Source organism: Oncorhynchus nerka, linkage group LG4, assembly GCF_034236695.1.
Source record: "Oncorhynchus nerka isolate Pitt River linkage group LG4, Oner_Uvic_2.0, whole genome shotgun sequence".
Lineage (NCBI taxonomy): Eukaryota > Metazoa > Chordata > Actinopteri > Salmoniformes > Salmonidae > Oncorhynchus > Oncorhynchus nerka.
This window is the reverse complement of record NC_088399.1, coordinates 29,461,269-29,749,626: the sequence shown is the minus strand read 5'-3', so window position 1 is coordinate 29,749,626 and position 288,358 is coordinate 29,461,269. Positions and strand designations below refer to the sequence as shown.

At 43.3% G+C, this 288,358-nt stretch overlaps 4 protein-coding genes and 1 pseudogene across 5 annotated transcripts; all 5 read right to left on the bottom strand.

Annotated features, from left to right (window-relative positions):
- Positions 1–47,406: 47,406 nt before the first annotated feature.
- LOC115117398 (endoplasmic reticulum mannosyl-oligosaccharide 1,2-alpha-mannosidase-like) lies at positions 47,407–62,205 on the bottom strand (annotated as a pseudogene).
- Positions 62,206–68,340: 6,135 nt separating this feature from the next.
- On the bottom strand, positions 68,341–84,561 carry LOC115117389 (collagen alpha-1(II) chain-like). The gene is made up of 25 exons (XM_065018100.1): positions 84,454–84,561; positions 83,978–84,085; positions 83,761–83,814; positions 80,819–80,872; positions 80,651–80,704; positions 80,502–80,555; positions 80,286–80,393; positions 80,044–80,097; positions 79,788–79,841; positions 79,474–79,527; positions 79,259–79,312; positions 78,939–78,992; positions 78,776–78,829; positions 78,499–78,552; positions 78,353–78,406; positions 77,527–77,580; positions 77,257–77,310; positions 76,478–76,495; positions 76,162–76,215; positions 75,822–75,884; positions 75,503–75,668; positions 71,854–71,963; positions 71,423–71,503; positions 70,977–71,159; positions 68,341–70,701 (listed from the first exon to the last, which is right to left on the bottom strand). Exons 1-25 carry the CDS (start codon positions 84,559–84,561, stop codon positions 70,549–70,551), a joined length of 1,908 nt encoding a protein of 635 aa, XP_064874172.1. The 3' UTR covers positions 68,341–70,548.
- On the bottom strand, positions 84,150–216,959 carry LOC115117378 (collagen alpha-2(I) chain-like). The gene is made up of 44 exons (XM_029645852.2): positions 216,518–216,959; positions 161,968–162,112; positions 156,674–156,832; positions 154,872–155,064; positions 150,213–150,347; positions 149,491–149,577; positions 126,019–126,726; positions 123,327–123,371; positions 122,870–122,989; positions 120,699–120,737; positions 120,401–120,454; positions 120,089–120,142; positions 116,510–116,617; positions 116,249–116,302; positions 108,687–108,740; positions 108,349–108,393; positions 108,049–108,102; positions 107,869–107,913; positions 107,432–107,485; positions 107,269–107,313; positions 107,066–107,119; positions 106,843–106,887; positions 106,679–106,732; positions 101,251–101,295; positions 101,034–101,087; positions 100,804–100,911; positions 100,655–100,708; positions 100,376–100,429; positions 100,130–100,174; positions 99,699–99,752; positions 92,157–92,201; positions 90,065–90,118; positions 89,898–89,951; positions 89,749–89,802; positions 89,538–89,591; positions 89,328–89,381; positions 89,150–89,194; positions 88,995–89,039; positions 88,712–88,819; positions 87,365–87,418; positions 85,520–85,573; positions 85,381–85,434; positions 85,174–85,281; positions 84,150–84,985 (listed from the first exon to the last, which is right to left on the bottom strand). Exons 1-44 carry the CDS (start codon positions 216,636–216,638, stop codon positions 84,917–84,919), a joined length of 3,738 nt encoding a protein of 1,245 aa, XP_029501712.2. The 5' UTR covers positions 216,639–216,959; the 3' UTR covers positions 84,150–84,916.
- Positions 216,960–217,348: 389 nt separating this feature from the next.
- On the bottom strand, positions 217,349–260,573 carry LOC115121708 (voltage-dependent N-type calcium channel subunit alpha-1B-like). 2 transcript variants are annotated; one of them, XM_029650840.2, is made up of 23 exons: positions 260,484–260,573; positions 259,423–259,583; positions 257,252–257,389; positions 255,717–255,918; positions 254,325–254,489; positions 250,603–250,713; positions 249,040–249,123; positions 246,757–246,873; positions 244,840–244,905; positions 239,405–239,496; positions 239,025–239,175; positions 238,781–238,908; positions 235,337–235,433; positions 232,978–233,083; positions 232,401–232,508; positions 231,274–231,434; positions 230,685–230,848; positions 230,361–230,490; positions 230,134–230,244; positions 228,853–228,891; positions 224,573–224,831; positions 220,886–221,109; positions 217,349–220,744 (listed from the first exon to the last, which is right to left on the bottom strand). In XM_029650840.2, the coding sequence occupies exons 2-23, from the start codon at positions 259,521–259,523 to the stop codon at positions 220,217–220,219; spliced, it is 3,282 nt and encodes a 1,093-aa protein (XP_029506700.1). In that variant the 5' UTR covers positions 259,524–259,583; positions 260,484–260,573; the 3' UTR covers positions 217,349–220,216. The 2 variants fall into 2 exon arrangements, with proteins under 2 accessions (XP_029506700.1, XP_029506708.1); XM_029650848.2 differs by lacking the exon at positions 228,853–228,891.
- Positions 260,092–280,126, bottom strand: LOC135571506 (probable voltage-dependent N-type calcium channel subunit alpha-1B). Its single transcript, XM_065018099.1, has 9 exons — positions 280,074–280,126; positions 273,573–274,286; positions 273,240–273,454; positions 271,991–272,117; positions 271,705–271,834; positions 271,288–271,347; positions 270,951–271,057; positions 260,484–260,580; positions 260,092–260,097 (listed from the first exon to the last, which is right to left on the bottom strand). The coding sequence occupies exons 1-9, from the start codon at positions 280,124–280,126 to the stop codon at positions 260,092–260,094; spliced, it is 1,509 nt and encodes a 502-aa protein (XP_064874171.1).
- Between the last annotated feature and the right edge of the window lie 8,232 nt (positions 280,127–288,358).

The window sequence follows — 288,358 nt, the reverse complement described above, 5'->3', positions numbered from 1 at the left end:
AGTTTTTACCAAAAAGTTATATTTTGGTTTCATCTGACCATATGACATTCTCCCAATCTTCTTCTGGATCATCCAAATGCTCTCTAGCAAACTTCAGACGGGCCTGGACATGTACTGGCTTAAGCAGGGGGACATGTCTGGCACTGCAGGATTTGAGTCCCTGGCGGCGTAGTGTGTTACTGATGGTAGGCTTTGTTACTTTGGTCCCAGCTCTCTGCAGGTCATTCATTAGGTCCCCCCGTATGGTTCTGGGATTTTTGCTCACCGTTCTTGTGATCATTTTAACCCCACGGGGTGAGATCGTGCGTGGAGCCCCAGATCGAGGGAGATTATCAGTGGTCTTGTATGTCTTCCATTTCCTAATAATTGCTCCCACAGTTGATTTCTTCAAACCAAGCTGCTTACCTATTGCAGATTCAGTCTTCCCAGCCTGGTGCAGGTCTACAATTTTGTTTCTGGTGTCCTTTGAGAGCTCTTTGGTCTTGGCCATAGTGGAGTTTGGAGTGTGACTGTTTGAGGTTGTGGACAGGTGTCTTTTATACTGATAACAAGTTCAAACAGGTGTCATTAATACAGGTAACGAGTGGAGAACAGAGGAGCCTCTTAACCTCTTCAACCTATGGGGGCGCTATGTCATTATTGGATAAAAAAACGTGCCCGTTTTAAGCGCAATATTTTGTCACGAAAAGATGCTTGACTATGCATATAATTGGCAGCTTTGGAAAGAAAACACTCTGACGTTTCCAAAACTGCAAAGATATTATCTGTGAGTGCCCCAGAACTGATGCAACCGGCGAAACCAAGATGAAACTTCAAACAGGAAATGAGCAGGATTTTTGACGCTCTGTTTTTCATTGTCTCCTTATATGGCTGTGAAAGCGCCACGAATTAGCCTGCCCTTTCTATCGTTTCTCCAAGTTGTCTGCAGCATTGTGACGTATTTGTAGGCATATCATTGGAAGATTGGCCATAAGAGACTACAGTTACCAGGGGTCCGCCAGGTGTCCTTTGTTGATATTGTTGCGTAACCTCCAAGCTGCTCGCATTCATCCATGTGATTGAGACAGAGAGGAGACTTCCAGGAATGATATATCATGAAGAGATATGTGAAAAACACCTTGAGGATTGATTCTAAACAACGTTTACCATGTTTCAGTCGATATTATGGAGTTAATGTGGAAGAAAGTTTGGCGTTTGGATGAATGAATTTTCGTTTTTTTTTGGTAGCCAAACATGACGCAGAAAACGGACCGATTTCTCCTGCACAAATAATCTTTCAGGAAAACTTAACATTTGCTATCTAACTGAGAGTCTCCTCATTGAAAACATCCGAAGTTCTTCAAAGGTAAATGATTTATTGAATGTTTTTGCTGGTTTTTGTGAAAATGTTGCGTGCTAATGCTAACGCTAAATGCTAATGCTAAATGCTAAATGCTAGTTTGCTATGGTTGAGAAGCATATTTTTGAAAATCTGAGATGACAGTGTTGTTAACAAAAGGCTAAGCTTGAGAGCTAGCATATTGATTTCATTTCATTTGCGATTTTCATGAATAGTTAACGTTGCGTTATGGTAATGGGCTTGAGGCTGTAGTCATGATCCCGGATCCGGGTTGGCTCGACGCAAGAAGTTAAAGAAGAAGTTGCCGGTCTGTGAGAGCCAGAAATCTTGCTTGTTTGTAGGTGACCAAATACTTATTTTCCACCATAATTTGCAAATAAATTCAATAAAAATCCTACAATGTTATTTTCTGGATTTTTTTCTCATTTCGTCTGTCATAATTGAAGTGTAAAATTACAGGCCTCTCTCATCTTTTTAAGTGGGAGAACTTGCACAATTGGTGGCTGACTAAATACTTTTTTTGCCCCACTGTAGCTATTACAGCTGAAAAATGCCATGCGATTGCCTGAGGATGGCACCCCACATTAAAATATTTTTCCACCGGCACAGGTTTCATACATTCACATATAATTATAAAATATTCACTTACTTTTTGAAAATCTTCCTCTGATTTGTCATCCAAAGGGTCCCAGCTACAACATGTAGTGTCGTTTTGTTAGATAAAATTATTCTTTATATCCCAAAAAGTCTGTTTAGTTGGCGCCATCGATTTGAGTAATCCACTTGTTCAATTTACAGAGAAAGGAATCCAAAAATCTACCCCTAAACTTTGTTTCAACAAGTCAAAATCCGTTTCTATTTACTCCTCAGATACCCTAAAATGTAATCAAACAATAATATTTATTTCGGAAACTAGTATGTTCAATAGGAAACTGATTTTAGCAGGTGCGTGATGTCTTCATGGCGCGTGCAAACACAAATTTCCAAGACTGTGTCCCTTTACTAAAACTGGTATTTCTTATTCGTTTTTGAAGTTACAAGCCTGAAATCTTGAACATAGACTGCTGACACCCTGTGGAAGCCATATGAATTCCAGGGAGCTAATTTTCAAAATGACCTTTCTCTTGCCTTTCTAAGAGGATGATCTCTCTCTCAAAAACATTCTGGTTGGTTTATCTTTGTATTTTCTCCTACCATATCTAGTGTGTTATATTCTCCTACATTATTTTAACATTTCCACAAACTTCAAAGTGTTATCTTTCCAATGGTACCAATTATATGCATATCCTGGCTTCAGGGCCTGAGCTACAGACGGTTTACTTTGGGCACGTCATTCAGGCAGGAAGTGGAGAAAAAAGAGGCCTAGCACCAAGAAGTTTTAAGCTATGACCACTCAGTATGACCCTATAGTGTAGCCTGAGCTATGAGGAATAGTCAACAGCAGTACTCTAAAAGTCTCATAAGAAATACATAGTCAACATGTTGCTCTTTGAACCTCTGGACACAGAAAGAAGAAGGAAGAGAAATACAGGAGTGCTTCCCCCAGCCATCCACACACAGGCAGCTCAGACAGCAGCACAAGTCCTAGTGGAGTTTGTTTTTCAGCTGCAAGATCCCAATAGCATATCATGCTCAGTGACTGGTATGAACTCAATTTACCGAGTCAGATAGCTAGCTACCTGTTCATTCCTAAACAGCAAAAGAGTGAGCTGCCTTTGGCCATTCCTCTGCCTAGGCCTCTTCCCAATCTCTCTTCTTCTGGCCATTCCTCTGCTAGGCACCACACCACCTCAGCCCAACCCAGAGAGCCTGCACTCAATTCTCTCCATATTGTAATCCTCAAGGAGCTGTCAGCCTTGCAGGGACCAGCTGCCCATCACAAGCTGTGTTGAGAGAGAGAGAGAGAAAAGAGAGAGAGAGAGAGAGAGAGAGAGAGAGAGAGAGAGAGAGAGAGAGAGACTAGCAAAACCAAAGGGAAGGTAATTTAATCTCCTGCCTCTGTTTCAGAGACTCAGATCAATCTGATTAAGCGGTAGGTAGACAGACGTCTCTCTCTGCATCTCTCTGCTGCAACCGATTGGACGTGGCCCCAGGAGGGCAGGATTTATGACCCTGTTCCCGTCACGGTGCTGGTCCTCACCGCCAAGCATGTCATGGAAAAGATTATCCTAAAAAAGCTCTAAGCGCTGACTGTGGGGCACACCCTGGCACAGGATCCAGGAAGAAGAGCCAAGACAGGCTCTTAGGAGACTGGTCAGCTAAAGAGCTTCAGGGGAAGTTTCAAACAAAGTGGAGCATGGTAGAGATAGGATGTGCAGTGGGAGTAAACATATTGTAAACAAGCAATGCTGCTGTAAATCTATGTTCTGCTTGAAAGTATTTCCTCTCTGTCTGTCTGTCTGTCTGTCTGTCTGTCTGTCTGTCTCTCTGTCTGTCAAAGAGAGGAGAGGGAGAGAGAGAGCGAGAGGGAGAAAGAGGCCACCGTAGGCTGGCCTGGCTCTCAAGAGAAGACTGTGCACACTGCCCACAAAATGAGGTGGAAACCGGGTTGCACTTCCTAATCTCCTGCCAAATGTATGACCATATTAGAGACATATATTTGCCTCAGACTACACAGACCCACAAAGAAAATTAAAAACAAATCCAATTTTGTTAAACTCCCATATATTTTGGGTGAAATACCACAGTGTGTATTTAACCATTTGCATATCATTAAAAACCCTGTACATAGCCATAATTTAACATTTGAAATGTCTCTTCCTTTACAACTTTTGTTAGTGTAATGTTTACTGTTTATTTTTGATTGTTTATTTAACTTTTGTTTATTATCTATTTCACCTGCCCTTTGAATTGGAGACCGAGACAGAGAGACCGAGAGAGAGTTACCATAGAGGACTTACGATTCAGCACCATGGACAGCACAACTAGCACCATTAGCCGCGGTAGATGCGATCCTTACTATTCAACACCATGGACAGCGCTCAACACCTCATCAACACGGTACTCTTGTTTTATCAGACCTATCTAATGGATAAATTACTATATAAATATGCTCTTATCTTATCAGTTAATAAGTCTATTATATAGCCGGTTGAGGCAAAGATTCAAAGACATTTGTTTTACCAACAACCTTTTCGATACAATTTCAATTGACACAAAAAAATACTACTGATTATGGGAGACATGAGTCGACCATGGACAGCCTAGTTGACAGTGTTCAATTACAAGGTTCCGGTGCTACACCAGGCGGCACAATAACCGGCCTGTGACTACAAGTCAACCGCTACAGGGCTTACATGAACCAATTCCTAAATCATCGCCTGTTTGCTCCAGGGGTCCATTTCAGCCACCGTGGCCAAATACATGATTAACCACGGATAGGGGGCCGGATTACATCAGGGAGATGGGGATTTGGGGTCAGAGGCGCAGGCCAGTGTAAACGACGCACATCATTCTGCCATTGGCACATTTGAAGCCACTGCCCCCGGATCCATGCGTTGGTTACATGGCCTTGGCTTGCCCATGGGCGCATTATATCTCTCTACGTAGGCTAGTGACCCTGGCGACTGGTGAGGGTAGTTACTTCTTGTAGGCCTGTGTATTAACTCTATACTGTGCTATCTTAAGTGCCATACATTGCTTGGCTGAAACGTGACAGCCAATAAAACACACACACACACACACACACACACACACACACACACTTACCTTCACCGCTTCAGCGTGCGTGACTTTATCGAACACTGTGCTGTTGACTTTCATAATCTGATCTCCAATCCTCAGTCCCTCTTTCTCGGCCAGGGATCCTGGCTCCACCAGAGACACATAGATTCCGACCCCGTGCTCTGAGCCGCCGCGGATACTGAAACCCAAGCCCTCGTTGCTCTTGTGCCGTTTCAGGGTCACCTGTCGGACCTCTCCTGGAGGCTCGTGCAGGAAGCTTCTCCCGAGCAGCGGTACGAGGGGAGCTGTCCCATCACTGCAGGTGCTGAAACTATCCGGGGAGCTGCGCAGCGCAACCTGAGATCCGGGGGGAGTTGGACTCGCACTGGAACCTTCGCCTACCGCTTCGGCGCTCCCATTTCTGGCAAGTAAATCCGATTTCAAGTAAAGGCCCTCCGAGGTGTACTGGTCAAACAAAAGCTGGTCGGAGCGGGGAATGACCAGCCGTAGCATGGGCAGAAGTTGGCGTTTGCTGGGCGCATTGAGAATGACTTTGAGGGTTTGAACCAGGTCGTAGACATTACGCTTGGAGTGGTACACGTTGAGGCAGTGAATGAACTGCTCCCGCTCCAAGTCGTTAAGCAGCAGGTTGAGCGCGTTGTGCAGCTTCTTGACGTTGGCTGACAGCGTGCGGGCACTCGAGGCCACAGAGTTGGCCGAGGAGGAGTTGAGCGACATGTGCTCTAGATCCGTGCTCATCCTAGACGTGTGACTGGGTCACAGAGCCACGCTGGAGCAGGGAGACATTAGTCATTAGGCCGAGAGCGCTGGGCTGTGCTCCTTTAAAACGGAGGCTGGCATAGCGTTTTGTGCAGGACGTCCACTCCACTAATATACATATTGGCTAGGTCTGAGGCTGAGGGCTGTCTAACACAACCGGCTGAATTACAACAGTCTTTGATCGCATCCTCGAGCAATAACTAAAACAACGTTTCAATGTTAGAATTTCAAACACAAATTATATAACATTTTCATACGATTTTCAGTTTAATAATAGCCTATGATATGAACTTCAGTACTCCGTTTGGCTAATCAACCGTCAAAAAGGCACGTGAAATAGACTAAAGCACATAGAAGAAACATTTCATAGCCTTGGTCTTGTTTGCGTGTATTAAGGTCGCGAGCTGCTTCTCAGGTATCCACATATATCACCTCGTCAACAGGCACAAGAAGATCGAGCGCCAAAAGAATACGGCTACTGCAAATTAATATCAAGTGATAAACGTACTACTATATGAACACAAGATTCGGAAAATAATACCCAAGACGTTCTAGATAGAAGTTTTGCTTGGTTCCTTTACCGGAGACCGAAGTTCATATTTTGGAGTTGTTTTATCCCTTGCAAATATATCCAGCCGGAGCTTTAAACGTGTTCCAAATAACGCAAAGATAATTAAGCCATTTTCAAGTAAAGTTAATGTTTCCCCTGGTAGCTTTTGGTTTATATAACTAATTTACTTGATTCCAGCCGTGCGTTGACAGTCGGCAGTTGTCTCCGCAAGATTCCCGACCAGCTGCTAAATGCTGCTGTACTGTCTGGGGTCTCGCTCCCTCCCTCCAATCGCTTGTCAGAAGGAAATGACGCAGCCGATCGTGTGGAACGAATACGTTGCTTGGTAACCAACAACACACCCTCGTGGGAACCACCAAGTGCAGCAATAACTCTAATTTGCAAAAACCTGCGTGGGGTTATTTTTAGTTTGATTGAAAATGTTAACATTCGAAGCTCACTACAGAATCACGCAAACCGTTATGCACGCACACTCAGGTGCATGCATAATAATAAGGACGAAAATATACATGGCATCAATATCCAGTGAGTGAGAAAATTCTGCTTCAATTGGCTTTACCACAGAGATCACATGTAATTATATAGCCTTTAGTACACAGACAATGTATTCCATTCCCCTGTGAATAGACCTATTCTAAAAGTCTAAGAATGACACAGTCTAACACTTGCCAAGGTAAACATTTTAACCAAGAACCCCAAAAAACGGTGATAGTAGAGAGATAACAATATTACTAATTATAGTCAGAGATTGTTATCATTGAGTGGGTAGCATGGCAGGTGGCACACATCTACACGTGACTTATCTCACTGGAAACATGATATCACATCTAGCAGTCTAATTGAAGGCTATCTGTGATACTGGATTATCATTGGTCAGAATTATCCTGCCAGTCCACTGTGTCCACTGACCGATTGATGGATGGGAGTTAAATAGTAAATAAACACAGAAGTGAACCACATGACAGAAGAGCAGGGCAATGTTCAGTAGGCAAGCGTTGCAGATAGAAATATCACAAAGACCCAAGGTTGGGGAGTAACGGATTACAAAACAAAACAGTAAGGATAATCCCTTACTTTACCAGCAAAAATATTGTAATCAAATGACCAATACTTTTGAAAAACTAGATGATTACTTCGAGGATTACTTTTAAATTCAGAAAGTGTGTTTGCGAAAACAAAATCTTTGACACTTCTCAGAAGTTGACATACTCAATTAGTATTTGGTAGCATTGCCTTTCAATTGTTTAACTTGGGTCAAACATTTCATGCAGCCTTCCACAAGCTTCCCACAATAAATTGGTTGAAATTTGGCCCATTCCTCTGGACAGAGCTGGTGTAACTGAGGCAGGTTTGTAGGCCTCCATGCTCGCACACGATTTTTCAGTTTTGCCCACACATTTTCTATAGGATTGAGGTCAGGGCTTTGTGATGGCCACTCCAATACCTTGACTTTGTTGTCCTTAAGCCATTTTGCCACAACTTTGGAAGAATGCTTGGGGTCATTGTCCGTTTGGAAGACCCATTTGCGACCAAGCTTTAACTTCCTGACTGATGTCTTGAGATGTTGCATCAATATATCCACATAATTTTCCTCCCTCATGATGCCATCTATTTTGGGAAGTGCACCAGTCCCTCCTGCAGTAAAGCACCCACACATCATGATGCTGCCACCTCCGTGCTTCACGGTTGGGATGGTGTTCTTCGGCTTGCAAGCCTCCCCTTTTCCCTCCAAACATAAGGATTGTCATTATGGCCAAACAGTTCTATTTTTGTTTCATCAGACCAGAGGACATTTCTCCAAAAAGTACGATCTTTGTCCTCATGTGCAGTTGCAAACCGTAGTCTGGCTTTTTTTTGTCGGTTTTGGAGCAGTGGCTTCTTCCTTGCTGAGTGGCCTTTCAGGTTATGTCGATGTAGGACTCGTTTTACTGTGGATATAGATACTCTTGTACCTGTTTCCTCCAGCATCTTCACAATGTCCTTTGCTGTTATTCTGGGATTGACTTGCACTTTTCTCACCAAAGTACGTTCATTTCTAGGAGGCAGAACACGTCTCCTTCCTGAGCTGTATGAAGGTTGCCAGGTCCCATGGTGTTTATACCTGTGTACTATTGTTTTACAGATGAATGTGGTACCTTCAGGCGTTTGGAAATTGCTCCCAAGGATGAACCAGACTTGTGGAGGTCTACAATTTTCTTTCTGAGGTCTTGGCTGATTTCTTTTGATTTTATAATTATGTCAAGCAAAGAAGCACTGAGTTTGAGGGTAGGTCTTGAAATACATCCACAAGTACACCTCCAATTGACTCAAATTATGTCAATTAGCCTATCAGAAGCTTCTAAAGCCATTATGTAATTTTCTGTAATTTTCCAAGCTGTTTAAAGGCACAGTCAACTTAGTGTATGTAATCTTCTGACCCACTGGAATTGTGATACAGGGAATCATAAGTGAAATAATCTGTCTGTAAACAATTGTTGGAAAAATTACTTGTCATGCTCAAAGTAGATGTCCTAACCGACTTGCCAAAACTATAGTTTGTTAACAAGACATTTGTGGAGTAGTTGAAAAACGAGTTTTAATGACTCCAACCTAAGTGTATGTAAACTTCTGACTTCAACTGTATATATGTAACGAATCCCGCCGAAGATGGTGCCTCTTCCTGTTCGGGCAGCGCTCGGCGGTCGTCGTCGCCGGCCTACTGGCTGCCACCGATCCCCTTTTCTGTTTCATTTAGTTGTGTCTGATTTGTTGCACCTGTTTCGTGTTTAGGTTTTGGTTGTGGGCTATTTAAACCCAGTAGGCCCGCCGGCTTTTGTGCGGGCTTGTTTTTCTGTTTATGGTGTTTCATTATTCTTGTGGTTTCTTTTTTCCGATCAGTTTCGTCCTGTTTGTTTGGACTGGGACTTTATGCGCCCTTGTGTGCGTGGCGTGACCGTCTCTCTGGTTTTGTTGGAATATTAAAGATCCACATCTTTTTGAACTATCCTACTCTCTGCGCCTGACTCCTGCACTCACTACTTATTGAAGCCGAGACAATATATTAGATATATATGCATTGATTCTTGAGGAATATAACTTGTAAATGCCTCATGAGCTTAGTTCAACTGTCACACTCCATGAGAACACAAAATATAAGCTTGTTTTACTCCAATGTTTGTAAACAGTGTAAATGTAAACAAACACTGTATAGCCTCATACCATGGTTAAAACAATACTTTTGATATCATGGATGGTCAATCATAGCATACATAGCTCTGTCTATTAATCTGAGAATGGTTCAATTTCTCTAGGCACATCCCTCAGCTTTTACCAAAACAGAGGCGGGGTGACCATTTTGTTATTGTTTCATCTGTGGATTTTCCCTTTAAACAGCTGCATATTATCAAGATATCAAAGTGTCACCAACAAAAAGGTAAACAATAGGCCTATAGCAAATGCAGCATATGACATTCATTTTTCACATGTACTGTAAATAGAACTTTTCAGTAGTGCTCAAAGCATGCCATTCCATGAGCGCAGCATTCATTTTTCATCTCCAATCAATAAGCCCATTCAGTCCTCCATAAACAAGAGTAGGGCTGGCTAATAAGTCCTTTGTTTTGGGGTCACGCTTACGTAAAACAATTTGGCTAATTTGGCCTTATTTCAATGTCCTCTTCTTGAAGATCGAGGAGTATAACATTTATTGGAATGACTAGAATTCTGATAGACTTTGGTTTGTAATGTAAAGACATAATTGAATCGTATTATTATATGTAGTAGAAAGCGATGGGTTAGAAGAATCCTACATAACCAACCGATAAAGTAAAATTTAACATCCATATATGACCAGCTATGTAAACTTCAACATTGTTTTATCCTGCAATAGCTGTTGTTCAAATGGTTACATACATGTTTGTCTTTTTCTAATGCCTCTTAAGGGGAAAGTCATCTAAAATGAATGGAATGTAATCAGATTCCATTACTGAGTTTGGGTAATCCAAAAGTTATGTTACTGATTACAATTTTGGACAGGTAACTAGTAACTGTAACAGATTACTTTTAGAAAGTAACCTATCCAACCCTGCAAAGAGCTGACGTGATTCTACATGTCAGACTCAGAGGCATGTTTGTTCTAAATCATTATTATTTTTTGAATGTTCCACAATGCTGTACCCTGCTGAACGTGTCCCGGTTTGCCAGTTTCCCAGAGGAATCTTTTTAAAACAATGTCTATTGAACTGTGCTTTACACCATGCACAATGCATCACGCCATTAGTATGTTAAACCAGTCGATGTCTGCGTCACTGTGGAAATCTAATCAGAATAATACAAAAATCCCCATCAAAATATGTCTGTTAAACTAGAGATATCCTAAAATTCTAAATCAAATAGCTAATTGATCCGTGGTATGACCATCTTAAAACAATTCCATATATTAGCTTAGTAGTTCACCCCCCCCTTTCCAAAGGTTCCCTATGATATCTGTTTATGACACAGAAGCACAGGCATGTTCAATTATGCTAATCTGAGAGACATCCAGGGGGCTCTGTGAGATGCGGTCCAATCGTCTCTGTAAAGGATAACCTCTGAAGAATAATGAGGAATGGAGTCCGTGTCTTCAGTGAGCTGAGCTGTGGGTATGGGAGAAAAGTAGAGGGAGAGAGGGAGGGAGGGAGGGAGGGAGAGAGAGATGGGGGAGTGATTTATAGGACTAATTAAAGGAGCTAGGGGGCAATCGCCAAGGGAAAGCAAAAGTAAACACTATTATAAAGCAGAGCATCCTCAATCGGACGGAGATAGAGTGACAAAAAAGCTACATTCCACTACAATATGCACAGTAGAGAGAGAGAGGCAATTAACTGACTCTCTTCCCTCACAGCACAGCTTCGGCTATCAGCTTGATTTTCAATTTCTACTGCAGACTGTTGCAGCTCCTCATTGCGATTGCAGAAACAGACAAATCCTAATCCTTATAGTTCATAGTGGCAGACAATTAAAGTATAATTGAGGCACCGACCACTGTATGCCATCACCAACAGAGCCATCTGAATGATCTTAGGTGTGTGTGTGTGTGTGTGTGTGTGTGTGTGAGAGAGAGAGCTGCAGTAAGGAGAGAACATTCAGCACCTTGAACAGTGTTTGTGTGTGTGTTTCAGGTGTTTTACCTATCAGCGGTTGTGAATGACATAGATAATGAAATATTATATGAATAGTAAACACATCTGAATTATCACTTGAACTGTTCCCGATTATTTTAATCATTTTGTACAGAGAAAGAGACTTAAGCACTTTATATAATAGGCTTAGCTGAATCTGACTCAGTCCTATCCCGTCATCGGTTTTGTGCAAATGGAAACTGTTTATGCCCTCCACACTGCTGGAATGGACTCAATCAAACATCAGAAACTTGAAAAACAAAACAAAATCCATATAAACTGAACAAAAATCAAAACGCAACATAAAACAATTTCAAATATTTTGCTGAGTTACAGCTCATTTAAGGAAATTAGTCAATTGAAATAAATAATTAACTTCTCTAGGGTAGGTAGCAGCATTCTGAATTTTGGATGAAAAGCATGCCCAAATTAAACGGCCTGCTACTCGGGCCCAGAAGATATGATATGCATGTAACTGGTAGATTTGGATAGAAAACACTCTACAGTTTCCAAAACTGTTAAAATAGTGTCTGTGAGTATAACAGAACTGATTTGGCAGGCGAAATCCTGAGAAAAATCCATTCAGGTAGTATTTTTTTTGTTGGCTTTGTAGTTTTCTATTCAATGCCATTACAGTATCCATTGACTTAGGACTCAATTTGCAGTTCCTATGCCTTCCACTAGATGTCAACAGTATTTAAATTGTTTCAGGCTTGTATTCTTATGAATGAGGGAGTCAGACCAGTCTGAATGAGTGGACCCTGACGTGTCACAGAGCTTTTTCATGCGCAATCCCAAGAGAGTGCATTTCTTGTTTACCTTCTATATTGGCAACGTTATTGTCCGGTTGAAATATTATAGTTCATTTAGGCTAAAACAACCTGAGGGTTGAATATAAACATCGTCTGACATGTTTCTATGAACTTTTTGATTTTTTTGTCTGCCTGATTTGACTGTGTTTGAGCCTGTGGATTACTGAAGAAAACGCGCAAACAAAACGGAGGTTTTTGGATATAAAGAGACTTTATTGAACAAAAGGAACATTTATTGAGTAAATTTAAAGAGACTTTATTGAACAAAAGGAACATTTATTGAGTAAATTAATGTCTTCTGAGTGCAACCATATGAAGACCATCAAAGGTAAGGGATTAATCTTATGTCTATTTCTGAGTTGTGTAATGCTTCTGCTTGGCTGGTTACTGTTTGTAATAATTTGTCAACTGGGCTATGTTCTCAAATAATCGTAAGGTATGCTTTCGCCATAAAGCATTTTTTAAATCTGACACCCTGGTTGGATTCACAAGAAGTTCATCTTTAAACCTATGTAAAATATGGTTTGTTTTCAGAATTTTTTAATTAGTATTTCTGTATTTGAATTTGGCGCTCTGCAATCTCACTGGATGTTGGCCAGATGGCCAGCTCTGGTGGAGATTCCTTCAGTCAGCATGCCAATTGCACATTCCCTCAAAACTTGAGACATCTGTGGCATTGTGTTGTGTGACAAAGCTGCACATTTTCGAGTGGCCTTTTATTGTCCCCCGGCACAAGGTGCACCTATGTAATGACCATGCTGTTTAATCAGCTTGTCTACACCTGTCAGGTGGATGGATTATTTTGGCAAAGGAGAAATGCTCACTAACAGGGATGTAAATACATTTGTGGACAAAATTTGAGAGATAAATTATATTTTTTGTTAAATAAAGGTTATATAAATAAAATGGAACATTTCTGGGATCTTTTATTTCAGCTCATGAAACATGGCACCAACACTCCACATGTCATGTTTAGATTTTTGTTCAGTGTATCATTATTACAATGTCCTATTACCACTCCTAGTAGAAAGAGCCATTTTTATAGTTAGCTCATTACAGAAAAATATGCTGTAGTCATAGATGGGTTAATAACAGTTAATAACAAACACTGTAATAACAAACCTTCTGATACAGATAACAGTATCATATTCCTGAACTGGGATAGTGACTTTGGTAAGCAATTTCACTGAGAGCTTAGTGCATTAATTGAGTTTAAATGGAGTAAAAAAGGCTGTTGAACTGGAAGAAAGAGTTCCTTGGGGATTAGCAACAATGCTTACCCTATATTTCATTACATTTACATTTAAGTCATTTAGCAGACGCTCTTATCCAGAGCGACTTACAAATTGGTGCATTCATTTCATGCATGCATTCATTTATTTTGGTCCATTGCACAGCAGCAGGAAGTTAATTTGCATTGCGTGTTATCCAGAATGAGTAAAGATGATCTGTCCCTAGATTCATATACATACTTAGGCAATAATACCCAAGGAGATGTGGTATATGGCCAATATACCACAGGTAAGGGCTGTTCTTAAAGTGGAGTGCCTGCATACAGCCCGTAGCCGTGGTATATTGGCCATATACCACAAACCTCTGAGGTGCCTTATTGCGAATTTAAACCGGTTACCATTGTAATTAGAACATACCCATGGTATACATCTGATATACCATGAGTGTCAGCCAATCAGCATTCAGGGCTTGAACCACCCAGTTTATAAATATAATTATACAGCCAATCAGCATTCAGGGCTCGAACCACCCAGTTTAAAAATATAATTTAAAACTGGGTGGTTTGAGGCCTGAATGCTGATTGATATACCGGTACCACACCTCCTCTGGCCATATTGCTTAAATATACACTGCTCAAAAAAATAAAGGGAACACTTAAAACCTCTTGCGACGAGCAATCCCGGATCCGGGATCGTAATCATAGCCTCAAACGAATTAGCATAACGCAGCGGACATAAATACTCCTAGAAACTTTTCCTATTCATGAAAATCGCAAATGAAATGAAATAAATATATTCAAACACAAGCTTAGCCTTTTGTTAACAACACTGTCATCTCTGATTTTCAAAATATGCGTTACAGCCAACGCTAGACAAGCATGTGTGTAAGTTTATCATGGCATAATGCTATGCTAGGCTCTGCTGGCAGCAGGCAACATTTTCATGAAAATAAGAAAAGCAACTAAATTAAATAATTTACCTTTGAAGAACTTCGGATGCTTTCACTCAGGAGACTCCCAGTTAGATAGCAAATGTTCCTTTTTTCCAAAAATATTAGTTTTGTAGGCGAAATAGCTCCCGTTTGTTCATCATGCTTGGCTGAGAAATCGACCAGAAAAAGCTACCACTACAACGCCAAACTTTAAAAAAAAATTAACTCCATAATATCGACAGAAACACGGCAAATGTTGTTTAGAATCCATCCTCAAGGTGTTTTTAACATATATATTCGATAATATATCCGTCTAGGCAATTGGTTTCTCATAAGAAGCGATTGGAAAAATGGCTACCTCAGTATTTTACGCAAGATTTTCTGTGGGAGACACCATGTGACCACTTGCTATATATGGTCCCTTACGGCTATTCTTCAATGGAAATGCGCAAAAAGACGTCACAATGCTGTAGACACCTTGGGGAATACGTGGAAAATGTAAGCTCATTCGTAGCTCATTCACAGCCATATAAGGAGTCATTGGCATGAGGCGGTTTCAAAAGCTGCGGCACTTCCTGGTTGGATTTTTATCTGGGTTTCGCCTATAACATCAGTTCTGTGGCACTCACAAACAAAATCTTTGCAGTTTTGGCAACGTCAGAGTGTTTTCATTCCAAAGCTGTCCATTATATGCATAGTCGAACATCTTTTCGTGGCAAAATATCTTGCTTAAAACAGGAACGTTTTTCATCCCAAAAGTTTCATAGCGCCCCCTAATGCATAACTTTAAACAACACAATGTAACTCCAAGTCAATCACACTTCTGTGAAATCAAACTGTCCACTTAGGAAGCAACAGTGATTGACAATAAATTTCACATGCTGTTGTTCAAATGGAATAGACAACAGGTGGAAATTCTAGGCAATTAGCAAGACATCCCCAATAAAGGAGTGGTTGCTTCCGGGTTGGAGCGAGCGGTCGCATCTGCACTCGGTCCGCAGGAGACTCTGCTAGCTAGCCAACAGCTAGCCAACGTCTACCGAACAGAACTTCTGCACTCAACAATCCGGTCGCATTTCGCTTCGCTCCACAGGTAGTATCACATTTTTCATTTCATTTCATTACAGTACAACGGCTTGATTTGTTTGATCGTAGCTAGCTACATAGCTAGCTACATAGCCGTCTTTGTATCAAAGATAATTGTGTAGTCTAGAGCGATTTCCTAGGTTAGCTAGCCAGCTATTGTCGTTCTTTTAACGCAACGTAACGTAATCAACACTGCTAGCTAGCCAGCTAGCCCCGAATAGCAGCACAGTAGAAACTATTACACTCAACGGAACGACTTGATTAGTGTAGTGTCAACAACGCAGCCAATGCCAACTAGCCTACTTAGTCAACAACGCAGCCTCTGCCAGCTAGCCTACTTCAGCAGTACTGTATCATTTTAATCATTTTAGTCAATAAGATTCTTGCTACGTAAGCTTAACTCTCTGAACACTCGTGACGTGTAGTCCACTTGTCATTCCAATCTCCTTTGCATTAGCGTAGCCTCTTGTGTAGCCTGTCAACTATGTGTCTGTCTATCCCTATTCTCTCCTCTCTGCACAGACCATACAAACGCTCCCACACCGCGTGGCCGCGGCCACCTAATCTGGTGGTCCCAGCGCGCACGACCCACGTGGAGTTCCAGGTCTCCGGTAGCCTCTGGAACTGCCGATCTGCGGCCAACAAGGCAGAGTTCATCTCAGCCTATGCCTCCCTCCAGTCCCTCGACTTCTTGGCTCTGACGGAAACATGGATCACCACAGACAACACTGCTACTCCTACTGCTCTCTCTTCGTCTGCCCACGTGCTCTCGCACACCCCGAGAGCTTCTGGTCAGCGGGGTGGTGGCACCGGGATCCTCATCTCTCCCAAGTGGTCATTCTCTCTTTCTCCCCTTACCCATCTGTCTATCGCCTCCTTTGAATTCCATGCTGTCACAGTTACCAGCCCTTTCAAGCTTAACATCCTTATCATTTATCGCCCTCCAGGTTCCCTCGGAGAGTTCATCAATGAGCTTGATGCCTTGATAAGCTCCTTTCCTGAGGACGGCTCACCTCTCACAGTTCTGGGTGACTTTAACCTCCCCACGCCTACCTTTGACTCATTCCTCTCTGCCTCCTTCTTTCCACTCCTCTCCTCTTTTGACCTCACCCTCTCACCTTCCCCCTACTCACAAGGCAGGAAATACGCTCGACCTCATCTTTACTAGATGCTGTTCTTCCACTAACCTCGTTGCAACTCCCCTCCAAGTCTCCGACCACTACCTTGTATCCTTTTCCCTCTCGCTCTCATCCAACACTTCCCACACTGCCCCTACTCGGATGGTATCGCGCCGTCCCAACCTTCGCTCTCTCTCCCCCGCTACTCTCTCCTCTTCCATCCTATCATCTCTTCCCTCTGCTCAAACCTTCTCCAACCTATCTCCTGATTCTGCCTCCTCAACCCTCCTCTCCTCCCTTTCTGCATCCTTTGACTCTCTATGTCCCCTATCCTCCAGGCCGGCTCGGTCCTCCCCTCCCGCTCCGTGGCTCGACGACTCATTGCGAGCTCACAGAACAGGGCTCCGGGCAGCCGAGCGGAAATGGAGGAAAACTCGCCTCCCTGCGGACCTGACATCCTTTCACTCCCTCCTCTCTACATTTTCCTCTTCTCTCTCTGCTGCTAAAGCCACTTTCTACCACTCTAAATTCCAAGCATCTGCCTCTAACCCTAGGAAGCTCTTTGCAACCTTCTCCTCCCTCCTGAATCCTCCTCCCCCTCCCCCTCCTCCCTCTCTGCAGATGACTTCGTCAACCATTTTGAAAAGATGGTCGACGACATCCGATCCTCGTTGCTAAGTCAAACGACACCGCTGGTTCTGCTCACACTGCCCTACCCTGTGCTCTGACCTCTTTCTCCCTCTCTCCAGATGAAATCTCGCGTCTTGTGACGGCCGGCCGCCCTACAACCTGCCCGCTTGACCCTATCCCCTCCTCTCTTCTCCAGACCATTTCCGGAGACCTCCTCCCTTACCTCACCTCGCTCATCAACTCATCCCTGACCGCTGGCTACGTCCCTTCCGTCTTCAAGAGAGCGAGAGTTGCACCCCTTCTGAAAAAACCTACACTCGATCCCTCCGATGTCAACAACTACAGACCAGTATCCCTTCTTTCTTTTCTCTCCAAAACTCTTGAACGTGCCGTCCTTGGCCAGCTCTCCCGCTATCTCTCTCAGAATGACCTTCTTGATCCAAATCAGTCAGGTTTCAAGACTAGTCATTCAACTGAGACTGCTCTTCTCTGTATCACGGAGGCGCTCCGCACTGCTAAAGCTAACTCTCTCTCCTCTGCTCTCATCCTTCTAGACCTATCGGCTGCCTTCGATACTGTGAACCATCAGATCCTCCTCTCCACCCTCTCCGAGTTGGGCATCTCCGGCGCGGCCCACGCTTGGATTGCGTCCTACCTGACAGGTCGCTCCTACCAGGTGGCGTGGCGAGAATCCGTCTCCACACCACGTGCTCTCACCACTGGTGTCCCCCAGGGCTCTGTTCTAGGCCCTCTCCTATTCTCGCTATACACCAAGTCACTTGGCTCTGTCATAACCTCACATGGTCTCTCCTATCATTGCTATGCAGACGACACACAATTAATCTTCTCCTTTCCCCCTTCTGATGACCAGGTGGCGAATCGCATCTCTGCATGTCTGGCAGACATATCCGTGTGGATGACGGATCACCACCTCAAGCTGAACCTCGGCAAGACGGAGCTGCTCTTCCTCCCGGGGAAGGACTGCCCGTTCCATGATCTCGCCATCACGGTTGACAACTCCATTGTGTCCTCCTCCCAGAGCGCTAAGAACCTTGGCGTGATCCTGGACAACACCCTGTCGTTCTCAACTAACATCAAGGCGGTGGCCCGTTCCTGTAGGTTCATGCTCTACAACATCCGCAGAGTACGACCCTGCCTCACACAGGAAGCGGCGCAGGTCCTAATCCAGGCACTTGTCATCTCCCGTCTGGATTACTGCAACTCGCTGTTGGCTGGGCTCCCTGCCTGTGCCATTAAACCCCTACAACTCATCCAGAACGCCGCAGCCCGTCTGGTGTTCAACCTTCCCAAGTTCTCTCACGTCACCCCGCTCCTCCGCTCCCTCCACTGGCTTCCAGTTGAAGCTCGCATCCGCTACAAGACCATGGTGCTTGCCTACGGAGCTGTGAGGGGAACGGCACCTCAGTACCTCCAGGCTCTGATCAGGCCCTACACCCAAACAAGGGCACTGCGTTCATCCACCTCTGGCCTGCTCGCCTCCCTACCACTGAGGAAGTACAGTTCCCGCTCAGCCCAGTCAAAACTGTTCGCTGCTCTGGCCCCCCAATGGTGGAACAAACTCCCTCACGACGCCAGGACAGCGGAGTCAATCACCACCTTCCGGAGACACCTGAAACCCCACCTCTTTAAGGAATACCTAGGATAGGATAAAGTAATCCCTCTCACCCCCCCCCCTGAAAAGATTTAGATGCACTACTGTTCCACTGGAGGTCATAAGGTGAATGCACCAATTTGTAAGTCGCTCTGGATAAGAGCGTCTGCTAAATGACTTAAATGTAAATGTAATGTAAATGTTCTGCAGGTGATAACCACAGACCACTTCTCAGTTCCTATGCTTCCTGGCTGATGTTTTGGTCACTTTTGAATGCTGGTGGTGCTTTCACTCTAGTGGTAGCATGAGACGGAGTCTACAACCCACACAAGTAGCTCAGGTAGTGCAGCTCATCCAGGATGGCACATCAATGCCAGCTGTGGCAAGAAGGTTTGCTGTGTCTGTCAGCGTAGTGTCCAGAGCATGGAGGCGCTACCAGGAGACAGGCCAGTACATCAGGAGACGTGGAGGAGGCCGTAGGAGGGCAACAACCCAGCAGCAGGACCGCTACCTCCGCCTTTGTGCAAGGAGGAGCAGGAGGAGCACTGCCAGACCACTTCAAAATGACCTCCAGCAGGCCACAAATGTGCATGTGTCTGCTCAAACGGTCAGAAACAGACTCCATGAGGGTGGTATGAGGGCCCGACGTCCACAGGTGGTGCTTACAGCCCAACACCGTGCAGGACGTTTGGCATTTGCCAGAGAACACCAAGATTGGCAAATTCGCCACTGGCGCCCTGTGCTCTTCACAGATGAAAGCAGGTTCGCACTGAGCACATGTGACAGACGTGACAGTCTGGAGACGCCGTGGAGAACGTTCTGCTGCCTGCAACATCCTCCAGCAAGACCGGTTTGGCGGTGGGTCAGTCATGGTGTGGGGGGGCATTTCTTTGGGGGGCCGCACAGCCCTCCATGTGCTCGCCAGAGGTAGCCTGACTGCCATTAGGTACCGAGATGAGATCCTCAGACCCCTTGTGAGACCATATGCTGGTGCGGTTGGCCCTGGGTTCCTCCTAATGCAAGACAATGCTAGACCTCTTGTGGCTGGAGTGTGTCAGCAGTTCCTGCAAGAGGAAGGCATTGATGCTATGGACTGGCCCGCCCGTTCCCCAGATCTGAATCCAATTGAGCACATCTGGGACATCATGTCTCGCTCCATCCTCCAACGCCACGTTGCACCACAGACTGTCCAGGAGTTGGCAGATGCTTTAGTCCAGGTCTGGGAGGAGATCCCTCAGGAGACCATCTGCCACCTCATCAGGTGCATGCCCAGGCGTTGTAGGGAGATCATACAGGCACGTGGAGGCCACACACACTACTGAGCCTCATTTTGACTTGTTTTAAGGACATTACATCAAAGTTGGATCAGCCTGTAGTGTGGTTTTCCACTTTAATTTTGAGTGTGACTCCAAATTCAGACCTCCATGGGTTGATAAATTTGATTTCCATTGATATTTTTGTGTGATTTTGTTGTCAGCACATTCAACTATGTAAAGAAAAAAGTATTTAATAAGAATATTTCATTCATTCAGATCTAGGATGTGTTATTTTAGTGTTCCCTTTATTTTTTTGAGCAGTGTATATCTCTAGCCCTCCCCATTCCCGAACATTCTCTATTTTGATTTGTATCCCTGTTAAAGCCAAGCACTTGTCAGGTAATGCTCGCTACACCATTGAATTGCAGAAATAATTTACTTCAGCTATCCACTCCCATTCCTCTAAGGCTGTATGAAAATGGAAACCGACCAAGGCTGTCATGGTAGTTTGCTACTATGCTAGTTTTACTATAAATGGTACACTCTCAGCTGTGGGATGTTTAAATAAAGATAGCTCAGTCCCTATGATACAAATATGGGTCCTGATCATGTTGTATCCCATCATTATTTCCCATCATAGGCCTGTGTGAGACCATTTACTTACAAATGACAAAACAACTTGGGACTAAATTTAATTGAGTTTTTAATGGATTGTTTCAGCCTTGGACTACAGGGAGAGACACAACCATCTCAAACAATCAATAGGTGTTTTCGAACAAGCTCTACTATTTACTATGAGAGTTGTTCGATGAGGCAGCAGGAGCAAAAGTTGGGAGACACAGAGACTGTATCCCCACCAAATTGTCAGCATTTTAAGTTGAGATACTTAACCATGTACACTTAACACATAAACAACCCAATGCAAGTACAGTAGCCAGCAAGAAAATGTAACATGAACTGGGTTTGCCCAATGTGCTCGATCATGCTCACAGCATAACGATAACGGATAAATCCAAGGTGAGTATCTATGCAGAAGACTGTGGTGCATATTGCAGGTTTCTACCCTTATCCAGTTGATTTCTCTAAACATATCAGTGTGATGAAAAAGGTAATTCTACAGCGTCCACTACACAAAGTAAGCAATTTTCCAGCTGATTAGCTCACAGTCTATGGTAGCTCCCCTGTTATGTACAGGTAACTATCAAAATAAAGGAAACACTTGAGGGATACCAAGTATATTGAAAGCAGGTGCTTCCACACAGGTGTAGTTCCTGAGTTAATTAAGCAATTAACATCCCATCATGCTTAGGGTCATGTATCTTGGTCTTCAACCAAGATCTCAGCGATCACTGCCTCATTGCCTGCATCCGTAATGGGTCAGCGGTCAAACAACCTCCACTCATCACTGTCAAACGCTCCCTGAAACACTTCAGCGAGCAGGCCTTTCTAATCAACCTGGCCTGGGTATCCTGGAAGGATATTGATCTCATCCCGTCAGTAGAGGATGCCTGGTTATTTAAACAAATGCCTTCCTAACCATCTTAAATAAGCATGCCCCATTCAAGAAATTTAGAACCAGGAACAGATATAGCCCTTAGTTCGCCCCAGACCTGACTACCGTTAACCAACACAAAAACATCCTACGGTGTTCTGCTTTAGCATCGAACAGTCCCCGTGATGTGCAGCTTTTCAGGGAAGCTAGAAACCATTATACACAGGCAGTTAGAAAAGCCAAGGCTAGCTTTTTCAAGCAGAAATTAGCTTCCTGCAACACTAATTCAAAAAAGTTCCGGGACACTGTAAAGTCCATGGAGAATAAGAACACCTCCTCCCAGCTGCCCACTGCACTGAAGATAGGAAACACTGTCACCACTGATAAATCTACTATAATTGAGAATTTCAATAAGCATTTTTCTACGGCTGGCCATGCTTTCCACCTGGCTACCCCTACCCCGGTCAACAGCACTGCACCCCCCAAAGCAACTCGCCCAAGCCTTCCCCATTTCTTGTTCTCCCAAATCCAGTCAGCTGATGTTCTGAAAGAGCTGAAAAATCTGGACCCCTACAAATCAGCCAGGCTAGACAATCTGGACCCTTTCTTTCTAAAATGATCTGCCGAAATTGTTGCCACCCCTATTACTAGCCTGTTCAACCTCTCTTTCGTGTCGTCTGAGATTCCCAAAGATTGGAAAGCAGCTGCGGTCATCCCCCTCTTCAAAGGGGGGGACATTCTTGACCCAAACTGCTACAGACCTATATCTATCCTACCCTGCCTTTCTAAGGTCTTCGAAAGCCAAGTCAACAAACAGATTACCGACCATTTCGAATCTCACCATACCCTCTCTGCTATGCAATCTGGTTTCAGAGCTGGTCATGGGTGCACCTCAGCCACGCTCAAGGTCCTAAACGATATCTTAACCGCCATCGATAAGAGACATTACTGTGCAGCTGTATTCATTGATCTGGCCAAGGCTTTCGACTCTGTCAATCACCACATCCTCATAGGCAGACTCGACAGCCTTGGTTTCTCAAATGATTGCCTCGCCTGGTTCACCAACTACTTCTCTGATAGAGTTCAGTGTGACAAATTGGAGGGTCTGTTGTCCGGACCTCTGGCAGTCTCTATGGGGGTGCCACAGGGTTCAATTCTTGGACCGACTCTCTTCTATGTATACATCAATGATGTCGCTCTTGCTGCTGTTGAGTCTCTACGCAGACGACACCAATCTGTGTACTTCTGGCCCTTCTTTGGACACTGTGTTAACAACCCTCCAGGCAAGCTTCAATGCCATACAACTCTCCTTCCATGGCCTCCAATTGCTCTTAAATACGTAAAACTAAATGCATGCTCTTCAACCGATCGCTGCCTGCACCTGCCCGCCTGTCCAACATCACTACTCTGGACGGCTCTGACTTAGAATACGTGGACAACTACAAATACCTAGGTGTCTGGTTAGACTGTAAACTCTCCTTCCAGACCCACATCAAACATCTCCAATCCAAAGTTAAATCTAGAATTGGCTCCCTATTTCGCAACAAAGCATCCTTCACTCATGCTGCCAAACATACGCTTTTAAAACTGACCATCCTACCAATCCTCAACTTCGGCGATGTCATTTACAAAATAGCCTCCAATACCCTACTCAACCAATTGGATGCAGTCTATCACAGTGCCATCCATTTTGTCACCAAAGCCCCATATACTACCCACCATTGCGACCTGTACGCTCTCGTTGGCTGGCCCTTGCTTCATACTCGTCGCCAAACCCACTGGCTCCATGTCATCTACAAGACCCTGCTAGGTAAAGTCCCCCCTTTTTTTGTAAATTGAAATTTGCTATCGTAAATGTTAGCAACACCTCCGCCTTTGCGGGATGCATGGGGGATATGGTCACTTGTGTAACCAGGAGGTGAGGCCTCCTTTAACACAGTAAATTCATCAGGCTTAAGCCATGTTTCAGTCAGGCCAATCACATCAAGATTATGATCAGCGATTAGTTCATTGACTATAACTGCCTTTGAAGTGAGGGATCTAACATTAAGTAGCCCTATTTTGAGATGTGAGACAACACAATATCTTTCAATAATGTCAGGAATGGAGGTCTTTATTCTAGTGAGATTGCTAAGGCGAACACCGCCATGTTAAGTTCTGCCCAACCTAGGTTGAGGCACAGACACAGTCTCAATGGGGATAGCTGAGCTGACTACACTGACTGTGCTAGTGGCAGACTCCACTAAGCTGGCAGGCTGGCTAACAGCCTTCTACCTGGCCTGCACCCTATTTTATTGTGGAGATAGGGGAGTTAGAGCCCTGTCTATGTTCGTAGATAAGATGAGAGCACCCCTCCAGCTAGGATGAAGTCTGTCACTCCTCAACAGGCCAGGCTTGATCCTGTTTGTGGGTGAGTCCCACCCCAATTTGCATACCGCCCAAACAGATCCACAGATGATGCAATCTCTATTGCATTCCATACTGCCCAATCCCACCTGGACAAAAGGAACACCTATGTGAGAATGGTATTCATTGACTACAGCTCAGCGTTCAACACCATAGTACCCTCAAAGCTCATCACTAAGCTAAGGAACTTGGGACTAAACACCTCCCTCTGCAACTTGATCCTGGACTTCCTGACGGGCCGCCCCCAGGTGGTGAGGGTTGGGTAGCAACACATCTGCCACGCTGATCCTCAACACTGGAGCTCCCCAGGGGTGCGTGCTCAGTCCCCTCCTGTACTCCCTGTTCACCCATGACTGCATGGCTGGGCACGACTCAAACACCATCATTAACCTCTCTTGGATAGGGGGCATTATTTTGATGTCTGGATGAAAAGCGTGCCCAAAGTAAACTGCCTGTTACTCAGGCCCAAAAGCTAGGATATGCATATAATTGGTAGATTTGGACAGAAAACACTAAAGTTTCTAAAACTGTTAAAATGTCTGAGTATAACAAACTGATATGGCAGGCGAAACCCAGAGGACAAACCCCCCAATAAAAATGTCAGGTTACCACTGTCTTCAATGGCTGTCACTTTTATTATCAGGCAAAATCCTCCCAGATTGCAGTTCCTAGGGCTTCCACTAGATTTCAACAGTCTTTAGAAAGAGTAAGTTTTTCTAGGCGTGGAAGAGAGCGTCTTTGGTAATTAACAATACTCCGTCTTTAATTTCATCGTTTATTTACGTATTAGGGTACCTAAAGTTTGATTATAAATGTTGTTGGACTTGTTTGGAAAGTTTATTACTAATGTTTGGGATTCATTTTGTATGCAATTTGGTTGAAGGGAAACTGGGTGGATTATTGACTGAAGGGCGCCAGCTAAACTGAGTTTTTATGGATATAAAGAAGGACATTATCGAACAAAAGGACCATTTGTGATGTATCTGGGACCTTCTGGAGTGCCAAGGAGAATTAGATCATCAAAGGTAAGGCATTTATTATATCGCTCTTTCTGACTTTCGTGTCGCATCTCCCTGGTTGATATATGTTTTTCATGCATTTGTATGCGGGGTGCTTTCCTCAGATAATCGAATGGTGTGCATTCGCCGTAAAGCCTTTTTGAAATCTGATGCAGCGGCTGGATTAACAAGAAGTTAAGCTTTATTTTTGATGTATTACACTTGTGATTTTATGAAAGTTAAATATTTATAATTCTGTAGTTTGAATTTCGAAGCCTATTCCCCCTCAGGAAACTAAAAAGATTTGGCATGGGTCCTGAGATCCTCAAAAGGTTCTACAGCTGCAACATCGAGAGCATCCGGACTGGTTGCATCACTGCCTGGTACGGCAATTGCTCGGCCTCACTCCTGAACAGGTAACCAAATGGTTACCCAAACTATTTGCATTGTGTTCACTCTCTGTTTATCATATATGCATAGTCACTTTAACTATACATTCATGTACATACTACCTCAATTGGCCCGACCAACCAGTGTTCCCGCACATTGGCTAACCGGGCTATCTGTATTGTGTCCCACCACCTGCCAACCCCTCTTTTTACGCTACTGCTACTCTCGGTTAATCATATATGCATAGTCCCTTTAACCTCTTGAAACTTTGGGGGCAGTATTTCATTTTTGGATGAAAAACGTTCCCGTTTTAAACAAGATATTTTGTCCCGAAAAGATGCTCGACTATGCATATAATTGACAGCTTTGGAAAGGAGACACTCTGACGTTTCCAAAACTGCAAATATATCGTCTGTGAGTGCCACAGAACTGATCTTATAGGCGAAACCCAGATAAAAATCCAACCAGGAAGTGCCACATCTTTTGAAACCGCCTCATGCCAATGACTCCTTATATGGCTGTGAATGAGCTATGAATGAGCTTACGTTTTCCACGCATTTCCCAATGTGTCTACAGCATTGTGACATCTTTTTAGGCATTTCCATTGGACAATAGCTGTAAGGGACCATATTTAGCGAGTGGTCACATGGTGTCTCCTGGAGAAAATCTTGCGTAAAATACTGAGGTAGCCATTTTTCCAATCGCTTCTTATGAGAAACCAATTGCCTCGACGGATATATTATCGAATATATATGTTAAAAACACCTTGAGGATGGATCCTAAACAACGTTTGCCGTGTTTCTGTCGATATTATGGAGCAAATTTTGAAAAAAGTTTGGCGTTATAGTTAAAGCATTTTTCGGTCGATTTCTCAGCCAAGCATGATGAAGAAATGGGAGCTTTTTCGCCAACAAAAATATTATTTTGGGAAAAAAGGAACATTTGCTATCTAACTGGGAGTCTCCTGAGTGAAAGCATCTGAAGTTCTTCGAAGGTAAATTATTTAATTTGGTTGCTTTTCTTATTTTTGTGAAAATGTTGCCTGCTGCCAGCAGAGCCTAGCATAGCATTATGCCATGATAAACTTACACAAATGCTTGTCTAGCGTTGGCTGTAACGCATATTTTGAAAATCTGAGATGACAGTGTTGTTAACAAAAGGCTAAGCTTGTGTTTGAATATATTTATTTCATTTCATTTGCGATTTTCATGAATAGGAAAAGTTGCGTTATGCTAATGCATTTGAGGCTATGATTACGCTCCCGGATACGGGTTTGCTCGTCGCAAGAGGTCCATACCTACATGTACATACTACCTCAATAAATCTGACTAACCGGTGTCTGTATATAGCCTTGCTACTGTTATTTTCAAATGTCTTTTAATTCTTTACTTACCCACACACACACCTTTTTTTCGCACTATTGGTTAGAGCCTGTAAGTAAGCATTTCACTGTAAGGTCTACACCTGTTGTATTCGGCGCACATGACAAATAAACTTTGATTTGAGTTGATACGTAAATGCCAACAAAATAACTTTTTGGTCAGTGTAGTGTGGGGTATATCCTGCCTATTTGGCACTGTCCGGGGGGGGTTTCATCGGATGGGGCCACAGTGTCTCCTGACCCCTCCTGTCTCAGCCTCCAGTATTTATGCTGCAGTAGTTTGTGTCGGCGGGCTAGGGTCGGTCTGTTATATCTGGAGTATTTCTCCTGTCTTATCCGGTGTCCTGTGTGAATTTAAGTATGCTGTCTCTAATTCTCTCTTTATTTCTCTCTCTTGGAGGACCTGAGCCCTAGGACCATGCCTCAGGACTACCTGGCATGATGACTCCTTGCTGTCCCCAGTCCACCTGGCCGTGCTGCTACTCCAGTTTCAACTGTTCTGCCTGCGGCTATGGCTGACCTGTTCACCGGACGTGCTACCTGTCAACTCTCTAGAGACAGCAGGTGCGGTAGAGATACTCTCAATGATTGACTATGAAAAGCCAACTGACATTTACTCCTGAGGTGCTGACCTGTTGCACCCCTGACAACCTCAGTGATTATTATTATTTGACCCTGCTGGTCATCTATGAACATTTGAAGATCTTGGCCATGTTCTGTTATAATCTCCACCCGGCACAGCCAGAAGAGGACTGGCCACCCCTCATAGCCTGGTTCCTCTCTAGGTTTCTTCCTAGGTTTTGGCCTTTCTATGGAGTTTTTCCTAGCCACTGTGCTTCTACACCTGCATTGCTTGCTGTTTGGGGTTTTAGGCTGGGTTTCTGTACAGCACTTTGATATATCAGCTGATGTAAGAAGGGCTATTTAAATACATTTGATTTGATTTAGTGTGGTGTGTGTGTGTGTGTGACCTTTTATTTAACTAGGCAAGTCAGTTAAGAACAAATTCTTACTTACAATGACAGCCTACCCCGGCCAAACCTGGACGATGCTGGGCCAATTGTGCGCCGCCCTATGGGACTCCCAATCACGGCCGGATGTGATACAGCCTGGATTCTAACCAGAGACTGTAGTGACGCCTCTTGAACTGTGCCTTAGACCGCTGTGTCCATGTGTGTGTTAACTATATAACTGTACTAGAATGCTTAAAAGGCTGCTAACATTTTAAAAATTGGTTATAGGTATCGTTTTTAATTTGGCAAGGAAAATATTGAGGTATCGGCCAAAAATGTCATATCAGTGCATCACGAGTAATGGTCATGCTGTTTAATCAGGTTCTTGATATTCCACACCTGTTAGGTAGATGGATTATCTTGGCAGGTGAAAAATGCTCACCACCAGGGAAGTAAACACATTTGTGCACCAAATTTCAGAGATATTAACATTTTTGTGCATATGTAATATTTATTTTATTTCAGTTCAACTGTATTTGCACTTTGAAACTCAGAGCACCACTTTTAGCAAGGGGAAGTATTTGACTTTTTCAGTGGGTATGTGGAAAAGGGGCTGGATATTCTTGGAGGGTAACTTATTTCTGTGGGTGTCTTCATAGATCTTTCAGAGCCAAATTTCCTAGCAAGGGGCTTACTGACAGCTTGTGGAAACTCCCAAATTCCCTTCCAGGCAACAATTAGAATCTTCCAGAAGTAAAGTTCCATAGTAAAGTTGTATGTTCTCACATTGCCCCGTGCCGCTGTCCATCCCATCACGAACTGATAAGAGTTCTAATTAGAGATTCGCCCTCCAGGCAGAAGGTTTCTGTTTTGGCAGATGAAGAAATGCTGAGACAGACGAGGGGCTGTGTTGACACCAGATTAAATCCACACCTGGGGTTTAGTGACTCCAGAAATGCTGCAAGGCCTTAATAATGCTTAATGTTACATTCCCTACAAGCTCTCACAGTCTCATGTCGGAATTAGATGTTCGTCCATGTTCCTTAAACCTCAAATTTCAAAGTTGTTACAAATGTCAAGTTTAGAAGTGTTTAAATTTAAGTTCATTTTAAGGGTAAGTTTAGGCATTAACTCAGAATTCTTAAGGGAAGAGTTCATGTTTGGGATAGGCAGAAAAATAATCAAATGTAAATAAATACTGGATTTGTATTGCTGGATTTGAAAATGCAAAATTTGGAACCAGAGGTAGATGCTTACGTCCACACCGGCCGAGCAAAACCGAAGTCTACTTGAAGGTAACAGCCATCACTGTTGCCCCTAGTGGCTGGTTTGCACATCTTCTCCCAACGTCCTCAGACATGGATGAACGTCAAATACTGACTTGTATCATGTGTGATCTGACTGACATTCCTACTCTTCTGTTCTGAAGCAATCCAAATACATACAACATACAGTTGAAGTCTTACACTTAGCTTGGAGTCATTAAAATTCAACCACTCCACACATTTCTTGTTAACAAACTATAGTTTTGGTATGGGGACAAAGATCGTACTTTTTGGAGAAATGTCCTCTGGTCTGATGAAACAAAAATAGAACTGTTTGGCCATAATGACCATCGTTATATTTGGAGGAAAAAGGGGGATGCTTGCAAGCCGAAGAACACCATCCCAACCGTGAAGCACGGAGATGGCAGCATCATGTTGTGGGGGTGCTTTGCTGCAGGAGGGACTGGTGCACTTCACAAAATAGAAGGCACCATGAGGCAGGAAAATTATGTGGATATGTTGAAGCAACATCCCAAGACATCAGTCAGGAAGTTAAAGCTTGGTTGCAAATGGGTCTTACAAGTGGACAATGACCATACTTCCAAAGTTGTGGCAAAATGGCTTAAGGACAACAAAGTCAAGGTATTGGAGTGGCCATCACAACGCCCTGACCTCAACCCTATAGAAAATTTGTGGGCAGAACTGAAAAATCGTGTGCGAGCATGGAGGCCTACCAACCTGATTCAATTACACCAGCTCTGTCAGGAGAAATGGGCCAAAATGTATGGGCCAAATGAGCCAAAACATATTCTGGGAAGCTTGTGGAAGGCTGCCCGAAACGTTTGAACCAAGTTAAACAATTTTAAAGGCAATGCTACCAAATACTAATTGAGTGTATGTAAACTTCTGACCCACTGGGAATGTGATGAAATAAATAAAGGCTGAAATAAATCATTTTCTCTACTATTATTCTGACATTTCACATTCTTCAAATAAAGTGGTGATCCTAACTGACCTAAAACAGGGAATTCTTACTGGGGTTAAATGTCATGAATTTTGAAAAACTGAGTTTAAATGCATTTGGCTAAGGTGTATGTAAACTTCCAACTGCAACTGTATGCTAAACACTTGACATGGAATGTACTGTATCAGTGCTCCAATAAAAATAACAGCACTTTTAAAGGCCAAAGTCATAACATTGAATTGGAAAGGTTTATTGAGGTAAATGAAGAGGTACTCAAAACCACTGTGGCCCCTCATGACGAGTTCCACTTTTTCTAGGGCCCCCACCCCCATCAAAGTTGCCCATTCCTGGTTTAGATGAAGGAGAGGAGACAGGTTAAAGGATTTTTAAGCCTTGAGACAATTGAGACATGGATTGTGTGTGCCATTCAGAGGGTGAATGGGAAAGACAAAAGATTTAAGTGCCTTTGACCGGGGTATGGTAGCATTGACAACTTCATCAGGAAACCAATACTGTAAACACTTACCGGAGACTCTCTGCACAGCCACAGGTTGCAAGCTGACTTATATAGTTAGGCTAATTAACACTGCAAGCTCGCGCTAGCTGTGATGTCAGTCACTCTTAAAGGGACAGGCTTTCTAACAGGTGAATAAAGCAGAAATTAATATAGAACTGTTGTTTTCGATCACTGAAAATGTTGTAAATAATGTTGTTGTATCGTGCTGGAACTAATGACTAACTATTGACCCTATTCCCTCCTCTCTTCTCCAGACCATTTCCGGAGACCTTCTCCCTTACCTCACCTCGCTCATCAACTCATCCCTGACCGCTGGCTACGTCCCTTCTGTCTTCAAGAGAGCGAGAGTTGCACCCCTTCTGAAAAAACCTACACTCGATCCCTCCGATGTCAACAACTACAGACCAGTATCCCTTCTTTCTTTTCTCTCCAAAACTCTTGAACGTGCCGTCCTTGGCCAGCTCTCCCGCTATCTCTCTCAGAATGACCTTCTTGATCCAAATCAGTCAGGTTTCAAGACTAGTCATTCAACTGAGACTGCTCTTCTCTGTATCACGGAGGCCCTCCGCACTGCTAAAGCTAACTCTCTCTCCTCTGCTCTCATCCTTCTAGACCTATCGGCTGCCTTCGATACTGTGAACCATCAGATCCTCCTCTCCACCCTCTCCGAGTTGGGCATCTCCGGCGCGGCCCACGCTTGGATTGCGTCCTACCTGACAGGTCGCTCCTACCAGGTGGCGTGGCGAGAATCTGTCTCCTCACCACGCGCTCTCACCACTGTTGTCCCCCAGGGCTCTGTTCTAGGCCCTCTCCTATTCTCGCTATACACCAAGTCACTTGGCTCTGTCATAACCTCACATGGTCTCTCCTATCATTGCTATGCAGACGACACACAATTAATCTTCTCCTTTCCCCCTTCTGATGACCAGGTGGCGAATCGCATCTCTGCATGTCTGGCAGACATATCAGTGTGGATGACGGATCACCACCTCAAGCTGAACCTCGGCAAGACGGAGCTGCTCTTCCTCCCGGGGAAGGACTGCCCGTTCCATGATCTCGCCATCACGGTTGACAACTCCATTGTGTCCTCCTCCCAGAGCGCTAAGAACCTTGGCGTGATCCTGGACAACACCCTGTCGTTCTCAACTAACATCAAGGCGGTGGCCCGTTCTTGTAGGTTCATGCTCTACAACATCCGCAGAGTACGACCCTGTCTCACACAGGAAGCAGCGCAGGTCCTAATCCAGGCACTTGTCATCTCCCGTCTGGATTACTGCAACTCGCTGTTGACTGGGCTCCCTGCCTGTGCCATTAAACCCCTACAACTCATCCAGAACGCCGCAGCCCGTCTGGTGTTCAACCTTCCCAAGTTCTCTCACGTAACCCCGCTCCTCCGCTCTCTCCACTGGCTTCCAGTTGAAGCTCGCATCCGCTACAAGACCATGGTGCTTGCCTACGGAGCTGTGAGGGGGAACGGCACCTCAGTACCTCCAGGCTCTGATCAGGCCCTACACCCAAACAAGGGCACTGCGTTCATCCACCTCTGGCCTGCTCGCCTCCCTACCACTGAGGAAGTACAGTTCCCGCGCAGCCCAGTCAAAACTGTTCGCTGCTCTGGCCCCCCAATGGTGGAACAAACTCCCTCACGACGCCAGGACAGCGGAGTCAATCACCACCTTCCGGAGACACCTGAAACCCCACCTCTTTCAGGAATACCTAGGATAGGATAAAGTAATCCTTCTCACCCCCCTTAAAAGATTTAGATGCACTATTGTAAAGTGGCTGTTCCACTGGATGTCTTAAGGTGAACGCACCAATTTGTAAGTCGCTCTGGATAAGAGCGTCTGCTAAATGACTTAAATGTAAATGTAAATGTATATAATTTAATGGATTCAATTAAGAAAAAAGTTATAATAGAATTCTGATTGGGTTTACAAAATGCTACAAAATCAAATTACTTTTGATTTACAATAGGAAAACAAGTAGATTCCAATAGGATTACTTTTGATTTACAATAGGAAAAAATATAGGATTCCAATAGCGGAGAAACAAAATCCTATTGGAAAAATCACTAATCCTATAGGAATTGACTAGGGAGTGGGACAGAGAGATGTGCCAAATGGCATCATATCTACAGACAGCCTGCTCACAACATAACATAACTCTGCACTTACAGACAAACAGCTGAGTGCCCAGGAGACACACACCAACCCACCCCCCTATTTATTTAACCCTTATTTTACCAGGTACGTTGACTAAGAACACATTCTCATGTACAGCAACGACCTGGGGAATAGTTATAGGGGATGAATGAGCCAATTGTAAGCTGGGGATGATTGGGTGACCATGATGGTGAGGGCCAGATTGGGAATTTAGCCAGGACATCCGGGTTAACACCCCTACTCTTACAATAAGTGCCATGGGATCTTTAGTGACCACAGAGAGTCAGGACACCTGTTTAACATCCCACCCTACACAGGGCAATGTCCCCAATCACTTCCCTGGGGCATTGGGGTATTTTATTTTAGACCAGAGGAAAGAGTGCCTCCTACTGGACCTCCAACACAACTTCCAGCAGCATCTGGTCTCCCGTCTAGTGACTGACCAGGACCAACCCTGCTTAGCTTCAGAAGCAAGCCAGCAGTGGGATAGAGGGTGGTATGCTGCTGGCCTTGGGCCCTGGTTAAAAGTAGTGCACTATATAGGGAGTAAGATGCCATTTGGGACACAGTAACAGTGAGATCTTTCCATTTGTCCTCAGATCAGATGCAGTCTTACCTTGTCATTGTGAGCAACTGATATAAATAAGCCCCATTCCTATTTGCTGACTGAAAACTTAAAGCAGAAGCACAAATGACAGATGATAGCAGTACCCAAACCCAAATACACAGAATCGTTATCTCACAAACGCCAATTACAGAGTAAAGGGTGACCTAATGAGACCATCTTTCTGATACCATCTAAAAAAGTGTCAATCTAAATTAGAACACACACATGCACAATCAAAAGCTTGATATTGACAAACCTCATGCTTTGGTTATAAAATCTAAAATTCAAGCCTTCAAGCAAAACCTCAAGCTTCAAGGTAACACACAAAGGTACACATTGATCCTGTTTTTGCTGCCCATACAACTATGTACGGTATAAATAAACACGTGGGTGTATGAATTAACCAGTTGGCAACCCATCCCTTATGGGATTGATTGACACATAAACAAACATTATAATAATTCACTGTGATAATTCAGTGATCATTCTTCTTCCGGCGTTCTCTGCAATGCGCATTGCATAAGAGTGAAAAAAAAATCTATACATAACAGTAAAATAAGCTTGTCCAAACAATAATTATATCCCTAGGGCTTTAAAAAATATATACATACATGTACATGTATGGAAAGCCAAACAGCTAAACTGAGCAGATTTGTTGCCACTCAACCGTTTGGCATGACTGATTGGGCTGCACGACAAGTCTATAAGAAGGGATCCAGCTTTTGTCAAATTAACGTCAGATTTGACTTTTATTTAATTATTCCAACCTGCTACGAAAAGTTAACGTAGCAGGTCATGAGAATTAGGTTAAGGTTAGGAAAAGGGATAGGGTTAACTAAAATGCTTTTTTGTTTTTTTTGTTACTTTTGACAAAAGCTGGATCCCTTCTAACCATGACCGTAGACTAGTGGCGGTTGCGTTAGCTAACGTAGGTCAGGCTTGGGTGTTGTATGGCGGTATCTGCCGACCTGAGGTGTTTCCCACTGGGCATCTGTATCACGGTGTCGCCGGTGGTAGCTAACATGGTGACCAGTGCACCGGTGTTGTATTGAGGTGCCTGCCAACCAGAAGTGCCTCCCATTAGGCAGTTGAAGTGCCTCCCATTAAGTGCCTCCCATTATATTATTTAAAGTAGGCTAGCTGCCCATAGCCGCAGGAAGTAGGGATGATGCAGGACCCCCTGATAAATGGACAAATAATTACAAATAAATGTGGGAACTCCTTCAAGACTGTTCGAAAAGCATTCCTCATGAAGCTGGTTGGGAGAACGCCAAGAGTTTGCAAAGCTGTCACCAAGGCAAAGGGTTGCTATTTTGAAGAATCTCAAATGATTTGTTTAACACTTTTTTGGTTACTACATGATTCCATGTGTTATTTCATAGTTTTGATGTCTTCACCATTATTCTACAATGTAGAAAATAGTAAAAATAAAGAATAACATTGGAATGAGTACCGGTAGGTGTGTCCAAACTTTTGACTGGTACTGTATATGTAAATATATGCTGCCAAATTAGTACATTACATTTACATTACATTTAAGTCATTTAGCAGACGCTCTTATCCAGAGCGACTTACAAATTGGTGCGTTCACCTTAAGACATCCAGTGGAACAGCTACTTTACAATAGTGCATCTAAATCTTTTAAGGGGGGTGAGGAGGATTACTTTATCCTATCCTAGGTATTCCTGAAAGAGGTGGGGTTTCAGGTGTCTCCGGAAGGTGGTGATTGACTCCGCTGTCCTGGCGTCGTGAGGGAGTTTGTTCCACCATTGGGGGCCAGAGCAGCGAACAGTTTTGACTGGGCTGCGCGAACTGTACTTCCTCAGTGGTAGGGAGGCGAGCAGGCCAGAGGTGGATGAACGCAGTGCCCTTGTTTGGGTGTAGGGCCTGATCAGAGCCTGGAGGTACTGAGGTGCCGTTCCCCTCACAGCTCCGTAGGCAAGCACCATGGTCTTGTAGCGGATGCGAGCTTCAACTGGAAGCCAGTGGAGAGAGCGGAGGAGCGGGGTGACGTGAGAGAACTTGGGAAGGTTGAACACCAGACGGGCTGCGGCGTTCTGGATGAGTTGTAGGGGTTTAATGGCACAGGCAGGGAGCCCAGCCAACAGCGAGTTGCAGTAATCCAGACGGGAGATGACAAGTGCCTGGATTAGGACCTGCGCTGCTTCCTGTGTGAGGCAGGGTCGTACTCTGCGGATGTTGTAGAGCATGAACTTACAAGAACGGGCCACCGCCTTGATGTTAGTTGAGAACGACAGGGTGTTGTCCAGGATCACGCCAAGGTTCTTAGCGCTCTGGGAGGAGGACACAATGGAGTTGTCAACCGTGATGGCGAGATCATGGAATGGGCAGTCCTTCCCGGGAGGAAGAGCAGCTCCGTCTTGCCGAGGTTCAGCTTGAGGTGGTGATCCGTCATCCACACTGATATGTCTGCCAGACATGCAGAGATGCGATTCGCCACCTGGTCATCAGAAGGGGAAAGGAGAAGATTAATTGTGTGTCGTCTGCATAGCAATGATAGGAGAGACCATGTGAGGTTATGACAGAGCCAAGTGACTTGGTGTATAGCGAGAATAGGAGAGGGCCTAGAACAGAGCCCTGGGGGATGCCAGTGGTGAGAGCGCGTGGTGAGGAGACAGATTCTCGCCACGCCACCTGGTAGGAGCGACCTGTCAGGTAGGACGCAATCCAAGCGTGGGCCGCGAGATGCCCAACTCGGAGAGGGTGGAGAGGAGGATCTGATGGTTCACAGTATCGAAGGCAGCCGATAGGTCTAGAAGGATGAGAGCAGAGGAGAGAGAGTTAGCTTTAGCAGTGCGGGAGGGCCTCCGTGATACAGAGAAGAGCAGTCTCAGTTGAATGACTAGTCTTGAAACCTGACTGATTTGGATCAAGAAGGTCATTCTGAGAGAGATAGCGGGAGAGCTGGCCAAGGACGGCACGTTCGAGAGTTTTGGAGAGAAAAGAAAGAAGGGATACTGGTCTGTAGTTGTTGACATCGGAGGGATCGAGTGTAGGTTTTTTCAGAAGGGGTGCAACTCTCGCTCTCTTGAAGACAGAAGGGACGTAGCCAGCGGTCAGGGATGAGTTGATGAGCGAGGTGAGGTAAGGGAGAAGGTCTCCGGAAATGGTCTGGAGAAGAGAGGGGGGAATAGGGTCAAGCGGGCAGGTTGTTGGGCGGCCGGCCGTCACAAGACGCGAGATTTCATCTGGAGAGAGAGGGGAGAAAGAGGTCAGAGCACAGGGTAGGGCAGTGTGAGCAGAACCAGCGGTGTCGTTTGACTTAGCAAACGAGGATCGGATGTCGTCGACCTTCTTTTCAAAATGGTTGATGAAGTCATCTGCAGAGAGGGAGGAGGGGGGGGAGGGGGAGGAGGATTCAGGAGGGAGGAGAAGGTGGCAAAGAGCTTCCTAGGGTTAGAGGCAGATGCTTGGAATTTAGAGTGGTAGAAATTGGCTTTAGCAGCAGAGACAGAAGAGGAAAATGTAGAGAGGAGGGAGTGAAAGGATGCCAGGTCCGCAGGGAGGCGAGTTTTCCTCCATTTCCGCTCGGCTGCCCGGAGCCCTGTTCTGTGAGCTCGCAATGAGTCATCGAGCCACGGAGCAGGAGGGGAGGACCGAGCCGGCCTGGAGGATAGGGGACATAGAGAATCAAGGGATGCAGAAAGGGAGGAGAGGAGGGTTGAGGAGGCAGAATCAGGAGATAGGTTGGAGAAGGTTTGAGCAGAGGGAAGAGATGATAGGATGGAAGAGGAGAGAGTAGCGGGGGAGAGAGAGCGAAGATTGGGACGGCGCGATACCATCCGAGTAGGGGCAGTGTGGGAAGTGTTGGATGAGAGCAAGAGGGAAAAGGATACAAGGTAGTGGTCGGAGACTTGGAGGGGAGTTGCAGTGAGGTTAGTGGAAGAACAGCATCTAGTAAAGATGAGGTCGAGCGTATTGCCTGCCTTGTGAGTAGAGGGGGAAGGTGAGAGGGTGAGGTCAAAAGAGGAGAGGAGTGGAAAGAAGGAGGCAGAGAGGAATGAGTCAAAGGTAGACGTGGGGAGGTTAAAGTCGCCCAGAACTGTGAGAGGTGAGCCGTCCTCAGGAAAGGAGCTTATCAAGGCATCAAGCTCATTGATGAACTCTCCGAGGGAACCTGGAGGGCGATAAATACACTAGGTAGTACACTAGGCCTTTATTTCTTCTGTATCAGCTGAGAAAAAATACTTGTCAGCAGAGCAGAGAAAAATACTCCTCAGCACTCCCCTGGTCAACAAAAAATCTCCTAAACCTACACAAGTAATAACTAATATTGATAACCATGTAGATCACCTTGATACTGTGTACTCAATGGGGAGGTCATAAACAGCAACAACACCGGGACAGTGTCCTTCGCTGCCGCCTGGCAAGCACTGTTGTCCCGCAACGGCGTGGAAAGTAGTGACAGCCAATATCAGTGACAGTTACAGTAAGCACACACATACAAGCATACAAGCAACAATACACCCATCATCTGTACTTTTAATGGAAAATAAACAATCATCAGTTTTAATAACTAAAAATGAAGAATTATTTGTTACAGGGAAATACAACTCAGACTCATCCTCTGGCTTCAAAACAGAAGTCCAAACTCTCGCAGTACGGTAAATAATAACAGCCTAACTGAGCATAATAAATCATGAAAAACAACACCGCTCAATCCAAACCGTCCAATAATGGAGCGCTGATGTCACACCCTGACACATCGCTGTTGATCCACCCACTTCTTTCACCACGCCCACTTTCAGACACACTTCAAGTATGCAGTTAGCTTTTTTAACAGGAACAATTTCAAAGTAAATGTTTACTTTAAAAGCCAGGACCGAGTCATAATTTGCATACCGAATAGACACTTATGGATATAAACCCCAGATTATAGTTTTAAAACTTCTTCGGGCTAGGGGGCAGTATACTGAATCTCTGCCTGACTGACATGCCCAAAGTAAACTGCCTGTTACTCAGGCCCAGAGGCTAGGATATGCATATAATTGGTAGAATTAGATAGAAAATACCTTGAAATTTCTAAAAATGTTAAAATAATGTATGTGAGTATGACAGAACTGATATGGCAGGTGAAATCCTGAGGAAAATCCATCCATTTTTCTTTGGAGGTCACAGACCATTCCAATGGAAGTCTATGGGTCTATATATCAAAATTCCTCCCAGATTGCAGAAGCTATGGCTTCCACTAGATGTCAACAGTCTTTATACTGGGTTTCAGGCTTGTTTCTTGAAAAACAAACGAGTAGTTGTAGTTTATCCACGGTGTTGTCATCGGGAAAGGTAGGCTTTTGGCGCACATGAATGAGGGTGCACTCTTCGTTATTTTCCTTTCCTATTGGACACCGTTCTTTCCGTCTGAAATATGATCATTTATTTACATATTAGGGTACCTGAGGATTGCATAGAAACATTGTTTCACTTGTTTGGACGAAGTTTACCGGTAGCTTTTTGGATTCCTTTGTATGCATGTTGAAGGAGTGGATTACCGAAATCAATGACACCAACTAAACAGACTTTTTTGGATACAAAGAAGTCTTTATCGAGCAAAGCAAATATTCATTGTGTAGCTGGGACCCTTGAGATTGCAAACAGAGGAAGATCTTCAAAGGTAAGTGATTTATTTTATCGCTATTTGTGATTTTTGTGAAGCCGGTGCTGGTTCAAAATGTATTTTGATGTGGGGCACTGTCCTCAGATAATCTCATGGTATGCTTTCGCCGTAAAGCCTTTTTGAAATCTGACAATGCAGTTGGATTAACAAGAAGTTAAGCTTCTAAATGATGTAAGACACTTGTATGTTCATGAATGTTTAATATTACTATTTTGTCATTTGAATTTGGCGCTCTCCAATTTCACCGGATGTTGCCGGAATTATCCCACTAGCGGGACACCTAGCCCAAAGATTAACCTCTAAAACAATTTTAGGATCCCTTCAGCCTTTACTAAACTGAACAAAAATATAAACGCAACATGTTAAATGTTGGCCCCATGTTTTATGAGCTGAAATAAAAGATCCCAGAAAAGTTCCATATGCACTTAAAGCTTATCTCAAATTTTGTGCACAAATGTGTTTACATCCCTGTTAGTGAGCATTACACACTAGCCAATATAATCCAGCCACTTGACAAGTGTGACATATCAAGAAGCTGATTAAACAGCATGATCATTACACAGGTACACCTTGTGAAAAGAAACCTTTTCCTTTAACAAGTCCGACGAGAAGGATATCCTGTTTTCACTGGAACAGATCCACGCCTTTTGCGTGAAGAAAAGATGCTGGAAAAGGGGACGCAGATCGGGGATCCTTTTGAGAATCCGTAGGCGAGCAAGTAAACTCCCAATGTCTTCCATTCTTCTTGCTAACGTGCAATCATTGAAAAATTGATGAAGTTAAGTTAAGTTATCCTACCAACAGGACATTAAAAACTGCAACATCTTATGTTTCACCTAGCGGGATTTTCCATGCACCGGCAGAACAGAGACGCTACCTCAGGTAAGACGAGGGGTGGGAGTGTGTGTCTTTTTATCAGTAACAACTGGTGCGCAATGTCTAATATTAAAGAAGTATTGAGGTGTTGCTCACCTGAGGTAGAATACCTTTTCTAAAGCTGCAGACCACATTATCTAACAAGAGAGTTCTCATCTGTATTATTCGTAACCATCTATTTACCATCACAAACCAAAGCTGGCACTAAGACCGCTCTCAAACAACTCTATAAGGCCATAAGCGAAGAAGAAAATGCTCACCCAGGAGCGGCGCTCCTAGTGGCCATGGACTTTAATGCAGGCAAACTTAAATCAGTTTTACCAAATTTTTACCAGCATGTCACATGTGCAACCAAGGGGGAAAAAATCCTAGACCACCTTTACTCCACACACAGAGATGCATACAAAACTCTCCCTTCACTCGCCCTTCATTTGGTAAATCTGACCATAATTCTATCCTCCTGATTCCTGCTTACAAGCAAAAACTAAAGCAAGAAGTACCAGTGACCCGCTCAAAATGGAAGTGGTCAGATGTAGCTAAGCTCCAGGACTGTTTTTCTAGCACAGACTGGAATATGTTCCAGGATTCATCCAGTGGCATTGAGGAATACACCACCTCAGTCATCGGCTTCATCAATAAGTGCATCGATGACGTCGTCCCCACAGTGACTGTACGTACATATCCCAACCAGAAGCCATGGATTACAGGCAACATCCGCATCGAGCTAAAGGCTAGAGCTGCCGCTTTCAAGGAGCGGGAGACTAAACCGGACGATTATAAGAAATCCCGCTATGCCCTCAGACAAACCATCAAACAAGCAAAGCGTCAATACAGGATTAAGATTGAATCCTACTACACCGGCTCTGACGCTCGTCGGATGTGGCAGGGCTTGAAAACTATTACGGACTACAAAGGGAAACCCAGACGCGAGCTGCCCAGTGACACGAGCCTACCAGATGAGCCAAGTATCTTTTATGCTCGCTTCGAGGCAAGTAACACTGAAGCATGCATGAGAACACCAGCTGTTCTGGATGACTGTGTGATAACGCTCTCGGTAGCCGATGTGAACAAAACCTTTAAACAGGTCAACATTCACAAAGCCGCTGGGCCAGATGGATTACCAGGATGTGTACTCAAAGCATGCGCGGACCAACTGGCAAGTGTCTTCACTGACATTTTCAACCTCTCCCTGACCAAGTCTGTAATACCTACATGTTTCAAGCAGACCACCATAGTCCCTGTGCCCAAGGAAGCAAAAGTAACCTGCCTAAATGACTACCGCCCCGTGGCACTCACGTTTGTAGACATGAAGCAGGAGAAGGTGACAGATATAGGGGAGACAATCAATGACATGATGGAGTCCAGGTGAGTCCAATAAAGCGCGCGAAACGATGGTGACAGGTGTGCGCAATGATGAGCAGCCTGGCGACCTCGAGCGCTAGAGGGGAAGTGGGAGCAGACGTGACAGTACCCCCTCTAGTGGCGCCACCTGGCGTCCTACCTGGGCGAGCATGATGGGCCGGCCGAGGTGCCGGAGCCCGACGAGCCGGCCGAGGTGCGGGTGCCTGCTTCGGCAGCGGCACCCGGACCCAACATCACCAACAAAAAAACACAAAAAAACTCATTGATGCTTCCAATTGTGGTGTCTGCATTCTGTAACGGTTCCGTAACCAGACGCTGGTGAACGGGAAGCAAGTACAGGGTGAGGAATTAATAATAAATAGACATGAAACTAAACAAGAACAGCGCCTGGACAAGAGAAACAAAACAACATCAATGCAGACACAGGAATGAAACTGAGGAAGTGACAGATATATGGGAGGCAATCAATAATGAGTCCAGGTGAGTCCGATGAAGCGCTGGTGCACGTAACCAGTGGCGGATTTAGGTATAGGCGACATGGGCAGCCACCCAGTGCGGCATCTTGCCGGGGGCGGCACGGGGCACCCGCACAAAATTCTTTGGAATGGTGACATTTGTGCGATCGGTTTTCTATCGCTCATTTGCACGTCACTTCAATGGTATCATGTCACCATGTGGGACTGTGGATCAATTAACCTTGTCGGACAGGGCACCCCGATTCTAGTTTGTGAGCTAGGCAGGCTACTGCTGGGAAGGTCTGTGAATATATAGTATAGTTTCACATACATATTGTTGCATTTCTTCTGGTTTGTGCAAAATCATTGCGAATAATATAAAACCAGTCTGCACACCACCAAGGTGAATTGGTTTAGTCTTGACACTTGGTTGACAGTGTTGGGGGATGGGTAATGTATTGATGCTCGAGTGCCAAATCAACACACATTTGTTTCTGTCTTTGTTACTTCTTTTTGATATTTATGAGTCTTATTTTTGTATATACACTGCTCAAAAAAATAAAGGGAACACTAAAATAACACATCCTAGATCTGAATTAATGAAACATTCTTATTAAATACTTTTTTCTTTACATAGTTGAATGTGCTGACAACAAAATCATACAAAAATTATCAATGGAAATCAAATATCAACCCATGGAGGTCTGTATTTGTGTTAAATATAAAAGGACCTTTCTGAAACTTTCTGAATAGCGTAATGAAGTATTTGTCATGGTGACAAATGACTCTGTTCCTTTTTCCAGCTCTATCGCTTTAATCCCCTCCAATCTTTAAACCTCACACCAACTAAGCACACATGGCGATCATGAATATTTGAGTTTAGAGCCCGGCTGGGGCCAAAGCTGAGAGAAGCAATTATAGGAACAGCACACTGAGTGCTTATCTGAGGAAGCTGCCACTCGCTAGTCACTATGGCTTGGAGGCACAACATTAGAGAGACACTAGAAAAACTCCCAACACACCACAAAGGTGGTAGGGAAGGTAAGCTGTGCAGTGGATGATGGAGGAGGATGCTGCCAAGCACTGGTGCAGGGCCAGGTCTGCCTGTTCAAGTCCTGATGGTTGAGGTCAGGATTGGGGCACAGAAAAGTCTGATCCTAGTGCAGTTTAAAGGGATACTTCAGGACTTTGGCAATGAGGCCCTTTATGTACTTCATCACTCAGATCATATCTCATATCTCGGCGTGCAGTTTGAAGGAAGTTGCTAACTAGCACTAGCATAATTGCTAACTAACGTTAGCGCAGTGAGGTACCATACACCTCCAGTTACTGTGCTAACGCTAGTTAGCTTTGGCTCACGAAACTACCTCAAACTTCCTTCTTACTGGGCACAGAGACATAAAAATGGTATCCACGAGTTCATCTGACTTTGGGAAAGTAGATAAAGGGCCTCCTTTATCAAATCCTTAAAATCCTGAAGTGTCCCTTTAAGGACAATGTCTGCCTGGAGTATGAAACAGAAGCCGATGCAATATAGCCTTTGTAGCTAGTTATCTTAGGTTGTGCTTGGCTAAATTATGTATTTTGAAATATACAGCAGTTGATCAACTAGAATAATTATAGTTAAACACAAACAGAAGCACAATATGAGCCATGTCTTAGGCCAATTAAATTGAGCAATTAATGTCAGACAACTAGTGTGACTTCAGGGCAAACTATGGGTGCATCTGAAATGGAAACCTATTTCCTATATAGTGCACTACTTTTGACCAGGGCTCTGGTAATGTAGTGCACCATATAGGGAATAGGGTGCCATTTGGGACACACACCATCTCTCCACCTCACGGTTTACATATTGCATACTGGGAGAAGCACAAAGAAGCAGAAGTGACACCGTTGTAGGGGAGCACAATCACAACATTCAGTAGACAATTTAAAAACAATGCCCACAAAATATTTACACATAATCCTACTCAATATTTTACTTAAATCCCCAAAATAGGGAGCTATAAGGAGACATCTCCCTGGCCAAAGTGCTCTACATAAATAACTAATGACTTAACATCGCTTCAGCAGGCACAGCATACAATTGGGGGAAACAACCATTTCATGATTGGGCGTATTGTATGCCTAACTAACTATGTTCCCACCCATCCAGGACATCTACATGAAAAGGTGGCTGAGGAAGTCCGGCAGCATCACCAAGGACCCCACACACCCCAGCCACAAACTGTTCATAATTTAAAACACTTTGTAACATCTGTGTCCAACTCACACTCCCAAACACTTAGATCCCCAGAACGCAACCCACTTTCCAGCTCACTCTCCAGAGCCCAATCACCTGAATTCTAATCACCTGTTCACACACCTGCATGTCATAATCCCACACTATTTAGTTCAGATCCTTGCACCCCATCACTGTGAGGTATTGTTTGTTTTTTTTAGACACTTTTACTGAGTTCTGTTTTTTCCCCGTCCTTCCTCTATTATACTTATGCTAAAATATTTATTGGATTCTACTGAGCCATGAACTTTATTTGTGTATTATTTCATTATTATTATCGAGAAGGAACCTGCAAGTAAGTGTTTTGTTGAACGGTGTATATCATGTACAGCGTCTTCAGGAAGTATTCACACCCCTTTACCTTTTACACATTTTGTTGTTACAGCCTGAATTTAAAACTGATTACATTTAGATGTTTTTTGTCACTGGTCTATACACAATAACCTATATTGTCAAAGTGGAATTTTGTTTTTTGACATTTTTACAAATGAATAACAAATGTAAAGCTGAAATGTCTTGAGTCAATAAGTATTCAACCACTTTATTATGGCAAGCCTAAATAAACTCAGGCGTAAAAATGTGCTTAACAAGTCACATAAGTTGCATGGATAATATATAGAAATGAAATGAATGACTACCTCATCTCTATATCCCACACATATAATTATCTGTAAAGTCCTTCAGTCAAGCAGTGCATTTCAAACACAGATTAAACCATAAAGACCAGGGAAGTTGTCCAATGCCTCGCAAAGAAGGGCATCTATTGCTAGATAAAAAAACAACAGACATTGAATATCCCATTGAGCATGGTGAAGTTATTAATTACACTTTAGATGGTGTATCGATATACCCAGTCACTACAAAGATACAGTTCTCCCTAACTCTGGAAGGAAACCGCTCAGGGATTTCACCACGAGGCCAATGGTGACTTTAATTACAGAGTTTAATGGCTGTGGTAGGAAAAAACTGAGGATGGACCAACAACATTGTAGTCACTCCACAATACTAACCTAATTGACAGAGTGAAAAGAAGGAAGCCTGTACACAATTTAAATATTCAAAAACATGCATCTTGTTTACATCAAGGCACTAAAGTAATACTGCAAAATAAAATTTGACCTGAATACAAAGTGCTATGTTTGCAGCAAATCCAATGCAACACATTACTGAGTACCACTCACCATATTTTTATGCATAGTGGTGGCTTCATCATGTTATGTGTATGCTTGTAATTGTTAAGGCCTGGGGAGTGTTGCAGGATAAAAAAAAAGAAAAAGAATGGAGCTAAGCTCAGGCAAAATCCTGGTTCAGTCTGCTTTCCAACAGACACGGGGTGATAAATTCACCTTTCAGTAGGTCAGTAACCTAAAACACAAGGCCAAATCTGCACTGGAGTTGCTTACCAAGAAGACAGTGAATGTTCCTAAGTGGCCGAGTTATAGTATTGACTTAAATCTACTTGAACATCTATGGCAAGAACTGAAAATTGTTGTCTAGCAATGATCACCAACCAATTTGACAGAGCTTAAAGAATTTTCATAATTTAATAATGGGCAAATGTTGCACAATACAGGTGTGGAAAGCTCTTCAAGACTGACCCTAAAAGATATGAAGCTCTAATCGCTGCCAAAGGAGCTTCTAAAAAGTATTGACTCAGGGGTGTGAACTTATGTACATTTGATATTTCTGTATTTCAAACACAATAAATGTGAAGAAAATAAATGTTTTCACTTTGTTATTATGGGGTATTGTGTGTGGATGGGTGAGAATTCAGGCTAAAATGTAGAATAAGTCAAGTGGTATGAATACTTTCTGAAGGCACTAATAAAACCTAAACTTGTAAGGAAAACATGAACCATTATCACCCACACCTCAAGAAAACAAGTACCCTTCTCATAGGGACTGACTAGTCTATATTAATTCTGGTATTTCATTAGCCCAATTCTGATAATACTCCTGACTGATGAGGAGTCTGGGTTTGTAGATTTAATTCAAGCAAACAAGAAAATATTCTACCCAGAAGCGAAACATCTAAAACATGAGAATGCTGTGTGGCAGCACATCACTTTAATTAGGCAGTGGCATGTTGATTCATCTCGGAACCCAAATCTCACAGTTCAGTCATGAGAGACGAGCCTACAGGTCGATTACGTAAACTTGAACTCCCTCATGATGAGACGGATACAGACATATTGGCCCAAATAAAATCTGCATTAAATTCTCATCACATAACAATATTGAGTTATTTAAGCTACACCAATTATGTCTGCATTGGATAAATCACATTATCCAAACTGACCATTACTTCATTGCCTAGAAGACATTACACTCTCAATTACCCTTCATACAATCCCATGATACGGGACAGTTAGACTTCTCATAAGTGCTCACAAAAAACTGTACGGCATTACGGCATCATTGATTTGAATGGAGACCATTCTACTCATTCTATTTCTGTGGTAATTGTAAAGGCATTCAGAGGTGGAAGAAGGATCGGACCAAAGCGCAGCGTCGTAAGTGTTCATGATGTAATATTTAATGAAATGAACACTGAAATATAAAACAATAAAGTGAACGAACGAAAACTGAAACAGTACCGTGTGGACCAAACACTCACACAGAAAACAAACACTCACAAACCAAAAGTGAAACCCAGGCTACCTAAGTATGATTCTCAATCAGGGACAACAATTGACAGCTGCCTCTGATTGAGAACCATATTAGGCCGAACTCAAAAATCAACATAGAAAAACAAACAGACTGCCCACCCCAACTCACACCCTGACCATACTAAAACACAGACAAAAACAAAGGAACTAAGGTCACGTGACAGTAATGCCTATCAAGGAGAGGGACTAGTGAAAGAGCCTTGAGATAGGAGCGTTCCCTCTACCATTATAGGCTCTCAACATGCCATCCGATGTATTCAGTATTCACTTCTTCAAGGTGACTCATGCTTGAACATAAATGTACAGGAACAATCTGTGCAAAACCATGACCAACTTGAGGTATTTCCACCATATTTAATATTCTTTGTCAGCCCGTCAGGGACGGGAAGGGAAAGGATGATATTACTGTCTGTGTTAGAAAATAATCAAACAGGTACCTGGGGAGGCTTAGTCTAATTTCTCTCCTAGTCATCCCACCTCTGCAATAAACATACATGTAGTATATTTTAAGTTAATTTCGTAGAACTGTCGTCTTGTTTCTTTTGAACTGAAAAGCAAGCCACCCATCTTCTCAAATGACAAATCCTTAGTACAACAGAGACCAGCTCTATGGCATCGCCCCGATCCCAGGATAATCCCAGGATAAACCCAAACTTCTCCACTTGAAAGCCTATTGAGTCTTTGACAGTGCACCGGCACACCACAGTGAGTCAAGCCTGATCCCTTGAGAAGAAGGCAGCCGTTTGGCTTCTAAACCCTAGAAAGGAGGTTCAAACCAGGATCTTGGTGGTAAGTTACTCCTCTATGACATCACTTCATTTCTCAGACCGGAGGAGATTGCCAGATGGGTAGTGGGTGGGCCTCGGTGTTGAACACATACTTGTCCAGGCTGAGCAGCTCCAGGTTACTATTTTTTACATTGTAGAATAATAGAGAAGACATCAAAACTATGAAATAACACATATGGAATCATGTAGTAACCAACAAAGTTATTCTTAAAACTAGCCACCCTTTGCCTTGATGACAGCTTTACACACTCTTGGCATTCTCTCAACCAGCTTCACCTGGAATGCTTTTCCAGCTGTCTTGAAGGAGTTCCCACATATACTAAGCACTTGTCGGCTGTTTGTCCTTCACTCTGTGGTCCAACTCATCCCAAACCATCTCAATTCGGTTGAGGTCGGGTGATTGTGGAGGCCAGGTCACCTGATGCAGCACTCCATCACTCTCCTCCTTGGTCAAATAGCCCTTACACAGCCTGGTGGTGTCCTGTTGAAAAACTAATTATAGTCAACTAAGCACAAACCAGATGGGATGGCGTATCACTTCAGAATGCTGTGGTAGCCATGCTGGTTAAGTGTGCCTTGAATTCTAAATAAATCACTGACAGTGTCTGCAGCAAAGCACCCCCACATATCACATCTCCTCCTCCATGGTAGTCATGCTGGTTAAGTGTGCCTTGAATTCTAAATAAATCACTGACAGCGTCAGCAGCAAAGCACCCCCATCACATCTCCTCCTCCATGCTCCTTCATGGTGGGAACCAAACCTGGTCTGCGTCTCACAAAGACACGGCAGTTGGAACTAAAAATCTCAAATTTGGACTCATCAGACCAAAGGACAGATTTTCACTGGTCTAATGTCCATTGCTCGTGTTTCTTGGCCCAAGCAATTCTCTTCTTATTATTGGTTTCCTTTAGTACTAGTTTCTTTGCAGCAATTAGTCCATGAAGGCCTGATTCACACAGTCTCCTCTGAGCAGTTGATGTTGAGATGTGTCTGTTACTTAAACTCTGTGAATCATTTATTTGGGATGCAATCTGAGGTGAAGTTACCTCTAATGAACTTATCCTCTGCAGCAGAGGTAACTCTGGTTCTTCCTTTCCTGTGGCGGTCCTCATGAGAGCCAGTTTCATCATAGCTCTTGATGGTTTTTGCGACTGCACTTGAAGAAAAGCTTTTCTAACAAATGAGTTAGACAGGAGGAAACCAAAGAAATGGTCAAAAGCCACATACGGACCCTCCACACTCCACACCAATCCCACCCCGAAAACTAGTATATAGTATCAGTTCTCTATGTCTGACAAGTATTATGAAGCTGCAGCTTTAAGTATTGTTTCTTCATCCTATGTAATGTATTCCCAGAGGATTTTGGTGATGTTTTTTTACCCTGTTCAGCTAAATTAATTATTAAGTTGTTAATTAATTAAGTTGTTAAGTTTATGTCCCATCCTACCTCCTGATATTACCAGGTTCAGACCACTAGATAATGCTGTTCCAGGTGATTTTTTATTTAAATGGATAGTTCACCCAAATTACAAACATACATATTCGTGGCACAAATCCCATGCAGGTCAATAGTACCTATATAAGCATGTTCACGCTTCATGTCCAAATCATCCTGAAGTTTAAAAAAAATTGATGTATAAACTCAATGAACTTACTTATAGATTATTTGGATATAAAAAGTTAGCATTTGAAACATGGTCCAGATAAACAAAACCAAAGCATGGGTTGCCCTCATACCTTGTCCATAAACTGCTTACAGGGTAAGGAAACCAATCTGTCTTTCTGTAATTTGTGTGAACTATTACCTTTAATATTGAGACGTTCTTAAAAAAATCACCTAAGTAGGAACAGCAGCATTCAGAACTTGGTAATATCAGGATGTAGGATGGGATATAAATCTAACCTTGATGACAAACGGGGAAAAAAACTGAGAATACATTAGATAGGATGAAGAAAAACACTGAGAGCCACAGCTCCATACTAGTCAGACATAGAGAACCCTCCACCACTCTATACAACACAACTTAGTCTCTGTAGTAGGCTGTGTGTACGAGTATTTGTTTTTTCCTTAATGAAAAAGTCCCACTTTGAGACTGTTTTGACTTGACAGTATGAGTTTCTGTCTTCCCAGAGCATTGCCGTAGATGTTCCATACTGGCTGTTACCATGTAATATTGGTGTTAAAGATTTCTAGTTTAAGAGTCAAGTGAGAAAGACAAGCTACTGTAACTAAAAAAATAATACTTCTGTAGACTCGTTTTTAGGGTGGGATAGGAGTGGGGTGGCTTTTTATTTTGGGGGGGAAATTCCTTGTTAGAAAAAGTTTGGTCCAAATCGAATGTTAAGTACCCTATTTATTGAATGTTATAAGAATCCTATAAATTAAAATGGTCAATTTGGGTGCAATCAATTCGCTCAATTTCTCAGAGATCAAATTAGATTTAAAAATAATACAGTTGCAGGAATGCTAATCTTATCTTTTCTTAACTACATAAATTATTTCAGAACAATCTGAAATGGTGGGTGTCATGGCTTGCTGAAATGACATGGAACAACCCCACAGTGAGTCATGCAGGATCCCTTGAGAAGGCGGCATTGGTATCACAGCTCAGATGATTATGTTTATTGAGAATTTCAAGTAGACTCACCCTATTGTCTTCCGACAGATGGCGTCATTCTAACGAGACTACATTGCCATGAGCCATCTATCATGCAAATCGTAGCGCTAATCTTTAACAATAAAGATTCCTCTGCATCCGCATGAAAGTAGGATCTGGGTTTTAGAAATGACTGCATTCTCGCATTGACACGCTATGAACCAGCTGGCAGATTCAATGGCTATCTGAAACCATGCACCAGTCTGTCAGCTGATCAAACTTGTTGTATTTAGCAGAACACAGCTTACTGACATAAATGTGCTAGCTTGTTTAAATGGCCCTTAGGGTAGCTAGTTAGCCAGCATGCTAATAAAGTTGACCTGCACAAAATGATGGGACTGTTCTCATAATTTAGCTCATTTGGCTTCTTAATTCAGCCAGTGAGACTAGCTCAGCTAACAACCAAGCTAGCTATTATTTCATACATAATAAATACTGCTTCCTCAACCACAAAACTCCTTAGCTTGATGTAGAATTTGGTAGTTAAGAAAACGTAAAAATTGCCTACAGGTTTATAGTTTTGTTAAGATTAATTCTGACTGTCAGGGGGTTTGTTAGACGAAGTCACTTTAGTAACATTTTCTAATGTTATGCAGCATATTGTTGCCAAATTACTTTTGATCTATCCAATAAAAGTTTGCAAGTTATCAGACAGATCGGTCCAGAGAGAACTGTTGCGCTATCTGGCGTAAGACACTGGACTCACCCTGGTGTATCTGTTGAAGCTCTCTAGAATGTCCCAGCCCCAGTCTCTGTATTTAGTTTCCTGAGTGAATCTGTCCAGGTAGAATAGACTCCCCACTGTTTCTGGTCTCAGGAAGTTGTGTCTGTCTGCAGGCTGCGTGAGAAAAGACATGCAAACACACATAGGGTCTCTGAAATTGCACCCTATTGTCTATTTAGTGCATTACTTTTAAGCAATAGGGTGCCATTTAAAAATCAACAATACACATTGACAGTCTTGTGAAAAGTGTTATGAAATGTAATGTCATGTAATATTTTAAGTTGCATTGAATTGTCTTAATGTTGCTGGACCCCCAGGAAGAGTAGCTTCTGCCTTGGAAGCAGCTAATGAGGATCCTTAATAAATACAAATGCTTATCAGGAGGACAGACAACCAGAACCAGCAGCATACCACCCTGTATCCCACTGCTGGCTTGCTTCTGAAGCTAAGTAGGGCTGGTCCCTGGATGAGAGACCAGATGCTGCTGGAAGGGGTGTTGGAGGGCCAGTAGGGGCCACCCTTTCCTCTGGTATAAAATAATTATACCCCAGGGCAGTGATTGGGGCATTGGTTTAAGTCACTGCATCTCAGTGCTACAGGTGACTTTCGGGTGGGATGTTAAACGGGTGTCCTGACTCTCTGTGGTCACTAAAGTTCCCATGGCACTTATTGTAAGAGTAGGGGTGTTAACCTCAGTGTCCTGGCTAAATTCCCAATCTGGCCCTCATACCATCATGGTCTCCTAATCATCCCCAGCTTACAATTGGCTCATTCATCCCCTGTAATTATTCCCCGTGTCGTTGCTGTAAATGACCATGTGTTTTCAGTCAACTTACCTGGTAAAATAAAATGGTCCAATTCACATTTATCAAGGGAACATCCCTGGTTATGCCTTTGATCTAGGAGACTCACTAAACACACTTAGTTTGTAAATGGTGTTGAGGTGTGCCCCTGGTTATCGGTACATAAAAAATTTAATGGTGCTGTCTGGTTTGCTTAATATAAGGAATTTTAAATGATTTATACTTTTTAAAATACTTAATGATTTATTAGATTTACTTTTGATACTTAAGTATATATAAAAACAAATACTTTTACTCAAGTAGTATTTTACTGGGAGACTAACTTTTTTAAGGTATCTTTACTTTTACTCAAGTACGACAATTTGGTACTTTTCCCACCACTGTTGAAGAACTCTTTGTTGAAGCGTTTGACACCCCTGATATAGTCTCTCACTCACCATTTTAGTGTTGAAGCGGTTGTGGTTGAGCTCCCCTATGAAGGTCAGCTTGCTGGGGCCCGTGGTTCTCGGGAGGTGCTTCTTTACCCCTCCACTGTCTCTAGGTAGTCCTCCAACAGACTGAGCATAACACACCCATACATCTCTATTAGTTTATCTGTAATGCTGCAAGACAAGTCTCCTCAACTCGAATGTGATCATGTGATCTGATTGAACCAAATATACAGTAGAATGCAACATTTCTTTAACTCCCAGGTTTAAGAAATCAAGGGAATAAGCAAGAAATCTGGAATCCTCCAACCAGGATATCCAGGAATTTGCAAACAGAATAGAAAGGTGCCAACTCTGGTTCAGTCTTCCCTCTCTGTATCCACTGTTTGAGCAGGTACTCGTAGTAGCTGTCTGCCCAGGCCCCCAGGGTGAACTCTGCTTTGTGGCTGAACAAGCCGCTGTTGGTGTTGATGAACATTGTCACCAGGCTGTCATGTTTCCCTGGCAGCTTATGGATCAGCCTCATCACCTCATTCACCACCTCCTAGGGAGGCATAGGCAGGTTGATAAAGACTTTATTATTAGAGCACACAGTAGAAAAACATTTAGCAAAGGAAAACTTCTTCTCAAGTTCAAACCTATGCAAGAATGAGTTAAACTCCTCTAACTTCAATCTATGCGGTCAGACACATATTTTGTGTCCAGAAATTACAGATTGAACCAACGTTGGTTTTTCAATGGGGGTCATCCGTTGACAGATAATGGAGATCATTGTCTGTCAAAAAACACAATATGTCTTCATAGTTGACTTGAATTGTTGACAGACAATGATCTCCATTATCTGTCAACGGATGACCCCCATTGAAAAACCAACGTTGGTTCAATCTGTAATTTCTGGACACAAAATATCTGTCTGACCACATAGATTGAAGTTAGAGGAGTTTAACTCATTATTGCAGAAATTATTATTATCCCAGAAAACACAACATGACCCACAGGAGGCACAGAGCACCTCTCTCTGGCCTCACCTGGTACTGAGGGTCGTCGGTAAGACGCCTGAGCTCTCTGAACTCCAGCTGGACACTGGTGACCTCGGCCAGGGTGCTGTCGGACATCCAGCGAGGTGTGTGGGCCGTGCACTTCCCAATGTTCACATCAGAGAAGGGGATCTTGGAGGGGGTTTTGAAAGCAGGAATCAACCTCAACCCAATATCTTTCTACAGGAGCAGAAGGGAAGAAAGGACGAGAAAATACATATCAATCACCATCAACAGTCATTACTAAATTAGCTAATGGAATTAGGTACTTGTCTGACTTATTCATTCTTAAAGGGAAGAGAAGAGCATTTATCCTGCTTTGATAATAGTGTCAGTCGTGAGAAACAGTGAACAGGGAATTAAAGTGTGAAACAAGAGACGGAGGTATAGTCAGAAGTAAAGACCTTACTCTTGTCTAGTAGCCCTGTGACAATCTGTCCTAGCCTTCCTTCCCATGTCACTCACAGCCTTCTCCAGGACCATCTCATCCCCAGTCAGGTGGTAGGTGCTCAGCATGACTCCCACAATCAGGATGGTGCTCTCAAACAGGTTCACGTCCATATTCTTAGAGATCAACAACTCAGTCTCCACCCACTTTCCTCGCCTCCTCAAACGTTGCATATGAGAGAGAGAAACATACCTTTTCTATCGAATATATAGATATTCCATAGAAAATCAGGTTTTTCCAGCTACAATAGTAATTTACAACATTGACAATGTCTACACTGTATCTCTGATCAATTTGATGTTATTTTAATGGACGAAAAATTCGCTTTTCTTTCAAAAACAAGGACATATTTAAGTGACCCCAAACTTTTGAAAGGTAGTGCATATTTGTGAAGCCAAAAACACAACTGTTCAAGCTGTGGAGTGGGTAAGGATGTACAGTATGGTTGAGGGTATGAGATGGTGCGTGTGGCAGAGACTTACCTCGTGCCAGTGGGGCAGCGTCCTCACGGTTGATTAGTACAGTGGGCACAGCTGCATCCTTCTCATGTGCAGAGGGTGTGCGTTCTGTAGCCTGGTCCGCCTCGGTCATGGCACCTCGCAAACTACCTGCATGAAACAAGCAACACACAAATGATAAAGGATATGAAACTGTAAACTAATAGTAAGAACAGTATTACAGCAGAATGGCCATGATTGGTCAAGAGATTAATTCAATATCAAATGTGGTTAATCATGACAATATGTGAAGTAAACAGAGAGGTCTGCTTTCTTGGGGACCTGAATATTGACTGGTTTTTCATCAAGCTGTCCACTCAAGAGGAAGCTTTTCACTGTAACCAGTTTCTGTAATCTGGTTTAGGTTACTAATCAACCTACCAGGGTGTTCACAAACACTACAGGAACAAGATCATCCACATGTATCAATCACATGTTTACTATTACTGTAGAACTTTGTTCTAAAGCTGTATCTGTACCCATTGGATGCAGTGATCACAATATAGTGGCTAAATCCCGGAAAGCCAAAGTTCCAACAGCTGGACCTAAAATATTATATTAGTGATTATACAAAAGATTTTCCCGTGACTCTTATGTGGGTGATGTTAAAAATATTTGTTGGTCTGATGTCTTTCATAAGGGGCATGCAGACATTGCTTCTTCCAATTATTGATAAACATGCACCTGTTAAGATACTAACTATTAGAACTGTTAAACCTCCATGGATTGATGAGGAAATTAAAAACTGTATGGTTGAAAGAGATGGGGCAAAAGAAGTGGCTTATAAGTCTGGCTGCACATCAGACTGGCTGATTCACTGCAAATTGAGAAATGATGTGACTAACCTCAACAACAACAAGAAGAAACTGTCATATGAAGCCAAGATCAATTATATAAAGAATGATGGAAAAATCACTTTGGAGTACTTTAAATGAAATTATGGGCAGAAAGACAAATTCAACTCCTTTCATCGAATCAAGTGGCTCAATCATCACAAAACCGTTTGATGTTAATGATTACTTAATGGGCCAACAGTGAGCCATCGTACTCTAAATCTAATAATGAGAGAAAAGCATTGCAAGTTTGAATTTTGTAAAGTTAGTGTAGGAGAGGTGGACAAATTATTGTTATCAATCAATAATGACAAACCTCCTGGCATTGACAACTTAAATTGAAAGCTCCTGAGGATGGTAGCTGGCTCTATAGACACTCCTATCTGTCGTATCTTTAATCTGAGCCTTGAGGAAAGTCTTTGTCCTCAAGCCTGGAGAGAAGCAAAAGTCATTCCGCTACCCAAGAGAGTGTTAAAGCAGCCTTTACTGGTTCTAACAGAAAACTGCCAGCTCTTAGCAACCTGTTGGAAACATTGTGTTTGACCAAATACAATGCTATTTCGCTGTCAACAAATTAACAACAGACTGCTTACAGAGAAGGGCACTCAACATGTATTGCACTGAATTCACAGAAATACTCATTATAAATGTTGATGAAAATTCTAGTGTTATGCATGGAACTTTAGATACACTTCTCCTAAATGCAACCGCTGTGTCAGATTTCAAAAAAACTTTACGGAAAAAGCATAATCTGAGAACGGCGCTCAGAGCCCAAACCAGCCAGAGAAATATCCACTATGTTGGGTAGTCAACATTATTCATAAATAACATTATACATATTCACTTACCTTTGATGATCTTCATCAGAATACACTCCCAGGAATCACAGTTCCACAATAAATGCTTGTTTTGTTTGATAATGTCCATCATTTATGTCCATTTATGTCCAATAGGTTCTCTTGTTAGGGCGTTTGGTAAACAAATCCAAAAGAGTGATCTGGTCCAGTCGGACGAAACGTTCAAAAAGTTATATTACAGGTCGAAGAAACTTGTCAAACTAAGTATAGAATCAATCTTTAGGATGTTTTCATCATAAAAGTTTGATAATGTTCCAACCCGGAGAATTTCATTGTCTGTAGAAAAGCCATGGAACGAGAGCTAACTCTCTCGTGACCACGCGTCATGAGGCTGTGACACTCTGCCAGACCACTGACTCAAAGAGCTCTCATCCGGTCCCACTTCACAGTAGAAGCCTCATTCAAATTTCTAAAGATGGTTGACATCTAGTGGAAGCCTTAGGAAGTGCATCTCGACCCATATCCCACGGTGTATTCGATAGGGCCAAGTTCAAAAACTACAAAACCTCAGATTTCCAGATTTTCTCAGGTTTTTGCCTACCATATGAGTTCTGTTATACTCACAGACATCGTTCAAACAGTTTTAGAAACTTCAGAGTGTTTTCTATCCAATACTACTAATAATATGCATATATTAGCATCTGGGACTGAGTAGGAGGCACTCTGGGCACAAAAGTGAAACGTGAAAATGCTGCACCCTATCCCAAAGAAGTTTTAATAAAGCCATGGAGTCACTGAAAGAAGCACATGAGCTTTCTACCAATTCGGCTCGAACGTGTGGAATTAATAGAGATACTTAGCTGCAAAAAGACTGGGTACATGAGCACATTGATAGAATTTGTACTTCGGCTTTGATGGCAGGTTCGAAACCTGTGATCAAAACGACAATTGTAGGGGTTGTGGATGAAATAGAGCAAGATGTTTTGAGAGTGGAATATAAATCCACTCACTTCGCAGACGTGTGAGGGGTTAATAGGACCACAGGGAAGTCACTAACTATAGTTTCAATGGCCAAGGTAAGACAAAGAAATGTAGCGAAAAAACATCAAACGCGTAGGGAGATAGTCCCACATCTAAAACAGGGAGCTATCGGACTTTGGAAGAATGTGTGTAAGTAGGAATGGAACCTTCTGCATTCGGAGGAAATGCCGCTATGCAAGTGGGTGCATTTTTCGGTTTGATCAATAGTGGTTCATAGAGATTACAGTTTCTATGTGAAGGAAGACATATGAGATCACATCTTACCTAACTTTTTAGTGGAGGCCAGGAATCAAATATTGCGGATTCCTTATGATGAGAAATTGGCTAAATTTGCACAGGAAAACATATTTTGGGTTGAAGAATCTAGGCAAAATGCCAGGGGGATGGATTCTAAAGGTAAAATTGTTTAATTATATGGCCAAACACTCCTTGTAAACTCAGAAAGCTTTGTTTTTTTTTTGATCACGAGACATTTTATGTGTTTTTATTCTGAAATATATTTCTAGAATGTACGAAAAGGTGGAGGGGTAACAAGGAATTAGCAAAGGGGTTACTAAATCTAAAATTAACTTAGAATGCTTTTTAGATTTACAATTATCATGTTTGATTTATAATTAATACTTTTGGATTGCTGATTACAATATAGCATATTGAATGCCAACGAAATGTAAACTTTCTTTTCCAGAAGGGGAGGTTTCATTATCTCTCGTTGAAATGTCCCCAGAGACTGTGGTATTGGGGAGAGCAGTAAGTGATATTTGGCAGATTTAAATATAAATGTATCTGGATTAGGCCATATACGGAGTTCCAGATAAGTAAGGCCTGTTCATGTGTGTTTTTGATTTACGGTTCACCAGGACACACGCACAATTTAACAGTTACGAATATGCATTAGTGGTGTTGATACAGTGGGATGTATTTTGGATGGGGTCTTTTCAAATCAGTTTTAAATTGGGTCTGCAGAAAGATGGAAATGTTTGGAAGGTTTTGAAATGGTTTCTGAAGGACAGGGATGCCCTGTATCCTGACTTTCTGGTGAGGCCTGATCAATCTCACTAGAAATGATAGAAACAGATTGGGGTTTAATTGTAAAATGAATGAGAAACACCAGTTTCTGTTCTATTTTTCCATTACTTTGTGAGATATTATTATTTCCTTATGGGGTTATCAATAATTCTAAGTTCATTGGTTATTTGAATTTGTTTATTTTTGATTTGACATGTTGTTTTTGATTCACGATGTGAATCATGTGTTCGAAGGGAAAATGACCAATTCCCTGGGATCTTTGGTCTTTGGTTAAATATACAAATGTACTTTGTTCAGTCTGCATATAGAAGGAAAAATATATATTAAATAGGGATGACAGTTACTCCAAATGGATTGTGATATGTGAATTGTTGATTTTCCATTTGTGTTTTTGTTTTGATACAAATTTCACCGGATTGGGATACTGGAGTGTGGGATTCTGTGAGGGGTTAGGGTGCTAACTTCCTGATCTGGTAACTCTTCCGAGATGTCGACAGTAAAATAAGGGAGTATGAACTAATTTTGAAAATGGTTTTAGCAGTAACAGTATGTTGTTATGCTCTTTGACATGTGTCATAGAGATAATGTTATTAAGAAAAGGTTCATGTAATAATTTGTCAAATAGTCCATGCTTGTCTGGATTTCCTGAAACAGAAATGAATTAAACTGTTGTTCTGATCTGTGCTTTTTTGAGGTTATCATGGAAGGTGACGTCAGATCGTGTCTTAAGAAAGGCATTGATGTTTATGGTTAGGTACATTTGTGAAAAGATTGTGCTTTTTCATAAATGCACTTAAATCATCACCCGTTTGGCGAAGTTGAAGTAGGCTGTGATTCGATGATAAATTAACAGGCACCGGATTGATTATATGCAACGCAGGACAAGCTAGTTAACCTAGTAATATCAACCATGTGTAGTTAACTAGTGATTATGTGAAGATTGTTGTTTTAATTGTTTTTTTAATAAGATACTTTAATGCTAGCAACTTACCTTGGCTCCTTGCAGCCACAAGGTTCTTTTGATGCTGCACTCACGTAACAGCTTGTCAGCCTGCCACGCATTCTCCTCGTGGATTGCAATGTAATCGGCCATAATCGGCATTAAAAAAAAAAAAGATTACAGATTGTTATGAAAACTTGAAATCGTCCCTAATTAATCGGCCATGCCGTTTAATCGGTTGACCTCAAGTGCTGAGTAATCTCAAGAGGATGTAGCATTGATTATGGATACGCACTTGCCAATCAGGTGACATACCTATCAGGTGACAATGGGGGAGATAGGGTACTAAGTGAAAATTACTTGGCTTGGGAACACCTCTTGGAACCTGGGGCAGGAAAGGGGAAGACTGGGCGAAAGCATGAGGAGGCTTTTTAGGGCTTTCATTTTTGGGGAATCCATCAGAAAAGTATCCTGGAGGCAGGTGAAGAGAGATTGGGAATGGTCATGGTCTCAGACTGATTTTCATGCACATATAATTATGCATAGCTTACCACATTGTTAACACTGTTTTGTTTTGTGTGTCTTTTTGTTGCTTTCCAAGTCTTATGCTATCACTCTCTTAGGAACCAGAAGGAGAAAGTGGAGAAACTATAAGCAGTTCCAGCTGGAAGGGAGAAAGCCAACAGATTCAGCTGGAATGGCATTCTGTTGTGTGATGAGAGATGGAAATAAGAGGGTGCATATATATATAGAACAGAGGCCATAAGCCTAACTGTGAATGTTAATCATGTTTTATTTTTTGTTCATGTTTTATTATTATTGTTTGTCCAATTCTAAGTCATTTCCAAGTGAATGTAATGTTGAACAGTGTGGAGTTAAAATGTTCAAAACAGGGGACTTTTAGATTATGGGTTAAACTTGGAACATTGTAATACTCAGAAATATCGTATCTAAGGAGTGATAGAGACTGGTTTCAGAGGTTAATGGTTATCTGTAGGAGCCAGATGGCTTTGGAATGTGTTGGGTGGACGGGAGGAAGTCACAAGATTGCTATAGGGGATCTGTGGATTAGTCAAATGAGTGGTTGAGGTCAGGTCAGATCCCCTTAAGGGAGAAATTACGGTTTTATACCCTATTGCCCTCTTCCTGTCGAACCATAATTGATGGAGAGAAGGAGGAGTGCCTAAATTGGAGTATATATACTTGTGAGTATATATAATTGGAGTATATAGACTCTAATGTGAAACATGTAAAGTGTGGTGTACTGAAGGGCTGCTCTCTAGGTCCTCTACTCTTTTCTTTTTTTTACCAATGACCTGACACTGGCATTAAACAAAGCATGTGTGTCCATGTATGCTGATGATTCAACCATATATACATCAGCAACCACAGCTAAGGAAGTCACTAAAACCCTTAACAAAGAGTTGCAGTCTGTTTTAGAATGGATGGACAGTAATAAACTGGTCCTAAATATCTCTAAAGCTATGAGCATTGTATTTGGTACAAATCATTCCCTAAGTTCGAGACCTCAGCTGAATTTGTTAATGAATGATTTGGCTGGTGAACAAACTGAGGGAGGAGACTAAATTACTTGGTTTTATCTTACATTGTAAACTGTCATGGTCAAAACATATAGGTTAAATGGTTGTAAAGCTGGTGAGAGGTCTGTCCGAAAAAAAAAGAGATGCTCTGCTTTCTTGACACCACACTCCAAAAAGCAAGTCCTGCAGGCTCTTGTTTTGTCTTATCTTGATTATTGTCCAGTCGTGTGGTCGAGCGCTACAAGGAAAGACCTAGTTAAGCTCCCGCTGGCCAAGAACAGAGCAGCACGTCTTGCTCTTCATTGTAATTAGAGGGCTAATACAAATACTATGAATGCCAGTTGCTCTTGGCTAAGAGTTGAGGAGACACTAACTGCTTCACTTATTTTTAAAAGGAACATTAATGTGTTGAAAATACCAAATTGTATGCATGGTCCACTTACAGCTCTGACACACACACTTACCCCACCAGACATGCCACCAGGGGTCTTTTCACAGTCCCCAAATCCAGAAAAAAATTAAGAAAGTGTACAGTATTAAATAGAGACATTATTGCATGGAGCTCGGTTCCATCTCATATTGCTCAAATGAACAGCAAACCTGGTTTAAAAAAACAGATAAACAACACCTCAGGCACAACGCCTCTCCCTTATTTGACCTAGATTGTTTGTTTGTATGTATTGATGGGCTACATGTGCCTTTTTTAAATTGATGTAATTCTGTCCTTGAGCTGTTTTTGTCTATTTATGTTCTGTATTAAGTCATGTTTCATGTTGTGTGTGGACCCCAGGAAAAGTAGCTGCTGCTTTCGCAGCAGCTAATGGGGATCCTAATAAAATACCAAATAGGGTTTTACCTGACAAGCGGATTCTCTCCTTGCTCTTCCTCTTCAGCTTTCTCCACTGGTTCTTTTTCAGCTAGTTTTACCAATGAATCGGATACATTCCCCTCCTTCTGCAGGCTTGGAGGTCCTCTCTTGTTTGGGAATGGTCTCTTCTATGTAGGTAAACACAGTTAATTACAATAGATTACAGTATGTTCTGACAAAGGCGCTGAAGAACAGCCAAAACAGTTGCTTCACTGTCTGTTCTTGGACCCAGAATCACTTGAATGTTTGGTAGGTTTAATTAAACATAATTAAACATAAAACCAATCGAAACTGATCATTTACTACAATGACCTTGGCTACGGATTTGGGTAGAGAAGGGACTTTTGGTGTTTGGGGTTCTGGTATGAGTCCTGGAACCACTGCTGGACCCAGCTCTGGGCCGACAGCTACACCCGCCAGGCCAACAGCTGGACCTCCAGCTGGGCCGACGGTTGACCCCTGGGGGGACGGGTTTCAGGCCTCTTTCCCTGTCTCCATCCCAGTTATCCCTTACAGCCCTGTCCAACATGCATAAGCGCACATAAACACACGACGACACAGAAATCAATACATAGCAATACAAAGCACGTGATCCTGCGCTTTGTACTCTCTGTGGTCACTAAAGATCCCATGGCATTTATCGTAAGAGTAGGGGTGTTAACTCCGGTGTCCTCCCAATCTGGCCCTCATGCCATCATGGCGATCTAATCATCCCTAGCTTCCAAGTGGCTAATTCATCCCCCTTCTCTCCCCTGTAACTATCACCCAGGTCGTTGCTGTAAATTAAAATGTGTTCTCAGTCAACTTACCTGGTAAAATAAGGGTTCAATAAATAGACATCAACAGCAGCATACAAATACAAAATACTCATCAGCTTTCTTTATCTAACAGCCAGTGGAGTGTGGGAAAGGAGAACTACCTCTCCATTGCTCTGAGAACCTGGGGTAGGAAAGCAATCAACATATCAGCAGCAGAGCTAGCAGGAAGAAGATGAGACTGCGCTGCAGCCGAGACAGCTGCTTCCACTTCTATAGAGAAGAGGAAAAGAAGCACTCAAAAGCAATCTCTCAATTCAAATGACAGTAGGACCCCGGATAATTTCCCCATACCAGATCACCATTAAAGAGGGACAAAAGCTTTTGACAGACTCTGTGATAGCTATTGTGTTACTTGCCTGGTACAACTCCAACATCTCTAGATGGTTGTTTTTCCACTAGCTCACAAACTGATCTAACCAGGGTGAGAGTAAGCAGTGAGGATTGAGGGATGCTCTCTCTTGGGAGACAACAAAAATAGCTAGAGGCACAACAAGCTACACTCAGACTGGCCACCTACCATAATTAACATCTGTGCTGAGCCACAAATGCCTATGTGAGCAATTATCAGTGAACCATGATGAAAAACAATGCATCATTGTCTCAAGAGAGGCTTTGTCACTGGAATCTATCCAAATAAAACAATACCCAAGAAGATGTAGCCTAGTCTGTATACAAATGAAAACTTCACCTCACATTCACGACACTATGCTTTTGCATATTGCCTGGGGCCGTATGTCTCAAGCCTCTCTGAGTATAAGTTCTGATTTAGGATCAGTTTAGCCTTTTAGATCACCCTGAATAAGATTCAACAGACAGGGGGTCGCTCTTACTTTGAGTCGCTTGATACATATGGCCCCCATTCACAGTACTGTTGTGAGCGTTTTGACAGGTGTGTGGCTGTGGGACAGTGGTCACCAACCTTTTCTGAGTCAAAATGCAAGCTAAGATATACCGCTCAATTTTTTCTATAATAATGGATGGACTCCCTTTGTGTGCAATAATAGTGTTTAACATTATTTTTGAATGACTACCTCATCTCTGTACCCCACACACATAGCTGTGGAAAGTAGGGGTGCTGCAGCACCCCCTGAAAAAACACATTTTCAGATCAAGCATAAATTGGCTTTTAGCAGACCAATATATCCATCTATAGCATGGGCAATATTTGCATTATTTGTAAATATTTTTAAATTCACAAAAGTAGTGCACTGGGCCTTTACTAGTCCTGTATTAACAGACCGATATAGCCGCCTGTAGCATGGCCATTAAGCAATGGGCCTTTAGTAGTGCTGTATTAGCAGACCGATATAGCCGTGGGCAAAATAAAATTAGTGGCATCCCCACCCCAAAACATTTTCTGGCGGCTATGCCCAAACATACAATTATCTGTAAGGTCCTCACTCGAGCAGTATCTTTCAAACACAGATTCAACCAAAGACTAGAGGTTTTCCAAATGGAAAACTTTGGACGGTGTATCAATAAACCCAGTCAATACAAGGGTACAGGCGTTTCATGGCTGCGATAGGAGAAAACATTGTAATTACTCCACAATACTAACCTAATTGACAGAGTGAAAAGAAGGAAGCTTGTACAGAATAAAAATATTCCAAAACATGCATCCTGTTTGCAACGAGGCACTAAAGTAACATAAACAAAATGTGGCAAAGCAATTAACTTTTTGTCTTGAATACAAAGTGTTTTGTTTGGGGAAAATCCAATACAACACATTACTGAGTACCACTCTCCATATGTTCAAGCATAGTGCTGCTTTGCATCATGTTATGGGTATGCTCGTTACGTAATGGGGAGTCTTTCAGGATAAAAAAAATAGAATGGAGCTAAGCACAGGCAAAATCCTAGAGGAAAATCTGGTAGATGTACTCACTTTAAAGCAGGAAAATAACCTCCAAAATAAACTCCAAATCTACAATGGAGTTGCTTACCATGAAGACAGTGAATGTTCTTGAGTGGCCGAGTTACAGTTTATACCTCAAATTTACTTATCCTGTTGAGTGTAGGGGGCAGTATTTTGATGTTTGGATGAAAAACGTACCCAAATGAAACTGCCTATTTGTCAGGCCCAGAATCTAGAATATGCATATAATTGTCGGATTAGGATAGAAAACACTCTGTTTCCAAAACTGTCAAAATATTGTCTGTGAGTATAACAGAATTGGCGAACACCTGAGGAAAATCCAACCAGGAAGTGCTGTTTTTCCTGAAACCTCTCTGTTCCATTGCATGCCTTCCCTCCATTTGAAGGGATATCAACCAGATTCCTTTTCCTACGGCTTCCACATGGTGTGAACAGTCTTTAGACATAGTTTCAGGCTTTTATTCTTAAAAATTAGCGAGAACGATCACTTCGCGTCAGTGGATGGCTGGGTGCCAGCAGAGTTTTGCATGCGCAACAGCTTGGAGCAGACATTTTCTCTCTATTGAAAAAGCTACAGTCAGGTTGAAATATTATAGATTATTTATTGTAAAAACAACCTGAGGATTGATTATTAAAAAAGTTTGACATGTTTCTACGAACTTTACGGATACTATTTGGAATTTTCGTCTGCCCGTCATGACCTGCACGAGCCTGTGGATTTCTGAACAAAATACGCCAACCAAATGGAGGTTTTTGGATATAAAAATAATTTTATCAAACAAAAGGAAGATTTATTATGTAACTGGGAGTCTTGTGAGTGCAAACATCCAAAGATCATCAAAGGTAAGCGATTCATTTTATTGCTTTTCTGACTTTCGTGACCAATCTACTTTGCTGCTAGCTGTTTGTAATGTTTTGTCTGCTGAGAGAGATCCTAACATAAACGCTTGGATAGCTTTTGCTTTTTAAAAAATCTGACACGCCAGGTGGATTAACAACAAGCTAAGATGTGTTGTGATTTCATGAAAATGTAATATTTTTTGTAATTTAATATGAATTTGTCGCTCTGCAATTCAGCGGATGTTGACGAAAATGATCCCGCTAACGGGATGGGTGCGCCAAGAAGTTAACAATCTATGGCAAGACCTGACAATGGTTGTCTAGCAATGATCAACAACCAATTTGACAAATCTTGAAGAATTTTGAAAATAATAAATGGGCAAATGTTGCACAATACAGGTGTGGAAAGCTCTTAGAGACTTACTGTATAGTACCCAGAAAGACTAACAGCTGTAATCACTGACAAAGGTGCCTCTACAAAGACAAAGTATTGTCTTAGGGGTGTGTATACTTATGTAAATGAGATATTTCTGTATTTAATTTTCAATACATTTGCTAACATTTCTAAAAACATGTTTTCACTTTGTCATTATGGGGTATTGTGTGTAGATGGGTGAGAGACAATCAATTGAATCCCTTTTGAATTCAGTTTGGAACAAAACATTTGGAATTAGTAAAGGGGTATGAATACTTTCTGAAAGCACTGTACAGTACGTCCCTCAAAGTCCCCCAGAAGCTTACCCTTTCCCGTTGTAGCCAGTAGCTAGTCTCCATCCTTGTCACTAATAACTAGCTGGCAATGCTATAACCTACAACTAGGGTTGCCAACTGTCCCTTATTAGCCAGGATGTCCCTTATATTGGGGCGGCAGGGTAGCCTAGTGGTTAGAGCGTTGGACTAGTAACCGAAAGGTTGCAAGTTCGAATCCCCAAGGTACAAATCTGTCGTTCTGCCTCTGAACAGGCAGTTAACCCACTGTTCCTAGGCTGTCATTGAAAATAAGAATGTGTTCTTTAACTGACTCGCCTAGTTAAATAAAAGTAAAATAAAAAAATATTGGGCTAAATTGGTTTGTCCCATACGGGACCTCCCTTGTCCCGTATATTCATCCAAACACAGTATAGTGTAAACACGCCAATTCCTGCAAAGTAATTTCTCTTATTGTTCGGTCAGTTTGGCATATCAAGGAAATATGGGTAAACATGCAAAAAAGACTGTGCAGCTACAACAAACAATGTGAAGCAAAAAAAGATGTGGGTGAAGCCCGTCAGTGGTGACTCACAGAAAGCTTTCTGTACTTTATGCGTCAGGAATTCTCAACTGGCCAAGAAGGGGAGAATGACCTAGCTCAGCATCCATCCAAAGAAATGCACAAGGCCACTCTAGCTAAAGGTGCTAGCAATATCGGTGCATTCTTCGTGACGCTACTGTAACGGTTTTCCTTAGGTGAAGTAGAGGCGGACCAAAACGCAGCGTGGTGGTTATTCATGTTCTTTAATAAAGACACTAGTCATGAATAAACTAACAAAAACAATAAACGTGGAAAACCAAAAACAGCCCTATCTGGTGCAAAACACAGAGACAGGAACAATCACCCACAAACACACAGTGAAACCCAGGCTACCTAAGTATGATTCTCAATCAGAGACAACTAATGACACCTAGGCCGAAACATAGAAATACCCAAAACCTAGAAAAACAAACAGACTGCCCACCCAACTCACGCCCTGACCATACTAAATAAATACAAAACAAAGGAAATAAAGGTCAGAACGTGACAGCTACTGTGGAAACTGACATAATTGGAAGACACCTCTCCGTTTACCAGTTATTGAGCAGTGCCAACAATCGCATTCTGAAAGCTAATTGCCCAGCTCACATAGCTCATATTGCCTGCAAGCACACCTGCGATCAGCTGTCAGTAGATATTGAGACAATTGTTTTACAGATCTGCAGCCACTTCCCGAAGAGAGGACCTGCGTGCATTTTCTTGCCTTTGTTGACATTGAGTGGCGTGACATTCTGTGACATGTTTGCACACGATGGCTCTCTCTTCATCCAGCTGACGATCGTCTCCAGCAAAGCTGGCCAGCTCTTACATCATACTTCAGGTCCCTTAGGTAGACCTGTCCCGTGGCACTGAATAGTATTCTTGAGTTTGAAGAAAAAAACGGAAGCTGCTGAGATTCATCTGTGCCTTTTCCACAAAGTCGGTGTATTTTTGACCAACTCGTAAAAAATCTGGAGGAAACAACGCTCTGCATCACAGATGTTTACGAGGAAGTCCAAAATGTAAGATGCTTCAGCTGAAACAGGACAGTTTTTTCTCATACCAGACCAAGCAGCTGATGGACAAACAATTGTCAGCACAAAGGTCCAAGCAGCAACAGGACTTTGAAGTTCTATGACACTGTCATTACACACATTGACAAGTGGTTTGATTTTTCACCAGAACATGTATTGGTGAAACTGATCGGCCACTAGAAGGATCTCTCCTTCACTGACCTGGAGCAGGTGGTTGCCCTCAAAATGACAGACAGTCAGTATGGACCAACTCTATGAAGAGTGTTGTGCTAGCCAGGAAGAAATACAGAAAGCCAGACAGGATACCACAAAATCCACCCGTGAGAAGTAGGCAGTTTTCCAAAACCTAGGAAAAGCCAACTTGATCAACATGTTCAGGATTGTCTCATTTGTCCTCAGTGTGCCAGGCTCAAATGCCTTTGTAGAGAGGATTTTCTGTCTAATGACCATTAAATGGTCAGACTCAAGAAACTGATGTAGCACAGAGCTGATCAAAAATGAACTTCAAATATCTGGGAACTGTGACTCTGGCTATGCAAGAGGAGAAAGGAAAGGACTGCTTGAATCAGTCAAGAGCATCAAAAAAATATGTAGACTTTGTGAGTGACTCATGCCCCTTTTCCTCTTTTGCATTTGAAAAGTTGTTTGCTGTAAAAGATCCAAATTGTGATTTCTTTGATAATTTATTTTGGAGGTATATTCACATAAGTTTACACAATGATACAGTTTTAGTAAAGCTATAGGCTAAATGGAATATACAAATGTTTTGTCTTTCCAATTGAATAAGAATACACAACACCATACCACGGTGGCACCGTGTTCTGGCACGAGACCTTTTGTCCCTTATTTGGTAGTGAGAAAGTTGGCAACCCTACATACAACCGAATATATTTGCTATCCAATTGTTGACTTGTAACGCTACTTTTGAGAATTTATCCACATTTCTCGCAAGTGAAGAGAGAATACCTTTCATTTCCCCAAGTAACATGGCAAGCTAGCTTGTTAGCTAACGTTCTCTTTTTTACTTTTCGTTTGCTTCCAAACAGTGGACGGTTTTGCAAAGACCAACGTTTAGCTACATTCGGGTGACCAGTGTAGTAGATTTTACAAACCTCAACTGCTGAAAATGATAGTTTAGCAGCAGTTGCATCCTCGTAAACACAACTCACCAGTGACAGTTCAGTGTGGGTCACATGACTCGAGGCCGCGTCATCATTGGTTACGCGTGCGTTAACCCATACTAACATACCGTACTGTCTATGCCCATACTTTCTGAGATTGAACAAAGCACAAGCTAGTCTTGGAAATCCTAGACCTAGAGCAACTGAAACATTGTTTACATTGTGGGAGGCAACCGGTCTACCTATGGAGATTAAGCATCATTAACCTTTTTACATCAAGAAACCGTTTCTTTTAAATAAACCCATGGTCTTTTGGGCTATAGTTGATACAATATGAAAGTACAGAATACAGTTATGTGATTTTTTTTATTTAGCTAATACATTTCTCTGAATGAGATGCTGAATTATACACAGGTATAAACATGTCTAGTATATAATTTCCTGACAATAATAACATAAAATCAAATGATGAGAATTTTTATAAAACTAAAACTAAAAAAGCACCAATGATCAGTCTCAGCCAGCTAAGGCAATCATGTTGAATGTTGATGTTAGGCTACTAATTGCATGTGTTTAGGATACCAAAAAAAATGATACATTAATAATACATTGACTTTCTAATAAACCCTGAACATTGTTCCTGAGAAATCAAATCAAATGTTATCTGTCACATGCACCGAATACAACCTTACCGTGAAATAATTACACCTACCTATCCCCCCTACCTATCAGTGATCCAAGTGTGTTCGGAGACAACATTTAGAGAATAAGCCTTCTACTACAAAGGACACTGTGTCTACCCTTTTACCAAACATTTATATCAGCAATGCTTGGAAAGTTCTTTCTGGAGTTTGTAATGGAAGGTGGCTACTGATTTGGGGTTGAGTTCTTATAAGATGTAACATAATACATATTCCTTTATGCAAGCTACTGCATGCTAAGACTGAACGCTCCCTGAGACCTTCCTGAATTCCCTGTTCGTTGGTTGGCCGTTACGCATAGAGACAGACCACTACAGCACTGAATTGTTCTGTGACTGAAAATATGAAATGCACTGTTCTCAATGGCCCATATTCACAGTCTCAGAGTAGGAGGGCTGATCGAGGATCAGGTCCCCAAGTCCATATATTTATGATCTAATAGGCTAAACTGATCCTTGATCAGCACTCCTACACTAAAATGTTTTGTGAACACAGGCCAATGAAACCACCTCTTCAGCAATCCTAGCTTTGCTGAGCAGCTACAGTGTATGCTGCTTTTCTTTGAGCCTCAGCACTTAATTTGTTGAACAAAGAGAGGACTCGGAAAGCGATTGCTCAGTGCTAAAGCAGGAGAGCCAGCAGCCCAACATAATGCCCCTTTATTAGAACACCTAAAACAGATTTAAAACACATCAAAAGAGTTATGTTTTTAATAATACACATCACGTAGTGTGCACATCAGTGTCTGTGTTGAATATCAAGACTGTACCTGAGACTGTACCATAAGAATGAGCTGAAACAAGCACTGACAGTATGCGGTACATCGTTTTTTACAAATAAGAAATAGGCCAGTAACAGAACATGTCAAGCATGAATGAAATAAGTTTTCTTGCCCCAATCACTGCCAAAAGGGAGGAAATAGGTTCATTACAAGAGATCGGGGTTTAAGAACCTATTGGTTCTTATCTCATCTAAAGAAACAAGATCAACAACTCAACAGCAAGTTTTTTGGCCTCCTCAAGTACAAGCAGTGGTTTCTCAGTAAGCACCTTTTGAAAGGTCAGTGATGACCCATAAGACAACATTAGTCGTGTCCAAATAGAACACATTGTTGACCGCTTGAATCCACTGCATCAGATAAAAAACAGACTATTCTGGCATAGGACTGTTCATACAGATGTAGGATCTCATTTGAGCCAGTTTGCTACAACAGCAGGAAAATAATCCTGCATCAACAGGAAATGTGAATTATTATGTGGATTGTAATTAATGGACATTTTTTTTAGGGGTTGATACATTTGTTTTGTTATGGCAAATAAAGTCTGACATTTTCAAATGGAAATTACAAACTTTAGAAGCCTTTTTTAACATTGAATACACTACACGTTTGCATGTCCTGCTGTGCAGAAAAATTATCAGCAACAAAAGAGTGATTAAATATCTGTATACAAAATAAGTTGTTGGCTGTAATGGAAGGCTTTACAGCATCATAAACTGCTGTTCTAAAATGTTTTTGAAAAAAATTCTAAATAACCATTACATATAGAAATCAAAACAACATTATATAAATTATTCATTACACAACAAATGTCTCTGTAAACAAAAATACAATTGTCCGAAAGAATTTGAGCCTGTGGAAGTTGATGCCCTCTCAAAGAGTAATTTATGTGGAGCCAGTCGACAAGAGAATTGATCGATGTTCTCCAACAAATATATCACATGGAAAGAGGAGTGATGCCCTCACAAAATGGTGGAGTGATTCCCTTTGTCCTCTTGTTCTCTAGATGTATTGGGGTCCTGAACACAGGCTCTTATCCTGGCTCTGTGAGTCCAAGCAAGTGGAAAAGGAGCAATAAGGGCCCCCTCTCTCCCTCTCTAGCTGAAACAGATGGGCCCGATGGTGAAGCCAAATTCATGTGTGAAGTTTCCACCCCCGAAGACAGCCACATCTCTCACAGGAAGCAGGTTGAGGTCCTCAAATTCAAACACAGACTCCCGCGGCTCCAGCGAATCCACCGCTTCTCCAGGCTGTCTCAGCATAAACACAGAAACACAGTGAATCAGAAATAGTTGAATCAGTAACACATTTGAATCAGTAACAAAGTTGAATCAGTAACACAATTGAATCAGTAACACAGTTGAATCAGTAACACAGTTGGCCTGGGATAAGCATCAGAAATCCTGCAAACAGATGTCTTACATGCTTGATATGCAGATATTGTATATCTTTAATGATACAGTTACTTTAACAATGGGTGAAATATTTAAATAAATGTTTGTCTATTGCATCAAAATCAATGTACCATGCAGTCTTTAAGTGCTCCCAAGAAACTCTGCCTCCTTGTGTCTGCCAGGAACTTGACCTCTCTGTCTGTGTGACCCAGCCTGTGTCCCGGGTGGCATGAGTAGATGATCCTTTGCACGGCTTTCCAACTCTGCAACCTCAGGAAACGCATCTGAACCACATTGGCCCCTGGGTAATAGAACTGCCAGTGGCCAGGGGAGACAGAGTGGTTGTTTGTGAACAATTATGCTTTATACCTCTGCTATGACAGTCTGAGAGACACCAGTACAAATTGAAAACAGCCAATTGATGCATTTTTTATTGAATTGAAGTAACTATGAATTGGCATGTCCAGAGAATAGTTGACAGAGGAGAGAGAGTATGACAGGCTCAGGAAGAGTGTGCATCAAAGAGGAGAATGAGAGAGTGATAGAGAATGATATCATGAAAGAGATAACAGTAAACCTGAAATCCTTGTTCCTGCTTGCTGAGCCATTGGAACGAGCTGTTTGTCTCTGAATCCTTTAGCCAGGCCTTCATGGTCATCTACAGGTATAAACAATTCTGATTATGTATGAGTATGGGTATTAAGTATGAATATGATTGTGGACATTAGGTTTCAATTGTCAGACATACAATGCTTGATGTCTGGAGGCAAATCACTTAAAAATGTGTCTGTTCACAGTCCTTGATATTAGCATTTAGCTCAAAGGCAAAAAAATCGATTGGATTCCTGTCATAAATGGATTTGTTCTCCGCTAGTCCAGAGAGTATCTCATTATTCTGTAGCCACCTGCTGTATTTGGTATTGCAGGAGCATCCCCACTGAGGGATAAATAGAGAGGTGTGAGGGTGAGAGGTGAGGTGTGTGGGGTACTGATGATGTTGTTGTCTACCTGGGCGTCTCGGGGGTGAAGGCAGGTCTGTGCGGGTGTGCCAGAGAAGTTGCAGTAGACTAGGAGAGCATCATTGGGGCTGCCCTGGTTGGGGTCAATATAATACATCCCTGTACAGACACACAGCAACCATAACCTCAGAGTTAGTGTACCCTCATCCTGACCTGAAAAGCTCCTGTATATTCACTAGTTTTCATATGAAAATTAGTGAATAGGGACACATTCTCTAGCGTGCACTTCTCTAGGGACATATTCTCTAGGGACACATTCTCTTGCGGGTACTTCTCTAGTGACACATTCTTTAGGGACACATTCTCTAGGAACACATTATCTAGCGGGTACTTCTCTAGGGACACATTCTTTAGGGACACATTCTCTAGTGATTACTTATACGTTGAAAGGCCCAGCGGTTCTAAATCAAATCAAATTGTATTTGTCACATGCACCGAATACAACAGGTATAGATAGACCTTACTGTGAAATGCTTGCTTACTTAAGACATTTTTTATTAAATCAACTAAATTAAAAATTAAAAGTAACACAATAAAATAACAATAAAGAGGCTACTCTGTATATACAGGGGGTACAGGTTAGTCAAGGTAATTTGCACATGTAAGTAGGAGTAAAGTTACTATGCATAGATAATAAACAGTGAGTAGCAAGGCAAGGGCTGATTTCAAGGTTTTACTGCTAACCTACAAAGCATTACATGGGCTTGCTCCTACCTATCTCTCTGATTTGGTCCTGCCGTACATACCTACACGTACGCTACGGTCACAAGACGCAGGCCTCATAATTGTCCTTAGAATTTCTAAGCAAACAGCTGGAGGCAGGGATTTCTCCTATAGAGCTCCATTTTTATGGAATGGTCTGCCTACCCATGTAAGAGATGCAAACTCGGTCTCAACCTTTAAGTCTTTACTGAAGACTCATCTCTTCAGTGGGTCATATGATTGAGTGTAGTCTGGCCCAGGAGTGGGAAGGTGGACGGAAAGGCTCTGGAGCAACGAACTGCCCTTGCTGTCTCTGCCTGGCCGATTCCCCTCTTTCCACTGGGATTCTCTAACCCTAACCCTAACCCTAACCCTAACCCTCTAACCCTATTACAGGGGCTTACTGGGGCTCTTTCATACCATCCCTAGGAGGGGTGCTTCACTTGAGTGGGTTGAGTCACTGATGTGATCTTCCTGTCTGGGTTGACGCCCCCCCTTGGGTTGTGCCGTGGCGGAGATCTTTGTGGGCTATACTCGGCCTTGTCTCAGGATGGTAAGTTGGTGGTTGAAGATATCCCTCTAGTGGTGTAGGGGCTGTGCTTTGGCAAAGTCGGTGGGGTTATATCCTTCCTGTTTGGCCCTATCCGGGGGTGTCCTCAGATGGGGCCACAGTGTCTCCTGACCCCTCCTGTCTCAGCCTCCAGTATTTATGCTGCAGTAGTTTATGTGTCGGGGGGCTAGGGTCAGTTTGTTATATCTGGAGTATATTCCTGTGTGAATTTAAGTGTGCTCTCTCTAATTCTCTCTTTCTCTCTTTCTTTCTCACTCTCTCTCGGAGGACCTGAGCCCTAGGACCGTGCCTCGGGACTACCTGACATGATGACTCCTTGCTCTCCCCAGTCCACCTGGCCGTGCTGCTGCTCCAGTTTCAACTGTCCTGCCTTATTATTATTGGACCATGCTGGTCACTCATGAACATTTGAACATCTTGGCCATGTTCTGTTATAATCTCCACCCGGCACAGCCAGGAGAGGACTGGCCACCCCACATAGCCTGGTTCCTCTCTAGGTTTCTTCCTAGGTTTTGGCCTTTCTAGGGAGTTTTTCCTAGCCACCGTGCTTCTAAACCTGCATTGCTTGCTGTTTGGGGTTTTATGCTGGGTTTTTGTACAGCACTTTGAGATATCAGCTGATGTACGAAGGGCTATATAAATACATTTGATTTGATTTTGATTTGAGTAGCAGCAGTGTAAAAACAAAGGGGGGGGTGGGTCAATGCAAATAGCCCGGGTGGCCATTTAATTAATTGTTCAGCGGTCTTATGCCTTTGGGGTAGACGCTGTTAAGGAGCCTTTTAGACCTACACTTGACACTCCGGTACAGCTTGCTGTGTGGTAGCAGAGAGAACAGTCTATGACCTGGGTGATTGGAGTCTGACACTTTTTTGGCCTTTCTCTGACGCCGCCTATTATATAGGTCCTGGATGGCAGGAAGCTTGGCCCCAGCGATTTACTTGGCCGTACGCACTACCCTCCGTAGTACCTTATGGTCGGATGCAGAGCAGTTGCTATACCAGGTGATGCAACCCGCCAGGATGCTCTCGATGGTGCAGCTGTAGAACTTGGAGGAACTGGGGACCCATGCCAATTTTTTCAGTCTCCTGAGGGGGAAAAGGCGCTGTCGTACCCTTCTCACGTTGAGGGAGAGGTTGTTGTAATGGCACCACACTGCCAGGTCTCTGACCTCCTCCCTGTAGACTATCAGGCCTACCACTGTTGTGTCGCAAACTTAATGATGGTGCTGGAGTCATGCTTGGCAACGCAGTCGTGGGTGAACAGGGAGTACAGGAGGGAACTAAGCATGCAGGATCCAGTTTCAGAGGGAGGTGTTTAGTCCCAGGGTCCTTAGCTTAGTGATGAGCTTTGTGGGCACTATGGTGTTGAATGATGAGCTGTAGTCATTGAACAGCATTCTCACATAGGTGTTCCTTTTGTCCATGTGGGAAAGGGAAGTGTGGAGTGCGATTGAGATTGCGTAATCTGTGGATCTGTTGGGGCGGTAAGCAATTGGAGTGGGTCTAGCGTTTCCGGGATGATTGGTGTTGATGTGAGGCAAGACCAGCCTTTCAAAGCACTTCATGTCTACCGACGTGAGTGCTACGGGGCGGTAGTCATTTAGGCAGGTTAACTTCACTTTCTTGGGCACAGAGACTATGGCGGTCTGCTTGAAACATGTAGGTATTACAGAGGGAGAGGTCAGGGAGAGGTTGAAAATGTCAGTGAAGACACTTGCCAGTTGGTCTGCGCATGCTCTGAGTACACGGCCTCGTAATCTGTCTGGCCGTAATCCGTCTTGTGAATGTTGACCTGTTTAAAGGTCTTGCTCACATCGGCTACGGAAAGCGTGATCACAGTCGTCTGGAACAGCTGGTACTCTCATGCATGCTTCAGTGTTGCTTGCCTCGAAGCAAGCATAAAATTAATTTAGCCTGTCTGGTAGGCTCGCATTATTGGTTAGCTCACGGCTAGGTTTCTCTTTGTAGTCCATAATAGTTTGCAAGCCCTGCCACATCCGCCGAGCATCAGAGCCAGTATAGTATGATTCAATCTTAGTCCTGTATTGATGCTTTGCCTGTTTGATGGTTTGTCTGAGGGTATAGCAGGATTTCTTATTAGCGTCTGGATTAGTGTCGTGCTCCTTGAAAGCGGCAGCTCTAGCCTTTAGCTTGGTGCGAACGTTGCCTGTAATCCATGGCTTCTGGTTGGGATATGTACGTTTGGTCACTGTGGGGACGACGTCTTCGATGCACTTATTGATTCTAATTTGCATTGAAAACGTGAGAGTCCTGAGATTAGGATGCTGTGGACATTCTTATGTGCCTTTAAATTAGCTTTGGTTATAGATATACAGTACAGGTATAGACAGAGGGTTTCTGACCGCTGGCATAGTCGGGGTGGCAGAGCCACAGCTCCATGCAGGTGGTGGAAGGGTGCTCCTTGCTGCCATCAGGGGGGTCTACCAGCAGCCTCAGGTCCTGGTGCAGAGAGTCCAGCAGGGTCTGGATCAGGGGGTAGTTGGGCTTATCTGACAGGTACTGAAGGTCCTAAAATGGTGATGAGAATGATATGATCATTATGGAGTTATTCCTTCCACCAGTTCATCTAATGGCCTATTACATCTGCATCCCAAAAGTAGTGCAATAGGTAGGGAATACAACTTGAGACACAGACCTACTTGCTGATCATAAATGACTTGCCTTGAGTTGAGTAAGGGTCATGTTTACTGAGGGTCCTGGAAGTCCTGGGAGTCCAGGTGCCCCCTGAAACAAACACAACAAAAGAGTGGGACTAGGGTTGGAAATTTCCAGTAACTTTCCCAAAATTCCCAGGTTTTCCAAATATCCTGGTTGGAATAATGCTACAATCAGGTGGTAATACGCAGGAAATCGGGGAATCTTCCAAGCAGGATTTCTGGAAAACCTGGGAATGTTGGGAAAGTAACCAGAATTTTGCAACCTTCAGTGCTGTGTAATGGATGCAATGGTATTGAGTCTCTGTGGTCAATGGACCAATGCGTATGAAATCAGTGTCACTTACCGGCAGGCCCCTTGTCCCAGGTTGCCCAGGAAATCCCTCAAAGCCTTTCAAACCCTATGGAAATACAGCCCATAGTGCGATGAGAGTGGACTTATACCATTCCATACTTGCAATGGCATATTCAAATGTAACTTCCTATTACTTTCCTTTGTATCTTCCAGTGTGATGACATGATGTGGTTGTGAATGTTTTCTTTTAATCTATGAGACAAACTGTGAGACAAAGCTAACACACAACTCTACATGGGGTTTGGTTTTGAAAGAAGATAATGTGTGTATGATTTGAAAAGACGAGAAAATAAGATGTTATATCATACCTTCTCGCCAAACAAACCCTACAGATAAAGAGAGAATAAAAGGAGATGAGTTTGAATATCAGTTCTGAAGCACACTGCTCTGCACTAACAGCTGTTTCAATCTTTCAATGCCCTCTTATTCACTGCATTACGATCACATTAGCCACAGCTTCACTGCTTTTAGAGGCGAGGCAATGGCGTCTTCAATGGCCACAAGTTGAAAAGAGTAATAATCTATAGCTAAACCCGGAGAGAATGGCATAATGGCAGGACAGTCTGGTGATAATAAGGAAATGGACTTGAGTTAACAGAGTCTTGCTTATTAAGACAGTCTGCAATTAAAATGGAATTCGAGACATTATCCTAATCGTCATAATAACGCCTCGATGAAGCATGCATAGTCTTCGTCTTGATGGTTAATAGACAGGGGGGTTGTTAAGCTACGTGGCTGAAAGATGAACTTTGTGGTCTAGTGCTCGTTTGTCCTCGCAAGAACCTTTGATTTCCCGTCGGCTGTGCCCCAAATGGCACCCTATTCTATACTGCAGTACATAAGGAATAGAGGGCCATTTGGGCGGCAGTGAGTGTTGTGCCAGTAATCGAAATGTCACCGGTTCGAATCCCCGAGCCAACTAGGTGAAAAATCTGTTGATGTGCCCTTGAGCAAGGCACTTAACCCTATTTGCTCCTGTAAGTCACTCTGGATAAGTGTGTCTGCTAAATGACTAAAATGTCAAATGCGGGAAGATTTAAAAGGGCTTGTGAAAATATTTCTGAGATTATCCAGAAGGGGGACTTACAGGTAGTCCTGGCATCCCAGGTGTTCCTCTTGGCCCAGACGGTCCAATATTCCCCTGGTGGGAAATAATAGATAATGAAACGTCAATGAAAAGTTATCAATCAATCTTTTCAGAAAGTAAAAGGAATCAAAACTCTGATAGATCAGTTTAGATTGAATGAGCCTCATCATGGCTTTTGGCAATTGTTACTAGTGGATATGGTGTTATCATAGAGAGTTCTTGCTATAGATGTTTTGAGAGGAACAGTGTGTTCAGATAGTGTTGTTTTACCTGATCTCCCTTTGGGCCCACCTGTCCTGGCACCCCAACAGGACCCAGACTACCCTGTAAAACATAAAGTTAGTCAGTCTGTCTGTCCTGGCACCCCAACAGGACCCAGACTACCCTGTAAAACATAAAGTTAGTCAGTCTGTCTGTCCTGGCACCCCAACAGGACCCAGACTACCCTGTAAAACATAAAGTTAGTCAGTCTGTCTGTCCTGGCAGCCCAACAGGACCCAGACTACTCTGTAAAACATAAAGTTAGCCAGTCTGTCTGTCCTGGCAGCCCAACAGGACCCAGACTACCCTGTAAAACATAAAGTTAGTCAATCTGTCTGTCCTGGCACCCCAACAGGACCCAGACTACCCTGTAAAACATAAAGTTAGTCAGTTTGTCTGTCCTGGCACCCCAACAGGACCCAGACTACTCTGTAAAACATCAAGTTAGCCAGTCTGTCTGTCCTGGCACCCCAACAGGACCCAGACTACTCTGTAAAACATCAAGTTAGCCAGTCTGTCTGTCCTGGCACCCCAACAGGACCCAGACTACTCTGTAAAACATCAAGTTAGCCAGTCTGTCTGTCCTGGCACCCCAACAGGACCCTGATTACCTTGTAAAACTTATGTCTGTCACAGCCCATCTACTATTTACAGCAGAGTATTTTAGGAAACGTCATATTTCTAGATTGTTGCCAAACCTGTCAGTATGTCGTTTTTCTATGGTGTTAAACCCGACACCAGGGCTCGTTTGTAGTGTCTCAGATTAAGAGTGCTGATCTGGAGACTTTTTATGAATGCCAGAAGTTTTTCACACAGAAGTCAGAACCAGAAGTACCTTTAGGCCATCACGCCCTGGCAGACCGAGCAGCCCTATGTTCCCCTTTTCTCCCTGTGGGGAGAGGAACACAGAGGGTGAAGTCTTCACAGTGCATTTCTCTCTAAATTCACTAGTATCAATAATTCAGCCTGATCTATTCATACCTCACTCCCTTTTTCACCCTGATCCCCCCTGTCTCCTCCCAAGCCTGGGATTCCCTGAGAGAGAAAAGACATCCATCAGTTGTGTATCAATCATCAGCTGATCTAAAGCATTATCATGTAGCAATGCATTGCTTTCAACATCCTTTTCTCTAATCAAATAATATTTCTGACAAAGGAGAAGTACGTAAGAGACTCTCCTGCCTGGGATTGAATTATGAAATGGTGAAATAGATGACGACAGTCCTAATTGATGAGAGTAGAAATCTGTTGGACTTACTATAGACCCCACCCATCCTGGAACACCAATCAATCCCACATGTCCCCTCTCTCCCTGTAGGAATGACAGGAAATGTTGGTGCACGCCATGAAATATTATAGTATCATGGTTAAGAGATCGTTGTGTATGTGTGTGTGACCCTTCACATCACCCAACATCTGACCTTTGGTCCTCTCTCTCCTCTTGTGCCCCTGATTCCAGCCTTGCCTCTTTTCCCCTGTGGATGTTTACAATGTTGGTGAACGAGGCAATACACACAGGGTAAAACACACTGACACATCTCGGTCGTCTCCTAAATGACACCCTATTCCCTTTATAGTCCACTCATTTGTAATGCACTATAAAGGGAATAGCGTGTCATGTATAATATGGAACAGGGCGCCAGTTGGGATGCATCCCTCATCTTTCATTCAGGAACCTGAATAATATTTGTTATTTTATTTCCACTGTTACATTGAATGGATTGAAGGAAGGGGCTCTTACACTCCTTCCGATGTGACCTGTCTTTCCAGGTGATCCATCTCTGCCGTCATCTCCCTGTAGAGAAAACACAGCATCAACAAACAGGGGGACCTAGTCTAGCCTCTCTGTATGCATGAGTGTCCCCAGAGAGGTGAGGAGAATATGGGACCTGAGACTGGGTTTCACAGCACAAGAAGAGAAGAGAACAATAGAGAAACAGAGAATCCTGATCTCACCTTCTCTCCTTTCAGTCCCTGTTTTCCCTCAGGTCCTGGGTTTCCCCTGACACCCTGAAACATTCAACACAGTAGAATGACTTAAAGAAACTTACCAGGTGTCAGAGAAAGATAATAGGGTAGAAAATATCAGTGACCTTCTGGTAGTGCTGCTAGTTTTTCAATATCACAATATGCCCATTTGACACTGCTTGAGGTCATCAATATCGGCTAAATAATAAACCTAGACGGACACCGGTTGCTATAAGAGCATAATGAACTACTTACATAATCTGTGGCATCCCTTTGCCCCACCCCTGTGTTTGTGAACTCACCAATGCCCCTAGGGGACCTTCTGGCCCCTGGGCTCCCACCTCACCCTGTGGCCCCTGTGGTGGGAGAGGAGACAACAAACAAGGAAGAATGAAGCAGAAGCAAAGAGTAAAATATAATACAGAGTTAATGGTAGATATGTGTATGAGGTGCGGGACATAGCCTGAGTGCGGGACATGTTTGACTTGATAATGAGCAATGGAGTTGGCAAGTATACAAGCAGATCTGGGACCAGGCTAAGATGTTGCTGTTCTTTACCTCCAAACCAAGAAGTGCTGGGGGCCCTCTGATGCCTGGCAGACCGTCAACCCCCTAGAGAGACAATTACAAAATCCAAACATACATTGTAGACTATTTTTGATTTGGTACAGTATATTTTGAAAATGATATTCATAATAAAACCAGACATTAAATTGGGGTTAAATGGGATACTGTCTATTTCCCATGAACATTGGACTTGCTTTAGGGGCCAAACTGACTGCAACACTGAATGGGCTCACCTGTTCTCCTGGCTCGCCTGGTCCCCCTGGCTCCCCTTTCTCTCCATCTAGTCCTGGCTCACCTTTATGGCCCAAGTCTCCCTCAGTCCCAACCTTCCCTACTGGACCCTGCAATAGATACCACACCAGCACATGGACAATGTTATTCGTAGGAGAATCACTGGGAACATGGCTGACTTGACTAGACCATGGTCTAAGAGACAGTGAGACACTGACCTGTGGTCCTGGCTTCCCTGTGTCACCTCTGACTCCTTGAAGTCCAGCCACCCCCTTAGAATACAACAACAAGACAACATGAAATCAGACCAAAAGGACAAATGGATAATGCCATTCACCATGCACTTAGGTTATGAAGCGACCCTTACCGGAGGTCCTGTTTTGCCTTGAGGTCCAATGGCTCTGCTAGGCCCAGACTCCCCCTGGGGAGAAAGGGACAGAGAAAAAAATTGGAATTATAGATGGAAGCGTTTTTAATTTCCCTATCCTGAATTGCTACTCCATTTGGTGTGCAGGCCAGGGAATTAAGATATTACCTTCTCTCCTTGAGGTCCATCAGGCCCTGGAGGCCCCCTAGGGCCCATAATACCCTGGGAAGAAATAGAAGAAACCAACGGATCACTTTACATCCTGACAACACTCATTGCAAACCTGAGTGTTTCCCCGATTCCTTGCATCCTATCTCCTTGCTTCCTTCTCAACCATACTGGAGGAGAAGATTCAAGGTCCCTCACTTCAGGCCTTCTTCTCCAATGGGTTTTGAGAAAGAAGCAAGAAAAGTGGGTGTGAGGAGTCGAGGAAAAATGAATCGAGAAAGGGCCTAACAGAGCAGAGAAGTCTAACCCAAGGACGCCAGAGGACAAAAATCAGTTAACCACCTAACTGGGAACTCAATTTAACCTTGTGCAATACCCTAGATGCAGTTGCACCCCTAAAAACTAAAAACATTTTTCATAAGAAACTAGCTCCCTGGTACACAGAAAATACCCGAGCTCTGAAGCAAGATTCCAGAAAATTGGAACGGAAATGGCGCCACACCAAACTGGAAGTCTTCCGACTAGCTTGGAAAGACAGTACCGTGCAGTACCGAAGAGCCCTTACTGCTGCTCGATCATCCTATTTTTCTAACTTTGAGGAAAATAAGAACAATCCGAAATTACTTTTTGATACTGTCGCAAAGCTAACTAAAAAGCAGCATTCCCCAAGAGAGGATGACTTTCACTTTAGCAGTGATGAATTCATGAACTTCTTTGAGGAAAAGATCATGATTATTAGAAAGCAAATTACGGACTCCTCTTTAAATCTGCGTATACCTTCAAAGCTCAGTTGTCCTGAGTCTGCACAACTCTGCCAGGACCTAGGATCAAGAGAGACGCTCAAGTGTTTTAGTACTATATCTCTTGACACAATGATGAAAATAATCATGGCCTCTAAAACTTCAAGCTGCATACTGGACCCTATTCTAACTAAACTACTGAAAGAGCTGCTTCCTGTTCCTGGGCCCTCCTATGTTGAACATAATAAACGGCTCTCTATCCACCGGATGTGTACCAAACTCACTAAAAGTGGCAGTAATAAAGCCTCTCTTGAAAAAGCCAAACCTTTGATTGGAAACCCAAATTGGTCTACACGGACAGGTTCTGGCCTGGTTTAGATCTTATCAGTCGGAAAGATATCAGTTTGTCTCTGTGAATGGTTGGTCCTCTGACAAATCAACTGTACATTTCGGTGTTCCTCAAGATTCCATTTTAGGACCACTATTGTTTTCACTATGTATTTTATCCGGATGACACACAGCTGTACATTTCAATGAAACATGGTGAAGCCCCAAAATTGCCCTCGCTAGAAGCATGTGTTTCAGACATAAGGAAGTGGATGGCTGCAAACTTTCTACTTTTAAACTCGGACAAAACAGAGATGCTTGTTCTAGGTCCCAAGAAACAAAGAGATCTTCTGTTGAATCTGACAATTAATCTTAATGGTTGTACAGTCGTCTCAAAAAAAACTGTGAAGGACCTCGGCGTTACTCTGGACCCTGATCTCTCTTTTGAAGAACATATCAAGACCATTTCAAGGAAAGCTTTTTTCCATCTACGTAACATTGCAAAAATCAGAAACTTTCTGTCCAAAAATGATGCAGAAAAATTAATCCATGCTTTTGTCACTTCTAGGTTAGACTACTGCAATGCTCTACTTTCCGGTTACCCGGATAAAGCACTAAATAAACTTCAGTTAGTGCTAAATACGGCTGCTAGAATCCTGACTAGAACCAAAAAAAATTATCACATTACTCCAGTGCTAGCCTCCCTACACTGGCTTCCTGTCAAGCCAAGGGCTGATTTCAAGGTTTTACTGCTAACCTACAAAGCATTACATGGGCTTGTTCCTACCTATCTCTCTGATTTGGTCCTGCCCTACATACCTACACGTACGCTACGGTCACAAGACGCAGGCCTCCTAATTGTCCCTAAGCAAACAGCTGGAGGCAGGGCTTTCTCCTATAGATCTCAATTTTTATGGAATGGTCTGCCTACCCATGTAAGAGACGCAAACTCGGTCTCAATCTTTAAGTCTTTACTGAAGACTCATCTTTTCAGTGGGTCATACGATTGAGTGTAGTCTGGCCCAGGAGTGGGAAGGTGAACGGATAGGCTCTGGAGCAACGAACCACCCTTGCTGTCTCTGCCTGGCCGGTTCCCCTCTTTCCACTGGGATTCTCTGCCTCTAACCCTATTACCGGGGCTGAGTCACTGGCTTACTGGGGCTCTTTCATACAGTCCCTGGGGGGGGGCGTCACTTGAGTGGGTTGAGTCACTGATGTGATCTTCCTGTCTGGTTTGGTGCCCCCCAGTACTTCTCCTGTCCTATTCGGTGTCCTGTGAATTTAAGTGTGCTCTCTCTAATTCTCTCTTTCTCTCTTTCTTTCTCTCTCTCGGAGGACCTGAGCCCTAGGACCATGCGTCAGGACTAACTGACATGATGACTCCTTGCTGTCCCCAGTCCACCTGGCCGTGCTGCTGCTCCAATTTCAACTGTCCTGCCTTATTATTATTGGGCCATGCTGGTCATTTATGAACATTTGAACATCTTGGCCATGTTCTGTTATAATCTCTACCCGGCACAGCCAAAAGAGGACTGGCCACCCATCATAGCCTGGTTCCTCTCTAGGTTTCTTCCTAGGTTTTTGGCCTTTCTAGGAAGTTTTTCCTAGCCACCGTGCTTCTACACCTGCATTGCTTGCTGTTTGGGGTTTTAGGCTGGGTTTCTGTACAGCACTTTGAGATATCAGCTGATGTACGAAGGGCTATATAAATACATTTGATTTGATTTGATTTAACCTATTGGGAAAGAAATTGTGTAAAAGTGGACATTGATCAATGCCAGTTAATGTCAACTTTTTAAAATGTATTTTTTACTTTGAGTGACATATATAGTATCTGATGCTTGTAAAAAAAAAACACGTCACTTCCTGACTCACCTGTAGCCCTGACAAGCCTGCAGGTCCTATTTCTCCCATGAATCCTGACTGACTCTGGTGGATACAGAACAGAGGTGATGTACCAGTCATCAAATTGATCACTCAAAGGCAAGTCTCAAAAATCATATTGAAAATCACTTCAGTTGATTCCGTTTCATGGTTTCAAAACATAAACTAGAATGTGCAGCTCATTATGTATTGGCATCTGGGCACTCACCATAAGTCCGATGTGGCCCTTCTCTCCTTTTGGTCCCTTCTCCCCATTTTGCCCCAAGGTCCCCCATGGACCCTCCCGCCCTGTGGGCCCCAGAGGCCCCACATCACCCTACAAATAACAGCCATGTCAGTCAGACATCATCATGATGTAATTTATTTTAATTTTTTTGTGTTTTGAATTCTACCCCATTTTCTCCCCAATTTCGTGGTATCCAATTGTTAGTAGTTACTATCTTGTCTCATCGCTACAACTCCCGTACGGGCTCGGGAGAGACGAAGGTCGAAAGCCATGCGTAACACAACCCAACCAAGCCGCACTGCTTCTTAACACAGCGCGCATCCAACCCGGAAGCCAGCCGCACCAATGTGTCGGAGGAAACACCGTGCACCTGGCGACCTGGTTAGCATGCACTGCGCCCGGCCCGCCACAGGAGTCTCTAGCACGCGATGAGATAAGGATATCCCTACCGGCCAAACCCTCCCTAACCCCGATGACGCTAGGCCAATTGTGCGTCGCCCCACGGACCTCCCGGTCGCGGCCAGCTGCGACAGAGCCTGGGCTCGAACCCAGAGTCTCTGGTCCATGATGTAATTTCAACCAAATTTTAAACTGTTTGTAATGAGGTTATTTCAACCACAATTCAACCCATTTGTAATGATGCTATTTCAACCACATTTCAACCTGTTTGTAATGACTATTTCAACCAGATCTCAACCCATTTGTAATTTCATTATTTCAACAAGATTTTAACCTGTTTGTAATTACTTTATTTCAACCAGATTTCAACTTGTTTGTAACCACAACCAACACTTATATGGCCCTGTCAAAAATTTGTGTCAAACGCACAAATGTTAATCAATGAATAGATATGAAATATACTGTACACACAGCACATTTATATTGATGGCTTAAATATGTAAATCACTGAGTGCCGAAAAGTCAGTGTTTGTTAACCTTCTCCCCTTTGGAACCTGGACCACCAGCAACACCAAGAGGTCCAACATCACCCTGAGAACCAAAGGAGACATCTCTTGAAGTACTGTACACTGCTGAGTATACTGTATGTGTATGGTCTGGTTGTGTGTATGATGCCTGGGCAAATGGATGTGTACTAGGTACACATGTGAGAATCTACAGGTGATGGTTCAGGTATGTACAGTAGATGTCCAATGCCATAGGCAGGTGACGGTGCTCACCTCTATTCCCATTGGTCCAGGAGAGCCTTGTAACCCTTTGAGTCCTTGTAGACCTCGAGCTCCAGGCTGCCCTGGAGGACCAAGTTTCCCACAAGGCCCTAGGTCTCCCTGGAATACACATGAAGTAGAAGAAGTAGTGAGAAGTGAAAGATGGTGAAATATATCTCTAGGTGTTTGTTTAGGCATCATAGTGTCACTATCACCAACCTTTTCCCCATTTGTTCCTGTTTGCCCCTCCAACCCCGATTGGCCAGGAGTGCCCTGGAAAGAGGAAATGGAAGAGAACGGTCAGAAAACTCACCTGGCTGAGACCACAGAGTTCCTGTTCGGAGTGTGTCCTACAAACCTGTTCGCCATCCAGTCCAGGAGGACCTAGATCACCAGAAGGTCCCAGCATACCCTGTGATGTTCCAAAAAAGCGTGGTTTAACACACATCACAAATTGCTAGATTATACATACAGTTGAAGTCAGAAGTTTACATACACTTAGGTTGGAGTCATTAAAACTTGTTTTTCAACCACTCCACAAATTTCTTGTTAACAAACTATCATTTTGGCAAGTCGGTAATTTTTGCAACAATTGTTTACAGACTGATTATTTCACTTATAATTCACTGTATCACAACTCCAGTGGGCCAGAAGTTTACATACACTAAGTTGACTGTGCGTTTAAACAGCTTGGAAAATTCCTGAAAATTATGTCATGGCTTTAGAAGCTTCTGATAGGCTAATTGACATAATTTGAGTCAATTGGAGGTGTACCTGTGGATGTATTTCAAGGCCTACCTTCAAACTCAGTGCCTCTTTGCTTGACATCATGGGAAAATCAAAAGAAATCAGCCAAGAACTCAGACATTTTTTTTTTAGACCTCCACAAGTCTGGTTCATCCTTTGAAGCAATTTTCAAACCCCTGAAGGTACCATGTTCATCTGTACAAACAATAGTACACAAGTACTATACACCAAGGGACCACGCAGCCATCATACCGCTCATGAAGGAGACGCATTCTGTCTCCTAGAGATGAACGTACTTTGGCGCGAAAAGTGCAAATCAATCCCAGAACAACAGCAAAGGACCTTGTGAAGATGCTGGAGGAAACAGGGACAAAAGTACCTATATCCACAGTAAAATGAGTCCTATATCGACATAACCTGAAAGGCCACTCAGGAAGGAAGAAGCCACTGCTCCAAAACCGCCATAAAAAAGCCAGACTACGGTTTGCAACTGCACATGGGGACAAAGATCATACTTTTTGGAGAAATATCCTCTGGTCTGATGAAACAAAAATAGAACTGTTTGGCCATAATGACCATCGTTATGTTTGGAGGAAAATGGGGGCTTGCAAGCCGAAGAACAACATCTCAACCGTGAAGCACGAGGGTGCCAGCATCATGTTGTGGGGGTGCTTTGCTGCAGGATGGACTGGTGCACTTCACTAAATAAATGGCATCACGAGGAAAAATGATGTGGATATATTGAAGCAACATCTCAAGACATCAGTCAGGAAGTTAAAGCTTGTTCGCAAATGGGTCTTCCAAATGAACAATGACCCCAAGCATACTTCCAAAGTTGTGGCAAAATGGTTTAAGGACCACAAAGTCAAGGTACTGGAGTGGCCATCACAAAGCCCTAACCTCGATCCTATAGAACATTTGTGGGCAGAACTGAAAAAGTGTGTGCGAGCAAGGAGGCCTATAAACCAGACTCAGTTACACCAGCTCTGTCAGGAGGAATGGGCCAAAATTCACCCAACTTGTTGTGGGAAGCTTGTGGAAGGCTACCCAAAACTTTTGACCCAAGTTAAATCATTTAAAGGCAATGCTACCAAATACTAATTGAGTGTATGTAAACTTCTGACCCACTGGGAATGTGATGAAATAAATACAAGCTGAAATAAATAATTCTGTCTACTATTATTCTGACATTTCGCATTCTTAAAATAAAGTGGTGATCCTAACTGACCTAAATCAGGGAATTTTTACTCGGATTAAATTTGGCTAATGTGTATGTAAACTTCCGACCTCAACTGTATTTAGGGGTGCAAAATTGTGGTAACATTCCTAAACCAGGGAATAAGCAGGAACCAGGATTAACCAGGATTTCTTGAAAACCTGGAACATTTTGGGAAAGCTACCAGAATTTTGCAACCCTAGACATATCATTATCATCTATTACAATTGCTGTACTTACCATTTCTCCTCTTTCCCCCGCTGGTCCAATTAGTCCACCAGCACCTGTCATTCCCTGAGGATGGACCATACAAGGTTTAAAAAGAAGGACAACAAAGTATCACAATGGAACACAGATTACATTTTTTGATTACATGTTTATTTATCCACATGCACAGGATCGCAGATGTAGTTGCACTCAAATATAAAATATATTATTTGGTTACTACATGATTCCATATTTATTATTTCGTAGTTTTGATGTCTTCACTATTATTCTACAATGTAGAAAATAGTACAATAAATAAAAATTCAGGAATGAGTAGGTGTGTCCAAACTGGTACTGTATACATGTTTACAACTGTGACAATGATGAATATAAATGTCCAAGCTAAAGGGCTGTGCTTGGCATCCCAAAGCCATACCAAATAAGCATCCAATGGGCTTTGAATCGTAAGCCATGTAATACATTACAAATAAATGTATTGAATTCACCCACTGAACCCTGACATAAAATGCATCCAACAGGCATCAGAGACTTAATGTCCCATAGTCTAGGAGTTTAGGAGGTTCTATAGAGGTTCTACACACTTAGAAAAAAACACAATTCTAGGGTTCTTTGGTAAGGGAGATGGTTTTATGTGGAACCATAATGACTCAAAGAATGCTTTGAGCCGTTCAATGGTTATTTGCCATTCAGAAAATGGTTCTTTCATCTTTTAGTGATAATGCAAACGTAGGCGTGGCGGCTCATTAGAATATTTTGGGGCACGATTTGCTCACAGCTCTTTTTGTGCAACTGTGAGTGAGAGTGTCATTCCAGTTGATCTAATCTATTGTGTTATGTCGTTACATGTAAAATATTAGCATGGCCAGCAACAGTGTCTTGTGAAAGAGAAACGTAAGGCCCCGTGTCAACTGAGAACTGTTGACTAAATCAGTGGTTCTCAATTTTCTCCTCATGGACCCCCAGCCATTCCAGACACCTATGGAATTTTAACAATATAATATAATACAAAACTCTGTGTGGATGTTCAAAAAGTTATTTGAGGAACCATTGAGATGGTTACAACCCTTTTTTGGTGCTTTAAATAACCCTTTTTAATGGTTATTTGTAGAACCTTAAAAAATGGTTATTTATAGCACCATAAAGGTTTCCATTCAAAACTTTATGAGCATCTTTTTTCATAGAACATTCAAAAAAAGGGTTCTATATTGCACCAAAAAGGTACCCGCTATGGTGACAAGCCAAAGAACCCTTATTTGGCACGATATAGAACCATTACACACTTTTTAGTGTGTACAGAGGTTACAGTCCTCAGAGGTTGTTTAGAGGAGAAGAGAGCAGTGTCTGCAAAGTAGTACCCACTAGGATTCCTGCTGGTCCGTTAGAGCCTTGTGGCCCCGGAGGCCCCCTGCTTCCCCTTGGTCCCGGTTTCCCCGTGGCTCCATCTGAGCCCTGCAGACCCGAGGGGCCCTGGAACACACAGACAGGTGAGTAGCTTCATCTATTAGTCCTGTTCCCATTGTGTATTGTGTCTACACTATTGGTCTGGCCAAGCAAGACTAACTATATATTGGCAGTGTATAGAGCATGGATCTATAAGAACTGCTGAGGGAGTAGTGAAAAGGCCTGTTCTGCTGTAATTTACCTGTGGGCCCTCTAGCCCTGTGCGTCCCAGATCCCCTAGCCGGCCCTGAGGAGAAAACCCAGAGACACCATTGAAAGGCATGGATTACATTACAGATAGATTTTTCAAGATATTTAGGAAATGTAGTTCTGGTATGTGATTCCTGTTGATCTCACCTGAGGTCCCAGAGGGCCTCTATCCCCATGAGGTCCTGATACACCCTATAAAATACAGCCCAGTCAGAACAGGCTCAATACACACATCATTTAAACTAACACCAGACTCAATGAAGTTGTCTACAAGGACTTGTCACATACTGTATGTGGACTTGTTAACGACAGCACAGTTACTTACTGGAGGTCCAGGCTTCCCAGTAAGACCAGACAGGCCTCTTACACCAGTCTCCCCCTGGGACACCAACACACAGTCCACCACACCAACCATTACACATTTGAAAGGAAATACACAATGTGATGCTGTTGGTATAAATTGAGGCCCACAGGTCTGGGATGGCCATTTGGAATAATGTCCACTGATTACATGACTCAAATACTGTGTCCTTACCCTATGTCCGGTGTGACCATTTGTGCCACGCATTCCCATGCTACCCGGGAAACCCTGGGGGACGAGAAACACAGGACTGGTAACATAAATAAGCTAAGTTGCACACACAGGATGACATGGCAGTGTCATCAGTCCAAAATACCAAACAGAAACATTGTCAGTGTGTCGGTCAAACCCCTTGCCCAGTAGGCCCTACAGAAGCATCACTTACATACATGCCTACTGGCCCCTGGGGTCCCTCCACACCTGCCTTCCCAGTGAAGCCCTGATGCAGAGAGACAGCAACACACACACACACGGTTCAAACCTGTCCTATTTGAGAATCACATCAATCACATCCATCTGAAATGTGTCACTTACCCTCTCTCCCAGTGGCCCAGGGATACCTGTTGGTCCTGTCCGTCCAGGTGGGCCCTGTCGTGGGACAGTAGTCAGTAACACTGCACTCTGTGTGTGATGATGGCCTAAGTCCCCAACACTAAATCAGTATTGGTTGCAATAGTGCTGTCTACTCATGCTAGACTCACCAGAGGGCCTGAACGGCCATCTGGACCTGGCTCTCCAGCAATGCCCTGGAATCCCTGGATGAAGGACAAAGAAGGTGAGAGAGTGATGGAGAGAGTATGAGTAGAGGATGAGAGAATGATAGAGAGAGGAAGAAAGAAGAGATGGGGGCTTATCGCATGGGTCCAGTCAATGAAAACCATTTAAATGCTAATATAAAACAAACCCAATTGATTACTTACAATCAAATTAAGATGTATGCACAACGCTGTGAGTCACATCAGTGTTTAATTTAGTTTATTATTTTTTTGCTTACAGTTGTTTAATCTTCTGATTAATGACTTTGTAATTATGATTATATATGCGGGGCTATTGAGTAATTGTGTCTCTGGTTGTGTACAGAGGTTAACTGCACCCAATTTAATGATGTAAACATCAACAATGGAGTAAAACTGTACCAATGTTCCTGCAAAGGACATTAAATCAATGAAGAACCTTCAGCTATTTACAGGTATTAATGGATATGTAGATGGCACATAACTTTTTCAAATGGATCATTATTGGTCATATTGCCCAGATGCCACAAATATTTCTCTTAGTCATCCCTCTTCCTCTGCTTCCTACTCCTGTCTCCCTGTCCCCCCTCACTATTCTCTCTGCCTGGGTATGAGTCTATATTATATAGCAGAGGTTGTAATGCAATACACTGGCCAGGTGACTAACTGGGGTACAAACCACTTTCACGCCACCTCATATTATATTATCCACATCCCACATAATCATACGTTTATATGAGAGTGTGTGTGTGCGAATGCACAGGTGTGTGTGTGTGTGTGCCTGTGTGTGTAGTGATGATGCAATATCCCTAACCTACCACCTCATACTCCTAAACCTTTTAATGCTCCCGTTTACAAGTATGGAGAGACACCTGATATCGTTAACTAGCTCAGTAGCAGGTACTTTTCTGCCCTATTAAAATGTCTGCCCTAGTCTGCGTTTGTAGTGGTCATGAAATCATATAAAACCCATCATATAATCCAGGGGTGTCCTATAAATGTGATAAGGTGTTTATATTTGCTACCTTGCACTGCCCGGCCAAAAATAGCTGAGCCTGGAGAATGATATAATTCGCCAACCAATGAATTTAAACATAAAGGTCACTATGAGACTGAGTAACTATAAGAAGTTCTTAGAGTTACTTATACTGAACCAAAATATAAACGCAACATATAAAGTGTTGGTCCCATGTTTCATGAGCTGAAATAAAGAAATCAGAGAAATGTTCCATGTGCACAAAAAGCTTAGTTCTCTCAAATTGTGAGCAGAAATGAGTTTACATCCCTGTTAGTGAGCATTTCTCCTTTGCCAAGATAATTCATCCACCTGACAGGTGTGGCATATCAAGAAGCTTATGATCATTACACAGGTGCACCTTGTGCGGGGGACAATAAATGGCCACTCTAAAATGTGCAGTTTTGTCACACAACACAATGTCTCAAGTTTTGAGGGAGCGTGCAATTGGCATGCTGACTGCAGGAATGTCCACCAGAGCTGATGCCAAAATTGAATGTTCATTTGTCTATCATAAGCTGCCTCCAACGTCATTTTAGAGAATTTGTCAGTACATCCAACCTGCCTCACAACCACAGATCACATGTAACCACGCCAGCCCAGGACTTCCACATCCGGCTTCTTCGTCTGCGGGATTGTCTGAGACCAGCCACACGGACATTTGATGAAACTGAGGAGTATTTCTCTGCAATAAAGCCCTTTTGTGGGGAAAAAATATTCTGATTGGCTGGGCCTGGCTCCCCAGGTTGGCCTGGCTCCCAAGTGGATGGGCCTATGCCCTCCAAGGCCCACCCATGGCTACGCCCCTGCCCAGTCAAGTGAAATCCATAAATTTGGGTCTTATTCATTAATTTCATAGAACCTCATTTCATTCAATTTACTTATTTCCTTATATGAACTGTAACTCAGTAAAATCGTTGAAATTGTTGCATGTTGCATTTATATTTTTGTTCAGTAGTTTCATAGTGACCTTTAAGTGAACCACATGTATTGTGTTTCTGTCTCCATGATAAGACTATGCATACTGCTTGTACTGTACTGTACCTTTAGGCCTTTATCGCCAGTTATTCCCACTGAACCAGAGAGACCCTGTAACACATGAGAAACAAGTGTTAACTCAATACACATCAACAGAGGTAATATTGTATACACAAGCACTAATGTGAAGAAGACACACAGGGCTAACCATTAACAACTACAGTAACTACATGACTACACATATTAAACAAGGACACAAATTCATTAATCTTGTCATAATAACTTTAGAATGTAATGATATGAGGTTGAAGTTGATGGGTGATTAATTAAAGTGGAAAATTCCCCACATACAATGACAATCATTTGTGAATCTGTCACATTGAGCAGGGTTGTGAAGATTGCCATCTGCTGTTCAGAACCAGAATGACTACAGTTGTCCAGCTATTGTACTGTATATACAGAAACTCTCAGGAGTATGTTTGCAAAATTTGCACTTCCAGGAATTTTCTGAAATTCTGGAAAACTGGGAAAGTTAACAGAATTAACCATTTTGGAAAAGTTAACAGAATTTCTCAACCCTACTCAGGAGACATTTTACTAGAATCCTTTCTGATTACACTAATACTTTTCTTGAGCAATCTTTCATATATTTTCTCAATTATATGTCAATATACAGATGTAGGATCTTAATTTCAGCATTTTTCTGGTTTTTCCCCCCTGTCTGTACTTCATACTGATGTAGGATCTTAATTGTATCACCCTGTTTCAGCAGAAAAATTATCCCGCAGCAACAGGAAATGTGAATTATATGTGGATTATAATTAATGGAAAAAAATAGTGGGGGGTGCAACATTTTTTGTAAGGGAAAATCAAGTCTGAAATTTCAAACTTCAGATGCCTTTTTAAACCTCAAAATCACTAAACGTTTTAAATGTCCTGCATTGCAGGAAGGTTCTGCTGCAACAGGGTGATACAATTAAGATCCTACATCAGTATGCAGTACAGACAGGGGGGAAAAACCAGACAAAATACATTTGAGATCTATTTTGTGACATTGCTCTATGTATACATAGTGCCTTGCAAAAGTTTGTTTAGGCAAGCCTAAATTACTTCAGGAGTAAAAATGTGGCTTAAGAAATCACATAAGTTATATGGACCTCACTCTGTGTGAAATAATAGTGGTTGATATGATTTTTGAATGACTAACCTTTTCTCTGTCCCCCATACACACAACATCTCCAAGGTCCCTCAGTCAAGTATTGAATTTCAAGCACAGATTCAACTACAAAGACCAGGGAGCTTTTTAGAAAGCCTCATAAAGAAGGGAAGTGGTTGGTAGATGGTTAACAATAACAAATCAGACATTGAATATCTATTTAAACATGGTCAGGTTGATAATTATGTTGTGGGTTATGTATTAAACCACCCAAACACATCAAACATACAGTTGTCCTTCTGAACTGAGCTGCAGGACAGGAATGAATCTCCCTAGGGAGTTTTCATTCCTTCTTGTGGGAAGTTACTACAGACCACCAAGTGCTAACAGTCCATATCTGTGAAATGCTTGATAATGTATGTGATATCAACAGAGAGGTATTTTTTTTTCTGGGTGACCTACATATTGACTGGCTTTCATCAAGCTGTCCATTTAAGAACAATCTTCAAACTGTAATCTGTGCCTGCAACCTGGTTCAGGTTATCAGTCAACCTACCAGGGTATTTATAAACTGCACAGGAATGAAATAATCTACATGTACTGATCACACCTTTACCGAGGCTGCAGAAATCTGTTCTGAAGCAGTATCCACATCCATCGGATATAGTGATCATAATATAGTAGCAATATCGAGAGAAAAAACAAGGTTCCAAAGGCTAGGTCCTAATATAGTGTATAAGATATATATATATATATATATATTATTTTGTTTTACCTTTATTTAACTAGGCAAGTCAATTAAGAACAAATTCTTATTTTCAATGACGGCCTAGGAACAGTGGGTTAACTGCCTGTTCAGGGGCAAAACAACAGATTTGTACCTTGTCAGCTCGGGGATTTGATCTTGCAACCTTCCGGTTACTAGTCCAATGCTCTAACCACTAGGCTACCATGCCACCCCGATATCATACACAAGGTTTTGTAGTGATTCCTATGTTGAAGAATTTCTAATTCCAGCTACTAATAAGCAAGCACCCATTAAGAAAATGACTGTAAAAATGGTGAAGTCCCTGTGGATTGATGAGGAATTGAAATATTTTATAGTTGAGAGGGATGATGCAAAAGGATTGGCAAATACAGTGCATTCGGAAAGTATTCAGACCTCTTGACATTTTCCACATTTTGCAAAAACAGTTTTTTAGACATTTTTGCAAATTTATACAACATAAAAAGTATTCAGACCCTTTGCTATGAGACTCGAAAATGAGTTCAGGTGCATTCTGTTTACATTGATCATCATTGAGATGTTTCTACAACTTGATTGGAGTCCACCAGTGGTAAATTCGATTGATTGGACACGATTTGGAAAGGCATACATCTTTTTATATAAGGTCCCATATAAGGTCCCACAGTTGACCGTCCATGTCAGAGCAAAAACCAAGCCATGACGTTGAAGGAATTGTCCGCAGAGCTCCGAGACAGGATTGTTTCGAGGCACAGATCTGGGGAAGGGTACCAACACATTACTGCAGAATTGAAGGTCCCCAAGAACACAGTGCCTCCATCATTCTTAAATTGAAGAAGTTTGGAACCACCAAGACTTCCTAGAGCTGGCCGCCCGGCCAAGCTGAGCAATTGGAGAAGAAGGACCTTGGTCAGGGAGGTGAGCAATAACCTGATGGTCACTCTGACAGAGCTCCAGAGTTCCTCTGTGGAGATGGGAGAACATTCCAGAAGGACAAGCATCTCTGCAGCATCCCACCAATCAGGTGATACAGCGTCCAGATGAAAGCCACTCCTCAGTAAAAGGCACATGACAGCCCGTTTGCAGTTTGCCAAAAGGCACCTTTGGCCAGAGCCCGGACTTAAACCCGATCGAACATCTCTGAAGAGACTTGAAAATAACTGTGCAGCGACGCTCCCCATCCAAACTGACACACTGTCTGGCTGCACAGCCGTTTGGTAAACATACTGTGAATTGAGAAATCGTGTGACTAAACTAAATAAAACGAAGAAAAAACTTAAGATAACTGATATAAAGGGTAATAGTAAAAAGATTAGATGAATTAGATGAATTAGATGGCTCATTTATCACAAAACCCACTGATATTGGCAGATATTACTTTAATGACATGCCAACAACAACTTATGAACCTACACCTCAATGCGTAACTGACCAAATTATGAAAAACAAGCATTGTAATTTTGAATTCAGTAAAGTGAGTGTGGAAGAGGTGAAAAATGTATTGTTGTCTGCCAACAATGACAAGCCACCTGGGTCTGACAACTTGGAAGGAAAATTAATGAGGATGATAGTGGACTATAATATTATTGCCACTCCTATTTGCCATCTCTTTAATCTAAACCTACAAGTTAGTATGTGCCCTCAGGCCTGGAGGGAAGCAAATGTAATTCCCAATAATAGCAAAGTACACTTTACTGGCTCAAACAGCTGACCAACAACCTGTTACCAACCCTTAGCCAAATTTTGGAAAGAAATGTGTTTGACCAGATACAGTGCTATTCCACAGTAAACAAATGTACAACAACTTTCATCACACTAATAGGGATGGGCACTCAACATGTCCAGTACTTACACAAATGACTGACGATTAGCTGAAAGAAAATTATAATAAGAAGATTGTGGGAGCTGTTTTGTTAATCTGCTGCTGTAAAAATATACAGTACCAGTCAGAGGTTTGGACACACCTACTCATTCCAGGGTTTTCCTTTATTTTTTACTATTTTCAACATTGTAGGATAATAGTGAAGACATCAAAACTATGAAATAACACATACAGTATGGAATCATGTCTCCAAAAAAGTGTTATATTTTATATTTCAGAATCTTCAAAGTAGCCACCCTTTCCCTTGATGACAGCTTTGCACACTCTTGGCATCCTCTCAACCAGCTTCATGAGGTAGCCACCTGGAATGCATTTCAGTTAACAGGTGTGCCTTGTTAAAAGTACATTTGTTGAATTTCCTTCCTTCTTAATGTGTTTGACCCAATCAGTTCGGTTGTGACAAGGTACCGTAGGGTGGTATACAGAAGATAACCCTATTTGGTAAAAGACCATGTCCATATTATGGCAAGAACAGCTCAAATAAGCAAAGTGAAATGACAGTCCATCATTACTTTAAGACATGATGGTCAATCCAGATAATGTCAAGAACCTTGAAAGTTTCTTCAAGTGCAGTCGCAAAAACCATCAAGCGCTGTGATGAAACTGGCTCTCATGAGGACCGCAACAGGAAAGGAAGACCCAGAGTTACCTCTTCTGCAGAAGATAAGTTCATTAGAGTTAACTGCACTTCAGATTCCAGCCCAGATAAATCCTTCACAGAGTTCAAGTAACAGACACACCTCATCTCAACATCAACTGCTCAGAGGAGAATGTGTGAATCAGGCCTTCATGGTCAAATTGTTGCAACAAAAAAAACACTACTAAAGGACGCCAATAATAATAAGAAGACTTGCTTGGGCCAAGAAACACGAGCAATGGACATTAGACCGGTGGAAATCTGTCTTTTGGTCTGATGAGTCCAAATTTGAGATTTTTGGTTCCAACCACCATGTCTTTGTGAGACGTAGTGTAGCTGAATGGATGATCTCCGCATATGTGGTTCCCACCGCGAAGAATGGAGGAGGACGTATGATGGTGTGGATTGCTTTGCTGGTAACACTGTCTGTGATTTAATTCGAATTCAAGGCACACTTAACCAGCATGGATACCACACCGATACGCCATCCCATCTGATTTGGGCTTAGTGGGACTATCATTTGTTTTTCAACAGGATAATGACCAAAAACACACATCCAGGCCATGTAAGGGCTATTTGAACAAGAAGGAGAGTGATGGAGTGCTGCATCAGATGACCTGGCCTCCACAATCACCCGACCTCAACCCAATTGGACTGCAGAGTGAAGGAAAAACAGCCAACAAGTGATCAGCATATGTGGGAACTACTTCAAGACTGTTGGCATTCCAGGTGAAGCTGGTTGAGAGAATGCCAAAAGTGTGCAAAGCTGTCGTCAAGGAAAAGGGTGGCTACTTTGAAGAATCTAAAATCTAAAATATATTTTTATTCATTTAACATGATTCCATGTGATATTTCATAGTTTTGATGTCTTCACAAGTAAGTGTGTTATGTCTTTACATCTCCTGCAATGTCGTGAATCAAGAGGTACCTGTCTAACAGAACACAGAGGGTGTTCTTTAAAGGAAGCCTTGTCAACATAATTTAGGTAGAGTCAGGCATTCCCCAGGGCAGCTGTCTAGGCCACTTACTTTTTTTTCAATCTTTACTATTGACCTGCCAACTGGCACTCAGTAAATCCTGTGTGTCTATGTATGCTGATGACTCAACACTATACAAGTCAGCTACCACAGCAAGTGAAATCTCTGCAAACGCTTAACAAAGAGCTGCAGTCAGTTTTAGAATGGGTGGCAAGAAATAAGCTAGTCCTAAATATTTCAAAAAGTAAAAGCATTGTTTTTGGGACAAATAATTCACTAAACCCTAAACCTCAACCACATATTGTAATGTATAATGTGTAAATTGAATACGTTGAGGAGACTAAACTGCTTGGAGTAAGCCTGGATTGTAAAACTGTCATGTACAAAACAAATATATGCAACAGTAGCTAAGATGGGGAGAGTATAATAAAACAATGCTCTGTTTCTTGACATCACTATTAACAAAAAAAGTCCAACAGCCACATGTTTTGTCACACCTGGATTACTGCCCAGCCATATGGTCAAGTGCCACAAAGAGGGACACAGGTTAATTACAGTTGGCCCAGAACAGAGCAGCACAGCTGGCCCTTAAATGTACATGGAGAGCTAACATGATTTTTTTTTTAAATTTATTTTACCTTTATTTAACCAGGCAAGTCAGTTAAGAACAAATTCTTATTTTCAATGAAGGCCTAGGAACAGTGGGTTAACTGCCTGTTCAGGGGTAGAACGACAGATTTGTACCTTGTCACTCAGGGGTTTGAACTCGCAACCTTCCGGTTACTAGTCCAACGCTCTAAACACTAGGTTACCCTGCCGCCCCAATAACACGCATGTCAATCTCTCCTGGCTCAAAGTAGAGGAGAGATTGACTGCATCACTACTTGTCTTTGTGAGAAGCATTGACATCTTGAAAGCACTGAGTTGTCTGTTTAAATGATGAGCACACAGCTCAGACACCCATGCATACCGCACAAGACACGTCACCAGGGGTCTCTTCACAATCCCCAAGTCCAGAACAGACTATGGGAAACACACAGTACTACATAGAGCCTTGTCTACATGGAACTCTATTCCACATCAAGTAACTCATGCAAGCAGTAAAATCACATTTAAAAATCTGATAAAACTACATCTTATGGAACATTGCGAACTGTGAAGAGACACACACACACACACACAAGGCACACCTTAATCTTGTTTGGACCCCAGGAAGAGTAGCTGCTGACTTGGCAGCAGCTAATGGGGATCCGTAATAAAATACAAATACCATGAAGCCATTGGTGATTGACAGAGTTACAGAGTTCAATGGCTGTGATGGGAGAAAACTGAGGATGGATCAACAACATTGTAGTGATTCCACAAATTACTTAAATGACAGAGTGAAAAGAAGAATACAAATATACAGAATAAACACGGCAAAGAAATACACTTTTTGGCCTAAATGCAAAGTCTTATTTTTGGGGCAAATCTAACACAACACTCCCTATTTTCAAGATGGTGTGGGCTGCATCATGGTATGGGTATGCTTGACATCAGAAAATACTGGGGTTTCTCAGGATAAAAAGAAATGGAACTAAGCCCAGGCAAAATTCTAGAGGAAAACCCGCTTCAGTCTGCTTTACACCAGACACTCGGAGAGGAATTCACCATTCAGCAGCACAATAACCTACAGCACTTGGCCAAATCTACACTGGAGTTGCTCACAGAGAAGACAGTGAATGTTCCTGAGTGGCCAAGTTACAGTTTGGACTTAAATCAACTTGAAAATGACTGTCTAGCCATGACCCCCTACATCTTGAAAGAGCTTGAAGAATTATGAATAGATTAATGGGCTAATATTGCACAATCCAAGTGTGAAAAGCACTTAGAGAATTACCTAAGAAGACTCACAGCTGTAATCGCTGCCAAAGGTGTTCCTAACATGTATTGACTCAGGGAGCTGAATGACTCAGGGAGCTGACTATATTTTAGTTATTTAATTTATATACAATTATTATTATTTATTTTTTCATTCTTCCACTTTGACATTACAGAGTATTTTGTGTAGATTGTTGACAAAAAATTCAATTAAATCCATTTTAATTAGACTTTGTAACACAAAAGGTGAATAAATCCAATGGGTGTGAATATTTTTGCAAGGCACTGTATACAAGCTCAGTGTCTTCAGGGGTGTGATCATGGTATTGAAATATGATATAGAATGGGAACCTGTGTACCAGGCTTTCCTTCTGGTCCCTCTGTCCCAGGTGGGCCTGGCAAACCCTGTTGGAGACAAGTACACACACACACTCATAATAAGTGTACTGTGATTACGTAATATTCAGCAGCCTACAGTATTCACCAAGGTGGCCCAATAGTGGGATGATGGACGGTAATTCACACTAGCTTTTAGTCAGCTCCGTTAGATAAGCCCATACAGCCTTGGATACTCTTCATCACCAAGCAGAAGTGTTAGTATTAAGTGTTTTGCCACTTATCTGCACACACACCACAGATCTGCTGTTCTGACAATCACAGATGTTGCCCATTGAGGTGTATACTGTATATCTGATTTGTCAAGAATATTCATTTGTTTTTCAATGCAAATTGATCAAGTAGATGGCTCCACTAGTGTTTGTCTGTGCATGGTATGTGCTTACCAGTGAACCAGGCTGGCCATCATGCCCTCTCTGTCCGATGCGACCCTAGGTAGAAGAAGGCAGTGCCAATCAGGTTACCATTCAAATATCAAGAGCAGGACTAAAATCACGCTTTACTAAATACTAAGGTTGAACAAAAATCCCTGTAGAATTCCAAATCCCAGAAATTCTGGATAGCTTGGACATTTTGTGAAAGTTCCCAGAATTTTCCAACCCTCATAAACACATTCAATAGAAGTGTCCTACCTTGGTCCCTCTGTGTCCAGGCTGGCCGTTGCGCCCATCTGGACCCCTATTCCCCTTCAGAGAAACAGACATTTTTTTATGAGACTATAGCTGTTTCCCAAATGGCACCTCCTACAGGACTCAAAGTAGTGCACTATATACTGTAGGGTGCCATTTGGGACACACTTTTTAGGACATGAAATCCACAGTTTTATCATCATTTTGACCAATCTGATGAAAGAATGACAATCTAAATGTTACTTTCACTATAATGCATTCATTTTTTAAGTCTTCTCTGACCTTCAGCCCATCTCTGCCCAGTTTTCCCTGAGGGCCAGTTTCTCCATTCTCCCCCTAAAAGAGGAGACACAAAATCCATCAGTCTTCCAGTGGTAAAGTAGTAGTCTATATAACTGTAGATACAGTGATAAGGCAGGGAGACGACCTACCCCAATGCCTTTAGTGCCAGGTTGACCATTGAGCCCTGTAAAGCCAGGGAAGCCACTAGGACCACTCTCTCCCTGAGGCCCTTGGATTCCCGAAGCACCCTGAACACACTGAGAGATAGAACGAGAGAGAGAAGACAAATGTGTAACTCATAATTTAGATGTCAAAAAGTATGAATCAAGAGTTTTAGTTTTGTTGAATGTCTACACGTCTCCAGAGGCTGGGTTCTTACTCTCTCCCCCTTCGGTCCAGGGTCCCCTTTGTCCCCGTCTGGTCCTCTCTTACCCTGTGGAGGTCAGAGAGGAGTCAGAGAACTGCAGGTACAGTAAGTAGTTGAAAAGCATGCAACCTGATTCTTCAAAGTGTTTTGAATCAATCTAAGGACAATACAACAATGTATTATATCTAATTCAAAATGTATTTCAGTAAAATGCAGAAGCAGTACTTACAGTAATTCCAGGGAAACCCTTTGGACCTTGTGTTCCCAGTGGCCCCTTCAATCAAAGAATGACAGAGAAGGGATTGAAGTGTTAGTTCCTTTTAGTTAGATTTTCTTGCTTCAAGTAGATGGACGCCTATCACATCATGGCTCCAAAACTCCAGAAATATTTCACAAAATCTTCCCTTTCATGATGATCTCATTGTCTAATCTATAGCCACACTTCAGCCATACTGACTGACAATGTAAACTGACTAGACTGAAAACATTTTTTCCTCACATTTTCAAAGAATATATTTATATTTTCCAACAGGGCTATACATTTGGGTGAGTTTTTTTTCTCGCCTGAGTAGCCTTGTTTCACTGCCAAAAATAAAATAAAATAATCTAGTGTTCAGCGAAATAACAACACAATGTCAAATACAGGTAGCCTAGTCAATAGTTAACATCTAATCACATTAACCGTTACTCTCTTACAGGAAACCTTCACTCTTGCGCAGATATTTAGAAACGAAACATGACAATTTGAAAAATAAGCGAGAATAAAGATGACTTTCGAGTAGTAAGACGTATAAAAGCAACAGATAACATTAATAAAAAGGGGCTAGAAGCGACTTATACGGTGAGCTACCGAGTGGCTAGGACAGGCAAGCCCCATTCTAAAGGGCTTAATTCTTCCTGCTGCCGCAGATATGGCTGGGACAATGCTGGGGGAAAAGGCCAACAAAACTATACAGACAATGTCTTCATCAAACAACACTGTTTCACAACGCATCAGTGACATGGTAGGAGATGTTTTGAAACAATTACTGCTTCGTGTACAAGCCAGTGAATTATATGCGTTACAGCTGGATGAGTCAACAGACGTGGCGGGCCTGGCACAGCTCCTGTCCATTACGTTTAGGGGGTCAATTAAGGAAGACATTCTCTTCTGCGACCCACTGGAAACCAGCACCTGAGTGAACTGGGTGCGCAATTACGCAGGTACTTTCCCGAAATGGACGACACAAACAACTGCATTCGTTATCCCTTTCATGCCCTGCCTCCAGTCCACTTACCGATATCTGAACAAGAGAGCCTCATCGAACTTGCAACAAGCAGTTCTGTGAAAATGTCATTTAATCAGAAGCCACTGACAGATTTCTGGATAGGGCTACGCTCAGAGTATCCTGCCTTGGCAAATCGTGCTGTTAAGACACTGATGCCCTTTGCAACCACGTACCTAATGTGAGAGTGGATTCTCGGCCCTCACTAGCATGAAAACTAAATACAGGCACAGACGTGTGTGGAAAATGATTTCAGACTGAGACTCTCTCCAATACAACCCAGCATTGCATTGAGTTATGTGCATCCTTTCAAGCACACCCTTCTCATTAACCTGGGAGTTATTCACAATTTTATGATGAACAAATAAGGTTTAATATGTATGATGGCTAAATGAAGAGCAAAATGATTGATTATTATTATATTATTATTTGTGCCCTGGTCCTATAAGAGATCTTTGTCACTTCCCATGAGCCGGGTTGTGACAAAAACTTACACTCATTCTTATGTTTAATAAATGTATCGTAAAGTGTGTGTGTGGCAGGCTTACAATGATGGCAAATAACAACATTTGAGAGTGCGCTGCCCCTGGTGCTAGAGGGGGTACGCAGCTGGAGGTTGAACGTTTGAAGGGGTACGGGACTATAAAACGTTTGGGAACCACTGGCCTTAGAGGACGTCTGGATAACAGCCAGAGTTAAACCGCCTGGGTTTCTACACTATGGAATCTAGCAGTTTACAACTTCTCCAAATGGGCGTTTAATATCACACAGAGATACAGTGTGTTCATCATTCAGACCAGTGTTCATTTTGGATCTTTTTTTAGATATAGTCTAAGTCTAAGTCAACTTAATGCCCTTTCATTTTAGTCACATCACATTTGTATTGCCTCATTAAACCTATACTAAACACAAATCCCTGTCTTGTGCACAAACATGCATAGCCTTGTCCTACCAACATAGTTTCCTGCATAACATCCTATTCTCTTCCCAACAGCAGAAATACTGTATCACAAACATATACACTGTGTACAAAGCATTAAGAACACCTGCTCTTTCCATGACAGACTGACCAGGTGAATCAAGGTGCAATCTATGATCCCTTATTGTTAAACTTGTTAAATTCACTATAAATCAGAGTAGATGAAGGGGAAGAGACAGGTTAAAGAACGATGTTAAATCCTTGAGACAACTGAGACATGGAATGTATATGTGTGTCATTCAGAGGGTGAATGGGCAAGACAAAAGATTGAAGTGCCTTTGAACGGGGTATAGTAGTAGAGAACTGCAACGTTGCTGTCAAGAACTGCAAGGCTGCTGGGTTTTTCACGCTCAACAAAAAGTATTGACAAAGTAGTATGGGTTGCACCTCCGTCACTCGGTTGTGGCATTACGATTGTTATCAATGTTCCACAGACGCCGAAGCCGCATTGGTGTCCAAAAGTAAAAAGAGGGCTAATGACTTTGAATGGGAGTTAATGTTTCGCCCAGTGACCTCCAAATCGAGTCCCAACTCCCCTGTGCTCCAAGTCCAAGTCACCAATGGTCGAGTCACGAGTCCCTATGGCTGAAGTCCGAGTCCCAGTGCTCAAGTCCTGGTCCAAGTGCTCAAGTCTGAGTTATTGGGTCCCCATTAACCCAAAATAAAGTTGTTAACGCAGTCAGATACAGTGTAGTGGCAAGAGGAATTTAGTCAACAAATGGTTTACTGTTCCTTCTCCTTTCTGTGCCACCAAATGTTAGCATATAGGCTACTGGTAATGTTGCCAGGGCCACGTTCAGCTGCAAAACCTTCTTGAATATTGCAGACAGAAAGTCCATGAATTTGGAGTCTAGCTTAACCCTCCCACTTTCCCCACTGCATTTGCTCCAGGTTCTGTAGCCAACGTAGCCAAGTCTTCATCTTTTCCTCTGAGAAAACGGCTTGATTCTAGCCCAACCGTTCAAAAAATATGACCCATAATACCGGCGCTATGTTTTTTTCTTTGCATTGTGCATTGGCGGGGTCTGCATTTTACATTCATAAAGCATATCGTGGGCCGTTCTAAAAACTAGGCGACTTGCGGACTGGACCGTTAACCATTTGTTTAGACTACACCTTGTTCAGTCATGTTACCTCATTAGCTAGCTATAGCTAACGACCTTGGACGTGATCAGCAGTACGCAAAGTATACATGATTCCTTATTCAACATCACAGAGAGGCATGTTTGTTCTACATATCATATTTCTATCTGAATGTTCCAAAATGTTCCAAAAAGTGTCCTACTGAACGTGCCCCAGGTTGTTATCTACAGTATAGCTATTGCTAGCGAATGTGGTGTGTCCATCCCACTGCTGAACAGAACTGAGCTGCGCATCTGTGCTGCTAATATTAATTGAGCTTATTACTGAAAAGGTCTCAATCTCTCCAAAAAAACATTGTCCAGTCCACTTAGTATCCGTCACATCTCATATTAGTGAACAGAAATGAAAAATCTATATATATATATATTTTTTTTCTGGGTCTATTTAGTCAGTTATAGTCTTGTAATTTGCCACTAAAAATAGGTTTTTGACAAATATTTTAGTCATAATATTTGGGTTACTCTCTTAAGCTAGAGGATATCACACCCATTGGATTTAGTCACCTTTACTCTCTTAAGCTAGAGGATATCACACCCATTGGATTTAGTCACCTTTACTCTCTTAAGCTAGAGGATATCACACCCATTGGATTTAGTCACCTTTACTCTCTTAAGCTAGAGGATATCACACCCATTGGATTTAGTCACCTTTACTCTCTCTTAAGCTAGAGGATATCACACCCATTGGATTTAGTCACCTTTACTCTCTTAAGCTAGAGGATATCACACCCATTGGATTTAGTCACCTTTACTCTCTTAAGCTAGAGGATATCACACCCATTGGATTTAGTCACCTTTACTCTCTTAAGCTAGAGGATATCACACCCATTGGATTTAGTCACCTTTACTCTCTTAAGCTAGAGGATATCACACCCATTGGATTTAGTCACCTTTACTCTCTTAAGCTAGAGGATATCACACCCATTGGATTTAGTCACCTTTACTCTCTTAAGCTAGAGGATATCACACCCATTGGATTTAGTCACCTTTACTCTCTTAAGCTAGAGGATATCACACTCATTGGATTTAGTCACCTTTACTCTCTTAAGCTAGAGGATATCACACCCATTGGATTTAGTCACCTTTTGGTTTTACTCTCTTAAGCTAGAGGATATCACACCCATTGGATTTAGTCACCATTGGATTTAGTCACCTTTACTCTCTTAAGCTAGAGGATATCACACCCATTGGATTTAGTCACCTTTACTCTCTTAAGCACCTTTACTCTCTTAAGCTAGAGGATATCACACCCATTGGATTTAGTCACCTTTACTCTCTTAAGCTAGAGGATATCACACCCATTGGATTTAGTCACCTTTACTCTCTTAAGCTAGAGGATATCACACCCATTGGATTTAGTCACCTTTACTCTCTTAAGCTAGAGGATATCACACCCATTGGATTTAGTCACCTTTACTCTCTTAAGCTAGAGGATATCACACCCATTGGATTTAGTCACCTTTACTCTCTTAAGCTAGAGGATATCACACCCATTGGATTTAGTCACCTTTACTCTCTTAAGCTAGAGGATATCACACCCATTGGATTTAGTCACCTTTACTCTCTTAAGCTAGAGGATATCACACCCATTGGATTTAGTCACCTTTACTCTCTTAAGCTAGAGGATATCACACCCATTGGATTTAGTCACCTTTACTCTCTTAAGCTAGAGGATATCACACCCATTGGATTTAGTCACCTTTACTCTCTTAAGCTAGAGGATAAGGCTATCAGAAGATCATACAGCGTGAGGATAGAGGTTTCATCCATTAGCTAAGAGCAGCGCTCCACAACACATAAAAGCTTCAATGTGTAGGAAATGGGATACACACTGAGTAGTATCATCAGTAGCCTGATTCTGTCACTTAAAACTGGAATCCTTAGTTGCTACATACAACTTATAAATACATCATCAGCTTAGTTCAATTAATTAGAACACAAAATATAAGCTTGTTTTACTATGTTTGTAAACAATGTACAGTAAATGTAAACAAACACTGTATAGCCTAAAATGTTTTACTATAATTGTGATATAATGGATGGTCAGTACTTGCATCGATAGCTCTGTCTATGAATTTTAAAGTGGTTACATCTCTCTAGATCTTTCCCTCAGCTTTTTTCCAAAACACTGGCGGGGTAACCACTTGGTTATTGTTTTAATTAAGGATTCTAGCTTTAAGTGACAGGTACTGTGAGGTTGCTATGTGTGTGTGTCTCTGGAAGGAAGAGTGGAGTTTAGGTGGTCAGTCCACTGGGTACTATGCTACTCACCATGGGCCCCTCGAACCCTGGCTCACCCCGGATACCCATTGTCCCCATAGGCCCCTGAGGAAGACAGAGAGAGGAAGGAAAATAGGGGGTTGGAGAGAGACATTTATAGTCATTTATTTACTAGAGCAGAATTAACTTTACGAGAGAAGAGAGGAGAGACTTACAGGATCACCTTTCGGACCAAGGGCACCACTCATCCCAGGCTGTCCCTGTGAAAATATGAAAACAGTACAGATGACCTTTAACCCCCTGATATTATATATTATTATGATGAGAAATCCCTCTGAAAAAGATATGTTTCCAAATACATTAGTCAATCATCTGGTCCCAAGTTAGGAATCTGGTCCCAAGTTAGGGAACATTAATGTGCAGCTGAGTGAGACTGACCTGGATTCCCCTGAGTCCTGGAGGCCCACTCTCGCCATCTAAACCCTGGGGTCCCTGGTGAAATAAATAGAAAACAGGTCATTTTAAAACATGTTGTATAGTATGTGTGTAATATTTCCCGTATAGTCTTACGAGCATTGAGTTCTGTTAAATGTGACCCAACTTTAGGCAAGAAAACACAACAAGCAAACGCCTCCTCTTACCTGGGGGCCTCTGGGGCCGATGACTCCAACAGGCCCCAACTCTCCCTAGAAGGTAAATGCAGGCTACCTTTGGTGAAGGCTGACATATTCATATACCAGTAAAGTAGTTAACAAAAAAATTATGGGAAGACCCTCATCTTCTGGGGTCAAAATGTCCCCTCACCTGTGAGCCGTTAACTCCCTGATCGCCAACACGGCCTGTGAAACCAGTGGCTCCCTACACAAAACAAGAATATACACACTGAGTGATATGATATGGGATGAGTGACATAGCATTAGGAATTGGGGCCCATTATGATATTGTGCTGTGCTGTATGTTGGAATACATATATGTAGTACACTCTTAGAAAAAAAAAGGTGATACCTAGAACCTTAAATTGTTCTTCGGCTGTCCCCACAGGAGAACCTTTTGAAGAACACTTTTTGGTTCCAGGTAGAAAGAACCCTTTTGGTTCCAGACAGAACCCTTTTGGGTTCCATGTAAAACCCTTTCCACAGAGGGTTCTACATGGACCCCAAAAGGGTTCTAAAATAATCCTTTTGGAACCCTTTTTTTCTAAGGGTGTATGGAAGGTACAGACTTGTTTGCTGTCTACTCACCACTGTCCCAGGAGGCCCTGGAGGCCCATCAAACCCAGCCTCCCCCTGGAGAGTCACAAACACATGGACACAAGTCAGTGACACACTCAATTACTGATGAATAACACCCTAAAGTATTCAGAAATGTTTGAATCTGTAAATCTGAAACAAGGTGTAGTATTGTTACTGTGGGTCACTCACATCAGGTCCAGGGTTTCCCTCTGAGCCTGTGAACCCTCTGACTCCCTGAGGCCCCTGAAGAAAAGACAGACATAGGGTTAGACCTTTTACAAAGTATGTCAAAGGGGTGAAAATTAGGGTGCAAATCAAAAAAGGCAGCTTGAAAGAAAAGAGACAGTGGACACATCTCAAACGGCACCCTATTCCCTATTTAGTGCACTACTTTTGACCAGGGTCGATAAGGTGCTGTTAAAAAAAAATGGTGCACTATAAAGGGAAAAAGGGTGCTATTTCGACACATACAGCGAGAGAAACACTTACTGGTGGACCAACATAACCGGGACGGCCTGGTAAACCCAAAGAGCCCTACAGGACACACAAAGTTCCGATGTTAAGCTCTCAATAGAGAGGGCTATCAACACAAAAGCCTTCAGTAAAATGCATACATGAGCATTACAGGAATATGAGTAAAAACATTTGATGTGAACTGTACAAGCAGGGCATTCAGCTCTCATAGTACTTCATCTTTCCACTAAGGGGCAGCATATTCCAAATAATAATCTAGACCAGTGAAGACTGGGGACTGGGGTTGACTTTAATTCAGTGTGACTAATTCAGTAATAAAGGAACAATAGTCAGCAATCATACTTGAGTCTTACCTTCTCGCCCACTTCTCCAATATGTCCTCTTGGGCCCTTGGCTCCAATAAGGCCCTATAAGGCATTATAAAATACATTATAAAGCATTATACATACAGTGCCTTTGGAAAGTATTCAGACCCCTTGACTTTTTTCACATTTTGTTACATTACAGCCTTATTCTAAAATTAATTAAATGTGTTTTTTCATCATCAATCTACACTTAATACCCCATCATGACAAAGCAAAAATAGCTTTTTAGAAATTTTGCACATTTATTAAAAATAAAAAACTGAAATATCACATTTACATAAGTATTCAGACCCTTTACTCAGTACTTTGTTGAAGCACCTTTGGCAGCGATTACAGCCTCGAGTCTTCTTGGGTATGACACAACAAGCTGGAGGTTGACCGATTAATCGGAATGGCTAATTAATTAGGGCCGATTTCAAGTTTTCATAACAATCGGTAATCTGCATTTTTGGACACCGATCATGGCCGATTACATTGCACTTCACGAGGAGACTGCGTGGCAGGCTGACTACCTACGCGAGTGCAGCAAGGAGCCAAGGTAAGGTGCTAGCTAGCATTAAACGTATCTAAAAAAAACAATCAATCTTAACATAATCACTAGTTAACTACACATGGTTGATGATATTACTAGTTTATCTAGCTTGTCCTGCGTTGCACATAATCGGTGCAACGACAGTGCCTGTTAATTTGTCATTGAACCATAGCCTACTTCGCCAAACGGGTGATTTAACAAGCGCATTCATTGAAAAAAAACACTGTCGTTGCACCAATGTGTACCTAACCATAAACATCAACACCTTTCTTAAAATCAATACACAAGTATATATTTTTAAACCTGCATATTTACATTCACATTTACATTTAAGTCATTTAGCAGACGCTCTTATCCAGAGCGACTTACAAATTGGTGCTTTCACCTTATGACATCCAGTGGAACAGCCACTTTACAATAGTGCATCTAGGTCTTTTAAGGGGGGTGAGAAGGATTACTTTATCCTATCCTAGGTATTCCTTAAAGAGGTGGGGTTTCAGGTGTCTCCGGAAGGTGGTGATTGACTCCGCTGTCCTGGCGTCGTGAGGGAGTTTGTTCCACCATTGGGGGGCCAGAGCAGCGAACAGTTTTGACTGGGCTGAGCGGGAACTGTACTTCCTCAGTGGTAGGGAGGCGAGCAGGCCAGAGGTGGATGAACGCAGTGCCCTTGTTTGGGTGTAGGGCCTGATCAGAGCCTGGAGGTACTGAGGTGCCGTTCCCCTCACAGCTCCGTAGGCAAGCACCATGGTCTTGTAGCGGATGCGAGCTTCAACTGGAAGCCTGCTAACATGAATTTCTTTTAACTATGTAAATTGTGACACTTCTCTTGGATTCTGTGTATCAGAGTCAGGGTATATGCAGCAGTTTGGGCCACCTGGCTCGTTGCGAACTTTGAAGAATATTTCTTCCTAACAAAGACAGCCAACTTCGCCAAACGGGGGATGATTTAACAAAAGCGCATTTGCAAAAAAAGCATAATCGTTGCACGAATGTACCTAACCATAAACATCAATGCCTTTCTTAAAATCAATACACATAAGTATATATTTTTAAACCTGCCTATTTAGTTAAAAGAAATTCATGTTAGCAGACAATATTAACTAGGGAAATTGTGTCACTTCTCTTGCGTTCATTGCACGCAAAGTCAGGGTATATGCAACAATTTGGGCCGCCTGGCACGTTGCGAACTAATTTGCCAGAATTTTACATAATTATGACATAACATTGAAGGTTGTGCAATGTAACAGGAATATTTAGATTTATGGATGCCATCAGTTAGATAAGATACGGAACGGTTCCGTATTTCACTGAAAGAATAAATGTTTTGTTTTCGAAATGATAGTTTCCGGATTTGACCATATGAATGACCTAAGGCTCGTATTTCTGTGTGTTATTATGTTATAATTAAGTCTATGATTTGATATTTGACAGAGCAGTCTGACTGAGCGGTGGTGGGCAGCAGCAGGCTCATAAGCATTCATTCAAACAGCACTTTAGTGCGTTTTGCCAGCAGCTCTTCACAATGCTTCAAGCATTGCGCTGTTTATGACTTCAAGCCTATCAACTCCCGAGATTAGGCTGGAGTAACCGATGTGAAATGGCTAGCTAGTTAGCGGGGTGCACGCTAATAGCGTTTCAAACGTCACTCGCTCTGAGACTTGGGAGTAGTTGTTCCCCTTGCTCTGCAAGGGCCGAAGGCTTTTGTGGAGCGATGAGTAACGATGCTTCGAGGGTGGCTGTTGTCGATGTGTTCCTGGTTCGAGCCCAGGTCGGAGCGAGGAGAGGGACGGAAGCTATACTGTTACACTGGCGATACTAAAGTGCCTATAAGAACATCCAATAGTCAAAGGTATATGAAATACAAATGGTATAGAAATAAATAGTCCTATAATTCCTATAATAACCTTAACCTAAAACTTCTTACCTGGGAATATTGAAGACTCATGTTAAAAGGAACCACCAGCTTTCATATGTTCTCATGTTCTGAGCAAGGAACTTAAACGTTAGCTTTTTTACGTGGCACAAATTGCACTTTTACTTTCTTCTCCAACACTTTGTTTTTGCATTATTTAAACCAAATTGAACATGTTTCATGATTTATTTGAGGCTAAATTTATTTGAGTGATGTATTATATTAAGTTAAAATAAAAGTGTTCATTTAGTATTGTTGTAATGTCATTATTACAAATAAATAAATAAATAGTCCAATTAATCGGTATCGGCTTATTTTGGTCCTCCAATAATCGGTATTGGCGTTGAAAAATCATAATCGGTCGACTTCTACTACAAGCTGGGCACACCTATATTTGGGGAGCTTCTCCCATTCTTCTCTGCAGATCCTCTCAAGCTCTATCAGGTTGGATGGGGAGCGTTGCTGCACAGCTGTTTTCAGGTATCTCCAGAGATGTTTGATTGGGTTCAAGTCTGGGCCCTGGATGGGCAACTCAAGGACATTCAGAGACCTGTCCCGAAGCCACTCCTGTGTTGACATGGCTGTATACTTAGGGTTGTTGTCCTGTTGGAAGGTGAAACTTCGCCCCAGTCTGAGGTCTTGAGCGCTTTGGAGCAGGTTTTCATCAAGGATCTCTCTGTGCTTTGCTCCGTTCATCTGTGCCTCGATCCTGACTAGTCTCCCAGTCCCTGCCACTGAAAAACATCCCCACAGCATGATGCTGCCACCACCATGCTTCACCATAGGCATGGTGCTAGGTTTCCTCCAAACGTGACGCTTGGCATTCAGTTCAATCATGGTTTTATCGGACCAGTGAATCTTGTTTTTCATGGTCTGAGAGTCTTTAGGTGCCTTTTGGCAAACTCCAAGCGGGGTGTCATGTGCCTTTTACTGAGGAATGGCTTCTGTCTGGCCACTCTACCATGAAGGCCTGATTGGTGGAGTGTTGCAGAGATGGTTGTCTTTCTGGAAGGTTCTCTCATCTCCACAGAGGAACTCTATAGGTCTGTCAGAGTGACCATTGGGTTCTTGGTCACTGCCCTGGCCAAGGCCCTTCTCCCCCGGTTGCTCAGTTTGGCCGGTCGGCCAGTTCTAGGAAGAGTCTTGGTGGTTCCAAACTTCTTCCATTTAAGAATGTTGGAGGCCACTGTGTTCTTTGCTCTGACTGTTCTTTGCTCTGACATGCACTGTCAACTGTGGGACCTTATATAGACAGCTGTGTGCCTTTCCAAGAGCTGCAAAATCTGAACCCCTACAAATCAGCCAGGCTAGACAATCTGGACCCTCTTTTCAAAAATGATCCGCCAAAATTGTTGCAATCCCTATTACTAGCCTGTTCAACCTCTCTTTCATATCGTCTGAGATCCCCAAAGATTAGAAAGCTGCCACGGTCATCCCCCTCTTCAAAGGGGGAGACACTCTAGACCCAAACTGCTACAGACATAAATCTATCCTACCCAGCCTTTCTAAGGATTTCGAAAGCAAAGTTAACAAACAGATCACAGACCATTTCGAATCCCACCGTACCTTCTCCGCTATGCAATCTGGTTTCCGAGTAGGCCATGGGTGCACCTCAGCCAAACTCAAGGTCCTAAATGATATCATAACCGTCATCGATAAGAGACAATACTGTGCAGCTGTATTCATAGACCTGGCCAAGGCTTTCGACTCTGTCAATCACCACATTCTTATTGGCAGACTCAACAGCTTTGGTTTCTCAAATGACTGCCTCGCCTGGTTAACCAACTACTTCTCAGACAGAGTTCAGTGTTTCAAATCGGAGGGCCTGTTGTCCGGGCCTTTGGCAGTCTCTATGGGGGTGCCACAGGGTTCAATCCTTGGGCTGACTCTTTTCTCTGTATACATCAATGATGTTGCTTTTGCTGCTGGTGATTCTCTGATCCAGCTCTACGCAGACGACACCATTCTGTAAACTTCTGGCCCTTCTTTGGACACTGTGTTAACCAACCTCCAGACGAGTTTCAATGCCATACAACTCTCCTTCCGTGGCCTCCAGCTACTTTACAAGTAAAACTAAATGCATGCTCTTCAACAGATCGCTGCCAACACCTAACCGCTCCTCCAGCATCACTACTCTCACTTCTGACTTAGAATATGTGGACAACTACAAATACCTAGGTGTCTGGTTAGACTGTAAACTCTCCTTCCAGACTCACATTAAGCATCTGCAATCCAAAATTAAATCTAGAATCGGCTCCCTATTTCGCAACAAAGCATCCTTCAACCATGCTGCCAAACATACCCTCGTAAAACTGACCATCCTACCAATCCTTGACATCGGCGATGTCATTTACAAAATAGCCTCCAACAATATACTCAGAAAATTGGATGCAGTCTATCACAGTGCCATCCGTTTTGTCATCAAAGCCCCATATACTACCCACCACTGCGACCTGTATGCTCTCGTTGGTTGGCCCTCGCTTCATATTCGTCGCCAAACCCACTGGCTCCAGGTCATCTATAAGTCTTCGCTAGGTAAAGCCCCACCTTATCTCAGCTCACTGGTCACCATAGCAGCACCCACCCGTAGCGCACGCTCCACCAGGTATATTTCACTGGTCAACCCCAAAGCCAATTCCTCCTTCGGCCGCCTTTCCTTCCAGTTCTCTGCTATCAATGACTGGAACGAACTGAAAAAAAATCACTGAAGCTGGAGACTCATATCTCCCTTACTAGCTTTAAGCACCAACTGTCAGAGCTGCTCAGAGATCACTGTACCTGTACATAGCCCATATGTAAATAGCCCATCCAACTTCCTCATCCCCATACTGTTATTTATTTTGATCTTTTGTACACCAGTACTTGCACACTCACCTTCTGCACATCTATCTTTCCAGGGTTTAATTGCTATATTGTAATTATTTCGCCGCTGTCATGACGTTGGCCTGGGGGTAGGTTTATGACTCATAAATACCTCGTTCCCCCTTTTTCCTCTCTCTACCCTACTGATGTGAAATTTGAAAACCCCTTTTTTAACATAGAGATTCTGGGAACTGCAGGAGGTGGGGGGAAATGAACTATATTCTGGTAATCTGACCAATTGAACATATGCGGTGGTACTTAATGAATGTAATGTCAGTTTGGTTGTCATCTGAGACATTCTCATCAATGATAAGATGACAAACTCTACAGTGGAAAGTCTGTACATTGTAGTTATCGGATTCACATGGAATTGTTGTTCAATATAAATGTTTGAATATTAAATTATTGGTGAGATGAAATGTAATTTTAGCTTCCAAATGAGAGATTTGGGTTTTCATAAGGTTAGGGCTCTGCTCAATCAGTGGCCCGCCCCTGTGAAGGGACATAGGTTATAAAACTTTTCAAACACGCACTTCTCTCCCTTCCTATATAAAGCCTTGACGACAATATAACCTCCTGTTCCTAGGAATACCTAGAATAGGATAAAGTAATCCTTCTCACCCCCCCCTTAAAAGATTTAGATGCACTATTGTAAAGTGGCTGCTCCACTGGATGTCATAAGGTGAATGCACCAATTTGTAAGTCGCTCTGGATAAGAGTGTCTGCTAAATGACTTAAATGTAAAAAATGTAAAAATGTAAGGTCCGATGTCAGAATGGTTCAGATAATAACTACAGAACGAAGCCAACATCAGCATGAGCTTTGGTTGAGAATGGTTTGAACTTTGAATTCTTATTCACTACAGAAGTAATACCTCCTAGCCGTTGAGTTAGCAACAGCAGCTGAAAACGAGGGTTAGGAAGGAACAGACAGAGTATCCCGTCTATCACACAACGGCGTTACTACAACGTATCCAATTGACCACCAGAGACATTCTTCAAAGGACAAAGGGCTCAGTTTTGGCAACACAGCGTTCTATCTACCACCAACCTACCTAAGCGCAGCTCAGAGTAAATAGTTATTGCATTTTCCTTTTCCAAATGGGCGGTAATTTAGAATGCATAAAATACTGTATTGACGATAGCACAGCTTCTTCCTTTGGTCCTCAGTCTTCCCGTTCTTTCACTCAAACCCAGCCCTTTTCTTTTGTGTAACCAGCTGTTATATCTGTTCCACCCGCTAGGGACGTTTTCCTTTATGACGTAATTTGTAATCAAGGTATGATTAATTCTGTGTATAGGCAATTCTGTGTGATTAGTTAGGTATTTAGTAAATAAATAATGAAACCCAATTTTGTATTGCTGATTCAACTTGTTAGCCAGGGTTCGTGAAGATAACCAAGAATTTACAACTTTCAGATGAGACTGAATTAAGGTGATAATTAATATTGACTGCTATTGATGTAAAATATGACTAGGTCTTTAAGAGTGTATTCGGAAGATAACAGCTCTATAAATATTATTTTGTGGTGCCCAACTTTCTAGTTAATTACATTTACATGATTAGCTAAATCAGGTGATATTAATTACGGAGAAATTATTTTATAGAATAGCATGTCATATCACTTAATCTGGCATAGCCAAAGACACGACACCGCTATGGCCTATTTATTGCCTAACCTCCCTTATCCTACCTCATTTGCACATACTGTATATAGACTTTTTCTGTTGTATTATTGACTGTATGTTTGTTTATTCTATATGTAACTTTGTGTGTTTGTTTGTATCATATTGCTTTTTTTATCTTGGCCAGGTGGCAGTTGTAAATGAGAACTTGTTCTCAACTAGCCTACCTGGTTAAAAAAATGTTTTAATGCCCTATCAACTGAATTTACCACAGGTGGATTCCAATCAAGTTGAAGAAACATATCAAGGATGATCAGTGGAAACCAGATGCACCTGGGTCTGAATACTTATGTAAATAAAGTATCTGTTTTTTTATTTTGTATACATTTGCAAACATTTATGAAAACCTGATTTCGTTTTGTCATTATGGGGTATTGTGTGTAGATTTCTGAGGAATTGTTTGTACTTAATCAATTTAATAAAAAGGCTGAAATACTTTCCCAAGGCACTGTATGTACTTCATAGAAAGTACAAACGACTTGTGCTCTTCATTGGTACACTCATTCGACCAATATTTCAGAATTTATAAGGGCACTGTTTCACTATCCAACCCCCTTACCTCGTCCCCTTTTTCTCCTTTGGAACCGCCTTCTCCCCTATACCCGAAGGGTCCCTAAAAAAAATGAGACAGCAATCATTGATATAATCAGAGATAAAATCATAAATAGCACACTATTCCCTATATAGTGCACTTCTTAGGAAATACTTACTGGTCAAAAGTAGTACACTAAATATAGGGAATGGCTAGAATGGTTGTTTCTGAGAACAGATGGGTTCATAATAAGAAGGTTATCATGTAATCACCAAGTGGTGTCCTCACCTGTCGGCCAGGGTCACCTGGCATCCCAGACTGACCGTCCAGCCCATTCTCTCCATATTTCCCATGGAGCCCTGCTCTGCCCACCACGCCCTTTTGGCCCGGCTCACCCTGCAATATAACCATCACCCAATCAGAGACTGTGGATCTGTGACAGAGACACCATCACCCAATCAAAGGCTGTGGATCCATGACAGAGACATTATCACCCATTCAGAGTCTATGGTTCTGTGACAGGGACACCATTACCCGATCCGAGACTGTGTAAACGTGACACAGTGAGGACACATCATAACACACCTGGGCTACATCCCAAATGGAACAGTTGATGTTGAGATGTGTCTGTTACTTGAACTCCAAATAGGGCTATCTTCTGTATACCACCCCTACCTTGTCACAACACAACTGATTGTCTCAAACACATTAAGAAGGAAAGAAATTCCACAAATTAAGAAGGCACAACTGTTAACTGAAATGCATAAAACCTCATGAAGCTGGTTGAGAGAATGCCAAGAGTGAGCAAAGCTGTCATCGAGGGTGGCTATATAAAATATATTTTGATTTGACTTAACACTTTTTTGGTTACTACATGATTCAATGTGTTATTTCATAGTTGTGATGTCTTCACTATTATTATTCTATGTAGAAAATAGTAAAAAGAAAGAAAAATCCTGGAATGAGTAGGTGTGTCCAAACCTTTGACTAGTACTGTACAGGAATGCTATTTAAGACACCCTGCCCAATAGGGTGTCACTGAGAGCTTATCAAGAGGATGAGAAGTGGTGGCATTATTTGTTTATCTTTATGTTAGACTTTAGACCCCCTTGTAATCAATAACTTGAACTGCAGACAGGTGGAGAACATGTACAAATCAGTTGGCAGTTTGGACAGTGTGGACTGTTATATTTCTGGGCCTGAAAAGTGATTGATATTTTATGTGTGTGTGTGCGTGCGTATGTGTGTGTGGACAGTAATTGATATTGTACATGCAGAAGCTCCCCAGACTGATAAATTAGTTCTCAGGTGCACATATTAGGGATGTATTATATATCGGTGAACATATCGGAATCGGACGATATTAGCTAAAAATGCCAACATCGGTATCGGCCGATGTCTAGTTTAACGCCGACGTTAAAAAACGATGTCAAAGGTACTGTGCATACCTATAGAACGTAGGTACATGACGTAATGACGCCATGTAAAATTTAGCGCTACACATGCAACACAGCATTCCTAAACAGCATTCCTAACCTAACCCACACAGTGTGTGCTGTGTGGATCGAGCAGTCAAGTCGAGCAGTCATTTGAAAGAGTAAGAACATTTCAGAGAGACAACTCAAAGGGGAAATCCATTAAAGCCAACGTAATGGAATTCAATCAACTGTTTTCTGTCGTGGGTGATGTTGGCTTTCGCCGACTGGTCGAGCACCGGTACACACTACCAAGTGCTCTATTTTTCAGATGTTGCCCTACCGGAGTTACACAGTAATAGTGTCGTTGCTATTAGCTTCACAACATACATACTATACTATGGAACGCCGTTTGGGTATTTTCGTGCCAAAAAAGATACAATAGCACTGTCAAAGCTGTACAAAAAAGTTTGCAAACAAGCAAACACCAACCACGAACGATCTGCTAACCATACCGCGTTGGTAATAATTTGTTCAACCACAACTTCTGGGATAGCTAGATTTAGCTTGGTACCTAGCTAGCACCAATACAACCAGCCACTAGAAACTGTAGTAATTTCATTATTTTTAGCAATGATTTAGGAATCCTTGTGAGTAAGTATTAGCTATGTTTCCACTTGATGATCGCCAATTGAAATTGAATTTCAGTTCATGAAAATAAATAGCTAGCCAACTCTTTAACCCTGTTGCCCAAAGCTAACGTTATAAGCAGCCAGCTAGCTTCATCTGCCTAGTGGGGCTCAACCGGACCGGGTTATGTGTTGTGAAGCTAGCCACAATAAGGCACAATAGTGGAATTTGCAGTTTGCCTGCAAAATAAAAGTATGTAATTGACAGTGATGCAAATTAATATAAATAGTATAATTATGCCATACTTTTATTTTGAAGGTTAACCACTAAGTCCACTATTGTGCCTAGCTTCACATGGTTGGGTCCGACAACCATTAATCATATAAGAACTGACTTATAAATTAGGGTTATTTTAGATGATGACACCTAGCTATATAGTTAGCTATCTAACTATAGCTACTGAAACAGATCATGTCGTGTTATTTGACACGTCAAATAGTGTTATTTAACGTGTATCTTTTTTGACACGCAAAGACCCAGACGGCCTTCCATAGAAATACTGGTTGAGAATGAAACGACTGAACAAATTAACAACAAAACCGCACAGCAAGTAAGTGAAAGAAATAGGTTTTGATTGTGTTTTACTGGTAATGGGGACATACGTAAATGCCAACAAAATAACCTTGTGGTGTGTGTGTGTGTAACCTATATTTAACTAGGCAAGTCGGTTAAATTAAGAACAAATCCTTATTTACAATGACGGCCCGAACGACACTGGGCCAATTGTGCGCCACTCTATGGGACTCCCAATCACGGCCGGATGTGATACAGCCTGGATTCGAACCAGAGACTGTAGTGACGCCTCTTGCACTGAGTGCCTTAGACCACTGTGTCCATGTTAACTATTTAAAAGGCTGCTAAATTGTTAAATATTGGTTATCAGTATCTGGGTTTTTTGGCAAGGAAAATATTGGATATCGGTATTGGCCAAAAATGTCATATCGGTGCATCACTAGCACATATACATACTGTATCTGTGTATACACACACACACGCACACGCACACACACACATAATACAGCCATTCTCCACGCCACGTGTGTGCCACACAGCCCAGACATTGTAGCTTTCGTATTGGGGAGGGAGAGGAAGTTTTTACAACTGTACCCAAAACCTCAGCAGTCTATGATGTGGGCCGTCTTGTTAGGCTGGTAGCGTCAGTGCTCAGTTCAGCTGAGGTCTCTTTTTTCTGTGTTTTTCTGTTGCCACAAAGCCACAGCTTGGAAATCAGGCTCCACGCCTTGTGCTAATGTGTTTGTGTGGTTGTGAGGGATGTGGGAAGAGCCTGAGATGCTAATACCTTTAGCTCTACAAAGTGCTAACCGCTAAACAGATTCTCCCACACTTTCTTTGAGTACATGTTTAGTACAGTCAAATCCTCATAGCATTATGGCATCTATTAATTCAGCTGCAAAACAACTTGAGCCATTTTGATTTGACCAATTTCCCAGGGACAACAATGGGGTCATTGGGTGTTATTGTATAACAGTAATGCGCCTAAACCCAGAATGGATGTCATCAGTACTCAAAAATATGTTATTTTGATTTGATAACAGAAAGACCCTCACACTCTATGATCCTAATGATCACCTTTAATGGCAACGCTTCCATCCAGAGGATTTTCATCACGTCATCTTGGATTGAAATATAGTGTGCAGGCCTTTCTGTTATTTTTACAGTATGTACACTTTATTAATACAGCCCCTATACTTTTAAGGATTGGCGTACGACAACAAACATTGCTCCTGTCATCAGTACTTACCATTTCTCCAATTATTCCTGGAGGCCCTCGTTGGCCAGGATCCCCTGTTGGCCCCTGGGTGGGATAAGAAAGAGAGAAAGAAAGAGAGAGGGGGGAGGCAAGACAGACAGGCAGAGACAGAAAAATGTGTAACACACAATAGGTCAAACAGTATTAATCAACACTTTTGCTGAGTGTTGATTCATTGATCAGGCATTCATCTCAACTGCATCATGACATTTAAACCAGTATTCATGGTATACTACCCAGATGATGAGACTCTCTACCAAACCTAATGTAGGACCAAATATGCAGGGAAGGGGTTTCGCTCACCTGTGGGCCTGTCTTTCCCATCTCCCCAGCTGGTCCTGGGGGTCCCTGCTCCCTCTGCAAGCACACAGAGAAGAAAACAGTGCCAGGAAGAACCAAAACACACCCTGCTGTATTTTATGACCCATATACTCTATAAGACCCTTCATGTCTCCCAAATGGCACCCTATTCCTCTTATAGTGCACCATTTTTACCAAGACCCATAGGGCTCTGGTCAAAAGTAGTGCACTATATAGGGAATAGGGTGCCATTTGGGATGCATTCCCAGTCTAGTCCTAGTCATGGGTGTCCATTACTTACAGGCCAGCCAGCATAGAGCAAATGGTAGAAAGATGTTTGCTGGAAGAAACATGGAGACATGACAAATTATTTAAAGTTTCACAAGTCAGGAATCAAAACGATAAGAAAATGTAATGTATATTGATTCCTTCAACCATAATTCATAGCATTGCCATATTAATGGGACATTTCACTCATAAATAAAAGTGTCAGATGTTTTCACACCTGGTTTTCTTAGTTTTTTTCTGTGCCTTATTCTCTCACGAAAAAGCACTGGGGCTAAAATCAAAGCTAGTTTTATCATGCCAACTCATTTGAAATAGATAGCAGTATCTATTCGCTGTCTGACCACATGGCTCAGTTCAAAGCCCAGAGTAACAAATGGCCTTATATTCTTACACAGCATCTTTATTCAATAATGGCCATGCAGTTTTCTGTCACGCTGATAGTCATGCTGAACTATACAGCCTGCAGCTGCAGTCAGTCTCAGACTCAGAGCAGGCAGGGGGATTAAACTGATGAGGGATAGATGGAGCACCGGCTCACACGCACCAGCAGTGTGGGGTCAAAGAATGTACAGCTAGCCTGGGAAAACCTCTGGGCAATACCTGGGAATTTCGGGGAAAGTTACCAGAATTTTGCAACCCTGCACGGGCAGTCTATAGGGCCTAATACTGTATGTCCTTGTGGAGTTGAGGTAAGGCATCTGCATGCTTCCCATCCCAAACAGTTTGTGTATATCTTTTTAGGATTGATTTTCTTACTTGACAAATACTGCACCAAACATATTAGTTGGATATAAAAGTTTGCGACAAAGACCTCCTCAGCAAAAATGTGAAAATGAATTACAGATTTCTTGAGTTTTATCTAAGATGAATTTTGACTACATTGAGGCTACGTCATCTCAAAAGGGACAAACAGTACTACTGCCACCTTTTTCTAATTTTTCAAGCGAAGGTCTTATAAAGGAGTATGCAAGGCACAGACGTTCACTTCACCTAGCCGCGTTCTGCTAGGAGCAAACTGAACCTAGTATGCAGATGCCTTTAGGTGAGAGTTGGGGCAAGGTTGGGTTATTGCTGCGGGTGGGATTTGGGGGTGGAGTTGACATGTGACAGGTTTGAGTTGGGGGTTGGAGTGAGGCTGATTTTAAGTGAGATGGGGTGAGGTATTAGTATTTATTAGGGATCACCATTAGCTGTTGCCAAGGCAGCAGCTACTCTTCTTGGGGTCCAAACACATTAAGGCACTTACATCATACAAAACCCCCAAAATAAAACAGTACATCATATACCATTGTTACACCACTACATATGTACAATACAATGCACGTGTATGTAGAGTGTGTGTGCTAGTGTGTGTGTGCGTATGTGTGTGTGTCCCTGTGTGTCTCACTTCACAGTTCACATTGTTCCATAAGGTGTAGTTGTATCTGTTTTTTTAAATGTGATTTTACTGCTTGCATGAGTTACCTGATGTGGAATATAGTTCCATCTAGTCAAGGCTCTATGTAGTACTGTGTGCCTCCTATAGTCTGTTCTGGACTTGGGGACTGTGAAGAGAACTCTTGTGGCATGTCTTGTGGGGTATGCATAGGTATCTGAGCTGTGTGCTAGTAGTTTGAACAGACAGCTCGTGCATTCAACACGACAATACCTCTCACAAAGACAAGTAGTGATGCAGTCAATCTCTCCTCTACTTTGAGCCAAGAGAGATGGACATGCATATTATTGATGTTAGCTCTCCATGTACATTTAAGGGCCAGCTGTGCTGCTCTGTTCTGGGCCAACTGTAATTAACCTGTGTCCCTCTTTGTGGCACTTTACCATATGGCAGGGCAGCAATCCAGGTGCGACAAAACTAGTGCCTGTAGGACTTGTTTTGTTAATAATGATGTCAAGGAAGCAGAGCATCGTTTTATTATGGACAGACCTTTCCCCATCTTAGCTACTGTTGCAACTATATGTTTTGACCATAACAGTTTACAGTCCAGGGTTACAACAAGCAGTTTAGTCTCCTCAACATGCTCAATTTACACATTATTAATTGCAAGATTTGGTTGAGGTTTAGGGTTCAGTGAATGGTTTGTCGCAAATACAATGATTTTAGTTTTTAGAAATATTTAATTCTAGGTAAAGCGTGAGCGTGAGGTTGGAGTAGGATTTGGGATGGAATGGGGGTTGTCAACTCACCCGAAAAGCAGCCCACTCCTCAATAGTGTTCTTCCACAGGTAGAAGGACGGCAGACCAGGTGGGCCGGGGGGGCCTGGATCCCCCTGTCGCCCTGCACGCCCCTCAGGCCCCAGCTGGCCCTGTGAGAAACATCATAGGTACTAGTTATCTACACCTAGAATGAGTAAGCTGAAGTCATACAGTCAGTCATAATGGACTGTGAGAGATTTTACAGGAGGACTTGGAGTCAAAGAGAGGCTGAAAAGCTATAGGGGTTTATTGCTGTAAACACATGACTTATTATGTTCAGTCGTTAAAACAATTAGCTACTCAGGCTCTGATCCTAACGCAGTTCCATCATTTACAAAGACAAAGTTAAGGTGCATTCAAATGCGAGATCAAGCAGAGTAAAACCCAAAGGCCATTGTCATAAATTGAAGCCACCTCAAGTCATTCCAAAATGTCAGCTCCTCTTACCCTGTCACCTTTAAACCCACGTAAGCCAGCGTGACCGGGAAAGCCCTGGAGAAAGTCAATGAGAAAAGAAAGGGAACAGAACATGTGAGACATTAAGTCAAGTTAACTCAGAGATGTAGTGGAGTGCAGAGGACTTCTTAACTTCTCATATACAGAGATGTAGCTCCTGTATCATACAATCAAACGTGAAGTAACCAATGCTCTTGTAAGCTCAAGCACAACAAAAAACAACAACACATTGATTAACAGACTAAACTTAAAATACAAATGAGTGTTGACAAAGAGCCCATCATATGCATCTACAGCTTAATATCGTACTGTTATAAACTACCAAATGTTTTACAACATCTACCCTGTCCACTATTAACAGACTGAGACAGGCAGCCAGAGGAGAGCAGCTTTCCTTCACCAGGGTTTCCACCACGGCCCGCTGCCTATGAAAGTCAAAAGACTTCCTCCCCACCGTTTAGCTCCAAACGTGCAGTAGTATCTAACAATTCACAACAATACACACAAATCTAACAGTAAAAGAATGGAATTATTAATTATATTTATAACATAAATATTAGGACGAGCAATGTCGGAGTGGCATTGACTAAAATACAGCAGAATAGAATACAGCATATACATATGAAATGAGTAAAGCAGTATGTAAACATTATTATTGTCTAGTGTTCCATTATTAAAGTGACCAGTGATTCAATGTCTATGTATATAGGGCAGCAGGTTCTGGTCTTTTTAGTCAGCTATCATACACTGAGTGTACAAAACATCCCTCTCACTCTCCCTCCCTCTCTCTCTCCCTCTACCGCACCTGCTGTCTCGATCTCTGAATGCTTGGCTATGAAGACCCAACTGACATTTACTCCTGAGGTGCTGATCTGTTGCACCCTCTACAACCATTGTGATTATTATTTGACCCTGCTGGTCATCTACGAACGTTTGAACATCTTGAAGAACGATCTGGCCTTAATGGCCATGCACTCTTATAATCTCCACCTGGCACAGGCAGAAGAGGACTGGCCACCCCTCAGATCATGGTTCCTCTATAGGTTTCTTCCTATGTTCCTCCCTTTTTAGGGAGTTTTTTCCTAGCCACCGTGCTTCTACATCTGCATTGCTTGCTGTTTGGGGATTTAGTCTGGGTTTCTATATGAGCACTTTGTGACATCTGCTGATGTAAAAAGGGCTTTATAAATACATTTGACTGATTGATTAATTAAGAACACCTTCCTAATGTTGAGTTGCACCCACTTTTGCCCTCAGAACAGCCTCAATTCCTCGGGACATAGATAGACTCAAGGTGTCGAAAGCATTCCACAGGGATGCTGGCCCATGTTGACTCCATTGCTTCCCACAGTTGTGTCAAGTTGGCTGGATGTCCTCTGGGTGGTGGACCATTCTTGATACACACAGGAAACTGTTGAGCATGAAAACCCAGCAGCATTGCAGTTCTTGACACACCACCTACTACCATACCCCGTTAAAAAAAGACAAATATTTTGTCTTGCCCATTCACCCTCTGAATGGCACACATACACCATCCATGTTTCAATTGTCTCAAGGCTTAAAAATCATTATTTAACCTGTCTCCTCCCCTTCGTCTACACTGATTGAAGCAGATTTAACAAGTGACATCAATAAGGGATCATAGCTTTCACCTGGATTCATCTGGTCAGTCTATGTCATGGAAAGAGGTGTTCCTAATGTTTAGTCCACTCAGTGTATATGTCACGTCAAATATCACAGAAGATTTACATGCAACGAGGACATAAAAATTTGTCCATGTCATTTGAGGGAGCTATAGCCAGACCAGCCTCACCTAACAGTCACACACACACACACGCAAGCACACACACACACACACCCTCCGCAGGCCTGACATACAACACAATCGCCAGGACATCTAGACCATAGCCTTGCTTTACATGAGAGGGGGCTTAATTATTGCAGCCTTCTCCACTACAGAGCCATTTACTCCTGGCCAGCAGGACATCTATCATGTTCGATACAGCCGGGATAAATCACAGTAATGGTGCCGAGTGATCCCAGGCTTTTATAGCAGCAAGAGAGCCAGGCTGAGGCTCCAGGAGCAGGACCAAAATGGGCCAGATGTTGCTCCATCTGGGTCTGGTTCTGGTGGCCCTAAGGGCTTCACGCCCCCTCCACCAATCAAAGAGGCTTGTTGATATGCTTGCTGCGACTAATGAAGTGAAGGCATTGACACTTATGGTGCCATTTGGAGCTGTGGAGTAGCTAATGTAAGGAGAGGAACATGAAAGACATCAGGGTTAAATCATGTTTTAACAAGATCAAGGCTGTTGATTATATTCAGATTGATGCCGAACCTAAAGGCCAAACACAGAATATATTTTCTGATTTCATAATGCTCCATTCATTATTTTATGATGTGAAGGACTTTGTTACTTGTATTGAAAAGCGAATTTTACAAATAAAGTTATTAATATTATAATCATTATTACTATTATTATTATGTTAGGTTTGTTTTATTGTTTACATAAAAAAAAGTGGTAAGCAAGACAACGATCTCTGCTCTAACATCAAAACCACTAATGAACTGTCCCAAGCAGTAAGCATCACCCTCCATAAACATGAACATTAAAAGTTACACAACATGACACATGAGCACTGGCACAGCGAAAAAGTTGAGGAAGATGTTGAAGACACTTACCTCCTTTCCTGGGGGCCCCATTCGGCCTGGGGGCCCTCTTTGGAGCCTATACATCTGGCCATCAGAGCCCAGAACCAGATCCCCTTCCCTGTGTACGATGGACACTGTGCGTGGGCGTTCTGGTCCTCGTTCCACAGTGATAGCCCGGTCAGGGTCTGGCTGGGTGGGGATGTGTGTGGTGGGTCTCCTCTCCTCAGTTACAGCCTCCACAGGGGGGGCAGGGGGCTCTGAGGTGGGGGTGAAGGCAGTCTGAGAAGGGGTCTGAGGCCACTCCACCTCCTCTCTCAGCAGGTTAGAGTCTGGGTGCTCCTGGTCCAGGGGGGTCTCTATCTGAGTCTTATCGACATGGGGAAACTCCACTGAGGGCTTCTTCGGGGAAAACCCAGGGTCCAAATCAATAATGATATCATCCAAGGGTTTTGCGGGAAACAGGCCGATGCCCCTCCCTCCAGAGTCTTTTGTCTTCTTGTCCGTGGTGATGTTCTCCTCCAAGAGTTTGGAGGAGGGCTCAGGCTTGCCCTCACGGCTGCCTTTGGGGCCCTGACTGCTGGGTTTCCACTGAGGGTTGCGGTGTCCCCCCTGGAGGATTGGATCAGCCAGGTCTGTGTCCTCGTCCACCACAAAGACATCCCCTCGTCCCACCGAGCCTTTCTGGCGGGGACCCCATGTCCCGTCCCCACGCCGACTCCCACTCTGCCCAAACACATCCTATGGAGACACAACATAAACACAAGTAATGTATTGTGGTGCTGAATATCAGTATATGAGATCATAGCTTAGATTACATATTTATCAGAGATGTTTATTTCTTGTTGTGTATGCATAACTTGTGGAAAGCTGTGGAAAGAATTACTTAGAAAAAAAACAATTTTAAAATACAATACACATCATTGACCTATCTATCAATCATGCATCCCTAGCCTCAGAGCATGTGCAGACCAGCTGGCTGGCATATTCCATATCTCCCTATCCCAGTCTGCTGTCCCCACATGCTTCAAGATGGCCAACATTGTTCCTGTACCCAAGAAGGCAAAGGTAACTGAACTAAATGACTATCGTCCCGCAGCACTCACTTCTGTCATCATTAAGTGCTTTGAGAGACTAATGGAGAAGGTGTAAATTTGTAAGTTCCTCGGAGTACATATCACGGACAAACTGAAATGGTCCACCCACACAGACAGTATAGTGGAGAAGACGAAAAGTGCCTCTTCAACCTCAGGGGGCTGAAGAAATTTGGCATGTCACCTAAAACCTTCACAAACTTTTACAATGCACAATTGAGAGCACACTGTTGGGCTGTATCATTGCCTGGTTCGGCAACTGCACCGCCCACAACCACAGGGCTCTCCGGTCTGCACAACGCATCACAGGGGGCAAACTACCTGCCCTCCAGGACACCTACAGCACCTGTTCACCCCGCTACCATCATCTCATACTGGCCAGAAAATTGTCAGTCTATTCTTCTTCTGAGAAATGAAGGCTATTCCATGCGAGAAATTGCCAAGAAACTGAAGATCTCGTACAACGCTGTGTACTACTCCCTTCACAGAACAATCTGGCTCTAACCAGAATAGAAGGAGGAGTGGGAGGCCCCGGTACACAACTGAACAAGAGGACAAGTACATTTTTATTGGCCAGTCTGAGATATGGCTTTTTCATTGCAACTCTGCCTAGAAGGCCAGCATCCCGGAGTCGCCTGTTCACTGTTGACGTTGAGACGGGTGTTTTGTGGGTACTATTTAATGAAGCTGCCAGTTGAGGACTTGTGAGGCGTCTGTTTCTCAAACTAGACAATCGAATGTACTTGTCCTCTTGTTCAGTTGTGCACCAGGGCCTCCCACTCCTCTTTCTATTATGGATAGGGCCAGTTTGTGCTGTTCTGTGAAGGGAGTAGTACACAGCGTTGTACGAGATCTTCAGTCAAGCAAACCAAGTCCTAAGCATCCTCTCAAACTCCATGTGTGGGGGTAAATTTCTCGCTAGGGACTAGGTCCACATTTGATTTTTGATGGTAAGTTTGTCTATATACAAAGCAAAAGGTATATAGTAAAACAGAAGGTTAAATAAAATAACAGTATACAGTTGAAGTGGGAAGTTTACATACACCTTAGCCAAATACATTTAAACTCACTTTTTCACAATAGTAAAAAGTCCCTGTAAAAGGTCAGATAGGATCACCACTTTATTTTAAGAATGTGAAATGTCAGAATAACAGTAGAGAGAATGATTTATTTCATCTTTTATTTCTTTCATCACATTCTCAGTGGGTCAGAAGTTTACATACACTTAATTAGTATTTGGTAGCATTGCCTTTAAATGATTTAACTTGGGTCAAACATTTTGTGTAGCCTTCCACAAGCTTCCCACAATAAGTTGACTGAATTTTGGCCCATTCCCCATGACAGAGCTGGCGTAACTGAGTCAGGGTGGTGTAGTCAGCGTGCTCGCACAAGCTTTTTCAGTTCTGCCCACACATTTTCTATAGGATTGAGATCAGGGCTTTGTGATGGCCACTCCAATACCTTGACTTTGTTGTCCTTAAGCCATTTTTCCACAACTTTGGAAGAATGCTTGGGGTCATTGTCCATTTGGAAGACCCATTTGCGACCGAACTTTAACTTCCTGACTGACGTCTTGAGATGTTGCTTCAATATATTCACATCATTTTTCCTCAGGATACCATCTATTTTCTGAAGTGCACCAGTCCCTCCTGCAGCAAAGCACCCCCACAACATGATGCTGCTATCCCCGTGTTTCACGGTTGGGATGGTGTTCTTCGGCTTGCAAGCCTCCCCCTTTTTCCTCCAAACATAATGATGGTCATTATGGCCAAACAGTTCTATTTTTGTTTCATCAGACCAGAGGACATTTCTCCAAAAAGTACGATCTTTGTACCCATGTGCAGTTGCAAACCGTAGTCTGGCTTTTTTATGGCGGTTTTGGAGCACTGGCTTCTTCCTTGCTGAGCGGCCTTTCAGGTTATGTCGATATAGGACTCATTTTACTGTGGATATAGATACTTTTGTACCTGTTTCCTCCAGCATCTTCACAGGGTCCTTTGCTGTTGTTCTGGGATTGATTTGCCCTTTTCTCACCAAAGTACGTTCATCTCTAGGAGAAAGAACGCGTCTCCTTCCTGAGCGGTATGACAGCTGCGTGGTCCCATGTTGTTTATACTTGCGTACTATTGTTTGTACAGATGAATGTGGTACCTTCAGGCATTTGGAAATTGCTCCCAAGGATGAACCAGACTTGTGGAGGTCTACAATTTTTTTTCTGAGGTCTTGGCTGATTTCTTTAGATTTTTTTTCTTTAGAAGAGGCACTGAGTTTGAAGGTAGGCCTTGAAATACATCCACAGGGACACCTCCAGTTACACATCTGTGGAATAGCAGAACAGCATAACGGTCCGGGCAGCCCTTGCTGTGCCTGGTGAGCAGTTGATCTGTTGTCAGAAGAGGAATGGAAATGTCAGGGTGAAACGAAGACCTGACGACCCGCCACGTATGTTGACTCTGCCTGTCGGAGATGGAGTTCCAGAGCTCACAGGTGTGCCTTGCATGGATTGTGACTCCATCTCGTTCCTCGCCCTTCTCCTTTTCAACGCGTGAGTGAGTCAATGATTCCAATGATTCGTCTGACAAACAAAAAACTTTGCGTCCTGCAGGCCCAGTCATGGATCAAAGCTGGCGAGACATTCAATAACGTCATCTTCACAGACTAATCAACTGTGGCCCTTGAGCAATTTGCTCAAAATTGCCACAAAAAAAGAGAGATCAAGAAGATTAACGAAAGCATAAAGATGTTGATGAAGAAATGCTGTTCTGAGTTAGAAATGTAACACTTTAGAGGACTTAAGCATTGAATACATTGCAAGTTGATGGATTTTCACAACAGTAGCCGGGTTATAAAAACTCTATTGTCCTGCTAATAGGAAACATTTGCATGATGGGCTACATTCTTTATTGTAACCACAATGTCACACATCATTTATATCTATCTACATTTCCAATTACTTTTATAGTTTGGCATTTAGAAATGTGCGCTTTTAATTATTAGTTCCATTGTTTAGATCGAACGTGCAGACTTTTTTTCTTTAAATGATTATTCTATGTAGGATGCTACATTTTAGACCAGTTGCAATTGTAAGTAGGCCTATTAAAGCCTCATAGCCTACCTCAGCCAGTTAAGTTATTTTATATAGGTCAAGGATCCAAATAATCACACCTAGCTCGGCTATTAGACAATTCTTTAGTAAAGGTTGAATAGTCTATTGTTCAGCTAACAGCCCATCCTGCTACACTTATGAAAAACTAGTAATAACACTTTTCCCCCTTTCCACATGTTAAATATTCCAATAGATAAAGTGTTTTTAGCCACAATCGGCCCCAACCCCAATTAATACATTTTGTCACAGTCGATAGCGTGCTGGACTTCGCGTTAGAATGTTGAGGGTTCAAAACCTGCTCGCTGCTTGTTTCATTACATTATTATGCCGGTCTCAGAGCAAACAGCCTGGATAGTTACTCCCATCTGGTTCCTCGCTCTCTTCCACACGTCATTCAGCACGCTTGTGGCCGTGAATGTACTGTCTTTTTATTCTGTATATATGAATTACAAATCAGCCATTACTTAAATCATGTCTCTAGTCTATTGCATAGTTACAATGTGTAATCATTGATGTCCCAGGAGCAGGAGTGGTAAACATTGTTGAAGTGTATAATTGTAATACATACATGCAGACACAGCATCATTCAAAGAATGGAGTTTGATACACCTGGTATTGGATATGACTGAAAAAAAACTTGCTAAATAGCAATTTTCGTAAATTAACTTTTTGACAAAAAAATATGCACAATCGTTTGTCTCTACATTAAAACTTCTTAGGGATCGGCGTCCCGTCAACAGGACAGTTGTAAATCATGCAGCGCCTTGTGTCACGATCGCAGATTTTAGAGAAACAACAAATGTCGGTACATATAAGTGTCTTACATCGGCTGAAAGCTTAAATTCGTATTAATATCACTGCACTGTCCAATTTACAGTAGCTATTACTGTGAAAACATGCCATGCTATTGTTTGAAGAGAGCTCCTATCAACAAAACACTTTTTTCAACACGATATGTTTGATAAATTCAGCTCTGAATTTAAGGTCCATATAGCATGCACGATCGATTTTGTATTTCCACTCGTTCAATTTGCAAAGAAAGGAATCTGTGAAAATCTAACCCTAAACGTTGTTTCAACCAGTCAAATCACATGCGTATTTATTCCTCAGAGATCCTAGAACATAACCAGACTTCACTGTATCATTAGGGGTGTATTATATCCTACTGGACACCACACATTTGGTCAGAGAGCGACACCTTCATGGCACGCTGATGACGCGAGTGGTCTTCACTTGATCAACTGTAACTTTGCTAAATAAGAACAAATCGGGGTAAAACAAAGCTAGCTAGATAGCCAATGAGCTGGGCTTTACGGGAGTATCCGGAGTACCCCTTATCTGTCGTAAAATGTAGCTGCTAACCTTCTGCCATAGCCTTTTCCTTTTGGACAAAAATTCTAAGAATATGGAGAGTTATGAACACTGGTTGTTTTGCAAATGTTGAACTTATAATAGGGCTACTAATACTGGAAAAACTAAACAAATGTGCAAGTATACAGATTTGACGATATTCTCGCAGAAAGATGTAATGTGAATGTTAATGTGTCCTTCGTGACTTGCCCAAATGTAACTGGGTGACTTCACACTAAATGTCATGTAGTTTGCTCATACTTCAAGTTATCTGTCTGAAACATACACTGCTGCCATCTTGTGGACACCATTGGAATTAACCAGAATGATGGCTAGATGTGGACCCTTTCTGTTGCATTTCATAGTTGGTGGTAGAGGGGGAAAAACGGTTGTTTTTTACATTCAATTCCCATTTCCACAAACTTCAATGTGTTTCCTTTCAAATAGTATCAATAATGTGCATATCCTTGCTTCAGGGCCTGAGCTACAGGCATTTAGATTAGTCCTTTTAGGCGAAAATTTGAAAAAATGTGTCTATTTGTTTTGTCAGCCGTCTTCGCTGAAGACAGTCACCAGAGACGGGTGGCTCACGTCAAATTTGCCATTGGAACCTCTCAATATGATTGGTCATATAAAAACCTTGGGACCCAAATGCATAATGAGTGCTCTAACTCTCCCTTGTGGTGGTCTGGAGCAATGAAGCCGTGATGCTGGCTACCTCTAAGTCCCGTGGTGTAAGCTTGCAACTTTTAAAGGAGGAACCACTGCATGTGTACACCCTCCTCACTCAACTACCACAGTAAAAACATCACCTCTTTAGAACTGTGTACTTCCCTTCCCATTTCAACACATACACCATCTAACTACCTGTACACCATCTAACTACCTGTAACTGACCTCAGATGTTGAAACTCCTCATACAAAACAAGTCCACAACAACCTGAAGTTACATTCCCCTCCCTCCCAGTGCACATCGCTAGCTCAGGAGAGGGTGTTGGGCCTAGGGGAAAGTGGAGCAGAGAGGAGCCTGCTTGGGGTGAGGGGTTGTAAATTCTGTTTGATGACCCTGATGGGCCGCCACAGCAGGGAGCAGTAAAGTTAAGCTGGTCTGGGAGGCATGTGGGGAGCAGCAGCCTGCCTGCCCGGCTGTGTGTGTGTGTGTGTGTGTGGGGGGGGGGGGGGGGAGGACAGAGGACAGTGTGAAGTTCAGAATCAGTGCAAAACTAGGCGCCACAAGGTACATATAGTTTCTCTCATCAAAGCTCAATGTAATATGAAACAGAGAGTTAGAGATCCAAACTCAAGGGCACTCGGGTGACTGAGCAAGGGGAGCCAGTGAGGGGCTGAGGTGGGCTGGTACGGGGTGCTCCACTGCTGGAAACAAAGGTTCTTTCTCAAGTTCCTCTGCCTGGCCCGCAGTGACTCCTCTCTGATAAGCCGACACTGGATCTGTCCCTGGCTTCTGGCGCCTCTCCAGCTTATCTACTGTATTGTCTGCCCGATATCCCAGCCTGGTAGGCTGTGCTTACTTGGGGTACCATTACAGCGCGCGCGCGCGCACACACACACACACACACACACACACACACACACACACACACACACACACACACACACACACACACACACACACACACACACACACACACACACACACACACACACACACACACACACACACACACACACACACACACACACACACACACACACACACACACACACACAGCCAAATCAGACAGGAGCCAGGGGTACTGAGCTGTTGTCAGACAGGAGCCAGGGGTACTAAGCTGTTGTAGTAATACTCAGTACCCCACTAGGGGGCAGACAGCACAATGATGCTTTCCATTATGATCCAGCAAGGTCTTGGCAATCTCGAAGTGATGTTTTTCAGTACCTCAAGTACCTCCTTATGATGGATCTATTAAGAACCTTCATAGGTAATTCAATACATCTCCTTTACATGTTCAGTGCCAAGACAAGATGCCCTATTTGCTCCCTTTACCCAGGGGCCTCTGCAGCAACAGGCTCAAGCAGGCAATGTATGTGTCATCAACAGTAGCGCTTTCAACCAGCATGCTGAGACACAATGAGGAAATGTGAACTCAGCACAAACAGAGGAATAGGTGGAGGGTGGAGAGGGCCAGATGTGCAGGTGAGTGACAGTTATATAGCATGTTGGTATATCTGTAGGTTCATAGCAAGGCACTAACAGCCATAACACAAACACTTTACATAAGACATTTAACTTTCAAATCAAATCTAATTTTATTGGTCACATAGACATGGTTAGCAGATGTTACTGCGAGTGTAGCAAAATGCTTGTGCTTCTAGTTCCGACCGTGCAGTAATGTCTAACAAGTAATCTAACAATTTCACAACAACTACCTAATACACACAAGTGTAAAGGAATGAATAATAATATGTACATATAAATATATGGATGAGCGATGGCCGCACGGCATAGGCAAGATGCAGTAGATGGTATAGAGTACAGTATATACATATGAGATGAGTAATGTAATGTAGGGTATGTAAACATTATATAAAGTGGCATTGTTTAAAGTGACTACATTTATTTTAATTATTAAAGTGGCTAGAGATTTGAGTCAGTATGTTGGCAGCAGCCACTCAATGTTAGTGATGGCTGTTTAACAGTCTGATGGCCTTGAGATAGAAGCTGTTTTTCAGTCTCTCGGTTCCAGCTTTGATGCACCTGTACTTCTTCACTACGCTGTCTGTGTGGGTGGACCATTTCAGTTTGTCCGTGATGTGTACGCTGAGGAACTTAAAAACTTTCCACCTTCCACCTTCTCCAATAGAATGAATGTGTCTGGGGTCTGGGCTGCATGTCACAATACAAACAAATGACTCTTCCTGTTAGTTTTACATGCTCTTTGTTGACCCAGCTATGCCCACTTGGAAATTCTCCATCACAGGCAGTCGGTGGCACTTTCATTCGGGAAGACGGGCTCATAGCAAATGGCTGGAACAGAATAATTGGACCGGTATGGAACAAATCAAACATGTTTTCCATGTGGTTAATGCCGTTCCATTCACTCCATTCCAGACATTATTATGAGCTGTCATCCCCTCAGCAGCCTCCTGTGTTCATCTATTGATTTCTTCTACTCTCAGTGGATTTCAGGGGGAAAATGGGAAATTCCTAGGATTCATCACATATGTCAGATCTTTAGTGGCACACCTGGGATGGAGACGAATGGTTATTTCTAATTGGGGTGATATCCCTCTGTCAGCGCCAGTCTCAGTCTGTTCTGGTAGCCTCCATGTCTCTGGAGCTGACAGCTCTCCACTCTACAGGCCATCCTGAGAGATCTATGGAGGCCAACCACTCACACAACTGCTCTAGGCATAGGTGCTACCCCCCCCCCCCCCCCCCAACCACCACACACACACACACACAAAGGCCAAATCAAGCAGTAAGGTTCGTAAATCTATCCCAGACACAGGTATGTCTGTAGGCATCTCAAACTGGCTGGGTCTTGCAGCAGGAGGTAGAAATATTGGCTTTAAAAAAACACCACAAAAACACCACAATGCTCAGGACTTCCCTGGTGAAAAGAGAAGTAAACATTGAAAAACATTGAATTGACACAAATTGGAAACCAGAAAATAATAGCAAGGAAAATGTAGTGAAAATAGCCATAAGAATATGGCTGTTGAAAAAGATGCTATGTTATATATGAATATACAGAGCTGAAAGAAAATGGACATTACAAAAAGGAACAAAGAAGCGCTGTCAGCTTTAAGGCTAGAGGACTCTGGACAGATTTACAGTACAGACATGATCAAGAGAAGAGTAACAGTAGGCCAACATTCCCATAGCCGATCATTCAGAGTATCTCTACCGCTCCTGAAAACAGCAGGTCTGGGACTTGTAGCACATCCGGTGAACAGGTCAGGGTTCCATAGCAAATCCATAACAAATCTCCCCAGTACTCAGTGTTGCAATGTTGAACAATAACTCAACCAAAGGGATAGTTTAGGTTAAAACAGCTCACTGATGACTGTTCTTCTGTCTAACCAACAAAAACAGCTGTGAACCTCTTAGATGTAAAACCTCAAAACCACAAGCAACATTCAGTGTGTTAATAACACACAAACATTAAACAAAGTTAAAGACCTCTATAATCAAGCCGACCCGTTGCACAGTTATTAACATGAAATTCAACTCAATTAAAGCATTATCAAGCCCTTTGTAACAGTTATGCTAATGTATTCATTATGTGGATATTTCTCTCACATACCAAAGTGACTGAACATATCCTATCTAGGACATACACATCTCTGGCCCTGTCATGATGCCACATTGAGGACCTACTAAAGTGCGCTTAAGGACCACATTAATAATTCTACATCAATGGAACATAATCACACTACACCAACCCAATAGAAACATATGGGTGTTTTTACTTGAATAACTTTATTGTCCCCATGGGGAAATGTTGTTGCAGTATCATGTACACGTTTAAAGTGGCGTTTAAATACTGTAGACGAGAACATTCACAACAGTTACATACCAATAAAAGAACTAGCCTGCTGGCTTTACAGGGTCGATAGGAACATGAGCCCAAGCTGTTAAAGGAGGGGTATCACACCTGGCACAAATGATTGTCTAGTTCTGTTTTTCCTGCCAGGGTGCCCTATACCTGCCCTCAGAGGGGATTAGTTCAAAGTCCGGGTGAGGCCCTACCTCTTTCCTCTTTGACTTTGGTATCCTTTGTCCCTCCAGACAAGCTCCAAGTAAATCCAGTAGCAGGCACCCAAGAACCAAGTACCATCCAAGATGGTAGTGCATGACTGCATCAGACATGGGGCTCTCTGCTCCCAGTAGATTCACAATACCCCCAGTCACACACACTCACTGTGAGGAGAGGCTGATCCAACTCAAAGCAGACACACCCATAGCCCCACACACCTAACGGATACACAACACACACACTGGCACAAATCTTACACAGAGCAAAGTACAGCTCTAATCCTGGGTTGCTCCACGAAATGAGTGCCTTTTACTCATTTTTAAGTAGAAATTGTGCACCAGTATTGCATTTAAAAAAAGGCCACATGGATAATTCAATAAATCAGCATTTGGACATGTCCCTCTGTGCACCCTCTGACTTTGAGAGATTTTAACCCACTTAGCCACAAATGTTAGGTTTTCTCCATCATTGTAAAGCCCTAGTTATTATGTAGCTTTGACAAAGTATTCTCTGAAGATGATTATTTATTTCATGTGATTAGTGATTTGTTTTAAGGAAAAACAGCTGGCTGGCATTTTAAGGTCAACCCTGTTATGTGAATTGAACTCTCATTTTAATATGGTGAAACCATTCATTTCTTTATGATTCTTTCAAAAGAAACAAAGCACATCTAATAGTCAAATCTACTATTCTACTATTTTTGGCCATTTTCAGTTTTTTGTTGTTGTGGTGGAACCCAGAGTGGGTCGAGCATAACACATCAACCATGTTGCCCATAGATAGATAGGCTGGAAATGTTTTAATAATTACACTTTTTTGTGAAGCTTGTATTCAATTGCCCCTCCCTGATGCACACAAGGGAAATGTATGGCAGATTTAAGATTTAAGATGAATTCGTCAACCCTGGCACTTAATAGGCACCCTTGGCACTTAATATAGTCATTTTTTCACTTAACCTCTTGAAATGTATTAAGTTGAACATGCATGTGCTCTTTTTGACAGAATGTTGAAATTAGGTGAAATCAATCTTCTTCTTTTTTTTACCAAGTTACACATTTCAAAAGGCACTGAATTGGTGGAACGACCTTCCTACGTTCAGAATATCACTATAATAGCAGACCTTACAGCAGCTACTTGCTTTACAGATTTCTGATCCTGCCCAACTTCTCCTTTGTGTGTGTGTGCGCACGCGCGCGCGCGCGTGTGCGTGCGTGTGCGTGTGCGTGTGCGTGTGTGTGTGTATGTGTGTGTGTGAGAGCGTTAATGTTTGCTCGATGAGGGACACAAAAACCTCAACCTCAACCTCAACCATGACCTATGATTTACACCCAGAATACATGGGATCTCATGCTAAATGCTGAATGAAGCTTGTGTCTACAACATGACTCACTCTAACCAAGGCCTAACCAAGTTAGATTGAGGGTGAAAGTAAACATCTGATTATGGACATCCATTGGCACAACAATAGAAACAGCGGTTTCATGGACAACCAAGTGTCTCCACTTGAGTGAATCCCCTAACAGTTTTCAGACGTGTATGGTTCTGTCTGTTCGACTCTAGAAACGTGGATGGAGGTTCGAGGAGGAGGGAGGCCACAGAACCCACATGGATGACATGCTCTGGAGCAGAAAACTCTCCCCAAAACAGAGCTCCAGAAGAAAACACAGTTGAAAGCAGAATATGGTAACATTTACTGGAGAATTTCAGAGGTTCAATTGAATTATATGAGGGGGAGGAAGACGAGACCTACAGCGCACTGAATCACAGGCCATAACATAGTGGGTCGTTCCCAAACACAGGAAGAATTTCTTCATGTATATGGGAACAAAGAAGAACCACAGTCATGCAACTATAAGCTATTCTAAAGCATGAGAGGGGTTGAGTTGGGGTGACAGTCCCAGTTGGGGATTCTCTGAGACTGTGGGTGTATGAGTGTGGGGTCAGTGGTTCCCTTCCATCACATCCCAGCCTTCCCCACTAGCTAATAGCTTCCAGAGAGCTCCAATGTCTCCTATAGGATAGTATTCCCCATAAAACACTGGTCTGGTGCAGAGCTGTGGCTGAGTGGTAACACTTCCTGGTCTCCACTTATGATTCTGTGTTGGAAAACAGGGTTCAATCCCTGAGTCAACCCTTCTAAATTTCTCTCCTCTTGTAATTTCTACTATGTCTGAAGAAAGCTTGAATGAAAAAGAACATTGGTTTGGAGGAACCAGTTTAATGTACTGCATTTTTGAGGGAGCGAGCAAACAAGCGATTCGCTGCACCTTTAATACCTGCAGTAAACGCTGTACATGCCGAATACAATTAGATTTGATTTGGCTATCCTACGATCCCACTCAACCTACCTTTGGGACTCCATGATACAGGTATGGTTGGGTGTGAGAGATAGAAAACAAAACAGAGCTGCCTCCTTCATCTCCCCTGCTCCTCCATCTCCACGTCCTCCCCCCCGTGCCCAACACCTACTCCACTTTCTCTTCTCATCCATGACATATACACTATGAACACCCTTTGTCTCTGTCAAGGAGCCAGTCTAGAAGCATTCAGCCTATAGTTTATCACAAGGGTACCCACTACATTAAGTGCCTATTAAGTGCCACGGTTAACGATTTCATCTTGAATCTGCCATACATCAGGGAGGGGCAATTGAATACAAGCTTCACACATTAGTTTCCACTTCATTTAATTGAAATGACCTTGATTTCTATGTCCAGTGGGTATATATTTCACAACTGAAACCTTCGGCTGTAGTATTAAATAAAACATTAACATTACACAGAATCTTCCTGACGAGGAAACAAACAGTGCATATAATTCAGAAGTCTAAAGACGTTTTACAACAAACAAAGTAGTTTATGAGTGGGGTGAGTGCCCTGTGGCTTGCTTCTTCAAACTCTCAAATAAATAGTGCCCAAGGGAGACATGGGGTATGTCCCAAATGGCATCATATTTTGTATTTAGTGCACTATATATAGTAGGGATTATGATGCCATGGGATGCATCCGTGTGATCTCCAGCCTCCTAATTAACACAGGGTTCTGGGAACCTCCGGATCCCATCAAACTTAACCTGGATGGCGGATTTTTTATCGTTTTATGAAAGAGTGAAGAAAGATGAAAGAGTGAGTGAAAGATGTGTTCCCTTCTTTCTTTATATGAGAGCTGTTGATGCTGGATGGAGGTTTGCTCTGACTTGCTCTGGCTGCTGTGTCATCTATTCCTCAATAACAGGAGTTCTATAGGGCATCAGAGATGGAATACACAGAGAAACAAAAAAGGTTTTCCAGATATTGTGTTAGTCTCTCTAACCCCCTTCCATTTAATGATCCACAAACCATCCTTACTGAGGTTCCATTATAAGTGTCAAAAGATTACAACTCTATCAGAATAATCTGAATGGGTCTTTGACCGATCATCAATAACAACCCAGGTATGATGAGAATGGATATTACAGTGCTAACATGTAAAGTGCTTATCCAATGTCAAAACTCACATATGTGTAGGCAGGCACACGTGTATAAGGGTGTGGATACATACATGTCTTTCAGTGTGTGTGCATGTGTGTGTGCGTGTGTGTGCATGTGTGTGTGTGTGTGTGTGTGTGTGTGTGTGGTTTGTATGTGTGTGTGTGTGTGTGTGTGTGTGTGTGTGTGTGTGTGTGTGTGTGTGTGTGTGTGTGTGTGTGTGTGCGTTCGCGTGTGTGCGTCTCATGTGTGTATACATCAGTGGAGGCTCCTCAGAGGCAGAAGTGGAGGACCATACTACTCAGTAAATTATAATTCTGAAACAATTTTTTTTCTTATTTTTAGATAAAAATATACTAAATATACACACGTCACCAAATATCTGATTAAAATACACTGTTTTGCAATGAAGGTCTACAGTAGCTTCAACAGCACCCTCTAGAGTAGCACCATGATGTAGCCGGAGGACAGCTATTTTGCGTCCTCCTCTGGGTACATTGACTTAAATTCAGAACCTAGGAGGCTCATGGTTCTCAACCCTTTGCATAGAGTAGTTGACTCAAAGAGAGAGAGAGACAATAGTTGAACAGTTTTTAACACATTCATTTCTTCAAAAATTAAGGAGAAGAAGCAGAGAGAGAGAAAGCTATTTTTGTTTTTGTTTTGTTTGTTACCTTTCACTTAAGCTTTCGGGTTTATAAATGTATTGCCACCGGGGCCTGCCAGTGTAACTGGTAAACTGTTTGCTGTACACTGCATTGTGTGATAGTAAACCCAAAATCCAATCTGTGTTTACAAACGCGTTAGTTCTAGTTTGCTGACATTGAAGTTCATAGGGTGACAGCAATTTAGGCTGTGTGGCGGTTAGCTAAAGGTGAGAGGAGAAGAGCACAAAGATGCGAGAAGGAATTATACAACGAGCAAGTGATAATGCTGTATGTGGCTGCTATGAAAGTGAATTGTGTGTGCAGGTGATCAGGGATGTATTCATTCCGCCGATTCTGTTGCAAAACGTTTCTTAAATGGAAGCAAACAGAACGAAATGAAACACTTTGTTTTGCAACTGTTTGGACTAATGATTACACCCCAGATTAGCTAGATGCAGGCAAGAGTGTGCAATGCGGTATTGAATGTGTGTGTCACACAATGATTAGTCTAATTTGTCTCTCGACATTTGAGTAGCCTAAACCTATCGCTGTTATATTGAACTGGGTGAATGGAATATGAATGACAGTCATCCAATATGCTGTAATAGAAATAAAGCCGTGCACATAAAAAAAATGGTTTCAATCCTCCCTAATCTTAAACGGCACCAACCGCCACTGGTATCCTTGAACATGATAGCCCAAACAGCCCCTGCCTGAGAGTTGGCTGATCTTTCAGCACCAGGAAAAGGGTAGGTAGGGTGGAGATGTACAGATAATTACCCTTATTATATCATAGGCTTCATCATGACAGCTCCAATGCACTAGTAAAGCAAAAGCAGACAACCACTTAATCATCCCATCTGAGGACAAGGAGAACAAATGCAGCCAACAGATACACACTGTACTGTACACATTCAGCAGATCAAGGTCATATTCGTTAGTGCACATCAGTTCAAACCGTAGCAAAATGTTTTGCAACGGAAAAGGAAAGCAAGCTTTTTTATATTGGACAACGGCAGGTAGATCCCTCCCTGTTTCAATCCATTTTCTTCTGTTTGGTGCCTAATGATTCGACCCAGGTCTGATCATCTCTGAGCTCTGAGGTGTGTTTGATTTATTATGTCAGGTTGGCAGAGCACCACACCATCCAGGAATAGGATCTACCGCGCTGACACACAGGTTACTCATCTACTAGTGCCAGCATCTACTGCTGCTGGCAATGGAACATTACCAAAGGTGCCTTCTGTCTGAACGATAAGTAGCTCTGTCTGTCGACACTCCAACCCCGCCGCTCCCTGTCGCTAGGCAACCGCACAAACCCGTCTGTGTTTTGTAACCTCATCCCCTCGCCTTCTGAACTACAGGGGAAAAGAATGATTTGGAGGCGAACGTCAGGATCAGGAAAATGAGATTGAGGAAAAAAATGAAAAACCCTGGAAAGCGATCTCTGGTATGTATGACATGGGAGAATGTTGGTCTTGGCTGGCATTGCAGAGTTTGGGCCTGTAGCGTATGTACTGTATATGTCTTACAGATGAATAGGCAACAATGGACAGTCACCATTTTTCTTTTCTTTTTCCACATTAATGCACATTCCTATACAAATCATCATATCTGGAAAGGCAGGTGGTCATACTGATCCTGGCAGAGCTTGATCTGTGACTAGAGATACCTTATAACTAGAGATAGCGTATACATGTAGATCAGAGATATTAGGCCAGAGGTAGTGTGGTGTGTGTGTGTGTGTGTGTTTGGTTTTACTATCCTTGTGGGGACTAGGAGTCCTCACAAGGATATTAAAACAAGGAAAATTCAGCAAGTGGAGACATTTCGCCAGTCCCCACAAGGAAAAGGGCTAGGATTAGGGTTAGAATTAGGGTTAGGAGTTAAGGTTAGGTTAGGGGTTAGGGATAGGTTTAGGGAAAATAGGATTTTGAATGGGAATCAATTGTTTGCTCCCCACAAGGATTGTAAACAATTGTGTTGTAGGTCTTTCCTAACATTACCTCTCTTTCCAGGTGATCCCTCTGGCCAACTAACCAACTTGACTAGGCGTGTAAGAATTCACAAAAGCTTCCAGCATTTCACATGCATGAAAAAAATACTATAGTATACTATGGTACAAATACTATTGTATTACTATATTTCTATACCATAATATTCACTGTAGTGTTTTTGTGGAAATTAGTGTAATATTTTCTGTAGTGTTTTTGCAGACATGACTGTAGTATACTGTAGTACTTACTGTAGTGTTTTTGCAGAGATGACTGTAATATACTGTAGTATTTACTATTGTCTTTTTGCTTTATTATCTTTGACATAGAAGTGGGGTCTTTCTCCTTGAGGAAACCTTCTGCTCTTTTCTATAACCTGTAGGTAGGTAGGACAGGAGTCTAAATGGACAGTTCAGAGCTTCTGCTCTTTTCTATAACCTGTAGGTAGATAGGACAGGAGTCTAAATGGACAGTTCAGAGCTTCTGCTCTTTTCTATAACCTGTAGGTAGATAGGACTGGAGTCTAAATGGATAGTTCAGAGCTTCTGCTCTTTTCTATAACCTGTAGGTAGGTAGGACAGGAGTCTAAATGGACAGTTCAGAGCTTCTGCTCTTTTCTATAACCTGTAGGTAGATAGGACAGGAGTCTAAATGGACAGTTCAGAGCTTCTGCTCTTTTCTATAACCTGTAGGTAGATAGGACAGGGGTCTAAATGGACAGTTCAGAGCTTCTGCTCTTTTCTATAACCTGTAGGTAGGTAGGACAGGAGTCTAAATGGACAGTTCAGAGCTTCTGCTCTTTTCTATAACCTGTAGGTGGATAGGACAGGTGTCTAAATGGACAGTTCAGAGCTTCTGCTCTTTTCTATAACCTGTAGGTAGATAGGACTGGAGTCTAAATGGACAGTTCAGAGCTTCTGCTCTTTTCTATAACCTGTAGGTAGGTAGGACAGGAGTCTAAATGGACAGTTCAGAGCTTCTGCTCTTTTCTATAACCTGTAGGTAGGTAGGACAGGAGTCTAAATGGACAGTTCAGAGCTTCTGCTGTTTTCTTTAACCTGTAGGTAGGTAGGACAGGAGTCTAAATGGACAGTTCAGTGCTTCTGCTCTTTTCTACAACCTGTAGGTAGGTAGGACAGGAGTCTAAATGGACAGTTCAGAGCTTCTGCTCTTTTCTATAACCTGTAGGTAGGTAGGACAGGAGTCTAAATGGACAGTTCAGAGCTTCTGCTCTTTTCTATAACCTGTAGGTAGGTAGGACTGGAGTCTAAATGGATAGTTCAGAGCTTCTGCTCTTTTCTATAACCTGTAGGTAGGTAGGACAGGAGTCTAAATGGACAGTTCAGAGCTTCTGCTCTTTTCTATAACCTGTAGGTAGATAGGACAGGAGTCTAAATGGACAGTTCAGAGCTTCTGCTCTTTTCTATAACCTGTAGGTAGGTAGGACAGGAGTCTAAATGGACAGTTCAGTGCTTCTGCTCTTTTCTATAACCTGTAGGTAGGTAGGACAGGAGTCTAAATGGACAGTTAAGAGCTTCTGCTCTTTTCTATAACCTGTAGGTAGGTAGGACAGGAGTCTAAATGGACAGTTCAGCGCTTCTGCTCTTTTCTATAACCTGTAGGTAGGTAGGACAGGAGTCTAAATGGACAGTTCAGAGCTTCTGCTCTTTTCTATAACCTGTAGGTAGGTAGGACAGGAGTCTAAATGGACAGTTCAGAGCTTCTGCTCTTTTCTATAACCTGTAGGTAGGTAGGACAGGAGTCTAAATGGACAGTTCAGAGCTTCTGCTCTTTTCTATAACCTGTAGGTAGGTAGGACAGGAGTCTAAATGGACAGTTCAGAGCTTCTGCTCTTTTCTATAACCTGTAGGTAGGTAGGACAGGAGTCTAAATGGACAGTTCAGAGCTTCTGCTCTTTTCTATAGCCAAATATGGTCTATACTTGGCATGTAGGTTTCTCATTCATGGGTGGTGTATTTGCAAATTAAATACTGTAGTATAGTTTTACAAAACTGTTGTGTTTTTGAGGACACTAGTGTTTTTACGGATAATACTGTAGTATTTACTATAATATTCTACAGCATTCAAAAAATATATATAAGTACTACACCTGCTCGAGGGATACTACAGCGTGTAGTGTATTCTACAGTGTACTACAATATACTACATTAAGCACTACATAATCAATGGATACTACTGTGTGTAGTATAATACAGTAGGTCCTCATTTAAAAGTTTAATCATACCGCAGAGCAGCTTGCGGGATATTGCACAATGTTATGGCATGTTGGAGTGCATGACATCATAGTATTTTACCGTCAGCTATTGTTGCCATTGATGCTAGTTTGACCACCAGAGGGCATCTTTGAGGGCATCTTTATGAAGCATGTTGGTGCTTGCTTACTTTTCCATAAAATCCGACAGAGGTCCATGCAGGCCAGACGTTTTGATTGCTAAACCCTATCCGAAAGTGCATATTCCAATGTTTTTAATTAACCTAGTTTTGCCAAGCAACACAAAATGTTTTCCAGATGGTCTCTCTTTCAGAGTGAAACGGTGCTGAAATAGTTGACCACACTCCGGTTGACCACACACTTCAAATCTTATCGTAACAATTGGATGACTTTGGGTGTTTCAGTATGCAACATTTTCATGCCATCAATTGCATTAGCCTACTTTATTCCACTATTTCTCTCATTCAGTGATTTATTCCCATAGTAATGCGTTATGGATCCATCCAGATGTGGTTAGAAAACAGTGCATGTGGTGGGCTATGCAAAGAGATGGGTGAAGTGAAATGCTGCGCAAACACGCATTAATAAATGTAAAGTCCCTAAACTCGGCAAGAGTCTATTGTCCTGCTAAACCATTTACACCTGGCCCACAGCCTTGTTGAGTACTTACAGTACGGTGCACTTTCACTCCATTCTCCGCATGACTCTCTGCCACCAGATGCTTCTATCTATTGTTGATATCTATTTGGTAACATTCCACAGGTAAATGTAATAAATGAAACACATAGCTCTGGTCTGGAAAACATGTTAAACCTTTTGGGGGTTTTATTAATCTGTGTTTAGTAGCTGAGGCTTTATGGCTTCATCATCAACTTGTTAATTTAGCAGACATCACTTGCAGTAAACCATATATTTTATGAATATAACAGAATTTAACATAACATTTTAGTTTCTCTTAGAATAAAAACCTTATAGTGTAACAACAGTTGTAGTAAGTAACAGCTACAGAGGAAGAGCAATTCTTACACTATTCAATCACCCTCTTCTTCTTCATCATTCAGCTCATTAAAATTCAATTGTAATACAATTCGTCACTCCCATTCAACAACTCAAAATCTTTTTTGCATGTGCTCCAAAGGGATAACTTGTAATAACATGATATAGGTTGATTAAATAATCAAAATAAAAAATGTTATTATTTATTATTGTCAGTCCACATGTCAAGTGTAATTGTGCCATTTTATTAACTCTCTGTCACGTTCTGACCTTTATTTCCTTTGTTTTGTCATTATTTAGTATGGTCAGGGCGTGAGTTGGGGTGGGCAGTCTATGTTTGTTTTTCTATGATTTGGGTATTTCTATGCCTAGTATGGTTCTCAATCAGAGGCAGGTGTCATTAGTTGTCTCTGATTGAGAATCATACTTAGGTAGCCTGGGTTTCACTGTGTGTTTGTGGGTGATTGTTCCTGTCTCTGTGTTTGCACCAGATAGGGCTAGTTTGGTTTTTCACATTTCTTGTTTTGTTAGTCTATTCATGTATAGTTTCTTGATTAAAGAACCATGAATAATAACCACGCTGCGTTTTGGTCCGCCTCTCCTTCGACTCAAGATCACCGTTACAGTCTGACAGCTATTTCAGATGACGCTTAAAAAGATATCACTCAATGCCAAATCAAAACTAACAATAGGCTATACAAAGTCATGAAAATGCTAGCTGGGTAAAGTCATTTAAAAAGGCAAACACTGCCAAGCTTATCTTTAAAGGGAATATTGTATAGTATGAAAGCAGTGACTTTACACAGTCATGGAAAGTGTCAAATTAAGGATGGATGTTTTTTCCCACTTGTTTTTGGTCTTTAACTTGACAGTTGAAAGAAATCATTTAGAACGTTTTATAAAAGTCTACCCAAGAGATTGGAGGGGAAAACACAGTTTGGTTGTTAGCCGCTGTATATTGTGGAATATTTCTGAACCGCAGGCCCGTGTCCATGTTTCTCTCTAAAAGATGTAGTCTTAGGAACACAGTGTTAGTTGGATCTAAACTACTTCTAAAACCAAATGGCTTCCGGGCTGTTGGAAGCACACATTACACGCACAAACGCGCAAACATTGTCATGCAACATCAAGCAGAAATGGTGAGCATTAAGACATAGCATCTCCGTTTGGGACTCACACAATAGTATAGTTGTTAATAACACAAATGGGAAATTCAGTGCAGTCCAATTCAAACGGACATTTGCTGGTGTTGAGAGTTCTGGACCCTTAGGTTCAAAACCATCAGCTAATGTTAAAACCCATTGCTTTGACTTTAGTAATGATGTCTTTACCTAAGGACTCTGACATCCAGAAGTGTTTCATATCTTTGGGGTGCATTGTGGGAGTTGATGATTAACTACTCAAGTGGCATGGCACTACATGGAGTACCTGTCAAGGGAGTTGAGGTCTCAGACGGAATGTGCATCAAAATCAGGAACAGCAACAACAGATCCCAACAATCACAGACCACAGAGGCCTCTGCTTCAAAGAGCAGAGAGAGCAGACCTCAAAGAAAAACACATTCAGGTTATGTGGGCTGTATCTCAAATGACACCCTATCCCTACATAGTGCACTACTTTTGACAAGAGTTCTGTGGCCATAAGGCTCAGGACAAAACTAGTGTACTATACTGAATAGTGCCAGTTGGTAGTGGGACTCAGTCTGTTTCAGGTCTCAGGACTGGAGCCTTCATCATGCACTGCCTAAGAAGTTCCTTTCCATCTAGTAGAGACAACAGAGCAGAGGAACTGTAGTGGATGTAGTTGGTATCGTAACACTGTGCTGCTGACATTAGTTAGTGCTGGGTGGGTGGACACAGAGCATGGCATGATATAAAATGTTTTAAAAGTTTATTCTCATAAGTAGGTTTCCATCCAATTGGAATATTCTAAAATCTGCGCATTTTCCCACCAGAGATGTGTTTCCATCAAATTGAGTTGTGGATAAAAGACGGTGCGTGATGTTGTAGTGCACAAAAAATACCTTTTAAATACCAGTTAAATGGGTTTCCATCGCATTTTCAACTCTGATGGTTTTCTCACACAAGATGTCTTTATATAGTGAGTGTGCCCACTCTGGTATTTACACGTGCGCTCTAGCCAACAGCTCGTAGATTCAGTACAGGAATAGCCTACACGATGATATCATTATTATGGATTATTTATATTGGTCAAATGGCAGCCAAGCATTGATGATCATGTCTCCAGAATAAGACCCTCCATATTGAAAACGAGCATCAAGCTCATCTTGCACTTTCACCACCCTGTGAAGTTTATCTTAACTTATTTCATCTGTAGCCTAATAACCTGCATGCTTCCCTGACGAGTTGTAGTGGGAGGACCACACAACATGCCATCACGTGACTTAGTTTACTTCGATATGATGGTTATTATGTCAATATATGTACATTAAGGCCCGAGTTGTAGTGGGAGGACCACACAACATGCCATCACGTGACTTAGTTTACTTCGATTTGATGGTTATTTATCAATATTTGCGTGTAAAAGCGTTTCCCACCGACATTTCTCGCATTATTCATTTTACCGAAATAAAATGATCCCACCTCGTATAGCGTATTTTGTTTTGTCGACATTGGGGAAAGTATACCAACAAATGTTCTGTTTCCATCAGGCCTGTCATTATATTTTTTTATCCGTTGTACTTTAATTGTATAAAAAGGTTGGCTGGAAACCTTGTTCGAGAGGAAGATAACAGTCACTCCCTTATCCATGTGTAAAGACTTCCAGATGAAATGTATCCGTTTGAAGAATGCATACATTTGCATATAGTGCAAAATTCTTGCCGTTGCTTTTACTATTGTGTATACAAACATTGACTGTGTTTCCATATCAGTTTATAATGCTGCCAAATACGACCATTATTTCAGGAATACGTTTATTAACTAAACACAACTGAGGCTTTACACCTTAATCAAAAACAGCATCAAGATACAGTATATATATCATGATAAGTAATATTATCACATAGTTGTGATATAATTCTCAGGCTCAAAGTGAAAATAATTGAGGAAGTTTGTGTATTGTAAGATTAATTATTGAGATAAGAGCTCCTTATGTGCCCATATATATTCACATTTAATTTGCCCCCCTGAGGCATTTGCTATTCATCATAATATTACGATCTAAGTGTGCTTACAATCTCAAAATACACGCACGCACGCACACACACACGCACGCACGCACGCACACGCACGCACGCGCACGCACGCACACACACACACACACACAGTGGTCAGCCAAAGGGTTGGTTGGGGTCTCAGGTCCACAACGCTAATTAATCATAGTCCTCCCTGTTTATTATGGAACAAAACAGAACAGATCAGTGGTGTTTTATATTGGAACTAATGAAAAACCAGGGCCGGTCCCTTCTCTGTTGTCTGCATGTCACTGGCTGTGGCTGCAATTGGGGACAATTCTAGATTATACAATGGGTGGGTCTAATCCTGAATGCTGATTGGTTAAAAGCGCATTCCAGCCGGTGTCTATTCGAGAAATTACCAAGGGCTAAATCACACATTATCACTTAAATCTACACCTTGCGGCCTATACTGCTGGTCAGTTTCCTTGATTAAACCAGCAGTACGTATCACGGTAATGCAACAAGGAGTCCATCCTGTGCCAAACCAAGCTCAAGAGAAGCACTTAATCTGTGAATCCAGTCAAAGGGCTGTTTCTGTATAAATCATGGCAGGTAGAAACAGAGCACAAGGGCATATGCCACGTCCCCCTTTACAAGAGAGGTTTCTTACCCCAAGGGTTTTTTCCTGGTTAAATAAAGAACAATTACATTCAGCTAGACTTGGGATTCCCCTTGAATCAGATAGACCTTTATACTCACAGTCTTCCCCACTTGCACATCCAAGAAAGAGGAGTCCTTGGATCTCTCTAGCAGGTCCACCAGGTCATTTGAGGACAGCAGGAGCTTCTGGGTGGAAAGAGAGGGAAGTAAAACAGTCTAGCGCAAAACTAATGAACAAGAAAAAGCCCTGGTTACGTCTCAAATTGCATTTATAGTGCACTACTTTTGACTAGAGACCATAGGGTGTGATTTGGGAAGCAACCACTTGGAGTAATGAAATTTACCAGAATGGATCAAACCACAAGAGGAGTGCCAGTCTTGTTGATTTCCTATTGGTAGCTATGATCACAGGGTGCTGTACTGTACAGGGAGTCTGTCGACAGGGTCTTAACTCCTGGAGTCTGTGTGTCTGGTCTGCACACAGCACTCTGACAGGCACCTGGCCCTTTTATCTCCAGCACACTACAGTACTTCGACCATAAACACAGAGCCCCTGTGCCAGGGCTTTTCATTCTATGCACTTGTATATAGTACTCATACTACCTAAGACTATCATTTGTACCATTTGGAGTCAATGCAGTGGCACAAACCACTAGAACATGACCTCAATCCTTCCTAAGCGCCCTCCCCTCCCTATCTTTATGTTGTATAACCATTATTTTGGGTCAGCATAACATTGTTTGAATGTTTTTCTGTCTCATTTAAACATTGTCTAAACGTTAGTTTGGATCAGTCTAATGTTGTTGAGAGCTTCAGCGTACCTCTAGGGCGTGGTTGGTACGTGGGGAGCGGGGGGACTTGAACCCGGCCCCCCCACACTGGGCAGGGTGAAGAGTGCAGTGATGGTGGCCGGCATCTGTGTCGCCCATCAGGAACGTCAGCTGTCGGAATTGGCCCTGTGGAGACAGAGCCGTCAAACACACTCACCTGACCCCCAAAGGTCACGAGAGGTCACTATCTTCCTCCGTCAGGGCCTCTGAGACACTGAGACAAATATGATGGACAGACATACTTTAGAGACCTCTACATACATTTATCTACACCAGCTAGCGTTCTACTCCCCAAGCTATGTTTACAAGTGTGTGTGGTAGCGTGTGTGAGGTCCTGTGTGTGTGATTAAATGTTAAGTATTTTATGTAAACAGAAAGATCGCTCCCTTTGCCGCAGACAAAGAGCACCAGACATAATTAGTCTTTTTTGAAGAATAAAAACGTGTTACAGTGTAAAATGCAAATGAATCTGTGCTTTAGCTATAGACTCAGACCATGCATTCCTTAACTGTTTACACATCAAACCTTTAATGATGATAAAATATGGCTTACAATTAGTGCCAAACTAAACAAATTACTTTATCGCGTGAAATATGGACTAAATAATTGTTAGAAGCTAAATAAAACTGAGAGAGAAAGAGAGAGAGAGAGAAATACAACACACAGTAGGCATACTGTTTCCCCAACTCTCTCTTTTTGGTCCTAATGTGTCATGATTAAACTTGTGTGTCTAAATGAAGCATGGCTTAATGAATACATGTAGAAATGAAAATGTATACATCTGAGTGTCTGAGTGTGTTGGAGAGGGTCCTGGTAGGGCACTGGGCTCGCTAAGGCTCTCTGTCTAAAGCTCATGGTGCATTAAAGGGACAGTTCACCGAAATTACAGAATATATTGGTTTCCTTGTCCTGTAAGTAGTCTATGGACAAGGTAATATGCAGCCCATGCTTTGGTTTTGTAATTAATTTTGGAATCTAGGTGAACTATCCGTTTAACTTTTCCATCCACTAAACAGTAACAATCTCTGTCTCATACACTATCACAACCTTCTCCTTCATCATCCATCCTTATCTCATCTTCTAAAATCAATTAAATTCTCTTCCGACATGCCAGTGGATTCAAGGGCATTCCTGTCTGTCTGTCTGTCTGTCTGTCTGTCTGTCTGTCTGTCTGTCTGTCTGTCTGTCTGTCTGTCTGTCTGTCTGTCTGTCTGTCTGTCTGTCTGTCTAGTCGCTCTGGATAAGAGCGTCTGCTAAATGACTTAAATGTAAATGTAAATGTAAATGTAAATGTCTGTCTGTCTGTCTGTCTGTCTGTCTGTCTGTCTGTCTGTCTGTCTGTCTGTCTGTCTGTCTGTCTGTCTGTCTGTCTGTCTGTCTGTCTGTCTGTCTGTCTGTCTTTCAGTAGACTAATGCTCTTGTAGTATGGGATGGGTGCACAGAGATACAGTGACAAGGTCCTGAGGCCCATTGTCATGCCATTCATCCGCCACCATCCCCTCATGTTTCAGCATAATACACGGCCCCATGTCACAAGGATCTGTACACAATTCCTGGAAGCTGAAAATGTCCCAGTTCTTCCATGGTCTGAATACTCACCAGACATCTCACCCATGGGATGCTCTGGATCAACGTGTATGAGTGTGTTCCAGTTCCCGCCAATATCCAGCAACTTCGCAAAGCCATTGACAAGTAGTGAGATGACATTCCACAGGCCACAATCAACAGCCTGATCCACTCTACCGAAGGAGATGTGTCGCGCTGCATGAGGCAAATGGTGGTCACACCAAATACTGACTAGTTTTCTGTTTCACGCCCCTACCTTTTTAAAAAAAAAGGTACTGTATCTGTGACTAAGAGATGTACAATTGAAGTCGGAAGTTTACATACACTTAGGTTGGAGTCATTAAAATTTGTTTTTCAACCACTCCACAAATTTCTTGTTAAAAAACTATAGTTTTGGGAAGTCGGTTAGGACATCTACTTTGTGCATGACACAATTTATTTTTCCAACAATTGTTTACAGACAGATAATTTCACTTATAATTCACGGTATCACAGTTTCAGTGGGTCAGAAGTTAACATACACTAAGTTGACTGTGCCTTTAAACAGCTTGGAAAATTCCAGAAAATGATGTCATGGCTTTAGAAGCTTCTGATAGGCTAATTGACATTATTTGAGTCAAATGGAGGTGTACCTATGGATGTATTTCAAGGCCTACCTTCAAACTCAGTGCCTCTTTGCTTGACATCATGGGAAAATCAAAGAAATCAGCCAAGACCTCAGGAACAAAAATTTCAGACCTTAACAAGTCATCCTGTGGTTCATCCTTGGGAGCAATTTCCAAATGCCTGAAGGTACCATGTTCCTCTGTACAAACAATACTACGCAAGTATAAACACCATGGGACCACCCAGCCGTCATTCCGCTCAGGAAGGAGACATGTTCTGTCTCCTAGAGATGAATGTACTTTGGCGCGAAAAGTGCCAATCAATTCCAGAACAACAGCAAAGGACCTTGTGAAGATGCTTGAGGACACCGGTACAAAAGTATCTATATCCACAGTAAAAGGACAAAGATTGTACTTTTTGGAGAAATGTCCTCTGGTCTGATGGAACAAAAATAGAACTGTTTGGCCATAATGACCATCATTATGTTTGGAGGAAAAAGGGGGAGGCTTGCAAGCCGAAGAACACCATCCCAACCGTGAAGCACGGGGGTGGCAGCATCATGTTGTGAGGGTGCTTTCTGTAGGAGGGACTGGTGCACTTCACAAAATAGATGACATCACGAGGAAGAACAATTATGTGGATATATTGAAGCAACATGTCAAGACATCAGTCAGGAAGTTAAAGCCTGGTCGCAAATGGGTCTTCCAAATGTACAATGACCCCAAGCATACTTCCGAAGTTGTGGCAAAAGGCCTTAAGGACAACAAAGTCAAGGTATTGGAGTGGCCATCACAAATCCCTGACCTCAATCCCATAGAAAATTTGTGGGAGGAACTGAAAAAGCGTGTGCGAGCAAGGAGGCCTACAAACCTGACTCCGTTACACCAGCTCTGTCAGGAGGAATGGAATGCTGCCCGAAACATTTGACCCAAGTTAAACAATTTAAAGACAATGCTACCAAATACTAATTGAGTGTATGTAAACTGCTGACCCACTGGGAATGTGATGAAAGAAATAAAAGCTGAAATAAATAATTCTCTCTACTATTATTCTGACGTTTCACATTCTTAAAATAAAGTGGTGATCCTAACTGACCTAAGATTGGGAATTTTTACTTGGATTAAATGTCAGGATTTGTGGAAAAACTGAGTTTAAATGTATTTGTCTAAAGTGTATGTAAATTTCCAACTTCAACTGTATCTGTATTCCCAGTCATGTGAAATCCATAGATTAGGGCCTTATGAATGTATTTACATTGACTGATTTCCTTATATGAACTGTAACTCTTCTAAAGTAAAATCTTCTAAATTGTTGCATGTTGCGATTATATATATTTTTCAGTATATATATTCACAGAGCTAAAGGAACTGTCTGCACAAATGCCTACCTTTCCTCTGTGGAGGAACAACAAACCAATTAAAACTGGTTTTAAAGCCTGCTTAACCTTCACGAAAACCCATTTGCAAAGGCCTCATCCATATCAGTCTTTATTGTGCTGTAACTGTAGAGAAAGGAAATGGATCAACTGACAATAAATAAATAAAACACAGACAGGGCAAGGTGTTTTCCTCCCCTAGTTGTCCTGAAGTGGATGACCGTTAAGGTGAAAAATGAAGGGGTGCTAAAGTTCCAGTAATGAGGAACCTAGCGGGAGAAGAATGTTACCACCTCAGAGAGAGGAAGCTCAATCCTCTGAGGGGTTGTCATAAAGACCTGTCGCTGTGGGAGAGAAGGCGATGGAGAATCAATCTTGGCTCTGGACTGAGCTGAGCACAAAGCCAGATGCTGCCTGCTGTCTGTCCCATTCTGCTCTCCTCTCGCCCCTCCTGCACTCTGCACTCATACTGTACGCTCTAACACACATCCTTCATAAACACTGGCTCTGGCTGCTGGCTTCCGCTATGGACAGCACAGGGATGTCTTCATGTGTCTTGGGGAATGGGGGCAGTTGGTGGGGTCAGGGAAATGGGAGGAGCCCCCATCCCATCTCACCCCCCTAAACCTCCCTTACAGGTTGGGTAGGGGGATAGCCAGACCATTGGGTTCCTATACAGTGTGCTTCTTCACAGTGTTTTTTGGCTACAAGATTTGACAGTACCTACATCCTGCAGACCGTTACTGATCTTCTATGATAAATTACCCACCATTCAACAGAAAGGGCACTCAGTTCTTGAGTCACTCTGAACAGCAGGAGATGAAGCTGTATAGCCTATGTTGCATAATGTGTTGCTGGTATGTTGCATGATGATTTAGGCAGATACATCCTCTTGTATGGAAACATGCAGGAAAAGGGAGGAGGAGTGGAGAGAGTAGAGGAAAGGAAAGGAAAGGAGAAAAGGGGAGAACAGAGGAGAGAAGAGGAGAGGAGAGAAAAGGAGAGGAGGAGACGGCAGAGGAAAAGAGAATGGAACTGGAGAGGAGGAAAAAGAAGAGAAAGGAGACGAAATAAAGAGGTGGAACAATAAGTCCAGTACTTACCTCAAAGGGTGTCTCGAAGCCCTCTATGATCCCTCCCAACAATAGTAGGCCTTCAGATGTGATGCCCATACCCTGGTACACCCAGTCCACACTCTCCACCAGGGCACAGTCCACATACAGCGCCAGCCTAACAGATGATACACTCACAGCTACGTGGTGCCACTGGCCGTCAGACAGACCACTGACCGGGAACCTGGGAATCGGGTCAAAACAATGTAATGGGTGATGTCATACAGTATGGCAAACATTATTGAGAAGGAAGTGCATGTCTCTGTTATTTGCTGTTTTGGCAATAATGTGAAGTGTGTGGTGCACGTTTGCCCTCTAAAAGCTTCACTTCCAAGACAGTGTTGAGATTCAAATATAGTCACACCTCAAATATCAGCTATAAATCTCATGCACTATACAAGTACCAAGGCAACAAAATGACTCCATATTCTGGCCAAGTCTTTGTCTGTCTAACAGTGATGTATTGCTTAAAATCCACTGTGGCTTAAGAAGAGAGGAACAAGCAACCTGCCAGTAGGCTTTAGAAAAACAGCCCTTGAATCGTTTCAACCTCAGTCAACATATACACACACACGATTTTGCAACAGGGCACTTTTGTCATGTCTTATTTAGAAAAAATATTTAGTTTCTTGAAAAATACTTTTAGCAACATAAATACTTTTCTCATTTTAGCAGGAACCAAACTGGTATTGGCTGTGACCATTTTATTCAACAATACATTGAATTTACTCCATTGTCCCAAAACAGTTTCTGCACAAAGCGTTTACATCACATCATAAAACATTACATTTTAGTTTAAAACTGAATCACAAACAAAATGAGTTTGGGGATTATTTGGTTTACCTGATTTATTTAGAAAATATGATTTTAATTCCTTATTGAATACATATGTCTGTTTGCTTCCTGTGCTTGTAAACCTGCACTGAGGCTACCATAAACAATATAATTAGTTGTTGAAATTGTTATGTATTTAATATTTTTAAGCAGTTATATTGAGAATAAGTAAGTGCATTTGTGTAGATTGTGGTGGTAATTACTGTGTAATGACAGGGTAATGGTCAAATGCATTGCTACAAAAGATTAAGTGATACGCAGTACTGAGCCGGGAGGGGTATACCCATTTGACACTTTATGGTGGTAATAACCTGGAAATCTTCATTACAGACGGTAAGGACACAAATAAAAAATATTATCTTGACAAATTCAAATGTACTTTTCTTGGAGGTAGAGATATGATATCACAAACTCTCTACCTCATATCCATGTTCACCACTGTCACTTCCCAGTTCTTGTGTGAATTGATTTGTAAAATGTTGAATATTACTACAATTGATCACTTTATTCAGTGTGATGGTGATGACGTAACACTGTGGGACAACTGTATTTCGTAAAACAAAATATATATTTAGTGCTTGTGAACATATCAAAGTACATAACTTTAATTTATTTTACTTTTTTTAAACAGCTGCATTAACTATTTTCAAATGATCAAAATGCTTCGTATTGAAATACATAGCAGTAGATCAAAAGTCAGGGTGTGGGACAACTGCCTTGTTAATTCAAAACAGTGAAATCCAGAAATAAAATGCTTTCGAAAATGAACAATAAAACATATATTTGAAAAATTAAAACAAAAGTTTAAGGTTAATTTGTGACAACTTAACATAGGTAATAGATTAAAACCAATTATTATTATTGTTTTTAAATTGCATCTACCCGAGAGGCAAAAAAAAACTGTTTTTGCAAAATTGCCACAGACGGGCAGATAGACATACTCAGACAGACAGACTCACTCGTAGTGGCGCTGTTGCGTGCTGATGAAGGTGAGTGTGTATGCGCTGATGCGTAGTTGCAGCAGGATGTGGCTGTCATGGCTGAGCAGGGTGAGCACGCTGCGTTCATCTCGCTGTGGGCTTCGCAACTGCACCAACAGGCTGAACTCATCTGCAAACCTGTACAACACAATGTCGGTACACAGTGTCAGTCTCAGTGTGTACAGTCGTGGCAAGAAGTTTTGAGAATGACACAAATATTAATTTTCACAAGGTCTGCTGCCTCAGTTTGTATGATAGCAATTTGCATAAACTCCAGAATGTTATGAAGAGGGATCAGATGAATAGCAATTAATTGCAAAGTTCCTCTTGTGTCGGCATCGAGTAATTGTCTCTGGCCCCCTCCCAGTTAGGGGGAGTGATGAGCTCTACAGCAGAGTCTCACAACTCAATCGCTGGTTGAAAACTGTTTTCTGCCCCTCCCAAAAGATAGAATTTGTAGATAATTGGTCCTCTTTCTGGGACTCACCACAAACAGGACCAAGCCTGGCCTGCTGAGGAGTGACAGACTCCATCCTAGCTGGAGGGGTTCTCTCATCTTATCTACCAACATAGACAGGGCTCTAACTCCACAATGAAATAGGGTGCAGTCCAGGCAGCAGGCTGTTAGCCAGCCTGCCAGCTTAGTGGAGTCTGCCACTAGCACAGTCAGTGTAGTCAGCTCGGCTATCCCCATTGAGACTGTGTCTGTGCCTCAACCTAGGTTGGACAAAACTAAACATGGTGGTGTTCGCCTTAGCAATCTCACTAGAATAAATACCTCCTCCATTCCTGCCATTATTGAAAGAGATAGTGATACCTCACATCTCAAAATTGGGCTACTAAATGTTAGATCCCTCATTTCAAAGGCAGTTATAGTCAATGAACTAATCACTGATCATAATCTTGATGTGATTGGCCTGACTGAAACATGGCTTAAGCATGATGAATTTACTGTGTTAAATGAGGCCTCCCCTCCTGGTTACACTAGTGACCATATCCCCCGTGCATCCCGCAAAAGCAGACGTGTTGATATTAACATTTACGATAGCAAATTTCAATTCACAATTTTTTTTTTAGGTTTTCGTCTTTTGAGCTTCTAGTCATGAAATCTATGCAGCCTACTCAATCACTTTTTACAGCTACTGTTTACAGGTCTCCTGGGCCATATACAGTGTTCCTCACTGAGTTCCCTGAATTCCTATCGGACCTTGCAGTCATAGCAGATAATATTCACATTTTTGGTGATTTTAATATTCACATGGAAAAGTCCACAGACCCACTCCAAAAGGCTTTCGGGGCCATCATCGACTCAGTGGGTTTTGTCCAACATGTCTCTGGACCTACTCACTGTCACAGTCATACTCTGGACCTAGTTTTGTCCCATGGAATAAATGTTGTGGATCTTAATGTTTTTACTCATAATCCTGAACTATCGGCCCACCATTTTATTACGTTTGCAATCGCAACAAATAATCTGCTCAGACCCCAACCAAGGAGCATCAAAAGTCGTGCTATAAATTCTCAGACAACCCAAAGATTCCTTGATGCCATTCCAGACTCCCTCTGCTTACCCAAGGATGTCAGAGGACAAAACTCAGTTAACCACCTAACTGAGGAACTCAATTTAACCTTGCACAATACCCTAGATGCAGTTGCACCCCTAAAAACTAAAAATATTTGTCATAAGAAACTCACTCCCTGGTATAGAGAAAATATCCGAGCTCTGAAGCAAGATTCCAGAAAATTGGAAAGGAAATGGCGCCACACCAAACTGGAAGTCTTCCGAATAGCTTGGAAAGACAGTACCGTGCAGTATCGAAGAGCCCTCACTGCTGCTCGATCATATTATTTTTCCAACTTTAATTGAGGAAAATAAGAACAATCCTAAATTTATTTTTGATACTGTCGCAAAGCTAACTAAAAAGCAGCATTCCCCAAGAGAGGATGGCTTTCACTTCAGCAGTAATAAATAAATACATTTCTTTGAGGAAATGATCATGATCATTAGAAAGCAAATTCCTTTTTAAATCTGCGTATTCCTCCAAAGCTCAGTTGTCCTGAGTCTGCACAACTCTGCCAGGACCTAGGATCAAGAGAGACTCTCAAGTGTTTTAGTACTATATCCCTTGACACAATGATGAAAATAATTATGGCCTCTAAACCTTCAAGCTGCATACTGGACCCTATTTTACTGAGAGAGCTGCTTCCTGTGCTTGGCCCTCCTGTGTTGAACATAATAATAAACGGCTCTCTATCCACCGGATGTGTACCAAACTCACTAAAAGTGGCAGTAATAAAGCCTCTCTTGAAAAAGCCAAACCTTGACCCAGAAAATATTTAAAAAATTATCGGCCTATATCGACTCTTCCATTCTTCTCAAAAGAATTGTAAAAAGCTGTTGAGCTGCAACTCACTGTCTTCCTGAAGACAAACAATGTATACCAAATGCTTCAGTCTGGTTTTAGACCCTATCATAGCACTGAGACTGCACTTGTGAAGGTGGTAAATGACCTTTTAATGGCGTCAGACCGAGGCTCTGCATCTGTCCTCGTGCTCCTAGACCTTAGTGCTGCTTTTAATACCATTGATCACCACATTCTTTTGGAGAGATTGGAAACCCAAATTGGTCTACGTGGACAAGTTCTGGCCTGGTTAAGATCTTATCTGTCAGAAAGATATCAGTTTGTCTCTGTGAATGGTTTGTCCCCTGACAAATCAACTGTAAATTTCGGTGTTCCTCAAAGTTCCGTTTTAGGACCACTATTGTTTTCACTATATATTTGACCTCTTGGGAATGTCTTTCGAAAACATAATGTTAACTTTCACTGCTATGCGGATGACACACAGCTGTACAATTCAATGAAACATGGTGAAGCCCCAAAATTGCCCTCGCTAGAAGCCTGTGTTTCAGATATAAGGAAATGGATGGCTGCAAACTTTCTACTTTTAAACTCAGACAAAACAGAGATGCTTGTTCTAGGTCCCAAGAAACAAAGAGATCTTTTGTTGAATCTGACAATTAATCTGGATGGTTGTACAGTCGTCTCAAATAAAACTGACTGAAAAAAAAAGAAGACTGTTTCAAGGGCAATTTTTTTCCATCTACGTAACATTGCAAAAATGATGCTGAAAAATTAATACATGCTTTTGTTACTTCAAGGTTAGACTACTGCAATGCTCTACTTTCCAGATACACGGATAAAGCACTAAATAAACTTCAGTTAGTGCTAAATACGGCTGCTAGAATCCTGACTAGAACCACAAAATTTGATCATATTAACCAGTGCTAGCCTCCCTTACACTGGCTTCCTGTTAAGGCAAGGGCGGATTTCAAGATTTCCGATTTGGTCCTGTCGTACATACCTACACGTACACTATGGTCACAAGTCGCAGGCCTCCTAATTGTCCCTAGAATTTCTAAGCAAACAGCTGGAGGCAGGGCTTTCTCCTTTAGAGCTCCATTTTTATGGAATGGTATGCCTACCCATGTAAGAGACGCAGACTCAGTCTCAACCTTTAAGTCTTTACTGAAGACTCATCTCTTTAGTGGGTCATATGATTTAGTGTAGTCTGGCCCAGGAGTGTGAAGGTGAACGGAAAGGCTCTGGAGCAACGAACCGCCCTTGCTGTCTCTGCCTGGCTGGTTCCGCTCTCTCCACTGGGATTCTCTGCCTCTAACCCTATTACCGGGGCTGAGTCACTGGCTTACTGGTGCTCTTCCATGCCGTCACTAGGAGGGGTGCGTCACTTGAGTGGGTTGAGTCACTGACGTGATCTTCCTGTCTGGGTTGGCGCCCCCACTTGGGTTGTGCCGTGGCAGAGATCTTTGTGGGCTATACTCAACCTTGTCTCAGGATGGTAAAGTTGGTGGTTTAAGATATCTCTCTAGTGTTGTGGGGGCTGTGCTTTGGCAAAGTGGGTGGGGTTATATCCTGCCTGTTTGGCCCTGTCCAGGGGTATCATCGGATGGGGCGACAGTGTCTCCTGACCCCTCCTGTCTCAGCCTCCAGTATTTATGCTGCAGTAGTTTATGTGTCGGGGGGCTAGGGTCAGTCTGTTATATCTGGAGTACTTCTCCTGTCTTATCCGGTGTCCTGTGTGAATTTAAGTATGCTCTGTCTAATTCTCTCTTTCTCTCTTTCTTTCTCTCGCTCGGAGGACCTGAGCCCTACGACCATGCCTCAGGAAGGACTACCTGGCATGATGACTCCTTGCTGTCCCCAGTCCACCTGGCAGTGCTGTTGCTCCAGTTTCAACTGTTCTGCCTGCGGCTATGGAACCCTGATCTGTTCACCGGACGTGCTACCTGTCCCAGACCTGCTGTTTTCAACTCTCTAGAGACAGCAGGATTGGTAGAGATACTCTTAATGATCGGCTATGAAGAGCCAACTGACATTTACTCCTGAGGTGCTGACTTGCTACACCCTCGACAACTACTGTGATTATTATTATTTGACCATGCTGGTCATTTATGAACATTTGAACATCTTGGCCATGTTCTGTTATAATCTTCACCCGGCACAGCCAGAAGAGGACTGGCCACCCCGCATAGCCTGGTTACGCTCTAGGTTTCTTCCTAGGTTTTGGCCTTTCTAGGGAGCTTTTCCTAGCCAAGTGCTTCTAGACCTGCATTGCTTGCTGTTTGGGGTTTTAGGCTGTGTTTCTGTACAGCACTTTGATATATCAGCTGATGTAAGAAGGGCTATATAAATATATTTGATTTGAATTTGATTTAATGGAGCATCTTGCTATAAGGCAAAAGTGATAACTAAGTGGCTCGGGGAACAAAACATTGATATTTTGGGTTCACGGCCAGTAAACTCCCCAGACCTTAATCCCATTGAGATCTTGTGGTCAATCCTCAAGAGGCGGGTGGACAAAAACATACCACAGATTCTGACAAACTCCAAGCATTGATTATGCAAGAATGGACTGCCATCAGTCAGGATGTGGCCCAGAAGTTAGTTGACGGCATGCCTGGGCGGATTGCAGAGGTCTTGAAAAAGAAGGGTCAACGCTGCAAATATTGACTCTTTGTATCAACTTCATGTAACTGTCAATAAAATCCTTTGACACTTATGAAATGCTTGCAATTATACTTCAGTATTCCATAGTAACATCTGAGAAAAATATTTAAAGACACTGAAGCAGCAAACTTTGTGGAAATAAATATTTGTGTCATTCTCAAAACTTTTGGCCATGACTGTATGTGTGTGTGTGTGTGTGTGTGTGTGTGTGTGTGTGTGTGTGTGTCCGTGTGTGGGGAGATTTACCCGTCAGTGAAGAGTTGTGCTAGGGGCAGGGACAGGGTGGAGTACTGTCCCACCTGCAGCACCGGACACCTCAGAGCATCCAGAGACATGGAGGCATTGCTGCTGTTGGACACCTGCAGCGAGAGCTCCTCTAGAAGGTTCACCTCTGTGGAGAGAGAGAAAGGACAGACACACAGTGAAATAAAGTCACGAGCAGCCATGTCGGGGTTCAAGCCTGAACTGTCAACTAACAGACAGATAACAATTATGTTGTATTATGAAGCAGACCTCAATCCACTCCTCTGTAACACTCAGCTACCATTCCGAAGATCACCCTGTGAAAAGAAACTCCTTGTACCCCTCTCAATGGACTTCTGACCATAATGTTCCACACAGTAAGCTTCATTTTCTGTGAAAAGAGGGTCAAAAACAGCCACCTCATTCCATCCACTTTGCCCATCAATTAATATAATAAATTGGTAGAAACTATTTTGGGAACCATTCCTTCTGGACTGTTGAGGGCTAGAACAAATACCAATAGTTTCAAAATGGTGGTGCTGTTGTGTGTACCATAGTGCCCTCCATTGTTTTGGTTTTCCTTCCATTGTTTTGTTTGTGGACGCAAGCACAAGAGGCCTTTCTGTTTGTGTAACATGCCATAGTGGGGTCTGTGGGCTGTTGATGAGGAGCTGTGGGCTGAGGAGCCCTTCCTAAGGGTTATGAATACAGCAGTTGATCAATGGTGGAGAAAATGACTCAAGTCAGCATTGAAAGACATGTATTGTTGTGTATTGATTGGGCTGTAACCTGCAGTGCCTGGCCTTATTCTAAGGTCACCTGGGAACTACACTAAGATGAGGAGGGCTTGAGGCCAATTAGACAAACAGGCAGTACTTTAGCACAGCAGGCACTGCAGGCAGGAAAATCAATTAGCCTAGACTGAACTAACCTTCCCCTGTAAGAAGCGGGAAGGAGAGAACAGCAGAGTTAAGTCAGGATTGCAATATCAGCACTTAACATAGACTTCAATGGTTTGACCACAGCGAACATGCTTCATACCGCCAGAGGGCTTTTCTCCATGGAAGGGGAGATGCTCTTAGAGCAGGGGTGTCAAACATAGCCTACTTACAGGGTCCAGTCCCGGCCCGTGGGTGGTTTTAGTAAAACAAAAAAACTGAAAAGAACATTGTCACACCCTTATCTGTTTCACCTGTCCTTGTGATTGTCTCCACCCCCTCCAAGAGTTGCTTATTTTCCCCAGTGTATTTATCCCTGTGTTTCCTCTCTCTGTGCCAGTTCGTCTTGCATGTTTCCAAGTCAACCAGCATTTTCCCAGTTCTCCTGCTATTTGCATTCTCCTTTTTCTAGTCCTGGTTTCGACCCTTGCCTGTTTCTGGACTTTGTACCTGCCTGCCTGACCATTCTGCCTATCTTCACCATGAGCCTGTCTGCCACTCTGTACCTCCTGGACTCTGATCTGGTTTTGCTCTTTTTGCCTGTCCACGACCATTCTCTTGCCTACCCCTGGATCCACGACCATTCTCTTGCCTACCCCTGTAGATTAATAAGCATTGTAAGACTCCAACCATCTGCCTCCTGGGTCTGCATTTGGGTCTCGCCTTGTGCATTGATATACATATATATATACAGTACCATTCAAAAGGTTGGACACACCTACTCATTCAAGGGTTTTTCTTTATTTTTACTATTTTCCACATTGTAGAATAATAGTGAAGACATCAAAACTATGAAATAACACATATAGAATGAGGAATTTCTTTACTTTTTAATGCGTTTGAGTCAATCAGTTGTGTTGTGACAAGGTAGGGGTGGTATACAGAAGAAAACCCTATTTGGTAAAATACCAAGTCTATATTATGGAACTAACAGTTCAAATAAGCAAAGAGAAACAACAGTCCATCATTACTTTAAGACATGAAGGTCAGTCAATCCAGAACACTTCAAGAACTTTGTGCTGTCGCAAAAACCATCAAGCACTATGACAAAACTGGCTCTCATGAGGACCGGCAAAGGAAAGGAAGTCCCAGGGTAACCTCTGCTGCAGAGGACAAGTTCATTAGAGTTACCAGCCTCAGAAATTGCAACTCAAATAAATGCTTCACAGAGTTCAAGTAACAGTCACATCTCAATATCAACTGTTCAGAGGAGACTGTGTGAATCAGGCCTTCATTGCCAAATTGCTGCAAAGAAACCACGACTAAAGGACACCAGTAATAAGAAGAGACTTGCTTGGGCCAAAAGACGAGCAATGGACATTAGACTGGTGGAAATGTGAGATTTTGTGGTTCCAACCGCCGTGTCTTTCTGAAGAGTAGGTGAACAGATGATCTTCGCATTTGTGGTTCCCACCCACATAGCCTGGTTCCTCTCTAGGTTTCTTTCTAGGTTTTGGCCTTTCTAGGGAGTTTTTCCTAGCCACCGTGCTTTTACACCTGCATTGCTTGCTGTTTGGGGTTTTAGGCTGGGTTTCTGTACAGCACTTTGAGATATTAGCTGATGTACGAAGGGCTATATAAATACATTTGATTTGATTTGATTTGATGGAGCATGGAGGAGGAGGTGTGATGGTGTGGGGGTGCTTTACTGGTGACACTGTCACCATGTTTCACTGTAGGTATGGTGTTCTTCTCTTTGAAAGCTTCATTTTTTCATCTGTGAACATAGAGCTGATGTGACTTGCCAAAAAGCTCCAGTTTTGACTCATCTGTCCTAAGGACATTCTCCAAGAAGGATTGTGGCTTGTCAATATGCACTTTAGCAAATTCCAGTCTGGCTTTTTTATGTTTTTCTTTCAAAAGTGGTCCTCCTGGGACTTCTTCCATGGAGCCCACTTTCACTCAAAAACTGACGTACCTTCACCTTGGAGTTCAGCTTTTATCTCTTTGGCAGTTATCCTTGGTTCTTTTTCTACCATTCGCGCTATCCTTCTGTTCAATCTGGGGTCGATTTTCCTGGAGTGGATTTTCCTCTTGCGGCCGCGCCCAGGGAGGTTGGCTATAGTTCCACGGACCTTAAACTTCTTAATAATTTTTGCAACTGCTATCACAGGAACATCAAGCTGCTTGGAGATGGTCTTGTAGCCTTTACCTTTACCATGCTTGGCTATTAGTTCTTTCTGATCTCCTCAGACAAATCTCTCCTTTGCTTTCTCTGGTCCATGTTCAGTGTGGTGCACACAATGATACCAAACAGCACAGTGACTACTTTACGCTGGTCCATGTTCAGTGTGGTGACCACAATGATACCAAACAGCACAGTGACTACTTTACTCTGGTCCATGTTCAGTGTGGTGACCACAATGATACCAAACAGCACAGTGACTACTTTACTCTGGTCCATGTTGTGTGGTGCACACAATGATACCAAACAGCTCAGTGACTACTTTACTCTGGTCCATGTTCAGTGTGGTGACCACAATCATACCAAACAGCACAGTGACTACTTTACTCTGGTCCATGTTCAGTGTGGTGACCACAATGATACCAAACAGCACAGTGACTACTTTACTCTGGTCCATGTTCAGTGTGGTGACCACAATGATACCAAACAGCACAGTGACTACTTTACTCTGGTCCATGTTCAATGTGGTGACCACAATGATACCAAACAGCACAGTGACTACTTTACTCTGGTCCATGTTGTGTGGTGCACACAATGATACCAAACAGCTCAGTGACTACTTTACTCTGGTCCATGTTCAGTGTGGTGACCACAATGATACCAAACAGCACAGTGACTACTTTACTCTGTTCCATGTTCAGTGTGGTGACCACAATGATACCCAACAGCACAGTGACTACTTTACTCTGGTCCATGTTCAGTGTGGTGCACACAATGATACCAAACAGCACAGGGACTACTTTACTCTGGTCCATGTTCAGTGTGGTGCACACAATGATCCCAAACAGCTCAGTGACTACTTTACTCTGGTCCATGGTCAGTGTGGTGCACACAATGATACCAAACAGCACAGGGACTACTTTACTCTGGTCCATGTTCAGTGTGGTGACCACAATGATACCAAACAGCACAGTGACTACTTTACTCTGGTCCATGTTCAGTGTGGTGCAACACAATGATACCAAACAGCATAGTGACTACTTTACTCTGGTCCATGTTCAGTGTGGTGACCACAATGATACCAAACAGCACAGGGACTACTTTACTCTGGTCCATGTTCAGTGTGGTGACCACAATGATACCAAACAGCACAGTGACTACTTTACTCTGGTCCATGTTCAGTGTGGTGACCACAATGATACCAAACAGCACAGTGACTACTTTACTCTGGTCCATGTTCAGTGTGGTGACCACAATGATACCAAACAGCACAGGGACTACTTTACTCTGGTCCATGTTCAGTGTGGTGACCACAATGATACCAAACAGCACAGTGACTACTTTACTCTGGTCCATGTTCAGTGTGGTGACCACAATGATACCAAACAGCACAGTGACTACTTTACTCTGGTCCATGTTCAGTGTGGTGCAACACAATGATACCAAACAGCATAGTGACTACTTTACTCTGGTCCATGTTCAGTGTGGTGACCACAATGATACCAAACAGCACAGTGACTACTTTACTCTGGTCCATGTTCAGTGTGGTGACCACAATGATACCAAACAGCACAGGGACTACTTTACTCTGGTCCATGTTCAGTGTGGTGACCACAATGATACCAAACAGCACAGTGACTACTTTACTCTGGTCCATGTTCAGTGTGGTGACCACAATGATACCAAACAGCACAGTGACTACTTTACTCTGGTCCATGTTCAGTGTGGTGCAACACAATGATACCAAACAGCATAGTGACTACTTTACTCTGGTCCATGTTCAGTGTGGTGACCACAATGATACCAAACAGCACAGTGACTACTTTACTCTGGTCCATGTTCAGTGTGGTGACCACAATGATACCAAACAGCACAGTGACTACTTTACTCTGGTCCATGTTCAGTGTGGTGCAACACAATGATACCAAACAGCATAGTGACTACTTTACTCTGGTCCATGTTCAGTGTGGTGACCACAATGATACCAAACAGCACAGTGACTACTTTACTCTGGTCCATGTTCAGTGTGGTGCAACACAATGATACCAAACAGCAGAGTGACTACTTTACTCTGGTCCATGTTCAGTGTGGTGACCACAATGATACCAAACAGCACAGGGACTACTTTACTCTGGTCCATGTTCAGTGTGGTGACCACAATGATACCAAACAGCACAGGGACTACTTTACTCTGGTCCATGTTCAGTGTGGTGACCACAATGATACCAAACAGCACAGGGACTACTTTACTCTGGTCCATGTTCAGTGTGGTGCGCACAATGATACCAAACAGCTCAGTGACTACTTTACTCCATTTAAATAGGCTGAATCACTGATTACGAGATTGGAAACATGTGTGATACTAATTAATGAAAAAAAATGAGTTATCACTATCACTATAATCCAATTATTTATTATATTTTCTAAGGGGTACCAACAAATGTGTCCATATTATAGAATATCTTTGTAGAATAAGCAATAATTAATATCTTTTCACAGCTTATTTTCTTTATTCTATGACATACCAAAGGCATGCAAGTATACATGATAAAATAGCTTTTAATTTCAACACTTTTCAGGAGGAATTAAGCCTTATTTCAATGAGCTGTAAGGGTACCAACAAATCTGAGCACGTCTGTATATAAATATAAACACACAGTGCTTTCAGGAAGTATTCCTACTTATCCATATTTTGTTGTGTGTGTTACAGCCCATCAGTCATTTTTGCAAATACATAAGTATTCACACCCCTTTGCTATGACACTCCAAATTGAGCTCAGGTGCATCCAATTTCCTTCGATCATCCTTGAGATGTCACTACAACTTGATTGGAGTCCACCTGCGGCAAATGCTGGGGCGGCAGCGTAGCCTAGTGGTTAGAGCGTTGGACTAGTAACCGGAAGGTTGCGAGTTCAAACCCCCGAGCTGACAAGGTACAAATCTGTCGTTCTGCCCCTGAACAGGCAGTTAACCCACTGTTCCCAGGCCGTCATTGGAAATAAGAATATGTTCTTAACTGACTTGCCTGGTTAAATAAAGGTAAAAAAAAAAATTTTTTAGAAATAAACACACCTGTCTATATAAAGGTGTGCATGTTAGAGGAGAAACTATACCTTGAAGTCCAAAGAACTATCCGTTGATCTCTGAAAATTGTGATGAGGCACATATCTGGAGAAGGGTATAAAACCATTTCTGGAGTGTTGAACGTTTCCAAGAGCACAGTTGTCTTCATCATTGGGAAATTGAAAAAAATATAGCACTCCCCAGACTCTGCCTAGAGCTGGCCGTCTGAGCAACCGGGCAAAAAGGACCTTGGTCAGGGAGGTGACCAAGAACCCAATGATCACACTGACAGAACTACAGAGTTCTTTGGCTGACATGGGAGAACCTGCCAGAAGGATAACAGTTTCTACAGCACTTCACCAATCTGAGCTTTATGGGAGAGTGGCCAGACGGAAGCCACTCCTGAGAATAAGGCACATGAGAGCATGCCTGCAGTTTGCAAAAAGGCACGTGAAAGACTGAGCATGTGGTCTGATGAGACAATTGATCTCTTTGGTGTGAATGCAAAGCTCTATGTCTGGAGAAAACCAGGCAGTTCATCACCCTTCTAACACCATCCCTAACGTGAAGCTTGGGTGGCAGCATCATGCTTTGCGGATGCTTTTCAGCGGCAGGGACTGGGAGACTGATAAGGATAGAGGGAACAAGGAATGGAGCCAAATACAGGCAAATCCTTGATGAGAACCTGCTTCAGAGTGTGAATGACCTTAAGTGGGGCTAAGATTTATGTTCAAACGGGACAATGACCCCAAGCATACAGCCAAAGGAAAGCTGGAATGGCTTCAGAACAATTATGTGAAAGTCCTTGAGTGGCTCAGCAAAAATCCCAGTCTCCCATTGAAAATCTGTGGAAAGATGTATAGATTGCTGTTCACTGCCACTCCCCATCTAATTTAGATTCAATTTTTTTTTTAAATAGATTAGATAAAAAATATCTGCAAGGAAGAATGTGCAAGTCTGATACAGACATACCAAGACGACTCAAAACTGTAATCGCCGTCAGAGGTGCTTCTACAAAGATTTGACTCAGGGGTGTGAATAATTACGTAAATTAGATTTCTGTATTTCATTTTCAATAAATTTGCAAATATTAAAAGGTTTTCACTTTGTCATTATGGGTTATTGTGTGTAAATGGGTAAGAGAAAATATTTTATAAATGTTTAATTCAGGCTGAATGTGTAAAGTCAAGGAGTATAAATACCTTATGAAGGCACACAGTACAGTATATTTAATTGTTATACATTTTGGGAGAGGAAACAAACTCTCATTGCTTGACATCATGGGAAAATTTTAAAAATCAGCCAAGACCTCAGAAAAAAAAATTGTAGACCTTAACAAGTCTGGTTCAACCTTGGAAGCAATTTCCAAATGCTTGAAGGTACCACATTCATCTGTACAAACAATAGTGCGTAAGTATAGACACCATAGGACCACGCAGCCTTCATAACGCTCAGGAAGAAGCCTTGTTCTGTCTCCTAGAGATGAATGTACTTTGGTGCGAAAAGTGCAAATCAATCCCAGAATAACAGCAAAGGACCTTGTAAAGATGTTGGAGGAAACAGGTACAAAAGTATCTGTATCCACAGTAAAACAAGTCCTACATCGACATAACCTGAAAGGCCGCTCAGCAAGGAAGAAGCCAGTGCTCCAAATCCCCCATAAAAAGCCAGACTACGGTTTGCAACTGCACATGGGGACAAAGATCGTACTTTTTTGAGAAATATCCTCTGGTCTGATGAAACAAAAATAGAACTGTTTGGCCATGATCATCATCGTTATGTTTGGAGGAAAAAGGGGGAGGCTTGCAAGCCGAAGAACACCATCCCAACCGTGAAGCACGGTGGTAGCAGCATCATGTTGTGGGGGTGCTTTGCTGCAGGAGGGACTGGTGCACTTCACAAAATAGATGGCATCGTGAGGAAGAACAATTATGTGGATATATTGAAGCAACATCTCAAGACATCAGTCAGGAAGTTAAAGCTTGGTCACAAATGGGTCTTCCAAATGGACAATGACCCCAAGCATACTTCCAAAGTTGTGGAAAAATGGCTTAAGGACAACAAAGTCAAGGTATTAGAGTGGCCATCACAAAGCCCTGATCTCAATCCTATAGAAAATGTGTGGTCAAAACTGAAAAAGCGTGTGCGAGCAAGGAGGCCTACAGACCTGACTCAGTTACACCAGCTCTGTCAGGAGGAATGGGCCAAAATTCACCCAACTTATTGTGGGAAGTTTGTGGAAGGCTGCCTGAAATGTTTGACCCAAGTTAAACAATTTAAAGGCAATGCTACCAAATACTAATTGAGCGTATGTAAACTTCTGACCCACTGGGAATGTGATGAAAGAAATAAAAGCTGAAATAAAGCATTCTCTCTGCTATTATTCTGACATTTCACATTCTTAAAATAAAGTGGTAATCCTAACTGACCTAAAACAGGGAATTGTTACTAGGATTAAACGTCAGGAATTGTGAAAAACTGAGTTTAAATGTATTCGGCTAAGGTGTATGTAAACTTCCGACTTCAACTGCATCAGGAGAGCCAGGACTAGCTATATGGTCACACTGTGTTGCCATCTGGAATGGAGCTGAAGGACCATAACCCTATCTGGTGTCACAGTCAGCATATCAGCATTCCACTGGTCCACACGTATAAGATGGCCGAAATATGTTTGGTAACCAGAAACGCTAGGAAAAGCCATTGATTTGAGTAATGGCTTAGTAACTTCTTTCTGCTAGCAGGACAATTCGGAGCAAGAGATCAAGTTAGTTTCGGATCAGAGTAGTTCATAATGGAAGACAGCTATTGAATATTTGGGCTGCTCATTCATGGCTAACTCACTCTCTCTGAAATGAGGTCCACGTGGTGATAGTATCATCTTAGATTACATTTAGCTTAAAATGTTCACATCTTATGGAAAATCGTGCAGTTTCAGATAGCAATCTCACAAATCTGCTAGTAATATTACTGTAGGTAGGTGGAGGTACGAACCATGCTTCGGAACTGGGATTTACAACTTCAACTGTGCTTGCTGCTGATAGCAGATCTCTTGAAACTTTTCAGTTGCCTCAGGCATGTTTGAATCAGAGGTTGAAACCGGTTCAGGGAACAGAACCCCCCACCCCCCCAAAATAAAGGAATCTTTCAAGGAACAGAAATGGAACCTGGAATGAAAGTGATCCATACTGATCCGGAGCAGAACTCTTTAAAAGCATGGGAACCGGTTAATAATGTTATTTTACGTTCCAGGCATTTTTTCTAGTCCCACAAAAAAATGTCTACGCAAAGCCCTCACTCTGTCACTCAGAAACGTTTTCTAGTGTCTGCCTGCAAGCTGAGCATTTTTGCCAGTGTATGTGTGTTTAGGCTACCTGCCCCTCCCCCCTCCGAAGCATAGGCTACTGTACTAACATTACAATCATGATTCAGAAGATAGGGAGAAAGATTTTTAGCTAGAGAAGAATGGATTAACTTTTCAATGCTAGTTAAGGATACTACAGAGAGAAATAGTAATGGTGTCTTTTTGTAGTAACTAACTCCGCCATGGTTTGTTGGACAAAGCTTACAAGGAAGATGAATGGTGTTTTGTAGGGTTTTTGGAAACGTCAAAAATAAGGTCTGTGGTAAACACAGGCTTAGGAGATTTTATACATTTTGTTCTATGAGATAATCTTCATCAGTTAACGTCACTTTTTGTGAAATTTGATGAATTTATGTGATAATAAAAAACAAAATCACAAATTCATAAAGGTCATGTTTACTGACAGCTATTAATTCATAGAACAAAACGTACAAGATCTCCTAAGCCTGTGTTAACCGCATACCTTATTTTTTCAGTTTAGTCCAAAATCCTATTCTTTCCCCATTCATTTTTTCCCATAGGAATGGTTGAACAAACCAGAGGTAACTTTTATCCGGGTTTTAGGACTACAAACTGGTGAGCTCTATAGGCCTAGTTATCACGTTTCACATTGGATTTATTAACTACAAAAAAGGTAAGACGTGTTTTTAATTCTGGTGCTGCTCTGCAAACACAGGCTTTTTAACTAGCTAGCTCATTAAATAGTACCTGCAAAAGACTAGTCTCAAAGTCAGATGGGATGCTGGCCTTCTAGGCAGAGTTCCTCTGTCCAGTGTCTGTGTTCTTTTGCCCGTCTTAATCTTTTCTTTTTATTGGCCCGTCTTGAGATATGGCTTTTTCTTTGCATCTCTGCCTAGAAGGCAGAGCATTGCAGAGTAAACCTTTCACTGTTGATGTTGAGATGGGTGTTTTGTGGGTACTATTTAATGAAGCTGCCAGTTGAGGACTTGTGAGGCATCTGTTTCTCAAACTAGACACTATAATGTACTTGTCCTTTTGCTCAGTTGTGCACCAGGGCCTCACACTCCTCTTTATATTCTGGTTACAGCGAGTTTGCGCTGTTCTGTGAAGGGAGTAATACGGAGGGTTGTATGAGATATTCAGTTTCTTGGCAATTTCTCGCATGGTATAGCCTTCATTTCTCAGAACAATAATAGACTGACAAGTTTAAGAAGAAAGTGTTTTGTTTCTGGACATTTTGAGCCTGTAATCGAACCCACAAATGCTGATGCTCCAGATAATCAACTAGTCTAAATAAGGCCCGTTTTCAGCTGTGCTAACATAATTGCTAAAGGGGTTTATAATGATCAATTAGCCTTTTAAAATGATTAACTTGGATTAGCTAACACAACGTGCCATTGGAACACTGGAGTGATGGTTGCTGATAATGGGCCTCTGCACGCATATGTAGATATTCCATTAACAATCAGCCTTTCCAGCTACAATAGTCATTTACAACATTAACAATGTCTACACTTTATTCTCTGAGCAATTTGATGTTATTTTAATGGACCAAAAATGTGCTTTTCTTTCAAAAACAATGACATTTCTTAGTGACCCCAAACTTTTGAACGGTAGTGTATGTAAACAACTAGCTTGCCTGCTCTATCCGAACTGATTGGTGAAGTAGTTTAATTAGCTAAATGTAAAAAACGGTTGATTTTACAGATCAAAAAAGGAACAGAAAGGAAAATATAAACCAGTACTTTTTGGGCATTTGAACCGGTTCAGAACTTTATTTTGCAGGTCGGAACAGCGGAATGGAACAAAATAAATTGTGGTTCTCTTCAGAACGAAACCATTGGAAAATAATTTAGGTTCCAACCCCTGGTTTTAATATGTGTGAACAATTGGATTAATAGAGTTCACTACGACCTGGCTTTATGGCAACATATAAATTCCATCTGCCCCCCCCATCTGAATTGTATGGCCAAGTCACTTTAAAGATGATTTTTTACCACAAACAAAAACTCTAATTTCTGTATTTGATCCAAGAGTTACGGACAAAATACCTTTATATCTCAACATCTTTTATGGATTGTGTGAGCTGGCTTCAGTTCACATGCTAGCATTGCCAGTCCATGAGTCAATGGGTAATGCAGTGATTGACTGAATGCTGTGTGTGTTGGGATACATATCCAGTCCTTTTCATGGGAGAGAGAGACTCTCCCACACTGGGGCATTCCTCTCAGACACCTCATGTCTGTTGCCCTGCTGCTCACACACACATGCACGCACGCACGCACGCACACACACACCACACACACACCACCATGAATCTGAGGACTAGAGGGATAGGGAATGGGCGCTCCTGGAGGGCCGCAGTAACAACATTTTTGTTCGAACTAAAGCACAATACTTCATAAAGTAATTAATGAGGGACAGGGATGTGATAAGCTTTGCCAGGTGTGATCCAGCTACATCTAATTACACCTGGGGGACAGCGAGAGGTGACCTTCTCCTCAAATTATGTTGTTAATTCATCAATAATAAATTAATCATTGGGTTGGGGCACAATGAAAACCAGCTGACAATTTTACTGTTGAGGATAAAGATTCTCAGTTGTAGTTGAAACACTAGTGGGAGCTGGAAAACATTCTCACACACTTAATAAACCACTTAGGATTTAAACCCCTGATACTCTGCATTAAGCCCCCACTGGTGGTACAGAATTTGTGAAAGACCATTTTGTGTTACCACTCTGTGCCCTTGAGAAGGAAACACTAGAACGCAGCATAATCAAAGGATTGTGATGATGAGGAGGGTGGCTGCCAGTCACGCTTGTTCTGTTCGCCGCTAATGAAAGTAAAACAGATGTTGAGTTCCTTACGAGACAATTCTGCATCAGCCAACATGGTAAGAGAAGGGGGAAAAGTGGTGGTATTGAAGATGCATGTAGGAAGAGAGAGAGAGCGGGAGAAGAGAGAGAGAAAGAGAGAGAGAGAGCGAGAGAGATGTACAGTATGAGACAGGAGAAGAAGACAGTGGTATGGAGAAGAGCCAGGGAGTCTGCAGACTGTATAACATCATAGTTAAGTGCCTCAATCACTGTACATACAGTACTGTATCGCTCCACTTCTCTTCTGAGAGGACCCTGTGTAATGTCCCCTTCCATAAATCTCCCATGGTGCCCTCTGGTGAGAGGAAAGAAAGGAAGGAATCCACCATGTCCACCAAAAAGGACACAGCTCCAGGGTGATACAGACACACTGCACACTAGTGCTGCTGGTGGTGGTGATACACAGGAAAGGCTGTTTGTGTTTGTCTGTTTGTGCTTTAGCTAACTGTTGTGATTTGATGTCAATTTGTCAGACTTCATGCAATTCTACTCATTTTGCCATGGGGTAGAAAGAATGCTTGCAGTTTTAAAGTACATTTCCTGAAATTCTACCCTTTTTGCCATGGTGTGGAGATAAATAATTTGCCGCTTTAAAGCTATTTCCTGCAATTCTACACATACTTACACCACAGCCTTTTATCCACAACAAGTCAATTTGATGGAAACAATTCTCTGGTGGGAAAATGCACATGTAATTTTTATGCAGATTTAAAAAATATATATATATGTATTTATTTATTACCCCCTTTTCTCCCCAATTTTGTGGTATCCAATTGTTAGTAGTTACTATCTTGACTCATCGCTACAACTCCCGTACAGGCTCGGGAGAGACGAAGGTCGAAAGCCATGTGTCCTCTGAAACACAACCCAACCAAGCCGCACTGCTTCTTTAACACAGCGCGCATCCAACCCGGAAGCCAGCCGCACCAATGTGTCGGAGGAAACACCGTGCACCTGGCGACCTGGTTAGCGTGCACTGCGCTCGCCACAGGAATCGCTAGTGCACGATGAGACAAGGACCGTGCACCTCTCGTGCACCTGGCAACCTGGTTAGCGTGCACTGCGAGCGCCGCAGGAGTCGCTAGTGCGTGATGAGACAAGGATTTCCCTACCGGCCAAACCCTCCCTAACCCGGACGACACTAGGCCAATTGTGCGTCGCCCCATGAACCTCGACAGAGCCTGCGCGCGATTTTAGAATATTTGCATGAAAATCTGTCACCAATTAGATGGAAACTTAATACATACATACTGTACACACATACACATCAAAAGTTTAGATACACCTACTCATTCAATATTTTTTCTTTATCTTTCCTACTACATTGTAATAAGACATCAAAACTATGAAATAACACATATGGAATCATGTAGTAACCAAAAAAAGCATTAAACATATCAAAATATATTTTATATTTGAGATTCTTCAAAGTCGCCACCCTTTGCCTTGATGACAGCTTTGCACAATTTTGGCATTCTCTCAACCAGCCTCACCTGGAATGCTTTTCCAACAGTAATGAAGTTCCCACATATGCTAAGCACTTGTTGGCTGCTTTTCCTTCACTCTGCGGTCCAACTCATCCCAAGTCATCTCAATTGGGTTGAGGTCAGGTAATTGTGGAGGCCAGGTGATCTGATGCAGCACTCCATCACGCTCCTTCTTGGTCAAATAGACCTTACACAACCTGCAGGTGTGTTGGGTCATTGTCCTGTTGAAAACAAATGATCCCACAAGGCGCAAACCAGATGTGATGGCATATGGCTGCAGAATGCTGTGGTAGCCATGCTGGTTGTGTGCCGTAAATTCAAAATAAATGTGGGGGTGCTTTGTGTCACCAGCAAAGCACCCCCACAACATCACACCTCCTCCTCCATGCTTTACGGTGGGAAATGCACATGCGGAGATCATCCTTTGACCTACTCTGCATCTCACAAAGACACGGCGGTTGGAACCAAAAATAATACTTTTTTGGTTACTACATTATTCCATATGTGTTATTTCATAGTTTTGATGTAGAAAATAGTAAAAAAAAAAAAAAAATGATTAGGTGTGTCCAAACTTTTGACTGGTACTGTGTATATAAATACTGTATATACAGTAGAGGTTTACCAATTAATCGGAATGGCCGATTAATTAGGGCCGATATCAAGTTTTCATAACAATCAGAAATCGGTATTTTTGGGCGCTGATTTTAAAAAAAACATTTTTTTACACATTTATTAAATTTTTATTTAACTAGGCAAGTCAGTTAAGAACACATTCTTATTTTCAATGACGGCCTAGGAACGGTGGGTTAACTGCCTTGTTCAGGGGCAGAACGACAGATTTTCACCTTGTCCGCTCGGGGGATCCAATCTTGCAACTTTACAGTTAACTAGTCCAACGCTCTAACCACCTGCCTCTCTCTCGTTGCACTCCACAAGGAGACTGACTGCCTCTTATGCGAATGCATTCATTTACATTTACATTTAAGTCATTTAGCAGACGCTCTTATCCAGAGCGACTTACAAATTGGTGCTTTCACCTTATGACATCCAGTGGAACAGCCACTTTACAATAGTGCATCTAGGTGCATGCAGTAAGCCAAGGTAAGTTGCTAGCTAGCATTAAATGTATCTTATAAAAAACAATCAATCATTATCACTAGTTAACTACACATGGTTGATGATATTACTAGATATTAGCTAGCGTGTCCTGCGTTGTATATAATCTGACTGAGCATACAAGCATACAAGTATCTGACTGAGCGGTGGTAGGCAGAAGCAGGCGCGTAAACATTCATTCAGTCCATGAGTCAATGGGTAATGCAGTGATTGACTGAATGCTGTGTGTGTTGGGATACATATCCAGTCCTTTTCATGGGAGAGAGAGACTCTCCCACACTGGGGCATTCCTCTCAGACACCTCATGTCTGTTGCCCTGCTGCTCACACACACATGCACGCACGCACGCACGCACACACACACCACACACACACCACCATGAATCTGAGGACTAGAGGGATAGGGAATGGGCGCTCCTGGAGGGCCGCAGTAACAACATTTTTGTTCGAACTAAAGCACAATACTTCATAAAGTAATTAATGAGGGACAGGGATGTGATAAGCTTTGCCAGGTGTGATCCAGCTACATCTAATTACACCTGGGGGACAGCGAGAGGTGACCTTCTCCTCAAATTATGTTGTTAATTCATCAATAATAAATTAATCATTGGGTTGGGGCACAATGAAAACCAGCTGACAATTTTACTGTTGAGGATAAAGATTCTCAGTTGTAGTTGAAACACTAGTGGGAGCTGGAAAACATTCTCACACACTTAATAAACCACTTAGGATTTAAACCCTGATACTCTGCATTAAGCCCCCACTGGTGGTACAGAATTTGTGAAAGACCATTTTGTGTTACCACTCTGTGCCCTTGAGAAGGAAACACTAGAACGCAGCATAATCAAAGGATTGTGATGATGAGGAGGGTGGCTGCCAGTCACGCTTGTTCTGTTCGCCGCTAATGAAAGTAAAACAGATGTTGAGTTCCTTACGAGACAATTCTGCATCAGCCAACATGGTAAGAGAAGGGGGAAAAGTGGTGGTATTGAAGATGCATGTAGGAAGAGAGAGAGAGCGGGAGAAGAGAGAGAGAAAGAGAGAGAGAGAGCGAGAGAGATGTACAGTATGAGACAGGAGAAGAAGACAGTGGTATGGAGAAGAGCCAGGGAGTCTGCAGACTGTATAACATCATAGTTAAGTGCCTCAATCACTGTACATACAGTACTGTATCGCTCCACTTCTCTTCTGAGAGGACCCTGTGTAATGTCCCCTTCCATAAATCTCCCATGGTGCCCTCTGGTGAGAGGAAAGAAAGGAAGGAATCCACCATGTCCACCAAAAAGGACACAGCTCCAGGGTGATACAGACACACTGCACACTAGTGCTGCTGGTGGTGGTGATACACAGGAAAGGCTGTTTGTGTTTGTCTGTTTGTGCTTTAGCTAACTGTTGTGATTTGATGTCAATTTGTCAGACTTCATGCAATTCTACTCATTTTGCCATGGGGTAGAAAGAATGCTTGCAGTTTTAAAGTACATTTCCTGAAATTCTACCCTTTTTGCCATGGTGTGGAGATAAATAATTTGCCGCTTTAAAGCTATTTCCTGCAATTCTACACATACTTACACCACAGCCTTTTATCCACAACAAGTCAATTTGATGGAAACAATTCTCTGGTGGGAAAATGCACATGTAATTTTTATGCAGATTTAAAAAATATATATATATGTATTTATTTATTACCCCCTTTTCTCCCCAATTTTGTGGTATCCAATTGTTAGTAGTTACTATCTTGACTCATCGCTACAACTCCCGTACAGGCTCGGGAGAGACGAAGGTCGAAAGCCATGTGTCCTCTGAAACACAACCCAACCAAGCCGCACTGCTTCTTTAACACAGCGCATCCAACCCGGAAGCCAGCCGCACCAATGTGTCGGAGGAAACACCGTGCACCTGGCGACCTGGTTAGCGTGCACTGCGCTCGCCACAGGAATCGCTAGTGCACGATGAGACAAGGACCGTGCACCTCTCGTGCACCTGGCAACCTGGTTAGCGTGCACTGCGAGCGCCGCAGGAGTCGCTAGTGCGTGATGAGACAAGGATTTCCCTACCGGCCAAACCCTCCCTAACCCGGACGACACTAGGCCAATTGTGCGTCGCCCCATGAACCTCGACAGAGCCTGCGCGCGATTTTAGAATATTTGCATGAAAATCTGTCACCAATTAGATGGAAACTTAATACATACATACTGTACACACATACACATCAAAAGTTTAGATACACCTACTCATTCAATATTTTTTCTTTATCTTTCCTACTACATTGTAATAAGACATCAAAACTATGAAATAACACATATGGAATCATGTAGTAACCAAAAAAGCATTAAACATATCAAAATATATTTTATATTTGAGATTCTTCAAAGTCGCCACCCTTTGCCTTGATGACAGCTTTGCACAATTTTGGCATTCTCTCAACCAGCCTCACCTGGAATGCTTTTCCAACAGTAATGAAGTTCCCACATATGCTAAGCACTTGTTGGCTGCTTTTCCTTCACTCTGCGGTCCAACTCATCCCAAGTCATCTCAATTGGGTTGAGGTCAGGTAATTGTGGAGGCCAGGTGATCTGATGCAGCACTCCATCACGCTCCTTCTTGGTCAAATAGACCTTACACAACCTGCAGGTGTGTTGGGTCATTGTCCTGTTGAAAACAAATGATCCCACAAGGCGCAAACCAGATGTGATGGCATATGGCTGCAGAATGCTGTGGTAGCCATGCTGGTTGTGTGCCGTAAATTCAAAATAAATGTGGGGGTGCTTTGTGTCACCAGCAAAGCACCCCCACAACATCACACCTCCTCCTCCATGCTTTACGGTGGGAAATGCACATGCGGAGATCATCCTTTGACCTACTCTGCATCTCACAAAGACACGGCGGTTGGAACCAAAAATAATACTTTTTTGGTTACTACATTATTCCATATGTGTTATTTCATAGTTTTGATGTAGAAAATAGTAAAAAAAAAAAAAAAATGATTAGGTGTGTCCAAACTTTTGACTGGTACTGTGTATATAAATACTGTATATACAGTAGAGGTTTACCAATTAATCGGAATGGCCGATTAATTAGGGCCGATATCAAGTTTTCATAACAATCAGAAATCGGTATTTTTGGGCGCTGATTTTAAAAAAAACATTTTTTTACACATTTATTAAATTTTTATTTAACTAGGCAAGTCAGTTAAGAACACATTCTTATTTTCAATGACGGCCTAGGAACGGTGGGTTAACTGCCTTGTTCAGGGGCAGAACGACAGATTTTCACCTTGTCCGCTCGGGGGATCCAATCTTGCAACTTTACAGTTAACTAGTCCAACGCTCTAACCACCTGCCTCTCTCTCGTTGCACTCCACAAGGAGACTGACTGCCTCTTATGCGAATGCATTCATTTACATTTACATTTAAGTCATTTAGCAGACGCTCTTATCCAGAGCGACTTACAAATTGGTGCTTTCACCTTATGACATCCAGTGGAACAGCCACTTTACAATAGTGCATCTAGGTGCATGCAGTAAGCCAAGGTAAGTTGCTAGCTAGCATTAAATGTATCTTATAAAAAACAATCAATCATTATCACTAGTTAACTACACATGGTTGATGATATTACTAGATATTAGCTAGCGTGTCCTGCGTTGTATATAATCTGACTGAGCATACAAGCATACAAGTATCTGACTGAGCGGTGGTAGGCAGAAGCAGGCGCGTAAACATTCATTCAAACAGCACTTTCATGCGTTTTGCCAGCAGCTCTTTCAAGCCTATCAACTCCCGAGATGAGGCTGGTGTAACCGAAGTGAAATGGCTAGCTAGTTAGCACGTGCTAATAGCGTTTTAAACGTTACACTGGCAATAGTAAAGTGCCTATAAGAACATCCAATAGTCAAAGGTTCATGAATACAAATGGTATAGAGGGAAATAGTCCTATAATTCTTATAATAACTACAACCTAAAACTTCTTACCTTGGAATATTGAAGACGCATGTTAAAAGGAACCACCAGCTTTCATATGTTCTCATGTTCTGAGCAAGGAACTCAAACGTTAGCTTCCTTACATGGGACATATTGCACTTTTACTTTCTTCTCCAACACTTTGTTTTTGCATTATTTAAACCAAATTGAAAATGTTTCATTATTTACTTGAGGCTAAATTGATTTTATTTATGTATTATATTAAGTTAAAATAAGTGTTAATTCAGTATTGTTGTAATTGTCATTATTACAAATAAATAAATTAATACATTTTTTAAAATGGTCCCATTAATCGGTATCGGCTTTTTTGGTCCTTCAATAATCGGTATCGGCGTTGTAAAATCATAATCGGTCGACCTCTAATATACAGTATATAATAATATGTGTTTTTGGGGGGGTCTGGAGCCGGCCCTGTCTGTACTGCTCTGCTAATTTCATGGCAATGTTTGCAAATAACAGATATACGTCTGCCAGGTAAGCCTACTTCTTTAGGGTATTTTTTATTAGGATCCCCATTAGCTGTAGCAAAAGCAGCAGTTACTCTTCCTGGGGTCCACACAAAACATGAAACATGACATTAATAGACAAGAACAGCTCAAGAACTACATCCCAAATTTGTATTTAGGCACACATAGCCTACATATCAATACATTCACACAAAACTACAGTATCTAGGTCAAATAGGAGAGAGGCGTTGTGCCGTGAGGTGTTGCTTTATCCGGTTTTTGGAATCAGTTTTGCTGTTCATTTGAGCAATATGAGATGGAACAGAGTTCCATGCAATAATGGCTCTATATAATACTTGAATTTGTTCTGGATTTGGCATGCCTGGTGGGTAAGTGTGTGTGTTAGAGCTGTAAGATGAAAATCCAAAATTGTTTGTAAAGTCAACACAAATGTTTCTTATAAAAATAAGTGATGCAGTCAGTCTCTCCTCAACTCTTAGCCATGAGAGACTGGCATGCATAGCATTTATATCAGCCCTCTGATTACAATGAAAAGCAAGACGTGTCGCTCTGTTCTGGGCCAGCTGCAGCTTAACTAGGTATTTCCTTGCAGCAATCGACCACACGACCGGAGAATAATCAAGATAACCAAACAAGAGCCTGCAGGACTTGCTTTTTGGAATGTAGGGTCAAAAAAATATCTTTATTACAGACAGACCTCAGCTTTATCGAACTCACCTGGACTCCATTACGTTATGAATTACCTCCCCTATTTCTCTTACTTCCTCAGTTTCTTTCCCGAGTCAGCGTTAATGTCGTTATGTGTCCCTTGTCCAGACGCTGTTCGTATTTTGTTTTCTGTCTGTTTATCCATTAAATATTCACTCCCAGGACTTGCTTCTCGTCTCCCAGCGTTTGTCCTTACAGAATTCTGACTCAACAATTTGAAGCATCTGGGATTTAGTCTTTTTGTTTTTGTTGGTGACATCAGGTCTGGGTGCCGCTGCCGAACTGGGGATGCCTCGTCTGCCCCGTCGGGCTCCCGCATCTCGGCCACTCCATCGGGCTCCCGCGCCTCGGCCACTCCATCGGGCTCCCGCGCCTCGGCCACTCCATCGGGCTCCCGCGCCTCGGCCACTCCATCGGGCTCCCGCGCCTCGGCCACTCCATCGGGCTCCCGCGCCTCGGCCACTCCATCGGGCTCCCGCGCCTCGGCCACTCCATCGGGCTCCCGCGCCTCGGCCACTCCATCGGGCTCCCGCATCTCGGCCACTCCATCGGGCTCCCGCGCCTCGGCCACTCCATCGGGCTCCCGCGCCTCGGCCACTCCATCGGGCTCCCGCGCCTCGGCCACTCCATCGGGCTCCCGCGCCTCGGCCACTCCATCGGGCTCCCGCGCCTCGGCCACTCCATCGGGCTCCCGCGCCTCGGCCACTCCATCGGGCTCCCGCGCCTCGGCCACTCCATCGGGCTCCCGCGCCTCGGCCACTCCATCGGGCTCCCGCGCCTCGGCCACTCGGGAAAAAGATTTTCCTCTAGGCTCAGATTAAAGATATGACAGATAGGAGAGGCTATAGAATCAGCTACCACCCTCAGTAGCTTTCCATCAGTTGTCAATGCAATGAGGTTTGTTATTATTGATCTTTGCAGCTAACGTTTAATTGAGAAGGTTTCGGGGAAAGTATTTCTTAAAACCCACAAGACAGTTATCACATCAACTGGCTAAACATGGAGTGATCGACAAACGCACACCACCACACAGACAGACGGGGGCAATATTGCTGGAAATGTATTGGCAGATATTGTGTTCGGTTTGGCTTTTTAAGCCAATAGCGGCTAACCAGAAGTGGGATAATATCAATGTTGCCTTGATTAGATAGTAGCTGAGAGCTTGCAGTGTCTGATACTTGTGAGATTTGTTTATGACCATTTACGGTGGAACACATGAAAATTGCAAGCACTTTCAGAATTGTTTGGCAAGCTACTCATAGTTGTGCTGCAAGCTACTGGTAGCTCGCAATCGACCTATTGGAGATCCCTGTGCTGTACTATATCATTAGACAAGCTGTAGTTCTGTGAGGACGGCTACATCCTCTGTCTGTCCTCTGACTATCTGCCTAACAAGGAATTATTTTTATAAAGCACACATGTGGATCTCTGTATGCTGCATTACAGTAAAAGCTTATATAGATTCATGCATCCGCCACTCATTGCCTGTCTGTAAAGAGTGACAGGTGTTGATAGTTATGAGTCTTATCCCAAAGTCCATATGACACGGTGATCAGACCAGTTTGAGGGTGACTTTCTGAATATTACCAAAGACAGACCCACATATACTGTCCAAAGCAGACCTGGCCACCCCCAGTCTCTCTCTAATGGACGGTTCCTGCTCTCTGAGGCATCAAAGAGCCGTCAGTCGTCCCCTGCTCCTCTCCTCTGCCGTGGCAGCGACCCTCACATTCACACAGGTTTGATGGGCTGTAATAGCAGAGAGGCAGAGACTCTCCTTAACATGAAATCACAGGAGAATCCCAGGCTGGGTGTAGGCAGAAAGGAGGAGAGGGGGCTTCCAGAACGGTCTGGGTGGATGAGTGGGGATGTGGGCCACAGGCTCTGAGAGGCAGGTTTGGGACACTAAACAGGGGATGATGGGGCCCATCTTGAGCACATATGGTGGACTGTGTCTGCACAATGAGAAAAGACAGAAAGCTGAATGTGCATCGACCCTGGCCATGATGTTCTAGGCTAAACTACATCAGTAAGCCCCTGCTATAGCATTTCCTTCACATCAGATGAAAAACAATGTAATTCAACTGAGAACTGGCCATGTTTAAGTATGTTTTTATTTTGGATTACAGCCATTGAGCAAGAAAGCTATTGAGAAACATATATACTTTCAAATACAAAATACACACACACACACACACACAAAGGCTAAAAGCCCACCACCCACCTGACTGGCCTTAGGAACTTGAGGTTATTTTAATAGTCTTGCTATAAGTAGCTTGGATATCGTTCATCTAGAAAACAATGAATATATTTGGAAATACTTTAAACAGAAAGAACACATATTACTTTATCAAGTTATTTCAGAAAAAGCTGCAGGATCTAATGAAGGAAACATTGAAAAACATGTTCATCATTGTTAAACACCCAAAATGCAGTCTCATTCCAGAAGAGTGATAATGGGCAGTGTCAACATGAACACAGGCCTTCTGGAATGGGTTTGTTTTGGATGTGTGGTTCTAGCACAGACAGAGGAAGGCAGTGGAGAGGAGGCCAAGAAGAAAGCCTTACAAATCATTGCAGAACAAAGTCATGAATCCCAACTCATCACCCTTTTCTCTCGGCTCTGAATTCCCCTCTCCCACATTCAGGTTCAGACATCACTGAAGTGTGTAAAGAGCTTAGCTCTAGAATTTGTGCTTGTCTAGCCAGTCTCATACAGTAGGTCCTACAGCTCAGCTCTCTCAGGGACCTTGCTCTAGATAGCTCTTGTCCAAGGGTTCTCAACTATAAGCACTGCTTACCAGTGGACTACAATTCCAATGTTCTAACACAAGACTGAATCCAGACATTAAACTGTTAACTTTATGTGCATTTTACATTTACTGTACTTTTTGCTGCATTTGTTGATAATGAATTTGAAAATACTCTGGATACATTCAGTAACATGATAAGAATATTCCTGGAAAATGTGGGGTAGGTAAAACACAAGACAAAAAAAATGACAAGCGTTTGAGTGAGGACTAACTGGTGTCACCTAGGGGCCACACAGTTCCTAAACAATTTCAATGCACTTTTATGACTTAAAGAAGAGTTTAACTATAAGATGTATTTTTTTTTAGCTCTTCTAGCTAAACATACAGTCTCAAAACTTGAGACTGCTGTTGAGGAACTAGAGTAAACACACTTAGTAGTTGGCATCCCCGCCATCACACAATTACCGTTGTTTACGCAATCAAAAAGGTCCATTATAAATCTCAATCTTTGATAGGTGGGCACCATTTGAAAGCCTGTTCTATTGCCAACATGACTAGCTAAGTTATAAAAAAATATGATATTACAGTTTTAGGCTTCACGGTGCAATTCAGAGAAACAAATCGTAACTTTGGTGTGCATAGAAATTAGTCATGAGCGCATTCAGGTGCGTGTGCTGCAGTGAATTTTCTTCACAATAGACAATCATAGGCTCATTCTGTTCAGATAAACCCAGAGTATGACAACATTTCATGTTGTAACTGTACATAAAATCTAAATATTAAATTAGGCCGTAATCTATGAATTTCATATGACTGGGAATACAGATATTCATCTGTTGGTCACAGATACCTTAAAAAAAGGTAGGGGCGTGGATCAGACAACCAATCAGTATCTGGTGTGACCACTAATTGCCTCATGCAGTGCGACACATCTCCTTTGCGTGGAGTTGACCAGGCTGTTGATTGTGACCTGTGGAATGTTGTCCCACACCTCTTCAATGGCTTCGCAAAGTTGCTGGATATTGGTGGGAACTGGAAAACACTGTCATGCACATCGATCCAGAGCACCCCATACATGCTCAATGGGTGACATGCCTGGTGAGTATGCAGGCCATGGAATTGTGTACAGATCCTTGTGACATGGGGCCGTGCATTATCATGCTGAAACATGAGAGGATGGTGGCGGATGAATGGCACAACAATGGGCCTCAGGATCTCGTCACGGTATCTGCGTGCATTCAAATTGACATTGATGAAATGCAATTGTGTTCATTATCCATAGCTTATGCCTGCCCATACCATAACGTTGCCGCCACCATGGTGCACTCTGTTCACAACGTTGACATCAGTAAACTGCTCACCCACATAGCGCTATACACGTGATCTGCGTTTGTGAGGCCGGTTGGACGTACTGACAAATTCTCTAAAAATGACATTGGAGGCGGCTTATGGTAGATACATTAACATTAAATCCTCTGGAAACAGCTCTGGTGGACATTTCTGTAGTCAGCATGCCAATTGCACACTCCCTCAAAACTTGAGACATCTGTGACATTGTGTTGTCTAACAAAACTGCACATTTTAGAGCAGCCTTTTATTGTCCCCAGTACAATGTGCACCTGTGTAATGATCATGCTGTTTAATCAGCTTCTTGATGTGCCCCTTGGAAAGGGATAAATTCCCACTAACAGGGAGGTAAACACATTTGTGCCCAAAAATTTGTGCCCAAAAATCAAGCAACCCAAAAAATGTGAGTTGTCCAATTAGCTGGAGGGATGGGGCAACCTCGTCACACGAGATGCTCAAGTTCAGAACTGCTGTCAGTCAAAACCCATACAGTGTTGTGAAGAGCAGAGCCAGAGCTCTGACGTCATGCATAGCATGTTACTGTAAAGCTACTGCATTCCAATTTAGGCGTTTACCAGTGCCCAAATCTGCCATTTTTAACAGGCACGAGTGTAAAGGGTTAGCAAAATTCGCATGGGAAGGAGATACCTTCATCAATAGGTGCTAAAGGAAGTTTAGTCTCTATGAATGCGATATCAGGAGCCCTACATGGACACTTGAAGACTGGCATCCGTCCAGCACATTCACATCCAGTCTCTCAACTCTGCAGTGCGATAATGGCTATCATAGTTGACAAAGCTCAAAAGTACTGGTTTGTATACAGTTTCAAAACAGCGGATCCATTCAAAGACACAAAATACCGAAGATCATATTGGAGCCGCCTGGTGGTTTGCCTGTTCATATTGTTACAATTGAGGGCGGCAGAACATACCAATTTTGCCTGGGCTTTTCTGCTGCTCATTAACATTCTATCAACCCTGTAGATGTACTGTAGAGTTATGGGAAGGACATCGCAGACTGCTGGCCTTACGACAGATTTTATTTGTGCTATGAGGACATAACTCTGTATCTCTCCAAGTAAATAACCACACAAGAACATTATCTCACTGGTCGCTTCACATCTGCACTCTGACATCTGACACACTCTCATCTCATTCCCCTTGTCACCATCTATAATAATTGGTATGATATACAGTCCATCCCTAGATTCACTGCACCACAAAGGAGAGGAATGAAACACCAGGACTTTTTCCTTTTCAATTAGACTCCCCTATGGACTTTTATGCAGTATACTTATGTGCACAATTAGTCGTGAGTGGCGCAGTCTGGATATCCCACAGGGTTATTTTGGGTACATGCCATTGAGTGAAAGCTGCTGCACCTTCACAAGATGGGAGGAAAGAAAAGAGGAAAGTTCTGTCTTCTCCTTTTTGGGTCAAACTACTGTTTTAATCAACCTCAAGGTTTCAACACCTATCCTTAAAGGGCAGCTAAAAAAAGGACCTGATTCGTAAGAGGTTTTTAATCTATGAGGAGATGGAGGGGAAATCTACGGCAGTCTATTTGTTTCATGCTGAAAACCGACATTTAAGGCCCATTTCCAGTGCTGGGGGTATTCTCCACAGAGCTAGTGGTTATCAGTGGTAACCACAGGGGAAGCTATTAGTCATTAACCCTAAGTCTTAAACAAACCTTCACCCCCGCACTCCCTGGTCTGGACCACCTCCAGACTCCCTAATCAGGGGAAGTGGAGCCGCCTGCCGCGTCAGCCTTCCCTGGGATCACATTCATGTAATAGGCCGGGATGGGCCAGCGGATACCCCAATTACTCTAGTCCAATTACTGGCCTCTGCCAGGGAAGGAAGGAGCCTTAATAGGAACATGATTAAAGACTTCCAACTGGCCCAATGAAAAAGCAGCGGACTGACCGGCAGAGATAGATGGAGAAAGCAAGAGAGAAAGAAGAGAGGAGGACATTTCTCTATTCTCTTCTCCAGATCATCCACTTCCCCTTTGGATGTTAAGCTGACCTAAATGGTACGACGGAAACATTTAGGGTTCGCCTGCAGATTTGGAAGAATGTACAGCACAAGCAAGAAACACTCACATGTACAGTATAAGCAATAATGTTTTAAAGCCAACAGATATCTGAAAGACAAATGACATTCATTGGTCAGGTGTAAATAAAGTCATTGAAAGGTGAAAGAATGGGAACGTCCTTTTAGAGATCAACACATTTGGCGAACTTCTCTGACATCTTTGTTTGCATGAAGACAGCCTTGTTAACTGGGGCTGCATTCAGTGAGGACCCAGACTGGGATTTGAATGAACTGAATGGGTATAACAGCAGTGTTACAGACCCACCCTGCAGACTCATAAGGAACCAGCCCCACAGCCCACAGGCCAGCTCGTGGCTTGGCAGAAAAAGACAGATCTGCACTTCTAATAATGTAGCAAATAGCAAAGAATGATGTTGGGTTGACATTCTGCAATGTGCAGTGCCATTCACCCTGATATTGTGGACAGCAATCCTCCCCTGTGTCTTGGTTGTCTTGTGGCTGATTCGGTCTAACAAGCCAGACTCCAGGCCCTGCATAATTTCCCTATTTAATGGCCAATTAAGCCTCCCTCCCAGCATATGCTGTTCTTATCCAGAGGGGCTAATCACAGTTAGGAGGGTTAGGGTGGGCATAAAAACTTCCTGCACTGTTTTCCTCTCACTTAATGGTGGGTTTAATCCGTCACAGTTGGATAAAAGAACACTGTAATCCCTCATCGGCACAATATGAGATATACATGAGGGGGAAAGCAGATTCAATAACTACAGCCTCTGTGCACACATGTGCATGTCCCTGTACAGTGCTTACTGCTCACTGCAGCACAGCATGCCCTCCATCTGTAGGTTTCCAAATCAACTCTGACGGCTGCATTTATATCCCGTAGACTAAAGGCAATTGTTGGCAACAATGTGATCTAAAGTAACCATTAATAGCGTGGTTCATATGGAATGTATACCAGGCCTAACGTCAGACAATGTATTTCTGGTTATTTGATAGCTTGTGCTCTATTACTTTAGAGGAAAACCATCAGATCTATATTAAACACACTGCCCTGTCCCAACACAGTGGAAAATTGTATCTGTGTCACTCTATACCAGCCGCCTCAATCATGACAGGCTAACAGAGCCACGACACTCAGAGCAGGACTTCTCATTTAGAACAAAGGGAGTTTTAGGAATAAGTGACTCAATTCCTGATGCAAAGTTTCAGCAAAGACTTATTGTAATTTAATCAAGCTCCATAGGTCAATTGCCCTTGGGTCAAATTAGGCAGATTGACAGTATTAGGCAAACAACCTGCAAATACAAAGGTATTATTCTCCATCTGACCAGTACATGATCAGCCTTGAGCAAAAACACAGTAAAACCTAGCTGATGTCAATGGACCCTGGGACTAAACACCTCCCTCTGCAACTGGATCCTGGACTTCCTGACGGGCCGCACCCCAGGTGGTAAAGGTAGGTAATAACACATCCGCCACGCTGATTTTCAACACAGGGGCCCCTCAGGGCTGTGTGCTCAGTCCCCTGCTGTACTCCCTGTTCACTCATGACTGCACGACCAGGCACGTCTCCAACACCATCATTAAGCTCGCCAATGACACAACAGTGGTAGGCCTGATCACCAACAACGATGAGACAGCCTATAGGGAGGAGGTCAGCGACCTGGCAGTGTGGTGCCAGGATAACAACCTCTCCCTCAACCTGATCAAGACAAAGGAGATGATCGTGGACTACAGGGAAAAGAGGACCGAGTAGGTCCCCATTCTCATCGATGGGGCTGTAGTGGAGCAGGTTAAGAACCTTAAGTTCCTTGGTGTCCACATCACCAACAAACTATCATGGTTCATGCACACAAAGTGTTGTGAAGAGGGCACAACAAAACCTATTCCCCCTCAGGAGACTGAAAAGATTTGGCATGGGTCCTCAGATCCTAAAAGGTTCTACAGCTGTAACATCGAGAGCATACGGACTGGTTGCATCACTGCCTGGTATGGCAACTGCTCGGCCTCTGACCACAAGGCACTACAGTGGGTAGTGCGTACTGTCCAGTACATCACTGGGGCCAAGCTTCCTGTCATCCAGGACCTCTATACCAGGCGGTGTCAGAGGAAGGCCCTTAAAATTAGTCATAGACTGTTCTCTCTGCTACCACCCAGCAAGCAGTACCGGAGCGCCAAGTCTAGGTCCAAGAGGCTTCTAAACAGCTTCTACCCACCCCTACGCCATAAGACTCCCAAACATCTAATCAAATGGCTACCCAGACTATTTGCATTGCCCCCCCCTACTCTCTGTTGTTATCATCTATGCATAGTCACTTTAATAACTCTACCTACATGTACATATTACCTCAACTAACCGGTGCCCCCACACATTGACTCTGTACCGGTACCCCCTGTGTGTAGTCTCACTATTGTTATTTTACTGCTGCTCTTTAATTACTTGTTACTTTTATTTCTTATTCTTACTCATATTTTTCTTTCAACTGTATTGTTGGTTAGGGGCTCGTAAGTAAGCATTTCACTGTAAGGTGAATACCTGTAGTATCCAGCGCATGTGACTAATACAATTGAATTTGATTTGACTGCACTAGTATTGGGTTATCTCATGGTCTATACAGCTCAGGTCATGATTGCATTCACAGGTACCAGCAGGTGTCTTTGAATTTACAACCACTGATTAGCACTCGTCCCCTTCTGTACTTTCCCTGAAATATCCTTTGTTACGCTATCCTTCAACTTGCATTTGTCAATTGCACCATCTGCTAAAACCATCCACAGCTGAGTACCTGTTTTATTCCTGAGATAAAATGAGCCAATGACTAAGACCAACTGTATAAGGTTGCTACTGTACATTTATAAACTGCAAACTGCCGTTTGGTAAAAATCTAAAAGGATTTGGGTTGGGATTAGGGGAGAAATGAGGGAAAACATTTAAAAGGATTTGGGTTGGGATTAGGGGAGAAAAGAGGGAAAACATTTAAAAGGATTTGGGTTGGGATTAGGGGAGAAAAGAGGGAAAACATTTAAAAGGATTTGGGTTGGGATTAGGGGAGAAAAGAGGGAAAACATTTAAAAGGATTTGGGTTGGGATTAGGGGAGAAAAGAGGGAAAACATTTAAAAGGATTTGGGTTGGGATTAGGGAGAAAAGAGGGAAAACATTTAAAAGGATTTGGGTTGGGATTAGGGAGAAAAGAGGGAAAACATTTAAAAGGATTTGGGTTGGGATTAGGGGAGAAAAGAGGGAAAACATTTAAAAGGATTTGGGTTGGGATTAGGGAGAAAAGAGGGAAAACATTTAAAAGGATTTGGGTTGGGATTAGGGAGAAAAGAGGGAAAACATTTAAAAGGATTTGGGTTGGGATTAGGGAGAAAAGAGGAAAACATTTAAAAGGATTTGGGTTGGGATTAGGGGAGAAAAGAGGGAAAACATTTAAAAGGATTTGGGTTGGGATTAGGGGAGAAAAGAGGAAAACATTTAAAAGGATTTGGGTTGGGATTAGGGGAGAAAAGAGGGAAAACATTTAAAAGGATTTGGGTTGGGATTAGGGGAGAAAAGAGGGAAAACATTTAAAAGGATTTGGGTTGGGATTAGGGGAGAAAAGAGGGAAAACATTTAAAAGGATTTGGGTTGGGATTAGGGGAGAAAAGAGGGAAAACATTTAAAAGGATTTGGGTTGGGATTAGGGGAGAAAAGAGGGAAAACATTTAAAAGGATTTGGGTTGGGATTAGGGGAGAAAAGAGGGAAAACATTTAAAAGGATTTGGGTTGGGATTAGGGGAGAAAAGAGGGAAAACATTTAAAAGGATTTGGGTTGGGATTAGGGGAGAAAAGAGGGAAAACATTTAAAAGGCAGAGCCAAAGGAGGAGACGTGTAAAGTATTTTCTCAAAAGACAGAGAGGAGCATTTATCTTGGCCATGGACAAGATCCAAGGTTATAAAAGCTGAAATGCCTGTGCTTTACTTTACCGCTTGATTTGAAGCAGGATATCTCACAATAATCAGGAGCGTTTAATGATGGCAGAGACTCTGGAGGCCGTGAGACAGAGACCGTACAGAACATCCCCATCCTAAACATTAAAGACCCTATCGACAAATAAACTTAGTAGCCAATAACGAGACGCTTCATAGGGCAGCGGCCAATCTGACATGGCTGTTGAGTAGTGATGGTGGGAGAAGAAAAAAAAACAGATAAAGTTACATATCAGGATATTATCTGACGATATATCATATCGTTTTGACAATATTGCACTATTATTTTTGTTCTAGTTGGTTGTACCTGCACCAAAGCTATTTTTCATTCATAGCGTGTTCTCCGTGTTCTTTTTAAATAGGGAGACAATCTATTTTTAGCACTTTTATTTCTATGACTGGACACAACTTTTCCAACGCCTTTCTACTGTCCCTCTGAAGCAAACATACGTCTGGTGAGCAATATGTTTGGAACATCGGATAGCAATAAAATCACAACACATATCGTATCGGCACCTGTATTGTGATGATATCCTATTTTGAGGTTCCCTGGCAATTGCCAGCCCTACTGTTGAATGAGGTTAACTACCAGGCCAGCTCTGACTGAAAAGTGGGCTCTGAACAACAAACTCATATTTTATAGGAATTTAAGTAGGGATGCAGCGACATTACATTTTTGGCCGATACCGATATGCACTATTTTCCTTTAAAAAAAAAACGATACCGATATTTAACATTTTAGCGTTAGTACAGTTAAATAGTTGAAACACACACACACACACACCAGTCTAAAGTCACACCAGTCAACACTTGCCCGGGTCTACATCTGAACTCAACCCTTTGGATATACAACAAGTAGATAGATAAAGGAAAGTGGCTTCAGGTCACATTCTCTCCCGTTTTGGCACGGGAATGAATAGGCCTAATTACAAGGAGCATCTATACCTGGGGGGCAACACTGTACACCGTAACAATGCAGAGGTGGTGTCATGGTATTCTCCAATATTCATCTCTTTTTAGCTCCAAGAGTCATCAGAGCAGGGGAGAAAGTTAATTATATGGGCATCCTGCCTGCAGCTTGAATACTACACTAAATGCACTTGGGTAGTCAGTCAACTTGGTGTTTTGAAAAGTCCTTTTTGACAATCAAATAAATGGTTCCAATTTTTCAATGTGAAGCATGATAATGACAAAAGCATACAGCAAAACCAGGGAATGGTCTGCATGGTCTAAGTAAATGAATCGGCTGCAGAACAGATGTGAGGGGTCAGAGGCCGCATCCCATCTGGAGATAGGGATGTCACAGGTAGTTCTCAAAGTTGGGTTCTAGCCACATGAACAGCACCTGTGGAAGTCTAAAAATACCAAGTCCAGGAAACAATTAAAAACAGCACTTCAACCCAGGCACTCATTCCTGGTATTTGTATAATTTTGAAGCTTGTCTGCGAAGCTCAAAACTATTGAGATCCAGGAATGCATTGAGCAAGCAACGGTTTGTGACGACATTCATTAACACCAACTATTTTATTGTTTTTCCTTCTCCATCTGTCTTTCGGTTCCAAGGAACACAGGGCAAGATAAAACATGGGGAGAAATGAACGGACAAACAGATGGTGCAGAACATAGTGTCTAACATACCAGGACAGAGTGTTTTGGTGTTTAACATCAGATGAGAGGGACAGTGGAACTGCCATGGGAGTTGGTCTCCACAGTAATGAGTGTATTGGAACCTAGAAAGATAAACACTTCAGAAGTACACTGGGTGGGTGTGGCAGAGACGGGCAGGGCTGTGTATTAGACTGCACACAGACCAAAATAAATCAGCATCCAAGAAGTATTTCAAGCTTTCAACAAAAAGCTAAATATTTCAAAGAAAGAAAAAGAAACCATTGCCCTAGCAAACATTAAGGGACCTTTATTTAATCATAGAGGGTTTCACCAGTAAAATATCTATTTAGTTTTACTGAGAGCCTCTTTATGGTTTATTGATTTATTATCACAGCTTGTTTCCCGTGAAATGCATACCTGAAAACAATCAAAACAGAGTGCAGATTCTGTAATATTCAGTAATATTATCACTTGGTTTCCCCTTACACATTCACAGGAATCAGTCTGTGTTGAGAGACTACGGTGTCTTAATTTCTAATTTGAACATGAGTGTGTTTCTGAATAGGACAGTCTATTGAGGAAACCCATGAGTGCACTCTAGGAATGATGCCATGCCGTTGATACAGTATCGTTGTCTCAGACACAGGTTGCTGCTCCAGTCAATATGACACTCACCGTACTGCAGTATACTGTACTGTAGATACTGTTCAACATAAGAAGAGAGGAACAAAACCACCAACTGATTTTAAGTGTCTTTCACTTCTCTCACTACACTTTTACTGAATGTTGACATTTCAGGGCATTCTCTCAGGTTTTATCCCAGTCCAAGACCTTTTCATCTCCCCTGAAATCCCAGTGACCAGCATAATGGTTGACCATGTCTTGATAAAGTCATTGTTATCATGTAGGGCAATGTGTAAAGGGCAAGACAACACCAGAGTTGCACTGACTAGGCCTTTTAAGTGCTTGGTAGAAACTTGAGATTTTTGCAGAGCTCGGTCTACGCTGGCCATCGGCTGAAGGCTGTCATGATGCTGACCCCAGAAGCATGTTAATTTTAGTGTGTTGCTCTTCAGGGACCTAGTAAAACCATGACCACTGGCAGACAGGCCGTACCATTCCAGGGGGCCTATGCCATACTGTGTGACAGCATATCCCCTCCCTCACACTCCCGTCTGTGTCCCCTTCAGTTGCTCTTCGTACTGTCAGGTCAATATAAAGACATTTCCCTCAACTTAACCACAAACTACTCAGATTGTTGCAAATCTATTAAGAATAATAAACAGAAATAATAATAAACAGAGACCCTTTGCTATGAGACTCGAAATTGAGCTCAGGTACATCGTGTTTCCATTGATCATCCTTGAGATGTTTCTACAACTTGTTTGGAGTCCACCAGTGGTAAATTCAATTGATTGGACACTATTTGGAAAGGCACACTCCTGTCTATATAAGTATGTCAGAGCCGAAAATCAAGCTATGAGGTCAAAGGAATTGTTTGTTGAGCTCTGACAGTATTGTGTCGAGGCACAATTTCTTCAGCATTGAAAATCCCCAAGAACACACAGTAGCCTCAATCATTCTTAAATGGAAGAAGTTTGGAACCACCAAGACTATTCCTAGAGCTGCCCCCCCCCCCCCCCCCGGCCAAATTGAGCAATCGGGGGAGAAGGAGCTTGGTCAGGGAGGTAACCAAGCACCCGATGGTCCCTCTGCAGAGCTCCAGAGTTCTTCTGTGCAGATGGGGGAGGCTTCCAGAAGGACAACCATCTCTGCAGCACTCCACCAATCAGGCCTTTATGGTAGAATGGCCAGATGGAAGCCACTCCTCAGTAAAAAGGCACATAACAGCCGACTTGGAGTTTGCCAAAAGGCACCTAAAGGACTCTGACTATAAGAAACAAGATGATCTGGTCTAATGAAACTAAGATTGAACTCTTTGGCCTGAATGCCAAAGCATCACGTCTGGAGAAAACCTGGCACCATCCCTAAGGTGAAACGTGGTGGTGGCAGCATCATGCTGTGGGGATGTTTTTCAGCAGCAGGGACAAGAAGACTAGTCAGTATTGAGGTAAAGATGAACAGAGAAAAATACAGAGAGATCATTGATGAAAACCTGTTCCAGAGCGCTCAGGACCTCAGAGTGTAGCAAAGGTTCACCTTTCATAAGGAGAACGACCCTAAGCACACTGTCATGTTATGTCTTGTCCCTGTGCTTTCCCTTCTCTTCGTTTCCCCCTGCTGGTCGTATTGGTTACTCTCTCTCTCTCTATCGTTCCGTTCCTGCTCCCAGCTGTTCCTCATTCTCCTAACGACCTCGTTTACTCTCTCACACCTGTCCCCTCTTTTGCCCTCTGATTAAGTCTCTATTTCTCTCTCTGTTTCTGCTTCTGTCCTTGTCGGATTCTTGTGTGCTTTGCCCTTGTCCCGTCCTGTCGTAATCTGCCTCTTCATCAGATGCTGCGTGTGAGCAGGTGTCTCTGTCCTCTACGGCCCGCGCCTACCCAGAGGGACCTGCAGTCGGTTGCCGCTAGCCCTGCAATTCTCCTCTACTACTAGAAGGAGGACTCTCCTGCAAAGATAGAGGATTTATGTTTTCCCTGTTTGGACATCTCCTGTAAAGATTGAGGATTTATGTTTTCCCTGTTTGGACATTAAAAGACTCTGTTTCTGTTGAATCGCTGTTGGGTCCTCACTCATCTGCATAACAGAAGAATCCGACCAAGAATGGACCCAGCGACTTCGGATCCTCTCTACTCAGCCGTCGAGATCCAGGGAGCGATGCTAGGCAGACACGAGCAGGAATTGTCTGCTGCTCGACATGCCGTTGAGACCCTGGCCGCCCAAGTCTCCGACCTCTCGAAACATATTCACAATCTCCGCCTTGATCCACCGGCTACTTCCAGGGCTTCCGAGTCTCCGGAGCCCAGAATTAATAACCCACCGTGTTACTCTGGGGAGCCCACTGAATGCCGCTCGTTCCTCACCCAGTGTGATATTGTGTTCTCTCTCCAGCCCAACACGTACTCCAGGGGTACAGCTCGTATCGCCTACGTCATATCTCTCCTTACAGGACGGGCTCGTGAGTGGGGCACGGCAATCTGGGAGGCAAGGGCTGAGTGTACTAACCAGTATCAGAACTTTAAGGAGGAGATGATACGGGTTTTTGATCGTTCAGTTTTTGGGAAAGAGGCTTCCAGGGCCCTGTCTTCCCTATGTCAAGGGAATCGATCCATAACGGACTACTCTATAGAGTTTCGCACTCTTGCTGCCTCCAGTGACTGGAACGAGCCGGCGTTGCTCGCTCGTTTTCTGGAGGGTCTCCACGCGGAGGTAAAGGATGAGATTCTCTCCCAGGAGGTTCCTTCCAGCGTGGATTCTTTGATTGAACTCGCTATTCGTATAGAACGACGGGTAGATCTTCGTCACCGAGCTCGTGGAAGAGAGCTCGCGTTATCTGTTTCCCCCCTCTCCGCATCACTACCATCTTCCTCCAGTGGCTCAGGTGCTGAGCCCATGCAGCTGGGGGGTATTCGCATCTCGACTAAGGAGAGGGAACGGAGAATCACCAACCGCCTCTGTCTCTATTGCGGTTCCGCTGGTCATTTTGTCATTTCATGTCCAGTAAAAGCCAGAGCTCATCAGTAAGCGGAGGGCTACTGGTGAGCGCTACTACTCAGGTCTCTCCTTCAAGATCCTGTACTACCTTGTCGGTCCATCTACGCTGGACCGGTTCGGCAGCTTCCTGCAGTGCCTTGATAGACTCTGGGGCGGAGGGCTGTTTTATGGACGAAGCCTGGGCTCGGGAACATGACATTCCTCTCAGACAGTTAGGGGAGCCCACGGCCATGTTCGCCTTGGATGGTAGTCCTCTCCCCAGTATTCAGCGTGAAACGCTACCTTTAACCCTCACTGTCTCTGGTAATCATAGCGAAACCATTTCTTTTTTGATTTTTCGTTCACCTTTTTCACCTGTTGTTTTGGGCCATCCCTGGCTAGTGTGTCATAATCCTTCTATTAATTGGTCAAGTAATTCTATCCTCTCCTGGAACGTCTCTTGTCATGTGAAATGTTTAATGTCTGCTATCCCTCCTGTTTCTTCTGCCCCCTCTTCACAGGAGGAGCCTGGTGATTTGACAGGGGTGCCGGAGGAATATCATGATCTGCGCACGGTCTTCAGTCGGTCCAGGGCCACCTCCCTTCCTCCTCACCGGTCGTATGATTGTAGTATAGATCTCCTTCCGGGTACCACTCCCCGGGGTAGACTATATTCTCTGTCGGCTCCCGAACGTAAGGCTCTCGAAGATTATTTGTCTGTAGCTCTCGACGCCGGTACCGTAGTCCCTTCCTCCTCTCCCGCCGGAGCGGGGTTTTTTTTTGTTAAGAAAAAGGACGGGACCCTGCGCCCCTGCGTGGATTATCGAGGCTGAATGACATAACGGTTAAGAATCGTTATCCGCTTCCCCTTATGTCTTCAGCCTTCGAGATCCTGCAGGGAGCCAGGTTTTTCACTAAGTTGGACCTTCGTAACGCTTACCATCTCGTGCGCATCAGGGAGGGGGACGAGTGGAAAACGGCGTTTAACACTCCGTTAGGGCATTTTGAATACCGGGTTCTGCCGTTCGGTCTCGCTAACGCTCCAGCTGTCTTTCAGGCATTAGTGAATGATGTACTGAGAGACATGCTGAACATCTTTGTTTTCGTTTACCTTGACGATATCCTGATTTTTTCACCGTCACTCCAGATTCATGTTCAGCACGTTCGACGTGTCCTCCAGCGCCTTTTAGAGAATTGTCTTTATGTGAAGGCTGAGAAGTGCGCTTTTCATGTCTCCTCCGTCACATTTCTCGGTTCTGTTATTTCCGCTGAAGGCATTCAGATGGATTCCGCTAAGGTCCAAGCTGTCAGTGATTGGCCCGTCCCTAAGTCACGTGTCGAGCTGCAGCGCTTTCTCGGTTTCGCGAATTTCTATCGTCGTTTCATTCGTAATTTCGGTCAGGTGGCAGCTCCTCTCACAGCCCTTACTTCTGTCAAGACGTGCTTTAAGTGGTCCGTTTCCGCCCAGGGAGCTTTTGATCTCCTCAAGAAGAGTTTTACATCCGCTCCTATCCTTGTTACACCTGACGTCTCTAGACAGTTCATTGTCGAGGTTGACGCGTCAGAGGTGGGCGTGGGAGCCATTCTGTCCCAGCGCTCCCATTCTGACGATAAGGTCCATCCTTGCGCGTATTTTTCTCATCGCCTGTCGCCGTCGGAACGTAACTATGATGTGGAAACCGCGAACTGCTCGCCATCCGCTTAGCCCTAGGCGAATGGCGACAGTGGTTGGAGGGGCGACCGTTCCTTTTGTCGTTTGGACTGACCATAAGAACCTTGAGTACATCCGTTCTGCCAAACGACTTAATGCGCGTCAGGCTCGTTGGGCGCTGTTTTTCGCTTTCGTTTCGAGTTCGTTATTTCTTATCGTCCGGGCTCAAAGAACACCAAGCCTGATGCTTTGTCCCGTCTCTTCAGTTCTTCAGTAGCCTCCACCGACCCCGAGGGGATTCTCCCTGAGGGGCGTGTTGTCGGGTTGACTGTCTGGGGAATTGAGAGGCAGGTAAAGCAAGCACTCACTCACACTCCGTCGCCGCGCGCTTGTCCTAGGAACCTTCTTTTCGTTCCCGTTCCTACTCGTCTGGCCGTTCTTCAGTGGGCTCACTCTGCCAAGTTAGCCGGCCATCCCGGCGTTCGGGGTACGCTTGCTTCTATTCGCCAGCGTTTCTGGTGGCCCACTCAGGAGCGTGACACGCGTCGTTTCGTGGCTGCTTGTTCGGACTGCGCGCAGACTAAGTCCGGTAACTCTCCTCCTGCCGGCCGTCTCAGACCGCTTTCCATTCCCTCTCGACCGTGGTCTCACATCGCCTTAGACTTTATTACCGGTCTTCCTTCGTCAGCGGGGAAGACTGTTATTCTAACGGTTGTCGATAGGTTCTCTAAGGCGGCTCATTTTATTCCCCTCGCTAAACTCCCTTCTGCTAAAGAGACGGCACAAATCATCATTGAGAATGTTTTCAGAATTCATGGCCTTCCGTCAGACGCCGTTTCGGACAGGGGTCCGCAATTCACGTCTCAATTTTGGAGGGAGTTTTGCCGTTTGATTGGGGCTTCCGTCAGTCTCTCTTCCGGTTTTCACCCCCAGTCTAACGGTCAAGCAGAACGGGCCAATCAGACGATTGGTCGCATCTTACGCAGTCTTTCTTTTCGAAACCCTGCGTCTTGGGCAGAACAGCTCCCCTGGGCAGAATACGCTCACAACTCGCTTCCTTCGTCTGCGACCGGGCTATCTCCTTTTCAGAGTAGCCTCGGGTACCAGCCTCCTCTGTTCTCGTCCCAGCTCGCCGAGTCCAGCGTCCCCTCCGCTCAGGCTTTTGTCCAACGTTGTGAGCGCACCTGGAGGAGGGTCAGGTCTGCACTTTGCCGTTATAGGGCGCATACTGTGAGAGCCGCTAATAAACGTAGGACTAAGAGTCCTAGGTATTGTCGCTGTCAGAGAGTATGGCTCTCCACTCGTAACCTTCCCCTTATGACAGCTTCTCGCAAGTTGACCCCGCGGTTCATTGGTCCGTTCCGTATTTCTCAGGTCGTTAATCCTGTCGCAGTGCGACTTCTTCTTCCGCGACATCTTCGTCGCGTCCACCCGGTCTTCCATGTCTCCTGTGTCAAGCCTTTTCTTCGCGCCCCCGTTCGTCTTCCCCCCGTCCTTGTCGAGGGCGCACCTATCTACAGGGTTCGGAAGATTATGGACATGCGTCCTCTGGGCCGTGGTCATCAGTACCTAGTGGATTGGGAGGGTTACGGTCCTGAGGAAAGGAGTTGGGTTCCATCTCGGGACGTGCTGGACCGTTCGCTGATCGATGATTTCCTCCGTTGCCGCCAGGTTTCCTCCTCGAGTGCGCCAGGAGGCGCTCGGTGAGTGGGGGGTACTGTCATGTTATGTCTTGTCCCTGTGCTTTCCCTTCTCTTCGTTTCCCCCTGCTGGTCGTATTGGTTACTCTCTCTCTCTCTATCGTTCCGTTCCTGCTCCCAGCTGTTCCTCATTCTCCTAACGACCTCGTTTACTCTCTCACACCTGTCCCCTCTTTTGCCCTCTGATTAAGTCTCTATTTCTCTCTCTGTTTCTGCTTCTGTCCTTGTCGGATTCTTGTGTGCTTTGCCCTTGTCCCGTCCTGTCGTAATCTGCCTCTTCATCAGATGCTGCGTGTGAGCAGGTGTCTCTGTCCTCTACGGCCCGCGCCTACCCAGAGGGACCTGCAGTCGGTTGCCGCTAGCCCTGCAATTCTCCTCTACTACTAGAAGGAGGACTCTCCTGCAAAGATAGAGGATTTATGTTTTCCCTGTTTGGACATCTCCTGTAAAGATTGAGGATTTATGTTTTCCCTGTTTGGACATTAAAAGACTCTGTTTCTGTTGAATCGCTGTTGGGTCCTCACTCATCTGCATAACACACACAGCCAAGACAACGCAGGAGTGGCTTTGGGACAAGTCTCTGAATGTCCTTCAGTGGCCCAGCCAGAGCCCGGACTTGAACCCGATCGAACATCTCTGGAGAGACCAGAAAATAGTTGCTGTGACGCTCCCCATTCAACCTGACAGAGCTGAGAGGATTTGCAGAGAAAAATGGGAGAAACTCCCCAAATACAGGTGTGCCACACTTGTAGTGTCATACCCAAGAAGAATTGAGGCTGTAATCGCTGCCAAAGGTGATTCAACAAAGTAAATCAAATCAAATTTTATTTGTCACATACACATGGTTAGCAGATGTTAATGCGAGTGTAGCGAAATGCTTGTGCTTCTAGTTCCGACAATGCAGTAATAACCAACAAGTAATCTAACTAACAATTCCAAAACTACTGTCTTATACACAGTGTAAGGGGATAAATAATATGTACATAAAGATATATGAATGAGTGATGGTACAGAGCAGCATAGGCAAGATACAGTAGATGGTATCGAGTACAGTATATACATATGAGATGAGTATGTAAACAAAGTGGCATAGTTAAAGTGGCTAGTGATACATGTATTACATAAGGATGCAGTAGATGATATAGAGTACAGTATATACGTATGCATATGAGATGAATAATGTAATGTATGTAACATTATATTAGGTCGCATTATTTAAAGTGGCTAGTGATATATTTTACATCATTTCCCATCAATTCCCATTATTAAAGTGGCTGGAGTTGAGTCAGTGTCAGTGTGTTGGCAGCAGCCACTCAATGTTAGTGGTGGCTGTTTAACAGTCTGATGGCCTTGAGATAGAAGCTGTTTTTCAGTCTCTCGGTCCCAGCTTTGATGCACCTGTACTGACCTCACCTTCTGGATGATAGCGGGGTGAACAGGCAGTGGCTCGGGTGGTTGTTGTCCTTGATGATCTTTATGGCCTTCCTGTAACATCGGGTGGTGTAGGTGTCCTGGAGGGCAGGTAGTTTGCCCCCGGTGATGCGTTGTGCAGACCTCACTACCCTCTGGAGAGCCTTACGGTTGTGGGCGGAGCAGTTGCCGTACCAGGCGGTGATACAGCCCGCCAGGATGCTCTCGATTGTGCATCTGTAGAAGTTTGTGAGTGCTTTTGGTGACAAGCCAAATTTCTTCAGCCTCCTGAGGTTGAAGAGGCGCTGCTGCGCCTTCTTCACGATGCTGTCTGTGTGAGTGGACCAATTCAGTTTGTCTGTGATGTGTATGCCGAGGAACTTAAAACTTGCTACCCTCTCCACTACTGTTCCATCGATGTGGATAGGGGTGTTCCCTCTGCTGTTTCCTGAAGTCCACAATCATCTCCTTAGTTTTGTTGACGTTGAGTGTGAGGTTATTTTCCTGACACCACACTCCGAGGGCCCTCACCTCCTCCCTGTAGGCCGTCTCGTCGTTGTTGGTAATCAAGCCTACCACTGTTGTGTCGTCCGCAAACTTGATGATTGAGTTGGAGGCGTGCGTGGCCACGCAGTCGTGGGTGAACAGGGAGTACAGGAGAGGGCTCAGAACGCACCCTTGTGGGGCCCCAGTGTTGAGGATCAGCGGGGTGGAGATGTTGTTGCCTACCCTCACCACCTGGGGGCAGCCCGTCAGGAAGTCCAGTACCCAGTTGCACAGGGCGGGGTCGAGACCCAGGGTCTCGAGCTTGATGACGAGCTTGGAGGGTACTATGGTGTTGAATGCCGAGCTGTAGTCGATGAACAGCATTCTCACATAGGTATTCCTCTTGTCCAGATGGGTTAGGGCAGTGTGCAGTGTGGTTGAGATTGCATCGTCTGTGGACCTATTTGGGCGGTAAGCAAATTGGAGTGGGTCTAGGGTGTCAGGTAGGGTGGAGGTGATATGGTCCTTGACTAGTCTTTTAAAGCACTTCATGATGACGGAAGTGAGTGCTACGGGGCGGTAGTCGTTTAGCTCAGTTACCTTAGCTTTCTTGGGAACAGGAACAATGGTGGCCCTCTTGAAGCATGTGGGAACAGCAGACTGGTATAGGGATTGATTGAATATGTCCGTAAACACACCGGCCAGCTGGTCTGCGCATGCTCTGAGGGCGCGGCTGGGGATGCCGTCTGGGCCTGCAGCCTTGCGAGGGTTAACACGTTTAAATGTCTTACTCACCTCGGCTGCAGTGAAGGAGAGTCCGCATGTTTTCGTTGCAGGCCGTGTCAGTGGCACTGTATTGTCCTCAAAGCGGGCAAAAAAGTTATTTAGTCTGCCTGGGAGCAAGACATCCTGGTCCGTGACTGGGCTGGTTTTCTTCTTGTAGTCCGTGATTGACTGTAGACCCTGCCACATACCTCTTGTGTCTGAGCCGTTGAATTGAGATTCTACTTTGTCTCTATACTGACGCTTAGCTTGTTTGATAGCCTTGCGGAGGGAATAGCTGCACTGTTTGTATTCGGTCATGTTACCAGTCACCTTGCCCTGATTAAAAGCAGTGGTTCGCGCTTTCAGTTTCACGCGAATGCTGCCATCAATCCACGGTTTCTGGTTAGGGAATGTTTTAATCGTTGCTATGGGAACGACATCTTCAACGCACGTTCTAATGAACTCGCACACCGAATCAGCGTATTCGTCAAAGTTGTTATCTGACACAATACGAAACAAATCCCAGTCCACGTGATGGAAGCAGTCTTGGAGTGTGGAGTCAGCTTGGCCGGACCAGCGTTGGACAGACCTCAGCGTGGGAGCTTCTTTTTTTAGTTTCTGTCTGTAGGCAGGGATCAACAAAATGGAGTCGTGGTCAGCTTTCCCGAAAGGAGGGCAGGGCAGGGCCTTATATGCGTGTGACGTAGAAGTCCGTCACTGGCCGCGGGCAGCATTTGGTTCTTTAACGCACACACATATTCATCACTCCTCCCTGCGCCATTATAAGATAAGTTAACAATGTGGGTCGACACACAAATTAACTTCTGTCTTGGTGCATGCATTTCACACTTGTCAATGTTCATATTTGAGAGATACAATAATTATTATACTTATCAATGTTGTGGATGAGCGCATTGTTTGTTTGTTCTGTTCCTCTCTCTCCATCTCTGTAGCTTCCGGGTATGCTGGAAAAGGACCCGAGCTAAGGGAATTGGGTTGGCTTTATAGTGCCTGTCCCAAATGGCTCATTAATGCATATGGGCATATTGAAAGATATTGTCAGTAGTGATGTAATGTTGTAAATGTTATGTTGTGATATTGTTTAAAACCGTGTTGCAATGTATATCCTTTAGTATGTTTAGTTCATGGAAAATGTAGGTTTGTATTGTTAATTGATTAATTAATGAGGGTTAATTGTTCTGAGGGGAGGGGCTAGCCCTACAAAAGGAGCCTCTCTTTCAGTCATGGGAAGAGGCATTTTGGATTGAGCTGTGGATGGGGCAGCATTGTTTTTAAGCTGTCCCATAAGGTAGACGTTGATGGCAGTACTGTTGTTTTTGTTCCGGAATCACTTGTAAATAAACACCTTTGCACAGAAGAACTTTTGCGGCTCCGCCATCTTTTTATTTTGATAGAGGTTAGGTTATCCAGTTTAGCCTTCTGGCCTACTCTACGTGACATAGCGTCGCGGAAGTTAGAGTAACAATGATCCAAGGTTTTTCCACCCCTGGTTGCGCAATCGATATGCTGATCAAATTTAGGGTCTTGTTTTCAGATTAGCCTTGTTAAAATCCCCAGCTACAATGAATGCAGCCTCCGGATAAATGGATTCCAGTTTGCAAAGAGTCAAATTTATTTTATTTTTATTTATTTTATTTCACCTTTATTTAACCAGGTAAGCAAGTTGAGAACAAGTTCTCATTTACAATTGCGACCTGGCCAAGATAAAGCAAAGCAGTTCGACACATACAACGACACAGAGTTACACATGGAGTAAAACAAACATACAGTCAATAATACAGTAAAAAAAAACAAGTCTATATACAATGTGAGCAAATTAGGTGAGAAGGGAGGTAAAGGCAAAAAAGGCCATGGTGGCAAAGTAAATACAATATAGCAAGTAAAACACTGGAATGGTAGTTTTGCAATGGAAGAATGTGCAAAGTAGAAATAAAAATAATGGGGTGCAAAGGAGCAAAATAAATAAATTAATTAAATACAGTTGGGAAAGAGGTAGTTGTTTGGGCTAAATTATAGGTGGGCTATGTATAGGTGCAGTAATCTGTAAGATGCTCTGACAGTTGGTGCTTAAAGCTAGTGAGGGAGATAAGTGTTTCCAATTTAAGAGATTTTTGTAGTTCGTTCCAGTCATTGGCAGCAGAGAACTGGAAGGAGAGGCGGCCAAAGAAAGAATTGGTTTTGGGGGTGACTAGAGAGATATACCTGCTGGAGCGTGTGCTACAGGTGGGAGATGCTATGGTGACCAGCGAGCTGAGATAAGGGGGACTTTACCTAGCAGGGTCTTGTAGATGACATGGAGCCAGTGGGTTTGGCGACGAGTATGAAGCGAGGGCCAGCCAACGAGAGCGTACAGGTCGCAATGGTGGGTAGTATATGGGGCTTTGGTGACAAAACGGATTGCACTGTGATAGACTGCATCCAATTTGTTGAGTAGGGTATTGGAGGCTATTTTGTAAATGACATCGCCAAAGTCGAGGATTGGTAGGATGGTCAATTTTACAAGGGTATGTTTGGCAGCATGAGTGAAGGATGCTTTGTTGCGAAATAGGAAGCCAATTCTAGATTTAACTTTGGATTGGAGATGTTTGATATGGGTCTGGAAGGAGAGTTTACAGTCTAACCAGACACCTAAGTATTTGTAGTTGTCCACGTATTCTAAGTCAGAGCCGTCCAGAGTAGTGATGTTGGACAGGCGGGTAGGTGCAGGTAGCGATCGGTTGAAGAGCATGCATTTAGTTTTACTTGTATTTAAGAGCAATTGGAGGCCACGGAAGGAGAGTTGTATGGCATTGAAGCTTGCCTGGAGGGTTGTTAACACAGTGTCCAAAGAAGGGCCGGAAGTATACAGAATGGTGTCGTCTGCGTAGAGGTGGATCAGAGACTCACCAGCAGCAAGAGCGACCTCATTGATGTATACAGAGAAGAGAGTCGGTCCAAGAAATAAAATAAAGTTTGTTCAGAGCCATCGATGTGTCTGCTTGGGGGGGGATATATACGGCTGTGATTATAATCGAAGAGAATTCTCTTGGTAGATAATGTGGTCGACATTTGATTGTGAGGAATTCTAAATCAGGTGAACAGAAGGATTTGAGTACTGACTAAAGGGTCTGAATACGTATGCAAATGTGATATTTTTTATTTTTTATTAATGTGGAACAATTCAAAACACCTGTTTTTGCTTTGTCATTATGGAGTACTGTTTGTAGATTGATGACAAAAAAAAGTTTTAAAATCTATTTTAGAACAAGCCTGTAACAGAACAAAATGTGGAAAAAGTCAAGGGGTCTGAATACTTTCCGAATGCACTGTATGTGAATGACAGGGGTGGTGACATGACATGAGGTCATGGCACATACAGAATTCACACGGGCCAACTATCAATTGCGAAGGGAGATAACCATTCACAGTCTGAATGATTGTCGGGCTGAAGGTGGCAATGAGGACGCAGTTGGCCGTCAGGGTGTGTAGCCTTTGAACAGGTAAACTCAGCGATTCTCGGCTCCATCTTAATGAAAGGGTAATGGGCCCTTGTAGAGGAGCCATTTGGTATGTCCAGCCTAAATGACTTTAGAGAGAGCTCCAGCAGAGCTCCAGCAGAGCTCCAGCAGAGCTCCAGCAGAGCTTCAGCAGAGCTCCAGCAGAGCTTCAGCAGAGCTCCAGCAGAGCTCCAGCAGAGCTTCAGCAGAGCTCCAGCAAAACAAGCAAAGCGTCTCAGTGATGCAGTTTATCACCTCCGTACATCCTCACAGAACCCCCTGTCACAAACACACACAGTTCTACACCCAGACACACACGTAAATGCACACACTCGAACTTGCGCACACACAAACACCCAAGCATATAGTAAAAAACCCTTGTTAAAATTCCTTGTTGGGGGGACTGTTATGATTAAAATGACACAGTGCCGGTCTACACCATGAAAAGGGACCAGTCAATGATGAAGCCCCCCCACAAGCCAAAACACCTCCAGGGCCTTTAACAGTCCTTCAGCTGCAGGCCGCTTTGCTATACCCTGCCTGTCATGACCCCACTGAGAGCACGTGACATGCAGAACTGAGCAGGGACTTCAACACAATCAATCAGCCTCAAGTAAAAAGGAGCTTAGGGGGTTTAACGTGTTCTGGCAGAGACAAGGGAGGAATTTCCAAGCTAGGGCATGGTTCACTTGAGGAAACTGAAGAAGGAAAAACAAAACACAATGCCAAGATGTACTTGTGCTGCTCCCTCTGGCTGTCCACCATTGGAGTGAAGTTCAGTTGTCATAACAGTCTTTAACCGCAGGTCCTTCATCAATCAAGATCAGTCAAAAGCAGTAAAGATAGTGATCAGCACATGTACATCTGAGTGAAGGACACTTATGAACATGTTGCAAGTCGTTAATTTTATCTTATTAACAAACTAGCATGTTGAATGTACATTTCGGCAACCGCGCAACACCTTGCTGGTCAACCCCGGTTATACCTCACTTTGAATAAGAAATGAATAATCAGAATATCACTGGAACCTTTGATTATTTGCAGTCAAAACTTCTGAAGATTATATGTACTGCTAAATGCCTTGCTAGTGATAGAATAAAGATAAATAATATGTTTCTGAATTATAGTTTAGGATGACACTTGTAAAGATGATGAGGAGTCAAACATCACAGCTGAAAACTCTGTAGAATGTTAGCTGATCCCACCTGTAGTCCCAATCCAATAATATACTTGGGGCAGACTAAAGAGGAACATGAATGGCATGATTAACCCTAAAGGGGCAAGGGAGGGGGTGTTTATTTGACCATTTAGTGCACAATGCTGTCACATAATGGTCACTGAGAAGGCAGCTGGACAATGGACCTGAGTGTATGTCGGGAGAAAAGGTTTTGTGCTGTTGTACTATGGGTCAAAACAGGAATGTGTGTATGAGAGAATCTAGGGGCATATGTGTTTAACCAGCATGAAACAACATTGCGTCATCTGGCATCTATGTTGCAGAACACAAGCAGCACATTAGAGCAGTTACGCATGTCACAGCTGCTCTAGTTAAAACCAGCCTCCTGGACCCCAATTGACTTTTTGTAAATTATGAATTACAATACATTGATAGTTTTAGGAACTCCCCAGAGGGCATAGTGGTGCCAAGTATTAGCCACAAATCTGCAGTAGGCTTGGCTCTGTCAGCCTGCCAGAGCTGGAGCACCTCACCAAACTCTAGCCAAGTGTTTTTCTTGGACACCTGGGCTGGGCTCCCCCTTATTGACTGTATTCACAGTGTGGCTATTCTCTCAAGTAGCCCACTCCTTGAGAGAGAAAGGGTGAAAAGGAGAAGCAAGAAGAGAACGTTTCCGTGTGAATGTGACATTGAAAGATCAAAAGACTAGAAGGAAAGATACTAAATATTGGAACACACAGACACAGGGAGAGACGGTCCGAGACAGGCCCCTGTAGGGTGCATCACCTGAGACAGCAGGTGCATTTCGTCTTTACATTTTTTCCCAGAGCATTGTTACCGAGTTATGGCTTTGGTTGCTACCACACTGTTTGGAATCAACAAGAACTGGGTGGACCTCTGAATTGGCAGGTGTGTAACATTTACGAGTCTGCAAAATAACTCAAAGATATTGGAAGGGATAAATGGACACAATAGCAGCATGTCAACACTTCCATCACGGCAGAACCGCGAACAAAAGGTTAAGACTATTATGGCATCATTGAATCACCCTTATCACTTTTTGCTCACCTCTTTTATGTTACCATCTGGCATGTGTTATGTGGGCTGCACATTGATGTGGTGGGAACAAACATGGCCTCAGGAACGAACCCTGTGGTGCACCCTCTAATTCTCCAACAGCACACCAACCATTTGAAAAAATTATTGCTCTGTACAGAATCATCCCACACAATCGAGCATCTCTTTCCATTACTCCTGTACAAAGATAATGGCCCAGGTTCTGGTCCAGCATATGGCTTGTGCCCATTGGACTACTCCTGATTGTGTTCACACAGGGTTGACATCAGCAGTGATCCAGTGTGTTCACGCTGGTGAAGTGTGTTAGGGGTGTGTGCCTCCGATCGGCTCAGCTGGTAATAGGCTCCAGACACAAAGACACTCTCAACAAAGCTGCAGCTTGGATCATGTTTCATTGGATGCAGCTGCGCGGTTATGTATCTGGCATTATATTGCTAATGACATAAGCTCGACCTGCCGGCAAAGTGTGAGTATCTCGCAGACGTGGTCGGTGCCGCTCCTCTGATCTGGTAGTCTGTGGCGACATGGAGATGACTATGCGCTAGACAAGTGCTGAAAGCGTGCGGACTGGATGGGATCGCAAAGTCTTCAGATCATGCAGGCCAATGCACTCACACAGACGGCGCTAAGTGGAGGAAAAAACTATATCCTCCTCTTTGAGGAACAGCTTGCAAACATTTTCCCTCGCTAACTTTGCCAGACAGAAAATATTGTGAGTGTGAGACTCAAACACTGCTGTATACTGTTCAGTTTATGGAGGGTGCATAGTTTCTGGTCTGATAATCTCATAATGACGTAGGGTGCTCTGTTCTACAGGGAAGTTTTGGGTGGGGGGGGGGGGGTTAATGTGAAAGTCAGGGCATCCTGTCTGAAAGGTAATTGTGTGTGACAAAGGGCTATAGATAGAGCTGGTAGCTGGAGGTTCATAATGCACATGGGGCTGCCCTGCCCATTGTGTTAACACACACCAGCCGCCAGAGAAAGTCCTGGCCCTCTCACTGGCTGGGCTCCATTAATAACACACTAAATCAGAGAGGCCAGAAGGTCAGTCAAAGGTTTCCACCTCTAAAGTGGAGGTGATGGTAAGGGTGCACGGGGCCTTTCTAGGAATGAAAGGGTATTGCCCCAATGAAGAAGATTGAATGATGCTCTGTTGCTAATGTTGACTGAGTGAATACAATCTTATATTTTTCAACAACAGATGTTCTACATTCTGAGCGGTGCAGTATGCTCTTATGATAAATATCGCTAAGGTTCAAAGTAATGGAGCAAGGGTGCTGGTATTCCAGACACAGTAATGGGGCGAGGGTGCTGGTATTCCAGACACAGTAATGGGGCGAGGGTGCTGGTATTCCAGACACAGTAATGGGGCGAGGGTGCTGGTATTCCAGACACAGTAATGGAGCGAGGGTGCTGGTATTCCAGACACAGTAATGGGGTGAGGGTGTTGGTATTCCAGACACAGTAATGGGGCGAGTGCGCTGGTATTCCAGACACAGTAATGGGGTAAAGGTGTTGGTATTCCAGACACAGTAATGGGGTAAAGGTGTTGGTATGCCAGACACAGTAACGGGGCGAGTGTGCTGGTATTCCAGACACAGTAATGGAGCGAGGGTGCTGGTATTCCAGACACAGTAATGGGGCGAGGGTGTTGGTATTCCAGACACAGTAATGGGGCGAGTGCGCTGGTATTCCAGACACAGTAATGGAGCGAGGGTGCTGGTATTCCAGACACAGTAATGGGGCGAGTGTGCTGGTATTCCAGACACAGTAATGGGGCGAGTGTGCTGGTATTCCAGACACAGTAATGGGGCGAGTGTGCTGGTATTCCAGACACAGTAATGGGGCGAGTGTGCTGGTATTCCAGACACAGTAATGGGGTGAGGGTGCTAGTATTCCAGACACAGTAATGGGGCAAGTGTGCTGGTATTCCAGACACAGTAATGGAGCGAGGGTGCTGGTATTCCAGACACAGTAATGGGGTGAGGGTGTTGGTATTCCAGACACAGTAATGGGGCGAGTGCGCTGGTATTCCAGACACAGTAATGGAGCGAGGGTGCTGGTATTCCAGACACAGTAATGGGGCGAGGGTGTTGGTATTCCAGACACAGTAATGGGGCGAGTGTGCTGGTATTCCAGACACAGTAATGGGGCGAGTGTGCTGGTATTCCAGACACAGTAATGGGGTGAGGGTGCTAGTATTCCAGACACAGTAATGGGGCAAGTGTGCTGGTATTCCAGACACAGTAATGGGGTGAGGGTGCTGGTATTCCAGACACAGTAATGGAGCGAGGGTGCTGGTATTCCAGACACAGTAATGGGGTGAGGGTGTTGGTATTCCAGACACAGTAATGGGGCGAGTGTGCTGGTATTCCAGACACAGTAATGGGGCGAGTGTGCTGGTATTCCAGACACAGTAATGGGGTGAGTGTGCTGGTATTCCAGACACAGTAATGGGGTGAGGGTGCTGGTATTCCAGACACAGTAATGGGGCAAGGGTGCTGGTATTCCAGACACAGTAATGGGGTGAGGGTGTTGGTATTCCAGACACAGTAATGGGGCGAGTGCGCTGGTATTCCAGACACAGTAATGGAGCGAGGGTGCTGGTATTCCAGACACAGTAATGGGGGCGAGGGTGTTGGTATTCCAGACACAGTAATGGGGCGGGGCTGGTAGTGTGCTGGTATTCCAGACACAGTAATGGAGCGAGGGTGCTGGTATTCCAGACACAGTAATGGGGCGAGGTGCTGGTATTCCAGACACAGTAATGGGGCGAGTGTGCTGGTATTCCAGACACAGTAATGGGGCGAGTGTGCTGGTATTCCAGACACAGTAATGGGGTGAGGGTGCTAGTATTCCAGACACAGTAATGGGGCAAGTGTGCTGGTATTCCAGACACAGTAATGGAGCGAGGGTGCTGGTATTCCAGACACAGTAATGGGGTGAGGGTGTTGGTATTCCAGACACAGTAATGGGGCGAGTGCGCTGGTATTCCAGACACAGTAATGGAGCGAGGGTGCTGGTATTCCAGACACAGTAATGGGGCGAGGGTGTTGGTATTCCAGACACAGTAATGGGGCGAGTGTGCTGGTATTCCAGACACAGTAATGGGGCGAGTGTGCTGGTATTCCAGACACAGTAATGGGGTGAGGGTGCTAGTATTCCAGACACAGTAATGGGGCAAGTGTGCTGGTATTCCAGACACAGTAATGGGGTGAGGGTGCTGGTATTCCAGACACAGTAATGGGGCGAGGGTGCTGGTATTCCAGACACAGTAATGGAGTGAGGGTGCTGGTATTCCAGACACAGTAATGGAGTGAGGGTGCTGGTATTCCAGACACAGTAATGGGGCGAGGGTGTTGGTATTCCAGACACAGTAATGGGGCAAGGGTGCTGGTATTCCAGACACAGTAATGGGGTGAGGGTGTTGGTATTCCAGACACAGTAATGGGGCGAGTGCGCTGGTATTCCAGACACAGTAATGGAGCGAGGGTGCTGGTATTCCAGACACAGTAATGGGGCGAGGGTGTTGGTATTCCAGACACAGTAACGGGGCGAGTGTGCTGGTATTCCAGACACAGTAATGGAGCGAGGGTGCTGGTATTCCAGACACAGTAATGGGGCGAGGGTGCTGGTATTCCAGACACAGTAATGGGGCGAGTGTGCTGGTATTCCAGACACAGTAATGGGGCAAGGGTGCTGGTATTCCAGACACAGTAATGGGGCGAGGGTGCTGGTATTCCAGACACAGTAATGGAGTGAGGGTGCTGGTATTCCAGACACAGTAATGGAGTGAGGGTGCTGGTATTCCAGACACAGTAATGGGGCGAGGGTGTTGGTATTCCAGACACAGTAATGGGGCGAGTGTGCTGGTATTCCAGACACAGTAATGGAGCGAGGGTGCTGGTATTCCAGACACAGTAATGGGGCGAGTGTGCTGGTATTCCAGACACAGTAATGGGGCGAGTGTGCTGGTATTCCAGACACAGTAATGGGGTGAGGGTGCTAGTATTCCAGACACAGTAATGGGGCAAGTGTGCTGGTATTCCAGACACAGTAATGGGGTGAGGGTGCTGGTATTCCAGACACAGTATGGGGGCGAGTGTGCTGGTATTCCAGACACAGTAATGGGGTAAAGGTGTTGGTATTCCAGACACAGTAATGGGGTAAAGGTGTTGGTATTCCAGACACAGTAATGGGGCGAGGGTGTTGGTATTCCAGACACAGTAATGGGGTGAGGGTGTTGGTATTCCAGACACAGTAATGGGGTAAGGGTGCTGGTATTCCAGACACAGTAATGGGGCAAGGGTGCTGGTATTCCAGACACAGTAATGGAACAGCTTGTTGGTATTCTAGACACAGTAATGGGGCGAGGGTGCTGGTATTCCAGACACAGTAATGGGGCGAAGGTGCTGGTATTCCAGACACAGTAATGGGGCGAGGGTGCTGGTATTCCAGACACGATGAGGAGTCATTTATCACAGCTTGAAACTGGCTAGATACAGGCCCCGAGTCATGTCAGAGATAACAGCCAGTTTTTTATAGTTTATTCCTCAGATTGAGCGACTACACTGTTCCTCTTTGATCTACCCTGTCAAGCCAAACCAGGGCTGGCCACTGTAGGAACTTTGATTTAAAAGCCATCAAATAAATGAAGGCAATTTATCAACCCCGGTCGAACAGACTGCATTCGTGTAATTTATCATAGCTGGAGAGAGTTCAAATATGCTGGGGATGATGTATTGTATCTCCCTGCACGCTATAGCGACGTCTCATTGGTGCTGTCGCCACCAAAGTTCAACACAACCAACGCAATTACAGTGCAGACGGCAATATGACGTCACCGCCACCGCAAGCGCATTGCTGTGGGTTTAGTCACTTTTACAATGTCAAAGGCTATGAAAATAACTCCTCAGCCCCCCCCCCCTTATTCGTGCGGGATAAACTTGCATTAGGTCATTGAGCTCAACTAGTGTTTAGGCTTTCTCTGATACTTTTATTGGGCTGGTCGTCATTCTTAGTATCAACAGAATTAACAAAGCCCCAGGTGAGCAAAGGTATTTTTATTACAGGGTATAATAGTAATACAATCTAAATAACTGAGTAACCACCTCACAAGGCTTGATTATGCAGCTGCCTAGAGGACTATTATCTTAACATTACATAATCACCAGTCTATTCAATGAAAATCGTCACTGTTTAAAGAAGGCTTTCACGCTCTGCCGTCCACAACGACTCCAGGGACTCAAAACATACAGTGAAAACATTCAACTCTGAACATGAGGCTGGATTCAATCAACACACCCCAGGATTTGTCTGTCACTATGAGACTCTAATTTGAGGCCTTAGCTTGGTCTCCTTTCTCAGACAACTATTTTTGGTACCTTATGTGGCTACAGACCTAAACTGAGGAATGTGATAATAGTGAATTTGGAAAACAATCCTATAGAATCCAGACGTGACATGTTTGATCATTTGGCCAATCCCAGAGTACCCCATCTGTTAACTGGACAAAAACAGATTAAACACGGTTAGAAACGAAAACCTGTAAAATATCTCAAACTGATTTAAAGGACCACAATGGGAGAAACACCAATGAATCTCCAATATGAACTATGGGTAGTACTGTCACTGATATTGGAGATTATTTCAACAGATTTCTAGAGCCCCAACTGTCAACGACCTCTGATCCCCAGGGAGTGCTCTAATAATACAGTACTACTCAGATCCTCTGACTCTACAGCACCATTAGTATTATGGTCATTGCTGAGAGAGCAAATAAACAGTTACAGTATCACAAAGCTATGCCAATGTGTATAAGGTCAAGATAGAAAAGTGACACATTGAGCCTGCCCTATGTCACTCACGGTAGGCTGTGTTTTATCAACATTAAGCCTCAGAGTGGATTGCAGGCAAATTCCCAAGGGATTTTCCTCATTGCCAGTGAGCAAGTACGATTTGCCCCACCAAACACCTGTGGACGTGTTCTACAGATGTAAGTTCAAACACTAACTGAATAAATGAAAAACCCATTGTTTGCTTGAATGCAATCATCATGTGTCAAAGATGTTGAAACAGCATGTACCTCATCATGCACATGGTGGAAAGCAGTTACATCCCTGTGCTTTGTGTTGAGTCTCCATGTGAGGTTGCCAACCACATTCAGTGCGCTGACTGTTGACAAGTGTCTTGAATTCACCCTGTGCCAAGAGCTCTTAAAATGGAGGTTGAAGTTGAGCACAAGCACATGATTCAAGCGAGAGGTTGCACCAAAGACAATAAGAGATAGGGGGAGGACCGGTGACAATGATAAATGAAAAACTCTCAATTTACTTTCAATCAACCCCATTCTGCATTATTTATTAGACAGCCTCCTCGCTTACGGTAATAAATAAGACTGATAGTGGAGTTGCGGTGTGCAAGAAGTTCACATTCACAAGATAATCTATTAGGGCCAGGATCTATTAATCCAGCTGGATTGACCAGTTGATGGACAGGCTCAAATTGGATGCTGTCATTGGTATGGGTAGGCTACTTCAGATTCAGAAGGCATCTAAATAACATCATTTTGAAAGATAATGCTGTCAACAAAGTCTAGTGTGGGGCAGGCCATTAGCTAGAAGTAAGCATATCAGATAAAATGGTGCCAGCCAGGGAATCAGTCCAAGGATGGTTCATTATTGTTGCCAATGAATCTGGCACATTAGCAGTGAGTGTGCTCACATCTGCTCTGGCTCTAAAGCTGCGTTTACCCAGGCAGACCCAATTCGGATATTTATTCCACTCATTGGTGTTTTGACCAATCACATGAGATAATTTCACATCAGATCTTTTTCAGAGCTGATCTGATTGGTCAAAAGACCAATTAGTGAAACAAATATCAGCCTTTGTAAACGCAGCCTAAGAAGCATCTATGCTGAAGGCAGCACATAATAGATGGAGACCAGTAGCTCTGTTACTTCAAGACATGTAGTGCTGGTCAGGGATGTTTCAGAAAATAGTACAGTACATCTGACTCGTGGAATAATTTAGAGTAGAAGATTTACTTTAATACAATTGTTCCGTGAAAGAAAATCACGTAACATAAAGGAAAAGCACCCGCATCAGAAAATTAATTAAACAACAGCGGCTCCACGAGGCGAATAAATTAGATGACAAGCTTGTCGAATTGACTCAATCTATTTCGTTGAATATAATTGCATAATTGTGAAATCAATGTAATGGCATACAGTAGGCTAGGTGATAGACTCAGTTGATTTAGCAGCAGGGGTGCGAATTAAATATCAAAAGCATATAGACATAATGGCTTTATGGCCAGGTTTACAGATGCACTCAATACACATTATTTCAGCAAGTCACCGGTCGTTCCTTACCTGTTAGCATTCCCGACCCTGACTCGCCCGCAGAGTCTGTCCATTCATCATCAACGGAAGCAGCGCTGATATTGAAGAGCCCCAATAGATAACATGCCCACTTTATCACCCTGGGTAACATTGTCCTTCAATATCAAAAAGTCTTAAAATGTTCAAAACAATTAACGTTGAACAATAATGGTAATGCAATGCGTCCTCAAGTGGATGGGATGCGGAGACAGCAACACCCAAACGCACTATGCATATTTGGTAAAGTCAACTTTTTTCCGCTCACTCAAAACTTCTCACTTATAAATCAGTGAAGATATTATAACTTCAGTTAAGACACAAATAGGTATTTTCCATGAATAGAACATTAGCTGACTTGTTTTGAAGATCTCTCCATAAGCATCTGTGTGTGGCAATTGCAACCTCTCCACCGTCTCTTTCAGGACCAACTCACCGCAAGTTCTCCACAGCTCCCCGCCCACCCCTGAGATCCAAGCCAATGAAACCCCTCTTTGGTTCACACTTCACAAACTGTCTATAGCTGTGACAACAGACTCACTAGGCTACTGGGAGACAGACAGCTCCTCTGGCTAGTTTGTCAGGCAGAATTCAGATACACTTGGGGCAGGTGGTCAATGGGGGCAGGTGGTTAATGGGGCTCAGCCACTTCTGAGAATGACTGCAAAGGCTTGATGAAAATACAGATGTATTCCAATCTAATTATGAACTAATAAGCAAGCCCCTGCATATGCCACTCTTACAATAAAGACATCCCCAACAAAACAGATCACCCTCAAGCAAGTGATTATATCACCAAGAAATATGCCAACTCATTGGCTTCAATCATGTTCATATATCTTTATTCAAGGACTTCTATTCATACAAAATGTAATGGTAGAAACAACTGTAGGATTGACAGTCATAGGCCTATAACATATCAGGCAGCAAAGGACCCAGTTGCTTCAGACCAGAACCTTCAAATATAGTTCAATACTTCCGTTGAAATGTAATTCAAGCTCTTTGACTTTCCAGAAACGAAGACATATGCATTAAAGATCTTCAGAAAATACAACCAGTGAACAGATTGTTTATCTTCATACACTACATTCTGTATACAATGTCTGTGTTTTGCACATGCACATACGTTTCATAACATGCAAACATGACATGTCCAGGGAATATAGCCACAGGGAACCTGGATGAGGTGTGCCGAGACAAACCAGTGTGGTTTTAACATTGGCCACCTATTTACTGGGAGGGTGGGGTGAGTGAGGTTTAAAACATGGTGGGTGTGTTCACAGATCTAGGGGTACACACTCATTATATCCCCCACTATTACACCATATTGGCACACAGAGGCCAAAGGAAGATTTCTGCAATCCTACAAATAGCCATGTTCACATTTAATAACTTCAATTCAAAGTCTAATATTTCACCTTTGACGATCCATCAAATAGATTGCACGATATATCTGACTCTAGAAAACTAAATAAATGCTATTTCTGATTTAGTACAATAAAAACAAACATTTGTCCATCTGGGTGGTTCTATCAGAGTACATGCAAATCGACTTGCTGAACTCAAAATGCCCTGTTTGACATAATTCCATTTATAACCATTGTGCCTTCATTAATGCATGTTCAACGTACATGATATACTACATTTACATTTGACAAATCTTTGTTAATAAATCCTATGTAAAATTTGGTAAAAAGTCACGCTAAAGCCTGAACCTGGAGACCCCAGAGGGTAAAGCTACAGCGCAGATGAGAATCCGTCCCAAAGTGTCATCTTGTTGCATAGCCCTACTTTAAAGAGTCAACACTCAACACAACCCTTCAATACCTGTGAACACACAAGGTTGTAGGCTATATATCAGTTAGTGAAACCCCTCACACGACTCTGCTCTCAGGATAAATATATTTGGAAGAAAACAAACCCTTGAGATATTGGCAAAAGTGGCAGAATTCATTAGCGTACTGTACATTTACTCTACTTTATCTGAAAGATATGGAGGCATACATTTGAATATATTGTTGATATCGATAAGAACATGTAAAGTGAAACTGTCCTTGTTGGAAGGAATCACAAAGGGCATTTTTCCCCTGGAACCACTTTTCCCTACATCTCACTCTGGCAGTGCTGTCTATTTTTGGAAGAGAAAGGCAAAAGCTCTGTATACACCCTTAAGCAAAAGTACAGACAACTTTGACAAGTTCAAGACCCTGGCATGCATTACATTGCATTACATTTCTTTGGATCTGTAGTTCTGACCTACTTATAACTTCTATAGTGTACATAATCATGTTTTACATAATTACCAAAAACCTTTCCCTCCTTGGAGAATCAAAGAAAAAGCTTTGTTCATTCCAAACCAGCAATTCATACTGTAGTCCTTAAATTACGTAAACCTCTCTTTGCTTTTCAACTATATACATTTCTATTCGTATGCATAACCAGTTATTATATACATCATATACTGTATACCCCATATCATACGTTCCACCCTCTCCTCTCCAGTGTTGATACATCAAAAGTCAGGCTGCATTATAGCTTTACAATAACACATCTTTAATGATAGGCACTTGGTATTCAGCCACTAGAGCAATACGTTAGAAACAGCTGACCTACCCAACTACACTCATCACTTACACTAGGTACAACTCACAAAATAATGAACATCCTGAAAAGATATTCCATCTAATGTTATAGTTCCATAGAAAATATATTAGAATCTTCAGTCCTGTGTTTTTGTTGTTGTTGAGAAATGGTTCAACATCTCATGAGTTACATGGAAAAACAGCAGCAATACTATACCTACTTATACTATACTATACTATTCTTATGTATGTTTCTGTAATACCGAAAGCTTGTGTAAAAAGAGTAAAAGAGATACTAGATTTTTTGCAGAGAGGGAGGGGTTTTGAGTGGTAATTCATTTTTATCACCACTTGTGCCTCCTGGTTCCTCTCATTTTACTTCCAGACCCAGCAGACACATGAAAGGAAAACACACACCATACGCAGTAGATCACCTGCTGGGTGTCAAAGAACATTGGCTATTCATTGTGTAGAAAATGGCGGCCGATGGTCTGTGGTCAGAGGCGATAGGCCACCAGCTGCTTTTAGTCATATGACAGCACAGTGTGTTTTGTCCTTTAGACAGCAATAGTATGTAGCCCCATTTTAAAACTGTAATATAGGGTGAAATAAAGATTTTTCTGCTCAATCCTGCAGAGAAACACTGTTTAAAGTCTTAGTTGTTTTCCCCCACAGACAGTAGGAAGACATTTTGGCTTTTTTTTTCATCTAATAAAAAAAAAATGTCTAAAAAAAGTCACAAAAAAAAGTCAAAAAGTCAAATACTCAAGAGGGATTTCACATGTCCTCTGGACTATGCACACTATTGAAATAAGCTTTAATTTCAGTGCAAGAAAGGAATTGAGAAAATGTCATAGCAGGTGTCCTTTGTCCTTTAGTGTCCTTTGTGTAGAAAAGAGAAAACATCACAAAAAACGGGAATGATTTTCCTTTTCAGAGTCATTTTTCAATGTTTTACACATCTTTGAACATACCCCACACCCGTGGCCACCTAAGAGCACACAGGAAACAACAAAACTATACTGTCATCTGTACAAAAGATGAGCGAGTTCATCAACGTTCAAGCTAAAACGCTTCCAGATATGTGGAGGGGGATGTTAGCTATGCTACACTAGCACCAGTCATCCTCTTCCTTCTCACCAAAACTCACAGTCCCTCTGGGGCTGGAGCTTGAAACGGCATTGACCCCAAGAGTGAAGTGGTACCCGTTTGGGATCCCAACCCGGCCCTGTGGGGCAGGTGCAGAAGAGGGCCCGGCAGCCCCATGGGAGGCTGAGGCAATGATCCTAGGGGAGTGGCTCCCTCCATGGTTGCTCACAGCATCCTGGAAGTCGTCAGGCTCCTCAGGGAGTCTGCATGGTGGGGCGTTCCGCGGACAGGGGCTCAGGTTTGGGTCTAAGCCAATGAGGGTGACGGGTATGGGGGGTGACTCCAGCAGGGCGTTACTCTCCGAGAGTCCACGACTGAGAAAGGACTGGTGCCCTGTGGAACCAAACTGCATGGGCAAGGAGTTTCCAGTCTTGTAGGCCACGGCGGGGCGTGGGGTCAGGGGGGTCTGGGGGAGCTGTCTGCGCCCACGGCAGGATGGGCTAGATCCAAAGGTTAGGACCACTTGGCTGCCTTTACTCATCCTGATACTCTACAGGAGACGGAAAACAAAGCAGAGAGTCGTAGAGATGAAGCGATGGACAGGATATCGCCTCCCCCTTAACCTAAATCATCTCACCCTAAAGCAGCACTAACATCTTTCCCTCAACCCCCAAGCTCCAGGGCCACTCACCTGCTTCAAGAGGCCTAGGTCGTGGGTCTCTCCAGGGGAGGTGGAGCGGCTGGGGCCAGCTGACTTGGTGTGGCAGTGCTCCCTGCCTACGTAGCGCTCACAGGAGTAGTAACGCTTCGTCTCCCCGGCTGCAGAGTGGTGCCTCTTCTCATGAGGCCGGCCGCGGTCACGCTCCCTCGCCCGCTCCCTGGTCAAGCCCTCCACAAGGGGGTCAACAGACGAACCTGTGGCACACACACACACAGTATTAGGGACTTATGTAACATACAGGCATGTGAGGTATGTGCATGTGCATCCCTCAGACCAAATTAAAAGGTATAAAGACAAAACATCAGAAAATAATTCCTGCGGACCAATTTTCTTCCAAAATCCAATGTCTGAAGAAAACAACAATGACAGAACAGAACAGCTTCAAGTGGCTGTTTTTCACTCTTCATGTGTCAGAGCCCTGTCTTGGTGTGTCTGTCCCAGAGGAATGTATCGCTTTCTCTGCATCTCCCTCCCTCTCGCTCTACCTCTCTGTCTTCATCCCAACCTCCCTCCCTCCCTGTCCTCTCTCCCTCCCCTCTCTGCCCTGCCAAAAGGTGTCCATAAATCCCCCTAACTGGGCCTGCCCAATAAAGCCCAGCTGCTGCTGGCCTCTAACGCTAACACAAAACCACCCTGTGCCCCTGGCACTACCCTCCACCTACACTACACCATGACCACAGACTGATCTCTATTGCAGATCACCTCCGTGTCATTATCAGTGGACGGCTGACCAGCCAGCCCACCAGTTCCATGGATCATGTTTCTGCTTCTTGGAGGTCATGGCCAGGTTCCAATTAGCACCCCATTCTCTGTGTATTGCACTACTGTTAACCATAGGTCCCTATGGGACCTGGTCAAAAGTAGTGCACTATATGGTGATTAGGATGCAATTTCAGACATGATGTCATACAGCGCAAACAGGGACTTAGGGGTGCTATCATAGTCTCTGAGCCATGTGAAATGGTACGGTATATGTGTGGTTGTCTATCAATTAGGTCAGTATGGGTTTGAGTGTGTATTGATGACCTTTGACCTATGTGAGAAAACATGGACTACACTGTCATACTATCCAGGTCTGTACCCAAACAATTTGAGCTTTTACTTTTAAAAATCCACCTTTCCAGAAACAAGTATTTCACTGTTGCCACTTACTATAGACCACATTCTGCCCCCAGCTGTGCCCTGGACACCATATGTGAATTGATTGCCCCCCATCTATCTTCAGAGCTCATGCTGTTAGGAGACCTAAACAGCGACATGCTTATCACCCCGGCCATCCTACAATCTTAGCTTGATGCCCTGAATCTCACACAAATGATCAATTATCAACCTACGAGGTACAACACCAAATCTGTAAAAACAGGCACATATCATCCTAACCAACCCGCCCTCCAAATACACCTCTGCTGTCTTCAACCAGGATCTCAGCGATCACTGCCTCATTGCTTCCACCTGGCCACCCCTACCCTGGCCAACAGCCCTACACCCCCCATAGCAACTTGCCCAAGCCCCCCCCATTTCTCCTTCACCCAAATCCACATTGCTGATGTTCTGAAAGAGTTGCAAAATCTGGACCCCTCCAAATCAGCTGGGCTATACAATCTGGACCGTCTCTTTCTAAAATGATCAGCCGAAATTGATGCAACCCATTATTAGATCGGAAATCGGCCGCGATCATCCACCTCTTCAAAGGGGGAGACACTCTAGAGCCAAACTGCTACAGACCTATATCTATCCTACCCTGCCTTTCTAAGGTCTTCGAAAGCCAAGTTAACAAACAGATCACCGACCATTTTGAATCCCACCGTACCTTCTCCGCTATGTAATCTGGTTTCCGAGCTGGTCAAGGTCCTAAACAATATCATAACCTCCATCGATAAGAGACAATACTGTGAAGGTGTATTCATCGACCTGGCCAAGGCTTTTGACTCTTGTCAATCACCACATTCTTATCGGCAGACTCAACAGCCTCGGTTTCTGAAATGACTGCCTCGCCTGGTTCACCAACTACCTCTCAGACAGGGTTCAGTGTGTCTTTGCACTTTGAGATATCAGCTGATGTAGACAGTAAACTCTCCTTCCAGACTCACATTAATAATCTCCAATCCAAAATTAAATCTAGAATCGGCTTCCTACTTCGGCGATGTCATTTACAAAATAGCCTCCAACACTCTACTCAGCAAATTGGATGCAGTCTATCACAGTGCCATCCGTTTTGTCACCAAAGCTCCAGTTACTACTCACCACTGAAACCTGTATGCTCTCATTGGCTGGCCCTCGCTTCATATTCATCGCCAAACCCACTGGCTCCAGGGCATCTATAAGTCTTTGCTAGGTAAAGCCCCGCCTTATCTCAGCTCACTGGTCACCATAGCAGCACCCACCCGTAGCACACACTCCAGCATATAGTATATTTCACTAGTCACCCTCAAAGCCAATTTCTCATCTGTTCGCCTTTCCTTTCAGTTCTCTGCTGCCAATGACTGGAACGAATTGCAAAAATCACTGAAGCTGGAGACTCATATTTCCCTCACTAGTTTTAAGCACCAGCTGTCAGAGCAGCTCACAGATCACTGCACCTGTACATAGCTCATCTGTAAATAGCCCATCCAACTACCTCATCCCCATACTGTTTTTTGGGGGGGGGTTTTCCTCCTTTGCAGCCCAGTATCTCTACTTGCACATTAATCTTCTGCACATCTATCACTCCAGTGTTTAATTGCTAAATTGTAATGATTTCACTACTATGGCCATTTATTGCCTATACCTCCCTTATCTACCCTCATTTGCACACACTGTATATATACTTTTCTCTTGTGTTATTGACTGTATGTTTGTTTATTCCATATGTAACTCTGTGTTGTTGTTCGTGTTGCACTGCTTTACTTTACCTTGACCAGGTCGAAGTTGTAAATGAGAACTTGTTCTTAACTGGCCACTTGGTTTAATAAAGGTGAAATAAAGAAATACAACAAAAAAAGACTCTTGGCTGCTGAGGCCCATGTTCTGTGGGGCCCATGTTCTGTGGGGCCCATGTTCTGTGGGGCCCAGGCTGCCAGAGACATTCTCCACTAGAAAGTTTATTTTAGCCTCACTCAGTCACAGCCTGTACATGAGACGTGCTAATTTCACATCGTTCACATCGTCGCCCCTAAGGGGAGCAACTACTGGAGCAGCTTAGCCAACATTTTATAACTACCGTTTTTGAGGCCATAGAACAAAGAAGAACGGCAAATACAAATCAAAAATCTAATCCACACAAAGCAGATTTTCCTCGGGGAGCTCATAAGTCTCTTTGCTAGTCAGATGGAAAACTTGACACACAAAATCTCTGGCTCAAGTCCTTTGGGAAGCGCAACAGAGAAAACCCTTTCCTTCATAACCCGATCAGGCCCTTAATCCGATAAGGAATTTATGTCACTATGCAAAGGCGTCCAAGCGATTTGGAACAAGAGCAAGGGCTCTTTCACTGCTTCTGAGAATGAACGGTTTCCTTACTCTATTTCTGTATGAATTCATAGTTCAACAGCTTGGACTGCATGGGTTCCACAGTGAGTGAGATATCTTTGCGAGTGTGTATGTTGCTGCATGACCATGTGAAACAAGTCTGTGTGTGTATGTGTGCACATGCATGCATCATGTGGGTACCCCTCTCACATGCTGTACTAGAAGGCTGAACGCTGGTTGCCCTGTCAAGCGACTTCTGCTTCTTGTCCCTGTCCTTGTCCCTGCGTCTGTGACAGCGGTGGTGGTGATGGTGGTGGGGCCTGTCCTGGGCTTGACCTGGGGCTGAGGAGGCCTGGGCTTGGGCCTGGCTGGGCCGCTCCAGGGTGTAGTCTCTCAGACTCATCTCCCGGTGGCACTGGGAAGCCAACGTGGACGCCGACCGCCTGATAGGACTGATGTCAGCAATAGGCTGAGAGGAGTGAGCAAAGAGGAAGAACAGTGAGAGGAGGAATACAAGATGGAGGGCTAGCTACCATAGTAGTGTAGCGTTAGAGTGTTATTTTATACAGCACAACCAAAGCACTACTGGACTGGAGCACCAAGCACCAAACTGTTCACTAGACACAGTACAGACAAGAAAGTACGATCGACCGGTGGACACCACTCTCTGGGCTTGAGACCGACGTTCAACCTCTTCAGAAACAGATGTTGAGGACACATTTCTGACTGAAACACTCCGCGATTTCCACTCACTACATTTAATCTTGAACACATCACTAATGATTGGTGTAGCACCCTTCGAATCCCAAATCAACCCCTTTGCCCCTATCCCTAGAGCCTAGGCACATGATATAGATCCAAAAGGATACGGTAGGTATAATCAAAATGATAATGGTATGGTAATGACTCTAACTTGCCCCTGGCCCCTGGCTAGCTCAGGTCCAGGGCATTATGTGAGGCTTGCTGACATTGTGGGAAGGCTCAGCATCAGCAACCCACATGTAATGCCCTGGACCAGAGCTATAGGTCTTTGGCACGCTAAGTGGCAACATACTGGCACCATACCATATTCACCATGCTACCTAAATCTATCACATTTTTGGGATACACACAGGTGCATAGGGGGTAAGCGGTAGGGTCTGATTTGGGGTTGGGCGTACATAATGTTTGGCCCATGTTGTTAAAACTTGTCATATGCTAGCAGGAGACACTGCTAGTGACGAATAAGCAGGGTGTTGACATTTCCCATGACATATTTCACACCTTGACATGCTCTGATTTTTCTGTGTTTGAAAGAAGCTTGATTAACATGGCAAAAGACAACATGATGAACTTTAAGACTGCTGGAAATTAATGAACAGCTTCTATCAATGTGGTCCATTAGTAGTAAGTACACGACTACAGTTATTTCTAAAACACTTCAATACTGAACATCCGGGTGATACTGTAGTTGCTTAATAGGAAATGTCACCACCCTGCCAGATTCTTATCTGACCGAATAGCTCTGCCTGGACTGGAGATACAGTAACTGAGCTGATAGGCTGGAACACTAACTACGTTATCACCCCCTCTGTTGGTCACAGCCTGGGTGACACCCTGCTATAGTTGACCCATAACACTGAGTAGTCTCCTGGAAAAAGCATGGGAGTATTCCCAATATAAAAGTCCTATTCAAAATCCAGTTCTAAGTTGAGTTCTTACTTCATTGTTGAATCGGTATCGCCACAAGTCTACTGACAGATATTAGAGATCATAACCAAATTGATTATTGAGGTATACACTCTGTTGTGCTTGTTCCAAGAGTTCCTATCACACAGTCCTGGCCAGTAGCTTCAGTCAGTGGATTGTACAACAACAACAACATATGGAAATAAAGAGAGAACAGTACAGTTATGTCAGTAGGAAAGTAGGAAAATAGCAGTCGCTGCTTACATTAAAACATTAACACACCACCCACTGAAACAACACAAACACTAATTCTCACAAATATCATATGTCACTTAATGGCAAGGAAGCAGAAAATGGCATGTATGTATGTGGGGAACTTTCAAAGTACTAAAACACTGAACAATAGTTCTACTGTGGGTGACGTGGCTCTCGAATACTCACACCAATATGGACTTTAACTAATGTCTAAAGAGTGTCAGACAAATAGTGATCAATGTTCCCTCTAATGTTTTTCGGCACTGTGAAAATTTCAGGACCTGCTGAGCGCAAACTTTGTGAAAACATTGTGAAATTGTGAAAATTCCTTTGCAACTTCCGGCGTGTGTTTACTGTGAACACGGAGGCTGTTAAAGTTACAGTTTTAACAATGGCCAAGTAGGCTATTGTGGCTATTTTATCATAATGTCAGCCTACCAGAGTGGCCTACCATCAAAAACGATGGAGAAAATGCATCCCATAACATTTTAACATGGAAATAAATAGCTGTTATTATTATTCAGCCTACAGTAGCAGCCAAGGTGTGGTGTTCAATGTAGGAGTTTTGCAGGGCTTGACATTAACCTGTTTAACCACTTATCCTTCAGACAAGGAGGTGACTGAAAATGTTGTGTTGTTTGATGCAAGAAGCCATTTCACAATATAAAATGCATTATTATTCCCATACCATGAAATGATGCTCCCCTCTCTGCCTATTGGCTACTTCAAGCATGTCTCAAAATACAACACTTTAAGACAAAAAAATCTCTTTACCTGACTCGCTTTTCAAAGATGTCTAGAAATGTATACGTTTAGGAAGCAATCACTCCTCTATTACTGACTACAAATGATCTATAACTGGGTTAATAACTCACTAACTACCAAAGGATATGAACAAATGTGCACACATGGCTACATGCAGCTCTCGCTTTTATCTAAAAAACGCATCTACTCACTGTAAACACAGTCCAGTTCAATGTAAATGGCACAGATCCAAATATGGCAATGGTATATTTGCATATAGACCTACTGCAGCTCTGATTGGTTTTGTCACACTGGTCTGTGTAGAGTATGGGCTGAGTCGTGCATGTCAATGCAATAGAATCTTACTCCGATGCGTTCTGCCTACAACAAAAGCTCTTGCATAGTTTGTTTTGTTTCGATATGTTGCATTAAAAGTGGCTAATATTGCGTTGATTCGATCACAATTGCCACAGTAAAGAGAAATGTTGATAGTGTTAACAGGGAAAACTCTAGAACAGTGGTCACCAACCTTTTCTGAGTCAAGATCACTTTCTGTGTCAAAATGCAAGCTGAGATCTACCACTCAGATGTTTTTTACATGAATTGCCCTGCCAGTGCATTGTTGTTCGGGACATTTAAAAAAAATTATATTTCAACATTTGAGGTAGGCTATATGATCCCACCGGTAATAGATCCGTTGTTGTATTACTTGTGAGGAGTGAGCATACATTTAAATAATTAGCTTTTTATTTTACTGGGCTGATGGTGCCTGCATCTGATGGTCAGTCTCAGAGGAAGGAGAGAGCAGAAGACTGAGGCTCCGCCTCTCAACATCCCTCATCTCTCCCTTTCCTCCACTGACACTGACCAAAAAGGGAACCAACCGTTCCAGCTGATGGCGAATCTCAAGTCGCACCACATTATTTCTGCCTCATGCACAAATTCATGTTGTTCCTCCTATGAACAGAGAAAGTAAAATATTCCTCAATATTAAAAAAGACCCAAGCCGCTAATTATAACAACAACGCCTATAGATACACTTTCCTACTCATTCATTACTGCTGCAGTGCTTGTTGCAGCGCTGAGTGGAAATAGGAAGAACATGCATTCTATGGGTTATAACAGTGTTGAATACAAAGTGTTGACAGTGCTGAGTAAGAACTCAGTCATACAAACAGCAGCTCTTTGCTTTATTCATTGACAGTCTCTCTCTAGTTATGGTTTTAAACGTTTTGAAATCTCACAGTATCAACTTTCCTGCTACTTTATTGCAGACACGGTAAACTGAGCCATCCGATTGGCCAGCGGTAAGCCTATAGGGCACCTGATTTACTCTCTGGTCCGCCGGAAAGGCAGAGTTTGCACCTTCAATCACATGAAATGGTTCAAAATGGCAACAGTTGGCCTACCCGGAGCGCAGGGCAGCTGAATCGGGTGCACCTAACGCCAACAGCCCCAGACAAATGGAAAAAAATAGGAACACAAGGCTTTTTTTTTACAGAAATGTTTGGAGATCGACTAGGAATGCCTTAGAGTCGATGGTGATCGACTGGTTGGTGACCACTGCTCTAAAAAGTAGAGTGAAGTTCAAACTCCTGCTTCTCTCAGTGGGCTGATATTTTCTTCTCCACGGCAGACCTGGGGGAGCTCTGCGAACGCAGTTTAGAGGGAACATTGATGCTGAGAGTGTGTGAACTCTGGAATGGAGGGACCACAGGGGCAAACAGAGTTGGAAAAAGAGGAATTGGAGAGAGAAAAGGAAAGAGAGATAGCGATATATACAAAGCGAGAGAGAGAAAGAGAGGCGGAACAGGTGTACATACTGCCAGGTAGGTCCCAGGTAGGTGACGAGGGTGGTTCCGCTATCAGACACAGGAGGGAGGTGGGCACAACATTAGCCATGGGAGTCAAGAGGAGAAGAGGATGGAAGGAATGGGACTGGATGGAGAGACAGGAAGACAGACAGCAAAGCGAGACAGACAGGATTCATTTGGTTAGATGTGTGAACCAATCACACAGCTGGAAAGAAGGGTCCGGAAAAAGTATTCAAGAGGGAAGAAACCAAGACTCCATTTACCACAGGAGCTGGGAGAAAAGATGAAAATAAAAAGACAGAAAATGAATGTCAGTAAAACAAATTTGGGACATTAACTATATCCATAATGGATATAATAACATTTGTGTGAAAAACTAAATTAGGCAAATGGGTCAAAAAAATGTGGAAATGGATGTCAACATTTATAAACAGCAAGGTGATGATGGGGCATAGTTGAAATAAGGGGTTATGCAATTCCCTACAGACTTTTCCACCTGAACTTTTCGGGGAGAGAGATATTTGCATATTACATTATTGAGTAAATTATATTACACAATGTGGCCATCAGATTATCATCACTTGTTTAAAACATGAATATTTTATCTTGTGTAGAATGCCAAATACTCGTTCACTGTGTTGCTGGGGACATGGCTCTACATTCAGATTTGTTGAGGAAATATTATAGTGAGATATCACATAAGGTCTACATAACAAATGGCACCCTATTCCCTATATAGTGCACTAGTTTTGACCAGAGTCATATGGGCCCTGGTCAAAAGTGGTCTACTGTATAGGGAATAGGGTGCCATTTGGGATTCACACAAGGTCAGCAGGATGACTTGATGGGCACTGACAGACAGCGTCTCTGCTTTAGGTAACCTGTGGCTACTTTCACTAATTCATTTCTACCTACCTTTATCTTGTTTCCTTCTTCTACTCTCTTTCTCTATCCTACTGTATGTTCCCTTTCACTTCTACTACTTCCCTCACTCCCTTCCTCTCTGACTATGTATCCTTGTAATATCATCATCAAGTCCTACTGACTGTATGACAAAGAATTATTTCATACCGTCAACTATTAGTATTAACTGTGTTGTACGAACCCTAACCTGTATAATGTTTACTACTGTACAACTATAATTGCCCTAATGTTGACATTGTCCTATTTGTAGAATCAATGCCCTTTGATTTGTGCAGGCACCATGTTGGCAGCCCTAGCGGGTCTTGGCGGGGTCCTATGTGAGAGAGTTTAGGGGTACAGTAAGGCAGTGAGTGATGAAGGACTTACATTGTACTGGGAGTCCAGTCTTGGCATGGAGGCTGCTCTGCCATGGCCATCCAGACCAGAGTAGCCCCCGATATCAGCACCGTTCTCCACCTGCCTCATCTCCACTGATTCCTGAAACAACACACAGTAGGCAATTTAGGAAAAGTTTGCAACCACTAGTTGCATGTACCAGAGGTTTAAAAGTGAATGGTTGCTTGCATATTTGGTATAATATATGTACTAAGTACCTGAGGTTTGTTGGAGTAGGGCACGTCCTCTGACTGGCCCCTCTGTAGAATCCTTTTTCTACTGCTGGACCGTTGGCCCTCCTGAGACAGTTGCTCTCCTGACTCTTTTATGGGACTTCTAGTGCTTGGTCTGAGGTTAAACACACACACACACACACACACACACACACACACACACACACACACACACATTAGATTACATTATTAGTCAACATGATATGCTACGTCCACCTGCTTTACTACATGTGTACCGTATTTGAATGTTAATCCATTGATATTCATGACTGTATGTCTGCTAAGAAAACCCCATGGATGGGCACTCACACTGCTTCCCCATTGGTTAGAGAGGTGGTGGATGGCGTGGGCTCTGGCTGAGACTCTGGTTCAGGTTGGGAGGATGGCAGGGGATTGGCTCTGGAGACTGTTGTCCCCTCCTCCTGCATATGGGTCATGGGCATGGGGCAGAAGAAGGCTGGGCCCTTTTTATTCTGCAGGAGATACAGAGAGAGGAGAATGTAATATAGTGACGTTACGAATGCATTAAAGTCCATCCCATTTATAGTCCTTCATCAGTCACAGTAATGACAAATTCAATGGATTTGGAGCCTAAAACTCGCTAATAATTTGGCCCCAAAAGAACACCATAGGACCCAATGCCTTTTCGTCTGTATGGGAAGATTTATCTCAGGAACATCCATGAGAGTCAGTCCCATGCACGAGTGCATTTTTGAGGCCCATAGATGTGGATAGAGGGCTCACTTGCCACAAAGCCTGTTTTAGCATGGGAAGCGCCATTGACAACTTTACTATTTACTATTTACTATTTTGAAGAAGTTTAGATAGCCCTCAATGGCACTGCCCATGCTGTCATAGCAGCAATTATGGCAAAAATGAGCCGTCTATACAATCCTACCTTAATTGTCCCTGTGAAGTCCAGTCCCAGTTGCTGTTCCAGTCTCTTGGCCCGGTTCTGCTTGTAGTAGTCAAAGATCATGAGGGCAGCGTAGACCTTCCCCACTGTCAGCTCTCGGTTTACAACCGCAAAGGGGCAAAGAAGCTCATTGAACTCATCATCTGAAAGGAGAGAAGGAAGAAGGTGAGAAGGAAGAATGTGAGAAGGAAGGAGGAGAGAAGGAAGAATGTGAGAAGGAAGGAGGAGAGAAGGAAGAATGTGAGAAGGAAGGAGGAGAGAAGGAAGAATGTGAGAAGGAATGAGGAGAGAAGGAAGAATGTGAGAAGGAAGGAGGAGAGAAGGAAGAATGTGAGAAGGAAGGAGGAGAGAAGGAAGAATGTGAGAAGGAAGGAGGAGAGAAGGAAGAATGTGAGAAGGAAGGAGGAGAGAAGGAAGAATGTGAAAGGAAGGAGGAGAGAAGGAAGAATGTGAGAAGGAAGGAGGAGAGAAGGAAGAATGTGAGAAGGAAGGAGGAGAGAAGGAAGAATGTGAGAAGGAAGGAGGAGAGAAGGAAGAAGGTGAGAAGGAGGATCAGAAGGAAAAAGGAGAGAAAGAAGAAGGTGAGAAGGAAGAAGGAGAAGTAAGAAGGTGAGAAGGAAAGAGGAGTGAAGGAATAAGGAGATAAGGAAGGAGGAGATAAAGAAGAAGGAATGAAGGAAGGAGAGAGCAGTGGAGAAAAGTTGAAGCACTAGTTGTCTTCTCTCCACTACCAGTAGATGGCATCAGAGGAGACAGAATGAGGGCGAGTGTACTGTTGTGAAGCCCCGTGTGTGTGTGTGTGTGTGTGTGTGTGTGTGTGTGTGTGTGTGTGTGTGTGTGTAAACATAGCTCCCACATACAGGGTAGACAGAACAAGCAGTCAAAAGAGAGAGTAGAATTAGCAGAAAGCCTGGCAGTTGAGCCAATACACCCCCTGGAGAGATGACTGGTCTTTGGTGAAGCTCAGTGCTCTGAAGATTATTTCCTGTATTTTCTGTCTCTCTAAGTTCTTTCTCACTTCTTTCTCTCTATTGCTCTGCATTTCAGTTTCTCACTCACACCCTTTAACACAAACACACACACACACTCACAAGACCAGCATGGCTTACTTTTATATGGTGTGACCAGCAGGTCGATAGTGTTCGGAGGCAGGTTGGGCCAGACTCTGGAGATCTCTTTCCTCAGGTCAGCGTCACACAGACGCTGGGCCAGGACTCCTGTTGAGAGACAAACACCTAGGTCACATCACATACATCCTTACTCATTCATCAGCACCAGAAACTAATGTCCCACACATCCCCATCAAGGCCAATATGTATCAAGCACCTCAGAGTAGAGTGCTGATCTAGGATCAGGTCCCCCCCTGTCCATGTAAGTTCATACATTGTATCTAAAAGGCTTAACTGATCCGAAGTCAGCATTCCTACTGTTGATGCTTGATACATATGTCCCTAGACCGAGCAGGACGGGTTTATTAGGCCACCACCCTCTTCTTTGAATGATGACACAATATTATTGTGATTTCTGTAAGTAAACAAAATAGGTACTTTTTTTTATATATATCCTTTAAAAATTTTTTTAACTTGATTTATGTTTTGTATTTATTCGTATTTGCCATATTCCCATTCTACTACTGTGGTTGGAGTGTGTTTTTGTGTAGAGGTGGTTAGGTTAAAGGTCACTGACCAGACGCCAGTTTGATCTCCAGAGCAGTGCGGATGAGCGCCATCAGAGTGGACGTGAAGTGGACCGTGTTGTCATCGGCAATGGGCATGTTCATCTTAACCAATCGCTAAGGAGAATAGAAACCATGGTGAGGGCCCATTAGAACACCCACGTTAGGATCAATAGCTCTTTAGGGAGGTTCTGTGTGCTGGCTGTAGAGTCTGAAACTGTCCTAATATGGACACCATACATGCAAAATTAATTGATATGTTTCACTTGAGAGCGAGTGTGGACTTCTAACAGCCAGTGGCTTCACTTAGTTTCAGTCCAGCACACAGAATCGCTTTCAAGGAACACAACAACACAAGACATCCCAGAGAGGAAAGAGAACATTCAGAGCAACACTCCATGCAAATAATGTGAGAGTGAGACTATGGGTCAATGTTTGAGATGGACTTTGAGGGGGACATGCCCAACAAATCAATGCAATGTGTGTTAGTACTCCTCAGAGAAATGCATGGTGAGTTCATCATCTTATGGACTAATAGCAAAAAAAAAAGACAAGTGACTGAAAAGTGACTTAATAGCAATTTAATAGAAACTATGAGTGGTGTGGATGAAGTGGAGTGTAGTTAGTCCTTTTCTGAATTCAGTAACCACAAAATGAGAGAACCAGTTCACATGTTCACCAAGGCAAGCCCTGGAGTAGTATGTTTTAGTGCTACTATGAAAGGATGAATGAAGCCATGTCTGTGTTATGGGGCCACACTCCACCTAGCCTCCTTTTGTGAGAAGGCTAGCAGAGTAGAGAGATAGGTTGCATCCCAAAAGGCACACTACTCCCTATATAGTGCACTACTTTTGACTAGGGCCCATAGGTCTCTCGGCAAAACGAGTACAATATATAGGGAATAGACTTCCAATTGAGACTCAGACATAGTGACATACATGCATGTAGAGCTTGATGCAGGGCTAATGGGGAGGCAGAATGAGGATGCACACAAAAACATGCAGAGACTGAAGGACGGATCCTATTGTCTTCAAGCCAAGCGGAGGGAAATTGCAGATGAGACGTGTTTGTGTGTGTGTGCGCGTGCAAGCAAGCCTCCCTTGAGCTCAAGAGAGCGTACTTCCATGCGGGAGCTGTTACAATACAGAAGGAGAAGAGGAGAGGGGAAAGAGGAGGAAGAGGTGTGGAGGGCCTGACATGTCATGTAGTGCCCACTAGAGAGACAGGAAAACCACAGACTTGTGAGACCATCACCCAAACATACAAATACTGTATATACACATATAAGTACACACATCCTGTCAAAAACACATGAACGCACGCACGCACGCACACGCACACAAACAAAGTGGAGTTAGGTAGATGAGAGGAATCCCAATACGGAGGACAAGAAAGGTAATTTAGCAGGGATTGTGAAGCTCCGCTCAGATCCAGTTGAAAACAGAGGGGGACAGAGATACACAGGTACCTCTGTTCATTAGGGAGGGAGTTGAGTGAGATGCATTTTCCACAACAGCAAAGAAAGGGAGGAAGAATGAAAAAAATAGATGAAAAAAGCATTTTAAAAGCCTAGCCTCGCTCCAGTGTGCCATGTCTCCCTCTCATTTCTCCCTATCGATTAATCTCTCAAAAGCAGGAGTTACATTTGGAGAAGCCACACATGTCAGACCCAACTAGTCGCTTGGCAGACACTTTTATCCAGGGTACGGCTAGGTCTGTTTTAACAATGATTCATCTAGACAGCTGTGTACATGCTGGAACCACTGACAGTGGCAAACACCTGAGTACTGAACAATCGTTACCTTGGTCCACAATACAAGCTCTCTAAATGCTGCCACACAACACAGAACAGCCCATAGAGTATAGACTCAGGGAGAATGGAGAAGACTAGAGGGGAAAGGTTGTGTTTTTAATTGTATTACTCTTCTATAGGACTAATTAAAGGGGAATTCCACCACTTTTTAACCTCGTATTCATTATCTCATTTTATGTAAAACGGCACATTTGTTATACAGTGAATTTTCAAAACCTGCAATGAGTTTCTAGATAACTTCATGTTAATAGTGTGGCTTGTGTTCACTGTCAGTCTTCATTTCTTCTCAGGTGAACAGATCGAAAACCTAGTTTAAAAACAAAACAAGTCTAAATGGCCAGACGGAAAAGTGAGCACAGTAAACACCAAACGCCGAGAGAGGGCAGAAGAGAACATCAAGAACAAACAGAAAGAGCAACAACAAGGACACTACAAGAGCACAGCAGGAAGTGGTTGTGACAGACTGATAGAAGCCGGGAGAGATACAGGGCAGGTGGGAGTGAGTGACAGGGGTGAGAGGAAGACTGCTGGGGGAAGAGGAGGAGGGGGGAGTCTACCTTGTAGGCGATTCTGGGCGGGCATTTCTTTCCCAAACCTAGTGGAGGGGACATGTGACGGAACATCTCGTACATATCGAGGTAGGTCATACGGCCACTTCACAGGGGGAGAAGTCACAGGAGGAGATCACAGGGGTCAGAGAGAGGGTTGGAGGAATCCAGGTAAGGTAGGAGGAGGGGGCAGGGGGAGTTAAAAATTACCAAAAGAAGATTGTTAAACAGAAGAGAAAATGATAACAACAGAAATCTGTGTTATCTTAGATTTCCAGGGCAGTGGATTCCGGGGCGGGATGCCAACCCTGTCCTGCTTGAGACTGGGATGGATCACAAGGTTGGACAGGAAGAAGGTGGGGTGTTTTTCGGGAATTGAGATGGCAAAATCATGAGGTTGGATTGATCATGATGTGTATGTAGTATGTACATGTATATGTATGTATGCTCAGGGCAAGGTTGCAGCTTCACTGTTCAGATGTCTTCTGTTCCTGCATGCTCCGAGACATCAGCGGTAACCAAATTGAGCAGTCTCCCGGGCCTACTCTGAGAAAACCATATACAGTGCCTTGCGAAAGTATTCGGCCCCCTTGAACTTTGCGACCTTTTGCCACATTTCAGGCTTCAAACATAAAGATATAAAACTGTATTTTTTTGTGAAGAATCATCAACAAGTGGGACACAATCATGAAGTGAAACGACATTTATTGGATATTTCAAACTTTTTTAACAAATCAAAAACTGAAAAATTGGGTGTGCAAAATTATTCAGCCCCCTTAAGTTAATACTTTGTAGCGCCACCTTTTGCTGCGATTACAGCTGTAAGTCACTTGGGGTATGTCTCTATCAGTTTTGCACATCGAGAGACTGAAATTTTTTCCCATTCCTCCTTGCAAAACAGCTCGAGCTCAGTGAGGTTGGATGGAGAGCATTTGTGAACAGCAGTTTTCAGTTCTTTCCACAGATTCTCAATTGGATTCAGGTCTGGACTTTGACTTGGCCATTCTAACACCTGGATATGTTTATTTTTGAACCATTCCATTGTAGATTTTGCTTTATGTTTTGGATCATTGTCTTGTTGGAAGACAAATCTCCGTCCCAGTCTCAGATCTTTTGCAGACTCCATCAGGTTTTCTTCCAGAATGGTCCTGTATTTGGCTCCATCCATCTTCCCATCAATTTTAACCATCTTCCCTGTCCCTGCTGAAGAAAAGCAGGCCCAAACCATGATGCTGCCAGCACCATGTTTGACAGTGGGGATGGTGTGTTCAGGGTGATGAGCTGTGTTGCTTTTATGCCAAACATAACGTTTTGCATTGTTGCCAAAAAGTTCAATTTTGGTTTCATCTGACCAGAGCACCTTCTTCCACATGTTTGGTGTGTCTCCCAGGTGGCTTGTGGCAAACTTTAAACGACACTTTTTATGGATATCTTTAAGAAATGGCTTTCTTCTTGCCACTCTTCCATAAAGGCCAGATTTGTGCAATATACGACTGATTGTTGTCCTATGGACAGAATCTCCCACCTCAGCTGTAGAGGTGCAGTTCATCCAGAGTGATCATGGGCCTCTTGGCTGCATCTCTGATCAGTCTTCTCCTTGTATGAGCTGAAAGTTTAGAGGGACGGCCAGGTCTTGGTAGATTTGCAGTGGTCTGATACTCCTTCCATTTCAATATTATCGCTTGCACAGTGCTCCTTGGGAGGTTTAAAGCTTGGGAAATCTTTTTGTATCCAAATCCGGCTTTAAACTTCTTCACAACAGTATCTCGGACCTGCCTGGTGTGTTCCTTGTTCTTCATGATGCTCTCTGCGCTTTTGACGGACCTCTGAGACTATCACAGTGCAGGTGCATTTATACGGAGACTTGATTACACACAGGTGGATTGTATTTATCATCATTAGTCATTTAGGTCAACATTGGATCATTCAGAGATCCTCACTGAACTTCTGGAGAGAGTTTGCTGCACTGAAAGTAAAGGGGCTGAATAATTTTGCACGCCCAATTTTTCAGTTTTTGATTTGTTAAAAAAGTGTGAAATATCCAATAAATGTCGTTCCACTTCATGATTGTGTCCCACTTGTTGTTGATTCTTCACAAAAAAATACAGTTTTATATCTTTATGTTTAAGGCCTGAAATGTGGCAAAAGGTCGCAAAGTTCAAGGGGGCCGAATACTTTCGCAAGGCACTGTAGGTCTACTGCATACTGCATTCAGTATGGTGAAAACGGAGATGATGATGAAGCCTGGCCAGTATACTGTAATGAGGCTTACATTGTGGCATTGTTTTCCATTAGTTGCCATGGTTACCCACCAGCTGGTTAGTATGAGAGGTATGTGTGTGTGGGTGTGTATGTGTGTGGTTGAATCTCTGGCACTAGGAGTCATTCACATTCATTCACTCTCCACTTCAACCTCATCCCTTCATGATTAAGGGGTGTGTGGGGTTGCAAACCTTGTAGGCCACCCTATTAGGACACTTCTTCCCTAAGCCGAGAGGAGGCGAGATAAAACGCAACAATTTGTACATATCCTGATAGCATATCCTTTCGCTGTAAAAGACAAGACAGGTTAGAGGAGGTTAGGACACAAACACAACCATTTCCAATGACTTAACATGTATATCCTCCATTGTGTGCAGTCATGGTCATTGAATAAAGCCCACCTGTAGATATGGTGCAGATATACACAGAGTATAGAAAACATTAACAACTCTTTCCATGAGATACACTGACCAGGTGAATCCAGGGGGTGCAACTCAATATTAGGAAGGTGTTCCTAATGTTTGGTATACTCAGTGTATAAATAACAAGCTTGTTTATCTATAGTCATACTTGACTACAGGGTTACTGGGAGGTTATAAGTCTGTGTCCCAAATGAAACCATATAGCCTATAAAGTCCAAGGGCACATAGTGAATAGAGTGGCATTGGGGACATTTAGGACTTCTCACCCTGCAGCATCTCAGCCTAACTTCCTATTTTTGCTCTTAGAGTTCCAGTATTTCTCAATGGGTCTGATAAATACTTTGGAAAGCAGCTGAGATGTGTTGTGTGATTGAAATAGTTTCTTCTCCCTCCACAATGACAGAATGAGAGGAGCTTCAGGGTCGTCAGGAGAGCCTAGCGGATATCGAGCAGAGTTGAGCGGAGCGGAACCATGGATTTACATCAGTCTGCCTCTGAGGCCCTAGTTGGCACTCCAGGCGCCGGCTTAACGTCACTCAGCCCCACTAAAACGGGATCCCTCCCTGCCCGTCAATCGTTGTCAAACGTCACAGAGTCATCCCACTGGAAATTAGAGCCATCTTTGATTTGTCACCGACTATTTGCTATACACTTCACTATGACACTTCATGTCCCTCCCTTCACCTCTTCACCCCTGAACCTAAAACTGACGCTGTCTTGACTCAGGGGGAAAAAATTAATCACCTGGAGAAGGATTAAAGACACCTACCAGGCAGCAGGGTCGTACTCGGCCCAAACACGGACAAATTCGTCCAGGTGGTGAGGCCCCAGGATAGAGGCGTCTCTGGTCAGGTACTCAAAGTTGTCCATGATGACCGCCACAAACAGATTGAGCATCTGGAGGAAGGGACAGGGAGGTGGAGAGGTGAATGGTCCTTTCTTGCTGATCATTGGTCAATCATTGGACATTGGTCATCCTAATTGGTCATTCATTTGTGATGGCCCATACTGACCAGGAAGGAGCAGAGGAAGATGAAGGAGACAAAGTAGAAATAAGCAAAGTCACTGCCGCACTCCTTCCCTCCGGACCCTGACAGCTTATCACACGGACGGTTACTCAGACACGACAGCATGATCTCATGCCACGCCTCACCTGTTGCACTCCTGCAAAGGGACACACACACACACACACATTGTAGATACACACATATACACAAACAAACACATGCAATGTAAGCACCGTATATCCATCATTGGACACTGTATATCTACCACAAACACCACCATGAGCATAAGGAAAAACATGGTTATTGTATTACATTATACTGCAATAGCAATAATAGAAAGATATGTGAAAAAAGGCCTAAAATGGAGAATGTGGAGACATGGTCACCTAAACAGAAGCATCAGAGCCTGGAAGAAGGTCTGGAAGTTGTTGTGGTGATTGATGGCTGATTCCTCATTCAGCTCAATGTTTCCAAACACCTGAAGGAATCAGAAATGGCCAGCATGGCAGTTAGAGGGATTCCCTTTATGTTATCTATAGGTATGTCCTATACAGGGAACTATACAGGGAACCCAATTCCCTGTATAGTACACTACTTTTGACCAGTGTCCTATGGGTTCTGGTCAAAAGTAGTGCACTATGTAGGGAATAGGGTGCCATTTGAGACACACATGTGCGAGTTAGAAATAGGGAAGTGATTTGTATAAGAAAGTGATCCCAGGAGCTAGTGCTGATTGAATCAGCCTTTGCAGGATTTGATACGATGTAATGCTATCTCCAAAAAATACATTAGCCACGAATCATTACTTTTCTCAAATCCTACCAGAGTAGGCAGAAGACTATGTGTGTGTGTGTGTGTGTCAACACATTACCACCACCATACTTGACCATTGGTATGAGTTTTTTACTGTGTAATGTAGTGTTGGGTTTTCACCAGACATAACATAACTGTAGCCATGTCATCAAAAGGTCAACTTATGTTGGCCAAAAAGCACCTGGATGATCGTCAAGACTCCTGGAAGAATGTTGGACAGATGAGTCAGAAGTGGAACCTTTAGGACGACATGGGTCCCATTATGTCTGAGGAAAACCCAACACTTCATTCCACAGCAAGAATCTCATACCAATGGTCAAGAATGATGGTGGTATTGTGATGGCTTGGGATGCTTTGGTGCCTCAGGAACAGGACAACTTGCTATCATTGAAGGAACCATGAATTCTACTCTGTATCAGAGAATTCTAAAGGAAAATGTCAGGTCCAACCGTCTGTGAGCTGAAGCGCTACTGGGTCATGCAGCAAGACAATGATACAGAACACACAAGCAAGTCTACATCAGAATGGCCTAGTCAAAGTCCAGACCTAAACCCCATTGAGATGTTGTGGCAGGACCTGAAACCCACAAATGTCACCGGAGTTAAAGCAGTTCTGCATGGAAGAGTGGGACAATATTCCTCCACAGCAATGTGAGCAACTACACACAGCAATGTGAGCAACTACACACAGCAATGTGAGCAACTACACACAGCAATGTGAGCAACTACAGGAAGCATTTGGTTGCAGTCATTGCAGCTAAAGGTGGCACAACCAATTATTGAGTGTAAGGGGGCAATTACTTTTTCACACAGATGCTTTGGGTGTTGCGTAACTTTGTTTATAAAATTAATTAATTCATTATCAACATCTTGTATTATTTGTTCACTCAGGTTCCCTTTATCTAATATTTGGTTTTGGTTGAAGATCTATTAACATTAAGAGTAATAATATGCAAAAATAGAGAAAATCAGAAAGGGGACAAATACTTGTACAGTACCAGTCAAAGGTTTGGACACCTACTCATTCATAATCTGAAACACAATCAAAACAAACAGCCAATGCATCCAACAAAAAGTCACACGCTTGATGTAGTATTGTGTGCTATGAAAATGGGACCAAATGCTTAACATTTTACTACTTTAATACACATACAGTTGAAGCCGGAAGTTTACATACACCTTAGCCAAATACATTTAAACTCAGTTTTTCACAATCCCTGACATTTAATCCTAGTGAAAATTCCCTGTTTTAGGTCAGTCAGGATCACCACTTCATTTTAAGAATGTGAAATGTCAGAATAATAGTAGAGAGAAAGTTTTATTCCAGCTTTTATTTCTTTCATCACATTCAGAAGTTTACATACACTCAATTAGTATTTGGTATCATTGCCTTAAAATTGTTGGACTTCGGGTAGCCTTCCACTGTCACGTTCTGACCCTAGTTCTTGTGTTATTTGTTTGTTTTAGTTGGTCAGGACGTGAGTTGGGTGAGTATTCTATGTTTTGTGTTTCTAGGTTGGGTGTCTTGTTTGGCCTGATATGGTTCTCAATCAGAGGCAGGTGTTAGTCATGGTCTCTGATTGGAAACCATATTTAGGTAGCCTGTTTTCTGTTGGGGTTTGTGGGTGGTTATTTTCAGTCTTTGTGTGTCTGCACCAGATAGAACTGTTTCGGTTGTCACTTTGTTGTTTTGTGTTTTTGAAGTGTTCAGTTTTCCATTAAAAAGATGAACACTAACCACGCTGCGCTTTGGTACTCTCTATCTCCAGACGACAACCGTTACAGAACCACCAACCAAAAAAGGACCAAGCAGCGTGGTAACAGGCAGCGGCAGCAGGAGCAGCGCAGGGAGGAGGAATGGACACGGTAGGATGAGTTGGACGGCAAAGGACCCTGGGGAGAGCCAGGGGAATATCGCCACCCCAAAGCAGAGCTTGAGGCAGCAAAAGCAGAGAGGCGGCATAATGAGGAGCTAGCACGGCAGAGCGGCTGGAAGCCCGAGAGGCAGCCCCAAACATTTATTGGGGGGCGGCACACGGGGGTGGTGGCGAGTTCAGGTAGAAGACCTGTGCCAACTTCCCGTGCTTACCGTAAGGAGCCGAGGATGGAATCAGAGCAGTAGGCGAAGTTGAGGTGTGAGTCCGAGAATGTTGCGAAGTTATTGGAAAAATTGGAGGAGAGTGAATGGAGGGGAGATTATGAGACATTCGGCGAGTAGTTGATAAAATTGGAGGAGAGTGAAGAGAGAGCGCTGTTGGTTTGGCATAGTATGCACGGCATTCACCCTGAGCAGCGTGTTCAGTTCCTAGTACGTGTTAAAGTTCCGGAACAATTGATTCCGGCTATACACACCAGGTCTCCAGAGTACCTTCACAACCCGGGGTGTTCTGTTCCTGCTCCCCGCACTCGCCCTGAGGTGCGTGTTCCCAGCACGGTACCACCAGTTCCGGCACCACGCACCAGGCCTACTGTGCGCCTCCAGGGTCCAATATTCCCTGTTCCTGCTCCGGGCACTCGCCCTGAGGTGCGTGTCCCCAGCCCGGTACCACCAGTGCCGGCTCCACGCACCAGGCCTACAGTGCACCTCGTCTGTCCAGAGCCGCCAGAGTCTCCCGTCTGTCCTGAGCAACCAGAGTCTCCCGTCTGTCCTGAGCCGCCAGTCTCCCGTCTGTCCTGAGCCGCCAGTCTCCCGTCTGTCCTGAACCGCCAGAGTCTCCCGTCTGTCCTGAGCCGCCAGAGCCTAAGATCTGTCCTGAGCCGCCAGAGTCGCCAATCTGTCCTGAGCCGCCAGAGCCGCCAGTCTGTACAGAGCCGCCAGAGCAGCCAGTCTGTACAGAGCCGCCAGAGCAGCCAGTCTGTACAGAGCCGCCAGAGCAGCCAGTCTGTCCTGAGCCGCCAGAAGCGCCAGTCTGTCCTGAGCCGCCAGAGCCTAAGATCTGTCCTGAGCCGCCAGAGTCGCCAATCTGTCCTGAGCCGCCAGAGCCGCCAGTCTGTACAGAGCCGCCAGAGCAGCCAGTCTGTACAGAGCCGCCAGAGCAGCCAGTCTGTACAGAGCCGCCAGAGCAGCCAGTCTGTCCTGAGCCGCCAGAAGCGCCAGTCTGTCCTGAGCCGCCAGTCAGCCAAGAGCCGCCAGTCAGCCAGGAGCCGCCAGTCAGCCAGGAGCCTCCAGAGCCGCCAGTCAGCCAGGAGCTTCCAGAGCCGCCAGCCAGCCAGGAGCTTCCAGAGTCGCCAGCGAGCCAGGAGCTGCCAGAGCCGCCAGCCAGCCAGGAGCTTCCAGAGTCGCCAGCGAGCCAGGAGCTGCCAGAGCCGCCAGACAGCCAGGACCTGCAAGAGCAGTCAGTCAGCCAGGAGCTGTCAGATGCCGGAATTGCTTTTCAGTCCGGAGCGGTCCTTCAGTCCGGAGTTGCCCTCAGTCCGGAGCTGCCCCTCAGTCCGGAGCTGCCCCTCAGTCCGGAGCTGCCCCTCAGTCCGGAGCTGCCCCTCAGTCCAGAGGCGTCCTTCAGTCCAGAGGTGTCCCTCAGTCCTGTGGGCCTATTTATTAGGGTTCCCAGGCCAGGGTCGGCGGCAAGGGTCGCTGGTGCACTTTTTGTAAAGTGCACCAGTCCCTCCTGGAGTCCCTCCTACCAAAATACGTTAATCTCTATGAGACAGAACGCATCTCCTTCCTGAGCGGTATGATGGTTGTGTGGTCCCATGGTGTTTATTCTTGCGTACTATTGTTTGTACAGATGAACGTGGTACCTTCAGGCATTTGGAAATTGCTCCCAAGAATGAACCAGACTTGTGGAGGTCTACAATTATTTTTCTGAGGTCTTGGCTGATTTATTTTGATTTTCCTATGATGTCAAGCAAAGAGGCACTGAGTTTGAAGGTATGCCTTGAAATGCATCCACAGGTACACCTCCAATTGACTCAAATGATGTCAATTAGCCTATCAGAAGCTTCTAAATCCCTGATTTTCTGGAATTTTCCAAGCTGTTTAAAGGCACAGTCAACTTAGTGTATGTAAACTTCTGACCCACTGGAATTGTGATCTGTCTGTAAACAATTCTTGGAAAAATTACTTTTGTCATGCACAAAGTAGATGTCCTATCCGACTTGCCAAAACTATAGTTTGTTATTAACAAGACATTTGTGGAGTGGTTGAAAAATGAGTTTTAATGACTCCAACCTAAGTGTATGTAAACTTCCGACTTCAACTGTAAGTAAATTTGTCCCAATACTTTTGGTCCCTAAAATGGGGGACATTATACAAAATGTACTGTAATTTCTAAACGGTTCACCCGATATGGATGAAAATACCCTCAAATTAAAGCTGACAGTCTGCTCCGTATCCAAACTGCTGGAGTACAGAGCTAAAACAAAAATAGTTCACTGTCCTAATACTTTTGGAGTTCACTGTAGCTATCTAGAAATCTTTCTAATCTAATAACAATAGAATTGAATGACATGGTGAGACCCTGTATTCTGCCCAAGTTCACACGTATAGGGTACATCCAAAAGGCACACAAATGTTGATATTCCCTATATAGTGCACTACTTTTGAAAAAAGCCACTATATGGGGATAGCGTGCCATTTGGGACACACAGATAGTCCTGATGATAACAAAGAGCCAGATAAGCTTCTTATCTTTAATTGGGATATGAAGTTTGTCACTCATGGTGGGGTGTCCTGATCCACCCCTCCCTCTGGGTGCCCTTTTGTCATTATACAGCATCTCATTATACAGCATCGATGATTAAATGAGGGCTCTTTTACGAGAAGACACAATTACCATTGATTTATAATGCCATGCTAATCTAGTGGATGGCAAGCACCTCCATTGTGCATACAATTGATCAGATTTGTTGCCACATAGGCTTCCTTTTAAATGAGCAATCAACTTTAAAGATTGGAACCATCTGTTTAACCATCTCCCATAGAGGATAAGCTGTTGACATTCTCTTTATGATATATAACATAGTATAGCATAGTTATTGTCACTGGACGTGTGTGTGGTATGACTCACCTGCATGCCGATGATGGCGTAGATGAAGAAGAGCATAGCGATGAGGAGGCAGACGTAAGGCAGGGCCTGGAAATAGAAAATACACACACGCACCGAGAAGTTAACAGCACAGTAAGGTTTAATAGTCTTATTTATGGAGCAGAGCAGCCAACGTGACCCGCGGGGTTGATTTCCTTAATCACATATATCCCAGACAAGGGAAGGGTACACATTAATCAGAAATAATGAGCTACCTTTTAACATTCTGCAGCAACTATCCATTTTCATTGGGGCTTAAAAGCTCTCACCACCCCACATTTAACCTGCTATCAAATGAACTATTCTTGGCAATGTCCTTGTTCTCTCTACGACGAAAGCTCCACAGAACAAACCACTTCTCTAAGACTCCAAATAAACATCAATATCACTTCAAATGCCATTAAAGGGATACTTTGGGATTTTGGCTTGCATTAGCACAATGACTGGAAGCCTATGGGTGCTAGCAGATACCTGTAGACTTCCTGTCATTGTGCTAATGCTAGTTAGCATTGGCTCCCGAAACTACCTCTAACTTCCTTCATACTGGACACAGACACATTTAAATGGTATCTACGAGTTCATCTGATGAAGTAGATATAGGGCCTCATTGCCAAAATCGCTAAGTATGCCTTTAACCTGTTGCTCCTACCCTCTACTTTTTTGAACATTTTGTTAAAAATCGCGCAACATTTCAGCGCCCTGCTACTCATGCCAGGAATATAGTACGTTCATATGGTTAGAATGTGTGGATAGGAAACCCTCGGACGTTTTTAAAACTGGTTAAATCACGACTGTGGCTATTACATAACGTGCGTTACATCGGAAAGCGCAGGAAAACCTGATCACAGAAAATGGAAATAAATATCCTTGCGCCACTTCAAGCAATTGTTAACAGTGAGCCGAATTAGATAAGACCGAGCATTCAACTCCCACAGCATCCCCATGTTGTCTAGAGTCTTGTGAATTGAATCCTCTTTGATTCTTGGTTGAACCGAAAGAGGGGCACGACTTACCTCCGGTCTCCGCCCAGATCATTCCGGAAGAGCTCTCTCCTGAAATTTTTTCCAAGACGACAGCTAATGATATTTACATCGCCTACGGATGATTTTTATCGCTTATTAACGTTTACTAATACCTAAAGTAGCATTACAAACGTATTTCGAAGTGTTTTGTGAAAGTTTATCGTCTACTTTTTGAATTTTAAAAAATGACGTTACGTTGTGAAATCGCAGTTTTTTTCGTTTATCACACAGTCTACATATCTTGGCTTTATATGGCCCGATTTAATCGAAATAAAGACCCAATAGTGTTTATGGGACATCTAGGAGTGCCAACAAAGAAGATGGTGAAAGGTAATGACTGTTTTCTATTTTATTGTGCGGTTTGTGTAACGCCGAAATGCTAATTATTTTGTTTACGTCCCCTGCTGTGCTTTTCTGTTGTAGTGTATTGGTGCATGCTATCAGATAATAGCTTCTCATGCTGTCGCCGAAAAGCATTTTAAAAATCTGACTTGTTGCCTGGATTCACAACGAGTGTAGCTTTAATTTGATACCCTGCATGTGTATTTTAATGAACTTTTGAGTTTTAACTAATACTATTAGCATTTAGCGTAGCACATTTGCATTTCCAGAGCTCTAGTTGGGACGCAAGCGTCCCAACTAGAGGCAAGAGGTTAAGTATACAAAAAGAAAGATGTCCTCGTTTTATTTCTTTATCTCCCCTTACAGTTCAATCTATATGCTTACAGTTATTACAAAATAATGAATCAGCCTACATTCATTCAATTCACTACTGATCAGATGAATACCATATAACTCTCAAATCAAGAGTCCATGTTGAGTAGGCAGGGGTCAAACCTCAGGGTCAAGGGTCAGAGGTGAGGGGTCAGTGAATCACCTTGAAGGACTGGACAAAGGTCCATAGCAGGATGCGAATGGTGTAGCCCTGCCTCAGCAGCTTGATGAGCCTGGCCGCCCTGAACAGCCTCAAGAAACTCAGATTGATCAGCTTGTCCTGCAGGAGGAGACACACTGGAATTCAAACAACTGTTCTTGGATCAGATTTGGGTTACACTCAGAATGGTTTAGGTTAACAAGGGGGCTCAGTGAAGCAGTGGTACCATTTCAGTGAAGAGTATCTACCTATCCATTTATGTATGATTTAGACTGACCGCCAAGGGAATGGTCAAAAGCAACGGGAACAAGACACTTACCGTCTAGAGAGGGTCCATAGTGTCACAGAGGGAGCACAGACACCAGCAAAGAAATAGCAGAAGATGGAAACAGTGAGAGAAAGATAGAAAACCAGAGAGAGAGAGAAGAAAAAGACTGTCACGGGGAGAGAAATCCCACACAAAGGGAAATTTCGTCCACAAAAGAGTTTACATAGTAAACGGACTACTCCAATCGACTTCAGTGGTACTGTGCTGCAATCTGCACAGAGGCTTTTCCTGATCCCCCTTTCAAACTCCGCCTCCCACTCCGGTCTGTCCCCCAGCTCCATACTAATCTATCCAGAAGGAGAGAGAGCTCTCAGCCATCCCCAGCAGCTCTCTAAAGCAGAAGGATATGCTGGTGGCTTCTTCTGATTACCTCACCAACAGTAATGTAACTTGGTTAAACCTCATTCAAGGAGTAAATGTAGTATGAGTGAAGACATACAGGCACGACTGCATATAGGAGAATCGCTATGTGCCGATGCATTTTGTAAATTGCCATATAAGGTCAGCAAAAAAAGAAACGTCCCTTTTTCAGGACCCTGTCTTTCAAAGGTAATTGGTAAAAATCCAAATAACTTCACATATCTTCATTGTAAAGGGTTTAAACACTGTTTTCCATGCATGTTCAATGAATCATAAACAATTAATGAACATGCACCTGTGGAAAGGTCGTTAAGACACTAACAGCTTACAGACGGTAGGCAATTAAGGTCACAGTTATGAAAACTTAGGAAACTAAAGAGGCCTTTCTACTGACTCTGAACGTGCCTTTGGCATGCTGCTTGGAGGCATGAGGACTGCCAATGTTGTCAGGGCAATAAATTTCAATGTCCGTACTGTGAGACGCCTAAGACAGCGCTACAGGGAGAGAGGACGGATAGCTGATCGTCCTCGCAGTGGTAGACCAAGTGTAACACCTTGCACAGGATCGGTACATCCGAACATCACACCTGCGAGTCAGGTACAGGATGGCAACAACACCTGCCCAAGTTACACCAGGAACCACCTCAATCCCTCCATCAGTGCTCAGACTGTCCGCAATAGGCTGAGAGGCTGGACTGAGGGCTTGTAGACCTGTTGTAAGGCAGACATCACCGGCAACAACGGCAACAACGTCGCCGATGGGCACAAACCCACCATCACTGGACCAGACAGGACTGGAAAAAAGTGCTCTTCACTGACGAGTCGCGGTTTTGTCTCACCAGGGGTGATGGTCGTATTCACGTTTATCGTCGAAGGAATAAGCGTTACACCGAGGCCTGTACTCTGGAGAGGGATCGATTTGGAGGTGGAGGGTCTGTCATGGTCTGGGTTGGTGTGTCACAGCATCATCGGACTGAGCTTGTTGTCATTGCAGGCAATCTCAACGCTGTGCGCTACAAGGAAGACATCCTCCTCCCTCATGTGGTACTCTTCCTGCAGGCTCATCCTGACATGACCCTTCAGCATGATAATGCCACCAGCCATACTGCTCGTTCTGTGCATGGTTTCCTGCAAGACAGGAATGTCAGTGTTCTGCCATGGCCAGCGAAGAGGATCTCAATCCCATTGAGCAAGTCTGGGACCTGTTGGATTAGAGGGTGAGGGCTAGGGCCATTCCCCCCCGGTGCCTTAGTGGAAGAGTGGGGTAACATCTCAGAGCAAGAACTGGCAAATCTGGTGCAGTCCATGAGGAGGAGATGCACTACAGTACTTAATGCAGCTGGTGGCCACACCAGATACTGACTGTTACTTTTGATTTTGACCCCCCCTTTGTTCAGTTTCTGTTAGTCACATGTCTGTGGAACTTGTTCAGTTTATGTCTCAGTTGTTGAATCTTGTTATGTTCATACACATATTTACACATGTTAAGTTTTCTGAAATAAAATGCAGTTGACAGTGAGAGGACATTTCTTTTTTTCTGAGTTTATATTTGCCATAAAATAAGTTGTATGGGCACACTGTACTGAAGCAGCACTTACCTTAATCTCTGTGACCAAGATGTCTGTGATACTCCCCAATACTGTCACAAAGTCAAACACGTTCCAAGCTGCCTTCAAGTAATTCTGCAACAGAGAAAGAGAGAGGAAGAAAAAGAGAGAAATAGAGGGAGAGCGGGTGAGAGAGAGGGGGAGGGAGAGGGATAGAGGTTTTATTGTGATTGGTACCAAACCCTTGCTCTTTAAATGCTTTCCTCAGGCCACACTCTGCAGAGCATGTCTTCTAAGCTCCTCAAATGAGGCAGCTTTTAATGAGTTGCTTTGAGTTTCATTAAAAGGCCATCCAATATATAGCCTACAGAGTGTCACTCACTCCCAGACACACACACACACTCGGAGATTCTAAACAGCAGCATAGACCTAAGACAGACAGGGGAATCTGTCAGGTGGCATGGCAGTGAGCATACGCTCCTCCTGGGGAGCATAGCAATTTGAAACTACATAGGCGCCCAGAGAGAGAGGGAGCAAGAGAGAGCGAGTGCGAGAGAGCGAGAGGCCCATCCATCTGGGCTAAGTGCTGAACAGGTGGAGGTAATTGGCGTGTGAAAAAAGCCATTTGACAAATGAGCCTGGGGATGAACTGTGAATGAATCTGGAGATGAAGAGCCGCGCAGAGGGGCCAGGTGGCCCGGCGCTGCCTGGGAGATGTATTCCTCCCTCCATCCCTCAATCCCACTGCTTTACCTTCCCACCCTTATCCCCTCAACTTAAGCTGTTGCATCATCCCCAACACACACCTCGCCTCCCCGGTGGCATACCCTCATCCAAACTACCCCTGGCCATCCATTAACCTTCCAATGTTTTCACAAAGGCTCTTTATCAGTCCCTGTCCTGATATCCCACTTTCTCTATCTCTGCCTCGGTTTCTCTGTCTCTCTTCCCACCCTGGTACACAGTCATCAACAGTTGAAGTCTGAAGTCTACATACACATTAGCCAAATACATTTAAACTCCGTTTTTAGCCCATTTCTGACATTTAATCCTAGAAAACAATTCCCTGTCTTAGGTCAGTTAGGATCACCACTTTATTTTAAGAATGTGAAATGTCAGAATAATAGTAGAGAGAAGGATTGATTTCAACTTTTATTTCTTTCACCACATTTCCAGTGGGTCAGAAGTTTACATACACTCAATTAGTATTTGGTAGCATTGATATTAAATTGTTTAACTTGGGTCAAACATTTCGGGTAGCCTTCCTGAAGCTTCCCACAATAAGTTGGGAGTATTTTGGCCCATTCCTCCTGTGATACAGTGAATTAGAAGTGAAATATTCTGTCTGTAAACAATCGTTGGAAAAGGTACTTGTGTCGTGCACAAAGTAGATGTCCTAACTGACTTGCCAAAACTTTAGTTTGTTAACAAGAAATTTGTGGAGTGGTTGAAAAACAAGTTTTAATGACTCCAACCTAAGTGTATGTAAACTTCTGACTTCAACTGTATTTTCCACAAAAAGACAACTTGAGTGATTCCAAAATTAGTCTACAGTCTATTTTCCTAAATGCTTAGATAGATAGTGACCATGTGCTGTAATGTATGGAGACTCACCAGTGGTCCGAAAGCGATGATCTTGAGGATGCACTCTAGTGTGAAGAGAGCTGTGAACACAATGTTCAGGTGCTTCAGCATGGCCTCATACAGCTCCGGAGCACCGTGAAACTGAAGGCAGAGGTCAGAAGTCAGGCAAAGGTCGGGAAGATGTCAGAGGTCAACATTCATTCCCACTGAACATGAGGAAATGATAATCGGCATGTCCATGTCCAATGTCAGACTGACAGACCATTGTAATACTTGTTAAAGTTATCCTTCCCCTCTTTTTTCGTCCGTCCGTCCGTGTGTGTGTGTGTGTGTGTGTGTGTAAAACACCCCGTCCCTAATGAATTGACCTGTAATTAACAAACACATTTAGTAAACGAACATACACCACAATAAATCCATTATTTATTTTAATCAGGTCTAAAGAAACATATGAAGAAAATGTATTTCAGAAGAACAGATTATGAGTTGGCCTACTGTACGTTATCTGGCTGTTATGTGACAAGATATGCTTATAACTCCTGTGCCATTATTTTATATTACGTGATTTTATAGTAAGAAGAATATCATTGAACTTAACAAAATAAAATAGAAAGGATATCGTTCCCATTCCGGGAAAAATTAAGTTGTGCGCAAAAGTGATCATTTGAAAAATAGTTATTGAGTTATTTAGAGTTATTTGGTCATTTTAGTTTTGAATGATACAAACCATAGAATGTGTTATAAATCAAAACATATATGGGCTGCATGATGTGACTATAGGCTATTAATGCGGAGTCTGTTCCTTGCCTCAGGCTGTACAGCTGTTCTCAGATCAAGCGATCATATTTTCACCCATCAGACTATTCTCCATTTAATCTTGTCTTTACTATGTAAAAATGAGTTTAGATTTAGAATGGCCCATTATGAAATGGGTAGGAACAGGGCCAGGGGAAAAGGCATGTCATCTGTATGCACTTGAATAGGGAATGGAGCACTTTCCCCTTCAATCAATGAACCAACATCATCGCAAAGGGCTCTCACCCAGACTCATGGATAGAACGTTTGGAGCATAACATACGGTAACCAGTCCATCCAGTATGCATAATAATACAGTCTACACTCAAAGGCTATTACTCAAATGTGTTTCATTTTGGGGTATAGTCTAGACCAATTATGCACCAGACATCTTAAATCAGTTTTGTGTTGTGTTTTCTGCCATGGGGAATATGTGATAGGCTATGTATTGTATAACGGCACAATCATCATTTTAATTCAGATTTTTTTCATCATAAGCCTATGCATAAGCTCTTATATGTGTACGGGTGTTTTGAATGAATCATCACCTTCGAAAGCGTTGTCCATTTCGTTGTGTTAGGCTTTGAAACAACATCCACAACAACCATGTTTTACACTCAGTCGCAACCTGCTGTTGAACTTCTTTCTTCAAATTGATCATCACAGTGAGGTTTTAAAAGCACTAGTTTTGATGAAAAGTGTTTGTGATTTTCCATTGCATTTCCATTGACATCAGAATGGTTAGAGAGACAACAGAGCCCTGACTACCAGGCCATTAGGACCTGATGGAGAAACGACAGAGCCCTGACTACCAGGCCATTAGGACCTGATGGAGAAACGATAGAGCCCTGACTACCAGGCCATTAGGAACTGATGGAGAAACGATAGAGCCCTGAGGCCATTAGGACCTGATGGAGAAACGACAGAGCCCTGACTACCAGGCCATTAGGACCTGATGGAGAAACGATAGAGCCCTGATTAGCAGGCCATTAGGACCTGATGGAGAAACGATAGAGCCCTGACTACCAGGCCATTAGGACCTGATGGAAAAACGATAGAGCCCTGATTAGCAGGCCATTAGGACCTGATGGAGAAACGATAGAGCCCTGACTACCAGGCCATTAGTACCTGATGGAGAAACGACCGAGCCCTAACTACCAGGCCATTAGGACCTGATGGAGAAACAACAGAGCCCTGAGGCCATTAGGACCTGATGGAGAAACGATAGAGCCCTGACTACCAGGCCATTAGGACCTGATAGAGAAACGACAGAGCCCTGACTACCAGGCCATTAGGACCTGATGGAGAAACGACAGAGCCCTGACTACCAGGCCATTAGGACCTGATGAAGAAACGACAGAGCCCTGACTACCAGGCCATTAGGACCTGATGGAGAAACGATAGAGCCCTGACTACCAGGCCATTAGGACCTGATGGAGAAACAACAGAGCCCTGAGGCCATTAGGACCTGATGGAGAAACAACAGAGCCCTGAGGCCATTAGGACCTGATGGAGAAACAACAGAGCCCTGAGGCCATTAGGACCTGATGGAGAACCGATAGAGCCCTGACTACCAGGCCATTAGGACCTGATAGAGAAACGACAGAGCCCTGACTACCAGGCCATTAGGACCTGATGGAGAAACGACAGAGCCCTGACTACCAAGCCATTAGGACCTGATGGAGAAACGATAGAGCCCTGACTACCAGGCCATTAAGACCTGATGGAGAAACGATAGAGCCCTAACTACCAGGCCATTAGGACCTGATGGAGAAACGACAGAGCCCTGAGGCCATTAGGACCTGATGGAGAAACGATAGAGCCCTGACTTCCAGGCCATTAGGACCTGATGGAGAAACGATAGAGCCCTGACTACCAGGCCATTAAGACCTGATGGAGAAACGATAGAGCCCTAACTACCAGGCCATTAGGACCTGATGGAGAAACGACAGAGCCCTGAGGCCATTAGGACCTGATGGAGAAACGATAGAGCCCTGACTTCCAGGCCATTAGGACCTGATGGAGAAACGATAGAGCCCTGACTACCAGGCCATTAAGACCTGATGGAGAAACGATAGAGCCCTAACTACCAGGCCATTAGGGCCTGATGGAGAAACGACAGAGCCCTGAGGCCATTAGGACCTGATGGAGAAACGATAGAGCCCTGACTTCCAGGCCATTAGGACCTGATGGAGAAACAACAGAGCCCTGAGGCCATTAGGACCTGATGGAGAAACGACAGAGCCCTGACTACCAGGCCATTAGGACCTGATGGAGAAACGACAGAGCCCTGACTACCAGGCCGTTAGGACCTGATAGAGAGACGATAGAGCCCTGACTACCAGGCCAATAGGCCCTGATGGCCTGGTAGTCCGTGGATTTTTAATGTGGTCATGACTCATGGCTGCCAGTATGGTGGTAATACGGACACCGCAACAGCACTATCCCTCAGTCTGACAGACCTGTAAAGGTCAATACCTGGAGATAAGCCAAATGGATCAACCATGTGGATAAGGTCAAAGCAACAGAGAGGCTGCTTATAGATCAACAACGGATACGTTCAATGTATCCATCCAAATTATACTGATTACCTGTCCCAAAGTTATCCCACTCAAGGTAGAAATTCCCCTTATAACAGATCTAGGATCAGATTTCCCATTTTATGACAAATGCTCTGACCCTGCGTCAGTGATCAAGGGCAACTTGCAATGCTTATATCCAGTTATAGGTTGCGTTGCAGGCTGACTTCATAGCAGACGATAAAATTGCATCAACCAATGGTTGTGTGCCACATTATTGACTGTGCAGAGGGGCATCCAATTGCAATATCATTTGATGTGTACAGTTATCCAGGCATTCTGAGATCTGGCATGCGTCTATAATGTATACAGCCTGGAACGGGACCATTGTTTCTACAATGGACACATTGCTGATGGTGTGTGGGAAGCATCACTGACCTTCATCATCAGCACCACAGTGTTGAGTGCGATCATGGTCATGATGGAGTACTCAAAGGGTGGCGACACCACAAACTGCCACATCTTATACTGGAACGACTGCTTGTCTGCTGGCATGTAGCGCGTCAGAGGCTTGGCGTTGATGGCAAAGTCAATACAAGCTCTCTGTGTTGGAGGAGGGGGAGGGAGGGAGGGAGGGAGGGAGGGAGGGGAGAGAAAGAGGGAGAGGGATGAGGTGAGAGTTTGTCAAACTCACTCACTCACCCCCCTAATCATATCTGATATAATATATAAAAAAGGACCAATGTACAAATCAAATGAAAAAGATCAAAGGCTGAACTAACGTCTGATAAGTGCTGGCATGCAACATAACAGTTTCCAGGAGTGTTTAATAGTAACTACATAGTGCACTGCTTTTGAGCCCACAGGGCTCTGGTCGAAAGTAGTGCGCCATAAAAGGGAATAGGGTGCCATTTGGGACATACTGTAGAGTGAACCTCAGTGATGTAGGAAATTAAGATACAGCTGGATGGACTACACTGGGCTGGTTGCTTCTGCTGAGGGTTGCTGTTCTTTTGTGTTGATGCCTTCTGAGGGAAACAACAGGCTAGCAAGGAAATCAACTGAAATATATCCACAGGTGCTATGAAAAGTGTTGAGAGATCCAACACTGGGACGGTTTCAACAGAGGAGAGGCAGAAATGACTTGGCCTTGTGTTAATAATTGTTGGTGCACGTGAGTTACCTTCTACTGGGTGCCAGACAACTAGGTGAGAGTGTGTCTGTTCTCTGTGTATGTGTGTATTTGTCTCTCTGCTTGTGTATGTGTGAGTTTGTGTGCGTGTGTATCTCTCTATCTCTGTGGTCCAGCGTGTGTTCAGACAGCATACTGTACCTCGTTCTTCTCCAGTCTACAATCTGACATGGCCTTGTCTCCCGGCTCTTGGAGGGTTTGTGTGTGTTTGTGTACCTCGTTCTTCTCCAGACTACACTCTGACATGGCCTCGTCTCCCGGCTCTTGGAAGGTTTGTGTGTGTGTGTGTGTGTGTGTGTCTGTTTGTTTGTGTTTGTGTACCTCGTTCTTCTCCAGACTACACTCTGACATGGCCTTGTCTCCCGGCTCCTGGAAGGTTTGTGTGTGTGTGTGTGTGTGTGTGTGTGTCTGTTTGTTTGTGTTTGTGTACCTCGTTCTTCTCCAGACTACACTCTGACATGGCTTTGTCTCCCGGCTCCTGGAAGGTTTGTGTGTGTGTGTGTGTGTGTGTGTCTGTTTGTTTGTGTTTGTGTACCTCGTTCTTCTCCAGACTACACTCTGACATGGCCTTGTCTCCCGGCTCCTGGAAGGTTTGTGTGTGTGTGTGTGTGTGTGTCTGTTTGTTTGTGTTTGTGTACCTCATTCTTCTCCAGACTACACTCTGACATGGCCTTGTCTCCCTGCTCCTGGAAGGTGATGATGATCAAAGCCACAAAGATGTTGACAAAGAAGAAGGGAAAGACCACAAAGTAGACCACATAGAAGATCGAGGTCTCCATACGGAAGCCTGGGCTGGGACCCTCATCCTCATAGGTGGCATCCACAGAATGCTTTAGGACCCTGGAGAAAACAGGTAAACACAGAGGGTCACTTTTGCATTTTTCCCATTAATGGTTAAAGTAAGGATTTGGGTAGAGGAAGCTGATTCCAGATCTGTACCTAGAGGAAACTATCCTAATACTATCTAAGCCTAACTAGCTTAATTGTTTTAACCTATACATACACCACTAGGCAGCCATGGCAGGGAGGGCACACAAGAATATGTGATGTACAAGCAGGCTGTGGGGAAAAAAGCAATACATTTACTGGAATAAAATATGTCCAATATTCATCTTTCATCTTCCATAACTGAGTACAGCAGGGAATAATATTATGAAGCAGGGAATATATGAATGTTTACCAGTTTGCATAACAACAACAAAAAATGAGTTTTTTGAATATGATTAAAAACAGATATGCAGCAAATGTGTAAATAAAACTAAAAACACTGATGTTTTGAAGATATTCTGCTTTATATTAATTTCTGAGAATAGCAAAAAGAGCTGTAGTACCCCTTCTCAAGCCCTATACGCTGAGTCACAGGGAATAGAGCCATTTTGATTTCAAGATTAATCTAACGCTAGTTAGCTCTTTCACATTTTATTGTGTAGCCCTTGTTAAACCCTGTACTTGGGGTAATGATTTCCCTGAGGAAGGAGCTGTGGAGAGAGACAGAGAGAGAAGATGAATGACTGACTAGCTGAGGAGAGCACTTAAGACATTGTGGTGTCCTCAACTCCAACCCTGGTCAGGTTCTACATGCCATAAATTAGTGCAAATGATGAAGGCCATCATACTGACTAGCGCTGTCTCCTCCTGAACATTACCTCAGCACACGCACGCCATTACACACGCACACACACACACCTCTCCCACTGGATTCCACCCCACCTAGTCTCACCTGAGATAATTTATTTCCCCCACATCATTGGCACTTTGTCCTTTGGAATGGATGTGAAATGGGATGCTCGTCTTGTTGAGGACACTGTGTACATTCAATAGGGGTCAATGGACCCGATAGGAACCCTCTAGTCTGCCTGGAATTATTTGGGAAGCTAATTGGCTAGCCGGTGGTTATGTGAATAGGTGATGTGTAGGTGATTGAGTGGCCTGTGGTTATGTGTGTAGGCCATTGCCAGTGACTGGCTAGTCGGTAGTAATGTAAGTAGGCCACATGTAGGGGATTGGCTGGCCTGTATTTCTCTTCACAGTTGATTGGCTACCTAGTCTGTGGTTATGTGAGTAGCTCATTACCAGTGATGTGCTAGCCTGTGGTTATGTGACAAGGTCCTTACAGGTAATTGGCTGGCCTGAGCTTCTCTCTACAGCTGATTGGCTGGTGTGGGCTACTCACATTGGCCAGCCCTCCCCGGTGGAGACGGTGAATAGGGTGAGGAAGGCCCACAGCACATTGTCGTAATGGAACTCATACTTCCTCCACTCACGATCCTGGGCCGCCACTTCATCACCGTCATAGTCCAGAAACTTACCCCTGATGAACGATGGAAAGAGAGGGACGGGGGGAGAAAGAGGAGAAAGAGAGAAAGAAAGAAAAAGAGAAAGAGAATAACACAGTATTGTATTGTTATCTTGTAGGTAAATTGGCACAAGCTATATTCACAAAAAACACTCCAACTGCAAACATCTAATTTTCACATGTGAAAAGATGGTGTTAACATTTTGCAGTAGCAATGTTCCATTGAGGGAATTAAGGCGACCACATCTAAAAAGCCCAAATGCGAGACAGGAACGATTTTGTGGGACATTCGTGGAAGAGTAGACAGAATAAATGGGGCAGGTTAATGGATAATGTTCAAATGGAGACAGTTCTGCTGTATGATGGTCACTGCCTTTTAAAGGGGAAATCCTTAGTTGCTACATAGATTTATGGACTTATAAATGAAGCATACGAATCCATATACAGTTGAGGTCAGAAGTTTACATACACCTTAGCCAAATACATTTAAACTCCGTTTTTCACAATTACAGACATTTAATGCTTGTAAAAAATTCCATGTCTTAGGTCGGTTAGGATCACCACTTTATTTTAAGAATGTGAAAAGTCAGAATAATAGTTGATAGAATGATTTATTTCAACTTTTATTTCTTTCATCACATTCCCAGTGGGTCAGAAGTTTACATACACTCAATTAGTATTTGGTAGCGTTGCCTTTAAATTGTTTAACTTGGGTCAAACTTTTCGGGTAGCCTTCCACAAGCTTCCCACAATAAGTTGGGTGAATTTTGGCCCATTCCTCATGACAGAGCTGGTGTAACAGGTTTGTAAGCCTCCTTGCTCGGAAACGCTTTTTCAGTTCTGCCCAAAAATGTTCTTTAGGATTGAGGTCAGGGCTTTGTGATGGCCACTCCAATACCTTGACTTTGTTGTCCTTGAACCATTTTGCCACAATTTTGGAAGTATGCTTGGGGTCATTGTCCATTTGGAAGACCCATTTGCGACCAAGCTTTAACTTCCTGACTGATGTCTTGAGATATTGCTTCGATATATCCACGTAATTTTCCTCCCTCATGATGCCATCTATTTTGTGAAGTGCACCAGTCCCTCCTGCAGCAAAGCACCCCCACAACATGATGCTGCCACCCCCGTGCCTCACGGTTGGGATGGTGTTCTTCGGCTTGCAAGTCTTCCCCGTTTTTCCTCCAAACATAACAATGGTTACTATGGCCAAACAGTTCTATTTTGGTTTCATCAGATCAGAGAACATTTCTCCAAAAAGTATGATCTTTGTCCCCATGTGCAGTTGCAAACCGTAGTCTGGCTTTTTTACGGTGGTTTTGGAACAGTGGCTTCTTCCTTGCTGAGTGGCCTTTAAGGTTATGTCGATATAGGACTAATTTCGCTGTGGATATAGATACTTTTGTACCTGTTTCCTCCAGCATCTTCACAAGGTCCTTTGCTGTTGTTCTGGGATTGATTTGCACTTTTCGCACCAAAGTACGTTCATCTCTAGGAGACAGAGTCTTGGCTGATTTCATTGATTTTCCCATGATGTCAAGCAAAGAAGCACTGAGTTTGAAGGTAGGCCTTGAAATACATCCACAGGTACACCTCCAATTGACTCAAATTATGTCAATTAGCCTATCAGAGGTTTCTAAAGCCATGACATCATTTTCTGGGATTTCCCAAGCTGTTTAAAGGCACAGTCAACTTAATGTATTTAATCTTCTGACCCACTGGAATTGTGATACAGTGAATTAGAAGTGAAATAATCTGTCTGTAAACAACTGCTGGAAAAGGTACTTGTGTCATGCACACAGTAGATGTCCTAACCGACTTGCCAAAACTATAGTTTGTTAACAAGACATTTGTGGAGTCGTTGATAAATTAGTTTTAATGACTCCAATCTAAGTGTATGTAAACTTCTGACTTCAACTATATATTATATAAAACATATGTATTCACATTTTTCAGGTGATTTGTTCTCTCGTGACTTTGTCATGTTTCTTTTTTGTAAGGGCATATCCAATACCAGTCAGTGTCAATGGTGTGAGTGTGTACTGTACCTGCAGTCCTTCTCCAGACCTTTAGACTCGTCGGTGCAGTAGAAGAACTTGCCCTTGAAGAGCTGCACAGCGATCACAGCGAAGATGAACATGAAGAGCATGTAGACAATGAGGATGTTGAGCACGTTCTTCAGAGAGTTGACCACACAGTCAAACACGGCCTGGAGGAGGACACACACACCAATAAATAGAGGTACACACAATCACTCAAACACGTTACCATGCATGTGAACACCCATCTAGACACATGCACACAGTCTCTACGCAGCACTCTGTTGATCAATTTGTGGTTTGAATGACTGTCTACCTGTCATGGCATGTTTTGAAATCTTCCCAATTAATATGTATCTGCAGGGATGAATGAGACAGTAACTCACAGAGCTGCTCCCTGAAGTAAGTTATTTTTTATGTCACTCATGTCACTCAGTACAAATAGCTAAGTGTATGAGAGTGATTAGCTCTAGTCCCGTGTGTTACGTGCAGCTTGCTGACACTGAGCCTTCAGCCTCAGCAAGCAGCATGTAACGCCCTGGACCAGAGGTAGGGAGTAGAAGGGCTTACCTCCCTGCTAACCCTGATCTATCTCAATCAACCCATCAATTACTTCAACAGGATGTGCTGCTATCTTTGGTCTGATCAACTACCTTTCCACACATCAATTACTTTGGTCTAGTCCTTGTGAGACAAGATCAGAGCTGGGGTCCTGAAAAGAGTGAGACAGATTAGCATTTTTCCCCATTTGTCACCGGGCAGAGGATGATTAACTGGTAAATGAAGATAGACACTGTGGATATCAGTCATTACATCTCACCCTCCTCTTCTCTCCCACTGATGTGATTAATGTATTAGTTTATATCTCGTACAAATCACTTGGGAGTTATTCATCCACTGGCTGCTGCTGCAATTTCTGTGTGTGTGTGTGTGTGTGTGTGTGTGTGTGTGTGTGTGTGTGTGTGTGTACGTTCGTGAATGCATCCGTATGTGTTTGTTTGACTAACTGGCCATGGAAGTGGCTTTTCTGTTGTGTCAGAGCGGAGCGAACAGGTAACAGATGTAGCTACCTTGAGTTTTGGCAGTCGTTTGATGGTCTTCAGAGGCCTTAGAACTCGCAGCACCCTGAGAGACTTGATGGTGTTGATGTCCTTGCCTTTAGTTCCTCTGCACAGAGCAAGCCCACAGTTAGTGACTATAGACCAAACAAAAGGAGAGTAGGCATTATGCTGTGGCCCACAGGCTCTCACCACTACCTTACCTTTTGACCACGCACGCACGCACGCGCGCGCGCACACGCACGCACGCAAACACACACACACACACACACACACACACACACACACACACACACACACACACACACACACACACACACACACACACACACACACACACACACACACACACATACGAGGAGGCTGGTGGGAGGAGCTATAGGAGGACGGGCTCATTGTTGGAATGGAATAAATGGAACGGAGTAAAATATGTGGTTTCCATATATTTGATACCATACCAGTCATTCCATTCCAGCCATTACAATGAGCCCATCCTCCTATAGCTTCTCCCACCAGCCTCCTTTGGCAAACACGGTATTCATTAAACTCTCTCTCTTTAAGGCACACATGTATAGATCAAATACCACCCATCCTTGCAGTTACAAGTTCTAGTAGGTATATTCAGCAGTTAGTAGAGTACAGTAGAGTACAGTAGAATACAATAGAGTACAGTAGAGTACAATAGAATTGGTAGAGTACAATAGAGTTGGTAGAGTACAATAGAGCTGGTAGAGTACAGTAGAGTACAATATTGTACAGTAGAGTTAGTAGAGTACAATATAGTTTGTAGAGTACAACAGAGTTGATAGAGTACAATATAGTTGGTAGAGTACAGTAGAGTACAATATAGTTGGTAGAGTACAGTAGAGTACAATAGAGTTGGTAGAGTACAATAGAGTTGGTAGAGTACAGTAGAGTACAATATTGTACAGTAGAGTACAATAGAGTTGGTAGAGTACAATAGAGTTGGTAGAGTACAATATAGTTGGTAGAGTACAGTAGAGTACAATATAGTTGGTAGAGTACAGTAGAGTACAATAGAGTTGGTAGAGTACAGTAGAGTACAATATTGTACAGTAGAGTACAATAGAGTTGGTAGAGTACAATAGAGTTGGTAGAGTACAATATAGTTGGTAGAGTACAATATAGTTGGTAGAATACAGTAGAGTACAATATTGTACAGTAGAGTACAATAGAGTTGGTAGAGTACAGCAGAGTACAATAGAGTACAGCAGAGTACAATAGAGTTGGTAGAGTACAATAGAGTTGGTAGAGTACAGCAGAGTACAATAGAGTTGGTAGAGTACAATAGAGTTAGTAGAGTATAATAGAGTTAGTAGAGTACAATAGAGTCAGTAGAGTACAATAGAGTTAGTAGAGTACAATAGAGTTAGTAGAGTACAATAGAGTTAGTAGAGTACATGCATGTGAGTTGATGGGTTATTATACAGAAACATACCTACACAGAGCAATAGAGCTATTGAATCATATTTTAAGAGCAATACAGGGAGCAATCACATAATAGGACAAAGGACTACAATACACTATCCACTGGTATTTCTGTAGAATAACAGACATACACAGTGGTAGAAAAAGATACAAAGAAACCAGCCCTGAGTCAGGGACGAGCTTCTTTGCAGGAACCACTGATGTTCTTGCCACAATGGCGGGTTACAAAACAATCATTTAGGACCTGTTAGCGACAATATACAGTACCGTCCTCAGGAGCCAGATGTACAGTGTGGTGTCAATACAATAATCTACCAGTCACATTTACACACTGTGGCTGTCCATATACTGTCACCATCGTATATTCTGTGTGTTTATTATGAGTTTACATACTTAGTGTGTGTGTATGAGTGTGTGTGTGAGCATGTCTAGTGTGGACGCGTTTAACAATACTTGTGGGGACCAGCAGTCTAGTAGTCCCAACAAGGTCAAGTGCTATTTCTAGGGGGGTTAGAGTTAAGGTTAGATTTCCGGGTAAAGGTTAGGATAAGGGTTAGGGAAAATATGATTATGAATGGGACTGAATTGTGTGTCCCCACAAGGTTAGTTGTACAAGACTGCGTGTGCGTGTGTGTGTGTGTGTGTGTGTGGTCACAGCTCCTCGGCAGGTTGATAATGCCTCTGTAGAGAACTCTCTAGAGTGCATATCTCCCCTCTTACACAGGCAGAAATCAGTCAGTCCTCTCTGTCCATCAATATAGATGGGGCTGGAGCTCCTAAATTCAGTGTGAAATAAGGCCCAGACAGCCAGTGGAGGAGGACTAGGAGGCTCCAAAGAAGAACTGACTATAGGAAGTTGTAACCCATCCATGATTCTGCTAGAGGGGATGAGAGAGCAACCCTGCCTTTCCACTCTCAGTGGAGCACCGTGCAATGTACTGCACTATACAGTTTGAAATCATGACTTGAGGTGCATACTGAACTGAAGTACACACCTCATACTTTGGAATAAATCTCACACTGCCGTCAATGGAAGATTGGCACGTAAACTGGAGCTATACAGTATGTGTTGTGCACCCATCTCAAGGACTGAACCCATAATGAGTTAGTCTAGGTGTATTCAGTGGAGACAACTACCTCAATAACTAGGGAAAACAGAAGCATGGTTCCACACAGAATGGGCGTGTTGACTTTTTCTTACCCAATGGGAGCTTTAGGTCTAATACACTGGCATGCAACAGTCATGCACTGAAGATCTGGTTACCCCAGCATGCAATCCGGTAAGTCAACCCCCGCCCATATCAATCCAGGGTCTCAACACGTCTAGATGGCGAGTGAACCATTCCTCAATAGCTTTCAGAAGAGCTGTAGGCAGGAAGAATAGATGTGTGTGTGTGTGTTCACATTAAGTAGCTCAGATCAGCCCTGATATGCCTTGTGTGTGCAGCTGCAGCAGCCAGATGCGAGGAGGTTATCCTCGGTCACCATGACTACAGCCTTATTGGTTGCCCCTTTCCGAGAGAGAGAGCACAGCATTTCCTGTTTACAATAATCTGCCTCCCAGTAGAACATGAGCATTATTCCGAACCTTCTGCTCTCTCAACCCAGAAACACGATTCACTCTCCCTGATCTGCCCTTCTCGCTAACTCCTTCACTATTTAAGATAAAGATGGAGGAGCAGTCCCAGATCTATTACGTTACAGACCCCCCAATCAATCTATATACAATAGCCCATAATGACAAAGCGAAAACAGGTTTTTAGAACATTTTGCAAATGTATAAAAAAAAATTAAACAGAAATACCTTATCTGCTTAAGTATTCAGACCCTTTGCTATGAGACTCAAAATTGAGCTCAGGTGCATCCTGTTTCCATTGATCATCCTTGAGATGTTTCAACAACTTGATTGGAGTGCACCTGTGTTAAATGCATGATTGGACATGATTTGGAAATGCACACACCTGTCTATATAAGGTCCCACAGTTGACAGTGCATGTCAGAGCAAAAACAAAGCCACGAGGTGGAAGGAATTGTCTGTAGAGCTCCGAGACAGGATTATGTCGAGGCACAGATCTGGGGAAGGGTAGCAAAACATTGCTGCAGCATTGAAGGTCCACAAGAACACAGTGGCCTCCATCATTCTTAAACGGAAGAAGTTTGGAACCACCAAGACTCTTCCTAGAGCCGGCCGGCCAAACTGAGCAATCGGGGGAGAAGGCCTTGGTTGGGAGGTGCCCAAGAACCCGATGATCTCCAGAGTTCCTGAGCAAGAGGACAAGTACATTAGAGTGTCTAGTTTGAGAAACCGACGCCTCACAAGTCGTCAACTGGCAGGTTCATTAATTAGTACCCGCAAAACACCAGTCTCAATGCCAACAGTGAAGATGTGACTCCGGGATGCTGGCCTTCTAGGCAGAGTTCCTCTGTCCATTGTCTGTGTTCTTCTGCCCATCTTATTCTTTTATTATTATTGGCCAGTCTAAGATATGGCTTTTTCTTTGCAACTCTGCCTAGAAGGATAGCATCCCAGAGTCGCCTCTTCACTGTCCACCTGGCCATGCTGCTGCTCCAGTTTCAACTTCCACCTGACTGTGCTGCTGCTCCAGTTTCAACTGTTCTGCCTTATTATTATTCGACCATGCTGGTCATTTATGAACATTTGAACATCTTGGCCATGTTCTGTTATAATCTCCACCCGGCACAGCCAGAAGAGGACTGGCCACCCCACATAGCCTGGTTCCTCTAGGTTTCTTCCTAGGTTTTGGCCTTTCTAGGGAGTTTTTCCTAGCCACCGTGCTTCTACACCTGCATTGCTTGCTGTTTGGGGTTTTAGGCTGGGTTTCTGTACAGCACTTTGAGATATCAGCTGATGTACGAAGGGCTATATAAATACATTTGATTTGATTTGATTTGATGTTGAGACTGGTGTTTTCCGGGTACTATTTAATGAAGCTGCCAGTTGAGGACTTGTGAGGCGTCTGTTTCTCAAACTAGACACTCTAATGTACTTGTCCTCTTGCTCAGTTGTGCACCGGTGCCTCCCACTCCTCTTTCTATTCTGGTTACAGCCCGTTTGTACTGTTCTGTGAAGGGAGTAGTACACGGGGTTGTACAAGATCTTCAGTTTCTTGGCAATTTCTCACATGGAATAGCCTTCATTTCTCAGAACCCGAATAGACTGACGAGTTTAAGAAGAACGTTCTTTGTTTCTGGACATTTTGAACCTGTAATTGAACCCACAAATGCTGATGCTCCAGGGTTTGGCCAGTAGGGATATCCTTGTCTCATCGCGCACCAGCGACTCCTGTGGGCGGCCGGGCGCAGTGCGCGCTAACCAAGGTTGCCAGGTGCACAGTGTTTCCTCCGACACATTTGTGCGGCTGGCTTCTGGGTTGGATGCGCGCTGTGTTAAGAAGCAGTGCGGCTTGGTTGGATTGTGTATCGGAGGACGCATGACTTTCAACCTTCGTCTCTCCCGAGCCCGTACGGGAGTTGTAGCGATGAGACAAGATAGTAGCTACTAAAAACAATTGGATACCACGAAATTGGGAGAAAACAGGGTAAAATAAAATAAAAAATTATATATATTTTTTATTCTAAATGATAGTCTTGGATTAGCTAACACAACATGCTATTGGAACACAGGAGTGATTGTTGCTGATAATTGGCCTCTGTACACCTATGTAGATATGATTTTTTTTAAATCTGCCGTTTCCAGCTATAATAGTCATTTACATCATTAACCATGTCTACACTGTATTTCTGATGAATTTGATGTTATTTTAAATGGACAAAAAATGTGCGTTTCTTTCAAAAACAAGGACATTTCTAAGTGACCACACATTTTTGAATGGTAGTGTACATTTGCAAACATTTCTAAAAACCTGTTTTTGCTTTGTTACTATGGGGTATTGTGTGTAGATTTACGAGGGGGAAAAAACGATTTAATCCATTTTAGAATAAGGCTGTAACGTAACAAAATGTGGAAAAAGCAAAGTGGCCTAAATTCTTTCCGAATGCACTATAAATATATTAGTATTAATTTGATATACTTTCATTCTAATTCCAACTGTAAATGTTGGCATTGTACAACTGTCCTTTGCTTTGGCATGTCGGCACACAATGGCAACAAGGGACAGAGATGAATCTGATCAGTGATTGTCTTCTGAAAGCTACTGGGTCTCCAATAGTTCCTCATTGGGACTGGGATTAGTTCATTGAGAGCGTAAGAGGTGGAATGGGTATCCAGCAGAGAAAGTGAGCGTTTTGGAATGCGATGGAGGAGGTTGATAGGGGAACGTTTTTGGGGTCAGGGGTCAATGACAGAGAGAGGGTAGGTCCCCACCTGGCCACGCTTTGTTGCGATCTGATGAAGAAAAGCAATGATAAACAGGACACACGCAAACAAACACACGTCACGAATCACAGAGAACAAACCCAAAGCACATAAGATATTAAGGCTGCTTCATAGAGACAAAGAAAAAGGCAGAAATATACAGAAACACTGAGCAAAATAAACACTTTAAGCCAATAATACTACTACTACTACCACTACTACTGTTGAATAGGCATGGAGATACTGTGGTGCTAGTTATCCTTAAGACTTAATAAGAACATCAAAACACAGCAGAAAGAAACAGATAATGACAAGCACACGGAAGGATTTTACTAAGTTCAAGTGAAAAATGAGCAGAAACCTAACAGACTGAAAAAAATAGTAAAAGGACAGTTTTAGCTGTCCATCTCCTGTTTCTGACAAGAAGACCCAGAATGAGTTCCAAATTACACCCTGTTCCCTACATAGTGCATTAGTTTTGACCAGAGCCATATTGGGCCTGGTCAAAATAAGTGCACTACATTGGTAAATGGGATGCCATTTGGGACTCATTTTCTGACAGAGAGTTTTTCCAGTGAGATGGCATTAAGGAGGACAAGACATGACGTACGACAAGAGACACAGTTCTGTCTGTCTGTCTGTCTGTCTGTCTGTCTGTCTGTCTGTCTGTCTGTCTGTCTGTCTGTCTGTGAGGTGAGCAGCTAGGGAGAGGAAGTGTATCCTCCAGATAACCTCCCTATCAGCATCCCACAGCACCAGGAGAGGAACAAACATACATACCCTACTGAGACAGCATTATGGGACAACTACCACAAACACGCATGCATGCACGCACTCACACGCACAGACACACTCACCCACATGCACATACACACGTGCACGCACACACAAGGATGTATGTGCATATAGACAGCCATTCACACGCACACAGTGAAGAGGCACACACACTCACACACCTCAAACGCACCTACATCAAATCAAACTACTGTTTGGGGCGGCAGGGTAGCCTAGTGGTTAGAGCGTTGGACTAGAGTTCAAACCCCCGAGCTGACAAGGTACAAATCTGTCGTTCTGCCCCTGAACAGGCAGTTAACCCACTGTTCCCAGGCCGTCATGGAAAATAAGAATGTGTTCTTAACTGACTTGCCTGGTTAAATAAAGGTCAAATTTAAAATAAAATAAAAAAAACATGCAAAAACACCCTCTCAATAATGAGTGAGTGTGAATTTTCAATGGAAGAGTAAATAAGTGAACATATGCAAATGGTCAGAATAGCAGGAAACTATTTATTTGGACAGTCCCATTTAGATGGTTTGTAGATGTTCAATAACATTCAACAACACCATCCACTAAACCGAACCATAACCCTATCCCAACCCTAAACTTAATCCTAATCTTAACCCCTACCCTAACTCTTATTCTACAGCTAACCCTAACTGTAACCTTAGCAAGCAGTTGCTTTTCAACAGATAGTATGATGACCATCTGTAGAGCATCTATATGGGACTATCCAAATGGAATGTGACCCAATAATCTACAGTAATATAATGAGGGTGAATCTATAGATGCGTAGCTATACAGGCTAGAGGTCGACCGATTTAATTGGAATGGCCGATTTCAAGTTTTCATAACAATCGGAAATCGGTATTTTTGGACACCGATTTGGCAGATTTAATTATTATTATTTTGTACACCTTTATTTAATCTTTATTTAACTTGGCAAGTCAGTTAAGAACACATTCTTATTTTCAATGACGGCCTAGGAACGGTGGGTTAACTGCCTCGTTCAGGGACAGAACGACAGATTTTCACCATGTCAGCTTGGCGGGATTCAATCTTGCAACCTTACAGTTAACTAGACCAACGCTCTAACCTCCTGCCTCTCTTTGCACTCCACGAGGAGACTGCCTGTTACGCGAATGCAGTAAGTCAAGGTAAGTTGCTAGCTAGCATTAAACAATCAATCATAATCACTAGTTAACTACACATGGTTGATGGTATTACTAGTTTATCTAGCGTGTCCTGTGTTGCATATAATCGATGTGGTGCGTATCGTTGCTCCAATGTGTACCTAACCATGAACATCAATGCCTTTCTTAAAATCAATACACAGAAGTATATATTTTAAACCTGCATATTTAGCTAGAAGAAATCCAGCTTAGCAGGCAATATTAACCAGGTGAAATTGTGTCACTTCTCTTGCGTTCATTGCACGCAGAGTCAGTGTATATGCAACAGTTTGGGACGCCTAATTTGGGCCGCCTAATTTGCCAGAATTTTACGTAATTATGACATAACATTGAAGGTTGTGCAATGTAACAGGAATATTTAGACTAATGGATGCCACCCCTTAAAATACGGAATGGTTCCGTATTTCACTGAAATAATGTTTTCGAGATGATAGTTTCCGGATTCGACCATATTAATGACCTAAGGCTCGTATTTCTGTGTGTTATTATGTTATAACTAAGTCTATGATTTGATAGAGCAGTCTGACTGAGCGGTGGTAGGCAGCAGCAGGCTCATAAGCATTCATTCAAACAGCACTTTTGTGCGTTTTGCAAGCAGCTCTTCGTTGTGCGTCAAGCATTGCGCTGTTTATGACTTCAAGCCTATCACCTCCCGAGATGAGGCTGGTGTAACCAATGTGAAATGGCTAGCTAGTTAGCGGGGTACGGGCTAATAGTGTTTCAAACGTCACTCGCTCTGAGACTTGGAGTAGTTGTTCCCCTTACTCTGCATGGGTAACGCTGCTTCAAGGGTGGCTGTTGTCGTTGTGCTCCTGGTTCGAGCCCAGGGAGGAGCGAGGAGAGGGACGGAAGCTATACTGTTACACTGGCAATAGTAAAGTGCCTATAAGAACATCCAATAGTCAAAGGTTAATGAAATACAAATGGTATAGAGAGAAATAGTCCTATAATTCCTATAATAACTACAACCTAAAACTTCTTACCTGGGAATATTGAAGACTCATGTTAAAAGGAACCACCAGCGGCAGAGTAGCCTAGACTAGTAACCGGAAGGTTGCGAGTTCAAACCCCCGAGCTGACAAGGTACAAATCTGTCGTTCTGCCCCTGAACAGGCAGTTAACCCACTGTTCCCAGGCCGTCATTGAAAATAAGAATGTGTTCTTAACTGACTTGCCTGGTTAAATAAAGGTTAAATAAAAAATAAAAAATATGTTCTCATGTTCTGAGCAAGGAACTTAAACGTTAGCTTTCTTACATGGCACATATTGCACTTTTACTTTCTTCTCCAACACTTTTTGTTTTTGCATTATTTAAAACAAATTGAACACGTTTCATTATTTATTTGAGGCTAAATTGATTTTATTGATGTATTATATTAAGTTAAAATAAGTGTTCATTCAGTATTGTTATAATTGTCATTATTACAAATAAATGTAAAGAATCGGCCGAATAATCGGTATCAGATTTTTTTTTGGGGTCCTCCAATAATCGGTATCGGCGTTGAAAAATCATAATCGGTCGACCTCTAATACAGGCTAACTAATCAAAAAGCTTGATAAATGAGCGTGAGGCTGCTGGCTACATGTTGGGCATAGGCTCTGTTGACTAGGATGGACAGAGAAACAGACAGAGAGACAAACCGAACGAGAGACAGAGAGAGAGACAGAGAGATAAACTGTCAAGAAAGACAAAAGAGACAAAGGGAAAAAAGCAGGCAAACAAAGGCATTACCCCATGAAGCTCCTGAAAGCAATCCAAGCCACAAAAGAGAAAGATGGAGGGACAGAATTAAATGAGAAAGAGACAGTCAGCGACACAGAAAACCATCCATATACAATAGGCTACAGTTCAGAAAAAAGAGAGAAGAGTAAGATAGACAACAGCAATACAAATGTGGTACAATAGACTACTTCACAGGTTATTTATTACACATTAGCCCCACCATGACACCACTGGGGTGCAAAATAACTGACTGAGCTGGTTGTGGGAGAGAATACACCATTTCCTTTTACTGGTTGGAAAGACTGGATTTCACCTCCCTTTATTGTCTTTGTGTGTGTGCATGTGTGTGCTTGTGCTTGTGTGTGCGCATGTCTGAGACTGTGTGTGTTACTTGCCATAGAAGCACCTGATAACATTTCCCTCTCAGTACCAGGGAGGGAGAGAACAACTGCTGTACATTAGCACTAAGACGAAGCCCCCGCCCACCTCCCCAGCTTAACCTCACGCTCATTAAACAAATCCCACACACCCTACTACACAGATGGGAGGGGTGATTAAAGGTTAAAAGAAGAGTTTGAGCAACAACCCATTTTGGCAAATAACCACAGGCAAAGTGGTTTAGAGCCCCTCAGAGCTGTACAGAGAGGATGATTTGGGGGAATGTTTTGGGCTGTGGCGGGTGAGTGAGTGCACCTCCCAGACTGGCATATTTGTAGATGCGTCAGCTGGAGAGTCAGTGTGTTGACTGTGAAGTGACAACCTAGGGGAGAGGTGCTGTTGGCTGAAAAAGGATTTGAAACAGTACTAATACTGTAATCAATTTAAAGGAGCAATCTGGGATTGGAACATACATTTTCAATTTCTCCAGCCCCATTCCTCAGCTTTTTACCAAAACAAATGGTGAGGTCCCTGCTTTGTTTGGTTTTTCGAATCCCAGATTGCCCCTTTAACCCCACCTACAGCTGGCACAAGAACAAACAGTATGTCAAGTGTTTACTTACGAGCAGGCGAACGCCACCAGAGCTCCACTGACCACAATAAAGTCCAGGATGTTCCACAGGTCCCGGAAGTAAGAACCAGGATGAAGGAGCAGTCCCAGGTCTATCATCTACACACAGAGTTAAAGTCATAAGGAAGATGATCCACATTATGAATGTTAATGGATGAATGTTACCACTTCAGCAAGGAGCCCTGGTCTTGGATAAACTGTAATACCAGTGCTACCGCATTACAGTGGAGCTAATTCTAGCTGCAACCTAAGAGAGTACCTCTGTGTGTTCAAACGGAGGAAACTGTTGTATGTCTATTTCCAACCATTTCACCAGTATGACCTCTCACCTTAATCACCATCTCAAAGGTGAACACTCCTGTGAAGACGTAGTCCAGATACTTGAGCACCTGCAAATGATTGAATGTTCAGTCACACAGCCCGTCTTCTTTCCTCTTCCTCAAGACACACAGCAGGCAATCAACTTAGCAGCACTCAGCTCATATTTATGACTATTTTTGTTTCTGTAGCACTCTCACAAAGTATAACTTTCAGGTGATATTAGCAGAAATTCTAGAAGCTTCTGGCAGCTCAATCAGGCCTAATGAATCAGCTAGTCAGTCAGTCAGACTGAGGGGGTTCTGGGATTTGGATGCAATTCCTTTAGCGCTAGTAGGAGCTGCTCCTCAGGCCTCCGTACCCAAATACCCAGCAGTGTGTGTGTGTGTGTGTGTGTGTGTGTGTGTGTGTACTCTTGCAGGACTCACGTTGTTGCGTGGTGCATTGGCCTGCACAGGGTCTTCAGCAGCCAGGGCTATGCTGCTCATGGTGATGACCGACAGGATACACATCTCAAAGTAACGCAGGTTCACCACGTAGTGGCACAGCCGACGCACCCTGAACAGCACAGGTAATCTCACTGAGTGCACTCAACATAACCTCTCAAAACGCTGACGTAATACTGAGTGGCACCCAATAGAGAAATGTAGAAACAGTTTGAGCCCAGACTAGTCTTACTAGCCAACAGGTTCCCTGTCTCAGGACATGACTTACGGGTTGGTCTGTCCAAACACAAACATGGAGCTGTAGGGGAGAATGTGTTTGGGGCCGTTCTTCAGCTCCTCCTCCATGTCCTTCTTCTCCTCGTTCAGGGGGAGGTTCTCACAGTCTATGTTATCCACTATCAAAGAGAGAGTGAGTGCGAGATTGAGAGAGAGAGAGATTACACTCAGAGAAAGAACTCATGATAGACCTTCACTACAACATAACCAACACATAGCTGATCAGGCACTGATCAGTCATACTAACCTAATGTTACACTACACTTTCACCCAAGTGTTTCCCCTGCAGCCTATGGCTAAGAGAAACATAACACAGTGGGGAACTGACTGGGGTACAGACTGAGGTATTGATAAAGGCAGGGGTTTTCAAACTAGGGTCCGCGGCCCCCTAGGGGTTGTGGGGATTTTTTTCCACCATTGTTATGTCACTGCGTCCAGCATGAAGGAAGTTAGAGGTTGTTTCACTAGCCCATGTTAACTGGGCTTAGTGCAATGACTGGAAGCCTACAGGAACAGTTAGCATGCAAACTGTTCCTGTTCATCTGACTCTAGGGAAATAGATAAATGGCTTCATTGCCAAAATCTTGAACTATCCCTTTAATATGGAGACAATTCTTAAGCAGGCCGTTTAAGTGGCAATTTACAGGATGGAAAAACTATTTCAGTGTCAACTTTAAAGACTAAAAACAGACAGAAAGCACAGAAAAAAGTTTTAACTATATTTATTAATAATATCATCTCTGAAAACTAACAATCAAATAAAAGCTAGACAGTCAGGGAGAATTATAAAAATAAATGTCCATTAAAATTGTTCTAATGTTTGAGCAGAGGAACACAGCATTAGCCATGGCAAAATAGAATTGGCAAAATTGTCTCAGCTCTATGCCAAAGTGTGTAGAATTTCTGAAAATTGGCTTCAAAATTTTCAATGAGTTCAATGAGAAAATTTGAAGAATTGCTGAAAATGTGCTTTACAACAGCAACACTTTCTCCACGCCGCGAAGATGCCTTTCTAGGTAATAGACTATGTAGAGTTTACACTTCCTCTTCCAATGAACTGTGAGGTGGTCAGAAAAATGAAACTGCTTATCATTATTAAATGTTAATTACTTCTACTTGCCGTTATCATTCACAATTTGTTTTGCTAACATATGATGGGGGGATCCCTGGGTCGCTGGTTTGCCTTGGCAGTGGGTCCCTGGGCAAGAAAAGTTAGAAAACTCCTGGACTAAGATAGAGACTAGGGTACTGACTGGGTATGATGGTGGTCTCTCTGGATGGGGCGGTGATGGTGACAGGGATGTGGACAGTGTTGCTGTTCAGGCCTGCCTGGCTGGCTCTGTGGCTGTTCTTCTGGTTGTCAGCATCCTCTTGCTTCTCTCCAGCCTGCAGACCTGCAGGAGGCTGCACAGGACTGGTGGCCAAGCTCTCCCCTTGAGAGTCGGTCTGCCTGTCCCTGCAAAACATTCAAAACACAGCCTGTGCACATCAGTGAAGCTCTGCGGTGATGACTTAGTAAAAAGAGGTAATTAAAGCACATTGAGAATGTGTTGGTCAGTCAGCACTGGTCTCACCTGTGTCCTTGGTCCCTGTCTCCATTTCTCTCTCCATTCTCTCTACACTCGTCTCCATCCAGTGTTGACTGGGCCCTGACTATGCGTGAGCGGTGCTTCCTCCTTTCTCCGTTCTCCTCCCTGTGGCCCCGGCCCCTGCTCTCCAGTCTGTCCCTGGTAGCCAGGGCCCGGTTCCCCTGTCTGTCGGAGTGGTGGTGGCGGTATTCCCTTCCCTCTCCCCCTCCGTTAACCCCCTCCTCTGGGGATTCAGCCTGGTGATGGTGCCTGTGGCCCTGCCCCCCCTCTCGACTATGGTTCCTCTCCACCTTGCCCTCTTTGGATCGGGGCCCGTCTGGGTGGCAGTGGTCCCTACTGCGGCTGTGGTGGGTGTGATGCCTGCTCTCCCCATTCTCCCCGTTCCTCTCCCGGTGACGGTAGTGCTTGCGTGGCTGTGGACCGTGGGGGTCTCCACCCTCTTGCTGGGGGTCTGCTCCGTCTCTGTCCTCCTCGGGGGGTCGGGGATTGTCCCCGTTACCTGGCTCCACCACTAGGGGGCGGTCGTTGTGGGTCTTCATGTCGGAACGCAGGTGGAGGGTGGAAGAGACCCGCAGACGCTCCTCGGGGTCCAGCTCGTTGAACAGAGCCTCGGAGCTGGCTCGCCGGTTGTTTCGACGCAGTTGGTTGGTGCGCTGCTCCCACACTGACATTATCTTATTGGCTCTCTGCTGCTCCTTACTGCAGGGCCAATGGACAGGTGAGGGGAACGGATATGAGGGGTGAGAGGGATACAGGGTGTTAGAGTGAAGTAGCAGCTCACCTGTAGCTCTCCTATTTTGGCATTAATGGTGTTTAAGAAAACACTGTCATCCATAGCACAAGCATATCAACCCATGAGCATCTGAGCTTCACAACTTGCACACAAAACAAATCGCTAATTTCTCCCATATGGTCTGAGTTGCTGTACAAACAGCAGTGGGACTTTGCTGGCTCGAGACACAAGATGGTCTTTATGGATGTGCCAACACAAATACTCCCCATAGTAAACTTGTCATTTACCACGCTTGGGTTTAAAACATGCTCACCCAAACCCTCTACAGATTCACACATGGGCTGCATCTGAAATGGCACCATATGCCCTATATAGTTCACTACTTATGACCAGAGCCCTGGTCAAAAGTAGTGTACTATGGAATAGGGTGGTGCCATTTGGGATGCACACTGGCCATGTGTGAATCTGTAAAGGGTTTGGGTGAGCATGTTTTAAACCCAAGCATGGTAAATGACACGTTTACTATGGGGAGTATTTGCTGTTCAACTGATGACCAAAGACAGCCTGCAGGAGCCCGGCCTGCCACAAGGAGTCGCTAGAGCGCGATGAGCCAAGTAAAGCCCCCCTGGCCAAACCCTCCCCTAACCCGCACAACGCTGGGCCAATTGTGCACCGCCCTTTGGTACTCCAGGTCACAGCCGGTTGTGACACAGCCTGGGATCAAACCAGGGTCTGTAGTGATGCCTGAAGCACTGTGATCCAGTGCCTTAGAACGCAGTGCCACTCGGGAGGCCCGAAGGAATCATTTCAAAGATGGTTTCTATGTACACATGTTTTTGACTGTATGACTCTGTGTGTACAGTATGAATATACAGTTGAAGTCGGAAGTTTACATAGACCTTAGCCAAATACATTTAAACTTAGTTTTTCACAATTCCTGACATTTAATGCTTGTAAAAACTCCCTGTCTTAGGTCAGATAGGATCACCAATTTATTTTAAGAATGTGAAATGTCAGAATAATAGTTGATAGAATGATTTATTTCAACTTTAAATTATTTTATCACATTCCCAGTGGGTCAGAAGTTTACATACACTCAATTAGTATTTGGTAGCATTGCCTTTACATTGTTTAACTTGGGTCAAACGTTTCGGGTAGCCTTCCACAAGCTTCCCACAATAAGTTGGGTGAATTTTGGCCCATTCCTCATGACAGTGTAACTGAGTCAGGTTAGTAGGCCTCCTTGCTCGCGCAAGCTTTTTCAGTTCTGCACACAAACTTTCCATGGGATTGAGATCGGGGTTTTGTGATGGCCACTCCAATACCTTCACTTTGTTGTCCTTAAGCCCTTTTGCCACAACTTTGGAAGTATGCTTGGGGTCATTGTCCATTTGAAAGACCCATTTGCGACCAAGCTTTAACTTCCTGACTGATGTCTTGAGATATTGCTTCGATATATCCACGTAATTTTCCTCCTTCATGATGCCATCTATTTTGTGAAGTGCACCAGTCCCTCCTGCAGCAAAGCACCCCCACAACATGATGCTGCCACCCCCGTGCTTCACGGTTGGGATGTTGTTCTTCGGCTTGCAAGCCTCCCCCTTTTCCTCCAAACATAACGATGGTAATTTTTGGCCAAACAGTTCTATTTTTGTTTCATCAGACCAGAGGACATTTCTCCAGAAATTACGATCTTTGTCCACATGTACAGTTGCAAACTGTAGTCTGGCTTTTCTATGGTGGTTTTGGAGCAGTGGCTTCTTCCTTGCTGAGCGGCCTTTAAGGTTATGCCGATATAGGACTCGTTTTACTGTGGATATAGATACTTTTGTACCTGTTTCCTCCAGCATCTCCACAAGGTCCTTTTGCTGTTATTCTGGGATTGATTTGCACCTTTCGCACCAAAGTACGTTCATCTCTAGGAGACAGAACGCGTCTCCTTCCTGAGCGGTATGACAGCTGCGTGGTCCCATGGTGTTTACACTTGCGTACTATAGTTTGTACAGATGAACGGGGTACCTTCAGGCATTTGGAAATTGCTCCCAAAGGATCAACCAGACTTGTGGAGATCTACAATTGTTTTCTGAGGTCTTGGCTGATTTCTTTTGATTTTATAATGATATCAAGCAAAGAAGCACTGAGTTTGAAGGTAGGTCTTGAAATACATCCACAGGTACACCTCCAATTGACTCAAATGATGTCAATTAGCCTATCAGAAGCTTCTAAAGCCATGACATCATTTTCTGAGATTTTCCGAGCTGTTTAAAGGCTCAGTCAACTTAGTGTATGTAAACATCTGACCCACTGGAATTGTGATATAGTGAATTAAAAGTGAAATAATCTGTCTGTAAACAATTGCTGGAAAAATGACTTGTGTCATGCACAAAGTAGATGTCCTAAACGACTTGCCAAAACTATAGTTTGTTAACAAGAAATTTGTGGAGTGGTTGAAAAACTAGTTTTAATGACTCCAATCTGAGTGTATGTAATCTTCTGACTTCAACTGTATGTATGTATGACTAGTAAAGTTGCATTCTTTGTGTCACCTGTAACTCAAGACTCGACGGGCAGGGGAATAGATAAAACAGACAACAAAAGCAATAGACAGACAGACAAACAAGTATGCAAGGCATAGACAAATAATGTAAGCTGTGATTTTGGTATGAGAGAGAGATTACAGTGGACAAGATAGAAACATACACACAGATTAGCAACAACAACACCACAACGTTTAGAAATGAGAGTTGTTACTAATTGTCAAAAATTATTAAGCCAAATTCATGTAATTTCAAAGAGGTCAGAGGTTAAATCAACGTAATGCTATGTTTCACTTTATTTGATTTGTCTAGTATGGCATACTACCTCTTGGCTACTGTACTATAATTTGTTTGGTCCTCACCCAGTGTGTTGAAGAAGTGAAACCCCGGGGTATAAAAAAACACAAGCTGTAAAACTGACAAAATATCTTGGGAATTGACCGGGCTCCAAGACATTTAATATTTATATAGCAATTATTCACAAAAGCTCAGGTTAAACTCTCATCATTTCTGACATCAACACAGTGGAGACGAAAGCTGGTGCTATGCACAATGAAATATTCAGTATTCAGAAACACACACACACACACACACACACACTCAGTCATGCTCACATACATGCATTTACGTACATGCATTTACACTCACACACACACACAGTTGCCTTAACTTCAGTAAATAAGATAAGTATTATTAATTGAAATCTCAATCTATAATGAGAGCCACCAGTGAGCCACCACTGGGTTCTCCAGTTTCAAGCGTATCTCAACACTCTGGGAAGACTGGAAGGATCACAAGAATGGAGAGAGTGATTTAATAGAGGGATTGGAAGGCTAGGTGGAGGAGGAGGGGAAAGAAGAGATGGAGAAGTGGATGGGGCGAGGAAGAGGGGGGAAAGGAGAGGAGGAACAAGGCAAAAGGGGAAGCAGGAGGAGGCAGGTATGGGCGAGAGGACGGGGAAGGAGAGGAGAGGGCGTAAAAATATTGTAACATTGTAACAGAGAGCAAAAACTCACGGTGAATGCACGCTGGAGACGGACGAGCTGCGAGAGAGTGCATCTCGATTTTGCTTTACAAAACTGCACATTCAGAACAAAAACAATAAAAACAAAAAGAAAGAAAGAATGAGACACAAACCAAAAGGATGTGGTGGGGAGAGGTGGACTCCATAAAGTGTCTGTCTGCCTGCCTGTCTGTCCACCTGTCCCCTCCACGAACAAGAAGGACTAGTCCAACAGAGCAACAACTACAATAGTGGTTAACACTTCAGCAGTAGGGGTAGTGTACACTATACAGTATTGACAGTTTGTAGTACTGTACTTTGTAGTGCTGTACACCACACACGGTTACATACTGTGGTCAAGTGACTACGAGGGGTGCAAATATTTATTGATACAACCCCTTCACTGAAGTGTTACCAAAGACATAAAACTGAAAATCTTCAGAAGAAATAACACTCAAGTCAATGTAATCAAAGAAATGGTATCAAAGTGGATTTGCAAAGTTCAATACACAATGGGTTTACAAAGCCTTTCAAACGTAAGAGTGACGTTTTCAATCAAACAGACAATGGTCTTCGTTTAAAAAACATCATGATTACTTTTGTAATCATAAGACGATTATGGATTCCCTTAATCAAAAGTAAAAAGCCTTGTAAAATTGCACATTATGCAGATATCTAAAATGAAAAATTTCCTCAGAAATGGCCTGGATCAACATAGCTTTGAAATAGACAGACAAATTAACCATATTAAGGTTTAATCATTCTATGTTAAAAAGATAAAATTCAGATAAAAACACTGTCACGCCCTGACCTTAGAGAGCCTTTTTTATTCTCTATTTGGTTAGGTCAGGGTGTGACTTGGGTGGGCAAATGTGTTCTATTTCTTTGTTGGCCGGGTATGGTTCCCAATCAGAGGCAGCTGTCTATCGTTGTCTCTGATTGGGGATCATACTTAGGCAGCCTGTTTTCCACCTGAGTTTGTGGGATCTTGTTTTTGTACAGTTACTGTGTAGCCTGCAGAACGGTACGTTCGTGTATCTTTTTTTTGGGGGGGGGTGTTCATCATGTATGCTTACCACGCTGCGCCTTGGTCTCATTCCAACAACGGACAAGCACAGATAAAACGTAACAAGCACAGATAAAACAAGTGGCTATTTATGGCAAATCCATCTTCAAAAGCAATCATCAGGATTGATGCAGTAGGCTACTGTCAATCTAAAATGTGTTTATTCATTATTCATCTTGGTTGACTAAGAACTAAAATATTGTGTAATTTGGTCATCTGTCCATGAGAGATGAATTCATTTTTTCAAAGATTTGTTTCCTGAAACTAACCACCATTCGGACCTAGACCCGTATCCACAAAGCATCTCAAAGTAGGAGTGCTGATCTTGGATCAGGTCCCTCCTATCCATATTATCTTATTCATTATGGTGGTAAAGGCTAAAATGATCCTAAATCAAAACTGCTACTCTGAGGGTCTTTTTCAATACGTGCCCGGGTCATTGGGCTCACAGTGAAAGACACAGAGGACATGTCATAAACATCTAATAGATGATGTGTCCCACATGGGCTGAGAATGACATTACTGATGCATTGTCATGTACAAACCAATGACTTATTGACTGTCAAAATGTTTTGTCAATATTCTTTATAGAGTACTGTTGTCAATAGAGCTCATCTTTACCTAGTACATAATGACATCCCTAATGCTGAAAATTACACAATTCAAGAATTAGTCCTATAGCCAATCCCAGTGGAGAGAGGGCATGGCTGCTTGGTTAGATACAGTAAATAGGTTATAGGAGATTGCTGATGTTGACAATGTTCTGATTGACTCCATCAGACTCTAATGCATGAATTAGTTGTATTGATGATCACGAAATAAGACTGAAAGGCCAATCAGAGAAACTGCTGCTGACTGGAGATCTGTTTCAGATCAATCATCTACTCCTGTCAGAAAGAGAAGGATCATCGTCAAAGCACACACACGTAGACAGAAACATGCCAGACATGTCAATTGTGTAGTTAGGAGAATGCAAATGAACAGAGGCGATAATCACAACAGAGACACATTGAGAGACAGTGATCAGAGCCAAGACACCAACAGCACATTGACCATGTGCAGAACCAGCTATATCTGATACTTGACAATATGGGAAAGACAACACAGGAAAGACCATGTTTAGAGAACATGGGGGTGGGCGACTTACGCAGCGATAGAGATGTTGGCTGCTGACATGGGGCTGACCTCCTTCACCTCCATGGCCTTCTGCAGGGCCAGCTTCTTATTGGCTTCTTCCTCCTGCTTCTCCTCATCCTGGACCAATAAACCATAAGGGATGGGTTACCAGGGGTAATTTTATTCAGTATTGTTCTTTAAAGTTCCCTGGGTAGAATGTGGTTCTGTGGGTTCATCAAACTTACCTTGGTGAGCTCCTGTGCATTGGCGAGGTTGTCGACGGCGATAGCTAAGAAGACATTCAGGAGCGTGTCTGGTTGGAACTAAGCTCAGGAAAAACTACATTTTTGTGGATTTCATGGCTGAGCCGTGGTGCATTGCAACCAAGCATCAGCAACAGACCGGATGTGGTGGAAATGTGCGAGGTTGAAATGGACAGAATTCACTGGGGGAACCCTCCTAAGGGGGTCCAGGAGCATGCCCCCCCCCCCACGGAAATAATTTGGCAAAGTTTACAGCTCTCATTGCAGCACTTGACATGAGATATTTATATTTAACTATATGAATATTTCATGCAGATGAAATCTCTGATATCCATGCAGTGGCACGACTCGGAGAGTCAGAGAGGATACAGTTTCCAAAGAGTGTGAGGACGATGAAGTAGACCGAGGAGAACATCCCCCGCCGTACGCCCCCCTGGGACTCAATACCATGATACATCACTGCATTCCAATCCTCGCCAGTCAAAATCTGCCATTGGCCGTTGAGATAGAATAGAAAATTGGGGAGTTGTTCAGTGTATGAAATGAAGAATACAAAAGATTTAGTTATAATGTAGGGTCAACATTTCAACAATTAATACTTTAAGTAAAAGTATAACACAGACTAACAGAAAGATGAGTAATTTGGAGACAGAGACAAAAAGTAGTTAGACCAACAAATTCCACTAATTGCAAATGATCTTAGTTCAAAACACAATGATTTAATCTAGTCCAACATTCCGAAGGATAGAGCTCCAGAGTGAAAAGCCAAATGAGTTGGTTCATTAAATGGAGAGAAGAAAAGACCGAGTACCTGGAAGACGGTGAGAATGGCCGCCGGGAAAGTGTCGAAGTTGGTCGTCGGCGTCTCCTCCTCAAAATTAAACCTTGGACAAAGAACAATGGACAGATTGAGTCAAATAGAAGACGTTTGGCCTGAGAGAGGACAGGCAGGATGTTCAGAATCAGATACATGGGTTTCCATCTACATGTAGGTTTGAGCGGAGTGCATTTTATGGTCACAGCAGTTGAAATGTGTAAATCCAGTATCATGACATTTGCAGTCATTGGATATGCTACAACAACCCTGAATTACTTCATGTTTGCCAACTGACATCATCTGGCAGACATACTCTTCTCCAACAAATAAACAGTTATAACTAATTCAATGCAACAACAGATCTCAATCCTGCTGTTTATCAGTACAAATACACATAGTATGCACACTCTTGGTACCCCCTGTATATGGCGTCGTTATTGTTGCTTTTTTATTTTTTACTTTATCAAATCAAATCAAATTTTATTTGTCACATACACATGGTTAGCAGATGTTAATGCGAGTGTAGCGAAATGCTTGTGCTTCTAGTTCCGACAATGCAGTGATAACCAACAAGTAATCTAACTAACAATTCCAAAACTACTGTCTTATACACAGTGTAAGGGGATAAGGAATATGTACATAAGGATATATGAATGAGTGATGGTACAGAGCAGCATACAGTAGATGGTATCGAGTACAGTATATACATATGAGATGAGTATGTAGACAAACTAAACAAAGTGGCATAGTTAAAGTGGCTAGTGACATAAGGATGCAGTCGATGATCTAGAGTACAGTATATACGTATGCATATGAGATGAATAATGTAGGGTAAGTAACATTATATAAGGTAGCATTGTTTAAAGTGGCTAGTGATATATTTACATCATTTCCCATCAATTCCCATTATTAAAGTGGCTGGAGTTGGGTCAGTGTCAATGACAGTGTGTTGGCAGCAGCCACTCAATGTTAGTGGTGGCTGTTTAACAGTCTGATGGCCTTGAGATAGAAGCTGTTTTTCAGTCTCTCGGTCCCAGCTTTGATGCACCTGTACTGACCTCGCCTTCTGGATGATAGCGGGGTGAACAGGCAGTGGTTCGGGTGGTTGATGTCCTTGATGATCTTTATGGCCTTCCTGTAACATCGGGTGGTGTAGGTGTCCTGGAGGGCAGGTAGTTTTCCCCCGGTGATGCGTTGTGCAGACCTCACTACCCTCTGGAGAGCCTTACGGTTGAGGGCGGAGCAGTTGTCGTACCAGGCGGTGATACAGCCCGCCAGGATGCTCTCGATTGTGCATCTGTAGAAGTTTGTGAGTGCTTTTGGTGACAAGCCAAATTTCTTCAGCCTCCTGAGGTTGAAGAGGCGCTGCTGCGCCTTCTTCACGACGCTGTCAGTGTGAGTGGACCAATTCAGTTTGTCTGTGATGTGTATGCCGAGGAACTTAAAACTTGCTACCCTCTCCACTACTGTTCCATCGATGTGGATAGGGGGGTGTTCCCTCTGCTGTTTCCTGAAGTCCACAATCATCTCCTTAGTTTTGTTGACGTTGAGTGTGAGGTTATTTTCCTGACACCACACTCCGAGGGCCCTCACCTCCTCCCTGTAGGCCATCTCGTCGTTGTTGGTAATCAAGCCTACCACTGTTGTGTCGTCCGCAAACTTGATGATTGAGTTGGAGGCGTGCGTGGCCACGCAGTCGTGGGTGAACAGGGAGTACAGGAGAGGGCTCAGAACGCACCCTTGTGGGGCCCCGTGTTGAGGATCAGCGGGAGGAGATGTTGTTGCCTACCCTCACCACCTGGGGGCGGCCCGTCAGGAAGTCCAGTACCCAGTTGCACAGGGGGGGTCGAGACCCAGGGTCTCGAGCTTGATGACGAGCTTGGAGGGTACTATGGTGTTGAATGCCGAGCTGTAGTCGATGAACAGCATTCTCACATAGGTATTCCTCTTGTCCAGGTGGGTTAGGGCAGTGTGCAGTGTGGTTGAGATTGCATCGTCTGTGGACCTATTTGGGCGGTAAGCAAATTGGAGTGGGTCTAGGGTGTCAGGTAGGGTGGAGGTGATATGGTCCTTGACTAGTCTCTCAAAGCACTTCATGATGACGGAAGTGAGTGCTACGGGGCGGTAGTCGTTTAGCTCAGTTACCTTAGCTTTCTTGGGAACAGGAACAATGGTGGCCCTCTTGAAGCATGTGGGAACAGCAGACTGGTATAGGGATTGATTGAATATGTCCGTAAACACACCGGCCAGCTGGTCTGCGCATGCTCTGAGGGCGCGGCTGGGGATGCCGTCTGGGCCTGCAGCCTTGCGAGGGTTAACACGTTTAAATGTCTTACTCACCTCGGCTGCAGTGAAGGAGAGACCGCATGTTTTCGTTGCAGGCCGTGTCAGTGGCACTGTATTGTCCTCAAAGCGGGCAAAAAGTTATTTAGTCTGCCTGGGAGCAAGACATCCTGGTCCGTGACTGGGCTGGGTTTCTTCTTGTAGTCTGTGATTGACTGTAGACCCTGCCACATGCCTCTTGTGTCTGAGCCATTGAATTGAGATTCCACTTTGTCTCTGTACTGACGCTTAGCTTGTTTAATAGCCTTGCGGAGGAATAGCTGCATTGTTTATATTCGGACATTTTACCAGACACCTTGCCCTGATTAAAAGCAGTGGTTCGCGCTTTCAGTTTCACGCGAATGCTGCCATCAATCCACGGTTTCTGGTTTGGGAATGTTTTTATCGTTGCTATGGGAACGACATCTTCGACGCACGTTCTAATGAACTCGCACACCGAATCAGCGTATTCGTCAATATTTCCATCTGACGCAATACGAAACATGTCCCAGTCCACGTGATGGAAGCAGTCTTGGAGTGTGGAGTCAGCTTGGTCTGACCAGCGTTGGACAGACCTCAGCGTGGGAGCCTCTTGTTTTAGTTTCTGCCTGTAGGCAGGGATCAGCAAAATGGAGTCCTGGTCAGCTTTTCCGAAAGGGGGGCGGGGCAGGGCCTTATATGCGTCGCGGAAGTTAGAGTAACAATGATCCAAGGTTTTACCACCCCTGGTTGCGCAATCGATATGCTGATAAAATTTAGGGAGTCTTGTTTTCAGATTAGCTTTGTTAAAATCCCCAGCTACAATGAATGCAGCCTCCGGATAAATGGTTTCCAGTTTGCAAAGAGTTAAATAAAGTTCGTTCAGAGCCATCGACGTGTCTGCTTGGGGGATATATACGGCTGTGATTATAATCGAAGAGAATTCTCTTGGAAGATAATGCGGTCTACATTTGATTGTGAGGAATTCTAAATCAGGTGAACAGAAGGATTTGAGTTCCTGTATGTTTCCTTCATCACACCATGTCTCGTTAGTCATGAGGCATACGCCCCCGCCACTCTTCTTACCAGAAAGATGTTTGTTTCTGTCGGCGCGATGCGTGGAGAAACCCGTTGGCTGCACCGCATCGGATAGCGTCTTCCCAGTAAGCCATGTTTCCGTGAAGCAGAGAACGTTGCAGTCTCTGATGTCCCTCTGGAATGCTACCCTTGCTCGGATTTCGTCAACCTTGTTGTCAAGAGACTGGACATTGGAAAGAAGAATGCTGGGGAGTGGTGCGCGATGTGCCCTTTTTCGGAGTCTGACCAGAACACTGCCTCGTTTCCCTCTTTTTCGGAGTCGTTTCCTTGGGTCGCTGCATGCGATCCATTCCGTTGTCCTGTTTGTAAGGCAGAACACAGGATCCGCGTCGCGGAAAACATATTCTTGGTCGTACTGATGGTGAGTTGACGCTGATCTTATATTCAGTAGTTCTTCTCGACTGTATGTAATGAAACCTAAGATGACCTGGGGTACTAATGTAAGAAATAACACGTAAAAAAACAAAAAACTGCATAGTTTCCTAGGAACGCGAAGCGAGGCGGCCATCTTAGTCGGCGCCGGAAGTTAGTTAATTTTATAAATATTTTCTTATCTCTTATTTTTCTGCATTGTATGGTTAAGGTCTTGTAAGTAAGCATTTCACAGTAAGGTCTACACTTGTTGTATTCGGGCCATGTGATAATAAGATTTGATTTGACAGTATGATGTAGACATAATTAGGAGAAGAAACTCAGAGTTCAAGACCCAGGCATTCACATTGTTACTGTACCTTGTTACAGTTACATTACAGTCTCTATCTCTCTGTCTGACTCTCTATGTCAAACCTGCTCTTTGAAACCTTTACACACACACACTCCTACACACACCAACAGAACCGTGTATAATGTTATACACAGGTACAATAGAGTTCTGAGAGAATGTGGGGATCGACACTGTGCATTCCAAGGCTTCAGGTGAGGAGTGGTTTCAGAGATGGCGGTGAAGGTTGTTATATATGTCATCAAATAATACAGAGCCATGCAACACCAGGAAACACAAGCCACCATGGAGGGAGCCACACAGCTCCATAGCTCCGACCATCACAGCACTCCTGATGTGACGCCTGATCAATCTACATGGTGTAGTGCAGAAAAACAGACAGTCTACGTCCCAAATGGCACCCTATTCCCTTCATGGTGCACTACTTTTGACTAGGGCCCATAGGGCTCTGGTCAATAGTAGCACACTATAAAGGCAACAGGGTGCCATTTGGGATGCAGCCAGAGAATGAGGACATGTAGAAGAGACCTGAACATCAGAGGTAGCTGTGTGTCTGTAGCTGTGACTATAGTTATTACACAAAACAAGACAGGTCAAAATCCTCCATTATAGTCAATGCAAAGCTCAGCGGAATAGAGGTTAAAAACAGATACTTTTAAATTGAGTAAATAAATAATTATGGGCTGTAAGCAATAAGACATTCCCAAGTATTATCCAGGTAATTCGTATGACCTTACCAATCACACACACACACACACACACACACAGAGAGGAAATGCTGCTCAAGTTGTCAAGAACCCCCACCCCATCTTAAAATGACCTCCTCCATTTTGAGGAACACACACACACACACACACACACACACACACACACACACACACACACACACACACACACACACACACACAGAGGAAATGATGCTCAAGTTGTCAAGAACCCCCACCCCATCTTAAAATGACCTCCATTTTGAGGAACAAACCTGCCAAAACCTGAGTCCGCAGTCTTGAAACTGGAGAAGATGTGAAGAAGTGAGAGAATGAAATAAAGGTGCAATGGAGGGATGTATGGTCATCCCACAGAACAAGCACAAACCCCATGTTATAGATACATGCTACCTATGATGATCCTTCAATTCTAACACGGTCAAATGCTCACCTTCCCCTGCAACAAACTGATCATTTGTTTTCTACACTTCATACAGTGTTCAGAGAAGATGCACATTTTCATAAGAGCACTTTTTTTCATGCAGTTTTGTCAATTGTTGAACAATATCAATATCCATCAAAACAATGTTGATGGACTTACCTTAGCATTTGCAATAGCAGTTACATAGAGTCCTACACTGAGTATAACAAACATTTGGAACACCTTCCTAATATTGCGTTGCCCCCCCCACCCCCTTTTGCCCTCAAAACAGCCTCAATTCATTGTGGAATGACACAAGGTGTCAAAAGTGTTCCACAGGGGTGTTGGCCCATGTTGCCTCCAATGCTTCCCACAGTTGTGTACAGTTGGCTGGATGTCCTTTGGGTGGTGGACCATTCTTTTTGTTATTATATATAATTATTTATTACAAAAAAACACAAGGAAGGGGTAACATTAAAGTATTAGAACATGAAGGACAAACAATACAGCATCAAGACACTATCAAACACGTATCCACAACAGAGCCATCCTTATGTGTGAGGGTGCGTGTGCATGATAGTGATATGAAATATATGTCATAATTTCCTTTTTCATGATCACAATCTTGTGAAACCCAAACCCTCCAAGAAACCCCCACAGTTCCCCAACAGCTGTCCCTCAACCATTCGAGACCTCTCCCACAGCCCCCCCCCCCCCAGAAAAAAATAAAAATACAATTAATTCCATTCCCCACCCCCACAACCAAGAGAAAGAACTAAAGAGAAAAAAGGAAAAGACAGAAGAAAACAGCAATGCAAAAAAATGGACATCAAGGACAACTGAAATCATAACAGCAATGCCAACTTTAAATGTTTGTGTGCATGTCTGGCACTATTACATGTATGTGTGTGTTCTTGTATGTGTTTATTTGAATGAGAGTGTGTGTATATGCATGTGTACAATGGATGTCAGGATCAGGATGGAAGTGATGGGGACGTGTAAGGAGAAGAGCATCAGGATGGAAGTGATGGGGATGTGAGAGGACAATGTGTGAGCAGAAGTGATGGGGTCGTGTGAGGAGAAGATAATCAGAGGAAGTGATGGGGTCGTGTGAGGAGAAGAGCATCGGAGGAAGTGATGGGGTCGTGTGAGGAGAAGAGCATCAGAGGAAGTGATGGGGTCGTGTCAGGAGAAGAGCATCGGAGGAAGTGATGGGGTCGTGTGAGGAGAAGAGCATCAGAGGAAGTGATGGGGACGTGTGAAAAGAAGAGCATTATAGGAAGTGATGGGGTAGTGTGAGGAGAAGAGCATTATAGGAAGGGATGGGGTCATGTGAGAAGAAGAGCATCAGAGGAAGTGATGGGGTAGTGTGAGGAGAAGAGCATCAGAGGAAGTGATGGGGTCGTGTGAGAAGAAGAGCATCAGAGGAAGTGATGGGGTCGTGTGAGGAGAAGAGAATCAGAGGAAGTGATGGGGTCGTGTGAGGAGAAGAGCATCGGAGGAAGTGATGGGGTCGTGTGAGGAGAAGAGCATCAGAGGAAGTGATGGGGTCGTGTGAGGAGAAGAGCATCAGAGGAAGTGATGGGGTCATGTGAGAAGAAGAGCATCAGAGGAAGTGATGGGGTCGTGTGAGGAGAAGAGCATCAGAGGAAGTGATAGGGACGTGTGAAAAGAAGAGCATTATAGGAAGTGATGGGGTCGTGTGAGAAGAAGAGCATCAGAGGAAGTGATGGGGATGTGTGAGAAGAAGAGCTTCAGAGGAAGGAAGGTATGGGGTGGTTGGATGGGGAGAAGGGCACCTAGGGTTACCACAGAAACCAGCTCTATAACCAACTCATGAACCCTGCTTAGAGAGCCATTGGTGGTGGTGGTGTGTGTGAGAGAGATATTAAGCATGGGCGTGGTAAATTGTCGATTGTCCACCTGCAGATATGCAGCCTTTTCCCTCGTTCCCTTTCTCTTTCTAGGTTGGCACACTGGTGGCAGTGGCG

What these genes read in the sequence shown, in the direction of transcription:
- LOC115117389 (XM_065018100.1), bottom strand. Translation starts at nt 84,561, where the DNA reads ATGGACCAGAGACTCTGGGTTCGAGCCCAGGCTCTGTCGCAGCTGGCC. An exon ending in AGGGCCACATCGGACTTATG is followed by an intron (nt 83,815 to 83,977) that starts GTGAGTGCCCAG and finishes TGTATCCACCAG; the next exon opens with AGTCAGTCAGGATTCATGGG. An exon ending in AAGGTCCCCTAGGGGCATTG is followed by an intron (nt 79,528 to 79,787) that starts GTGAGTTCACAA and finishes TGAATGTTTCAG; the next exon opens with GGTGTCAGGGGAAACCCAGG.
- LOC115121708 (XM_029650840.2), bottom strand. Translation starts at nt 259,523, where the DNA reads ATGCTCTTCATGTTCATCTTCGCTGTGATCGCTGTGCAGCTCTTCAAG. An exon ending in TCATCGCTTTCGGACCACTG is followed by an intron (nt 249,124 to 250,602) that starts GTGAGTCTCCAT and finishes TCTCTGTTGCAG; the next exon opens with AATTACTTGAAGGCAGCTTG. An exon ending in GCTCTGATGCTTCTGTTTAG is followed by an intron (nt 239,176 to 239,404) that starts GTGACCATGTCT and finishes GTCCCTTTGCAG; the next exon opens with GAGTGCAACAGGTGAGGCGT.
- LOC115117378 (XM_029645852.2), bottom strand. Translation starts at nt 216,638, where the DNA reads ATGTTACCCAGGGTGATAAAGTGGGCATGTTATCTATTGGGGCTCTTC. An exon ending in TGGGGCCCCCAGGAAAGGAG is followed by an intron (nt 123,372 to 126,018) that starts GTAAGTGTCTTC and finishes GACTTTCTCCAG; the next exon opens with GGCTTTCCCGGTCACGCTGG. An exon ending in TGCTCTATGCTGGCTGGCCT is followed by an intron (nt 120,455 to 120,698) that starts GTAAGTAATGGA and finishes GTGTGCTTGCAG; the next exon opens with AGGGAGCAGGGACCCCCAGG.
- LOC135571506 (XM_065018099.1), bottom strand. Translation starts at nt 280,126, where the DNA reads ATGGAGGTGAAGGAGGTCAGCCCCATGTCAGCAGCCAACATCTCTATC. An exon ending in CATACCCAGTCAGTACCCTA is followed by an intron (nt 272,118 to 273,239) that starts GTCTCTATCTTA and finishes TCTCTTTGATAG; the next exon opens with TGGATAACATAGACTGTGAG. An exon ending in GTGTTTGGACAGACCAACCC is followed by an intron (nt 271,835 to 271,990) that starts GTAAGTCATGTC and finishes TGTGCTGTTCAG; the next exon opens with GGTGCGTCGGCTGTGCCACT.